Source organism: Dermacentor albipictus, unplaced genomic scaffold, assembly GCF_038994185.2.
Source record: "Dermacentor albipictus isolate Rhodes 1998 colony unplaced genomic scaffold, USDA_Dalb.pri_finalv2 scaffold_11, whole genome shotgun sequence".
In the NCBI taxonomy this organism is placed as follows: domain Eukaryota; kingdom Metazoa; phylum Arthropoda; class Arachnida; order Ixodida; family Ixodidae; genus Dermacentor; species Dermacentor albipictus.
The window spans coordinates 11,148,498-11,436,855 of record NW_027225565.1 but is presented as its reverse complement, the minus strand read 5'-3'; the positions used below and the strand labels follow the sequence as shown (position 1 = coordinate 11,436,855).

The 288,358-nt window shown below is 45.8% G+C and overlaps 3 protein-coding genes and 1 long non-coding RNA gene across 5 annotated transcripts; 2 read left to right on the top strand and 2 right to left on the bottom strand.

The window, feature by feature from the left end:
- Window positions 1-154,778: 154,778 nt before the first annotated feature.
- LOC139051272 (chromosome-associated kinesin KIF4-like) lies at window positions 154,779-287,946 on the bottom strand. Of its 2 annotated transcripts, XM_070528272.1 has the most exons (28): window positions 287,586-287,946; window positions 284,654-284,853; window positions 223,289-223,532; window positions 220,780-220,970; window positions 220,316-220,405; window positions 215,862-216,123; window positions 214,692-214,802; window positions 209,210-209,385; window positions 207,482-207,706; window positions 206,873-206,931; window positions 205,987-206,068; window positions 204,615-204,659; window positions 200,640-200,915; window positions 195,571-195,665; window positions 193,706-193,865; window positions 192,080-192,373; window positions 190,648-190,785; window positions 187,344-187,455; window positions 181,170-181,249; window positions 180,368-180,538; window positions 178,424-178,513; window positions 176,867-176,944; window positions 174,058-174,144; window positions 170,812-170,919; window positions 167,028-167,078; window positions 164,394-164,405; window positions 157,575-157,706; window positions 154,779-155,630 (listed from the first exon to the last, which is right to left on the bottom strand). In XM_070528272.1, exons 3-28 carry the CDS (start codon window positions 223,518-223,520, stop codon window positions 155,604-155,606), a joined length of 3,384 nt encoding a protein of 1,127 aa, XP_070384373.1. In that variant the 5' UTR covers window positions 223,521-223,532; window positions 284,654-284,853; window positions 287,586-287,946; the 3' UTR covers window positions 154,779-155,603. The 2 variants fall into 2 exon arrangements, with proteins under 2 accessions (XP_070384373.1, XP_070384374.1); XM_070528273.1 differs by lacking the exons at window positions 164,394-164,405; window positions 284,654-284,853; window positions 287,586-287,946.
- Window positions 227,500-230,069, top strand: LOC139051316 (uncharacterized). Its single transcript, XM_070528326.1, has 2 exons — window positions 227,500-227,885; window positions 228,273-230,069. Exons 1-2 carry the CDS (start codon window positions 227,553-227,555, stop codon window positions 230,067-230,069), a joined length of 2,130 nt encoding a protein of 709 aa, XP_070384427.1. The 5' UTR covers window positions 227,500-227,552.
- Window positions 251,494-252,446, top strand: LOC139051299 (uncharacterized). The gene is made up of 2 exons (XR_011509320.1): window positions 251,494-251,718; window positions 251,924-252,446. It is a non-coding gene; the product is annotated as an uncharacterized lncRNA (long non-coding RNA).
- On the bottom strand, window positions 265,910-267,511 carry LOC139051375 (endothelin-converting enzyme 1-like). The gene has a single exon (XM_070528393.1). It carries the CDS (start codon window positions 267,509-267,511, stop codon window positions 265,910-265,912), a length of 1,602 nt encoding a protein of 533 aa, XP_070384494.1.
- Window positions 287,947-288,358: the final 412 nt, after the last annotated feature.

Below are 288,358 nucleotides of genomic sequence, written 5' to 3'. Positions count from 1 at the left end.
GGTAATCGCCCCAAATGAGGTAGCAACACAGGATAGCATAATAGACAACAGCTTAGAACTGACCAATCTTAACTGGAGAAAGGCGGAAGCAAATGTTCCAAAATGCACGTCCGCGAGAATAGGCGAAGTTCCAATCAACTTAATTAATGAACTTGGCCCAAGAAGCAAGGAAACGCTGATAAAAGCATTAGCGGCAGTCATAACGAATAAGCAAATTCCGCACAGCTGGAAACAGAGTAAAATGAATTTGATTTATAAAGGGGAAAGGTGATAAGAACATAAAATCCTTCCGACCAATTACGCTAACATTAGTGATGTATAGGCTGGCCGTGCAGACGGTGAAATTAAAAATGCAGTCATGGGTAGAAAGTAATAGAATACTCGGAGAACTTCAGAACGGGTTCAGAAGTGGTAGGCGCTTAGATGATAGCCTGTTCGTGCTTACCCAGTGCATAAAAATAGCTAAGGCAGAAAATAGACCTCTGTATTTAGCCTTCCTGGACATAAGCGGTGCATATGACACCGTGAACAGGGAACCCCTGTGGAAGATATTAAAAGATGAAGGTATCGGTAATGAGGTAATTGATTTTCTACAGGAAATCATCATCATCATCAGCCTGGCTACGCCCACTGCAGGGCAAAGGCCTCTCCCATACTTCTCCAACTACCCCGGTCATGTACTAATTGTGGCCATGTTGTCCCTGCAAACTTCTTAATCTCATCCGCCCACCTAACTTTCTGCCACCCTCTGCTACGCTTCCCTTCCCTTGGAATCCATTCCGTAACTCTTAATGACCATCGATTATCTTCCCTCCTCATTACGTGTCCTGCCCATGCCCATTTCTTTTTCTTGATTTCAACTAAGATATCATTAGCGCGCGTTTGCTCCCTCACCCAATCTGCTCTTTTCTTGTCCCTTAACGTTACACCTATCATCCTTCTTTCCATAGCTCGTTGCGTCGTTTTCAATTTAAGTACAATTCTTTTCGTAAGCCTCCAGGTTTCTGCCCCGTACGTGAGTACTGGTAAGACACAGCTGTTATTAACTTTTCTCTTGGGGGATGGTGGCAACCTGCTGTTCATGATTTGAGAATGCCTGCCAAACGCACCCCAGCCCATTCTCATTCTTCTGGTTATTGATCATGATCCGGATCCGTGGTTACTATCTGCGCTATGTAGATGTATTCCCTTACCACTTCCAGTGCCTCGCTACCTATCGTAAACTGCTGTTCTCTTCCGAGACTGCCACGGCGGCCGCATTTCGATGGGGGTGAAATGCGAAAACACCCGTGTACTTAGATTTAGGTGCACGTTAAAGAACCCCAGGTGGTCGAAATTTCCGGAGTCCTCCACTACGGTGTGCCTTATAATCAGAAAGTGGTTTTGGCACGTAAAACCCCATAATTTTTTTTTTCTTCCGAGACTGTTAAACATTGCTTTAGTTTTCTGCAGATTAATTTTTAGACCCACCCTTCGGCTTTGCCTCTCCAGGTCAGTGAGCATGCATTGCAGTTGGTCCCCTGAGTTACTAAGCAAGGCAATATCATCAGCGAATCAGCAAGTTACTAAGGTATTCTCCTTTAACTCTTATCCCCAATTCTTCCCAATCCAGGTATCTGAATACCTCCTGTAAACACGCTGTGAATAGCATTGGAGAGATCGTATCTCCCTGCCTGACGCCTTTCTTTATTGGGATTTTGTTGCTTTCTATATGGAGGACTACAGTGGCTGTGAAGCCGCTATAGATATCGTTCAGTATTTTTACATACGAGCCGTATGTAAAAATACTGAACAAAAATACTATACCCCGATTCCGCAATGCCTCCATGACTGCTGAGGTTTCGACTGAATCAAACGCTTTCTCGTAATCAATTAAAGCTATATATAAGGGTTGGTTATATTCCGCACATTTCTCTACCACTTGATTCATAGTGTGAATATGGTCTCTTGTTGAGTAGCCTTTACGGAATCCTGCCTGGTCCTTTGGAAATATATAGAGAAAGTAATGTTGAAATCTTATGAGAAAGAATTAAAAGTACGACAACTGTCGAGGTACACAAATGATTAAGGCAAGGTGTTCTATCACCGCTGCTGTTCATGCTTTATATGATAAGTATGGAAAGAAAGTTACAACGAAGGAATCTAGGGTATAATCGGTCGTACAGATTCGGCGGAAAGGTTGTTGAGCAACGACTACCGGGTTTAATGTATGCGGACGATATTGTACTGTTAGCAGATAGCCAGGAAGATTTGCAAACGCGCTTGCAGTATCACCCTCCTCCCACATCCTTCTTCCGGAATGAAGCTGTATACCTGAGACGGCTTCAAACCAACTCATATCCGAACCTCTTCCTTCTCAACAAGCTCTCCCCAACCTTATATCCCACCACCTGCCCAGGCTGCGGTGCACCACCGACGACGTTCCACGTCACGATTGAGTGCCAAAAACTACCTGAAGCTATCCCTCTTCTATAACCCCCCCCCCCCCAACCAACACATGCGCAGTGGGAGGCGATCCTCCGTCGCTCCGGGCCTCAGGTCTGGCTGGCCCTGATACGACGAGCACGAGCGGTAGCGACAGCCATTGGAGCCCTGGACTGATGGCCCCAACCACATAAATCCTTGCACTTTATAAAAAAGTTTCTTCTCTCTCTCTCTCTATGGTTAATTACTGCGGAGAGGAAGGAGACAGATATAAGGGACTGAGGCAAGGGTGCCCTTTATCCCCGCTGCTGTTTATGATGTACATGGTGAGGATGGAGAGGGCGCTAGGAGGAAGTAATATCGGGTTTAATCTCTCATACAAACAGGCGGGTACAGTAATAGAGCAGCAACTCCCAGGTTTATTTTATGCGGACGACATTGTGTTGCTAGCTAACAAGCAAACTGATTTGCAACGTCTGGCTAATATCTGTGGACAGGAAGGCAACAATTTAGGTTTGAAATTTAGTGTAGGAAAATCAGGTGTTATGGTATTCAATGAAAACAGTGAACAGACAGTGGAGATACAGGGCCAAGAAATACCTCGGGTAACAGAATATAAATACCTTGATATATGGACAAACGAAGGAAATGGATATATGGAAACACAGGAAAAAACCATAATAGTAAAGGAGAAGAGAAATGCAGCCATAATGAAGCACAGAGCGCTATGGGGATACAATAGGTACGAGGTCATCCGAGGTATGTGGAAAGGTGTAATGGTTCCAGGACTTACTTTTGGAAATGCGGTTGTTTGCTATAAATCAAGGGTACAATAAGAACTCGACGGGAACCAAAGGTCAGGGGCTCGCCTTGCATTGGGCGCTCACGGGAATACTACAAATGAAGCTGTGCAGGGTGATATGGGCTGGACTAGTTTTGAAGTGAGGGAAGCTCGTAGTAAAATTGAGTATGAAGAACGGCTGAGGAATATGGAAGAAAGTAAATGGTCTGGGAGAGTGTTCAGGTATCTGTACAAGAAAAACATTGATTCACAGTGGAGGAAAAGAACTAGGAAGCTTACCAGCAAGTATGCGGCCTGTAGGGTAGACAACACAACAACAAAGAAGGTCAAGCGGAAAGTCAGAGAGGCTGAATTAATCTCACGGGTGGCGGCAATGGAAAATAAACCTGCCATGAGCAACTACTTAAGAGGAAAAAACGAAATCAGGAAAGAAACCATTTATGATAACTCAAAGGGAAGCTCATTACTTTGCGAAGCGAGATCGGGATGCCTTAGAACACGCACCTATAAAGCGAGATATAAGAACGAAGAAGTAGCATGTGCTCGCTGCGGTAAAGTTAGGGAAACTAAAGAGCATGTTTTATTAGAATGTGAAGAGGTCTACCCAGCGGTCGATTTAGGCACCAGTGGCCTCCTTGAAGCCCTTGGGTTCAGAGGGAGCAGTGGTAAAGCAAACATGTCCGCAACAGACATTAGTAAGAGGTGACTGGCAGATTGGTGGAAGAAATGTAGGGAAACGACAAAAGACGGAGACGTACAAAAGCACAGTTCGCAATAGGGGATCAGAAAATTTGGGCGTGGTAGTTCAGAGTGTTCTTTTTTTCTTTTTTCATTGTTTAACCTAGGTAGGATATTAGGCAGTATAGTAGCAAGAGCTTGGTGGCGCAGCCCACCGCCCCGTTCCAAAGGGGACGCTCATAATATCCATCCATCCATCCATCCCAATAGAGAAAGAGTGGTGATCACTGACATTATTGAAAATTAAAGTCCCTTGAGAATAGCACTGTAGCACCCCTAGGCGACTTCTGCCTGAACTGCCTCGTGCGTGCGAGCTGCTTCAAGGTATCCGCTCTAAGCTTTCGCCTCACTGTCGCCACTCGCGGCAAGAAGTGCAAAGTTTAATAATTTGCTCGATCTCCGTTTGTCATCAGAAATTTCTAGCATTCAAAACGAAAAACAGACACTTAAAGAAATAAAAATGTTCGTTATTTTATTTGTTGTATTTTAGCGTATTCGTTTGAGCGAAATCTTAAGTGCAAGAATGCGCCATATGCACCCTGTTCGCATTCGATGTAGGATAGAAAGATAGCGCCCGAAAGAGGAGGCACGCCCTTGACGCGCCCGGGAAAGGCGTGGCAAGCGGTTCACGGCAAGTGTGCAGACAAACAGCGGGAGAGTCACGGTATTGCTAAGTTGCGGTAATCCGTTGATAACAATACGCGGCGCTGGCGCGTTTCGTTGTGCAGCCGTCTTCGCCTGAAACGTGGAAGCAGCGTGCCGCGCAGGGTTCGCTCATGTCATACGCGGCTTTTTGTCGACATATTTGTTTGACTGCAGCCTTTGCGCGTTTGATGCTATCTCCGTTCACTGACTGCCGTCGAGCAAACTCGGGTAAAACTCGGGTGAACGAGAAACTCGGCGCATCTTGCATAGCACCCCAGAACCCGAAATACGAATGCATTTCCATGAACTCCAGTTGAAGTACTGTTGTCCGGAATTCTACACCGATGCGTCGAAATCGCATGTCGGTGTGTCTTACGCGGCTGTTGGACCCTCTTTCTCTGAAGCAGGTATACTGAACCCCCATACAAGCATCTTTACTGCAGAAGCGTACGCAGTACTGTCTGCGGGGAAACACATAAACAAATTAAAGCTAGAGAAAGCGATAATATTCACGGAATCTGAACTACTGTAAAAGCACTAATGTCCTTAAGAAAACACAAAAATAATGTTTTCATTGAGCTTTACTGTATCTTGTGCAATATTTATTCGTCTCGTAGGCATGTGACAATATGCTGAATCCTTGGTCATAGATGCATTGAAGGTAATGGCTGGCCGACCAAATGGCCACATCAGTTACACCTCAATATGGTAATATCACAACTGCTATTCCTGCCACAGACCTCAAGCGTTTTTTTGCGAACGAAATGCGAAGTTACTGGCAACGCATATGGGACAATGAAACAAATAATAAGCTCTATTTGATTAAGCCAAGGATAGGTTTCTGGCCCCCCGTTACAAAAACAAGACGGACCGATGTCCTATTCTGTAGACTCAGGATAGGACACACATATGGCACTCACAATTTTCCGCTTACTGACAACGAAACTCCAACCTTTGGTAGATGTGGTGAAAGGCTCCGTCCTCCACGTCCTCGTGGAGTGTCGGGAAGCCGAAAGAGAAAGAAGGAAACATTTTCCTCTAGCATAGCGGTATTGTTTCCCTCTCCATCCCGTTATGTTTCTTGGTAAGGAACCCCTTTTTAACACCACAGCTGTCCTAGGTTTCTTGAATGATGTGGTTCTGCATGTTATTAGCCCAATGGTGTCGTAGCACATCCTCTTCCTAGAGGATGCTGCTATGATAGTAGTTCTGGACAGCACACACCTTCAGGTCCTTGCGCATCAAGGACTCTGTTAGGGCAGTAGTGTTTTCTCAAATTTTTTATCGAAATGACCAATTTTATCACGATGTAATTCTTTTACAATGCTTCTTTCGCGTCCTTGCCATTCTTCATAATCATAGTCATAGTTTTATCACAGAACACTGGTTTTATTACATGTAGCTATCACGCATTTTGCAGTGACCGTCTTTTAGGCCCCTCTACAGCCCTGTAACATTCATTGCTTGTAATTTAACGCCTCACTTTGATTTCATTACCATTGGCTTGGCGCTCTTTGGCCATACCTGGCCCTGGCGCCATAAAACACAACACATCATCATCAAACTGCACTCGACAGAAATCAAGGGCAGCCGCAAACAAATTAAGGACAATTACGCCGCGTATTCACACTTCGAGCACGCTCCGACAGCCCAACGATAGATATTTCAAACGCAGCCACACTCGGGCGAACAAATTTTGCTTCTGCGAAGTGAACGTAGCGGGTATTTCAGGACGCATGTTAAATTCATGGCTGTTTAATTCATGAACATTACTTAGGCGGCTCAAAATTATCAGTGAGCGAAACAGTTTTTATTTCAACGCAAGGAAAGAAAACCGAATCTCCCTGCTCCAGCACGCCTGGTCTAGTTCGCCTCTTTTGCCGCTAGGGACAGAACGTACGAGCGTAGTGGCGCTAGTTATGACCTGATCACTGTCGTCTGCTTCTGAGTTCTGTTCAGCGCTCGTGTTGCCATTGCGGCAGGCACAAAGCGCTTGTATTGGCGGTAAATGAATAAATTCACAAATATACAAAAGAAAACAGATATTTGCGAATGCTTTGTGCTTGAATAGTGAAACTAGAAGAGGAGGAGCGGTGCAAGAAATGTAAACAACGAGCGTAAGGGGCAGCTACAATGCTATAAATCGACGGCATAAATATCCCTTTCCTAGCCTCCGTAAGAGACTGGAAAAATTGTTTTAAAAGATTCATAGGATAATCTAGCTTTATTGAGTTGATCACAGATAGCATAATGTCGTAGATGACGTTAGGATTCACTGCTGTGCCGTAGTGAAAGGCAGTTGATCTGGTAGAAGTATAGTAAAAGTATTCACGAGTAAGCCCTCCGCCCGATATGTGCAATGTATAGTATAGGTTGATCGATTCTGTTTCAAGAGAATTAAGGTGAGCACATCTTGTTTTTAATGTCGTTGGATATCTAGCTCAGTAGAAAGCTTGCAAAAGTGATTCCAGTGCTTTAAAACGTGCTGCACTGCAGGCATTAAATCGTGTCACGGAACTGTTTCCAAACTGTAAAGCTAGCTTTTCTGAGTGGTATGGCAGCAGCATAACGGTGGTGCTTAAGATACGTACGCAGTGAAGCTGCGTGCGTAATTATGAACTACTATGAACTACCACGCCCAAATGTTCTGATCCCCTATTGCGAACTGTGCTTTTGTACGTCTCCGTCTTTTGTCGCTTCCCTACTTTTCTTCCACCAATCCTCAAGTCGCCTCTTACTAATGTCTATTGCGGACATGTTTGCTTTACCACTGCTCCCTCTGAACCCAAGGGCTTCAAGGTGGCAGTGGTGCCTAAATCGACCGCTGGGTAGACGTCTACATATTCTGATAAACATGCTCCGTAGTTTCCCTCGCTTTACCACAGCAAGCACATGCTTCTTCTTCCTTCTTATATCTCGCTTTATAGGTGCGTATTCTGAGGCATCCCGATCTCGCTTCGAAAAGTAATGAGCTTCCCGTTGAGTTATCATAAATGGTTCCTTTCCTGATTTCATTTTTTCCTCTTAAGTAGTTCAGATTAATTAGATTATTTCAGCCTCTCTGACTTTCCGCTTGACCTTCTTTGTGGCTGTGTTGTCCACCCTACAGGCCGCATACTTGCTGGTAAGCTTCCTAGTTCTTTTCCTCCACTGTGAATCAATGTTTTTCCTGTACAGATACCTGAACACTCTCCCAGCGCATTTACTTTCTTCCATATTCATCAGCCGTTCTTCATACTCAATTTTACTGCGAGCTTCCCTCACTTCAAAACTAGTCCAGCCCATATCACCCTGCACAGCTTCATTTGTAGTATTCCCGTGAGCGCCCAATGAAAGGCGACCCACTGACCTTTGGTTCCCGTCGAGTCCTGATTGTACCCCTGATTTATAGCAAACAACCGCATTTCCAAAAGTAAGTCCTGGAACCATTACACCTTTCCACATACCTCGGATGACCTCGTACCTATTCTATCCCCATAGCGCTCTGTGCTTCATTATGGCTGCATTTCTCTTCCCCTTTACTGTTATGGTTTTTTCCTGTGTTTCCATATACCCATTGCCTTCGTTTATCCATATGCCAAGGAATTTATATTCTGTTACCCGAGGTATTTCTTGGCCCTGTATCTCCACTGTCTGTTCACTGTTTTCATTGAATACCATAACACCTGATTTTCTAACACTAAACTTCAAACCTAAATTGTTGCCTTCCTGTCAACAGATATTAGCCAGACGTTGCAAATCACTTTGCTTGTTAGCTAGCAACACAATGTCATCAGCATAAAATAAACCCGGGAGTTGCTGCTCTATTACTGTACCCGCCTTTTTGTATGAGAGATTAAACCCGATATTACTTCCCTCTAGCGCCCTCTCCTTCCTCACCATGTACATCATAAACAGCCGCGGGGATAAAGGGCACCCCTGCCTCAGTCCCTTGTTGAATGGATGGATGGATGGATGGATGGATGGATAGATGGATGGATGGATGGATGGATGTTATGAGCGTCCCCTTTGGAAAGGGGCGGTGGGTTGCGCCACCAAGCTCTTGCTACTATACTGCCTAATATTCTACCTAGGTTAATCAATGAAAAAAGACACAAAAAAAACTATGAACTACCACGCCCAAATTTTCTGATCCCCTATTGCGAACTGTGCTTTTGTACGTCTCCGTCTTTTGTCGTTTCCCTACTTTTCTTCCACCAATCCTCCAGTCGCCTCTTACTAATGTCTATTGCGGACATGTTTGCTTTATCACTGCTCCCTCTGAACCCAAGGGCTTCAAGGAGGCCAGTGGTGCCTAAATCGACCGCTGGGTAGACGTCTTCACATTCTAATAAAACATGCTCCGTAGTTTCCCTAGCTTTACCACAGCAAGCACATGCTTCTTCTTCCTTCTTATATCTAGCTTTATAGGTGCGTGTTCTAAGGCATCCTGATCTCGCTTCGAAAAGTAATGAACTTCCCTTTGAGTTACCATAAATGGTTTCTTTCCTGATTTTGTTTTTTCCTCTTAAGTAGTTACTCATGGCAGGTTTCTTTTCCATTGCCGCCACCCATGAGTATAATTCAGCTTCTCTGACTTTCCGCTTGACCTTTGTTATTGTGTTGTCCACCCTACAGGCCGCATACTTGCTGGTAAGCGTCCTTGTTCTTTTCCTCCACTGTGAATCAATGTTTTTCCTGTACAGATACCTGAACACTCTCCCAGCCCATTTACTTTATTCCATATTCCTCTACCGTTCTTCATACTCTATTTTACTGCGAGATCCCCTTACTTCAAAACTAGTCCAGCCTATATCACCCTGCACAGCTTCATTTGTAGTCTTCCCGTGAGCGCCCAATGCGAGGCGACCCACTGACCTTTGGTTCCCGTCGAGTCCTGATTGTACCCCTGATTTATAGCAAACAACCGCATTTCCATTAGTAAGTCCTGGAACCATTACACCTTTCCACATACCTCGGAGGACCTCGTACTTATTCTATCCCCATAGCGCTCTGTGCTTCATTATGGCTGCATTTCTCTTCCCCTTTACTGTTATGGTTTTTTCCTGTGTTTCCATATCTCCATTGCCTTCGTTTATCCATATACCAAGGTATTTATATTCTGTTACCCGAGGTATTTCTTGGCGCTGTATCTCCACTGTCTGTTCACTGTTTTCATTGAATACCATAACACCTGATTTTCTAACACTAAACTTCAAACCTAAATCGTTGCCTTCCTGTCCACAGACATTAGCCAGACGTTGCAAATCACTTTTCTTGTTAGCTAGCAACACAATGTCGTCTGCATAAAATAAACCTGGGAGTTGCTGCTATATTACTGTACCCGCCTGTTTTTATGAGAGATTAAACCCGATATTACTTCCTTCTAGCGCCCTCTCCATCCTCACCATGTACATCATAAACAACAGCGGGGATAAAGGGCACCCCTGCCTCAGTCCCTTGTTGATATGAACTTTCTCCTCGCTCCTCATCCCTTCCCATTCAACGCAAACGGTATTTTCTAGGTAAACCTCTCTCAAAAGCTGTATACAATCGTTACCTAAGCCTTCCCCTTCCAGCATATCCCACAAGATGTTGCCGTCCACGTTCTCGTATTCTCCTGTAATGTCTAAAAAGGCCACATACAACGGTCTGCTTTCTGCTTTTGATATTTCAATACACTGAGTAAGAACAAACAAGTTGTCATCCAAACGCCTACCTATTCTGAAGCCATTCTGAAGCTCTCCCAAAATGCCATTATTCTCTGTCCATGCTTGAAGCTTTAATTTGATTGCCTGCATTGCTAGCCTGTATATTGCCGATGTAATGGTCAACGGTCTATACGAGTGAATTCTGTCTTTCTCCCCCTTTCCTTTATAAATCAAATTCATTCTACTTTGTCGCCAACTGTCTGGTATTCGTCTATCTTTTAAAGTTCTTTCCACTGCTTTCACCAGAGCTTCCTTGCTTTTTGGTCCTAGTTCATTTATCAGCCTGACGGGAACCTCGTCTAGCCCTGTGGTTGTACGCTTAGGAATTTTCTCTTCCGCTTTCTTCCAGTTTAAATTTGTTAGCACCAGCTGATTTTCCCCTTGGGTCTCTTTCATGCTCTTTTTTTCAACAAGTATAACCTCGTCATTGCCTTGGAAAGATTCGGCTGTTGCTTTTCGGATGTAATTTATTGCCGCTTCTCCTTCGAGTCTGTTTTCATCTTCGTCTAGGATATGTTGTTGTATTGTTGTTGACTTCCTGCCTAATAATTTTATGTGTTTCCAAAATATTCTGGGTGCGGCCTTCTGTTTCTCACGTATTTCTGACAGCCAGCGTTCACTTTCACCTTTTAATTTTGCTTGTACCAGTATTTGAACCATAGACTTTTTCTCCCGGTATATTTCCCATTTACTAGTTACTTCATCCTGTGGCAACTGCGCCTTTTTTGCCTGCCTGTGCTCTGGAGATGCTTTCTGTTGTTCGGCGATCGATTCTCATATCTCCTTGTTCCACCAGCTTTTCGGTTTCTTTTTTTCTTTCCAACGAACATGTTGGTTCTCTTTCCATATTTTTGTCTTTATAACACTGATAAGCTCACCATATTCCCACTCTTTACTTGGCCATTTGCCAAGTTCTTCCTCAACTCTAGTGACTGTATTTGCTATTTGTTCAGCGTTCAAATTTGGACTGGCGATTTTGCTCTCCTTGCTCTCTTTCCCAACTACATATCCCATTTTCAATATGATGCGTTTATGGTCACTCCCTATGCTGTTAAACCCTTCCTCATCGATGACCATTTCTCTCAACTTATCATGAATTCCTTCTGTCATCAGACAGTAATCAATGGTCGATTGCCGATTTCCCACTTCCCACGTGATGTGTCCTTCACACTTAGGGCCTGTATTCACGATCACGAGGTTATTTTGCTCACAAAGCTCCAGCATTGAATTTCCGGTATTGTCGGTATAGCCATCTAAATCCTGTATGTGGGCATTCATGTCACCTAATAGGATAATTTCAGCACCACTCCCGAAACCCTTAATATCAGCGCTTATGCATTCCACTAACTCTTTAGTCTTCTCTGTGCAATTTTTTCCGGTCCACAAATACGTAACGCCAAGCCAAGTTTCTTTCCCACTCATTGTACCTGATAACCAAAGATGCTCTTGACATTGTGAATTTACTCTTTTCCATTTGGCTCCATGATGGATGAGCGTTCCGACTCCCCCTCCCTTTCTTTCCGACTTAGTTCTGTTGCACCCTTCCCAAACATAATTATCAATAACTGGTGGCTCTTCTGAGTCTCTAAGGTGCGTTTCTGTAACCGCATACACCCCTATTTGTTCTCTGTGTAACTGCTCCTCAATCTCTGCCCACTTTTCCTTTCTTCTGCCGCCCTGCATGTTTATGTAACGTATTGCATAGCGAGCTCTTTTTCTTGTTTTCCTCCTTTTTCTATTATCGACGGCGATGCTCTTCTGATGTTCCCCTAGGGGACCTTCTTCATTGCTATCTACTCTGACCACCCGAGTGCCCGCGGGCCCCCTAAAAAAGGAACAGTGCGACGACCAAGTCACCAGCCCACTTCTCGTGCTAACCTGTAATTGAAGTGGATCCCATCTCGTTTAAAACCACCTCAACTTCTCACTTCCCTGTTTACTTCGACAACCTCGAAGCCTTTCTCTCGGCTCATTTTCTATATTGCCTCATTAGCAGCCACTACGGCTCTTTGTACGTGACTGTCACGCACAGGCACCTCCGGCACCGTGCACACCACGATCTGCACCTGAGGGGATAGCTCACGCAAGTCATCCACCCCCTTCGCCAAGCGCTGGGCTACTCCTGGCCCTTTCCTGTTTAGGACGTCATTTAGCCCACCTGCTACTATGACGAGGTTGCGCACGTGGGCATTTTCCGCGAGCTTTTCTTTTGCTCGCTCCACGACAGAACCCAGTGTGCGCCCTGGAAATGTCCCTACCGCCACTCTTTTGTCGCCTTTCACCCTCTCCACAATTGCTTTTGAGCACCCAGCCAGGTTTGAATCGCCTGCAATAATCAGCCTTTCACTCTCTCCTACCTCTATCTGCTTCCCTTCGTCATTTTGCGCGTGATTCAGACTCGACAAGGGGCATTGTCCCCTCGGCTCCTGCTTTTTCCGCGTAGCGGCCTCGAGGTAGGTGCTGCTCTTTCCAGCTAACCCATCATCACCCTGCCTGCGTTCCACGTATTTCTCTGACCCTCCCGCGCCTGTCGCGTGGGGGGTCTGCGTTCCATTGTCACGCACATTCTCGGTGACAATGGCGGCCCTGTTCAGCTTTTCCTCTGCTGCTTCCAGTCTGTTTCAACTACCTTCTGTGCCTCACGCTCAGTGTTTAGCTCATTTTTGAGCTCTTGCACCTGTTTGAAAAGCTCTTCCTCGAAACTCTCCATTTTCTGCAGCCTAGTATCGACATCACATTGTGTACTGGTTGATTCGACGCCCTCTCTATTCTCACCCGTCTCCTCATCTGCCTTGAGGGTCGCCCCCCGTACTGCCTGCTTTACCGGCTTTCTCGCCATGTATTGCACGGCTTTTTGCAAATAATACAATACTATATCAATGCAGAGCACGTGCCTTCTAGAAAAAACCGATACGCACAGGATCCAAATCCTCAAAATGCCGCAAAGCAACTCTCACCACTGTTTCAAAAACAATCAATGCCGCGGAGACAAAAGGTATGACGCGCTCAACCACGCGGTCACGCTCTCACTTTTCTACCAAACACGCACAGTAAAACCACTAATAGCTATTTCTCTTGCCACTTCCAAACTACTACTTAAAGACTACAAACACTCAACGTCCCATTAGGCTGCACATGTTGGAACACGTGTTACGAAAGGACGCTGTAATCATCCTGCAAAACAAACATACGCGAAGCACACCCGCGCACCCGAAATACGAGAAGCAATTAAAAAAAGGAAAGAAACGGAAAACCCCCCATTACTATTTAAATGCAAAAAACCAGCAAATAAAAACAGAAGCAAGCTCAAAGCATGCACAAAAACCTATGATTTTGTCGTCGCCACGGAGCCCCGAATAGCACGTTCGCCACAAAATCCAAACCAAACCCCACTGCCGGTTATAAAAGCGACACCAACGGCCAGTGGTTGAACGACAGTGGGCGCAAATGGCTCCCAAAGAACCGGCTATCTGTGCAGCTCTGTGGTTCCAGTAGGTAGTGGTTGTGCACGTACAAAATTATCCAAAGCCGAAGCCATCAATAGCATGACGCCATTTCGCAGTTGCGTTTCATTATGCACGAGTGGTTCTGAAAGCACTGCATTAGGCGCGACTGCAACCAGGCAGGCGTTGCGGCACATTACAGTGGCAACTTCTTTCCGTGCTGTGCGATTGCGACGAGGGGGACCGCCGCCAGCAGCAGCGTGTCGCCAATTTCATCTTTACCGACATCGAGCAAGTGCAGCGCGCCGGACCGTCACAAGCGGCCGAAGTGTTGCGGGTTGCACTGCGTCTTTCATTGTGATATGGGAGATCGCAACGCACAGAGACGACCAGATGCACACGAAAGACTACCAGCGGGGAGTGAACTGTGCTGCCATATTTCTTTTAACGTCTGAGGTAAGCATATTAGCTTTTGTTCCGACTTTACAAACGGCGCGTACTCGGCCCTTCCGGTGTGACTACATTTTGCGCCACGTTTCTCTTGGGAGTTCACAGACGTTTCTTAGGCATGCGTGCGCGTATGTATGCGAAAATACTACCGTCAGACGGAAGCCTCAGTAGAGCATCTGAAATTATAGCAAAGCTGTACTGCCAGGAGAAACACCGTTCTTAACGACTTAAGTGACGAGTGGCCTGTCGCATCGAAAAATCCGTAGAATACCAAGTACTGTGTAACTTGAAGTGTACATGTACATACAATACTAGCACCAGTGTTACTTTCGCTGGCGAAGGCAGGTCGTCGAAAAGACAGCTTGTGTATTCTGAAGATTTACTAGCGCCTTAAGTATATTACCGCGAATAATAAAAGCGCTATGACGCTGTATGGCAGTGTCAGGCGATGTGACAGCAGAGATATTGTCGTAGCGGTAAAGCGGCTGCTAATGACCTGGATTGGGAAGAATTGGAGATAAATGTTATGGAGAATACCTTAGTAACTTGCGATTCGCTGATGATATTGCCTTGCTTAGAACCTCAGGGGACCAATTGCAATGCATGCTCACTGACCTGGAGAGGCAAAGCAGAAGAGTGGGTCTAAAAATAATCTGCAGAAAACTAAAGTAATATTTAACAGTCTCGGAAGAGAACAGCAATTTACAATAGGTAGTGAGACACTGGAAGTGGTAAAGGATTGCATCTACTTAGGACAGGTAGTGACGGCGGATCCGGATCATGAGACGGAAATAATCAGGAGGATAAAAATGGGCTGGGGTGCGTTTGGCAGGCATTATCAGATCATGAACAGCAGGTTGCCATTATCCCCCAAAAGAAAAGTGTATAATAGCTGTGTCTTACCAGTACTCACTTACCTGGAGGCTTACGAAAATGCAGGTTCTACTTAAATTGAGGACGACGCAACGAGCTATGGAAAGAAGAATGATGGGTGTGAAGTTAAGGGATAAGAAAAGAGCAGATTGGGTGAGGGAACAAACGCGAGTTATTGATATCTTAGTTGAAACCAAGAAAAAGAAATGGGCATGGGCAGGACATGTAATGAGGAGGGAAGATAACCGATGGTCACTAAGGGTTACGGACTGGATTCCAAGAGAAGGGAAGCGTAGCAGGGGACGGGAGAAAGTTAGGTGGGCGGATGAGATTAAGAAGTTTGCAGGGACGACATGGCCACAATTAGTACATGACCGGGGTTGTTGGAGAAGTATGGGAGAGGCCTTTGCCCTGCAGCGGGCGTAACCAGGCTGATGATGATGATGAAAGCGGCTGCATGCAGAAGCGAACATACACAGCGCTTTAAAAGCGCTGAAACAGAACAAATTTAATGTGGATTTGGCTGTAAGTAGAAAACACATTAGCTCACAATCTAAGCCTATATATAATGTATTGTTTTATACGTAATCTTTATTTTCACGGTTGTAAATATTCAAAAGCATGAGAGAGAGAGTAAAACTTGATTTAATGTAAACAAAATAAGGCACGATGGTTGGAGGCCCTCCCCTATTCTAGGGCCCCACTGGCACGAGCGGCTCGCTGGGCTTGGTCCAGAAGAGCCAACTGGCTCTCCCGACCCTCGTCCGCAAGCCATGCCTCCCACTGCCAATTCCTCATTAGTGGATGTTCGTGTAATATGGGACTGTCTATGTGCAGAGGCCTCCTGGGACACTCCCATGTGATGTGTTTTAGTGTGGGTGTGTGTGCACCACGGGCACTCGTCAGTGAACCTCGTGGGGTGTATTCTGTGTAGGTGGTGCAGGTTGGGGTATGTATTCGTCTGAATACGACGCCAGTCCCTCTCCTGTTGGCTGTTTAAATCGGAGTGAGGATGTCCAAAACGTATCCGCTCCTGCCTTTGCTGTAGGAGGATGTCACGAGAATTCGGTGGAAGGTCGTCGCTAGGCCATGCCGTTGCTCGGACGTTCAAACCTCAAGCAATACGGTCTGCCCTAGCGTTTCCTGCCAGTCGCTCGTGTGCCGGACACCAGACGATAGTGTGGTGCCCCTCTAGTTGAGTGCCTAAAATTTTGATAATTGATTTGGGTGCCGTTCCATGTAAAAAACAGGCGGCAAGCCGCTTGTGAGTCGTATAATATGACAGCAGAATTGGTTTGGCGCTCGGCGTCCTGAATGGCCAAGGCGATGGCTGCAGCCTTTGCCATGCATGCCGAGGTGGTTTTGAAGGATGCCGCTATGTTGTTGTTGCATGTAAAAACTATGGTGAAAGTGTCTGAGCTGGCTCTACTGGCATCCGTATAATATACCCCCGGTCCCATGCCGAAACGTTTGTGAAGGGTCTTTGCCCTTGCTCTGCGTCGTCCGGGATGGTACTTGGGGTGCATGTTTTTGGGAATTGGGGCCACCGCGATGTGCGATCGAACATTGCTGTCTATTTGTGCCGTTTCCTCTCAGCAATACTGGGGTCTCAGGGGAAAGCCTAACCTCGCCAATACTTCCCTGCCCTGAGTTGAAGAACAAAGTCGTTCTTTCTGGGCATATAACGTCGCGACTGTGTACTCGTCGAAAGTATTGTGCAGGCCCAGTCCCTCGAATCTCTCTGTGCTAGCGCATTCGGGAAGACCAAGGGCGGCTTTGAAGGCTTTTCTTATTATTGCATTTGCCTGTTTAATCTCTTGGTTTGTCAAGGCCTCATACGGAAGGGCGTATGTAAGTCGGCTAATTACGAATGCGTGAACCAGGCTGATGGCCTCTCCCTCAGTTAGTCTGTCTCTGCTTCTTGCCACTCTCCGTATCATTCTGGCCACACTTCCTGTGACCGCCTTTAGTTTTTGTAGGGTGTCAGATGTTCCAGCATTCTGCTGTATCCACATCCCCAGTATTCTGAGTGTCCACTTCACGAATTGGCGCCCCGTCGAGAGTCAGAGTGAGCGGCACCCAGTGCTTCCTTCTTGCGTATTTCGCACGCACCCGAATGAATTCCAATTTTTCGGGTGCGCATGCCATGTCCGCCGCCCTCGCGTATTCCACGACTGCGTCTATGGCCTTTTGAAGGGTTTCTTGCTTGTCCCCGTAGGACCCCTGTTGAGCCCAGAACGTGATATCATCGGCATATATCGCACAACCGAGATTCGAGTGTTTATCTAGCTCCAGGGCAAGCTTTCTCATCCCTACATTGAATAGCAGTGGAGAGAGTATAGCTCCCTGAGGGGTACCTCTGTCGGGACAGTTGAAGGTGTCGGACCTCGTGGAGCCTAATCCGATTGTGGCCGTGCGGTGGCTGAGGAATGAACGCACGTAGTTATAAATTCGCGTTTCGCAGTTCACCGCTTCCAGTCCCTCCAGAATAGCGTGGTGCGAGATGCTGTCGAAGGCCTTTTTGATGTCCAATGCCAGTACAAATTTATCTTCCGACCCTCTGTTGGGGTGCAGGACCTCGTGTTTTAGTAGTAGAAAAACGTCCTGCGCTGACACGTGGGGTCGGAAACCGAACATGTTGGAGGGGAACACGTTGTTTAGCTCTATGTGGTTCGAGAGCCGTACCTGCACAACCTTTTCAAAGAGTTTCCCCGCGCACGACGTTAGGAAGATGGGTCGAAGGTTGGTGATGTTACGAGGCTTACTTGGTTTTGGAATAAGAATAATTTTTGCTTCCTTCCATTCTTTTGGAAGGACGCCGTCCTCTGTCCAGACCGTGTCGTTAAAGAATGTGGTCAAGCTCTTTAGCGTGTCGTCACTTAGATTTCGAATCATTGTGTTAGTGACCTGATCTACCCCTGGGGTCGTGTTTTTCTTGAAGGAGTGTGCCGCTGCGTAAACCTATTCGAAGGTCATGGGGGCGTCCAGTTCCGGTTGGTCCTGACCTTCGTAAATGGGTTTGGTGGATTGCCCGGTCGGTACAGTTCCTACGTATATCTCTAATTTTGTCTATCATGTCATCTTCCCGACCTTCAAACTCGTTTTCAAGCAGCTTGAGTGTGCGATTCGCGACTGTTTTTGTTCCTCCCGGGTCAATCATACTTCGAAGAATGCGCTATGTTTTCTTTGTAGTCAACGTGCCCCGAAGCGAGTCGCTGAACTGACGCCAATTGCTGTCGCTTAACTTTTGTGCGTATTCGTTAGCTTCCTGGGCTAGCTGAGCTATCCGTATGCTGAGTTTGCGATTAAGCTTCTGCCTTTTCCACCTTTTTGTGAGGCCTCTCCGGGCTTCCCAGAGATGCAAGAGGTGACGATCCACGGCTGGAGCCTCCGTTGTCGTTTCAATTGTTTTTGTGACCCTAGAGTGAATAACTCGGATCTTCTCGGCCCATTCTCCTACGTCTGTTATGCTGCCGATTGTTTTCTGTTTTTCCCGAAATTTGGTCCAGTCGGATAGCCTTGCCTTTCCAATAGCTCTTCGAATCCTGGCTGCATTAACCGATATGCTTAAGATATAGTGATCGCTTCCTAGGTTTTCACCTAGGTTCGTCCATCGCGTCTCACTTTCGTTGTTGGTGAACGTGAGGTCGGGGGAAGTGTCCTGGGACACGCTGTTCCCGATTCGCGTTGGGAGATCTGGTTGAGTTAGCTGGAAAAGTCCGTAGCGCTCTACAACGTCTGCTAACAATATGCCCTTGGGATTGTCTCTATTGTAGCCCCAGTTTGAGTGTTGTGCGTTAAAGTCGCCTAACAATATTAATTTGTCCCTACCTTGAGCGAGTCGCACCGCGGTGGCCACCACGTTTTCAAAATCTGCCTGTTTTTCTCTGGGAAAACTATAAAAGTTCACAATAATTGTTTTAGGTTTGCCCCTTTTCTGCGGCCAAATCGTGATTATCTGGTGCTGAATAGGTTCCCGAAAAGAATAATTTACGCTAATCGTGACATCCTTCTTGACAAAGGTGGCTACTTGATGGTAGTCACGGTGAGCATAAAGCTCGTACCCTTTGAGTTTTGGATATTGTTTCCCTATTTCCTGAATACAGATAACGTCGGGAGGGATTGGCGCCGATTCTATGTAGTGCGTGAAATTAGCCAATTTAGTCCGTAGCGTGCAGCAATTCCATTGCCAGATTTCAATGTGTCCGGTCTTTGTGTTGTTTGCCATATTATCCATGGATATTACTGTCACTATCAGTGTGCTCTATAGCTTTCGGTGTCCTGGTAGGAGCTCCCGGACTTTGACTGAGCCTCTATCGGGGGACGGCCGCGGCTTTTGTTTGCACATCCTCTACCATTCGTTTGAGTTTGTGTAGCTCTGCGAACATTAGTTGCATATTTTGTGCTAACTGTTCCAGCGTTAACGAAGGAGCCCTGGAGGCGGTACTTTGTTGCAGTGATGTCTGCGGTGGTGATTTGGAAGTGTGGTCCGCAGTTTGTATGCGTTGCTGTGATGTGCTGTTGTTTGCCATGCGCTTAGAAGCTTCAAACTCGGCTCGTAGCTCGGCTAAACTGTTTCGAAGTATTTTGTTTTCTTCTACTATTTACTTGTACTCTGGGTTTTGTGTGATTGGTTTAGGTGTATTCCTAGGATTGGCAGTGGGAGATGCGACTTGCGCCCAGCTCACCTGATTATTTTGTGGGGTGCTGCATGCCAGTAGAATCCCTGGTGACTTGCTTCTTGGGGCCTCTTTCTTTTTTGTCAGATCTTGCTGCTGAGGCACCTCGGGTCGGGATGCCGAACGTCTCCTCTGGCCCGGCTGCCCGGAACAAGATCGGCTCCTCGACGGCGAGCGGGTTCTGGAGCGGCTGCGACAATCCATGGCCGGAAGGAACTCCAGCTCGGAGTCCTCGTCTTCGGTGGCGAACCACCGTAGCTGGGTCTTCGTTGGTTTCTTTGGCCGTGGTCTTGATATCTGCCTGACTGGTTTTAGTCTTTTGGGACATCGGCGGTCACCCGTTGGATGTTCACTCCCACAAATGGCGCATTTGGGGGTGCACGTGTGTCCATCGGCAGGCTCCCGCTCTCCCCACGAGCGGCACACCTGCACGTCGGGCTGTGGACATACGTCGGTGCGGTGTCCCACGGTGCCACAGGTACGGCAGAATTGTACCGCATTTCGGTAGGGTGTGCAGAGTTTCTCTCCCCCGAAGTAATAAACACACCTTGGCACTCGGCTGCCGTAGAATGTGAGCAAGGCACTTTGTGAGTCGCCCATCATTCTTGCATCGATCAACTCCAGTCCCTGCGTTCGGATACGTAGGTTCGATCGCAGCACGTCAGAAGGGGTGTGTGCTTCTATCCCGTAGATTACTCCCCGCGTCGTGTCTTCTCCTGCCGTAACGTACGCATTGACCGGGTGTTGTCGTCCGTTGATGTTCAAGGATTTAATGGCTTGCATGACCTTGGCCGTATCCCGATTTGGGGTGGATATCACTGCTATGTTCGAACCTGACTTGATTCTTAGAATAAAATCGTTGTCAGTGGTTCTGTCGTCGCACGCCTCCATGACGGCTCTTGCAAGTGCCTGACTGGTAACATTCTTGAGTGGTAGCTCTTGGTGTGGTCCCATGACCACCTTCAGGTCACTCTTCGGTAGCGGCGGAAGACGCTTGAGTCGTGGGTGCCCGCGATGCGCCATGGGTTTGGACGAGTTGGTAGTCGGACCTGATGGCAGTGCGCTTCCTTGCGCAGAGCGAGATTTTTCTTTTCCTTTAGGGAAAAAACGCGCTCCCATCCGGTTTCTGCGCTCGTTTCGTTGACAACAGTAGCGCTTTGCATGTTGTTGTTGATCGTGGCTGCCTCATTGCATTCGTGGTGCGGTGTTGCATCACCCACCTGAGATTCAGTGAAATCCATCTGTTCTTCAAGGCACGACATTGTAATAAGCCGCGGGTTCGATGTCGCAGCCGGAGTTCTTAAGGCCGCCATGTTCAAATGCGCGCGCGCCCGCCGGCGCCGCTCTCCTAACTGAAGTTAACGTTAGCAGCTCGCCACGTTCTGAAGGTGGAAAATCGGCCGTAAGATGCCGAAATATGGTCCGACTGACCTGCAGGATGAAAAGCGTGAATTTGCTGCAACATTTATATAGTAAATCCTACTAGGCTTACAAAACCTGGGTGTGTTATGTGGGGAATTTGCAATATTGCTACTGGGTTTTCTATATTGAGTCCGGTGTTTTATGAAAAAAAAGGGGTCCTTTTATTTGTGGTTTTATGTTAGTGCGTATATTTGCCAAGCAGAAATGAGTTGATTGCAAAGTTGTACCTTCCAGTGAGCTGCATATGTACCCAAGTTTATCCTCTCTTGGCTATTGTAATGTGCATACAATCTTAAGTATATACAGCTGTAGTTGGCTTAGTCACTGCAGCATATTTTGTAAAAGTAGAAGGCTATTTATTATTTTACTGCTTCCATGCAGAAATACCTTTTTTCTTGTACCAAGAAACGCTGACAGCATTAAATGAAATGAAGTGTAGTGTATTATTTTACCAACTTAATAAAGGAAATTTCGTCTGCCGTGTATCAGAGATTAGTTTACCTTCTTGTACTAAACATTGCATTATGTCCTTGGCTACTGCTGTTGTCCTGTGTATTTTTATAATTTTGAAATGTATTTTATTTTAGGTATTCAAGAAATGGCAACAGCCCCAAGTCACCATCTTATCCAGCACGTTATGGGTGAGACAAATCTTAGCAGGCATTTTTGAATATCTCATTGGCATATGATGCTATTTGTTGTAATTTTTGTGTCCACTTTCCTGTCTTTATTCATTTTAGTATCATTGTGCAAAGGGTAATAGTTTTACATTGAGACAGAGTAATCGCCCGAATGGGAGACGTGGCTGGAGGAGACAACACACACAAGCCTCCTTTGTCCGTATCTCAATGTTGCGCAGTTACTCTGTCGTTATGTACCAACAAGCCCAAATTCCTCATCAGCTACATTGACTAATTATCCGTTATTACAATTTCATTGACACAACATTGAAAGTACAGAGGTACACAGGAAGACAGAGACTTGAAATAATGAAGAACCGTAGAACAAAGAGCATCGCTGGAGCCAATGTCACGACAAAAAGAAGGAGATTTTTCTTCTCAAAACCTTGGCCCCAGTGAATTTTCTTGTTCTATCAGTATTTACGGTTAAAAGAAAGCATTATTGCTGTTGGTGAAGTATTATGCATTATAGAATAAAAATTAGCAAGGTGAAATATCAGGAATGTCAAAATTCTTGTATATTCCTATGCTAGAACGAAAGCCAGCAAAACAAGATGTGGAGAACCACATTATTTTTCACTGCACAGATTGGCCAGCTTCATTCCGAGCTTGTACTTTGTTGCATTAACGACCATTGGAATTCGTTACCTGAATTCTGAGCACGAGGTCGCGGGATCGAATCCCGGCCACGGCGGCCGCATTTCGATGGGGGCGAAATGCGAAAACACCCGTGTGCTTATATTTAGGCGCACGTTAAAGAACCCCAGGTGGTCAAAATTTCCGGAGTCCTCCACTACGGCGTGCCTCATAATCAGAAAGTGGTTTTGGCATGTAAAACCCAAAAAATAGTTACCTGAATTAGCTTGGTGATTTACTTATGTATAGAGATTTTGAACTGGTATTAATACAGTTTAACATAATGCATGTAAAACAATATACAGTGACATTTTAAGGTGGCAGACTTGAAGTTGACTGGCAGATCACTTGATGGTATGAGCTCAGCTTTCAACCGAGCTTCCATGCGCAAATTGGTTGCACATTATTTTTTTTCATTGCTCGGATTTTCATAAATATAAGTACCGTTTCTTTTTTGTCGGGTTTCTAGTTGTGTTGTAGGACATAACTGTTCGACTAGCAGATCACTTGATGGTATGAGCTCAGCTTTCAACCGAGCTTCCATGCACAAATGGGTTGCACATTATTTTTTTTTCATTGCTTGGATTTTCATAAACATAAGTACCGTTTCTTTTTTGTCGGGTTTCTAGTTGTGTTGTAGGACATAACTGTTTGCCTTTATTTGTATTGGTAGCCATGTTACGCAGACAACTCAATTTTTATTGTAAATCGTGACATGGTAGAACTAGGAACATTTGTGCAAATTTGTTGCAGGTACACTCTGGCGGCTCCTACCCCAGCGTCCTACCACCACCCTGTCCTGACTACGTGCACTAGGGAATTGGGAGCCTTTAGTGGCGTCCGCCACTGCATCTTGCCACCGACATGTCCCGTCTACGTCCACTAGGGAGTTGGCAGCCTTAGTGATGATGCCAAGCAAGCTGACAGCCGACAGAAAGATTAAGGTAAATACCTGTAGTTAAGCGGCGTCTTTTTGAGTGAAGTGGTTTGTAGCCACTCAGCAATGAAATAATTAACTTTGAAGGAGTTTAGATTCTCTGCTATCTGTGCAGGGATGCTCAAGTCCATGCATTTTGTCTTAGCCGCCAAGAGTCTATGTGTATTAGATAAAACGCGATGCAAATTTTGAAACTACAAGAGACCACTTGTACAATTTTTTTTCTTGCTTAACACAAAAACTGCTTTGATAAAGCTTTACCAATTTAAAAACAATGCAATGTACTCATACATGGTATTTGTCATAACATTACTAGAGCTACCTCAATGGTAAGTAGTCCGATAAACGTACACCAAAACTGGCTCCTTTCCAAGTTCATCCTCATCTCTGTGCACTGCTGCATAATGTATCTTTCTGAAACCAGTTCTTGCACGCAGCACAAGTCCTGAACACGTGGATCACATGAATTTGCAGCTTTTGCTGTAGGCCAGTTCTGTGAAAGTAAAGTTAGCAAGCCAGCTTGCCCATTTTTAACGAGCCATAACAAACTGAGCAGTGGCTAATAAGCAGTTCAGTTTTTGGTGTAAGGGCTCTCTTCATTGTCTTTAAATATTTGGCCCTCTTAATGAAGGAACCAACTTTTTGGCTATGCCATTTATGATGCATAGTTTGGTGCCTTACACAAGATTTGACATAGTGTTTACGCCAGTAAAAAATTTTTTTTGCTCTAAGTATAGCGTTAAATTGAGATTTGATCCATATTGAAGGGCCTCCAGTTTTCATAAAGAAATTCCAAGTGGTCGTGTGCCAGGTTGGGACAGGTGGCATGGAATAGCCTACTTACACAAATAGGGAGGGCCATGTACACTTGACTTTATGTTAAAATACTACTATTGATCCACATAAGACAAAATGAAGGATTCCATCCTATAAGCAGCTCTTCACATTCATTTACACTTTTGCACATTTATATACCTTGAGTCTCGTGACTTGTGTTTGTTTCCATTATCGGCTATGTGCAGATGGTAAACTTTGCCCTATGGTGCAGAATATTTTGGTGCTTATATATATGGATCTGCGTTTTTCAGGTTGCCTCGAAATTTTACCCAAGCCATGCCACATACTCGGGCCAGGCCTCTTGCGAACGACGTATAACCAGGCTCAACGCATCACTGTCGAGTGAATCCGGAGATCAAGGCAACCTGCTGTGCAACCAGCGCGCAATACTTCGTGACCCCTCTACGTGTTCTATCTATCTCAAAGCTGTACCTCAGCTACCATCTATCCAAACAGCATCACTAGGTGTGGTCACTTATCGAACCATGGATGAATGTTGGGGTGGAGTGAATTGAACAGACATTCTATTTGTCTCTTCAAATTCTTTGCAAATACTTCTGTTATTATAATTCATATGTGTCTTTAGTGCCTAGGTCTTAATAGTTCCTTTCCTTTAGAATTCTCACCATCAACTCCTGCTATTATAATGTATACCTGTCTTTATGCCCCATTTGTCGTAGTCCTTTTGTACTTGTGGATGTAATTGATAGGTTCTTTATTCTTGTTGTACAGAAGGCTAAAATTCAAAGTTACGGCATTTTTTCTTCCTTTGATAATCTACAGCACTGCAATGTGTTCAAGAAATGTAACATAACATGGGCTCTGATGCAGGATAAATTGAAGAGCAGTATAGAGTACTTATTTCAAGCACCCATTTTTGAAAAACTCAAGGATATAGGAGCACAAGAAAGAAAATATTAAACTAGAGAAACATGGTTTCCCCTCATAAGTCTGGTAATAATGTGACTTCCTTCCACTGCAACTATACCAGTGGTACTCACATACAAGGTTTAAGACATGAAAGCTATGATGCCTTTGGCATTTCTCAGTGCTTATTTGCCACACTGACGAATGTCAAAGGCAGCGTAGGTTTCATGCACACATTGGTTGTATTGCACCTTTTGAGTATTGCATTTCTCAAACACACATGTTTACAGCAGTGCTTTAAATACCAGATGTATTTCCTAATTTGCAGAATTTGTTAGTGCAAGAATACCGGTACAGATCATGTAAAAAATAATTTTACAGACTATATGTCCATGGATGCATGCTTCTTCTGATGACGTAGCAGTGCCATGTGGTCGGGGGATGAATGTCTTTATTTGAGATTTAAATATTGGCTTCCAGGTCTGAGGTAGTCTCCTACACTGAGTATTCTAGGTCAGAGCCCATTTACTAGAGGGAAGTGAATTAAACTAGGAATTATAAACATCAAAATATCTTGTTCGGGACACTAATGTGACAATCAGCAAGGTTCTTTGTGCATTCATTTCCAAATTTGTGAAGATATATTTTGACAGGTTTCATATATGCGAGAACAAATATTTGTTTATTCTCACACTAGAGTTGGCTGCTCCCATTGGCATACAACCCCTTTACAGGCTAAAAATTCAGTATATTAATAGGCTGTTTTTGGTTTTGCGCACTCAGTGTTAAGGAATGCAAATGGTGACATACAATAGAATGCAGAACAATGACTAAGGAATGCAAGCAGGGCGTAGGGCTTTTTAGGCAGATGCGTGTGTGTGCTATTTATAAAGCTCCCTGTGGTATGCCTCAAGGCATTTTCTAACCCTTTGGTAGAAACAATGACACCCACTTATTAAGGGGAAATGCTCTTTGAAACAACCTTTTTTAATTATTTGTACTAGAGACTTGAATATACTGCCATTCATAGGGAGTTTTAAGCAGATTAGAATTGTCATTGGTTTTTGTGTAGCTGGTGTTTTTAGTTATAGTCCTACATAGTGGCAAAATATTTTTATGGGCACACTTTCTTGTGTATAAAAGTTTCGCAAATAGCTTCATGCTGTATCTTATTTAGCTAGTTGTATACCGCAAAGTGGCGATACCTATCCAAACAGCATGTACAATTACTGGAACTATGCAAAAAATATTAGGCCATTTTAAATAATTTTTACAAATTGCAATTTCAATTAGATATTAGTATTCTGCGTATCTTGAAGAGTATGTATGCCAAATTTCATTTGCATAGGACAATTATAAGTGCACAAGGTTGTTCCCATGCTATTGTGAGAAAAAATTATTGAAGTATTCTCAATAATTTTTTTCACAATACATGAGAAGTATGCAAGATTAGTAGGCAGGATTATTAGGCCTGCCTGCCTGCCTACTAATCTTGGATACTTTAGTAACCTTACATGCTGTTTGAATAGATATCGGCACTTTGCAGTCTACAAAGCGCCGAGTTGGCTACAGCACACTGCTTTTTGTGAAAATTTAATACACAAGAGAGTGCCCGCAAATATCAGTGTATTTTGCCGTTGTGCAGGATATAACTCAAGAAGCAGCTAAATAAAAACAAATGGAATATATGAAATCTGCATGAAGAAATCTGCAATTGGCTCTCTTTTCAAACCTTTAGTACAAATAGTAAAAATATTTTGAGTAATATTCAATCAGCAAAACATTCCCCTTGCTACAGTGACCTAGAACATAGCGACGCGAAGTTTAAGGGAAGTCCTCTTGTCGAAGCGACTATGGGCTGTGTTCCCAAGGGCTTCTGTTTAACACTGTGAATTTTCCTGCATTTGCCAGAAGTGCAAGACTAAAATGTTTGTGAATGTGCAATTAGTATTGGCACACTAACAGAAAAAAAGGCATTTCTGTGAAATGTAGAATCGACTATAACTTTGTTCGACATTTACATTTTGACTCCATATATTTATTTTGTGTTTTGTACTGAGTGTTTCAGTGGTGACTGCCGCTAATTATTGAACATAACTGCTTTATGACAGTGTGACAATTTGCACTAACAGAAATTTATAGCAGTGGCAGGCATTAGAATTACAGTACTCAATAACGTCTACTTTGTAAGAACTCAGATTAGCACCAGTTCTGAGACACACATACCCAAAACGTAATGATCAAATAAATTTCTCTTCCACACAGAATTGTCCCACAAGGCTTACAGAAGGCTTTTTGGCAAAATTATATATGAAAGAGCAAAGCGTGTTCCACCAAGTAGGATGACAATTATTTCAGAGCTGCCAGTCTGAGGACTCCTACAAACTAACAAAACCTTCAACACTGACTAGCTTCAATAATGAGATGTAAGCATTCGGCTGAAATTAATGAAACTTCAATTATTGTGATCTTGTTTAAGAAGATGTTTGCAATCATCATGCAGTTCTAATCTCTGTCACTTTTGTAATTATTTTCCAATTATTTTTTCAGGCTAGAATTTTTGTTAACAACGGTATTCATTGCAGAAACAGCTAGTACATGGCATTTAATAATAAAGGTACTGGTCATTCTAGATTTTCTGTCTTCAGCACTTGTTCTGTTCCAGAGCTGTTTCTTGAAATCTGAAATGATGTACCGATCTCTTTGTTAGCGATAAACAGGGAAATCTGTCAGTATGTTTTGTTTAAAATACAGCTGATCAACCCAATAGTTAGGCTATTGGCTAATTATAAATTTCAACGATAATAGTGCAGGACCATAAAAACAGATTAGTGCTGACTAACAGCTGTGCCCAGCTACATCCACGCAGCTGTGCCATACAATGTGCATGTGTTGAGAAGAGCCAAATGCACCAGAGAGAAAGCAACAGTAACTCATTGTTCGTCATCTTGTACAAGCAGATTATGCGCCAGATGTAATTTATGCTCAGTAAATACATAAATGAATCTTGTGAGGTGTCTCACTTTAGGTTGCAAGTTCGAAGTTCTTGTAATCTTGCTTGTTCTTATTTTGTTTCCTTTGTGAGCATGAGTGACTTGGTTGCCTTGGCACATATTGTCAAAACTGTTTCATCACTGAGAATCACGAAAGTTCATTTACACATAAAATTCCCAGTTACTGATATGGTAGGCTTCGAGCTTAATTCTCTTATCTTTGAAGTTGAGAGTATGACGGAAGCCCGTCTGGTCGGGATGATACATACTTAAAAGGAAGAGGTCTGGACACCGACCAAAAATGGTTTAAAAGAGTTATTTACGTTTCGGCTCCCCCACGGGAGCCTTGTTCACAATGAAAGAAGCGGCAGAGCTGGCGCCCCTTTTTATGTGCGTCTCAAAACATGATTAAGGCACCTGGCATACATGGGCGGCAGATTGCCTTCGTTGCGATTAAGAGTGTGCGCCGTGGTTTGGATGATTAAGGACTCAAGATAAAGACGCGAAGAATGATTTCGCTCCTTCGCAATCACACGAGATTTCTCCCAGTTAATCGTATGTGATGTGGCTGCGCAGTGTTCGGCCAAGGCATTTGATGCAACGTGTCGTTTCTGGACGTCATTCATGTGTTGCTTAAGTCTTGTTTTGAAGTTGCCGGTTTCACCGACGTACACATATCGACAGTCCGCACACGGAATGACATACACCACGCCTGGGAACTTGTCCTTTTCCAATGGGTCTTTCACATGCACGAGCTCGTGTTTAAGTTTCCGGGAGGGCACATGCGCAGCCTGCACGTCATATGACCGCAGGACGCGTGCAAGAGTTTCGCTTTAAGTCTTGTTTTGAAGTTGCCGGTTTCACCGACGTACACATATCGACAGTCCGCACACGGAATGACATACACCACGCCTGGGAACTTGTCCTTTTCCAATGGGACGTCATATGCACGCGTCCTGCGGTCATATGACGTGCAGGCTGCGCATGTGCCCTCCCGGAAACTTAAACACGAGCTCGTGCATGTGAAAGACCCATTGGAAAAGGACAAGTTCCCAGGCGTGGTGTATGTCATTCCGTGTGCGGACTGTCGATATGTGTACGTCGGTGAAACCGGCAACTTCAAAACAAGACTTAAGCAACACATGAATGACGTCCAGAAACGACACGTTGCATCAAATGCCTTGGCCGAACACTGCGCAGCCACATCACATAAGATTAACTGGGAGAAATCTCGTGTGATTGCGAAGGAGCGAAATCATTCTTCGCGTCTTTATCTTGAGTCCTTAATCATCCAAACCACGGCGCACACTCTTAATCGCAACGAAGGCAATCTGCCGCCCATGTATGCCAGGTGCCTTAATCATGTTTTGAGACGCACATAAAAAGGGGCGCCAGCTCTGCCGCTTCTTTCATTGTGAACAAGGCTCCCGTGGGGGAGCCGAAACGTAAATAACTCTTTTAAACCATTTTTGGTCGGTGTCCAGACCTCTTCTCTTATCTTTCATATGTTTCTCTACCAAGTACATATCCATGTAATGCACAGTGGGAACCCAAATTATAAATATCTGTTCTTACTTTCTAGCCTGCTCTGGTGATTTCGCAACCTAGCAATGGTGCAATGGCCTGTCTGAACCTGCAGAAAAGCAGTGAAGTGACAAAAGGTAAAGGTCAACAACGTAATGAAGATACAAAGCAAAAATATAAGTTTGCAATCGTCCCCCATAACCAGAGTTTCGCATAGAATTTGAAAAAAAAATTGACATCCTGCTATGGTGTGAGAGTTGCTTTAGGCACCAAGTGAACTGCGTAGCACCTGTGCTAGAGTACACAGCAAAACAGAAAATCGTGCCAGATATGAGCGGCAGTGGTATGTTAAGCACACATGTTTTATTTCACGCACCATTAATGTGGCTTATCATCTGCTCCTGTTTTGTTTTGTGGGAACGCATACATTGGGAAGAAAATTTTTTGTGCCAGTGTTACCTTAGCGGGACACCAGAGAAAGGTGGAAATAAAGAACAGGTATTCACAATTGGTTGCCCACAGTGTATTATCTGGATGTGTTTCACTGTACAAAAGGCTACTGTGGTAGATAATCATAATGACAAAGACAAAAGAATTAAAAGAGGTATGTGTCAGTCATCCTTCCGTGACCTCCAGTGTTTATAGAAACACTCCTTTCTGTATAAGTGCCAAGCCATAGGAGGCTTTACGTAACTCAGTCATGCTTTCTAAGTTAAACATTGGAATAAGGACAATCACAAGAACATTGTATGAGTGATTTGTAAAGTAAATGTGACACCTAATGTAACTTATTCATGTATGTGCTGAGAGTAGATTACAGCCAGTGCATAATCTGCTCCTACAGGATGACTTGTGATAAGTAAAAGAAGCCTTCCTCACATCTTCCACTTTGTTTCCTTTGGATCTTGGTGCACCATGTGTATCGTTACAGCTGCGTGCATGCAGCTGGGTATAGTTTGTTCATGTGTTCTGCTTCCTCCCCTGTCCTCATCATTCATGTGCTATCTTTGCCGTAACAAAGTACAGCTACCTGTGCTACATATTTTGTCAGTTCGTTTGCATTATGGCAACTTTTGTATTAGTGGTTATTGCAATCTGTGAAATTGTCTGTGTCAGCTGGTATACTTTGTCTTGGAAAAGTATGTTTGTCAACATAAATAAACAATTAGTATAAATGTTGCTGTATTTATTTTTTTAATATTGTCATTTATGACGTTTTTATACACTGTTGTATGTTGTATGAGAGAATAAAATTGATGCACAACTTTTTAATGTGGTATTTTTCAGATCAATTTTCAACTGACGGTAACACGCACAAGTAGCGTGGAAAAAGTGCCAACAAGAGTACCATAAGGTAAGACAGCAGTTTTTACTGTTAGATTGGATTATCAATTGCCAATCAGTTGTTTTCAGTAAGCATATTAGAACGCATAGATTGTGTAATCTAAGTTGGAATATTGTTTTTTTTGCACTTCATTATCTGGGTCTCCATTGTACGTAAGTGCAGCCGTTTTTATTTGTTATGTGTAGCTTACTCGCTTAGGATGTTAAATCATAAGTTCTAAATAAAAACACGTCTTGGAGAACAGTGAAATAGGTTTAACTTATAAATCTTTTTACATATTACAAGAGACTTGTGCAGTGGCGAATTGAACTTCTACATGAGTTACATAATATTTAGGGGTCTCATTATGGTTCTGAGTGGCATTGCAGTGTCATGCATATGCACCTGCAGGCTACATATAGGATGTTTATTTAAGACTGTTTTGCTTGGTTGGCTATTGATTCCAGTTTAATAGTAATGAGAACTGTCTTGCTTTCATGGTGATTCTGTGCTGACTCATACATTTGAATTTTCCAGAAGACAGTAACAAAGAGATGAAATATTAACTTTTTGTTGCTAACCTGCCATGTCCTTTTTGGCAAGTTTGCTATGGATTCTTTCTTATCATATGTTGTCCTTTCACAGTAGTCATCTTGAGAACTAGCCGTAGTTGTGTGTACTTACAGCAAAAGTTGGTGACACATATTGAAAAGCGGCTCCACACTGCCATCCGAGAGTCAAACGACTTACATGGATTAGTTATTTTACTCTATTTGCAAGATTCCTGCACCACGCAGTAAGAGTAACTTGACACAGACTGCTGGAGTCATCAGACTCATCAAGAATAGTTACCCGAACCCTTCAGCAGTGGTCATGTGACCCTTTATCTTGAGTCGTCCGACTCATGTAGAATAGTTAACGGACTCCCTCAGCACTAGTCGTGTAACCCTTTTGAGAGGGTTAGGAGACTACTACAGGAGAGTGTGCATGACTATTGTATGTGGAGTCACGTAATCACCTTGCATCGAGCACAGATAGTCTCGGGACTCTCTGCCGAAAGAGAGTTCGGGTGTCTCCCACAAAGTTTGTCGTATACGTGGTGAGTCCGGACTCTCCGAAGAGTAAGAGATGCTTTTTTTTTTCTTAGTGTGAAAAGTAATTTTTTTTTGCATACTTAATAAAAAAGTTTATTTTCGTTGGGGCGTCGTTACGACTCGGCCTGTTTCCCTTTTATGTAGAATTTTCGGATGCCCAAGTTTTTGGACATGCCTGATATTTCGGACGTCTACGCGGCACCGCCACGAGCCCCATAGAATCAATGTATGAGGACATCTGAAGTTTCGAACGCTCGAACCCCCGCCGTCCAATTTTCCGGACTTATTGACGCGACGGAAGGTCCTTTGGCTGCTCGCGCAGCGCCCTTGCGAAGGAAATCGACTTGCAGCCGAAGCATATCACCGCTTTGAACAACAACTAGCCGAATCTAGCCGTCACACACCGATTTGGTCTGGCCACGCTGGCTATGTTATCGCCGCACTTCCACCTCCGGCGAAGTTTCCGGAGCGGCGCCACTTCGTTTGTTTGCGCAGGCCACGTTTTGGCTAGCGTGGTGTGTGGTCGTGCTGTTGTGCCGAGTGTGTTCTGCGACGCTAAGCCTATAGGTGCTTCGACGCTCGTCAGCGAACTTCACTGTTCGCAACTTGAGGATTTCGCTTGCCTTCGATGGCCCCACTCCGTCTTTGTCGTCCTCGCCGATGGCATCGAAGAGCGGAAAGCAGTACCGTCGGTTAACGATGGAGAAGAAAGCCGCCGTTATTAAGCAAGTCATGAGCGGCAGATCGCAGGCTGACGTGAGCAAGGAGTTTGGCACCGGCTCCGCTCTGCTGGGGTTTGCATACACACGGAAATAACTTTTGAACAGTTTTTTGACGCTGACAAAGAGCTCGACTTCTGCGCAGAACTGACTGACGAGGAAATAGTACGTCAAGTTGTGGGGGATTCAGAAGACTCCGATGTTGAAAATGAGGAGCCAATGCCTGCGCCGCCTACAAGCGCCGAGTTGATGCGAGCACTGTTGACTCATTCATCGGTGTACAGTGCTGACATGACCCTTGCTCAGATCGAGGCGAATATGATCGCATGCAACCGGAACGCGGTCCAAACAACAATCAACAAGTTTTTCAAGCCACTGCAGCAATAACGCCGGCTGCCCGACGATGCACATGTACATATTAAACCGGCAGTCGGCTACATACCGTTTTTGAACGACTCTTGTTATAGCCACTTAACTGATGCTTTAGCAGAGTTTCGGAAGCCTGGTACTTCGCCCTTTACCTCTAGATTCGAGAAAAAAAGAGAAAAAGTGCGTTTTTTGCATCCATTCATTTTTTCGGACTGCCTGAATTTTCGGATGTTTTTACGTTCCCTAGAGGGTCCGAAAAATCGGTCGTTGACTGCCCGTCCAATTGCTTGTCCCAGGTAAATGTCAAGAACCAAAAAATAGTTGATTGCATTATGCGTGTGGTGATCAATGTAAGCGGATTGGCGTTGTTCATGCTAAAGTCAATCAATCAATTAATTTTTATTATTGCATAAAAATAATATACAGATAGGGAGGCCCCATAGTTAAAACTGAATTGGGACCTTTTGTTCATGGAAACAGTGAGGAGTTTGTTTTCTTAGCTTTCTAGGAGTAAATATTTAAAGAGTTTTCATGACTTCATTGAAATTTAATGATCGAAGCAATGCATCGTTCGCGTTATGATTTTAAACGCGAGTAGCGGTTTGTGCTCTGTGTCGCAGAGAACCCGGTGGCGAAGTCTTACGATTGGTTCGAAAGCGAACGTTTTCACGTAGGTGTATACGACAGTGCAGCTATCCACTCTCGACGACTCGGGATTTCGACGCAGCACAAGATGGAAATTATTGTCCCGTGTCTCGTCGCCTTTCGGGTGAGAGAAGTGACCACTTCTACTTTATCTTTCCGCCTACTCATGTTTTGAGTGCTGTCCGAAGCCGTCGGAACGCCTGTGTGTTTAGCCGATTTCAGCGCTGCCTTCACACGCGATAATCCCGGAACTAAACGGCCAGAACCGCTTAGAAATTGTTCTGTATTAAGTTACCCATCGCGACCAGGAAAATACGTATATCGCGGATAAATCAAAGAAGTCTTTAGACATGCAAGACTTACGAAGTAGGACGGAGAAATTTTTGAGACGCGCTGCGGATATGTGCCTATTGAGATGGCCCCCCCTTTTTTTCTGGATTGAAACGAGCGCATCGTGCGCGTCATTATTATTTTAAACGCGTGTGGTGGTTTGGGCTTTCTGTCGCAATACTCTTAATATGAACCTGGAAACGTGTAACGCTAGAACGTTATCTAGTGAGGCGAGTCTAGCAGCGCTATTTGAGGAATTAGAGGGCAGTAAATGGGATATAATAGGGCTCAGTGAGGTTAGGAGGACAAAAGAAGCATATACAGTGCTAAAAGCAGGCACGTACTGTGCTACCGGGGCTTAGCGGAGAGACGAGAACTAGGAGTCGGATTTCTGATTAATAAGGAAATAGCTGGTAACATACAGGAATTCTATAGCATTACCGAGAGGGTGGCAGGTCGTGTTGTGAAACTTAATAAGAGGTACAAATTGAAGGTGGTACAAGTCTATCCCCTACATCCAGTCATGATGACCAGGAAGTCGAAAGCTTCTATGAAGACGTGGAATCGGCAATGGGTAGAGTGAAAACTAAATACACTATACTAATGGGCGACTTTAATGCGAAGGTAGGCAAGAAGCAGGCTGGAGACAAGGCAATGGGGGAATATGGCATAGGCACTAGGAATAGCAGGGGAGAGTTGTTAGTAGAGTTTGCGGAACAGAATATTATGATGATAATGAATACCTCCTTCCGCAAGCGGGATAGCCGAAAGTGGACGTGGAGGAGCCCGAACGGCGAGACTAGAAATGAAATAGACTTCATACTCTGCGCTAACCCTGCCACCATACAAGATGTGGACGTGCTCGGCAAGGTGCGCTGCAGCGACCACAGGATGGTAAGAACTCGAATTAGTTTAGACCTGAGGAGGGAACGGAAGAAACTGGTACATAAGAAGCCGATTAATGAGTTAGCGGTAAGAGGGAAAATAGAGGAATTCCAGATCAAGCTACAGAACAGGTATTCGGCTTTAACTCAGGAAGAGGACCTTAGTGTTGAAGCAATGAACGACAATCTTGTGGGCATCATTAAGGAGTGTGCAATGGAAGTCGGTGGTAACTCCGTTAGGCAGGATACCAGTAAACTATCGCAGGAGACGAAAGATCTGATCAAGAAACGCCAATGTATGAAAGCTTCTAACCCTACAGCTAGAATAGAACTGGCAGAACTTTCGAAGTTAATCAACAAGCGTAAGACAGCTGACATAAGGAAGTATAATATGGATAGAATTGAACATGCTCTCAGGAACGGCGGAAGCCTAAAAACAGTGAAGAAGAAACTAGGAATTGGTAAGAATCAGATGTATGCGTCAAGAGACAAAGCCGGCAATATCGTTACTAATATGGATGATATAGTTCAAGTGGCTGAGGAGTTGTATGGAGATTTATACAGTACTAGTGGCACCCACGATGATAATGGAAGAGAAAATAGTCTGGAGGAATTCGAAATCCCAAAGGTAACGCCGGAAGAAGTAAAGAAAGCCTTGGGAGATATGCAAAGGGGGAAGGCAGCTTGGGAGGATCAGGTAACAGCAGATTTGTTGAAGGATGGTGGGCAGATTGTTCTAGAGAAACTGGCCACCCTGTATACGCAATGCCTCATGACCTAGAGTGTACCGGAATCTTGGAAGAACGCCAACATAATCCTAATCCATAAGGAAAGGGACGCCAAAGACTTGAAAAATTAGAGACCGATGAGCTTACTGTCCATTCCCTACAAACTATTTACTAAGGTAATCACCAATAGAATCAGAAACACCTTAGACTTCTGTCAACCAAAGGGCCAGGCAGGATTCCGTAAAGGCTACTCAACAATAGATCATATTCACACTATCAATCAGGTGATAGAGAAATGTGCGGAATATAAGCAACCCTTATATATAGCTTTAACTGATTACGAGAAAGCGTTTGATTCAGTCGAAACCAAGGAGGTATTGCGGAATCAGGGTATAGACGAGCCTTATGTAAAAATACTGAACGATATCTATAGCGGCTCCACAGCCACTGTAGTCCTCCATATAGAAAGCAACAAAATCCCGATAAAGAAAGGCGTCAGGCAGGGAGATACGATCTCTCCAATGCTATTCACAGCGTGTTTACAGGAGGTATTCAGAGACCTGGATTGGGAAGAATCGGGGATAAAAGTTAATGGAGAATACCTTAGTAACTTGCGATTCGCTGATGATATTGCCTTGCTTAGTAACTCAGGGGACCAATTGCAATGCATGCTCACTGACCTGGAGAGGCAAAGCAGATCAGTCGGTCTAAAAATTAATCTGCAGAAAACTAAAGTAATGTTTAACAGTCTCGGAAGAGAACAGCAATTTACTTAGGGCATCTACTTAGGGCAGGTAGTGACGGCGGTCCGGATCATGAGATGGAAATAATCAGAAGAATAAGAATGGGCTCGGGTGCGTTTGGCAGGCATTCTGAGATCATGAACAGCAGGTTGCCATTATCCCTCAAGAGAAAAGTATATAATAGCTGTGTCTTACCAGTACTCACCTACGGGGCAGAAACCTGGAGGCTTACGAAAAGGGTTCTACTGAAATTGAGGACGACGCAACGAGCTATGGAAAGAAGAATGATAGGTGTAACGTTAAGGGATAAGAAAAGAGCAGATTGGGTGAGGGAACAAACGCGAGGTAATGACGTCTTAGTTGAAATCAAGAAAAAGAAATGGGCGTGGGCAGGACATGTAATGAGGAGGGAAGATAACCGATGGTCAATTAAGGGTTACGGACTGGATCTCAAGGGAAGAGAAGCGTAGCAGGGGGCGGCAGAAAATTAGGTGGGTGGATTAGATTAAGAAGTTTGCAGGGACGGCATGGCCACAATTAGTACATGACCGGGGTTGTTGGAGAAGTATGGGAGAGGCCTTTGCCCTGCAGTGGGCGTAACCAGGCTGATGATGACATTGGCTCCATTAAGCTACAGCAAACGCGACTGCTATCAGTCAGACATGGTTTGCACAATTCACGCGGGGAAGAATGAAAATGGGTTGGAGCGCATACGGCAGACATTGCCATATGCTGACTGGAAGCTTACCATTATCATTAAAAGAAAGGTGTACAATCGGTGCATTCTACTGGTGCTAATATATGGGGCACAGACTTGGAGATTGACAAAGAAGTTTGAGACCAAGTTAAGGACCGCGCGAAACGTGATGGAACGAAAAATGCCAGCATAACGTCAAGAGACAGAAAGAGAGCGATTTGGATCAGAGAGCAAGCTGGTATAGCCGACATTCTAATTCACATTAAGAGAAAAAAAATGGAGCTGGGCAGGTCATGTAATGCGCAGGTTACATAACCGTTGGACCACTAGGGTTGCAGAATGGGTACCAAGTGAAGGAGGACGGCAGGAGCCTATGTGAAGCAACGAAATTAGGAAATTCGCGGGTGCTAGTTGGAATTCGTTGGCGCAGGACAGGGATAATTGGAGATGCAGGTTGGGGCCTTCGTCCTGCAGGGGACATAAGATAGGCTGCTGCTTCTGCTGGTGATAATTTAATGAGTTATAAGTATCGAACATCGAATTATCTAACCTAATATATGAGGCCTCCATGCAGAAATTGTGGACGACGTTGATAAATGACAGCGTTTAAAGGAACCGAGATCTTCTGTAGTAGTTATAAAAATGAAGCCCGAATAAGTTAAGGAGCCCTGCGACCATTTTATACCCGTTAAGGTCTGGATTGCAACGCGTTTTCGTCTACGTGTGAACGTTCAATGAAGGTGCCCAATGGTTCTTGGGAAACGCGTTTCACTTTTGTGCTTATACCATTAATTCTTTAAAGCAAGCATCAATCCTTTCTTCTTTTTTGCTTTTTGGTTACTTGTGCCAACGAGAGATCTGCTGTGGAGGAAAAAGAGAAAGTTCACGTGCTGTTCTTCCGGGGGCATCATCATCATCAGTACAGCCCTCGAGCGTCCGCCATCAGGTAGAGTATGCCCAAGGATCAGACGACTTCCCCGGTACCTTCGGCCTCCTCTGTAGCCAGCAGTGGGCCATCGGGTCCTCGTGATACCGGAGCCACCGGAGTCATGACTCGTGCACGCTTGGCGAGGCTAAGGAAGGCTGGGATACTTCTGGACCACTCGGCGTGTTTTCCCGAACCAGTGGTACCGAGGCAAAGAGGCGCTGTGGCCACAGAGAAGACGATAGCGAAGGAGAAAAGTGAGGTCCCACCACCGGCTGCCGAAAGTGAGCTTCCGCACACGCCCCCGAGGCGATTTCCACTTGTGGTGCCTCGCGTTCCAAGAACGCCCATGCGTCGCACGGTGGACATTGTGGGGACCTGCGTATCCAGGCCCAAGGACGGCCAGCAGTTGAAGAGCGACCTCGCCAAACTGAGGCGTCGCTTATTCCTGCCGGACTAAGTGAAACGCTACAGCACCGGCAACGGACTCCTGGGGCGAGCTGACGCGCCAGTAAAATTTCTTTGTCAAGTGCTTTCTGTGTTCTTTTTTTTCTTTAGTTAGTGTCACGTTATTGTATTTCCGCTTTGGGAGCGCACTGAAATGGAAGACAATCAATTACAAGCTCCATGATTTGGTTCCCAAGTGCCGCCCAGAGGTTTGAACTCGTGTTGCTGCCAGAATGTGTAGTCGCGAGCTGCATGCGTTAACGCCTGATCCATTGTGCAGCTGGGGGCGCAGCGGACGCGATGTACTGAATTCTAGTTCAGACACAACACGCGATGGAGCCGCCTTGATGATGAATCTCTCATTTATGAAAGTGCCTTTCCCACAGTGCCATTGCGCAATGACGAGCTGTTCTTTCCCGCCCGCAAGAAGGCTCGCTAATCTGTGCTTGGACAACCGACGGTCGCGTAAAAGGCGCATGGCTCTGTAATTCTGCTTCAACGCAGAGTTTCGCTACAAAAGCCCATTTCTAACGCATGTCGGCTTGGCGACATTACCGAGTGAAACCAAGCAAGGCATGTACGAAGAGTGTATCGTGGTGGCTAAGCCAATGTTTAATGACTTCAACATAAAATTCCATATCACGCTAATCTTAGCATTAAAAATAATAAACACCACCATATAGCGTTTCAGTCGTATACGGAAGCGGTCATGGATCCATAAAGGCAGAAGGCAATTCCTTGCTCTGTCAGTTCATGAATAATTGTTGCCCCATCGGTAATTTTGTAAAATTCGTACCCTATCGAGTTATGCGACTGTTCGACACCCTTTACTGAGAAATGGCGCAAGCAATTTATGCCTAACTATGTTGCCTCCATGCCCTATTTGCAGTGTAAAGGGTGGAGGCAACCCCGCTGGCGCCGCCATATTTATTGACACGAGCTAAGTGACTCAGCTGCGCTGATATTCGCAAACAGCGCTACTCACGAAGCGCTTGGAAGTGTTTTGACTTTAGTATTTTTACAGCACAGCTCTTCGGGGCGCCCGTTCCTGCGACGACCGTCGGCGCTGACCCTCGTATCCGAGCTAACGAACACATCGAAGGATGAAAGCGAACGCGGCGCGCAGCAGGAGCTGAAAGACTGCGAGAACGGAGAGAGCGTGAGGAGGAAAGCGAAGGAGGAGGGTGCAGCGGCACCATTATGCGGAAAGCGGAGGAGGAAGGTACGGCGAATGCGCGAGAAGAAAAGCGCAGTGCCCCGCAAGACTGGCTCTGCGACGAGATGGCGCCAGAGTAGTGCGCGTCGTCTGTATCGGAGGAAAGCGTTGCATGGGCGGAGGTCTGTCCATGACGGCTGCTGTGAATCGCGCCCACACTAGGGTGCCCCCTACCACGTGTCGCCCTCGCGCCGCCTCTCGCGATCTCCCCATTATCGGCAGTCGCGCCACACATCGCCCCGTTTGCAACGTTCCGCACGAAACAGACTGTCCGTGCCCGCATACATACGGCGAAACGAAAACACGCATGCAGCCGCGTTCAAATGTTGTGTTAGGGAGGATCGTAATCGTCGGTGAATTTTCTTTATCGGTGTGGCATGTGCACAACTCTTTACTTAAGAGCCGTTTAACTGTTCGATGGTCAAAGACGTAATTGTACGGAGGCGCGAGCAGGTCCAAAGTGGCCTAAGTCAGTGAATTTACTATCTCGTGTGCATCTTTGAAAACCGCACCATTTTTCAGCGCTTGTTCGCTATATAAGTGCTGCCGCCACATGTGGACGGAATCATTTTTTTTTGTTTGACCACTGTCTTTAATACATTGCGCCTTCTTTGCCGTAGTCAGCCTTTCGCGCGCGCCGGTAGTTTGACTTCGCGTGCTCTTCGCGTTTGTTGCGCGCGGAAACAGTGACGTCTATCCTGGTGCACAATCTTCGAGAGGGTAACTACGGGACGCTCGTCCGCTTATTGCTCACAGAGGTGCAAATAAATGTGTTTTGAGGTCGGCGCTGGTATATACGAACTATGCCGCCGCATACCGACGATGCCACATGTAGTGCCAGTGTTTCCTTTCTCTATGCGCGTGAAAACTGATTACCCCCTCGTTGGCGATCGGACAAACAAATGCTGCAAGTTTTTCACTCGTTTGATTTTTCTGACGGGCACACAAACAACAGTTTTCTTGCGTGCGCTCACATGCCCACTTGCACTATATACGGACGTGGGCGCCGGTTGCGGGGCTACAAAAGAGTCGAGCAGCGATTCCTCTGTCTGCGAACAGTATTCATTCTTGTGTATATTTACTGTTTATTTTTATAGTTTTTTTACCCATCGCATTCATAAATAAACCATGCATGGATACCCACACACAAAAAAACATATATTTTTGTAATTTCGATGGTGTCTAAAAAATTACAGGAAACTGTTTTGTCGCGATAGCGGCTATATATGGACACTGCAGGCGAATTTACGTCGTTGTCGTCGCCGTTCCGTATAAATTGCCAGTGCGACAACATCGTGGCCCCGCACCGTGTGCTGTGGGTGCAAGTGATAGCGTGGAAGAGTGAGTCGAGGATTGTGGCTCGATCTCGCGTGCGAGACAGGTGGAGGCGGGGAGAAAGCGCACCGTTTTCTGTTGCACGAAAGGCGCCTGCAGAGCGGAGAGGGCGCGTTCTACTCCAGCGCTTGCTGCTGCTGCTGCCGCCCTTCCTCACGCCAGTGTTTCGACAGCGAGAGTCCGCGGTCGTTGATTGAAATGAGCAGCTTGCCTCTGCCCATGCTTGTCAGTGTAGTTAATAAGCGAATGAGTACGTGTTTATACGGCTGATAAAACTATCCTTATTTCGAGTAGCTGAACAATATAATTAGCTATCGCAATCGAGCCTTCGCTTTTAGGACGAAACTGCGGCTTTTCTTATGTACGACGCAAAAAATTTCAAAATCTGCAATAACAAAATTTACAGGGGGTCGTGTTTTCACACACAAAAAAATTATACAAAATACTGCAATTTTTGGACGATATCTACATGCCCATTTCCTAGTTACAAAATTATGCGGTGCCAAGTTTTGGCTGATGGCAAAATGACTGTGCCATGAAAATGACGCTTTGTTACTGCTGTAAACAAATGTGTAACGTAACTTGCGTGTACCTATCTTGTGTCGTGCAGTCAACAAACCGAACGGCGCACCAAATTTATTTATTTATTATTCTTTACTGCAGTTGATAATGAAAAAAAAATGCATACCGCGAAATACGTAATCAAGACAGAATCGTATGCGCAGCCACGTTTCTTTAGCACAATATCACTAAACAGAACCATTGCAGCAGTGAACGTTAGCACCCCAGCCTGGCGTGGCTTCCACAAAATTTTATGCCAATGCCTTAGCTCTCACCGAATTGACAGCGAGTTTTAGCGTTGTAGTGGTCCCTTTGTATTTACTTTTACTTGATAAACTCAGAGTAACAACAGGTGTCACGTAGTCATGATTGTGTACCACTTGAAAAAATTATTTCGGAAAATCAGGCTGCTGTTTCAGCCTCGGTCAGCAGGTTCTTCTCCGAAAGGTACCCAATAGCTGCAGGCATTTCACGGAACAACTAAACAGCCACCCCTACTTACACCTTTGATGTGAGGTCGTTCGAACATGGAGGGTACTTAGATTAAGGGCCACGTTTATCTTTAGATTTAGCGCTATTTCAACGTACTTAATCGGCACATCACTGTTCGCTATTTCGTTACTGAAAAGCATCGAATCTTTCCGCGTGAGGTACCATCCGATATTTCTTTTTTCAGAACCTGTGAAGGATCTGGAATAAGAACAGTGACATAGCATTGTCACTTGGGTTGGCACTAGCGCAGGTAGTGACAGAGTAGCGGGAACTTGATAGGTTTGAACTTCACCCCATAGCGCGGTTGAAATTCCCCAAGTCGCATCTCACGCAAAGCACGCGCGATTAAGTATCCGTGGAAAGCTTGATTGCATGAAAAGCAAATTGTCTCAACTTCTGTACCTTCACAAAAGCATTCGTGTAGTGATATTCAATTACCTGCTTCAAGCGCGTGTTTAGGCCACCAGCCATGACGACCAGTATGCATGTTGCGGATTGCTTAGTTCCTGGGAGTGTCATCTTGCTTATGAGCCATCACGACTGCTGTCTTGCTCGACACCCTTACGAATTTGCATTTCCATTTCGTCTAGGAATGTGACGCCATCTTCTTCGATTACATGTATCGCAGCCACTTGTAGATTTATTATGCTTATGATCTCAGTCAAGACAGCGGGCTTAAATGACCGGTGCCGTAATCGTTTGTAAGGCTTCCTTCGTGACGGAAGACGGTTATCTTGTCTTAATAGCAAGCCATATGCAGCAGAGCCACAGCAAATTCGATTTATTTGTACGGTTTCTGCACGCCATGCACTACCTTTCCGGCTCTATCTTTCCAATGCAGCCTGCTGCTCCCGAATAAAGAAAGTGTAGAGTTTTGGTCAGCACAAAAAGGTTGCTTTTCTTCAGCCGCTTTGTCTTTCTAGTAGGGGTCTTCAAATTCCTTTTTACTAACGTGTAGTTTTCATGCAATTCAGTGTTTTTTTTCTTTTTCACATATTCCAGAGCCTTTCGTAATTCACATGCAGAAACCGAAGTCTTGATTGCACTCACTCTCAAACGTAGTTTCTTCGAAAGACGACATACTATCTCGGCTGACTTCTGTGGAGTCGTCATGCTCTACTTCGGCAGCAATACTTCAGGTGGAATTGGAGCTTTCCTTGCCCGCGAGTCCACGTACGACAGGCCATTTCGTAGGGCGTTGTGTTCGCTTACGTTGAGTTGAAATTTAAAACAAAAGAAAAGAAAAACACTTGCTGTAATTTGGCCCCCAGTAGAGTATACATAAATAACTCGCCACTGTAAAGTTATTACTCACGCCGAAACTCAAGCAGCGTGGGTAGGGCTGTGACGGCATCCATCATATTTGTCTCGTAGTGGTCCTCTTCGATGTGGCGTTAAGCATAAGTCAAACAAAAAGACCTGATTATTGGCCCTTAGATTGATTCAAGCAAATTGTTGTACATAAAGATAACCAATTACTCCCAATGCCTAAAGCTAATCTTTCGAAAAACCAATGCTGTGTTACCTAGCGTCGCCCGCTTTCAACATCTTGGTCCCATCACGCCCCTTTAATCTACATATATCTGTGACCACCGTGCTTTGGCTTTTAGCGACCGTCACAATAGTGGCCACAATCGGGAACGAGCGCGATCAAATGACCATCGACTTACGACAGCCCACTACAAAAATACAGGGTGTTTCAGCTCACTTTAGACAGAGTTTAAAAACATGCCGATGCGCTCTAAAAGGACAGGACGAAATGCTTGTTGCTCACTTTTGTATGCAGAGCGTCACGCTATTTGTTCTATTTTGTTTAATTAGATGATTAGTCAAGATTAATTTACAAACTTTTGAAACAACGAAGTTTGGCGAAAAATTGCAATTAGAAGGTTGCAGAGCGGTTTGCAAAATGTTCGAACAAACAGTTTCTCTCTTTCTATCTAGGACCCGCCGTGGTTGCTCAGTGGCTATGGTGTCGGGCAGGTGAGCACGAGGTCGCGGGATCGAATCCCGGCCATGGCAGCCGCATTTTAATGGAAGCGAAATGCGAGAACACCCGTATACTTAGATTTAGGTGTATGTTAAAGAACCCCAGGTGGTCGAAATTTCCGGAGTCCTCTACTACGGCGTGCCTCATAATTAGAAAGATGTTTTGGCACGTAAAATCATATAATTTAATTTTTTTCTTTCTATCAAGTATTATTGTTTTTCATTCGTACTGCGGATGCCCGCGAAATACAAAAAACAACACCTGACATTCCCGCCTGCGCGTCGTCACTGCAATGCGCCCAAGCGTTCCGCGCACAAGCCAGCATACCATTTAGCAGGGTGCGCTTCCGCCGCGTCTGCTTATCGCTATCATGAACCCCCGCGAGGGAAGCACATCGGAGGCGTATATCGCACAGCTAACGCTTGCGTCACTGCCCTGTCGCCTTTTAAGCGGCAGCACACCCTGCTCTAAATATTTTAAGGCAGTTTGTCGTGTGCCTATCATGGCCACGCACGCTTATATCGCCTTCCGTTTCTCTACCATGGTTGCGCTTTAAAACCACGGCGCTGCAAGTTTGCTTCAGAGTCTTTCCTTTCCTTCCTTCTTCTCCGCCCTCAAACTGGCTCTCTTTACTACTACACGCAGAGACAAAGCAACAGCACGCGCATAAAATCCTATAGATGAGATGAATATTTACAATTATTATTAGGGTTATAATTATATTCGAGTGCTGATTTCCGTGTTATAGTTTGTTAACGAAACTTTCCCTCAAGTCTAAATATTTTAAGGCAGTTTGTCGTGTGCGTATCATGGCCACGCATGCTTATATCGCCTTCCGTTTCCCTACCACGGTTGCGCTTTAAAACCATGGCGCCGCAATATTGCTTTCCTTTCCTTCCTTCTTCTCCGCCCTTAAACTTGCACTCTTAACTACTACACGCAGAGACAAAGCAACAGCGCGCGCATGCGATACCATAGATGAGATGAATACATATATATAGAAAAGTATCAGTCATAGCTCTCGTAGTATAGCCTTCTGGGCCGTTTCCTTTTTTTCTTTTTTTTCTTTGAAAGTAGTCCTATTAGGGTTATTATAAATACACGGTGGTATTTCGCCCTCGTCAGCAACAGTCCTTGAGATAGCTATTCTGGCGGCTAGCTTCCCACGCTATGCGTGCCGCCCTCGCACCTGTTTAAGCTTTTCCTAGACGCTAGAGTTAGTATACTATGTCCGCGCAACCTTGAGCGATCGGAAAGCGCGTTTTCCCCTCTTGACCGGCGGAGAGGGGAGGCTTCGTTCCGGCCGCGAAGCTGTCCACATCTCAGTAATATGCCTGGTGGTGGTCTCGTGCCGACGATGCCCTCTCGGTGAGCGCATATTTCCCCCCTCATCTTTTAAGAGGTTCAATACATACAAGCATTTGTCTCCCAAACCATATTTATTTCAAGGGAATGTTCCACGCCTCAATAATTTCTCTCGTCGTATTCGAGTGCTGATTGCCGTGTTATAGTTTGTTAATGAAGCTTTCCCTCAAGTCTAAATATTTTAAGGCAGTTTGTCGTGTGCGTATCATGGCCACGCACGCTTATATCGCCTTCCGTTTCTCTACCACGGTTGCGCTTTAAAGCCACGGCGCTGCAAGTTTGCTTCAGAGACTTTCGTTTCCTTCCTTCTTCTCCGCCCTTAAAGTGGTTCTCTTAACTACTACACGCAGAGACAAAGCAACAGCGCGTGCATTAGATCCTATAGATGAGAAGAATATTTACAATTATTATTAGGGTTATAATTATATTCGAGTGCCGATTGCCGTGTTATAGTTTGTTAACGAAGCTTTCCCTCAAGTCTAAATATTTTAAGGCAGTTTTCCTAGTCTCTAAAGCTGCTCGAGTTCACTCTTCTCCTCTGGCGGCCATTTTTCGCACTTCATACTTACGTGTAAAGGGACAGCATCAGTCCCTTTATACGCAAGTATGAGGCTCGGAGCAGGAGCTATGGCACTTGAATGTAACCTGTGGCTTGACGAACCAACCGACTGAGTTATCTTTCCGGGCAACATTCAAGGGTCACGAGTTCAAATCACATGTTATGTTTCTTTATTTTTAATGTCTTTTCCTTCATTTTATCACTGTACGGAAGCCCTCCTAAAAAATATATATATCCTCAATTATGCATGGCCACACATGTGCAGGTCATAAATACCAGGTTCTCTAGCCGAGTGCCATCCGTGCGGTATAACCGAGCTCAGATTGGTCCACCTTGACTGATCAAATAGGGCACCACTGTAGGTTAAATAAGGCGTACAACTCCTGCGGGACCCGCCGTGGTTGCTCAGTGGCTATGGTGTTAGGCTGCTGAGCACAAGGTCGCGGGATCGAATCCCGGCCAAGGCGGCCGCATTTCGATGGGGGCGAAATGTGAAAACATCCGTGTACTTAGAATTAGGTGCACGTTAAAGAACCCCAGGTGGTCGAAATTTTCGGAGTCCTCCACTACGGCGTGCCTCATAATCAGAAAGTGGTTTTGTCACGTAAAACCCCATAATTTAATTTTTAATTTAACTCCTGCGGGGACGGTAGAGTATCCGTCTCTCGTGCAACGGGACCGTAATTCAAATCCCGATGCCGCGCAATTCTCCACCGGAAAATACAAAAAAACCGTGTGTTGAGAAAATTGCACAAACAGGCCTGGAGTGCGGCCTGATCCCGGTGACCAGAACCGGTAACGCACTCTCTCACCAGAGCAGGATTGGCCAACCTGGTGCAGTACTTGGCCACAACCTCCTATATGAATACAACAATCAAACCGCGGCCCTCAGTCCCCAGCAGCCGCGAAGCAACTGACCACGGCGGTGGTCAGATCTGTGACGCTGCAGAGGGTGCTAAGAATACCTGGCTCCGGATAGGCCGCCATTAGAATCTGAACCTGGCAACGTTTAAGGTTAGAACGCTATCTAGTGAGGCGAGTCTAGCAGTGTTATTGGAGGAATTAGAGGGTAGTAAATGGGATATAATAGGGCTCAGTGAGGTTAGGAGGACAAAAGAAGCATATACAGTGCTAAAAAGCGGGCATGTACTGTGTTACCGGGGCTTAGCGGAGAGACGAGAACTAGGAGTCGGATTTCTGATTAATAAGAATATAGCTGGTAACATACAGGAATTCTATGGCATTAACGAGAGGGTGGCAGGTCTTGTTGTGAAACTTAATAAGAGGTATTAATTGAAGGTGGTACAAGTCTATGCCCCTACATGCAGTCATGATGACCAGGAAGTCCAAAGCTTTTATGAAGACGTGGAATCGGCGACGGGTAAAGTCAAAACAAAATACGCTATACTGATGGGCGACTTCAATGCCAGGGTGCGCAAGAAGCAGGCTGGAGACAAGTCAGTGGGGGAATATGGCATAGGCTCTAGGAATAGCAGAGGAGAGTTATTAGTAGAGTTTGCAGAACAGAATAATATGCGGATAATGAATACCTTTTTCCGCAAGTTAATCAACAAGCGTGAGACAGCGGACATTTGGAACTATAATATGGATAGAATTGAACAGGCTCTCAGGAACGGAGGAAGCCTAAAAACAGTGAAGAAACTAGGAATAGGCAAGAATCAGATGTGTGCGTTAAGAGACAAAGCCGGCAATATCGTTACTAACATGGATGAGATAGTTCAAGTGGCTGAGGAGTTCTATAGAGATTTATACAGTACCAGTGGCACCCACGACGATAGTGGAAGAGAGAATAGCCTAGAGGAATTTGAAATCCCAAAGGTAACGCCGGAAGAAGTAAAGAAAGCCTTGGGAGATATGCAAAGGGGGAAGGCAGCTGGGGAGGATCAGGTAACAGCAGATTTGTCGAAGCATGGTGGTCAGATTGTTCTAGAGAAACTGGCCACCCTGTATACGCAATGCCTCATAACCTCGAGCGTACCGGAGTCTTGGAAGAACGCTAACATAATCCTAATCCATAACAAAGGGGACGCCAAAGACTTGAAAAATTATAGACCGATCAGCTTACTGTCCGTTGCCTACAAAGTATTTACTAAGGTAATCGCAAATAGTATCAGGAACACCTTAGACTTCTGTCAACCAAAGGACCAGGCAGGATTCCGTAAAGGCTACTCAACAATAGACCATATTCACACTATAATTCAAGCGATAGAGAAATGTGAAGAATATAACCAACCCTTATATATAGCTTTCATTGATTACGAGAAAGCGTTTGATTCAGTCGAAACCTCAGCAGTCATGGAGGCATTACGGAATCAGGGTGTAGATGAGCCATATGTAAAAATACTGGAAGATATCTATAGCGGCTCCACAGCCACCGTAGTCCTCCACAAAGAAAGCAACAAAATCCCTATAAAGAAAGGCGTCAGACAGGGAGATACGATCTCTCCAATGCTATTCACAGCATGTTTACAGGAGGTATTCAGAGGCCTGGAGTGGGAAGAATTGGGGATAAAAGTTGATGGAGAATACCTTAGCAACTTGTGATTCGCTGATGATATTGCCTTGCTTAGTAACTCAGGAGACCAACTCCAATGCATGCTCACTGACCTGGAGAGGCAAAGCAGAAGGGTGGGTCTGAAAATTAATCTGCAGAAAACTAAAGTAATGTTTAACAGTCTCGGAAGAGAACAGCAGTTTACGATAGGTAGCGAAGCACTGGAAATGGTAAGGGAATACATCTACTTAGGGCAGGTAGTGACCACGGATCCGGATCATGAGACTGAAATAACCAGCAGAATTAGAATCGGCTGGGGTGTGTTTGGCAGGCATTCTCAAATCATGAACAGCAGGTTGCCACTATCCCTCAAAAGGAAAGTGTATAACAGCTGTGTGTTACCAGTACTCACATATGGGGCAGAAACCTGGAGGCTTACGAAAAGGGTTCTGCTGAAATTGAGGACGACGCAACGAGCTATGGAAAGAAGAATGATGGGTGTAACGTTAAGGGATAAGAAAAGAGCAGATTGGGTGAGGCAACAAACGCGGGTAAACGACATCTTAGTTGCAATCAAGAAAAAGAAATGGGCATGGGCCGGACATGTAATGAGGAGGGAAGATAACCGGTGGTCACTAAGGGTTACGGACTGGATTCCAAGGGAAGGGAAGCGTAGAAGGGTGCGGCAGAAAGTTAGGTGGGCGGATGACAATAAGACGTTTGCAGGCACAACATGGCCACAATTAGTACATGACCGGGGTAGTTGGAGAAGTGTGGGAGAGACCTTTGCCCTGCAGTGGGCGTAACTAGGCTGATGATGATGATAATGATTATGATGATGACACCCTGCTAGGTGCTATGTTCGTTTGTGCGGGAAATGTTTGGTAGCGCTGAAATCACGACGCGCAAGCAGGCTTGTCACGTGGTATTTGTTTATTTTATTTCGCGGGCATCTGCAGTAAGCGGAAAAACTATAGAAACAGTTCATTCAGTCATTTTGCAAACCACTCTCTGACTTTCTAATTAGAATTTTTTCCCCTAGCTTCGTTGTTTCAGAAGTCAATTAATTAATCTTGACTAATGGTCTAATTAAGCGAAATACAAGAATTAGCGTGATGCACTACGTACAAAAGGGAGCAACATGCATTTCGTCGCGTCGTTTTAGAGTGCATCGGCACATTTTTAAACTCTGGCTAAGTTAGCTTCAACACCCTTTACATACATCTAAAAAATCAGCTAGGGAATGTAACACTCTGAGATGACAATGCTTGCTTGGCACCAACATAACAGCCGCTTCCTTCGGACGAAGCACTTTGTTCTTCACTCTCAAATAACGAGTACTTAAAGAAAAGAGAGAGATAAAAGGAGAGACGATCAACGCTTCCCGTGAAAACGCAAAGCAAGTGTGCTGCGTGACGACTCGTTGCTACTGGGAGAATATTGCACGGGTAAGCATCCTCGTACAATCCTAAAATGAGGGAGCTACTCACGTAGAAAGCACCGATAAACAGGAAAAAAGCTTATGCTATACGCTACCCAGGCCGCAGCGGCGCAAACATAAGCGTGCATTACAGTATATGTTCTTATTACCCACCAAGCATACCTTAAAAAGATGCTACAAAAAGTGCCGCACGAAGCTTTCTGCTTTATTTATTCAAAGTACCCGTGGCATGAAATCATAGGCGCTATGCAAGAAACGGCATGCATGCCGATTTTGGCGAGTAGACTTAACGGTGCATCCACGGATCTCGCATTCATGGCGTAACTTGATCAAGTTTGCACGTAACTTACATTCTCTACTCAACATATCGTGTCTTATTTGCTTTCAATATAATGAGAACAAAGAAAAAAGAAAAACTGCGCAAAAAAGAACAAGACAGAGAAAGAACCACACGACACAGGCGCAGACTAACAACTGGTTTAATGCTCCAACGCCTCTTTCCTACCAACAACAGAACGCATGCGCGCCAACCCCAAAGAGCAATGCCGCTATCATGTAGTCAAGCCTAGAAACGCCAACTCCTTGCGGTAGAAATGTATGGAAGCCTCACTAACACATTTATCCTGCCCTAATCTCGCGATTTCTAAAGCTTCGATTACTTCACGCTCTTTCTTATCACTTGCGCGTCCGACAATCTTAGTCCTGTCAAAAAGTGGAGTACAAACTTTGCCGTCATGCCTGCAGGTCTTGCAATGCTTAGGAAGATGCTGTCTTCTAGAATCATCTAGGGAATTGGCATGTTCTAAAAATTTAATATTAATGCAGCGGCCTGTTTGTGCAACGTACACGTTGCCACAACTCAGCGGAATCTCATAGATGACATTCGCTCTACAGGACACAAACTTGTTCCGGTGGTTAGTGCTGCACTTGATTTTCTTTTTCCTATCAGGTCTAACTAAATTGCACAGACTGGACAACTTACAAGGTGCCGAAAAGAGAACCTGTATGCCGAATTTACCCGCGACCCTCTTCAGGCCGTGCCAGACCCTGTGGACATAGGGCATAACTTCATACTTCTTCCTCTCCTGCGGATGCACCCCACGAGGCTTTGAACTTGGTCAGAAACACTTCAACAGGGACTCGGCAACAGCCCGAAGAAGGGCCAACGGAAAACCGGCCGACCGAAGACGATTAGCTTGGGCATCAAAACTAGACTGAACCTTATGTGGACAGGACTTCACTAACGAAGCCCTGAGGCACGTTGACGCAATCCCCCTCTTGACCAGCTTCAAATGGCTCGAGTTGAAGGGTAGAAGTGCTTTTTTCGACCTAGGCATGTACTCCCAGCAGAGGTGGTCAGGATCGTTAAAAAATGATTTTAAGTCTAAGAATTGCAAGCAAGAGTTTTCAGATAGTTCAATAGTAAAATTAAAACTGGCAAAAGCAGACTTAAAGGATCCTAAAACCTCCTATGCCACCTGTGTCAAGTTATCGTTGTGGTCTAAATTTAAAAGAATTAAAAACTCATTGGCGTATCGGAACACACGAACGATGCCGTCGTCAGAAAGTACCCGTGATAGCGAGCGGTCAAGTTTGGCAAAAAGGAACTCAGACAAAACAGGGGCTACACACGACCCGATAGAAATGCCGCGTTTTTGCACATAACATTTATCCTGAAAACTCACAATGCTTGAAGAAAGATATGCCTTAAGCAACTCTAGAAAACCTTCCACAGAAATACCACACGCATTCTGGAAAGGCACAGCGCCAGATCGTTCAATACAGTTCCGGACTGCGCAGAACACGTCTTCGTGGGGAAGGGAATAGAACAGCTCTTCAATGTCAACCGAGAAGCCCGAGTTAACACCAGAAAGGTTATCCCCTAGTATTAGCGCCACACGGTCTGAGCTGCTGACCTTGTACGAATCGTCAGGTGCCAGACTTCCCGGATGGCGCAGAAGGTACTGACTGACCGCAGCTTGCCAGGAACCAGTTTCCGTAACGATGGCTCTGAAAGGGCACTCCATCTTGTGGCTCTTGGCACTGAAGAACACTGAGAGCACAGTGACCTTGTTTTTCACCACTTCACTTTTTAGCCGATCGAGTTTCAGATCCCTTAATAGTGCAACCGCCTTTGCCTTCACTTTAGACGGTTTCAGATCTACAATACTAAAAGTTCTTTAAAACAGCGGACATGGCCTTATCACTAAAACGCTTCTGGGGTAAGACCACAAAGCCTCCTTCCTTATCGGCCGTCATCAAAGCGAGATCAGAGTTCCTAAAAAACCTTGCCACCGATCCCACCATGGAATTTCCTTTCTTCGTGCCTCTGAAAGTATTGCGGATCACATCAACGCATTCTAAATGGCAACGTTCTTTCTCTTCGCCTTGAACTTTGTCAGCAATCCTGTGCGCCGTCGCCAAAGCCTCGTGCTTGCACAGAGGGACTTCCAGCCTGAACTTTGGTCCCCTGCTGAGGACACTCTCAACTTCTTGCGGAAGGACCACCCCTCCAAGGTATAACACCGGAACAGCACCAACCTGCTTTCTGGGGGCCTTGGGTAAGCTCCGTCGCCACTTGTTCCAAAGGAACTCGGCACATGACTGGGCCAGGGCCTGGTCACCCTTGAGAGCCCGAAAGCCTGCAGGGCCCGTTCCCTTCAAGCTGAAACACAGACACCGTAGCCAGTCTTGCAACAGGCGGACGTGTCTCCAGCATTCACTTCTCAGAATCTTTGCAATTCTTTTCCAGTGTCCCTCGGAACAGCCAAGGATCCCAAGATGCCCAACACCTCTGGCGGGCACATATTCTTGCGCAAGCAGAATCCTAACCACCTGGCCTCGCAAGTTTTTGCGGCGATGAGGCTAGTGCACGCAGCGCTCTGATCCTCGTAGGAAAGGGAACACAGAAAAAAGCCCCAAGTAGAAGAGATGAAGTCTAATGTCATGAAGATGAATGCCATGAAGATAATGTCAGATGAAGTCATAATGTCGTACCAACTAGCCCCTCACCGTACGCTTCTAGATTTCAATATAACTTGGCGTGTTTCAAAATTAGGATGACTCGATATTTTTTTTTGGCTGTATATTTACATACTTTTCAGTGTATCTTGTGCTCAGTGTTTAAGATACATCCATTGTAACTGTTAGGAGCGGCGTCTGTGCGCAACAAGCTCGTGGCGCGAGATGCGCCCTGCGCGGATGGCCGGTTTTGGCCATTTCGTCTGCCTGACAACCGTTTGTGGTGGCAGGCTTAGAGATTAAGCAAAGAAAGAAAGAGAGAGAGAGAGAAAGGAAGAAACAACGCTCGGCTCTCATACTAGTAAGTATCTTTGAAGTAACGACATTCTCTGAGTATTTAGTACTCTATCTCAAACGCACTTCTGAAATCAATATTAACACTGCACTCAAATACTTTTTCTCTCGTGGTGTTTACTAACTTATAATAAACACATTTTAGGAGTATCTCGTACGATCATGATTATACTTGCATAAGCATAGATAAAAGCGAATGTGTAAAGGTGCCTCACTGCCATTTACTCAGAACTAACAACAACACCAAGCACATTAGACCGTTAATCTTGCATCGTAACATAAAGATTATTGGCCTCTTTTCCTGCGTCTGTACAGATGGGAAATGATCTCTTAGAAATTGAGAACACCGACTGTATTTAGAAATTTAGTTCCAAGATGGAGTATTATTTCAGTTAAGAATCCGATATGTATCACAATCATCATCGTCGTCAGCAGCAGCCGTAGCAGCAGCCTGTTTTATGCCCACTGCAGGACGAAGACCTCCCCGTGCGATGTTCAATTACCCCTGTTTAGCGCCAACCGAGTCTATCTAGCTCCTGTGAATTTCCTGATTTCATTACGCCACCTAGTCCCCCCCCCCCCTTATGCGTCTTCCCCTGCACCTCCATTCTCTTGGCACCCATTCTGTAACCCTAATGGTCCACCGGTTATCTGACCTACCCTATAGACGACCTGCCCAGCTCCATTTTTTCTCTAAATGTCAATTAGTATATCGGCTATCCCCGTTTGCTCTCTGATCCGCTGCGCCCTATACCTCTCTCTTAACGTTATGCTAACATTCTTCGTTCCATCGCTATTTGTGTGGTCCTTCCCTTGCTTTCGAACTTCTTTGTCAGTCTTCATGTTTCTGCCCCATATGTTAGCACCCGTAGAATGCACTGATTGTACACCTTTCTTTTTAATAATAATGGTAAGCTTCCAGTCAGCATCTGACAATGTCTGCCGTATACGCTCCAGCCCTTTTTGATTCTCCCCCGCGCGAAGTGTGCAAACCATGTCTGACTGATAGCAGACGCGTTTACTGCACCTTAAAGGAGCCGTTGTACAAGCGCTGTCCAAGCGTTTAGAAAGGCCTCTTTGAAGGCCGCCCCTTTTTTTTTCACGACTCTCAGAACCTCATTGTTCGGTCGCCCGTCTCGCCACTCTTAGTATTTGCCTGTGAGCGAAAGTTTCAGCTTACATTTCGGTACATGTATGTGTCAGTGCACCCTTCTCACACCTGATGACTCGGCTTTCCGCGGCGCAAAATACGGGGTGTAGCAGTACCGACTCGTTGTGGAAGGACTTGCCAGGGTGTATCTCCTGGCATACGCTACTCGTGAATTTCCGGTAAGCATTGAAACCTTCTTTTTTTCTTCACATATATTTTAAGTGCTCTTCAAATTGGCCGAAGATATATCGTGTACCTCGTTGCGTCGATGGCCGCATTCATACGGGAGATTCTAAAATCGCGATGTTAGAACCAATGACAAATATGTTGTGCTACCTGTCTATCGCGGATAATTCAAGCGTGTTTTCAGGCATGTAGGACCCTTTGGGCTGGAATTCTCCGACATAAAGTGGCCTCAGAGCCTGCTGGGTTATCTTATTGGGCTAGCTAGGATGCTTTGTTGCAAAACTCGGCAGTTCGAATGTTCGCGTTTTAATTTTTTTTTCAAATCTTGAGGTGGCAAGCTCGAATCCCCTCCTCTAGAACACAAGATCTTCAGTCATGGAGTGGCACCTGACACAAGCAAAAGATGCCGAGAGCCAGTGAGGCAATACTAATCCAGGTACAACCAAATTAGGAAGACCCAGTAAGCTTCAACAAAAGACACTCCCACCCGACGTGGTTGCTTAGTGGTTATGGTGTTGGGCTAGTAAGCAAAAGGTCGCGGAACCAAATCCGGGCCATGGCGGCCGCATTTCGATGGGGGAGAAATGCGAAAACGCCCGTGTACTTAGAATCAGGTGCTCGTTAAAGAAGCCCAGGTGGTCTATATTTCTGGAGTCCCCCCCTACGGCGTGCTTCGTAATCATCAAGTGGTTTCGGCACGTAAAACCCTTTAATTTAATTTAATAAAAGACACTCGCTCAACAGAACAGGAATAGGCCTTCCTGGTGCAGTATTCAGTCACTCCCTCCGAAATGACTCAATCGATCAACCAATAGCCCTCAGTCCCCAGCAGCTGCAGAGCACCTGACCGAGGCGGCGGTCAGACCTGTAACGCAGCAGAGAGCGCTAGGAATGTCTAGGCCCGGAGAGGCCGCCAAGGGAAACTGAATCTGGAAACATTAAACACCCGAACTCTGTCGAGTGAAGCTACAGGTTGGCAGGACTCTTTGAGGAACTATCAGGTTTTGTTTGGGATATCACTGGCCTTAGTGAGGTTAGAAGAACTGGTAAGGCCCATAACAGTGCTGACAAATGGCCACGTCCTCTGTTTTAGAGGACTTCCAGATAGGAAGCAGTACGGAGTTAGATTCCCAATTCATTAGGACATAGCGAGTAACATTGAAGAATTCGACAGCATTAATGAGAGGGTAGCAGTAGTCGGAATAAAACTTAATAAGACGTTTAGATTAAAGGTAGTACAAGCCTATATGCTCCAACATCCCGTCGCGGTGATGAGGAAGTAGATCAGTTTTATGAAGATGTTGAATTAGCAATGAGAAAAGTGCAATCTCAGTATACTGTAGCAATGTGCGACTTCAATGCAAAAGTTGGGCAAAAGCAGGCTGGTGAGCAAGCAATTGGCAACTACGGCATTGATTCTAGGTTAGGGATGAGCTGCGATTAATGAACGCCTTCACAAAAACAGACCTGGAAAAGCCCTAATGGTGAAATAAGAAATTATATTGATTTCATACTTTCTGCCAATGTAGGATGTAGAAGTGTTAGGTACGTTAAAACACAATGATCTTGGGGGCCAAAGAGGCGAACTGGCTTGAAGACGAGTCACCTCGCCTCCCAAATAATGGGATATAATGCAGTGATGATTGTTTAGTGAGCTCTAGTATTCATCTCAATTTGTAAAGAAACAAACAGACCAACCTAGATGCAGGAAGGGTAAAAGCAGACCAATCCAGGCTGGTACTTGCCAACAAATATGCAGCCTTAGAACAGATAGATGAAAATAACATAGAGGTAATGAATGAAACTGTAACTAGGCTGGCTTCAGAAGTGGCAGTTGAAGTTGGAAGTAAGGCACCAAGGCAACCAATCGGTAAGCTCTCCCAAGTAACAAAGGCCTTAATAATAAAACGACTAAGAATGAAAGTGCCCAACTCAAGAGATCGTATAGAAGGCGCGGAACTGTCAAAACTGGTCAACAAGGAGAAAATAAGGAATATTCGAAATTATAATGTGAGAAAGACTGCGGAAGCAGTAAAAAATGGACGCAGCACGAAATCAGTGAGAAGGAAACTCTGCATAGGGGAAACGAAGATGTAAGAACTGAAAGATAAGCAGGGGAATATCATCAGGAATCTTGAAGATTTAGTAACAGCAGGCGAATAATTCTATACTGACCTGTACAATACCCAGTGCAGCCATGATACCGCTATTCGAAGTAAAACTGAACAGGTTACAGAGGCTCCTTCTACAACTAGCGACGAGGTTAGAAGGGCTTTGCAAAACATGAAACGCGCAAAAGCGCCAGGAGAAGATAGAATATCCGTCGATTTAACCAAATATGGAGGAGACATAATGCTTGAAAAGTGGCGGCCCTTCATGCGAACCGTCTGTCGATGTCAAGGGCCGCAGAGAACTGGAAGAATGCAAACATTATACTAATCCACAAAAAGTGAGACATAAACGAGTTGAAAAATTATAGGCCCATTAGCGTACTTGCAATGCTATAAAATATTCATCATGATAATTTACAATAGACAATTTGCAATAGACGATTTCCAACGCTGGGCTTTAGCAGACCAAGGGAAGAGGCTGGCTTCAGGAAGGAATACTCTACAATGGATCACATCCATGTTATAATTCAGGTGACCGAGAAATCCGCAAAGTGCAATCAGCATCTCTATATGGCTTGCATAGATTACGAAAAGGAATTTGATTCAGTAGAGATACCAGCAGTCATAGAGGCATTACGTAATAAGGGAGTACAGACCACTTGGAGTACAGACCTTGGAAAGTATCTACAGATATTCTACAGCTACGTAAATTCTCCACAAGAAAAGTAGGAAGATATGTATAAAGAAAGGGGTCAGACAAGGAGACACAATCTCTTTAATGCTATATATATTCACCGTGCACTTGGAAGAAGTATTCAAGCCATTAAACTGGGAAGGCTTAGGAGTGAGGATCAACAGCGAATATCTCAGCAACCTTCAATTTGCAGATGACCTTGTCCTGTTTAGCAACACTGGGGACGAGTTACAACAAATGATTCAGGACCTTTACAGAGAGAGTGTAAGAGTTGCGTTGGACATCATTATGCAGAAGACAAAGATAATGATTAATAGCCGGGCTAGGGAACAAATGTTCTGAATCGCCAGTCAGCCTCTAGAGTATGTGAAGGAGAATATATTTACCTTGGTCAATTACAGGCAGGGGACCCTGATCATGAGAAGAAAATTAAATGTATAGCACGTATTATTTTATATTTTCTGCTTCTTAATAATTCTTGGTGAAACTTTATGATGTCTGTTTTGTTTACTGCTATAATTGTGTTAGGGCAATCGCCTTGTGACCTACTGCTTGCACTAGGCTGACGAATGCTAAAAAAATAAAATTATGGGGTTTCACGTGCCAAAACCACTTTCTGATTATGAGGCATGCTGTAGTGGAGGACTCCGGAAATTTCGGCCACCTGGGGTTCTTTAACGCGCACCTAAATCTAAGCACACGGGTCTTTTCGTATTTCGCCTCTATCGAAATGCGGCCGCCGTGGACGGGATTCGAACCCGCGACCTCGTGCTCAGCAGCCCAACACCATAGCCACTGAGACACCTCGGCGGGTGAATTCAGCGAATTCATTCCAACTTTATTACGAGTAGCATAAGGTTAGTTCTTAGAGCGTTTTAGCTGTGTTTGACACGTGATAGGTTACTATATGCTCGGTCCACGGTGCATGAGCAACTTCTCCGGGGAACTTTGTTAAAGACATTCCAAGATATTGACGTTGAGATTGACGCGATATTGAGATAAAGCGTCATCGTGTATCATGCTGGTATGTGGAAGTAAATTATTGATGCAGTAAAGCATTAGGCTTCTTGAGCTTTCCGCATCGCCAATTATATAATCTCCGCCGTTAGTGCTGTGGCATCATCTGGTACATAGAAATTAAAACACTATTGTGGCTCGGTGGCTCGCCTCTCGTTATGCCAAACTTACACAAGCCGCTGATTAAGAAATGTCGCAGTTTCGCCCGAAAGGCGAAGCATGGATTGCGATAGCCATTTAGCAGGTAGCCATAAGAAATGCGGATAGCAGTTTTATAGCCGTATAAACTTCTAAACATATGCTTACAAACAATATTAGCGAGCATGGAGTCAGCGCGCACAGGGAAACATGAACACATCACGCTCGATGACAGGAGACACTCGCTGTCAAAACGCTGGTGCGAGGAAGCGCGGCAGCAGCATCGGCGAGTGAAGTGACCTTTGCTGTTATTGTTTCAACTCAAACTTGGCGCCAAGAACACAGCAAATACAAAGCTTTGAGCCATCGGCCCATCTAGACTGTGCCTCCGAAGCAGATCGCTCTAAAGGTGTGAGCCCGCACCATACGCAGCGGCTATATACTGAAGTACAACGTCCCCTACCTCCGGTGCGATGCGCGCGACAGAAGGCGGTGCGCTTCCTTTGCTCCCTTGTGCGCGCGAGATTGAGCCGCCCTCGACCCTCGCGCGCTTTCACTCGCGCTAGCAGCACGCGGCGCGCGACGACGGGGTTATCGCCCGAGAACGTTATGCGGAACATCACGTCGACGACGAGTGCAAAAGTGTGCCTGGAGCGTCCATATATATGCTATCGCAAGAAAATACCGACAAAACATGGCTAATTATTTGCGCCTACAGTGAGGTGAAACCGAGCGGGGGCGAATTTTTCCATTTATTTCTTGCTTTCACGATGAAGTGGGAGTAATAAGCGTGAGTACAAGCCTAAGGTTTTCGCGCTGCCATCTAACGCAAGCACGATAACCGGCGGTAGCCAGTGTATAGCGCCGCTGTTGACTGTAGGATGCACATGCGCACACGGTGTCTCGAAGGTACTATGGTAGTGCTTTGCGGTATGCCGCAAAATTAAAGATCCCATGCTTTAAACAGTGATCGGGTAACTAAAATTTAAGAATAGAAAACGCCCTCACAAAATTATATGTACTCGCTTCTGAATTTTCAATTGTATTCGAAATATGCATAAAAATGTTCGGTTACAGAAAGTCGTCGTTTCGCCCTGAAAGTCGAATCATTGATAGTGATAGGAAAGTATTAAACAGTTACATTAAGAAAGGTTCGTAGATTTATGGGCCCTACAGATTGCCGGAAACATTCACTTAATTATTATAGGTAAACAAGACTGGTGCCACACGCCCGAAGACAAACATAAACGGATTTCACTATAACAGGTGTTTCGCGTAAATTGAGCCGTGTTTAAAACAAAGGTAAGCCGCTGGTGGGTGAAACTAAGCATGTATTGTTTGCCATCATGCGGCGCTTTTCATAGTATTTTCTATATGCCGCATAATAGGTAATGGAGCAGGACGATTTATGTAAAAAAAAATCACCGCCCAAGTACTCCATACAGATGGTTACCCAGCGAAGCTGAAAGGTGTGGTCCCGGTGTTTATCACCGAGTTAATACCGATGGTTCATTAATCGACGGCTTGGTAGGCTGACGGATGCTCGGTACGCCGTTTCTGCTTGCGCTCGGCTGCACGAGCCTGTTCTTGTGCGCTGGCTGCAGCATCGGCACGGTGTAGACGAGCTCGTTACCGGTTCTGCTCGCGGCGTTGCTGATCGAAAGCTGCGTGCTCCTCAGGAGTACGTATAATTCGTGCCCTACCCATGCCGGAGCCGGATAGAAACTGCTGCTTGCGCGCTGGGCTGCGACGGAGAGCAACGACGTCACTACTAGGCCAGCCACTCGCGCGCCTCTTTTATACCCCTGTTACATGGGCACTTGCAACGGCCGTTAACGCAAACGGCAGTTGAACGCCGTAACGGCCGTGGGAACTGAACAGTGGTGGCTGCGTTCACACGGCACTTTCCATGTTCAGTTGGTTCACTTCCGTTTCGACGATTTATCACGTGACTCTTATACTTTTTACCTCGCCAACTCGAAAAAATTTTGTTTCCCAAATTATTTTTCGCGCTACGTGCTGTACAGGTAGCGGAGGCGCTCATTTAGCCGATTCAATCAGATCCATGGCGTTGCAAAATCGCTGCGTTTGTTGTGGTTTCAACGTGGCGAAGCGTACCATTTCACGTTCCATCGCTTGCACTAACTGCTGCACCACTTCATTCATTCAAATAACTTTATTTAGTGCCCTACGATTTGGTGGGGTGGGCCTGGACTGCGCCTAGGTTTCGACCAAGGATTATTGGCCCTTGGCGGCTTCCTCGGCTCGCTGGACGGCCCAGAGTTTGTGCTGCAGGTCCGAGCTGAGCAACGCAGACTCCCAGCGCGCGTGGAGGCTGCCCCTGTTTGAGGCTGCATCACCTTTATCCTGCATTACGGCCACCCTGGAGCATATCCTATGGGAATGCCCGCAGCACCATTGTGCATTTCCTTTTTTCTTTCGTACCGCGAGTGACTGTCTGCCCAATTGAGGAGGTGCAGTGTTGAACGTGGCGCGACTTTGCGACGCGCACCCGAGAACAGCCATGGAATGGTGCTTAACCGGCCGCTTTATGAATGCGACCGTGATCGTTCACCCGATTTACTTCTCCTGGATGGATGGATGGATGATTGTGGCTCAACCCTTTGAATCGGGCGGCGGCGACGCGCGCCACCTAGCCTTTAATCGTTCTATATGCATGCATACCTATGTATTTGCTCCTTTACTTCTGCGTTGATATTGTCCACCAATCAGATAGCCTCCGTTTAGTTATTTCTACCTGTTCAAAGTCTATTCTACTTTCACTTTCTTTAAAACCCAAGGCTTTGAATAGTTCCCCGTTAGATTCAACTGCAGGGTGAAGTTGTTTACAAGCAAGTATCAGGTGTTCCGCCGTTTCCTCCTCCTCTCTACACGCCTCGCATACCAAATCTATCTCCTGGTATCTGGCTCGGTACGTTTTTGTCCTCAGTACACCTGTTCTGGCTTCGAACAACAATGAGCTTCCCTTAGAGTTATCGTAAATATTTCCTTTGGCTATTTCCTGCTTAAAGGTCCTGTATGTCTCCAATGCCGATTTGGTTTGCATCTCTGTACTTCACATACCCCGCTCTGCCTCCTTAACCTTTTTCTTGACAGATGATTCCTTACTTGTTCCCCCGCTACTGCCCAAGTATTTGCTTGCCAATTTTCTAGTTCGCTTCCTCCACCTCGTGTCAACATTCCTCGTGCATAAGTAACTGAAAACCTTCCTAGCCCACCGAATTTCCCCCATTTTTCTCAATCGCTCCTCAAAGGCTATCTTGCTACTAGCTTCTTTGCCCTCGAAAGAACACCATCCCAGATCCCCCTGCACTCCAAGATTTGGTGTCTTGCCATGTGCTCCCAGAGCGAGCCTACCCACCCCACGTTGCCTAATTTCCAACTGTTGCCGGGTCTCTGTTCTAATACATAGAACCGCATTGGCAAAAGTCAGGCCTGGTACCATTACCCCCTTCCATATCCCTCGTACTACCTCGTACCTATTGTAGTTCCACAGTGCCCTACTCTTCATAATCGCTGCACTTCTGTTACCTTTGGTCGTTAGATATTTTTCGTACTCTCTCAGATACTCAATGCCATTATTTATCCACACCCCAAGGTACTTGTATTTATCGACTATCTCCAGCGTGGCCTCCTGTATCTTATGCTCGCCGCAACTGTTATCATTAAAAATCATGACTGCTGATTTTTCTTTGCTAAACTTCAAGCCTAATTTGTCTCCTTCTGTACCACATATGTCCATTAATTCCTGCAGATCTTCTGCATTGTCAGCCATTAATACAATATCATCCGCGTACATCAGTCCTGGTAATGACTGTTCAATCAATTTTCCTTGCTTGAGAAATGATAGGTTGAAGCCGAGTCCGCTTTGCTGTATTTTGGCCTCTAGGCCTTGTAGGTACAGCATAAACATCAGAGGCGACAATGGGCACCCCTGCCTAAGCCCCCGCCGAATTATTACAGGCTCCGAAACCTGCTTTTCCCATTGTATAATCACCCGGTTACCTTTATAGATATCTTTTAAGAAATTGGTTACCTCATCTTGCACTCCTAAAGTTTCCAGAATGCCCCACAAGCCCTCTTGAAGTACACTGTCATAGGCTCCCTTGATGTCCAAAAAAGCCAGCCATAGGGGTCTGTGTTCCTTTTCAGCTATTTCAATGCACTGTGTCAGCGAGAACAGATTGTCTTCCAGCCTCCTATGCTTCCGGAACCCATTTTGTAGCTCTCCAAGTATCCCCTCGTTCTCTACCCATGCCTGCAGTCTGTCCTTTATAATCTGCATAACCACCCTGTAAACCACTGACGTCACTGTTATAGGCCGGTAGTTATTTATGTCAGCTTTGTCCCCCTTTCCCTTATATATCATTCTCATCCTACTTAGCCTCCATTCGTCAGGTACTTTACCATCCACTAGCATTTTGCTCACCACCTCCCTCAATGCTTTCTTAGATTTCGGGCCCAATTTCTTTATTAACATAATTGGAATACCATCGGGGCCTGCCGATGTGCTACTTGGTACCCTCTTCTCCGCCCTTTCCCACTCTTTTTGTCCAAGCGAAAGCAGTGGGTTGACCGGGCTATCCCTCTCCGACGTACTGCATGTACCATTTGTCTGTTTTGTAAATTTTTCCCTCATCATGGTTCCTATATGCTCCATTGCCCCCTCTCCTTCTAACCGAGTACCTTGAGCTGTTACTATATACCTCCGCTCTAGGCTCGTCCTATTACCCAAGGAGTTCAGATGTTGCCAGAATTTCCTAGCTGCCTGTTTATCTTTTTTATTGCTTATTTTTGACAGCCATTGGGACCCTTTTGTCTTGATTTTCTCGTTGATCAAATAAGATGCTTCCCTTTTGCATTTTATGTAGTTTACCCATTTCCTCTCTACTTCTGCTTCAGGTTCTCCCTTACTTTTGGAATACCTGTGTTCCCTGGAGCCTTCCTGACGTTTTTTATGGCCTTCTTAACCTCTTCATCCCACCAGCTCTTGAGTTTACGTATCCCTTGCCTTGTTTTCCTGACTCGCGCCTTACCTAGCTCACGCTCAAATAGTCTCATTAACTTTGGGTAAGTCCAATCAGTTTCAGTACCCTCTGATATTTCCTCTTCACTTTGTTTGGCCGCTATTTCCACTTCGTCTTCTGAGCAAAAAATCACTTCTGGCGTTTCCTCGCGCGTCGTTCGTGTTTTAGTTTCCCTCTTAAAACTCAACTTGATACGTTTGTGGTCGCTACCTATACTTCTCGAGCCCTGTTCATCTATAATCATGGCTCCTAATCTATCGTACATCCTATGTGACATTAACGCATAATCTATTGTCGAGTGTCGACCCCCTACCTCCCATGTTATGGTCCCGTCACACCTTTCAGTAGAGTTACAGACAACTAAGTTAAGCCTCTCACACATATCCAGCAGCATGTTACCTGTGGAGTCTGTGCGCCCATCCATATCTTCAACATGCGCATTCATGTCTCCTAATACAATTACTTCACATCCTTTTCCCAGCTCATTGATGTCCGCTGCTATACAGTCCAACATTTTTTTGTTTTCCTCTTTAGCATTTGATCCTGTCCAAAGGTATACAAAGCCTAGAAGTGTCTTCGCCCCTGCTACTTTTCCTTCTAGCCATAAATGCTCCTTGCATTCCTGTTTGACCCTTTGCCAATTTGTATTTTTATGAATGAATGCTCCAATTCCCCCACCCTTTCTGCTACCCTGTACTCTGTTGCAGTATTCCCATGCATAATCAGGGTTACAGGGCGGTTGTTCCATGTCCCTAAGATGTGTCTCTACAAACCCATAAACCATTAAGTTCTCCTGCCTTAGTTGTTCTTCGATTTCCTCCCATTTTAGCCTATTTCTGCCACCTTGCATGTTAATGAACCCTATGTCTGACTTAATTTGGCTCTTGCGCTTATTCCTGTCACCTCTCCTACAGTGCCGATGTTCGCGTGTTTGTGGCTCCTGCCTCGAATCGTCCACGCCTACACTGCTTCTTTCAGGGCTCTGGGTCCCCCTAAAAAAGCTGTTGCCTGGCGACCCATCCTGCCCTCTATCCTTTTGCCAGTGGCACCACTGTAGCGAATACCATCTTGCACAAAAGGCCGGAAGCCGGTTCCGTACACGTCCCTGTTGACCTCCATCACGCTGTACCCGAGTCGTCCGCTCAGACTCCTAATGACCCGATTGGCTTCAACCACCCTCCTTTCTACCTGGTAAGCCTGGCCCTGGACCTCTGGGATAGTGCATATGGTCACATGCACCCTCCCGGAGGCCTCTCTAAGCTTACTCAGCCCAGTCTCAATGTGCCTCTCAAGGCCCTGGCTTCTCCCCTTGAGCACATCATTGAGCCCAGAATGCATAATGACCAAGCTGTCGCTCTCCGTGCTGACCCCAACTACTTCCCGCGCCTTGGTCATTGCTTCCGCCATACCCTTGCCCGCTTGCACCTCCACCTGTACTCGCCCGTCCGCCTTCACTCTCGCCATCACCCCCTGTTCGGCCCTCCCCACATTGGAGTCCCCTATCACCAGGACCCTTCTACGTGCAAACCGTTCGACTGCAGCCTGTGCCTGCTGCCCCTCCCTTTGCGCCCGCTGGCGCCCCTGTGACTGCAGCGTCGCCTCACTCGGGGCGCGTTGTGCAGCTTCACTATAACTACGCCGTTTCACCGGCGGCGAGCTGACGACGGCTTGCTTTGGCTCCCTGCCTCCCACTTCGCCTGTAGGGTCTACCCTACTTTCCGAGTTTTTGCCAACACTTTGTTGACCTGACTCGACCTTCTCCGCTGCCCGCGTCTCCAGCGCGTCGAGCCGCCTTTCCAGTTCGGCGCTCCTTTCTTTTTCTGCCTCAAGCTCGGCCACGGTCCTTACTAACTGCGCGGCCTGGGCCGCCTCCACCTTGACAAAATTGTCAACTTTCGCCTGCAGTGCTACCTGCTTCTCCTTGGTTGCGCACTAGGAGGCCCTCTTTGCAAAAAGGGCTGAACTGGAAGCTGTGCGCATTAAAAAAGTGTCAATCAAGAAGAAGCGGAAGGCTGCCGAGAGGCGATGTCGCAGCCTCGCTGCACTCGCTCTGATGATGTCTGCCAGGCAAAGGAGTGTGTGGACGTTTTCCAGACCACCAACTTGGTACACAACCGTGCCGACGTTGTCGGATCAAGATTTCAAGGCCAACTTTCGCGTGAGCCGTTCCACATTTGCCTACATCGTGAGCTCGTGTCCTTGACTAGCACGGGAGGATACGAACACGTGAGCTTGCATACCCCTACACCAGTGCGTCGCCCTCTTGCTGTACAGACTGGTTGAACAGAGGTGGTTGAACAGTGCTGCCATCCATGCGTACATGGGCGCATTGTGTTTCTGAGCTCGCACTTCGGCAAGGTGGTCCTGCCACATGCAAGTTGTGGGGTCTTCCGGGTCTCACAGGAGTACCCACCACCGCGGGTTCGAGCTTAGCGAGCCACAGGGCCGCGTCAGCCGTCAGCCTCTAGCGCCGCTGCGCGCGAGCTCAGGCCACGTGGGGCTACCGAGCGACGCACGCAAAAACACAGTATTGCCCTAAAATGAAGGAAACCGTTTATTGTTTCCAACGGCACCCAACACTGCACAAACGCCCGGTCCCGGGACGGCGGGGAACCAAAGGGGTCCCGCACCAAGGGCGAAAAATACAGCTAGGGGCGCCTGTAGCACGTCGCTGCGAGAGCACAGGCTCAAGCTGGGACGCGCCGCTAGGAAAAGTCCCGGCAGCTATGCTACTTGCTCTGGCGATAACCAATGGGCCAACTCGCGAGAGCTCGGGCAATCTCCTTCGGCTTGGGCCTTCGATGAGTGCGGCTCGGCGTGGTACGACCTCGCGCGAGCACTAGGCACCCGTTCTTAGGCTTAGCGTCGGGATAGGAAACAACACGAGGTACGCGCTCCCCGCACGGGCAAAGGCGCCGTGCGTGAGCTCAATCCTAGTCACAAAGGTGTCGGCGGATGAGAGGAAGCATCGTACGTACCGGGTGCTGTCCCAAAGGAGAAGAGAGCGTACCGTCACGGCAGTAGCCACCAGGGAACACTCCCGTGACGTCACTAGCTCCGCCCTCACCCACGAACCATGGCGAGTGGAGCGCCACCGCTAAAACTGGTTCGGAGCAAGAACGGCATGGCTAAGGATTGCAGACATAGGTGAAATGCGTCCGCGCGAAGGCGCGTCGAATTCCCCAAATCCCCACATCCTCCTCTCCTTAATTTCCCCCCTACCAGTCTGGCGAAGAAGCTCGTAGGGGCTAATGCACCAAAGACAACTGAGCCTTTCATGCACTAGCTAATTGCTACCTCAGCCCAGCAAGCACTATGCGTACAAAAAAAACATACATACAATGATAATGAAAAAATAATAAAAAATAATACACTCTAAAATACAAGAAAATGAGGCCGCGAAGGGGGAAAGAAATATTAACAAAAGAGTCTGCTGCTAGCGCGGGACAATGTCCGGGGGTGCGAAGAGAACGCGGCGCGTATAGTTCTGTGGCTAGGGCGGTGGCTGAAGTCGCGGGAGTTGCGATCGTGGGCTTGATAGCAGGCCAGTTAACGCAGGAACGGGCTCACCGTTGTTCTATCGGAGTTGCCGGCGAAACCGAGGAGTGTCGCTTTCGTAGTGGTGGTGGTCCCGAACTCCAGGTGGACGGGGCAGGACACTGCCAGGTCAGCTGGCCCCGCCGCCGTATGCAGGATGGATGGGCAGCCACAGCGGCGGCTGCAGTGCGTTCGCACGGCGTCGGCGACTGCAGAGTCGAGCTCCTGGCGTGATGTCATAGGGTCCCGTCCACCAAGGGTATCCGCGGCGATCCGATGGAGTTGGCGCGGCTGCTTCAGCTTGCTTCAACGAGCAACAGCCCCCACGCACGCACGCACACACACACGCGCACACTCCTCGTGGCACCGCGCTCCTCGCCGACCGCCATGCCGCCCGTTGGCCACAACGCGCCGCGCCGATCCAGGCGCGAAGCGTCCCTCTCTCCCGCACCAACGAGTCAAGGGGACCACTGTCACCCCCCGCGCTGCACGACACGCCAGTCACCGACCCCCCTCTTGGCAAAAAAAAGCAAGGCAAAAAAAACGAAAACGAGAAGAAAAAAACATAGAAGAAAACAAGAACGGTCAAAATCTATGTACAAGTAACAAAAAATGAACTATACAACTGTACACTTAAAACATTAAAACAATAATTACACTCAGCATGCGTACCCAAAAATAAAAATTAAAAAAATGCACACTGCACAATACACTGTCAACAAGGCTAGAGCTGGGCTGGGGCCAGCTTCTTTTCGTGCACTGGCCGTAAAGAAGCTAACCCACTGAGGCTAAGCAATGTTACTGAGGGCCTTCGGTGGCGGAAAAAGTCCGCCGTCAGGCGCGATATCACACAGGTGACCGTCTCCTCAGGTTGTACCGGTGCGTGGTCCGAATGCGGTCCTTCGCCCCGGGTGTGCCCTGTTGCTTGCGGGTGGTGCCACTGGGCACCGGCGCGAGCTCGTCGGACCGCGACGCAAAGGCTTTCAGGTCGGCGATATGGGCACGGCTGAGTTTTCCCGAAGGGGAATCCTTCAGCAAGTAGGCGAGCGGAGACCAAACTTTCTCTACTCGGTACGGACCAAGCCACCTAGGAGCGAGCGAGGCTGAGAACCCCTTGCTCGCGTCGCTAAGAGCCTGGTTGCGCTTCAGGACTAAATCACCTACCTTAAATGAAAGATAGCGATGTTTCCGGTCGTATTGAGCCTTCTGCTGGGCCCTGGCCGAAGTCAAACTCTGCCTTGCTCTACAGAGAGCCCGACAAAGCCTGTCCCGAAGTGCTGAAGCGTACGCAGAACAGTCTGCCGGCGCCTCCTCATCCCCGAGCTGACATTGAATGACACTGGTCACCGGATTTGCCAGCTCCCTTCCACAATTGAGGAAAGCGGGAGAGAAACCAGTCGAGCGATTCTCGGCGGTTCGGATTGCGAACGCGAGCTCACTCAAGTGGTCTGCCCAATCCTTTTGACTCACGGCAAAGGCCGCCAACATTGGTTTGAGGGTTCTATTGACCCTCTCCGTCAAATTGGACTGGGGATGGTAGGGCGACGTGGTGCAGTGATTAATTCCCAGGGAACGGCACGTAGCACCAAACACCCGAGCGGTGAAATAGGACGCGTTGTCCGTAATTAGTCTTTTCGGAAAGCCGAACCGACAAAAAACTTCCTGTAGCCTCTCCAGCACCGCTCGCGCGGTCACTTTTCGAAGCGGAAACAACTCCACCCACTTCGAAAAATGATCGACGACTACCATCAGGTGTGTGAACCCCTGCTTACTCCTGGGGAAAGGCCCCATAAGATCGCAGGTGGCCACTTGCCACGGACGCTCACTGTCAATTGGTTTCATCAACCCAGGCGGCTTGCCACCCCTTGATTTCACCGTTTGACAGACATGGCAGGAACGGCAATAGCGAAAAATGTCACGCTTTATGCCAGGCCAGGTCACAGTTTTGCTTAGTTTCGCAAAAACTTTGGAGCCACTCAAATGACCGGCCAAGGGTTCGTCATGAGATGATCGCAACAGTGCGCTTCTCAGACTCTTGGGGATAACCACCTTAAACGGGTCCACAGCCTCGTCATCGGTGGCTATGTATTTCAGCAGGAGCCCATCGTGATCCAGCAAATATGAATCCGCGGGGGACCCAGCGACACACGCTGGTTCCGGCCCCCCTGCGCCCGCCGCACTACCAGCAGCGTCTCGGCGCTCCGTCTCCCTGAGACCGTCGCTCACTCCGCGACAAAACGAATCAATTTGCTGGGCCTTCAGTAACTCTTGCCTGCTGAATGCGATTCCAATTCTCCCAAAGGGGAGTCTGGTCTCGTCCCCACTCAGGACTGCAGCCAACGGCGTTGTAGGTTCGCTTTCGAGAAGCTCCCCCGCTCGCTCGTTTTGCGGCGCGCTGCTTGCCTGGAGAGCGGAATGACAGGTTTGCCCGCTTGCGGACTCGCCTCTCTCTGCGCTCGTTTCGCCCCCGACGCTTGCTGGAGCAAAGGCTCCGGCAGTGGCTGTAACACCTGGAGGAATGCTCTTGGTGCACAATGGGGCACGGGATAGCGCGTCAGCTACCACGTTGGTGCTCCCCTTTCGATACTGCACTGAAAAGTCATAATGCTGTATCAGGAGAGCCCAGCGCGCCAGCCGGCCCGCAGGCTCACGGAGCCGCATCAGCCAACTGAGCGCACTGTGGTCTGTCTGCACTACGAATTTCGTCCCATCAAGGTACACATCGAACTTACGTAGTGCAAACACGATAGCGAGGCACTCCTTCTCGGTCACGGAATAATTCCTCTCTGCCGGAATCAAGGAGCGGCTGGCAAAGGCCAACGGCTGCAACACACCATCGTATTCCTGTAGGAGGATTGCTCCTAAACCCAGATCGCTCGCGTCGGTCTGGACAACGAACGGTCTGGACAGGTCGGGGAGTCTGAGCTGCGCTGTCTCCGCAATGGCGCTAGACAGTTGGCGAAAGGCCTGCTGCTGCTCAGGTCCCCACTGCCACTCGGCCGACTTACCCAAGAGCTTGCTCAAGGGTGCCTGCACTCGGGCACAGGATGGAATGAATGACCGGTAAAAGTTGGCCATTCCCAAAAAGCGGCGAAGGCCACGTACGTCCTTGGGCGCGGGGAAATCGAGGATTGCCCGAAGTTTCTCCCGGTCCGGCTCAATGGAGCCTCCGCCCAGCGTGAACCCCAGTAACTGAACTCGGGTTTGCGCTAGTTGGGCTTTCGCAGGATTCAAAGTCATCCCGGCGGCCCTCACCCTCTCGAGCACATCGGCAACATGGGCCAAGTGTTCATCGAAGGTTCGTGAATAAATCACGATGTCGTCGAGGTAGCACATGCAGTATGACCACTTTGCTTCCCCGAGGACGCGGTCCATGAGTCTCTGAAAGGTCGCAGGACCGTTGCATAGACCAAAGGGCATACGAGTAAACTCAAATAACCCTCTGTGGGACGTGAACGCGGTCTTGCACCGGTCACGTTGATCCATCCGGACCTGTAGGTAACCTTTAGAGGCATCCAGCGTAGTAAAGTACCTCGCACTGCCCAGGGTTCCTACGATGGAGTTAATCGTGGGGAGCGGATAGGCATCCTTACGAGTCACTCCGTTCAGACGGCGGTAGTCTACGCACAGGCGATGACTGCCATCTTTCTTAGGCACCAACACAATTGGAGACGCCCAGGCGCTGTACGAGCGGCGGATAATGTCGGCCGATAGCATCTCGTCCAGCAAGCCATCGATCACCTGCCTCTTGGCTAGGCTGACGGGCCGGGGGTTACACTTCAAAGGAAGCGCGTCTCCAGTTTCGATCGTGTGGCTCGCCAAATCGGTACAGCCAGGTTGATCGGTGAAGAGCTCTTCGTGCTGGCATAACAGTGCCGACAAGCGAGCCTTCTGTGTATCATCCAAATGAACCGCACATGCGGCCAGAGGATGTGGTGCCCCTTCGTGCCGTGTCGCTCGATCCCAATGGGGATTTTGAGTCGACAAGCGCATAGCGCAGGGGCCTGCCCCCGAATTCTGCGCGCGACGCGGTTCGTGCCGTGCCTCTCGTTCCCAAAGGGGAGTCGCAGCAGGCGAGCGCACAGCTCGAGGGCTTGCCCCCGAACTTGGCGCGCGGCACGTTTCCGACGCCCCATCTGCACAGGCAAGATCGGACGCCGGCGGGCTGATGAACGGCTTTAGCAACGTGAACGGTCCGTCGCGATAGCCGCCATTCGCAATGTCCACTACGATCCCGGTTTTCAGGAGAAAGTCCCGTCCGAGGATCATAGGAACACTGAGCCCGGGGAGATGAACGAAACGCGTGCGTCTCATTCGCTCTCCCCACCTGACAGTCAGCCTTGCGGCGCCCGCCGAATGGGCCACGCCTTTCGCAAGATTGAATGTCGTTCGGCAATCCCGCAAGCGCACTGAGTGCTTCTGCAAGTGGGATAACACATGTTCGCCGAACAACGAAGCGCTTGCGCCCGTGTCCAACAGCGCAGGAAATTCGCGGCCGACAATGGTCACCGGAATGAAGGGCGCGTGCGCCCCAGCAACACAACCTGCTCTATACGCCGAGGGGACAAGCAAGGTTTCGGTCACTCGTGCCTTCACGAGCGACCCGCGCTCCCGTTTCCCGACCTCGCAGGAGGCCTGGGCGCGGTGCAGTCCCTTGCTATGTGCCCTCGTTGTTGGCAGCGAAAACAGCGCACTCCTTCTCGGTACCTTTCCCGAGGCGGAGCGGCCTCAGCTCCCTGCCGGGGTCGACTCGCTGCCTGACCAAAGGGCCTGCTGTGACGAGCGTCCGCATCTGCGATGCGCTGGGTCGAAGTGCGTCCCTGCGCATGCATTTCGGGCGGTGGTGCAGCACAGGCTGCCCGCCTCCCGTACGTGTAGGGATCTAGAGCGCGCGCGCTCAGCTCCCAAACACACCCGCTTGTAGCCGCAAAGGCAGCTTGGCCAGGTTGTTGCCGTTGGGGGAGGGGCACAGGCCCTCCCCACGCGCAGCGTGGCTCAAGGGCCTCGCTGGCGGGCGGCGGTGGGCGATAGGCTCGCGCGGCGAGAATGTCGCCTTGAATGCGCTTTGCCTCGGCGGCCAATTCTTCCAGATCTCGGAAGCGGCCGCCGCGCAGGTACGCCGAAAAGGTCGGATGTGCCTGCCTGATCACCCGTTCGACGCGTTCCCCGTTCGAAGCATTGGGCTCGGCGATTAAGAAAAGGTCTTGCATCGCGCGTACGTACTCCTGAAGCGACTCGTCAGGAGCTTGTGTACGTAGCTCAAGCTCTCGCCGCATCCTACTCTGGTAGTCAGCGGGTAGGAATTCGCGCAGGAATGCCACGCGGAACTCCTCGAGGGTTGTTGCACGGTATCCGGAAAGCCGGTACCACCTAGCCGCCGTGTCAGTAAGTGCTACGGGAACGACGCGTTCCAGCACCTCCTGATCTTCCAAACGATTAGCCATCTGGTAGCGTACCAGGGAGTCACAATAATCCCTGGCACTGAGCAGGTCACCGTATCCGCTGTAAGTCGGGACTGCCAACCGTACAGCGGGGTGCGCGCATTTCGGGACAGCCGAAAGCGTCTTAACTGCCCCCGAGAGTGACTGAATCATGTCAGCGGCGCTTTGCAACAGCGTCTGTGCGCCTGCTCCAAAGGGAACCGTTGGCGCGTTAGCGGCGCGGTCGAGCAAGGGTGAACAGTCGTCCAGCTCGATTAGCGGCGCGGTTTCCACAGGGATACCGGCCGCGGCGCCGCCAGCCCCAGAGCAAAACGGGCTCCTAGCGGGGTGCACCTGCTGTCGTTCACAGCCGCCACTTGAGGCAGCTATACGTGAATTGCTTAGGCCGCTTGCAGCCAGCGTCGACAAAACAGGTGCGCGCTCGAAGGTTGCGCCACTGGGCACAACCGAATGTACTCCAAAGGGAGACGAATGAGCGAAATTCGTGGCTGCAGCATTGTAATCCCCACAGGGGGCCGTGGCAGACCACTGGTTTTGGCTGCTCATTTGAGTAGCAGCCATCGGGCAAACGTCGGAGAGGGCTAAGGCCCCGTTTCCGTGCCGCGCTCCGTAAACTCCACAGGGAGCCGATCGAGAGCGCTGCGACATCGCACTGCCTTGCATTCCGAAGGGAGCCGTGGCAGACGAATGTGCTGGTGTGCACTGTTCGGGGAGGGCTCTGGCCCCGTTCCCAAACAACGCTACTGCTCCACTGGGAGCTGGTACGTAGCGCTTCGTGTTGTCGTCCCCACAGGGGGCTGCGACAGGTGAGGGTGCATAAGTTCGCTGCTCAAGGGGTGCACTGGCCCCGCTATCGAGCAACGCGGCGTCTGCTCGCGGTAACAAAGGGCAAAAGTCCCCTAACAAATGACAAAGGTCACTCGGCCTTGCAGACATAACGCGGCAAGTATAATATGCAAAGGCGTACTAACTCGGCTAAGCACAGACAAAGGCTTAATGAGCCTTTGAATCCGCGTTGGGCGCCAGTGTGGGGTCTTCGGGTCTCACAGGAGTACCGACCACCGCGGGTTCGAGCTTAGCGAGCCACAGGGCCGCGTCAGCCGTCAGCCTCTAGCGCCGCTGCGCGCGAGCTCAGGCCACGTGGGGCTACCGAGCGACGCACGCAAGAACACAGTATTGCCCTAAAATGAAGGAAACCGTTTATTGTTTCCAACGGCACCCAACACTGCACAAACGCCCGGTCCCGGGACGGCGGGGAACCAAAGGGGTCCCGCACCAAGGGCGAAAAATACAGCTAGGGGCGCCTGTAGCACGTCGCTGCGAGAGCACAGGCTCAAGCTGGGACGCGCCGCTAGGAAAAGTCCCGGCGGCTATGCTACTTGCTCTGGCGATAACCAATGGGCCAACTCGCGAGAGCTCGGGCAATCTCCTTCGGCTTGGGCCTTCGATGAGTGCGGCTCGGCGTGGTACGACCTCGCGCGAGCACTAGGCACCCGTTCTTAGGCTTAGCGTCGGGATAGGAAACAACACGAGGTACGCGCTCCCCGCACGGGCAAAGGCGCCGTGCGTGAGCTCAATCCTAGTCACAAAGGTGTCGGCGGATGAGAGGAAGCATCGTACGTACCGGGTGCTGTCCCAAAGGAGAAGAGAGCGTACCGTCACGGCAGTAGCCACCAGGGACCACTCCCGTGACGTCACTAGCTCCGCCCTCACCCACGAACCATGGCGAGTGGAGCGCCACCGCTAAAACTGGTTCGGAGCAAGAACGGCATGGCTAAGGATTGCAGACATAGGTGAAATGCGTCCGCGCGAAGGCGCGTCGAATTCCCCAAATCCCCACAAAGTTAAGTAAATGCGTCAGTGACGCTGTCCAGGCGAAGCGTTCTTGCGCCGGCGCGCTCGCCTGCAGCGGGGACACATTGCTGCTGGGGCCTGCCATCTTGCTTGTTTCACGGCGAAACGAAGGGAAACGGCTGCGGAACGGAGACCGGCAAGCTCCGCTGGTGTTAATCGCCGTTGGGTTTCCAACGGCGCTCGCGCTGCCGTGCAGCTCCACCTAACGGCCGTTAAGGCCAACTGCCTTTTTTCCTTAACGGCCGTTAAAGTGCCTGTGTAACAGGGGTATTAATCTTTTTTTCGCGCGTGCCAATGGGGTTGCGCCGGAGTTTTCGGCGTACAGGCGACAAACGAACGGACGAATCGGCTAGTCATATACGGATTCACTGTAAAAAAAAATATTTACTTTAGGGCTTATAGTGCGCGCTGTTACTCTGTAGAGGGGGTACAGAAACAACCAATCCAGGTTGTTGTGGCAACGTACCTCCTCTGTGGAACTTTTTTTTCCGTGACTCGAATGAAGCCCAAGGAAAAAGTAACGTTTCAATTCGTGAACGCGGGTGACGCGCAAGCGTATGGGTCCTATAGTGCACACGATGCCATCGGCCCTCGGTGCGCCTTCATCGATTGCAGATCGTATGCAAGACAGGGTTCACGCGGCCGCGCCATCCGCATCAGACGCCGGAGTAGAACGCCCCATTGTAAACACTCGCTTACTATCTAATTTACATAGCGTGGTGTCACACTCCATGACCGCGGACACTCGCTGTCAAAACGCTGGCGTGAGGAATTGTGGCAGCAGCAGCGAGCGATCTTCGAGCTGTCTATCGCTTCAACGCTAACTCAGCGGTGAGAACACAGCGCATGAAAAGCTAGGAGCCGTCGGCCCACCGAGACTGTGCCCTCAAAGCAGATCGCTTTCAAGAAAAGCCCGCGCGAGCGCGCGTGGCCGAAGTACATCGAAGCATCGAAGCGCGGCCGGAACATCTTGCTACACCTGACAAACGTCTTCGCAACCTATGGGACACGTGAGCCGTGTTACATCAGGCATGCATCGAGAATGAGAATCAGCACCTCGACTTGATCAAGGTTCGTAACAAGACGGCGCAGGCACGTCGTTATGCTAAGGAACTTGACTGAGAACGATGGTGTGACCCCTGCGCCTCGTTTTACAAACATACTGGGCCGCAGAAGCTGTGGTCCACTTCCAAGGGCATGTCTGGAAAGAGAAAGAAGTGCAGTGCCGTTAGGAATGTAATGCTGGCTACTGGTTGTTCACCCTCCGAGTTCGAAGAGAAGGCGACGCACACTTTCCTCCCTCAGCCAGACTTACTACCTGATGCAAAAATTTACCAAAAGATGGGTCTCCCGTCGAACAGATATCGAATCGCCTTTTACTATGCAAGAATTATTCATGGCTCTCGGTTCTGTGAACGCCAAGAGTTCACCGGGCAAGGATGGTATTACCTGCCACTTGTTGCGGAATCTCAGTGAACAAGGAAAAGAACATTTAAAGGAAGAACTCAATAGAGTTTAGTATTCAGGCGAAATTTCCGCAGAGCGAAGTCACTCCGTGGTGAGCCTTATTCAAAAACCACGCAAACCTGCAAACGATGGCAGCAATTCATGGCCTATTTCCTTGACATCTACACCAGGCACGTACCCAAGGGGGTGCCTGGAGGGGGGGCGGCCCCTCCCCCGAAATTAAGACGCATACCCCCCCCCCCCCTTTCTCCGCCCACGCCACCACTTCTCACACACATTCCTAAAGCGCCGCCAAATCAATGTTGAGACTTGACAACTATTCGGCGGTCAACATTTTGTTGCCTTTTTCACTCCTTTCGGATCGGCGTCTCCTGGGATGTGAAGGCCAGTTTCCTCATCAATTCGGTGCCCGCGCGATTAACTCGAGATGCATTCAGTTCCATTCAACGGTCACGCGCATCGTTGTTCCTTCGTTAGTTGAACCTTCTACGTCTAGACTGATCCAGGGACCAGGAAAGGGATACAGTCCATGGTCAGCTGGTCTGTATGCACGTGGAAGATTTGTGGTCAGAGAAATGCCAATTGCGTAAAACTTTCATTTTTGTTTCATTATTTCCTCGAGTGACGGCTCGCCGCGACGCTGACAGATCCTCGGAACCTTATACCCGTGATATGGGTTAGATAAGGGGCCCTATAACGTAAAACTATTCCAATATGTTTCTATTCCAATTTCCTGACGTCAAATTTGCGTAACCACCGACGCAAGCACCGGGCGGTCACCCATAGGGTTGTCTGAACAGACCAATCAAACGCTCTCCTCGTTCATAGGAGATCCCTTTTGTTTGCTTGAAAAACGAATAACATTGCCAACACTGAGCGGCTTGTTGTATCTAATTGGCTGACAAGAGGCGAGGAGAACGCTCAAGTGGAGAGGAATTCACTAGGGCAGAGCCAGTGCACTGAAAACCGATAACCGGATGAAGAGGGTGGTGTCGGCGTCTGCGATTGGTCGGCTTTCCCTTACATAGCTTGTGGTGGCTGGTCGAAAATCTCGGCGGCATGCAACGGAAGCTTAAGAATGACGCTAAAATTGACCCTCAGCAAAGAAGAGTTGGCAGAATGAGGTAGTAAACGTGTCGAAAGTGCTTAAAAACGTTACACGGTCACCCAAGAAGTTTTATTATACGCAAATACACCCATGCTCTCCGGCAGGTGCGAGTAGCCAGCGTCTCAGCGATCGGCGGCAGCTATCTTTTATTCCTTTCGGAACGGGGCAGCCTGCGGCTATTCCGAAAAAATTCAGTTTTGTTCGGCATATTAATGCATCTTTATCGCGTACACGTCACTTTGACGCGGTGAGTTCATGCGGTTTTGTGACGTCGCGTGACAGGCAGGTGAAGTGGGTGCATCCCGAAAACTTTTTACCAATAGCCGAGGGCTAATGGCGAAAAGGGGTCGAATCAGAAATAACTGTTTTTCTTTTTTCTGCCAAATCATGCATAATCAGTGTGCATACATCATATCAGATGGGGAGGTATTGCGGTTTTTAACGTCGCGTGACAGACAGGTGAAATGGGGGGTGGTCGAAAAAAGTTTTTGACCAATCGCGGAGGGCTGATAGCAGAATTGGAATAGAAAAGTTTGGAATAGTTTTACGTTATAGCGCCCAAGGTGGAAAATAAAATAATGCGATACAGCGTTCATCCTCGAACCCTGCAATAACCCTTAAACTCATGGGCTAATATGACTGTCACCCGTTAACTCGTCTGGTTTTTCCCTCATTGTACAGCACTTTTCGTGCAAAATTGGCAATTGGAAAGAAGAGTCTCAAGGAGTTGAGAAATTAAGCGATCTACTAAGGGAGAGGGCCGAGACAACAACCAAAGAGGAAGGAAAAGCAAAAATTAACAAATTTAGCCATTTTTTATGAAAATACTTATGGATCAACATCTCTTTATTTAAAAAGAAAACAGAGAAAATGCCGCCGGAAGTGAAAGACAATTCCGTGTGTTTTTAATGACGGTTCTACAGTTATCATTAGAGCTGCCTAACGTAGCCACTTCTCTGCTGTGCTTATGTAGGTGTTTTTCTAACCTTCCGCGGTGGGCGCAGTACGTCTAGAATTGCAGCTTCCTGTGCCACACGTGGTTGTACGCGATTGGCGGCTACGCATTGTCACGTAACTTCCCAAATAACAATACGAGTCGCTTGTGGCACTTGTTAGAGCAGTAAACGAGGGATCCAAAAGAACTGTGATTGTTCCGCGAATATACATTTCTGTATAATTCTTCCAGAGCTAATTCAAAAAACACTACTATAGTCGGATACAACTTAAGTCTGCAATGAAACCCCGCCCACGCCCTCATAACCGCCAGCCACTCTTCCTCCGCGAGTCTGCAAATAATTCGTACTTCAAACTTTTTCTTACCCAAATAAGGCGGTAACTACAAAAGTAAAATTATTAGCGCGTAATTTTACACCTTTTCCCTTTCCCATTATAGTGGAATGGCGAATGTCTAATTCCGAACTGGAATAACATCCTTGCTTCGCTACAACTACTTGTTGTAAAGTTTCACTTAAGTTGGCAGTGAAGTTTCATGAGTAAAGCGGGTGCAGCAGTGAAATGAACTGCACCGCAGACTTTTGAAGACTCCATAATTTTGTCCATGTCTTTTGCGCACCTCATTGCTTCTGTCGATGAAAAGACTCTTCAAGAACAGCAGACGCTCCGGAGGTGTCAAGTACGATGTCATTTTGAAAAGGCCGCATGACGACGATTTTGTTTGCTTTTGTGATTGGCTGGCGGAGTAACCTAACTCCGCGCAGTCCGTGTGCCTTTGTTGCCTACTGCTGTTTTTTTTAAGTTCTTTTCTACTAAAGTAATCTTTACACTTTTGCTTTTTTACTTGCTCTTGGCAGGGTTCTTTCTGCTCTTCTTTCCTGCGCGAGTCCAGAACCACGTGAAATGGAGAGAGAGAGAGAGAGAGAGAGAGAGAACATTTATTTGTCATGACATTGGGCACGAGGAAGACACCCTATCTCATGACAAATAAATGTTTTCTCTCTCTATCTCTATTTGACGTGGTTCTTTGTTTGCCAAGTAAAGGAGAGGTGTATTGCACAGGCGTAAGTGTAAAATACACCGTATTTAATTTCCCTTTTGTGGGTTTACGCGTTCTTATGGCGAATGGTGGGCGTTATTCACGTTACACTTTAAGAAAAGTTTACACCCTTTGGAGTGCCCCTTCTGCCACAAAACAATAACCGTCATCTCCCTTGATGGGTTTCTTTTCTTTAATGCTGCGAGCGCGGTACTTTCCAGTAACGAATGGCATGCGCGTTATCAGCATGATAGCATTCCCGACAGGAAAGTAGCGGGCGCGGCGTTTTCAAACGAAACGCATCAAGGCAGATGACGATTATCGTTGTGTGGCAGAAGGGGCACTCCAAAGGGTGTAAACTTTTCTTAGAGTGTAGTACTAGTAAAGGTACCCGCTACCCCCTCCCCCCCCCCAGCACTGGCAGAGAAAAGTTACCTTGGGTTGCCCCCCCCCCCCTCCCCCGAAAAAATATCCTGAGCATGTGCCTGATAGCTACTAAGGGGATGCAGAATGTGCTCGACATATTCACGGATTATTTGAAAGAAACAGGCACGCAGCTGTCTCCGGAGAAAGCAAAATACATCCTTCCCGGTGGCACGGCACAAAAAAGAAGGGAAAAATCGAGCTGTACCTAGCTGGCAAGATACTTGAAAGAGCTCCGGAACGCCACGTGAAGATAATCGGCATTCCAATCCATGAGTATGGAGGGGCGACTACCTGGCTCAAACTGGATCCTACATGGAAGAAACTTCTGCACTTCGTGGAACGCACATCGCAGGAGCGTGGAGGAACTGGCACCAATACAGCTCGCACTCTGACGTCAACAGTGCTCACGCCGAGGGCTTGTTACAGCGCGGTAGGCTTTGAACTCACGAAAGCACAGTACAACAAGCTCAAAAGGATGCACCGAGAGTGTCAAGTGATCATGGGTCTTCCCCGCCACGCGCGAGCGGAAGACCTGCATCGGTATGCGGGACTTCGTTCACTCAGGGACATTATCTCGGAACGCAAGGAGGGATATGACTGCTGTCGCCGTTACACAAGCACTGGACAGCAGCTGTTCTAGTTAGACGGAGATTGTTCGTCGAATAATGTGGAAGTGCTTCCTGCTGTCGCTCCTTGGGAGGACATGCAGGTTTGAGTCACAAAGCCTGTCACTCGCCGGCAAACGAAAGACTACCACGGCGATTATAGAGCCAAACTCACAGAACGGGCTGACTTGAAGGAAAGTGCCATTTTTACAGATGCGGCCTGGGATCCTGCTACCTACTTAGTGGAACTGGCAGTCCTTGATGGTGAGAAGCAAGATGTCCAGATCCAATGACACCAGCAAGAACCGACCATTAAATCACTTGAACTGCAGGCCATCCTATTCGCCATAGAGGGGCTTATGAGGAAGGCGGAAATAAGTGCGGAAGACCACTGAAGCAAAGCGTTCACAATATTCACCGACTCTTTGGATGTCCTAAAGGCGCTCACCAGGTCACCTAAAGTCTGCACGTGGACGCATGCGCATCGCTTCACCGGGATTACGGCATGGGCATACGAGTGGACTGGGTTCCGGGGCACTCGGGCACCATCGGCAACGGTGCGGCCGATAGTGCAGCAAGGAGCTGTTATTTTCCCGCTCATCTCCCCTGGGCCCAGTCCCTCATTCCTGTGCGCATGGACCCAGAGGAGGAGCGCGAGCGACACAAACTGCAAGCAAAACGGGAGCTGAAGACGAAGGTACCACACAATGCCCACACTTTGCCCAAGGGGCTTCCTCGGGGCGCGCAAGTCGTCGTGTACAAAGCCAGGATGGGCGCCGCACTCACCGAAGACGTCCTGGGTAAGCGGCGCGCGCACGCCCCTTTACGGACGATGCGAGGGCATCAGCGACAACGCCTGGCCAACGAGGGGGACGAAAAAATGGAGCCGAACATGACGTCGCCACCAGTGACGTGCAGTACGTGCGGCATCGGTGCCCTTCCGACAGCCAGGCACCTGTTGTCGACTGTAAGAGAAACACAAAGGATGCGGCATTACCTCACTGGAGGCATGGACAACGCCACCCCCTCAGTTCGATGCCCGGCGAACGATGATCTATGAACGAGCGCCTGAGCGCGAGGCCGGCTTGCCCCACAGGTTATCAACGCGTAGTGTTTTCGCTTTTCTTTTGCTTTTTGTGCTTCTTTGTTTCGGGACCCCTACCATTGACCCGCACCTGTGCATAGAACATCGAGCCATCCTTTTCATTATTGTTCATCCTCTCTCAAAGTACGCTTCCGCGTTCCGCAAATGTTGGTCCTTCAAATGACGCCGCTTGGTTTCGGTTACCTGTTCATCGGCCATGCGTCGCTTCTCTTGTTGATTGCGCTCCAAGGCCGCTCGAATCTTGTCGGCCTGTCGCTTTGCCTCCTGTCTCGCCACTTTGGTACGCGTCGCATACCTGCGTGGTGTCGCAGAGCATGTGCACTCTTACGCTCGTCTTCAGCTTCATTCTTTCGAGGGCTCATTGTTGTATATGCAAGTACAAGCATATGCGCAACATACCGCAGCTAGCGCTATGCGGAGAAATTAGCTGTGGTTGAAAGTTAAATGTAGAATATAATAAAGGAAAGGGCAATGAAAGTGCAAGGAAAGATAAGTTGCCGTCAAGGGGAGCCGAATACACGAAGAAAGGTGGTGGGTTCGGCTCCCACCGGCAAAAAGCTATCGTTTCGTTCACTTTCATTTCCAATTGCCTTATTACTTTCTACGTTTCAATTTAAACCAAACCTAATTTCCACGATTCTTGGTTTCTTTGTCTGTTGGCGTTATGTGGTAATACGTATATAGTATGTTTTATTTTAGCGTTAACAGTTCTTAAAAATTGCCTGTGGTTTTTAGCAGCAATCTTCCTATCAAGCTAGAACACTCGAAGAGGTAGACATTACTTGAAGTTAAAATCCATGTGCATAATTTACCAAGTAATCGAATTTCATTAATGAAATTTCCCCTAATTTAGCGCTGATATTGCAATATACGATTTGAAGCCGGTAATTTCCCAAGGCCAATCCACTTGGAATAAATTCTTAAAGTAACACTGGTATGGAGATAAGCGCAAACTTGCCGCAATATGCCCTGGTGTCACACTTGCCTTTTAAAACAACGCCTAAATTTTTATTCACTGAAGTTCAAAAGTTACTGGAACACCAGTGCATTTCGTTGCAAACTTTCTGAACGCATTTCTCGAAACTGACTCGTCGTTCGAGTAACAATATTGAGAATTCACTTGTAGTGGATATGACGAAAATGCACCGGCTACGTTTCGCAAACTCCAACATGTGGCGTTAAGTAATTAGGTAGTTTTTTTAGCCGAAATTTGTTATTTAGTGAAATATTCACTTAATTCTTTTTGCCAATAATGTATGCCACTGACAGTAATCTAGCTAAAGTAGCAGCATTGAGCTACATGTCACGGGTGATTTTTAAAACAATTCTGTTAACGATAAAATGAAACACCCCACCTGCCGCGGTTGCTTAGCGGCCATGGTGTTGGGCTGCTATGCACTAGGTCACCGGATGAAATCCTCGTCATGGCGTTCACATCTTTATGGGGGGCGAAATGCTCGGACACCCGTGTGATTAGATTCAGGTGCACGTTACAGAGCCCCAGGTGGTCCAAATTATTCCGGAGTCCCCACTACGGCGTACTTTATAATCAGATTGTGGTTTTCGCATGTAAAACCCCATATTTTAATTGTAATTTAAGGAAACACCCCCTCTTATATTGTCACGTTGTAGTGACAGTCAAGAAAGCAATAGAAGACTCAACGGCGAAACTAACTCCTTAATGGGCGAAATTGCGCCCCTACGCAGCACCTATCAAGTTCTACCCAGCAGCTCCACCAGATGTCACGTAGTAGTGTCTATGGAAAATACAGGCACAAAGTGTATTGCGAAACTAATCTTATTCGGCGAACCTGTGCTCAGAAAAGGCTACACTCAAAGCACAAAAATAGCGGCGAGCACAGTCGGCGATCATCGTTACCTGATCAGCGGGTCAAGAGCGTCGGCTTTTATACATCAGTCGTCGAACGTTCCAGAGTAATCCCTGGTGCCCGCTTGTCTTCCAGAAAGTACTACACAATTCGTGCCGCGCATGCATTCAGAGTACACAAGGTTCAGTGACAACAGACAACGGATAGAACCGTCGAGAACATTCGAAAAACTTGCGATACGTGCAGGCGCGTCCCGAGATGAGCGATAACCTTTTACATGTGTTCGCTCGTGAAAAGCGGTCTCCCAAGAAAGGTAAACAAGCGCACGTGTGAATATATATATATATATATATATATATATATATTCACACGTGCGCTTGTTCAGGTGTGTTCGTCTCAGCAACGTGGGCACGGCGTCTGAAAGAGGGCTAGCAACACTAGGCAGCCACAGCCCGAAAAACCGACAGAGCGAGGCACACGAATGTCAACTTCTTCCTCCGCGCGGGCACAGAACTTGTGCCGAAGTGCTGCGATACAAGATAGATAGATAGATAGATAGATAGATAGATAGATAGATAGATAGATAGATAGATAGATAGATAGATAGATAGATAGATAGATAGATAGAGAGATAGATAGATAGATAGATAGATAGATAGATAGATAGATAGATAGATAGATAGATAGATAGATAGATAGATAGATAGACAGATAGACAGATAGATAGATAGATAGATAGATAGATAGATAGATAGATAGATAGATAGATAGATAGATAGATAGATAGATAGATAGATAGATAGATAGATAGATAGATAGACTTGCGCCTAATAATCAGCAATCATTTTAATGATCACCTAGAAGTTTGCAAATGCGAATGGTATTGTCCCAGTCCATTGTCGATGTCACATTGCAATCTACTGCATGCGGGCTACCGTCTCACGATTTCTACCAGCCGCAGTTACGCAAGCTCGCATCCCACGATTCCGTTCTGCCGTCAAAGCTGCGTATGCGTGTTCGTTAATTAACGCAAGTGTATAAGCATTGAACGTTAATAAATATAGAGTTAAGAGGAAGCTTTAGCTCGGGTGCTCCTATCTAAATACATGTAAAAAGAGAATTGCCTTTTCTCGGCAACCACTGCACCAAATTTGACGAGGTTGGTTGCATTTAAAATAAAAACTTAAAATCTAGTGACTGTTTGTTTCAGATTCTTAATTTAGGTCGTAAAGTCTTATTAAAGATTGGCATAAATTGCAAATTTTCAGAAAACGAAACTGTCAAGTTTAAAACTCTAACTAAGCAATGAAAAATTATATGATAATTTTGTGAATTTCATGTGACAAAACATCTAAAGTGGATAAAATTAATATGTTACACATGAATCTGAAAAAAAACTTTAGTAACATGTAAATGCAACTTTTGCATAACCCTTGTACACACCGAAACAAATTCGCGTAAGACATAAATTGACATATAGAATTTGTCCGCTTTGAATGGTCTAATGGGTGCCGTTTGCAGAACCGCGATATCTGTTCTTCATGCAGAGATATTAATCTGTAAACTTCGTGCTTCTATTTTTTTCGAACTTCCGAATTTTTAAAATTTTATGTAACAATATAGATATTCCGCTTCCAACAGTCACTATAACTCCTCTCTCAAATGCAACGAATCTCGTTAAAAACAATCCAGGGGTTATCTCCGAAAAGCGTCTCTGCGTTTTACATGTATTTGAATAGGCCGCGTCGGAGTAGGGCCGGAGCTAACGCTTCCTCTTGAGCAGCCGAGATAAGTAATTAAATTTAGGATTATCTCGTCAGGTGTGCTACATGTAATAAAATTTCATTGAATAGACTTGGCAACACCTTCAAGAAGTGTGAGTGAAGGGGGTCCGGCAGCTAAATAATGTAGTTATGTCCTCGGCGAAGTACAGCCCAACTCCTCTAGGCCCATCTAGAAAACACCAGCTAAGTTTAGTAAGCCTTTATCCTTCTCTTCGGTATATATCGATTGTAGCGTTCCTAACTAGAACGGCAACAGAAATGACATCATCTAAGTGAGACGGGTGTCGTCCGCCATTTTATTCCAACTTCTTCCTTCTCACTTCTCCCCTAGCACCTTCCTTCGTCTTCTTTCATGCGTCCAGCGCAGACCGCTTCACTTTTCCGGATTTCTTTTATTTACACCTCTTGGGGTAATACTTGAATACGTTTCCAATAGCGGCGCACTCCGTTTGGCCCGAGGCTCCGGCGTACCAGACATTCTTCAATATTTCATGCTGGCATGCAGTCTTAATAACTTGAAATGGTCCGCAATTTTTTGAATTTGAGGGCACAGCTCCTTTCCTTACAAGGACATAGTCTCCAGGCTGTATGTCCGGTATCTGGCTACTGTGCCTTTTATCAAAGTTTCGCTTCATGCGGCGCTTGTAGATCTCCTGTTCTTTGACAGTTTTCCTTACTTCCGCAAGTTCGAGGTTCTCTAGGAGACCTAGCTCACGATCTGCAGGAAGTATGGGCGCTGTACCTGAAGTTACAAAATGAGGGCTGCAGCCTAAACTCGTGGTGTATGATCTGTTGTGATGCTTCACAGCGGCCTCGAGACAGCACTTCCAGCCACCGGCAAAGTCTGGATACATCTTCAGATACTGTTTGATGTCTCGTATGGCACGTTCCGCTAGGCCGTTTGCTGCCGGGTGGTATGGAGAAGAATACTTTATCATGATGCCGTGCTCCTGGGCCCACTTTGATAATTTGGCACTCCGAAAAGCCGGCCCGTTGTCGCAGACGAGCGTCTTTGTGTGTTTAAAACACTCAGCTTTGAGGAGGTCTATTACGCTGTTTGCGTCTTCTTTGCCAGCTTTAGCCGCAATCGTCCGTGTGCACTCATCTATGGAGAGCAAGAAAGCTTGCGTTCGCTTGACTCCTTCCCCCTTCTTTTTGAGCTCCGCGAAGTCCAAATGAATTACTTCGAACCGGATGCTTGAATATTCAGGGTTTCTCATAACGTCTGTCGATTGCTTGAATTTAACTTTGTTCACCTGATACCAAGTGCACGGTGAGCCAGCGACGGACCTTCCTCTTGAAGTTAGTTCTACCGCGCTGATCAACGTGGTACTGCAACAAGCTGCAATCAGCCGCCAAGCCCTCGTGCAAACAGGATCGGTGACAGTGAATCTACAACTGCAGACACTGAGCGAACTTGTTCTGGAACCCATACGACGTGGCACCCTCAAAGAGGAAACGCCTGCCGGGAAGGTGAGCCTAGACTTGAGTGTTATGGAACTGCAAAGGAACATTATACAACAGATCGAAATAATGAGAACTTTCGTCCAAGCGCTTAGTCGAGAGCAGTCAGCACGAAGTATTGTTGAACCAGATGTTTTTGAAGGAAAATCGCAAAATGCACACTACTGGCTGTGCTTTTTCGAGTACGAGTTCGCTCAGTGTCTGCAGTTGTAGATTCACTGTCACCGATCCTGTTTGCACGAGGGCTTGGCGGCTGATTGCAGCTTGTTGCAGTACCATGTTGATCAGCGCGGTAGAACTAACTTCAAGAGGAAGGTCCGTCACTGGCTCACCGTGCACTTGGTATCGGGTGAACACAACAGACTCTGATGACGCCTGGTCGACGAAAAACGTCACCCGCATCGCTGGTCTTCGAAAACTGTCGGCTGCGCCAAAATGTAGCGTTCCTAACTAGAACGGCAACAGCAATGACATCATCTAAGTGAGACGGGTGTCGTCCGCCATTTTATTCCAACTTCTTCCTTCTCACTTCTCCCCTAGCACCTTCCTTCGTCTTCTTTCATGCGTCCAGCGCAGACCGCTTCATCGATCACTGCAACATTTATTGCTGAAAATTGAGTGAATAACTGAAGAGGCTGGCAAGCACCGATATAAGGCTAAGGCAAGCGCTTTTCATCACAAACTTTCACAGTCACTCAGCCCTTTCAGCAACGTTTCGCGCATGCAGGTGAACATTTGTTTCACCGTCGACAGAAGATGATTGTATTCATGCCGTGGATAAGAATTGACAGCAACAAATGAAATGAATAATACGAAGACTGCACTGAAGAAATAAAAAACAAGGAAAGGAAAAAACGAGAAACAACGGGAGCGAAATGTCCACACTCTTTTCTCGCGGAAATTGAAATGCTGTCGAAGACAAGACGCACTGAAGCGGTTGTAAGATGAAATTCATGCGTTGTAGATGACCTTGGAAGATATTTGAGATTTTTAATGAGTACTACGTTTGCACAAACCACGAGAACTGCGCAAGTCGCTGTCGCCAGCTTGAACAGTCCCTCTCCTTCTACTCGTACCCACGCTCGTACCCACGCTGCCTGGCCGGGTGCCTAGACCCGATATGTATACTTAATACTCGAAGAAACGTACACTGCAATGTAGTTCTTTTTTTTTTGTTCACAACTGTCGAGATGACGTAACTATGTGGCGCGTGAGTGGCTGCGTGCTTTATAGGGACTTAATGCACTAAATGTTTAAGTATACCGTCCACCAGTAAAGTAGACTTTTCTTTTTTCTTTTTTTTTTGAAGCTTTCTTTGCCTCTTACTTTGACTTTCTCCCTGCTGCTGCTGCTGTTGCTGCTACTGTCTGGCACACCACGTCGGGGTGTGGATCAGAGCGTGTGTATACGTGACAGAAGCGCGGAAGAGGAAGAGAGGAAAGGCGACGAGAGGAACTCACTTGGACCCCATCGCGTCGAATGTGCACAATTCTCTCCGGAGCTTCCTGGTCATCGCCACATTAGCTTCTCGAGAGCTGTAATTTTTCGTGAGGACCCTCAAAAGCATCGGAGAAAACGCAGCTCTTTCCTTTCTACTAACGCACGAGTCCAGAGGGGACGTATATAGAACTGCAGAGAGAAGGCAGGAGAAGAAGCAGTTCCCATAGAGGGGGAGGGGTGAGGACGAAGAAGTGAGAAGGCAAGGAAACCCTACTACTACAGTACGACAGTGTTTGCGGACAAACTGGATAAGCTTAAGTACAAGGTACGGTAAAATACGTTCACAGCTTTTATTTCTGAAAAATCACCACCATGCAAGTATGTCAAGCGGACAAATTACGCAGGGCTGTAGAAGCAGAACCGCATTAATTTAAGCGCACCGCAGGGTCCAGGGGACACTACGGAAGCGGTCGACCGTCAAATCAACACTTCTGTGCCCGCCGCGGTAGCTTTGCGGCTATGACATTGCTCGAGGTCGCGGATTTGATCCCGACTACGGCAGCCGCATATCGACGGGGGTGAAATGGAAAACGCACGTGCACTTAGAATTTGGGACACGTTAAAGAGTATCATCATCATCATCCTGGTTGCGCCCACTGCAGGGCAAAGGCCTCTCCCATATTTCTCCAACAACCCCGGTCATGTACTAATTGTGGCCATGCCATCCCTGCAAACTTCTTAATCTCATCCGCCACCTAACTTTCTGCCGTCCCCTGCTACGCTTCCCTTCCCTTGGAATCCAGTCCGTAACCCTTAATGACCATCGGTTATCTTCCCTCCTCATTACATGTCCTGCCCAAGCCCATTTCTTTTTCTTGATTTCAACTAAGATGTCATTAACTCGCGTTTGTTCCCTCACCCAATCTGCTCTTTTCTTATCCCTTAACGTTACACCTATCATTCTTCTTTCCATAGCTCGTTGCGTCGTCCTCAATTTGAGTAGAACCCTTTTCGTAAGCCTCCAGGTTTCTGCCCCGTAGGTGAGTACTGGTAAGACACAGCTATTATACACTTTTCTCTTGAGGGATAATGGCAACCTGCTGTTCATGATCTCAGAATGCCTGCCAAACGCACCCCAGCCCATTCTTATTCTTCTGATTATTTCTGTCTGATGATCCGGATCCGCAGTCACTACCTGCCCTAAGTAGATGTATTCCCTTACGAATTCCAGTGCCTCGCTGCCTATTGTAAACTGCTGTTCTCTTCTGAGACTGTTAAACATAACTTTAGTTTTCTGCAGATTAATTTTTAGACCCACTCTTCTGCTTTGCCTCTCCAGGTCAGTGAGCATGCATTGCAGTTTGTCCCCTGAGTTACTAAGCAAGGCAATATCATCAGCGAATCGCAAGTTACTAAGGTATTCGCCATTAACTTTTATTCCCATTTCTTCCCAATGCAGGTCTCTGAATACCTCCTGTAAACACGCTGTGAATAGCATTGAAGAGATCGTATCTCCCTGCCTGACGCCTTTATTGGGATTTTGTTGCTTTCTTTATGGAGGACTACGGTGGCTGTGGAGCCGCTATAGATATTTTTCAGTATTTTTACATTTGGCTCGTCTACACCCTGATTCCGTAATGCCTCCATGACTGCTGAGGTTTCGACAGAATCAAATGCTTTCTCGTAATCAATGAAAGCTATATATAAGGGTTGGTTATATTCCGCACATTTCTCTATCACCTGATTGATAGTGTGAATATTATCTATTGTTGAGAAGCCTTTACGGAATCCTGCCTGGTCCTTTGCTTGACAGAAGTCTAAGGTGTTCCTGATTCTATTTGCGATTACCTTAGTAAATAGTTTGTAGGCAACGGACAGTAAGCTGATCGATCTATAATTTTTCAAGTCTTTGGCATCCCCTTTCTTATGGATTAGGATTATGTTAGCGTTTTTCCAAGGTTCCGGTACGCTTGACGTTATGAGGCATTGCGTATACAGGGTGGCCAGTTTCTCTAGAACAATCTGCCCACCATCCTTCAACAAATCTGCTGTTACCTGATCCTCCCCAGCTGCCTTCCCCCTTTGCATATCTCCCAAGGCTTTCTTTACTTCTTCCGGCGTTACCTGTGGGATTTCGAATTCCTCTAGACTAAAAGTATCACGGTGTCAAAATTAATCCGGAGCCCGCTACTGCGGGGTACCTCATCATACGATTGTCGTTTTCCTTGCACAGCCCCATAATTCAATTCAAGTGAGTACTTCTCCCACGATGCGATGTGCCATGTGGGACAATGACTATGCTCAAGCCGCTCAGAGGTTATGAAATATGGCTCACGGTACACTAAACTGCAAGCTGAAATAAATATATGATTGATTGATTGATTGAACTCCTCAAGCAAACACTTCTCTCTGTGTGTTCTGTGTACTACGCAGACAAACAGCAGTAGTGCACGCAAAGTAACGAGCTCACCACTCTCGTGTTAGACTAAACGTTGAAGCAATTAAGCTTTCGCCGTCGAGATCACCGCTAATTATCGTCAGTCAAAGCAACCAGCACAGAAAGCTTCGCTTACATCGATTCCCGCTGTGCGTCGGATCTGCACAATTTTTTTTTTGGGGGGGGGGAGCACAGATTGCCACGCGCCATGTAGTAAATAAATGCGTAAAGGCTTCCTTCGGGAAGAAGCTGCATGAAGGGCCTGTGGAACTTGTTGTCCATAAGTAATTATTACCTGCTGATAGTCTAGTAGGGTATCTCTGCAAATCTCAGTACAGCAAAGCACTTTCTCTCGTTTTCCTGCCCCTTGCTCCTGGACACAGCCACAGCAGATGGCAAGTGTGCACTGCTAACGCGAAGGCACAACATCCTGGGCTGTTCGCTTGGTAAACAGGTGCCTAGCTCCAAGCCTAGCTTACACAAGGTGTTAGAGAAGCCTTAGTCAGAAGTCTTCGGAAAATACTTTGTCCACACAAGTGAGGTTGCGTGTAATTGCTCGCCGACACACGAGGGGTTACAGAGCACGCCTGTCCTGTCGGAGAATAAATTCTTGGCCTACAAAGCTGGAGCGGGCGTCAGAAGGAACGGAATTGGACGGGCTGTGTGGTGGAGGAGGCCAGTGGGCGATCTGTTGGGCTTGGTCGGCAGCAAGTGAAGTTTTATGGACAAATGGCACGCCTATGTGAAATAGTTTGGTCTCTTCAGATATACGCGCTATTCTTGCTACTTGTTTCAGTTTCTCGCTCTTTATGGAACCGCGACACCCGTCTTTGTTGCGGTTAGCTTCATAAAATTGGATGCTTCAGTCTCTTTCGACGTTCGTCAAATTAAGCAGTAAATAAATTAGTTGCATGTTTGAGGGCAGCCGCTGGAGGGCCACTTTTTCAAATTTGCCGTGATGGCTCAGCGGCTACTCAGTTCCGCTGCTGAGCACGAGGTCGCGAGTTCGATACTCGACCACGCAGAGGCCTAATTCTAATAGGCGGCAATGGAGAAATACTTGTGTACCGCGTATTTGGCGCACGCTCAAGAACCGCAGCTCAATTCACAAAGCTCTTCGTTTGTAGTTGCTGTCTTTCATTTGTTGGCTGCCTTCGATGGCAATATTTTCACTGTCACTGCTGGCAGCACTTACGAAATGATCTAGCCGATTTATGATTACTGCTCGAGTTGGTCTTAATCCAGAGCCCTTCACTATCGTGTCTTATTAGCTGCTGTGTCTTTTTGCAGCAATTTAAACATTTTCTACATACCATAAACTTTCTTTTTTTTCTTTGTAGGCGGAGCAGCGCCGCCCGGGGTGCGCCAGTGGAGTAAGGCCGGTGCTGGAGAAGAGGCGTCTCTCTTACCCCTTCGAGTTGGACATTTTTCGACAAACCATCACGGCACTCTAAGGTAACCTGAGTGCCCCGTTGAAGCTGCGAGTTCCAACTATAGAGTCTGCTGCAGCACTGTGGCGACCGCTGAAGGCGCAAAGAGCAAAGCGTGATGCGGGGCGACTGGCTACGCCCCCGGTCTGCTTGCGAGGAGATTTTCGTGTGGCGACGAAGAAGAGCAAAAACACAGGTGGACGTTACCAGGTTTTCGTTTCGTATTTTCGTTCATCCCGGGCCCGTCTTCACGGATGATAACTTTCGGAGACAACAGAGAGAAATAAAAATTTTATTGATCTACGGGCATGCTGTCACTTCCGCGAAATGTTGCGCGACTAGCACCGGACACATCAGCATCTACGAGCAACAGAATTCTTTGAACTGTGTCAAGCACGCTATCTTAGCACGGTGTCAGGAATGCGGCCGTCCGTAGACGCTGAGGCGCCCTGTGCTGAGTAATGAGAAAACATGCAAAAGTTAAAAAAAAATTATCGCCGAAAGTGATCATCTTATATCGTCCGCTCATGGCTGATCTGCCATCACTTCAACCAGCACTATTGGGCCCGAGATTGAGGTTTCCTCAAGGCTTGGTCAGCGGTCGTCGCGAGAACCGATAAATACGCTTAATTTTTTTTTTGTTCAACCACCCTATGTTGTGTTAAGCGTTCGTTCAAAGCTTTGTTTCTTTTTCTTCTTTTTCGAGATCAAGTTTTAAAAACAGCGTATGAGCTGAACATGTGGGCGTGTATGCTAAAATACATACATCTTTGTGACCAGGTTTCTTGGCCTTCAGACGCGTGCTTTTTTGCTCAGCTTGGATGGAGCAGCGCACTCGGCGTACTTCTTCCGGAAGGCGCGGATAACCGGCTAGAAGCGCGTAGGCCTCCGCAGACCGAGTTCTATCGCAGTCAAGCAAGAAGCTAGCTGCGCAACGCAGCAGCCCTCGATTACGCCACACCTGAAGTGACACAGAGGCAAGCATTATCCCATCTGGCAGTGACGCCTGAAAACAACACTCGCCTCGGCATTGTAACCACGCCTCATGCAGAAAAAGATCGAGCACGATTCCTGATCGAAGATCAAAATAACTTGAGGTTGGAAAAGCTGCTTCACCCTTGACGAAGCCAGTGCAGCGCAAATAAAACATGCAATGAATAGATGACAGGTAACCACAGGCGCTAAACACTCAACGAATTTATTACAACCCACCATGAGACTAAAAAAAGGTAATTTACAAACAGAAATGCGCATACGTACACATTATACATGGCAATGAAAAAAAAACTAAAACTAACCTAGGTTAGAGATAGAGACACCGATCAATAGCCGATGCAACCTGTGCCGCTTTACCTTATGTGAAAGGCCTCCAAGTGTTCGTGTACAGTGATTTCGTTGCTTCTGCCCATATTCTTGCGAATTCGACGTTCACAGCTGCAAGCCTAACATTGTGCCGGTACTTGTGCATTGCCTTTCTACTTCCTAGATACTTCGAGCCACTGAGGTTGGTCAGTAACACACCGTCCTCAAGTTGGCCTGTATAGGCCTTCCCACACATCTAGTAACACCTCTAGTTGTCCCTTTCACATACTGCCTGGAGTGCTTATTTAGGCATCCTCGTTTGCCTAATTACTTTGTTTACTCCTTGCGTTTACTTAAAATGTGCAGGAGGAGGCCAGCGAGTTTGCGCAGTGCCGAAAAAGCCACAGGAACACCATACCTATATTTAGGTTGCCATCATATCTGTATGACGTTTCTCTTTCAGTGGCAATTTCACATGAGGAAACAGAGAAATTGCACGGTGACAGTTTAGGTAAATATAAGCAATGTCGCACAACTAGCATTGGGGGCTGTTTGGTCAGATAGCCTTCATTGCTGCACTGCTTCGAAAGCATCTAGCAGTGTGGGGCCTAACATTGTTTTGCAACATGAACCATGGTCTAATTGACGGCTAATCAGCAAGGCTCAGCCGAATCACTTCGCACATACGTTGTAGCACAATATTGTAGAAGGTCTTGGTCGTTGCTCATACTTGAGGCTCATATTCATGGCACACAAAAGATCTAAATTCAAAACATGTGGTCAACACCGCTTTTTTTCTATGGTTGCCCTTCACTTTTTTAGAGCAATATGAACCATGGGTATGCCATTCGGTGCTTTGTCGCTTCATTTTAAGGGCCTTACTTGTAGCATCAACTTTCATCTCTCGAAATGGTGCTTAACACAAATATGGGATCAATTCTGACCTTTTTAAAAGTTCAGAAATTAGTGCGGGCCTGGTTTCGTTTCCTTCCTCTGTCTATGTGTGGGGGATAATTTTTGCATTGCCTTTCCATTTGCCTGTATTGTTGAGTACGATCTGGTGGCACATATACCTGTTTAATTGCACCTCTGCGGATAACGTGGGCATAATAACAATTTTCATGCAGCAACCGCTTCACACGTTTCACAGTTGCAGCCGTATGTGACGTTCACTGGTTGCCGACTCTTGGATAGTTTTCCACCAAATCTCGTCTGTTGGATCATCTCGCCCTCCCAAAAACTTTGTCGCCATTCCAAGATACAACATCTCGATAATACTTTTTTGCCACCACATACTTGCTTTATCACGCTCTACGTTTCACTATGGGCCTAACTCAGAACTTGATGTTAGCTCTCTGCTCGGAATTCCCGTCCATTGCCTCACTCTCTTAACGTCGAACAAAATGATTCCACAAGCCAAACAGCGGGATACTAAACACAGCTCTGACGCCTAATTAGTTTACATGGAAATACAAGTATACGTCCATCTATCCTAAGCCCATACTTAACGACTCAATAACGCATATTTCTTCAGGTTTTGGATATTATAAAAAAACGAATGAAAAGTCAGTCGTCGAACTTCTCTGAGACACGATATATTTGTACGCCGCGATCAGTACACACATCTAAATATTTACAGTAGTAGAAGGCTGCAAAGTGTATTTCTATATCAATCTGTTCTGTGCGAGTGTATTTGATACCGTGGAAAAACGGCCGTTTTCGATAAGCGTGCTATTCCTAATAATTTAGCATGTTTTGAGCAACGACAGTTTAAGCACCGCAACTGCATTACGGTCTGTAAAGAAGCTAATTAAGAAATAATTAGTGTTTATTTGAAAAATACAACTAAATTAGATAATGGTACAAATACTATGAGATGATTTCATGAGGCACGCCATTGTGGAGGGCTCCGGATTTTTAATGTGCACCTAATGAAACGAACATTTTCTTTTTTGCATTTGGCCCCATCAATCTGCCACCGCCACGGCTGAGCAATTAAAACTAAGTACGCATAATGATCTTCAGTGATAGTTATGTACGCCTCTCTACACAACTGAAGAGACTGCGTTGCACCACGCTGAAGAGAATGTACCACGCTGACGACTGTACCACCCAGAGTTGGACTGTACCGCACTAAAGACACTGCGTTGATCTAGGTATACCAAGGTTGAATATTTTTTTAGAATAAAAAAGTCTGCGTGGCACCACGAACTTGTGTTACTTTTTCCAGGACGCATTACAAAGAAGCTGCTTCTACTTTCCACGTACTTGATTACATCACAATCACTTGCATTGTGTCGTACTTGCTTAAGAAGGAAAGAAAGAGAGAGAGAGAGTTGTGATAAGTGCACAAATGTAGACTCACGATGTTCCTGACGTGCTGATATGAGGGATTGACAGAAATCTTCAAGCCTATAAAGATCAGCACATCGTTGCGCCCCAGCATTCTCGCAATCCACGTCTTGATAGAAGCTTTCGACTTCCTGGTCATCATGACTGGATGTAGGGGCGTACATCTGTACGACCTTCAATTTGTACCTCTTATTAAGGTTCGCAACAAGACCTGCCACCCTCTCGTTAATGCTACAGAATTCCTGTACGTTACCAGCTATATTCTTATTGTTCAGGAATCCGACTCCTAGTTCTCGCCTCTCCGCTAAGCCCCGGTAGCACAGGACGTGCCCGCTTTTTAGCACTGTATATGCTTCATTTGTACTCCTAACTTCACTGAGCTCTATTATATCCCATTTACTGCCCTCTAATTCCTCCAATAGCACTGCTAGACTCGCCTCACTAGATAACGTTCAACCTTTAAACGTTGCCAGGTTCAGATTCCTATGGCGGCCTGTCCTGGGTAAACTCCAGGGTAAGGCCTGCGATGGGTAAGGTCAAAACAAAATACACTGTACTGACGGGCGACTTCAATGCCAAGGTAGGCAAGAAGCAGGCTGGAGACAAAACAGTGGAGGAATATGGCGTAGGCTCTAGGAATAGCAGGGGAGAGTTATTAGTGGACTTTGCAGAACAGAATAATATGCGGATAATGAATACCTTCTTCCGCAAGCGGGATAGTCGAAAGTGGACGTGGAGGAGCCCGAACGGTGAGACTAGAAATGAAATAAACTTCATACTCTGCGCTAACCCTGGCATCATACAAGACGTGGACGTGCTCGGCAAGGTGCGCTGCAGTGACCATAGGATGGTAAGAACTTGAATTAACCTAGACTTGAAGAGGGAACGGAAGAAACTGGTACATAAGAAGCCGATCAATGAGTTAGGGGTAAGAGGGATAATAGAGGAATTCCAGATCAAGCTACAGAACAGGTATTCTGTTTTAACTCAGGAAGAGGACCTTAGTGTTGAAGCAATGAACTACAATCTTATGGGCAGCATTAAGGAGTCTGCAATAGAAGTCGGTGGCAACTCCGTTAGACCGGATACCAGTAAGCTGTCGCAGGACACGAAAGATCTGATCAAGAAACGCCAATGTATGAAAGCCTCTAACGCTACAGCTAGAATAGAACTGGCAGAACTTTCGAAGGTAATCAACAAGCGTAAGACAGCTGACATAAGGAAGTATAATATGGATAGAATTGAACATGCTCTTAGGAACGGAGGAAGCCCAAAAACAGTGAAAAAGAAACTAGGAAAAGACAAGAATCAGATGTATGCATTAAGAGACAAAGCCGGCAATATCACTACTAATATGGATAAGATCGTTCAAGTGGCTGAGGAGTTCTATAGAGATTTATACAGTACCAGTGGCACCCACGACGATAATGGAAGAGAGAATAAACTAGAGGAATTTGAAATCCCACAAGTAACGCCAGAAGAAGTAAAGAAAGCCTTGGGAGCTATGCAAAGGGGGAAGGCAGCATCAGGTAACAGCATATTTGTAGAAGGATGGTGGGCAGATTGTTCTGTGTAGAAAAACTGGCCACCCTGTATACGCAATGCTTCATGACTTCGAACGTACCGGAATCTTGGAAAAAACCCAACATAATCCTAATCCATAAGAAAGGGGACGCCAAAGACTTGAAAAATTAAAGACCGATCAGCTTACTGTCCGTTGACTACAAAGTACTTACTAAGGTGCAGGCACGTACCCAGGATTTTTTTTCGGGGGGGGCCCACCACCTCCATCATCATCATCATAATCATCAACATCATCATCGTCGTCGTCGTCGTCGTCGTCATCATCATCATCAGCCTGTTTTATGTCCACTGCAGGAGGAAGGCCTCTCCCTGCGATCTCCAATTACCCCTGTCCTGCGCCAACCGATTGCAACTAGCGCCCGCGAATTTCCTAATTTCGTCGCTCCACCTAGTGTTTCGTCGTCCTCGATTGCGTTTTCCTTCTCTTGGTACCCATTCTGTAACCCTAATGGTCCAATTAACGGTTATCTAACCGGCGCATTACATGACCTGCCCAGCTACATTTATTCCTCCTGATGTCAAAAAGAATACCGTCTATAGCCGTTCGATCTCTGATCCAAACCGATCTTTCTCTCTCTTAACGTTATGCCTAGCAATCTTCCTTGGATCGTTCTTTGCGTTGTCCTTAACTTGCTCTCAAGTCTCTGGCCCATATGCACTGGCAAAATGCACTGGGAAATGCACTGGCAAATGCATTGGCACTGGACATATTGCACTGGCAAAATGCACTGATTGCACGCCTTACTTTTCGATAGTAATGGTAAGCTGCCAGTCAGGAGCTCGAAATGTCTGCCGTATGCGATCCAACCTATTTTTATTCTTCTGTGAATTTCCTTCTCATGATCAGGGTTCCCTCTGATTAATTGACCTAAGTTTAACGTATTCCTTCACATGTAGTCTCTAGTGGCCGACTGGCCATCCTGATCTCTTGTTCCTTTGCCCGGCTATTTGTCATTATTCTCATCTTCTGCATAATAATATTCAACCTCACTCTTACACTCTCTCTGTTAAGGTCTCCATTCATTAGTTGTAACTTGCCTGCATTGTTGTTGAATAGAACAATGTCATCGGCAAACCGAAGGTTGCTCAGATATTTGCCGTCGATCTTTGCTCCTAAGCCTACCCAGTTTAATAGCTTGAATTCTTCTAAGCACGCAGAAAATAGCTTTGGAGAAATTGTGTCTCCCTGTCTGACCCCTTTCTCTATAGGTATCTCCCTGCTTTTCTTGTGTAGAATTAAGGTAGCTGTAGAACCTCGTAGATATTCTAACGCGAAAGACGAGTCAGTAAGACGAGAAACTATTTACAGATTATATTTACAACAACGGTTGCAGCGCTGACCGGTTAGATTCACAGCGCGAGTCCAGTTCGTTCTTCCTTCTCTTTTCTGGAGTGATGGCGCCTACGCGCCTCGTTCAAACAAACAGATATCTCACGCATGTAGCAATATTTTCTAAGCTTTTTACGTAAGCGTTCTGTACTCCTTGTTTACGTAGTGCCTCTACGATTGCTGGTAACTCTACTGAATCAAATGCCTTTTCGCAATCTATATAAGCCACATAGAGAGGCTTATTGTACTCTGCAGATTTCGCGATAACCTGGTTGATGACATTGATGTGATCCATTGTAAAGTATCTTTTCCTGAAGCCAGCCTGTTCCCTTGGTTGACAAAATCCAGTGTTAACCTTATTCTATTGGAGATTATTTTGGTAAATATTTTATATAATACTGGGAGAAAGGTAATGGTCCCATAATTGTTCAATTCTTTAACGTCTCCTTTTTTTTTGTGGATTAGTATAATGTCTGCATTCTTCCAGTTTTCTGGGACCCTTGCAGTCGATAGACACTTCGTATAAAGAGCCGCTAGTTTTCCAAGCATTATGTTTCCTCCATCTTTGATTAAATCGACTGTTATTCCACCTTATCCTGCCGCTCTTCATCGTTTCATGTCTTGCAGGGCCCTTCTGACCTCATCGCTAGTTATAGGAGAGTTTCTGTATCCTTTTTATTACTGTTTGTAAGTGAACTATCGGGACTCCTTTGAGTACTGTATACAGGTCAGCTTAGAATTTTTCCGCTGCTTTTACTATATCTTCGAGATTGCTGATGATATTATCCTTCTTATATTTTAGTGCACACATCATAGTTTGTCCTATTCCAGGTTTCTTTTTTACTGATTTCAGGCTGCGTTCATTTTTTACGGCTTCTTCAGTCTTTCTCATGGTATAGTTTCGAATATCAGTTATTTTCGCCTTGTTGATCAGTTTTGACAGTTCCGCGAATTGCGTAACGCTGTGCGGCCGCCAGTCCCATACTACCGCGTAGAGCGCAGGACTCTGCGTTTCTAGACGTACTGCGCTCACTGCGAAAGGTTAGAAAAACACCCACATAAGCACAGCAGAGAAGTGGCTACGTGAGGCGGTTCGACCGATAACTGTAGAAGCGTCATTCAAAACAAGTAATCGTTCTCCACTTCCGGCGGCCTTTCCTCTACTTCCTTTTTAAATAAAAAGATGTTGATCCATAAATATACTCATAAACAACGGTTAACTTTTTTTATTATTCGCTTTTGCTTGCAGTTTGGTTGTTTCCTTGGCTCTCCCTTAGTAGATCGCTTAATTTCTCAACTCCTTGCGATTTTTGTTTCCAGTTGCCAATTTTGCACGAAAAGTGCTATACAGTTAGGGAAAAACAGACGAGATAATGGGCGACAGTCATCTTGCTTATGGGTTTTAGGGTTATTGCAGGGTTTCATGATGGACGCTCTTTCACATTATTTTATTTCCCACCTTATCTAACCCATATCACGTGTATATGGTTCCGGGCATCTGCCAGCGTCGGGGTGGGCCGTAACTAAAGGAACAATGAAGCAAAGGGATAAGTTAAACGCAATTGACGTTTTCTCCGGCCGCAACTCGTTCCATGAGAGTACAGACCAGCTGAGTAACAGCCGCATCCCTGTCCTGGTCCCAGGATCAGCCTAAACAAAGAAGGTTGAACTAAGAAAAGCAACAGCTATGCGCGTGACGGTTGAATAGATGGTGACAACTGAACGCATCTCGAGTTAATCGCGCGGGTGCGAAATCTACGAGAAACATGTCCTTCACATTACAAGAGATGCCGATGACTACCGCCATCTAAAAGGAGTGAAAAAGGCAGCATAATGCTGACCGATGAACAGCTGCGTAGTCTCAACATTGATCTGGCGGCGCTTTAGGAATGTGTGAGGAGTGGTGGCGTGTGTGGGGAGGGGGGGGTATGCACTTGATTTCGGGGGGGTCCCGGGCCCCCCCGGCCCCCCCCCCTGGGTACGTGCCTGCTAAGGTGTTTGCAAATAGAATCAGGAGCACCTTAGACTTCCGTCAACCAAAGGACCAGGCAGGATTCCGTAAAGGCAACTCAACCATAGACAATATTCCCGCTATCAATCAGGTGATAGAGAAATGCGCGGAATATAACCAACCCTTATATATAGCTTTCATTGATTACGAGAAAGTGTTTGATTCAGTCGAAACCTCAGCAGTCATGGAAGCATTGCGGAATCGGGGCGTAGACTGAAATACTGGAAGATATCTATAGCGGCTCCACAGCCACCGTAGTCCTCCACAAAGAAAGCAACAAAATCTCTATAAAGAAAGGCGCCAGGCAGGGAGACATAATCTCTCCAGTGCTATTCACAGCGTGTTTACAGGAGGTATTCAGAGACCTGGATTGGGAAGAAGTGGGGCTAAGAGTTAATGGAGAATACCTCAGTAACTTGCGATTCGCTGATGATATTGCCTTGCTTAGTAACTCAGGGAACCAACTGCAATGCATGCTCACTGACCTGGCGAGGCAAAGCCGAAAGGTGGGTCGAAAAATTAATCTGCAGAATCCTAACGTAATGTTTAACAGTCTCGGAAGAGACCAGCAGTTTACAATGGGTAGCGAGGCACTGGAAGTGGTAAGGGAATACATCTACTTAGGACAGGTAGTGACTGCGGATCCGCATCATGAGACTGAAATAATCAGAAGAATAAGAATGGGCTGGGGTGCATTAGGCAGGCATTCTCACATCATGAACAGCAGGTTGCCATTATCCCTCAAGAGAGAAGTATATAACAGCTGTGTGTTACCAGTACTCACGTACGGGGCAGAAATCTGGAGGCTTACGAAAAGGGTTCTACTGAAATTGAGAACGACGCAACGAGCTATGGAAAGAAGAATGATGGGCGTGAAGTTAAGGGATAAGAAAAGAGCAGATTGGGTGAGGGAACAAACGCGAGGTAATGATATCTTAGTTGAAATCAAGAAAAAGAAATGGGCATGGGCAGGACATGTAATGAGGAGCGAAGATAACCGATGGTCATTAAGGGTTACGGACTGGATTCCAAGGGAAGGGAAGCGTAGCAGAGGGCGGCAGAAAGTTAGGTGGGTGGATGCGGTTAAGAAGTTTGCAGGGACAACGGGGCAGTTGGAGAAGTATGGGAGAGGCCTTTTCCCTGCAGTGGGTGTAACCAGGCTGATGATTATGATGATTCTCGCAATCGCTTAAGTGAAAAGTGCTACGCTCGGATCGCAACATGAAACGGCCAGAGAGTGCAGTCGTCGGCTGGAAGTGACCCAACCGCTGAAGGTTTCGGCAGTCTTCACGTCAAACACGCAACCTGCATGCAGAAAGTATTGATAAGCACAGAGTTTTCTCTCACCCGACACGCCATTGGCCCTGTGCAAAAAGCGAAACGAATGCCTAGATCTTGCCAACATTTACTCTTCGCATTAAGCCGCGCGAGTTGAGCGTTTATCTGAAGACTCGTTGGCATCTATATATCTGCAAATTTCCTTGCGACATTCGAAGGTTCGAAGGCGATCGAAGGTTTTCGGAAACTTGATCTGTTACGCTCCGTGTCGTGCACATTTGAAGCAATCGACGCTGTAGATGGCAGAGGTTAGTTTCAGCAAGCGTTATCACGCATCTGGTAAAGACATCGTGTTTCGAAAGCTTTATCGCGATGAAAATTATGCGGAAACTCGAGAACATTCGCGCCGTCGTGCTGTCGCGGTATCAACGCGCATGCGTGGCTTTCGCTTCAAGTGGTAGAAGGCCTCCCGAGATGCTCGATACACTTGGCTGCAACAGCGACGAAGCCGAGTGGATGTACCGTCATGCTGAGGACAGTTGGCTCTGCCAGGCAGCTGCTGGCATAAGCGTCAAACCCCCACATTTTAGCGTTAATGCTGAGCTGCTGTGTGCATTCCACACCACGGGGCATTGCTAAACGGACAGTAAACGTCAAGCTTCATCTATGTAATCGTTTGACTGGGCGTGCTGTGCCAACGGTTCTCCGCCGGTGTCATACCATGTACCAGCGAGATGTACGGGGGTAACGCTTCTGCCTCGTCGCGCCAGCGTCGTACTTGTGGCACACCTGATATCTGCTAGGACGTTCTTCCAGCTGTTCAGCAGCAGTTGTCTGGCGTGCTGCACCATGCCATGTTGGCTCCGCGTATTGTTAGAACTAGAATACCGTGCGAGGAGATAGAGCGCAGCGTTAAACCTTGCTATCCCTTACAATGCTTTCATTTTCCTTGCGCTGTGTACTGGAAGACACTAACGGGACGAAATGAACACAGGTTGTAAAGAGGACACGCGATGACACGGGTTGTGCTCCCCCGAGTCACCTCGTGTCCTCTTTACACCCAGTGTTCGTTTCGTCCCCGTTAGTGTCTTCCCGTACATAGCGCAAGGAAAACGAGTGCAGACCAACTAGCACGATTCACCGTTGTTTCAATGCTTCACCTTCAGGTAAAACTGGCTATTTCTTTTCTCTCTTGTCACACCTTCCTTCGAATGAATTTTTCAAACAAAGGCGTGTATTTTCACCTTCGTCGCTTTTGATATCTGCGCCAAGTATTCATTTGGGAGAGCCTTGACTGGAAATTTTCTCGAGAACGCATCCTTGACCGGCCAAAGTTCTCGAGTGAAATGCGTCTTAAAATGTGAACACCATGCGCACTGTTTCCTGCAAGCTAAAATACGATCTACGTCTTGCAGCGACACCAATTGTATGGCCTATTATTTAAGGCTGGAAAATGAGTCCTCAAGTTCTAACCTGAGTTGTACAATTAGGTTCTGCGCTTGTATTTTAGTGGGAAGTTAGGCTTTATATAGAGTGCCGATATTCGCTGGTCTAGTCCGGGACCGAGCAACATGACTTCGAACGGAGCGCTTCATACGGACGTCGAACAGCTTCTGCCATCGGCCATTCAACCTTGCACATAATTGAAGTAACTTGTATGGCTACTATCCTTGAAAAAAAAAAGTTTCACACAAAGTTTCTGACCCGTGCAAAAAGAGATTATGAAATTATGATTATGAAAGATTATGACGTAAGATAAATTAATGCTTACGGACTGTGAGCACACATGCTTTGGAACAGGAAAACCAGCGGCCGTGGCCCACCTGACGACTCGTGACCATCCGTGAGACTGCCTCAAGTGGACACCTTCAGACTTTTGACGCGTCCAGAATGCGCATGTAAATGCCATCACAAAGCAGCGCAGACGATACGTGGCTCTTGTTCTGACCTGCGAGCACAAGCTCATTAGGACCACATTATGCTCCCAACAGTCCGCAGTCGCCAATGCGTCATTCTCGCAAACTTCTTGTTTGAATAGCTGTTCCGACACATGCCTGTTTTATAAATAATAATGCGAAGCATTCTTTGCCTCATTCCTGGCACTTTGCTGCTGGTAGGTAGGTAGCTTCCTGTCTCGCCTAGTTTTACTAAAAAAGAATATAATGTGTCACCGATAGTGGAATAAAACTCCTGCTCTAGAGCACAGCTGTACGACGCTCTAAACATTAGGCCACGGTAAACGTTTTTCCGTTATAACATGGAAATAGGACATACAGGTCTGCAAAGCTCAAGGCTGACCAGCACTTAATATTCGCTCAAATAAACGCATCCAATAAAAACATACACTCTGGCGGCTGCTCTTGAGCCGCATACTCACTATGCCCATATGATACAGTTTCCCAGAAAAATGAGCTCGTAGTCCTAGAAGTCTTGGTCTGCCTGTCATGCATCCGGCTTTGCCAAAGACTATATATGTAGTCCCAACAGAGAAAACATGTAATAAGGACGGCCGCCAGGGTCTATAAATGGCGTAATGTCTCTATCTTTTTTCAGTGTCCTTTGTAGGATATACCGAATGAACACCGCGTCTTTTCAGTCAACAGCACAAGGGTCAATAGTTTCTAATTTAGAGCATAGGCGACAGTGGGTTGACCGCAGTACAAAACAACCTCTATCCTCCAACCACGCTTTAACAGGAGGGGTTGCTGAATGCAATATAAAGTAAAAGGTTTTTACACCAGGAGGAACGCTCATTCGGCTTATACGTCTTAGCACATCTTGATTTTTACATCTGGCCCCTTATTTAGGCTACGATCGCACGTATACTTATGTCGTTCCAAAGCCAGCCAGCTCTTTGAAACGGTCGCTACGTTCGCCCTGAGGTTCTTCCTCACCTTCTTTCTTTGTGATAGCTCGCGCTCTGAGGCACCGAGTTAGACTGCACTATATGTGCGACACACAGCTGTTATACAGTACTCACATATGGGGCAGAAACCTGGAGGCTTACGAAAAGGGTTCTGCTGAAATTGAGGAAGACGCAACGAGCTATGGAAAGAAGAATGATGGGTGTAACGTTAAGGGATAAGAAGAGAGCAGATTGGCTGAGGCAACAAACGCGGGTAAACGACATCTTAGTTGAAATCAAGAAAAAGAAATGGACATGGGCCGGACATGAAATGAGGAGGGAAGGTAACCGATGGTCACTAAGGGTTAGGGACTGGATTCCAAGGGAAGGGAAGCGTAGCAGGGGGCGGTAGAAAGTTAGGTGGGCGGATGACATTAAGACGTTTGCAGGGACAACATGGCCACAATTAGTACATGACCGGGGTAGTTGGAGAAGTATGGGAGAGGCCTTTGCCCTACAGTGGGCGTAACTAGGCTGATGATGATGATATGTGCGACTGGCCCACTTTCCTGAGTACAAATTTCCTCTGAGAACGCCATGTAGAAATTAGTGGCTTCATTATCACCCAAGTTACTCATGTCTTAATGTTTCTTCGCCGGAGTAGAAATGTAATCGTCGTTTTGCGTACACCACGTGACGTTGCGCAAGAGTGCATAACATGTCGCTGATTGCATCACGATGTGTGTTTGTCTCGTTTACGCTCGTCTACTACCCATCCAGAAACAAAGAGTTAAAAAGGCCCAAACAATGAAACGTTCCTTTCCTTCGAGCGCTTCCTAACCTTGCGTGAGGCCTCCTTAGAGCGAAGGATCGATGGAGGAAGCAAGCATACTCTGAAAGCTCCCTTGCCCCGTCCTCACGTAAGGAGCGGTTGCCGCATGCCTGGGTTCGAGATTATCTCCTAAAAGCTTTACGCGAACACCATTGTTCAGTAAAAAAAATGTTGTATCGTCGCACAATCTTTAAATTGAAGAGCTAATACAGAGAAGCGTGGACGCTTTCTTCTAGTCTTGTTTATGAAACTTAAAAAATGTAGCGCATTACAGCGCAAAACTTGATGTGCTCCATCAACGCTGGCACGTCGGCGTCGTGCAACACCTAGCAACGCCTAGCAACGATTCCATGCCCCACGCGTGACTGAAACGAACATGTCTGGCCAGACGTAACGTGCTCGCGCTTCTCCGTAGGTGGGCGACAGCGCGCATGCGCAAGCAAACGTCACGTGGTTAAGCAGTGAGGTGAAGCGCTCGTTCAGGGCCATGAGCGGCGTAAGGACGCATGAAGGTAACTTTGGAGCTATCTTATGCTGAGGGAGGAAGCACCAAGGAAGCCTTCACCGAGGGCCCCTCAGTAAGGAAGCTTTCAGAGTGGCATAAGGTAGCCTCACCGCAATGAAGGCTTCCTTACTGAGGTAAGGAAGATTTCATTGTTTGGCCCTTAGTGTTTGTTGTAGGCTCGGGCGCATACTGACTTGGTTGCATACTTGAGTTACCAAAAGCAAGAAAACGCACTTTGGATCTCGCGACACTTTCAGACAAATTCTTATCGGCAGTTTTCTGGCTAAGCTTCAAACTTATTCGCCAAGTGATGTGATAATGGTGCAGCATCTAGCTCCAGTATAGCCAAGAGAAACCTTGGGAGCGCTTTTGTTTCTGATTTCTCATGCGCTTATGTTCTGCATAACATGAATCACCAACAACCATTTGCGTGGAAATTGTTTGTCTTTATCCGATCATGCCCGTTTATATTAAGGTTCAAAATGGGTGGAGTAGGCTCGAAGACCGGTGTTGATTGCTTTAGAAACGCTGTTGCCTTGTAAGTAACGTTTTGCGATCTAGCCGTTTAAGTAGACCCTTTATAGAAATGTCATTGAATTGTTTTCTTGACATAGTGGATAGTCAGCTTGCAGCCAGCCATTGGTCAGCAAGCTGGCTGCCCATGAGCTGTTGCTTTGAATGCAATAAATTTGGCCTATTGGCTCACGATCGTGTGAGGAAAATCTTCGTAAACGTAAATAATAAATGGTTAAATAGTTAAACAGTAACCTAAATAGTTAAAAACTAAATAGTTTGGAAACAAAGCAGTGATTTCATCAAAGTATTTCTTTTTTCATTTTCTTTAAAAACAAGATATTTGCACAACCTTCCCGCTGTAATTTATTTGCCTTGGGGTCAGGGTTACATTTTCAAGTGCAGAGAATATCTGAGCTACGCAACCAAAGTTAAATTACCGCATTTATTGTATATTTCTACAATACGCTAACGCATTCTCCGAGAGATATTTAAGGAAAAAAATACTCACGACAGTGCGGGCAGACCACATAAATATTTAAGGTTTGCCCACGATGCAGTCCGGTATGCGCATGCAGCTCGTGGATGCTACATTAACGATCTCTCGGAAATCTGCCCTATAACGAGAAAGTGCCGAAGTTTGATGTACCATTTATGTCCAGATCCTCGATGCTGGTGTTCCGAGCAAGGCCTCGGATAACTGCTGCCGATAAGTTCGACGTGCTTTTGAGCCGAAGCATGAGTCTTCGCAGTTTTCCCGTGAATGCGACGTATAAGGGCAGAGCTTCGTCAGCGTCAGGGGAAAGGTTCGCAGAGATATGTAGATCTAGCCAGTTGATGCGATCCCCACTATTGCACGCCAGCACCCGATGCAAGTCGGGGAGGGAGACATTGCGCACAAGGGCGGAGTACATCTTTCCATCGACCGGCATGTCCTTCCACGCAGAAATCAAGGGAACAGCAGCATCGTGAGAGAACGTGCACCTGCGGTGCAACAGAGGTCAACAGTGAACAGGGTAACAAGTGCTGCGTACTACGAGATTCATGCACTGTCGTTATTCGATAAGAGTCACCATCCTCGGTGATAAGCTGATGATTTCAAGGAGTACTGACATCAAATTTGTGTTTATGAATAGGCGTTAATTCAGCGCGTAATTTACCGTTATATAGGCCAAGCACCAAAAAAATTCGGCAGGCACACATGTGACTGCTTAGGTGTGGGAATGCGAAACCGTTACTGTCGATTTGGTGAAATGCTTTTGCTTGATACACTCATTCCATACAATGATGACGGGGCGCCACCTTCTCCCTATTGCCTGCGCCGTCACGTGCCCAATGACAGACGCACTAGGCAAACCTTGAGACCATGGCGTTCGGGAAGTGTGCTCGTCTCGCACCACAGAGGCCCCACTTCGACTCCCACTGAGACTCGAATGTACCCAATTTTCTTTTCGAAGACATTAATTTACTTTGTTTACAGGAGTCTGTCTGGAAAATTTGATACCAGTTCGAGCGTTTTTTTGAAGCTTATTTACTCTATGCGCCGTCAGCCATTTTTGGTACATATTTCGGTCCCGCCGCTGAGGAAAACCACCGATTTTCGCGTAATGGGGCACATAATGCTTTCGCATTAAGATAATTGTATCACCCTATGCAGCGACAATGATTAAATAGTGCGCCGCGTATTCGCGCTGTGGGTGACCTTACATGAAAGAGTAGGCGACCACGAGGTAGCACAAAGTTCTCATATAGCATTGTACCACCGGAAGCCATGACGCCGCCAAATTGGCGTTATTATTCCGCCGTCCTAAATAAGAGTTCTATTTTGTACGCGGAACTGTTACAATAAACCTGCAGCTGGTCAATTTTTCGTCAGAAGCTACAGCATCTGTTCACTTAAAAGGTTTTCTGCGATAAGTACTTCACTCACTTTCCAAATATTTTCCAAATATCACATTGTGGTTAGCCGGTGCGTCGTTAAGGATCCCGTAAAAGAATATGAGGTCGTCGAGAGAGTTCTCCGCGATGTGGTGGCTCAACGGCTTGCCGCCGATTGCCTCTGAGAGACAACGAATTTCTTGCACAGAGAATTGTCAGTTTACGGAGGGCGTTGGAGGGATCTCGTCTTCTTCAGGGCCTTGATAAGGGCGTCTACGTGGGGCCTCCCCGGAAACTTTTTTATTGATTGCATAGACAAGATAGAGGTTGCGAATGAGCCACTTTCAAGATAGAAAGGAGATAGAAGATAGCGAAATTGACTAGAAGAAATGTCTGATTCACAACCACATACTGCAAGAAGTCTATAAATGGGAAATGTACACAAAGTAGGGCTTTTAAAGTCTCTGGAGCCGAAGTCGGTTTCAACGGGGTCCAAGAATTCCGTTTTCCGAGTGGCAATGGTTGTTCAGTGTGTTGAGAGTGGTGGGTAAAAGCGCTGACCTGTGCACACTCAAGCGAGAACACTCAACGAGAAGGTATGTGACTGGCCCTTTACACCAACAAACTTCAGTGTAAATAAGTTCCCTGGATTACGGATAAACTTCATAATATAATATTACCACCCTAACTCGCGTAGTTAGAAAACGAAAGACCTGAAAAAACAGACCATTCGTAATACGAAAAGTCTGTTAACCAGATATACCTTGCGGCGCAAAATAAATTTCTTCGAAAAGGACAAAAGAAAGGAAGGAAGACAGTGAAGCGCCAAACTACCAACTTGGACAAACGTTGGACAAACGGGACGTTGTATTAATGACAGACTGAGGGACCATGCTAATAGTATCGGTAAGTGTGACAAAGCGCATCTTCCTGCGCAATGTAAAGGCTGTCGTTGTACGCCATGCTTTGAGCAAGTATTGATATTTGGCAAAAGTAGGGACCAAACTGCAAGGGAGTTGCTGAAGCGTTTTATATCAAAAAGAAAGGGTCTGATTGTGTCAGCGATACGTGTATCGCATTATATTCCGCATAAATGTGCTTTATACAAAGTATGTTATCATGACCGTGTTGTTCTGTCACACCCTGGCTCCCTGCGCATGAGCGGACGTTGTCTTTTCTTCTTTACGTTTTTTCAGGCTGTCATTAAACAATTGGTAGTTTGGTGCTTTACTGTCTTCCTTCCTTTCTTCTGTCCCTTTTCAAGAAATGTATCTTGCGCTACAAAGTATACCTAGAAAATCTAAGCACCATCTTGCCCAAGAAGTCCTTTTGGAGTAACTGTTACCCAAGTAGCCTATTCAGGGAACAATGCTGACTTTTTCCGTAATTTACAAAACAGATATGAGCAAGTCTCTAGACTGCTTCAGGAGTTCACGAATCTATCAAATGCTGAGATACTGTGTTACAGATCATACATATAGAGATAACCGCGCTACATAAAACATGAAAAACGAGAACAGACTGGTCACTTCAAGATGCGTAACGAGCATGAAACATACTTACACACTTAGACAAATGTACACCCTTTGGGGTGTATATTTTCCACACAAGGATAATCGTCATCTGCCTTGCTTGCTTTTCTTTTTTTGAAAACGCTGCGCTCGCTACTCTCCTGCCGAGAATGCTGTCATGCTGATAACGCGCGTGGCGTTCGTGACTTGGAAGTACCGGGCTCGCAACGATAAAGAAAGGAAATGCGGGCAAGAAAGATGACGATTATTGTTGTGTGGCAAGGTACGACCCAAAGGGTGTAATTTTGCTTAAGAGTGTAGACACCATCTGTGTTTTATAGCACACAATTTTTAAAGGTCGCCTGTGGGAGATAGGATAATTCTACTTCTTGAGTTGGATTACTCGAAGAGGCAGACTAAAAGTTGAATTGGAGCATAAAATACCCAATCAACTGAAATGCAGAAGCCAGTATTTCGCAAAATTTTCTAATTAGGTTTTTAACTGAAGACTTTACGGCACATATTGCTATTCACGAATTGTAGTCTGTGTTCTCGAGGCGTATTCACCAAGAACAAATTTTCAAGATGAAACCAGTTTCGAGGTATTCATTGCTGAGGTGTGTGACGAACTACATTGGTGTCCCAGTTCTTTTTGTGGTTTCACGCATGAAACAGCGTTTTGTCAAAAATGCAAATGAAACCAGTGGCGTCACATGAGTGGGGCCGGGGCCGCGGACAGCCTCGGATGCAGCGCTCAGAGGGTAACAGTTGGGCAGTCAAACAAGGGTGGTGGTGAAAGGTGGAGTTGAAATTAAAGAGAGAAAGATAAATGAGATACGAAAGGTAGGGAGGTTAACCACAAGATTGATATTCAGTTTGCTGCCCAGCACTGGGAAAGGGGTAAGAGAAGACCAAGACAAAAAATATGCACAAAAACAAGGAGTCGGAAATAAACGCGCGCGTGCACACGCACACAAAAATGAACGCAGGAGCGTCACGGTCGTCCAAACAAGTCGCTTGACCGGAGCAATTGCAGTAGCGCGTTCATCGTCTTCTGGCGTGAAACCCACATCAGCCGGCACTATAAGATAGTCCGCTCAGAAAGCAGTCTGTTAAGGCGTGCGAACGCTGTCACTAGTGACTGTCTCTGGGAGCTGTAGCGGGGACAATGACAGACGATATGTTCGATTGTTTCCCCGCTGCCGCAGCTATCACATGCAGCAATGTCAGCGATTCCGATGCGGCAAGAAAATGCATTCATAAAAAGTACTCCAAGCCACAGTCGGCAGAGAACAGTTCTCTCGATCCGGGATAGTCCAAATGGAAGGCGTAGACTTTGGAGGGATGGGTCCAGGTGAGTATGCAGGAAACCTGGAGTGTTGCACATGGATCGTGTGACATCACGCACGAGTATGCGAAGCTTTGTTGCTGCATCGGTTTTAGATAGCGGGATAGGTTCCTTCACGGCATTTTTACGAGCCCTCCTAGCAGCTTCATCGGCATGTTCGTTGCCCATGATTCCGCAGTGGCCTGGGAGCCACTGAAAAGTGATGCCATGTCCTTTCTTGCTAGTTGGTGATATAGCCGCCTTATTTCCAGCACAAGCTGGTCTCGTAGTCCACGATGTTAAGGTGATAGTAGAGAATGCAGGGCTGTCTTAGAATAAGTAAATATGCTCCATCTTCATGGTGGATCTTCACGAATCATGCCAGGTGCGCTGCGATGTACAGCAAGCTCCGCAGCAGTCGACGTTGTCCGGTGAGAGGCTCTAAACTGAATGGTCCCACATTTTTGGGGTTATATCACAGCTCCTGCAGATACGTCCACAGTTGTTGAGCCATCAGCGTAAATGAGATAATGGTCCTCGTATGTCTTGTGCAGCATGAGTAGAGATAGCTGCTTTAGGGCTGGTCATGACAATGATGCTTTCGTTCAAATTCCTGGAACCGAAAGTCGTACTTGTTGGCGAAGACAAACACCAAGGAGGTGCAAGGAGCCTCTTGGGAGGCGTATAACTTCTAGGGAGGCAGTCACGGTAATGCCGAAAGACCGGCAGAGTGCACTCCTTTTTCCAGGAGTTGAAATGAAACATACATTAGAGACGTTGCCCCTGAGAACTGCATGAAATATTTCGTAGATACACCCGCATAGTGCTCGATACAACTGGCGTAGAAACACTTCCCCCCAGGGGCCGACTACGCTAGCGGATAGAGCGAGATAGCATAAATTTGTGCGTGAACTTTCTTGCGAAATCTTTAAATTACAACACGTTTCACTGAGACTGTACTTCTTCGCATAGTCGCCTACCGTATCTGGCTCGTCTCGCTTTCCTCTCCTTTCCAGTTTCCTCTTTTCGGGGTGCTTCTTGCAATTTCACTTAGTAGTGATAATTTTGTATATAATTACGTGGCTACGTATGGAATGTGCGCCGCACGTGGCTTTGCATACACTGTGCGTACACATGCACCATACACATATCGCTACAGGCTTTCATACATGCTGAAAGTTTAAAAACAAGAAAGGGGCTGACAGATGGAATAGCACACTGTGGTATAAAGTTTGAAAACAGGGAGAAGGTGCCTCAGAAAGGCTGGCCAACGTTTCGATAGGAGGACCTATCTTCGTCAAAGGCGGCCTCGTCATCCTCAGTATGTTAGTTTTAAAGGGTTAGTGCAGTGACGTCACGTGCGGGTGTTGTCACTGGCGGCTGGTTTTAAAGTGACAGACTTCCGACGTCTGGGAGCTTTGTTCCCAAGACGGGGTGACAAGAACGGGAGAGAGGGAGCGCGGGGAGAAAAGAAAAGAAAGAAAGGCAGCGAACAAAAAAGGGGGGGGGGAGCCAGGGCGACCCCAAGACAGAAAAAAAGGGGAGACAGAAAGAACAAGAAAGAGAAAAACAAAATTTTAAGAAAGACGGGGGCCTGGGAGCGTGTTGGGGATGCGGGAGGTTAGGAAGCATTCAGGGGTATCACTGGCGGCATGCTCCCGTGGCACCAGAAGAGCCGCCAGGCGGTCAGTGCGCGAGTAACACAAAAGACAAAAAAGCATGAGTTGAAAGGGTGACTTGAGGAGCATAGCAGCAATACGTGGAGTAATTTTGAAATAGTTAGGATGGCGACGAGGTGTCTGCGGTGCAATGTATGGGGTGACCGAAAGGCAGCGGCATGGTCTTTCAAGGGGCATTGCACCAGTCGCTCAACGTAGGTGTCGTTACGGCGGCATCCAGAAATGGCGATACTCTGGGTTGAGGCACCGAAAGAGGCACATTGACTTCGGAATGTGTTGGTGAGGGGGTTTCAAAAATATATAATAAAAAAGAAGGGAAAGGAGAAGGGGAGGGGTGAAACCGGAATAACATACAGGAGAGTGACGTGCGCAGAAGCGGGCGGGGGCAAGTGTACATGGGAGAAGGGGGTTCACACAGTTGATATAGGCGTAAAAACCTGAAAGAGTATAATAAATTGAGTAGTAGGCAGGAAATTTTTTTTTTCGGAATGGAAGAGTAGGTGAGTGAGTGAGTGAGTGAGTGAGTGAGTGAGTGAGTGAGTGAGTGAGTGAGTGAGTGAGTGAGTGAGTGAGTGAGTGAGTGAGTGAGTGAGTGAGTGAGTGAGTGAGTAAGTGAGTGAGTGAGTGAGTGAAGAAACTTTGTTGTGAATGCCTGCGGAACGGTTAGCCTTCCCCTGTTAGGGAGGCGTTACCGTGACGCGGCCATGACGTCTTCGCGGCGTGTGGCGCCTCTACTTCGACCGCGGCCGCACTATTCCCTTTGGTCGACCTCACCTGCCCCTCTTTTGGGGTGTCAGCCTCCCTCAGGTTTCACTTGGTCGTTGCCTTTCGAGGGCCGCCGAGATCTGCTGGACGGCCTGGGTTTGGACATCTTGGTCATAGCACCTCGTTGCGGCCTCGAGCCGCGACTGGATCGTTGTCATCGTCGCAGCTTCGTGCGGATTCTTAGCACAGTCCCAAAGGATGTGAGCTGCAGCGGCTCTTTCCTTTCGGCACACACAACACAAATCACTTTCATAAACACTTGGACACACGTGCCTCATCAGCACCGGGGTGAATAACGACCCCGTTTGAAGTTGTCGATATAAAACCGCCTCCTTACGGGTCAAGCCCGGATGAGGTGGCGGCATAGTCCTTCGCTGTAGTCGGTACCATTTCACAATTTCGTTGTAGGAAGTCATATTGTCCTTGGTTTCCCACCACCACGACGGGTCGGCCGTAGTAGCAGCGGCACGGTGGGTTAGTCCTCGCGCCGCGTCTCGTTGTGGTTTGCGTTGCCGCGATCCGACACATCACTGCCCATGTGGGCCGGAAACCACTTTATCACAACACACCGACTTTCAATCGCGAGATCGATCACACGCAACACACGCGCGGCTTCACCACACGCCCTTGCTCTGGCGTAATTTTTTACTGCCGTCCTAGAATCATAGAACACAGTTGTGCACTCGGGGTCGGCGATGGCCAGGGTAATGGCCACCTCCTCGGCTTGATGCGCCCCTCGAGTCCGCACACTCGCCGCTGTTCTCGTTGCACCGGTCGATGCCCCGATGACTACAGCCGCGAATGCCTTTCTGTCATGTGTGTACTCTGCCACGTCCACAAACACGGCACCCCTGTCTTTGGCATGGAGATCGATGAGCGCCTTGGCCCTCGCCGCCCGCCGCTCTTTGTGGAACTCATGGTTCATGTTTCTTGGAACCGGACATACCCGTAGCCATCTACTAATTGCGTCCGGTACAGGCACTCCTGTATTTTCAGGTCCCCTTTTCCTTGGTCCCAGGCCTAGGTCACGCAGCACTTGTCTGCCCGTTCTTGTTTCCGATAGCCGCGCGAGCTGAGCGGTCCTCTGCGCCTCGGCGATTTCCTCCAGGGTGTTATGCACTCCCAGGGCCAGGAACTTGTCGGAGCTTGTGCAGTCGAGAAGTCCGAGTGCAGCCTTGTACGCCTTGCGTATGAGCGCATTGATCTTATTTCGTTCGCACTGCCTCCAGTTGTGGAAAGCCGCAACGTATGTAATGCGGCTTATAGCGAAGGATTCCACTAGCCGGGTGAGGCTTTCTTCCGTCATGCCTGCTGTTCTGTGCGACAACCTCTTAATGAGGCGGATGGCCGTGGTGACTTTGGCCGCCAGACGGTTGACCGTCTCGCCGTTGACTCGTTTGCGCTCAATCAGCATCCCCAGCACTCGGATCTTCTCGACAACCGGGATCGTGTGACCACCGCTCGTCTTGATCTTTGTTGTGTCTTGCCCTCTCGCAGGTTCATTGCCTTTCGTCTTCCTAGCTGCCCTTTTCGGAGGAATCACCAACAGCTCAGACTTGCTTGGGGAGCAGACAAGCCCAGACCCGTCCAGCTGCTCTTCTATAGCGTCAACCGCCTCTTGCAATGTATTCTCAATGTGTCCGTCGCTTCCTCCTGGGACCCAGTGCGTTATGTTGTCGGCACATATGGTGTGTCGGACCCGCGCGACTCGTGATAGGCACTCGACCACCCCTATCATTACAAGGTTGAAAAGTAATGGCGAGATGACTGAGCCCTGGGGCGTGTCAGGATTGGGGGCTCAATCCCATCGCTCGTGATCCGTTGTCAAGATTGGAGTCCGGCATGAATTCGAAGGTAGCTGGCTAATGCCGTCGTCCAACTTATCCACGCTGAGGACGTTGATGAAGGGAAGAACTGCTTCTCATCGAGAACGAGGAGTATGTGTTTATTTACAGAATTTAAATCAGTCTAACATGACTGCTTGGAGAAAAGTGCATCAGTCTAACATGACTGCTCAAGAGAAGTGTGTCGAGCATCCGCACAACAGCAGTTTTTAAACACTCGGTCCGCCGGCGATACAAGGCGGCGAATGTTCATTTCGTCATCGCAAAGCTAGCCGCTTCCCGCAGGACGGCTTACGCACACAAAGGCACACACATTCCTATGTCTGGAGCCGACGTCAGAGGGGAGCCGTTCCGGGTAGCTCGGAGCCATTCTGGGTAACTCATTGTCCTGCGTCCCGGTCGGCGCGTAGGAAGCAACAAAAAACGGCTTTCCCGCGGCAGCTCGCGCACGCGTAGCAGATCAGGTCCGCGCTGGGGAGTTTGAGCACAATAGTTCGCCCGCCTAACTCATTCCGTCACAACGGCGATGGGGCTAGAAGTTCGCGGTGATGCTCCCGAGATGTTGCTTTCCCCCAGTCGTAACTGGGTGGCAATCTTGCATTGCAGCTCGCCATTCTTAACAGGGGTCCCGACACTGCCGAGCTTCTTCTTTTCGAGCCGCAGGTCACCGGCGATGATTTCGGTAGTCCGCTCCGTCAAAATATCCTTGATGTACGCATATGTTCTCTTGCCCATGTTTAGCCGTGACACCTGGGCCAGAGTCGCAGAGTGTCTCACTTAGTCAAAAGCGCTCTGCAGGTTCAAACCCAAGATGGCTCGCTTGTCTTTCGTGTTGGTAGTGTGATTGAGGATTTCATTTTTCAGTTGTATCATGGCGTCCAGAGCTACGAGATTGTTTCGGAACCCGATGACGGTGTTTGGGTAGAGCCCCGAATCTTTCAGGTACCTCTGCCACCTGTTCATGAGTACATGCTCTAACGCTTTGCCCACACAGGATGTAAGCGAGATCGGCCGGAGGTTCTCAATGTTGGGTGGCTTGCTCGGCTTGGGAATCAAGATTGTCTTGGCTGCTTTCCACTGCCGGGGTAATGATCCGGCTCGCCAGCAAGTGTTGAAGTATGCCGTGAGGTTCTCGACGGCCGGTTCGTTAAGATTTTTTAGCGCTCTGTTCGTAACGCGGTCTGGACCAGCGGCGGAGTTGCTGTTGAGATCGCGCAGGGCAACCCTTACTTCCCATACTTCAATGTCTTCAGTAGGTGAGGTAGGTGAGGTTAAGAATTAAGGTTAGCTGGAGACGTAATGTGTTTTGTGTCTTGGTTGACGATATGAGAATTTCAGATTTAAGTTATCGCTTTTAAAGATTCTAAGTTGCCGCGTGCCAAATTAATTCCCGTCGGGAGTAGGCAATTAAACTTGTGTATGAGCTACGATTCCGTACACTTCCTTTCGTGAGGGGAACGGAAATTTGTTTGTAGTATATAGAGCCTTGCTTTGTCAAATATATGCCCATGTTTATTAAAGTGCCTGGCTACTGCTTTGGGTAAATTGTGTTTTGTGTCCGCGCGGGGACCGTTGAATCTTGTATGAATTTGTTGTCCAGTCTCACCTATGTATTTTTTGCTACAAGCGGCGCATTCCAGACAGTAGACTACGTTACTTGATGTGCAGGTGAAAGACGAAGTTAACTTGTGTGCGTAAATCGACGCTGTAATTTTTACTGTAGTAGTAGATTGAATATGTTTGCATGTAGAGCACCTGGGGCGACCACAGGGATTGGTTCCCAACTTCCTCTTTGTCTTTAGTTTGGCGTGCACAAGAACATCTTTAAAATTAGCGTTGCGTCTGTAGCCTACTCTGGGAGGGTCAGGAAAAATCTTAAGTTTCTGATCGCTGGTGAGAATTGGGTAGTATTTACTGAGGATGTTATTCACGTTTGGGAGTGTGTTTGCGAATTTAGTAGTAAGAAGAGGCGTTGTTCTTGTGATCCTCGGGAGGGGCTTGAGGAACTCGGCTCGATCAAGTTTGGTTGCAGCGGTGTAGGCTGTTTGAAGGTCACTGTTTGTGTGGTTCCTGTTTGACAGGGTTTCTTTAAGGTGATCGAGTCTATCTATATAGTCTTGGTTTTCAACGCAAATGCGGCGTAGTCGTGTGGCTTGGCCTTTAAAGATGCCTTGTTTGCAATGTCTGGGATGGTGGCTGGTATATTCTAGGTACTGTTTGTCGAAAGGTTTCCTATACAGCGTTGTCTTTAGCTCCCCATTGTCAATGTATATTGTTGTGTCCAGAAAGTTCATGCGCTCAGTTGAGGATTCTGATGTGAATTTTATTGGTTGGTGAACAGAGTTTAGAAATACTTCATATTTATCTAGACTGTCGTGACCTTGTCCCCATATTATGAGTATGTCGTCTATGTATCGTCGGTATGCGTGGTGCTTTTCAGTGCAGCGCGATAGGAAATCTGTTTCTAGAATCCCCATAAATATGGTCGCGTAGATTGGTGCAAAAGGCGTACCCATGCTTGTACCATGTATCTGTAGGTAGTAACTCTCTTCAAATTCGAAGTAGTTAAGTGTAAGACCTAATTCAAGGAGAGACAAGTAGACTTCAGTAGAGTGTTGTGCATTGTGTTTAGACAGCGTTTGTTTTATGGCCGTGTCTGCTATGCCCGGGGCACAGCAGACGAAAGGTGCCCGAAATGTCTACGTTCACCCATGACGTCACATCCGCTATAACCCATGGTGTCACATCCCCTCATTTCCATGGCGTCTGTCTTACGGAGCCGGCTGCGCTGCGAAGCGGTTCGTATTCCGTGCCCACTTAGAACGTGAGTAATTCATCTTTCCACGCTCTATGCGCGTAATAAAGGATTCGCGATGTGAGCTGTTTGATGCGTTACCATTAGATACCTTGCGCGCATATTTTGTCTCATGGCCGCGTCAAATTGCAGCCGGCATGTGGAATGGGCCGTGGCATCTTATATGGAGCTGCTCATGTGAGTGGTATTGCCTCCGTCAGGATCATCAGTGCGTGCACAGAACCATTCGGTAGTCTGGTTCAGGGGAGGATGCGCGTAAGAACGAGGACGTAAGAAAACACTGACATGACGAGCTGTTCCGTCAGATCGCGTTACATCGCGCTTTTTTTCTAAGACCATCTCGCTCGAGCGAAAGGATCTTGGAACAGCAATACTACTGCTTTCTTACAGCTTTGCTGCGGCTCATTTATTCATTACCTGCATTCATTTAATAATGCAAATGGCATCGCTGCGCGGAAGAGCGTCTCTTGAAGTTTCCAAACAAGAGCCAATGCCGCCGTGTCTGCTGCATATTTACCTTTCCTAACGCAGCTAAGACGCGGCACTAGCTCTGTTACTGCGTGATATAGCGTCACTGTGATAATAAAATTAAAAAGAACAAACGAAATTAATGCAGAAAATGTCAAACGTTGCCAAGCGTGATAAACGGACCTGCCTCGCTAGATGAGTTGAAGAAATCGGCGTCCTGAAGTCAGCTTCGCCACAGTATACTAATGTTACGCGGTGAAGCATATCAGAATTGAAAAGTGACCGCTTTCACCGACATATATGTGTTCCTTAATGATGTACTTGTGGACCTGCCGTCTCCTATTACATTACGCGCGCCGAGGCGCCTAAGTGTACTGGCCGGCCTTCAGCGCTATTTCGGACGTGGCTGTGATGCTTTGAACCATTGGTTTGTCGACCTCGTAAGCCAGTTAATGTTTACAAGGCCATTTTTTTCTGAACTGTTGATTTCTTCCATAATAGCTACGTAATTTCGTAGATTCCTGTTCAACTGCTTTGGTCATATGCGAGTCAGAGGGTTCTCTTTAGCCGAGCGCAGTTTTCGAAAGCGAAACGACGCTTTTGCATCAGCATATAGTGCCGTCGCCCGGGCCATTTACAACACAGTCAATCAATGTCATTTTGTATTTCACTGGGAAACCGCCGAACGCAGGGAACTCACTCGCATATGCGGGGAACTGCATAACTAGCCACTGGATTAGCGTGCCTCTTAGGAAGCTGCTTTGCATCAAAGGCCAGGTACCCTTGCTATGATTCACCGCAAAACATGTATGTCTAACTGCTTAACATATTTGTATTGCGGTGAAGCTAACCTTACGGAACCGAATTTCGCAACGCTTTTTAGACTCCTGCATCTCTACCAGCCGCTACCAAACGCTTGTCGGCACGTTTCTTGGCAAAGGTCCCGCTAAATCTCCCCTGTTGGGAGCGGGGGGGGGGGGGGGGGAGGTCTCACGTTTATGAAAACTGCCAAGGAAAGCAGTTGCCCTGATGAAGGCACGCTTCCCTGTCGAAACATTTGCACCAGCCTTTTCGACCACCGTTATCACCGCAACATATTTGTGTGTTGCGGTGAAGCATGCCGATATTGGGAAAGATTTACGTGCATCTGGAATGTATGGTTTCTGTCAGCGACGAACCTAATGTTCTACTCTAAACAAAGCAGATTTTCGCGGCAGGATGCATGATGTTTTGAGAACTTTTGTTGGCTAAAGCCATACATGCCAGTTAGCTCTTGTCACAATAATACGCTTTACCGCAATACACAAGAGGCCTCGCTGCAGGACACGCCCGCCGTAGTTAGCCAAAACCTTACGTGACCGTTCACTGCAAAACACTTCCTGTATTGCGGTGAATCGTAATAAAGCACATTTGTCAGTTTAGAATGTAAAGGCCCTTGCCCTTAGCTTTTGTAATATTATGACTCAGTTTAATGAGAACATGTATTCACTGCTAAAAACATCCACATTGAAATAGAGATATGAACACTGATGGCAGCCTGTGTGATGTTTTATCCCTTTACTTTTTTGTGTACCTGTAACGCTGCCATTATTAAATTTTCCTGTACTTTGTAAGGTGCTGACGTACATAACATTACATCACAAGGAGCCACTGTGTAATCAGTGTTCAAGGACCAGTGTGATGGCTTTTCTCAAGAAAGGCTTGGGTTATGTTGTTGTGAAGTTTTTTTTTTAGAGAAGTAGCTTTCTGAGAAGAAATCAGATGTCAGGAAATAGACCTCAATGGCACAGTAATCTTGGCTGCCTTTTGCTCAAACGTGCCCTAGACATAATTGAGTAATTTGCACTTGCAACTGGACAGCAGCCTTAGCTTGGGAGACCAGTGATATGGCATATTTTATCAAACTAGGTGACCCATAGCATTACCAGTTCAAATAGAGACCTGTTTAAATATTTGTCACCTTTAAGCCCTAGATTTTCGACCGTGAATTTAGAAAAATCTGTAGCACATTTAGAACCTAGATTTTAAATGCTGTATAAGTTGGCTCTTGTTCACTGCAGCTGTGCTCGGCTTCTGTCCAAACGGGAGAGCACTTCTGCACAGCTTATTAGGAAACATTCTTATTTACATACCTTCTTTTTATTTATCTTGCCTACAATAACAATCAAATGTTTATAGCACATGAATGTGCTGTGCATGAATCTTAACTTACAATGCCATGTTCACAGCACAGTGCATGTAGCTTGTGTTGATTCATTCAAGCTAAGCATTGCTACAGCCTTTAACTGTAGGTATCATGTTATGAGAGCAGAGAAATGGATATGCAAAGACAGTTGGGCACATTGAGACATCTTTGTTGTGTGTGAAAAGGTGACAGATACACAATATGGGGAGAACGCATGCACTTTCATATTTTCTTGCGCACAAAAAAAGCCGGAGGAATAAGGTTTCTTCACTGTGCCAAAGAAACTATATGTTTGCTCTCAAAGGTAATTCTGATTCATTGGATATGTTCCTGTGCTGTGTTTATTTTCTTGAGTGTGCTTTAGTTTTTGCACGTTAATGTTTCAAACTCGTTTTTATTTGCACAGACTGAACATCCCACGTCTTGGTTTGACTTGCCAGTACAGGATACTTGCACTTTGCATGGAGTGATGAAGCAGAGCAGTGTACTTCTATTAAATGTGCAGATTTTAGCAGTATAACAGCCGGTCTATAAAAAAACGTGTGCTGAAAATAAAGTGTTCTTACCCACAATCCTCATTGTCTATTTATTTATTTATTAATACTGTCAACCCTCATAGAGGGTCATAACAGAGAGGACAATACAATTACATAAATCAAATATGGACAATGTCAATGTACGTAAAGTTGCTTAGCACCTCTCAATTCACATTGAATATGATGTTCACTTGAATGCTGTTCAGCACACTTCTGACCTTTATTAAAATACATACAATGAATATCAAGTCGCAGATATCACTTGGCACTTCAAAACTAAATCGAAAACTCCCATAAATATGCCTCAGCAGCATTTTCAAAGTTGATGACATCTTTTAGGCTAACAATAGCGTTTGGCAATTGGTTCCACATTTCTATCACATCCAAGAAAAATGAGTATCGATATGTATCACTGTTGGTACGGTCCGGCTTTATGACGTAGTCGTGGTTAGTTCACGGGTATCTTTTGTCTGGAGCATGTAGATATTTGAGCTTATCAATCTAAAGCTGATCCTGCATTATTTGATAAAGCACCTTCAGCCTATATTTTTTCCTACGTACCTCAAGAAGATAGAAGTTGCAAGGCTGTAACATAAGCGTGACCGATTCCTTCCTTCGGTATGTCGAACAAATAAAACGTGCCACCAGACTCTGTATCCTTTCTAACTTCCTCTTAAGCGTCACTTGATGGGAACTCCAAACAACGGCTCAATATTCTAGTATCATCCTAATGAAGGTGGTGTATGCAATAAGTTTCACATTCCGCGATGCATCTTCCAGTTTTTTCTCTGAGAAAATATAACTTTTGATAGGCAGTCATGCAGACGTTATCTATATGTTGGTTCCATGTCAATTTTGCTCGTATTCCTGTATTCTCATCAGCAAAACCACTTGTATGGGGAACTGATCATGATAAGTGTTCATAAGCATTTCAAAGAACAGCCTTGAACCATACTCATGCACTGGTAAAAAGTATAGATTCAGTGAAATTGAAACAGAAGGCATAATAGCAAACATGATGCAGTATTTTTCAGACAATTGTGTCAGCAATTTTCGCATAAAACAATTTACTTAGAGCATACTAGCACTACAAAGTATTCATCTTTCTTGTTAGGCATACATTACCACAAGCTCTTTAATTGTGGTCACAAGAGAGATGCTGCCTTTAATGAGGAACTATAGAGGTTAAAGGCAGCCATGAAAATGTATTAAGAAATAATGCAATGCATAACATTTACTCAGTTCAGAGAGCTTCCAAAGTTGCCTTAAGGCCTTGATAGCTGTGGATGAGGGAAAAGTTGTAGTCCAATTGGAGTATAAGAAATGAACATTAAGATCGGAACAACTAACAACTCGTAATGCAATTAAAAAATCTTGCTATACCTTCAAAAAGACAGTTTAATGAAATTAGTGTGACAATTTCCTTTTCCTTTTACTTCATCTAGGTTCAACATACTTACTTTAGTAACACAAAAAAGCAGAGGCGTGAACCACATAAGAAAGATGCTAGTCTGTTTTTATATTATGCCTTCTCTAAATTCAAAGTTCAGTAAAGTTAACTTAGAAAGCTACAGTGAAGCCATTGCGTCTGCCTGTGGTGCATAACAGCAGCCATCGACAGCCTAACTGCTTAGGTTTACAATGCCTTATTTTTATTCTATACCTTTTAAGTGCTGAGCTATTGGAAGATTGATTAAGGTGGCCAACATGCTGATCCAGTAGTTTACTAAGTAAAATACATGGAGAAGGGTGGAAAGATAGGGCAGAGCACAGGGGATGTATTCCGTGTCCACCTAATGGAAATGTCCATTTCATCCGCTGCTGAAGTTCTGATTGGCTGGGCTGGGGTATGCATGAGAAGGAGACATGCTCCCCCAGCTAATCCAGCAGAAGAGGATATTGAAATGTCCACAAGATGAATACTTACAAAGCTATTTAATAAAGTACTTCTGTAACCAACATGCCTGCTATGCCATCCTTGCTTTCAATGTATGTCTTAGTAAAAGTGTGAAAGAACCAGGTTTGTGCATGAAAAGTCTTCCTGAGGGTGTGTGCCTTGAAGCCCGTTGTGGTAATCACAGGAAACGGGGGTGGATCCAGAGTAGCACAAAAGGGCAAGCCTTCATCGAAACAAATATGGAGGGAAGTGACTGCATGCTCAAACTTGTCAGCTCACAAGTTTTCCAAGACGAAGCGATGTCAGAAGTTGATGAAGCCTACATGGTTAATGCATAACCACTTAGGCCAAAGTTATTTAGATACTTTTTATGAGGACTACGTATTTACTGGAAATCTCAAAATAATTATGTTAGTGCAGAATACCTTCCACTAGTTGTGACGACCTTGAAAGAATGAAAATGTTTGAGTTGTACTTTTGTGGTGCATGAAGTTACTTTAAAAAAAGAAACTCAGCAATGAAAACAAAATGCAAAGAGTTGTATTCGAAATAAATTGCCACCTCTTTAGGGCTAGATGAATTCAAATAATAATAATAATAAGCAAATGAAGATCGGGCATACAAGATAGATGCTTCGGCTCCCACTTGTAAGCCTTGTTCGCTAAGATTGTGAACAAAGCTCCAGTTGAACCTGTTCTTATTTATCATTTTTATGGTTAGCATCTAGTTTTAAACTACTTACCGTGCCTATTTTGACCAAACCAGACAGGCTGCCGTCAAACTCTTCACTACTTCAACGCAAATAATTGGAGGCTGGCAAATACAATTTTCTAATAGGAATAGTAGGTAACGAATAGTCAAACACTGATGCATACAGTTACAGCAGGCATACTTATCTTGGAATTAAGCACCATGCTTATATTGTCTAGTAAAAAAAAGGATTGCTATCAAGGAAGATTACGATTATCTTTAAGCAAAAGCAATTATACCTCATATACTCGAAGCAGATGTAGGGCTTCTCAAGAATCACGTCCAAACTGCACACTCTAAAACATTAAGCTGGGATATTCAAAAAGACATGTTTTGCTCGCCAAGTGACCTTTAATGTGCTCAATTATGTAAAGTGTGCTATTCTATGAATAATGTAATTTGCTAATGTAAAGAAAGAACAAGCCAAGATCTCTTGTTTCATATATATGCGCTGAATCAAGAAAGTAATTAAGGAAAAATAACACCGTAAATAAACACAAATATTTGTGTGCTTTATGGCATAAAATAATTCTCATGTAAGCCACATAAGGTGCTTTCCAAAGCATCCCCTACCTTAACTTACAGCTGCATCACATGAAGGCACTTTCTAAGAACACACATGCTTCATGATCATTCACTGTGTTAGTGACTCCCACTGAAGTAGACTGAGAACATATTTGGGCATTACATTCAATAGCTGATGTAAAGTGAAAAGACTGCAGCTTGTAGGTATGAATGAACCAAGTGAATAAGAAATATAAGTTCTCAAACTTCTAGTAGTAAGTGTGGCAGCACTTAAGAAGAACATATTGCAACTAAAAATTGCAACACATGATGAAATAACTGAAATAGCTAGGGAGAGTTTAATAGACCAATAAAAAGGAAACTGCAAATTCCCAACATTTCTGAATACTTTTCTGCACATGCAATCACCTCATAAGTATGACTTACCTTAATGCTCGAACCTCTGCCTTAATTTCATAATTCCCCATTCTCGCTACTTCGCTCATGCTGATTGACATCTAGCACAAAGGTTGGCAAAAGTAGCTGAGCATGTGCATGTGTTATGAGGCAAGCTGACCACATCTGGCAGCCGCATGCCAATTTCTCAGAGTAGATGAAAGGGAAGCCTTGAGGGTAAACCATAGGGAAGACGGATACCTTGGTTCAATGATAACTGAAAACACCAACATGGAAAATGTGGACAGCCCACAGAATCAGCAGCATTGACATAGTTTGGAAAAACTGAAAAGATGCATTATGATATTTATGTTACACAGGTTCCAGTCAAGTTGAAGATTTTCACTGTCTAATAAACTTATAAGACAATACATGACCAGCAATACTGTATGGAACCTAAACAATTTTAATAAACTTACCTAGAAGTCAGGATGGAGAAGTGACTGAATTGAGGATGCTAAGATGGATGAGGTGGAGGCAGATTGCGAAGACAGGTCTTAAAAAATTAACATTCAACACACACTTAAGTTGGCAAATATTGGACTCAATGTTCAAGAAGAAATTGACTAAGATAATTGATTGGTATACATATATGAGAGAGCAGCAACAATACAGCAGAGATAACTGTCATGCAAGAGGAAAGGAAGTCAGTCTGAAAATTAACATTTGATCAAAAGAATGGTTATGCATGGGCTCAGTCTCATGTACAATTCTGAATAGTATGCATGATGTCAGAGCTGCATCGCATAAGGAACTGTGGCCTTACATGCCTCGATTATGAAATGATGTGGGCCAAGAGTGGAACAAGGATAGCATCAAGAGGGGGCCTCCTCCAAAAGGAGAACGGTGAGAAAACGGGGCGAGAGAGATTTTCTACGCAACAGATACAGAGTTATACGAGTCATAGTCATAGAAACCATGACCCAAGGAGCTGAACAACAAGGTATATAAATTCAAATCTCTATACAGTTAAGCCTCACTATAACGAAATTATCGATATAACGAAGAATTTAACTTTTCATAACCTCTTATCCATAGAACACCATGCATTTAGAGCCTCAATATAAAGATGTGTGTTGGTGTGCAATTTCAATATAACGAAATTTCGCTTCTGCCGCAGAGGAGTGCCAAGACAATCAATGGTAACTTCCGCGGACGCAGATAGTCAAATGACTGAATTACAAGCGGCTGCTTGCAAACGCACCTCTCAAACTGCGTGCAGCGCGACAAGAACAACAGCTTGGAGCCGCATCATGTTCCGTATAAATTAAGTCCAAGTGCGATCAGATCCTATCGCGCCCCGCGCACTTGTGCTTTAGGTGCGGGTGAAAGTGTGCGAGGGTGAGACAATAAAGATGGTGGCTTCATAAGTGCCGCCTTCCCACGCGAGCAATGGGGGAGGAAAACGAGCTCGCGATAACGCGATCAAGCGCGCGCGAGGGGGCGGAGTGGGGGGGTAAGTTGGCGCGCGGCTCGGTCATGAGTGCGCGTAGCTGCAAGCGCGGCTGAGCGCATACGCAGCCGCGCACCCTGCTCTAGAGGTAATCTGCTGCGTGTGGAAAGAGCGGGCATGCCAAGACGGCGTGGCATCATGTAAGCTGTTTTCCCGCACGTTTAGTATTGAAGGTTGCGCAATCTCGAGTTTTGATGACCCGGCCGTTGGAACGAGAAGCACACGAAGCATTCGCTTCCATCTGCCGACGTTCTTCATGATAGCGTCGTCGCAGTGCGACCGGGCGACGTTTGGGGGCGGAGTGCACGCGAAAGCTTGGCGTCACCTAATTCATACCGCTGACGTGAAGATATCAACGTGGCACGAAACCGTATCATTCAGCGCTTGCTCCTATATTCGTAAAAATAAATTGTTTTCTCATTCAAACTTGCTTTTTTTTTCGATTGTCCAATAATTCGGAAAATTGCATGGCCCCTTTCCGTGCAACAAAAATTGATCGGCGACTGTACTCATTTGCATAACGGATCGAATTTCAATGCAACAAGATTTCTATATAACGAAGCGAATTGCCGATCTTACCTACTTGGTTATATCAAGTTTTAAGCACTGTATAACGAAATTTCCTGTTCTCTACACGGGGGTGGCAATGTGGGCTTGTTCGTTGACCATAATGGAACGACATGTAGTGTAGCGCAGCAAAAACAAGAACACAAGAAATGAAACACAGACACAAGCGCCTAATTATGTCTGTGTTTTGCTTTTTCTTGTGTCCTTGTTTTCGTTGCATTACACTACATGACATTCAATACTTTCACTGTCACATTCATGAGCACTGAAAACCTGGAATCAACTAATATCTTGCCTGATTTGCCATAATTAAAAAGAAAAATGTGGGTATAGTAGGTCTAATTGAGTTCTGGCGATTTTAGTATCACTGACATATAGCTCTTAAGAATGTTTAATTGTTTCTTCCGTTAAGGCAGAGTACATGCTACAATAAGTGTGAACGTAGGCAAAAACGACATTTTTGGCTCTTGCATCAATTTTATGGCATGTTGCGTGATCTAATCAAGTGGTTTCAATTTGACGAAGTTCTCGATTTAACAAAATAAAACCTCACATCCCAATAAAATTTATTAACTAGACTTACTGTACTATATAACCAAAGTACTGTATAACTATAAGCAGCTACAGCCGCCACAAGTGGCGATCGAGCAGAATTGAAATGAAATTGCTTTAATCGAAAAACGCCGACCGCTGCTGCTCACATGCATCGGGAAAGAAAAAATCTGCGGGAACCGCGGTACCACACGCAGTTATTCAAAGCAGCACATAAAAGTGCCGCGAACTCAAATTGGTTAGTAAATGCATTCAGAACCGGTCTTTCGATTACTCAATATATCAGCCACACGCTCGCATAGTACGGCCACGTGGCAAACGCGGCCGTGCGGGCGCTTCACTATGCTGCAACATTGGGGCACACTATGGGTGCATGTTTAAAGCACAGCGTTAATTGCCTATCGCCTGACCATTGCGGGTGCTCCATGGCTGAGTGTATTGCATGGTACAGAATTGGCCCCAGTACCAAAAGTACACAGGTAGGGCGGTCCGTGCAGACTAAGCATGAATGTGTGCTCAACATAACCACGTCATCATTTATGCGAAAACGTCAAATGGCCCATTGAGCAGAAAAACCAGCGTCTGTCGTCTCAGCGAAACAGCACCTCAAATCCCATCGGCTGTGACCACGTCACAAGTGCGCCTCGACGAAACAGAGCGGGTGAAAGGGTACACCGGCTGTCACATGGTGTTGCGTGAGGGGAGAGGGCGTCGCCGCCGCCCGGTCCGTATCTCCCTCCTCCACTGGTCTTAGCTGCTGCGCGTTCCTGCCGGCCTTGGTGGCCGCTGCTGTTTCCTGGTCTCTGGTCGTGCAGCACGTCGGTGGCATGTGGTGTTGGCGCCGCAGGCTGCTGCTGCTTGCTAACTCGGGCCCAATGTAGCTCTAGGGTACATCACTCGCAGCGCAAAACTCGAAGGACTGCTCAGTGGCGTTCAATTAGGCATTAATGCTTTCGCAATCACAACTCAGATAAGACATGCTTAGCTGTCCTCATATGTTTTTCTTTAGTTGCCAAGTGGACGCATCATTGTTCACCATTCGCAGTCTTCAATCTGTCGTCATCATTGCATTGTCACTTCAAGTTAGTCGTAATATCACACCGTCAGATGCTGCCGCCTTCACGCTGTGTAGTAGATATGCCGTCATTGCCATGCATGCACTCATCATCCCAAACTCGTTATGCCTCAATCGTGATGACTCTAGAATTGTCATCCCATCGTCGAACATGCCATCGTTTTCACCGCATCAGCATCATACTGTTGTCGGCATTCGACAGATGCATTACACAGATTACCATTCCCTTTTAAGCTTCTAGAACAGAATGCACGTGGTGATCTACCGCAGTAATACAGTATTATGAGAGACACTTGGGCGGAACAGTTTCTGGCCTCAATCGCCAAGCCTCCCTGCCACATCATTTATTTCAATTTCCACAATAATCCTAAATGGTGTCACAAAACTTCTACAACAAATGTCAACATGGTTGCCATAAGACCTTGTCTCTCACGAAAAACACAACTATATTGTTATGTTCACTAACTTGATCTCCTCCACTAAACTTTGTTCTTGCGTTTAATGGATGCTTTTAGCATTTTAAATTCTGCTGTTTTGTGCCACTGCCTCCTACTCCTGAATAAGCTAGCTTAATATTGATCCCCATGATATTACTAAAATTCACTGAATGCTTTCCTCATGACCAAACACAATTTGTATGTTAACAACTCCAATTCACAAATCTGTCTTTTGACACTTCTGGCATACCACAATGCTGAGTGTTTAGGCCCTTGATTTTCTTATTTTAGATCTTGCAGAGAACTTAACGTAGAGAACTAAACTTTCTGTTGATGACTGTGTGTTTTGTCGTGAAACAACCAAACTCTGGCAGGTCTGATTCTGTTCAAACGGACTAAACAAATGGCCCACTGAGCAAAAAAGCCAGCGTCTGTCGTCTCAGCAAAATGGAACCTCAAATCCAATTGGTTGTGACCATGTTGCGAGCGTGCCTCTACAGAGCAGAGTGGGTGAAAGGGTACATCTGCAGTCGCTCTAGCGCGCCAGGTGTTGCATGAGGGGAGAGGGCGCCGCCGCAACACCACGTCATCCTTGCTCTCGCAAGCCAGCGCCCAGTCCATATCTCCCCCCACCCCCCCCACGGGGCTTAGCTGCTCCACGTGCCCTGTGGGGCAATGTCGCCACTAATGTCTTTTCGGAGTGCCATCACTAGTTAAAATCCTAACATCAGTACCCTAGCAAAAAAAAACTGATCAAAATTTCTACAATTAAGTCTCTTAGGAATATGTATAGGTTGTACGGGTCCTTCTAAGAGTGACATATATTCCTACCTGACTCATAGAACTCTTTACCAGACTGGTAGGCAGCAGATAGATCTCACTGTGCTGCCTACAAGATTAAATAGCATGACTTATCAGACTTTTAAACCCAGATAGAGATCATCATACGACATACAGAAATCTAATTGAGGCACTGATAAAGCATGTTGGAAATAGCACACACACCGGTGCCCGCATGGCTGAAGAGATGTTTTTGAAGTGAACTGAATATACAAACCCGAATGCATTGCCTGCCACGTGAACATATTAACAAACACAGTTGGTATATTAGAGTATCAAATAAAAATGAAGTGTGTAAACTGTGCGATTATCAAAACTTTTTACAGCTTGTATGCAGATATATTATCCTCAACATGTTTCAACATAAATTAAAGCACACGTTTTCAAAACACAGCAGCGTTACTTAGTCTGTGAAACTACATTGGGGAAGTTGCATGAGAAAAGTATCAGTCCATTTTTGTAGCAGGTGTGCTGCAGTTCTTCTAATACAAAATTAGATTTACAAATTTTACGAGATGGATATGCAACATTTAATGCATATCCAAAACAGGATTACTGTCGTCATCGTCGTCGTCATCATCATCAACATCATATTTATGTCTTCTGCAGGATGAAAGCCTCTCCCTGCGAACTCTAATTACCCCTGTCCTGCACCAACCGATTCTGACTAGTACCCGCAAATTTCTTCATTTTGGTGCACCACCTAGTCTTCTGCCATCCTCTGCTGTACTTTCCTTCTCTTGGTACCCATTCTGTCACCCTAATGGTCCAACGGTTATCTAACCTGTCCATTACATGACCTGCACAGCACCATTTTTTTCTCTTAATGTCTATTAGAATATCATCTATACCCGTTTGCTCTCTTATCCAAACCACTCTTTTTCTTTCTCTTAAAGTTATACCTAGCATTCTTCATTCCATCACTCTTTGCGCGCTCCTTAACTTGTTCTCAATCTTCTTTGTCAGTTTCCAAGTCTCTGCACCATATGTCAGCACCGGTAAAATGCACTGATTGTATACTTTCGTTTTCAATGGTAATGGTAAGCTCCCAATCAGGAGCTCACAATGTCTGCCGTATGCGATCCCGCCCTTTTTTATTCTTCTGTGAATTTCCTTCTCATGGTCAGGGTTTCCTGTGATTAGTTGACCTGGGTAGACGTACACCTTCACAGACTCTAGAGGCTGTCTAGCGATCTTGAACTCTCGTTCCTGTGCCCGGTTATTTATCATTATCTTTGTCTTCTGCATATTAATCTTCAGCCCCACTCTTACACTCTCCCTGTTAAGGTCCTCAATCATTTGTTATAACTCGTCCGCAGTGTTCCTGAATAGGACAATGTCATCGGCAAACCGAATGTTGCTGAGGTGTTCGCCATCGATCCCTACTCCCAAACCTTCCCAGTTTAATTGCTTGAATACTTCTTCCAAGCACGCAGTGAATAGCACTGCAGAGATTGTGACTACTTTTCTGACTCCTCTCTTCATAGGTATCTTCCTACTGTTGCAATAAAGTTTATTAACAAAAGCAAAACAAAGCACTTTCAAGACTGTGAATACTAACTGTAGCTCTAACATGTCAGGCTGAATTTGTGAATGCTATAATTTAGACACTACCAAAGTGATTTCATTAAAGCTACTTTCTGGGCTAGTTGGTGCATACTTGATTTGAGAAGTATAACAGCGCTAACGCATCCATCCACAAAGGAACAAGGACAAGACACAAGCTACATGACTACCAACATGACTAGGGTTTATTTTACACTCCATTATCTAAGGAATAAGCAAGCAACTTTAGCCACATTTAAACGAACACATAAGAGGAAGAGCACAGACTGAAGTACCAACTTCACCATGCCCATTTGTGCTCACAGGTGCTGTATAGAACGCTAGGTCTAATTGGCATATGCTTTTATCATATTACAACTTCATATGAAGCTATTTTCCCTAGACTATGCATTTTTGCATTCATCCCAAAAGTGTTGTCATATGCGACAGAACACAAGTGAGCTTGTGCAAAAAGAACAAACTGGCATGGCACACTGACAGGAAGCAAGGAAACAAGACAAGCATCGCTATTGGTACAAAATCTACAGTAATACATCAGAACATGACAATACAGCAATATTATTTAAGCAAAAGTGAGTACAGATATGAGAACTTATTCAAGTAAGAACATGGATTTACCATTTTTAAAACCACATATTCATGAACAAAAACAGCTAAACATCAGTGCACATATTGCAAAATCAGAAAACACAAGTCTTCACTAGGTGCTAGTTCAGCCACCACACGTCGATATGTGTAAAAGCAGTTTAACCTGTGTAGCCTTCAGCACACGACAGCAAAGAAGACTACCAGCAAGAGGCTTCATATATACTGTTTGGAATCTCTGATTCAAACCGTCATACACTGTTAAAATAAAATTTTAGAATTTGCTTGTTTCATTCAGAAAAAAGATAGTGTCTTGGTCATGCCGCCACAGTTAACGGATAAACTTGCACCAGCTACATTGAGTCAAAGGAGAAAATAAAGTGAGGAAGACAGATGCATGGTGTGAAAATGATGCTTTTGTATCAAGTAGCATAACTGCTCACTTAACATTCAGCTGCTTTCCATGCCTTTGCATACAAACTGAGAAGCTTTACCTCTTTACCATCTGCTAGTGAAGCATTGTTTGTTCACTGTGATCACCCACTCAAGGCAGTCACTTGGTTAAGTAGGGCCCTTCGCTACATGCAAGGACATTAACCAGAAACCGTGCATAAGTCCTGTAAAATATTGTCATGTTTTGAATACTGCGATTGCTCATCAGGAGCTGCATCACTACTGCCAACTTGCAGACCATGCAATTCCCCAAGCACTTGCTCAACAAGAATACAGTAATGAAGAGTGGCGAATCGGGCTAGCTGGTTCATTAGGAAAAGAAGAAGCTATCGCAAGAAAAAATAAACAGTCTAGAATTTTGATGGCTCTGGCTTGTTTAATATATTCAGACAAAAAATCTGCTTATAACAGAACGCCATAAAGCGTGGTGCACTGTTACCAACTGTTGTTTTTTAAAGCTATAACCTGTTATTACCAGACATTCATGTACCATGGCTGAAGACATAGTGTTCATCATTACCATGTCTTGAGCACGGGAATTAGTTGTCGCTACAACAATATTGTGGTATATTTCCATAAACACACAAAGGTGCATAACTTCACTGGGTGTTACATAAACTAGTGGCTCCTCTCTTCTGACACAGACTGAAAGGTGCTTTACATGCAGAAGTTCAACAGGAAATCGTTTCTGGCATTGCAGAATTATACAAGAATTTTCTCAAGTAAGAATTCTACAAATGAGAAAAAACGCACCTGAGAATCTGACAAATGCACTGTTTTTAGTCTTTATAGTTCAAGTGCACTGGAGAGAGTGGAATGTTTGTTGGTTGATGACTATTCGCTAATATTCAGTGACACTTGTTGAGTCACAACCACGGTTGTGGACTACAGCCTGTTTTTCACTTTCATCCAAGTTCAGGCACAGCTTTCCAGTGCCTAACAAAACTGTCTGCTGACCAGCTCTCCTCTCCTGCACACCAAAAAAACTCACTGCTTCTGGTGAAAGCTTTAAACTAGCTTTAGCTGCCTGCAACTTTCGAGCAAGTACATAACGTTCCAATATCTGTAAAGAAACATCATTAGCTCCACTGACCAATTTCACAAGAAGTTCATTTCCGCCTTCAAATACAAATGAAGAATGCGACCAATGAGGTCCTAGTTTAGGCGCACCTTTAGGAAGACACAGAATTTGGTGTACGTTGTATGTCATTGCACCCAATCCGTACAAAGACTGCTCTCACAACAAACTCCGAGAGAAGATCGGATGATCTCATTATGGTCATCTGAAGTGATGGTGTCCAGTAAAAGTATATAGACACCCTTCGCAAGCAAACTGGAATGTTTGACATACTTACCCGGCAAAAAGCTATGAAGGCATGGTAATGAATAATGAAGAACCCACCACTCCCATGCACTAGCTTTCCAGATTGTGAAGTCTGATAATCTTCGTTGTGTACGTGTTAACCAATTCAGTGGCTTGATTGCCAATAATCTCCTGTTTAAAGAGGCTAAACTTTGTTGTGAACAAATGTAAACATCTTTTCTATTTTAAATGTGATCACATTCTTATTCTTATTAAGCTGTTGTATGGTGTATATTTGTTACAAGAATCTTTTCTTTTCAAATCCTGGGCTTCATATTTGATTTATATGTATTGTCTTTTGTGATAAAATAAATGCATTATTTCTGACCCATTTTTTGGGCAACTGAGGAAGCTTGTTTCTCCTTGAAGCACATTACACCTACACAACACACATAGACCCTGACAGACTACAGATCCGGCAAACTAATACGAATACACTATTACTCTAATAAAAAGAATACACTAGTAGACTTGTACAAGCAGAATAGCACAGATGAGTCCAGAATAGAACTAAAAGGAATTTTATCAGTGTATCAATTGATCGTTTCATAATGCAATAGAAAAAAACTGATATAATTTTTATTAGATTGTCCTATCAGATTTTTTGCTAGAGATCTTTCAGTGTAAATGCATATCAACCTTTTGACTAATGCTAATAACTGAACACATGGCTTTTTGTGCTGCAAGTTTTCTTGGACTCCTGCTTCCCTTAAACGTACACTGTATAATATGCTTGCAAGATCAAAACTGGAGTATGCTTCATCAATCCAGGATACAGCTACAAAAACACAACTCTCATATTTAGTTGAAGCCATACAAAGCCAACCTGTAAATTTTTATTGTAGCTGCTTATTCCCATACCGCAAGCATATCAACAATTAAAACTTGCCTTGATTGGCCAGCCTTGTCAACAAAAAAAATTACCCATTTATTTCACAAATTCTCAATTTAAACATATGTTATTACTTCCTTGCATCTCACTGAGAATGAACCACAACCTCAAGGTAAAGGTGCCAACTTGCCAAACCAATCTTTACTATTCCTGTCAAAGGCAGCCTCAGGACACACGCACACATCCACGCACACACATATATATCAATGAGCTACAAGGAGGTAATAAAAACATGTTTCAATTGAGAATTTGTGAAATAAATGGGTAATTTATTTACCACCATTTACCTTTACACACACACATACATACATACATACACACACACACACGCGTGTATGTGTGTGTGTGTGTTTATATATATATATACCATGGCACCCATTCCGTAACTCTTATGCTCCATTGGTTATCTGCCCTAAGCTCAAGACGATAGAAAATTGGGCAAGTTGTTGAAGCTTCATGATAGCTACTGCCTGACAGATGCCGACAAAAGTACAGGATACAGGATACATCACTATCAAATTAAGTTTATTGAAAGAAAACAACCAATATATGACAAACATCACGTGACTAACACCCGGCCCTCTAGCATATGCAGACACATACCAAAACAACCTTCACATCGCCGAATGCGCATGTTTTGATGGCAACACACATGTCACGGCTGATTAATCAATGTAAAAAAAACAATTACTAAGGCACAATGCAACTCAGTGGCTTTACTTAAGATCTAGCACGGCAACCAGCTATCTTGTAGCGAGATGGATGGCTGGCTAACACATAGTGAGCCTTTCTTTCTAATGTGAAAAGCCTCCATTAATTCATGTGAGAGCTTTTCACAGTGTGTGAACAGCAGAGTAGTATTTTCAAAAAATGGATGACGCCCGCTGCTACAACAATGCACAGAAAGGCGTGAATGCGCAAAAACCCTTGAAAGAACTATGGTACTTCCTTAGTCGAATGTTTAATCACCTTCCAGTCTGACTGGTATATATTTTGTAGGCTGCAAGAAAAAGAAATCGAATAAACAACATTTCGTGTGCAGGAGACAAACTGTATGCTATATTTCACATTGCAGTCCTCCCTGTTCAGACACCCCGGGTGAAGAACGTGCTTGTTTATTGCTTCACATATTCCCTTCAGCTTATTGTTAAATGAAAACCCAATCCTGACCTGAAATTTATAAGCCACTTTTTTCTGCCTGTGCGACAATTAATTTCACAATTTTCACAATTTCACAATTTATTCACAATTTTTTTATTTCACAATAGAGGGGATAATGGCAAATTTGTTCCGCTTTTGCTCCTTAAGCTTCTTCCACCCTGGTTGCACTTTAAGCTCCTTAATTAATGTGTTTCAAGACAAAGAAACCACTGAAAGTGAATAACCTGCCTCATTAAGCCTTGTCACCAGATTTCTTACACTTTCAAGGATAAGGCGACGATAGCTCTTGATTGGGGCATTTCTAATTGCGTGAATGGCAATACTGTACTTAATACATTTTGAATGGTTACACCTATAATCAAGAAGGGACTTAGAAGTTTTCGACTGATATCCCCAGCATACGTCATCCCACATAAAAGTAAGCCTGATATAAGAAGCTGCAGCACAATTTTTTCTGGAACTTCTAATGTGAAGTTGAAATGTTGCTCTTGTTCTCTAAATAGTTTCAGTATTTCGATGACAGCTCTGCATTCGCTCATGAAAAACAAATTATCATCCACGTATCTGAAAATTTTAAGAGCAAGCCCACTCAGGTTTTGATTATTTTCTGAACAACATAACTTTAAGTATTACTGAGCACTGGTGCAACACCGGAACCTATGCAGATGCCAGCACTCTAAACACATATTTTACCTTCCCACCAGACCGAAATTGACCTTAAATAGAAATCAAGAAGCTCAGAAACGCAGGGTTCAACATATCCGGCCGGACATTGCAAACAACTGGAATTTGCACCACGATAATGTGCTGGCCCTGTTGGAATCTCCGTGCTGACACCCGTTATTGCAATCGCACCGCTGGCGCCCGTTGTTGCAAATGGGTCGCAAGCCCCAAGGGTAGCATTGGCCTGGCGCCCTGGGGCACAACTGGAAGCATCCGAAGGTCCTGGCAAAGCATGAGTCGACTGCTAAGAGAACAACTTGTTTATTCTAGCATCGCAAAAGTGCGGCCGGTCAGGTCGACCGAAGTGGAGAGACGGGAGAGCACGGTTCTCGACGGAAGAATTCGGAGCCTCTCTCTTGGCGTCCGGGGGCAGCTGCTTTTATACTCTCCGAGTTGAGGGCAAGAGGGAACGTCACGGGACAAGGAAACGTGACAGCGAGGCACGGACACGCTGAGAGACATGTTGAGACGAGTGTAGTGACGCATCAGCCGGGCCGGCGCCTGTCAGACCTCCTCGCTTCACACTTGGGGAGCTCCTCTCCCCGGCTGCCGCGCTTTGACAAGCGTGGGCACACACACACACACGCACGCACACACGAAGACACGTGGCACTGAAACATGCCTGGACGGGCTTGGCGGGGATGCGTTGCGGCAGCTCCGAACGGGCCAAAATGTCCGCCGCTTTGAACGAAGCCCCGGTGTCCGTTGTATCCGCGCCGGCTATACCGCGCGTCGTAGGCGAAACGTAACAGACCGCCCCGCCGGGGAAGGAGATCCCGATGGTCAGGGGACTGCATCCGCTGTCCGGAGGGATGTCGCTCGATGATGCTCATAACCGAAGTCGGTCGTCCCTCGGCGTTTCCTGAGCGCAGCGCACCAAGAAGGCCTCGTTCTCACGTTCAGGTTCACACAGGACACTGCAAAGTGACTTCGGGAGAGTTGCCATTTTTCTCTCGTTCCCAGCAAGCGTTAGAACTACGCCGAAACTCAACCGCTCAGTCAGCAAGCACGAAACAACCCTCACTAAGCCATGCCAGGCTCTTTCCCCTTTTATACTACTGCCTAGTTCCTTACAGTAGTCTAGCAGCACTCAGAACGCGTCCACAAATTGGAAAATTGCACTAGAAAGCACGTCATCACTTTGAAACACTAAACAAAAGCAATATGTTAAAAATCATGCCTCAGGAAGAAAAACATCAATAACAAACAATTTTGGGGCTGATTCCCACGTTAGGGGCTTCGACTTAAGTCATCGGCGTTACTGTTGAGACTCCCCTTTTTGTAACGCACCTCAAAGGAATATTGCTGCAAAGCGAGGCTCCAGCGCAGGAGGCGGCCATTTGTGAAAGAGATGGTCTGCAGCCATTGGAGAGGGCAGTGATCCGTTTCGAAGCATGCGAAGCGGAGATCGCAGCGAGCTACCGTACACTATCTCAGCTGGCGAAAACCCCGTAGCCGCATGCGGCGCGGTCCTCAATGCAAACATCACCCCAGGCAGAAACAGCTCCCAGTCAGTTTTTTGTTCAAACCACAATGCTCTCAACACGCGCTTCGTGATGGAGTGGAGCTTCTCAAGGGAATTCGACTGTGGGTGGTACACTGAGCTGTGTAACAGCTTTGCCCCACAGCTTTCGAGAAAGGCTGTCGTCAAAGCGCTAGTAAACACTGTGCCCTGATCTGATTGGATTTCCGCAGGAAAAGCAACTCGCGAATATAGACAGTAGCGCATTGACTATCTCAACTGAGCTGAGTTCTTTAAGCGGCACTGCTTCGGGGAACTTTGTCGCTGGGCAGATCACAGTCAAAATGTGTCTGTACCCCGTGGCTGTTACCGGCAGAGGTCCCACTGTATCAATAGCGAGCCGTTTGAAAGGCTCCGTAATCATAGGTACCAACTTCAACGGCGCCCTCGATTTGTCCCCTGGTTTGCCCACCCACTGACAGGTGTCATATGTCTTCACAAAGTGGTCTGCGTCCCAAAAACACCCTGGCCAATAGTACTCTTGCAAGAGACGGTCCTTAGTTTTCTTAACTCCTAGGTGTTCGGACCACGAACCCCCATGCGACAAGCGCAACAGATCCTGACGGTAGCACTGAGGCACGATCAGCCCATCGAACTCCACTCCCCTGCGGTTTAGATACCTCCGGTACAGGACCCCACCTCTTTCCACAAAGCGAGCGTTTTTCTTGGCGATACCTTCCTTGACAATGCAGCGTATGTTTTCTAGGCTGCCATCCTTCTTTTGCTCGGCTATCAAAGCCGCCCGGCTGACTTTTAGCAACCTATTAAGTCCGCCTGACATAGGCGCGATGAGCAAATCTGCAGATATCTCTTCTAACTTTCCCGTATCGGGCATTTCCTCTCCAGTATCTGGTGCCTTCAACGTTACAGGCTCAATTTTATTCAGTTTGGACGTGGTCTGAATATCAGCTTGCTGCACCTCTGACCCTTTCTCATTGCTCGACAAGTCTGCCCCGCAACTACCGCCTTTGCAGCGAGCTCCCGAACCTTCGATCTGGTTAAGGCCTGAACGCTGGCCTCACCAAACAAAAGCCCCTTCTCGCGCAGGAGGTGATTGGACCTGTTCGAAAATAGGTACGGGTACTGAGGGGGCAGCATAGATGACACTGCGGCCTCCGTCTCAAGTGCTCCGAAAGGTCCTTCAATAAGCACTTTTGCTACGGGCAGACGCACGCTATGAGCTTCCACGGCTTGCTTGATCCATGCGAACTCGCCCGTGAACATATCGGGTTCTACGTAGGAGGGGTGAACTACATCCATTGTAGCTGCGGAATCGCCAAGCACTCGGCACCCTTTCCCGTTCACGAGGAGGTCTCGCATGTAAGGCTCGAGAAGCTTCATGTTCTCGTCAGTGCTGCATAATGACAACAACACGACTTTTGTTTTTGTTTCTGGACACTGCGCCGAAAAGTGACCCGGCTTCTGACACTTATAACACACGCGCACTTGCCTCGTCTCGAACCGCTTTCTGCGTTCGGCTTCGGCTGCCGCCGTCTCCTTAGGTTCGGTCGGACTGCTTTCACTCACATCCGCACTACGTGTGTCCCCCTTTGCTCTCATGGGTGTGAACTTCGGCCTCTCAAACTTGGAGCCAAATTCACCCTTTTGACCGTCCTTAGCTCCGCGAGCTCGACGCGTCACAACCTCTTCGGCTAGCTCAGCGGCTCTAGCCACCGTACTAACGTCTGGCCTATCCAAGACCCAGTACCGCACGTTTTCTCGTGGTCACCAAACGCTTTCTCTTCTTCGAGCCACTCCTGCATGTTTGACATAAGCCTGTAGGAAAACTCCGTATATGACTCACTTCTGCCTTTCTCATTTTCCCGAAACTTCCGACGGAACGCCTCCGCTGACAGCCTGTACTTTTTTAGCAGACTCGATTTCACTTTGTCGAAATCCTCTGCCTCCTCTCTCTCCAAGCAAGTGACTACGTCGGCCGCCTCGCCGGGTAACAAAGTGAGCAAGCGCTGTGGCCACGTTTCCCCAGAGAATCCCTGCTTCTCGCACGTTCGCTCAAAGTTAACCAGGAACAAACCAATGTCCTCTCCAAGCTTAAACGGCCGCATCAAGTCAGTCATTCTGAACAATACTCGTTCTCCTGCACCATGTGCCTGACTTCCATTAGGAGCGCGTTCCATCTCTATCTCGAGACGCTTCATTTCCAAAGCGTGTTGACGGTCGCGCTCTTTTTCTTGTTGCTCTCGCTCTTTCTGTTCTTTAAGTTTGCGCTCCTGTTTCTCTTTCTGTTCTTTAAGTTCGCGCTCCTGTCTCTCTTTCTGTTCTTTAAGTTCGCGCTCCTGTCTTCTTGCCCTCTCCTCAATGGTCTCAAGGCATTCCGACAGCTCGTCATCCTCAGCTTCTAACTCAAGAATAGCCCTCAGCAGTTCTCGTTTTCTGAGTTTGTCCGCGACATCCAAACCCAACTCTCTTGTAAGCTCCAGCAATTTCGGTTTGCGCAACGACTTCAAATCCATGGCTGCTCTGAATGCTGCTTTCTCTACTGCTTACTATTGTCTTGACACAAACTAACCCGGCAGCAACGACAACTAAAATTACCAGCTCTGTTTCTGACACTAACAAAAGCCTGGCAAAACTCAGAAGAAGAAAGTCCCGCACTCACCAAACCTCGCAGCCAAGAATTCAGCGCAGTCGTTCCGCTGCAGGCAACCAGTCATCACACAGGGCTCGTTGCACTGCTCCCGGATGGTCGTTGTGCTGCTCAGCATACAGTCAACCGCATATCTTCGCTGCTGGCCTCCGTTGTCGCGATCTCACCGCTGGCAACCAGCTGTTGGAATCTCCGTGCTGACACCCGTTATTGCAATCGCACCGCTGGCGCCCGTTGTTGCAAATGGGTCGCAAGCCCCAAGGGTAGCGTTGGCCTGGCGGCCTGGGGCACAACTGGAAGCATCCGAAGGTCCTGGCAAAGCATGAGTCGACTGCAAACAGAACAACTTGTTTATTCTAGCATCGCAAAAGAGCGGCCGGTCAGGTCGACCAAAGTGGAGAGACGGGAGAGCACGCTTCTCGACGGAAGAATTCGGAGCCTCTCTCCTGGCGTCCGGAGGCAGCTGCTTTTATACTCTCAGAGTTGAGGGCAAGAGGGAACGTCACGGGACGAGGCCACGTGACAGCGAGGCACGGACACGCTGAGAGACATGTTGAGATGAGTGTAGTGACGCATCAGCCGGGCCGGCGCCGGTCAAACCTCCTCGCTTCACACTTGGGGAGCTCCTCTCCCCGGCTGCCGCGCTTTGACAAGCGTGGGCACACACACACACACACACGCACGCACACACGAAGACACGTGGCACTGAAACATGCCTGGACGCGCTTGGCGGGGATGCGTTGCGGCAGCTACGAACGGGCCAAAATGTCCGCCGCTTTGAACGAAGCCCCGGCGTCCGTTGCATCCGCGCCGGCTATACCGCGCGTCGTAGGCGAAACGTAACAGCCCACAGTTCCTTTGTCACCGAATAACTAGTTAAAGCAGGGTTGCCAACGATCCCCCAGCCCCCATACAGCCCGGGCTTGGCTCCCCCCGACTTTTTTCTGTTTCCACGCCTCAAAACACCTCTGAAAGGCAATCATATTGAGACAGTGGACGTGATCAAAGCACCCGTTATTAAAGCACCACAGCATTAAAGGCCATTCCGGAGGAGGACTACTGCAACGCATTCAAGAGGACGCCAAAGGAGATTATTTTGAAGATTTTAAAACTTTTTGTAACAACAAATTCAATAAATGATGTTTAATCGCCTTACTGACATTACTTTCATTTTATTATGTACATGTACCTTGAAGGCATGTATGTGGAAAGCATTTCAACCTCTGCTTGCTTTTCTGGCATGGAATAAAACGGCCTTTTGTCTCTAAACCACTTACTTTTAAACTATTCCGTTTCGTTCATTTTTCTAACTTCAGCAGAGTTGCATTCACAACTTTCATAGTTAACCGGCTCCGTTTTCATTCTTGCTTGCTAAAATATGCCCTCCTGTCATGCTAATTTGGAAGGCCTTCAGTTAGCGATGGATATTGTATTTCAAGACTATCAGTGCAATGTTCCACGAAGGAAACTATTGTTGGAGTAAATTATTGTTCAGCTTGATATCATGATACTGCTGCATGGTTGTGATTTAGCTCTGCAAGAGAATGGTCCTGCCATCCTACCAAGAGTGCATTTCATGGGTATTATTCTCTTTCTTTTGACATTAGTTTATGAGGCTCACAGATATGTATCTGTGTCAACAATAACACCTGACATCTAATTTTGTGCAACATACACTACATTTAATCAGATAAAAGTTGCATGTTTGGTCTCTTGGACCAGTCTGCTCAGTGGTAGGAGGTCGAGACCGCAAATGAGAATGGCTGGCTGAGATCTGTGGTGTATGTCCCGTGTTATGCATCTGACAAGATTTCATGGCGGCAAGAAGACATGTCAGACATGATGTGATCTTTCTAATTATTGTGCACAGAGTTATCAGCATGATAATATCCTTAATGCTATAAAGAGTACATCCAGCAAGCAGTCTATATGCTTATGCCTTTTTGTTGCTTATGGCAACGAAATCCAACATCCTTTGAAACATGCTCACTTGCTGTCTGATGCACAATATGAAGAACGCTGCCTTCTCTAAATTTATTAGCAACAAGAAACCCACTCTGAAAGCAATTACATACATATACAGCAACACATACAAAAACCTACAAATGGGAGAAAAAACACAAACTAAGCTAACAATAAAAGAAACCAGACACCCAACAAGTGTTACATGTTACTCATGTAGGCACATTCAACCCGAGTTAGAGAGATAGATGATCGACTACAGCACTCCTGTGCATGCATCTGGATATATTAAGCCTCAGCTACTCTTTCTGTATCATAACTATCCCCATGTTTGTGAAATCTGCTGTACAACAGCAAGAACAATGATGGCTTGACAGGTGGTTCACCTTTCAATGAGTTCTATAAGGAGGATGCATCAACTCTTCCAGCCAATGTACACATTACCACATGAAAGCAGCAGCTTACAAACAGCACAACACCTTACAGCACAAATTATATATTTCCCACGTGTTATTAAACTTACATCATTAAAATACATTAGAATTGGTGCTAGGGTTGGTGCACAATATATGCATATACTTTAAACAATCATAAATAAGGCAGGAGCTTGGAATATGATTGAATATTCTCGGAACTGCTTTGATAATGCAAATTCAAGGCTTTGTTTTTGGCATCCCCCACTCCGATTCCTTTTGTTTTTCCAATTGAAGCATTGGCAAGGTTTGTGCCATGCGCTTCGACCGTGATTTTTTCTTGTTCGCCCACGGCCATGACCGTAATACAAGAAAATCGCCCCAGTAACGCAGCGGTCCCTTCCTACTTTTCATATACTTTACCGCAATACTATACGTATGCTTCACCGCATAACATGACTGTATTGCGGCAAAGCTCATTTTATGGAACTGACATTACGTAACGGATCTTTCTTCCTTCTGCTGCTCGCATGAGCATAAGCTCGCAAAACCACAAAATACAGAATTGGCTTGCTGCTGGTTGATTTTCTAGCTAACATTTCGAGACGTCCACGTTGTTTACACAAAAATTGGTGAAGTTTCTCGCGCGTGTACGCGTTTCAAAAGGCAGCGTGACCACCTATAATTAAGGCGGTCATACCTATATATATATATATATATATATATATATATATATATATATATATATATATATATATATATATATATATATATATATAATCACATATTTTTGAAATTGTAGTAGCGCTGCGATACGCTTATCACACGTAAGGATAATACAAGAACGTGCATTTTCTGAAAATAAATCGTTTAAAAGAGATTTGGAGCTCTTAAAGTCCATATTTGTCAACATGGTTCATTATAACAATTACACTTGACACTTCATGTGTGAAAAAGAGAAGCACTGTGAATAAGTGCTGTTAAAATCAACACCCCAACTGCGTCTCTCTCTTGGTGACAAATGCCAATCTCAAAGGCCATGCTTCTGCTAACTGCAAGAGCGGAAAGCTATTTGAGCAAACTCTGTGGACAAGTATACCGAACGTATGGGACCATAAATCTAATCTCTGCGTGAAATTCGAGCTAAGAAAGCCCTGCAAAGTGCAATAGAGAGAAAAAAAATTACCGACGATTACGTTACTTCCTAATGCGAAATTTGAGCGCAGCAAATAAGCTGTTTCACCTTTTCGATAGATTGAGGCAAAGAAATCGAGCAACACATGTATGTGCTATCACAGAATTTTTTTTTTATTTTTCACACATATTCCTTTAACAAAGACTCCACTAACAGTTCTTGACAGTCATGAAGGAAGCTTTGTGGTCGGAGAAATAGACTGATATATGTTCGACTTGGTACACCAATGCTTGATTCTCAAAGACGAGATCTATACAAGTGCCTCGCGAGGTTGTCACAGCCGTGGGACGCGTTACGAGCGAGAGGAACGGGATGTTCTCCCGCATAAGTGTTAGGAAATTGCTGTTTGTCTTTATGTCAACATTAAAGTCCCCCACTACTAACATCGGTGTGGATCGATGGATGGTTAATGCGAGTTGCAGGAAGTGCACGACGTCTTTCGTGAGTGCGGTAGCGGACTCACGAAAGCGGTATCAGTCGGTCGCTGCTAGCGCTGGGGGGATGAAAGGGGGGCGGAGCTGGTTACGAGGCCGACGATAACGCCGACGACGACGCGAAACCCAGGAACGGACGCCAAAGAGCCATTTGTGTAGCCAGCCCTCCTCCACAGTCTCTCCTCCTCCCTTCCATCATCCTCCCTCGCCCGGAGAGCCGACAGCGCGCATGCGCGGCGGCGGAGCAGCAGATTCGTCGGCGAGCTGGTTACGAGGCCGACGACAACGCCGATGACGACGACGCGAAACCCAGGAACGGACGCCAAAGAGCTGCGCTCTAAAATTGGCAGTTGCTTAGCTCGGCTATGCCAGGATATACGCAGCGAAAGATAATTCATAGCATGGTTAGCCTTGGTTAATCTTGATTGCAAGTCCAGGTTAGTCTGGTTGTCTAGCTATGTTGCGGCGTTTACCCAGTCGTTCGGCGCGCTGTTCGTCTGTTTCCTGGGCGATTCGTTTCCTCTTCATCTCGTTCCGATGTCGATTCCAGGCCTCCTCCTGCTTATCAGAATTGTCGCCGTCCATACTGCCGCCTCATCTGCGGTTGCGGCGCACGGGTGCTCTCCTTTTCAATCCTCCGACATGTTATCAGGCATGCGACGCAGCTGGCGAAGCGAGCGGAGGCGAGCGCAACGACGAGGAACGCGGTGTGACGTCATACCAAACGGCGGCGGAACACCTGTGGCGCATGCGCAGTAGTGACTAGGGAGCGAGAGAGAGAAATATCCGCGGCGAGCGCGCGTTGTGATGTCATGTGCCTCCTCGGAGCACCACCACGGCGAAATCGCAAGTCCGCGACCAGTAAAACTTTCGCTTTAAAGTAACTTTTATTTATGTAGCCGGCAAATTGGTGGCGGGGGCTGCCCCGCCTAGGTGGCGGCCAGAAGCCCTTGAGCTCTGGCGGCATCCTCGGACTGCTGGACGGCCAAAAGTTAGTCTTCGGGGGCCGAGCTGCTCACTGCTTCCGATCCTTAACTTCTCGGCCCTGTCGGAGCGCTCGAGGGCAGTCCCAGATAATGTGATCCAGGTCCGCCCTTTCCTGACAAAATTTGGCCGAATATTGTTCTGGACGATAGTGATCATAAATCACTGGATTTAGATACGTATATATTGGTTTGAAGGAGGCGCCATGCCACCGCCTGCTGCTTATTACGTGATGGGTGTGAGGGAAAAAAAGGCACCCTCCCCAATCTGTAATAGATATATCTCCCTGCAGCCAACCATCCGGTCCCCTGTCAGCCGCGGCGCCCCGGTGGCTCGGCTTGCGAGTCCTCGAGCCACGGTGCCGGCCGCCTCGTCGCCGGGGAGGGGAGGTTTGCGCCGGCGCCCAGATGATATGGATAACCCGCTGACCGCGCCAGGATTAGTTCTGACTCCGGCGAAAAGCGCCCCTTTGCGTAACTTAAAATTGCGGTTAGAATCGCTGACTATTATCGAGGCCATTGCGAGAGCAATGGCCGATTCCTCAGCCACCTCGGCTCTCAATGCTTTAATAGATCCGCTGACCTTAAGATCACCCTCCGAGTTCACTGCAACGACAGACATATGCTGATTAGTGGTGTGTACAGCCACGTCAACGTACACCACGTCCTGAGAGCGTTGGAATATCCTCTCTATAGCCCTTGCCCTTTCCTCCCGCCTTTCCCTGTGGTGATCGGGATTCCTGTTTTTGGGTAGCGGTGGGATAATATGCTGCTTCCTTATGTCGTGAGAAATGTCTACTTTAGTGCCATAGTGTGCTTCGTATGTGTGGCCTTTTTCCTGCCATTTTAAGAGACAAACCCGTTTTCCGGGCCCCTGCACGTTATTTGAAAGAAGAAAAAATGTTCTCACGGATACGACGTTGTTCTTGCTCAAATTTCACACCAAAACAGCTATTTGTTGTTCGGGTCATTGAATATGTAACTTTTGGCATGCGTGTGCACGCGTCATATCTACATTACTAACCTCCACAGAGTAGTAAAAATGTTGAAGGTGACATCATAACCGCCATGTTTCGAACAATAATTACGTGAGACCCTCTCTATAAACAAGGTAACATATAGGAAGGAAATGAGATGTTTTTTTCATCCTCGATGCAAGGCACGTAAAAAAATGAGGTCTTGCTGCAAAAGTCACGCAAGGACCAAGACTCTCATGCACGTAGATACAACGATGTGACATGTGCCTGTATTTTACTAGTGTTTAGAGGGTTCGGACCTTCTCTTAACAAGAAAAAAATGAAATGATTCATAAATATTATGTCACCACTTCTTTGACTAGTGTGCACATTGTTTGCTGCCTTACACCGGGGGACATGTCGATCGAACAGGCGTCAAATTATGGTGTACTAGATTAGGGGTAGTGGGCTGTGGGAACTCCGTGGTGAAGCAGTTTTCCCAGAAACGCACAGGCAGCGCAGCTGCGCCTTTCACCTGGGCCCCTTCATGTACGCACACGTGTCGGATGTCTCCTCGCCCGGGTGAACATCGAGAACCTCAGGCCGATTTCTCTAACATCCTGAGTCGGCAAGGTCATGGAGCGCGTCGTCCTCAACAGTGTCAACGGTTACCTCGAAGACAACGATGTTTACACGTACAACATGATCGGCTTCCGCGCCGGACTCTCGACGCAGGATGCAATGAAGCTAATAAAGCATCAGATTGTGGATGGCCGTTCCAGAGACGTCAAGGCTTTGCTCGGCCTGGACCTCGAGAAAGCTTTTGACAACGTGCTCCACAGCTTCATCGTAAAGACCATTTCAGACCTGGGTCTCGGTTCCAGATTCCATAACTACGTAAGCTCTTTCCTAACGGACAGGAAGGCCAAGCTTCGCATTGGGGACTTCCGCTCCAACGATGTGCCCCTCGGAGGGCGGGGCACTCCTCAGGGCGCCGTCATCTCATCCACCCTTTTCAACATCTGTATGATTGGTCTTTCCGAGAGGTTGGCACGCGTAGAGAGCGTCAAGCACACCATATACGCCGACGACATCACCTTATGGTGCTACGGCGGCTGCGAGGGCAGAGTCGAAGAATCCATGCAGGAGGCGATCGACGTGATCGAGGAGTATCTCCGCCCCACCGGACTTCGATGCTCCCCCGCCAAGTCGGAGCTTCTGCTTTACAGAAAAGAGAAGGGAGGCAGACCCAAAGATTGGAAGCCAGTCTCCGAAAGCAGCATCAGTCTTCGCACTTGTGACGAAGGGGGGGCGTGATACCCAGGGTCGACGTTATTCGGGTCCTGGGCATGTTTGTCGAATTCAACAGCGGGAACGGAACGGCTCTGCGCAAGATCATCGCAAAGACGGACAACGCTTTCCGCCTCGTTCGCAGAATAGCAAACCGGAACCGAGGAATGAAGGAAAACAATCTCCTCAGGCTTATCAATGCTTTCGTACTATGTCACTTTACGTACACAATTTCTATGCACAACTGGCTCAGAGTGGAGCGAGACAAGCTCAACGCGCTCATCCGCAAAGTGGTCAAGAGAGCTCTCGGGCTACCCATCAGGACCCATACCGAGGATCTCCTCAAGCTGGGGGTGCATAACACGGCCGAGGAGATTGCCGAAGCCCAAGAACGCGCGCAGCTCACTCGCCTGAGCACCACAGCGGCAGGTAAACACATCCTCGAAGAGCTGGGTTACCGACATGCGGGACTCCCGATAGTCAGTACCCCGATCCCTAGGTGCATTCGAAACAATTTCGAAGTGGCGCCGGTGCCCCGAAACGTCCATCCCGTCCATAACGAGGGCAGACGCAAGGCCAGAGCAGCAGCTATCCTCAAACAGATCAAGCAACGAGACATTAGAGCAAGCTTCGTCGACGCCGCGGAGTACAGCGATGGGAAGACTTTTGCCATCGTTGTGGTCGACTCCAGCGGCAAGATTTCGAATTGCGCCTCCATTCGCACTTCAGACCCCGGTGTCGCCGAGCAAGCCGCCATCGCCCTCGCCCTGCTAGATGGTCGGGGGTCCGAGATATATAGCGATTCCATTCGCACTTCAGACCCCGGTGTCGCCGAGCAAGCCGCCATCGCCCTCGCCCTGCTAGATGGTCGGGGGTCCGAGATATATAGCGATTCCAAAACGGCAGTTAGGGCTTTTCAGAAGGGTTGCATCGCCAAGCAAGCTGCTCGTCTTCTGAGCAGTTCGAGTCGATATGCTCTCACGCATCATTCAATCCACTGGGTTCCAGCTCACGTAGGGTCGGTCGAGGGTGCTCCCTCGAACCTAAATGAGTCTGCTCACGAGGCTGCGCGTGACTTCACCGACCGCGCTTCCTCTGCAAGAAGCACCGACTCCCCTCCTCCCTACGGCCACAGGGACGCTCCCGCTACTCACAACGAGATTATTAAATTCTTCTACATGTCTAGAAGGGTATTTCCACCCCCTCACCCCAAGTTGAATAGGGCGCAAGCCGTTTCGCTTAGGCTTCTGCAGACCAATACGTATCCGTGTCTGTCCGTTCTCCATGAGGCTTACCCGGACGTGTATCGCAACGACGCCTGCCCCTCCTGCGGGCAGACCTCCACTCTAGTGCACATGCTGTGGGAGTGCGGGTCGACATACCCCAAGTTCATCAAGGAGGAGTGGGACTCGCTTCTGCGTAGCCCCGCTCTAGAAAAGCAAATCCTGGCTGTCCGGCGTGCCCTCGACCGGGCCGGTGGGCTAGACCTGCCGGTCCCGACGTGGGACTAGCCGGGTGCGCGACGAGTTCGCGTCCTCGCCGGACCTGCAATAAAATTTCTTCACTCACTCATAACCACGTGTCAATACGCTCCGCCGCGTTTTTTTTTATCTACAGAAGAGAGAGAAAAAGGGGAAAGAAACAGAGTGGCTTCGTTTTCTTTTCTTGCGAGGACGCAAGTTAAAAAAATTTCGTTGGTACATGCGAGTCCAGGCACGCGCCGGTGACACGACTGGCTTATCGGAACTCGCACAGAAAAGAGAACATTCAGTGCACACGCAGATTTAGTTCTGCAGTGAGCGCTTTATTTACGCACAAAGAATGGGCTCCAATCCATGCTATAAAGATAGTTGGACAGCGAAGCTGTAAATGACAACTAGAACAATTAACCATTGCGACGCAGGTTGAAATTATTCATGTGGCGACATTAGCATGCACTTTACCTAGTATGTTTCGACGGCTTGCGACTTGGCTTGCGCCGCTACTTTGCGCACCTATACAAAGAGTGGACCAGAGAGAAGAGAAATTCGCCGCGCCTCGTATATGCACTGCTCTTCAGGAGTCCTTATTATGCTTACGTGATACAAGACAAATCAGTTGCTAGGTGGGTTCTTCTTTCATGTACGAAAATGTAGTTACGTCACTAAGCTGCCGTCGCCGCGGCAGCTAGCACAACGGCAATCTTTACCGGGAAACGTATGCGGAGAGAGCTACGTGCTTCGCATTGCATGTAGGCGCAGGAGTGCCTTATCATCAATTATGCACGTGGTTCGGATGTTTGTTTTGAGCTTCTTCTTTATTGAAGCGTATGCTGTTCTGCATATGTAGTGACTACATAGAATGCATGCACTGTTCGCTTCACTTTACTGAGTGCTTGTAGCCTCTGCCTTACGGAGGTAGGAGTCATAGATGATCGTTTTCTGTCGACGTTACACCACGAAGAAATCTTGGGATCCTAGTCATAGAAAGCTCCGCTGTAAAATGGTACGAGAAGAGTCATGCAGCACCTGTTTCGCTTCATCCATTGTGTGTGACAGTGGTTCTAAAATTAATGTATGGCAAACATACGTCCGGCAGACGTCACCTTGTGTACTTCCTTAGTTGATGAAGCCAGCCTTATTTTTTCAATTATGATAGCGTGACACTCACTGTTATAAGAGACCAGAACATCAGCAGCACCACCGTAGCTGGGAAGTTTGCCCCCTGCTCGGTCCGTTGAGCCACATTCCATAAGACAAACGGCATATCTATTGCACGTCGACAGCAGGCCCATTCGTTTGAAGCTCATCAACTTGCAAGCAAGGTTTTTTTTTTTTAGATAAGCCACGCTCTGTAGGTTCTGCGCACACCTTTCACCTCTTGGAAATTTTTCGCGTACTAGCTGGCACCTTCTACAAGTACTTGGGAACATTCGGCAGCATGGTGCACGGGTACTGCGTCCGGTGAGAAAGCGAGGGCGTTCCACGCGATATCCGCACTTTCTTATTTCCATCAATGATGTGAACGTGAATGATGACGGAGCACATTTGTACGCCCTGACCTGCATTTTTACTCGAAGTAAAAGGTGTTGCATTTACTACCACCTTGTCATCACAAATTTTGCAACAAGATTTTTTTTTGTCTGCTTTGTTCAGCAAAACACTTCACATTTCTGCTTGTCTACTTGGTATGAACTTCCTTAGTCCACATCACTGTGGCAGGTTACCATCTTGGATGGCGAGGCGAGCGTATGACAGTTTGTATAAACAATCGACTCTCGTATCGCATTTGCTGCTGTCTATAAAAAATTGAATGTCTTCTGTACAGCGCATAGTGCATTTGATATTCTGCATTTATCAAACTACTTCGCAGCTTTTACAAACTGGATCATGGCTCACACCTAGGCTAACCACTTTGCTAGGTCTTTCTGCAATACATGCAATTCTCCAGAACACCAAGAACACTCAGCTCGACATGTGTAAAATAATGTGTACATAGTTTGATATGGTTTTGTAATGGGGCTGAAAGCTGTGCATCTTCATCATGCTATGCAAGAACTCATTCGGTCGTCATCCATAGTCACCATCTTGTGGTGGCAGTGGCAATGATACTGGCTGGGCTTGCTCCGATGGTAGGGTTTTGCAAATGTGGTTTTGGTTTCATATCGGATTGCACCACCTAAGCAATTCTCTGGCAAACTTTCTTGGAAAAAAAACAAACTATGTAAATATATGTGAAGCGAACCTTTAGTGAACTGGGTAAGTAAATGCTTTACAACTAACGGCAATGTGTACAATTTAAAAAACAAAAGTTGCAGCACTAAGCAGACAAGGACGAAGTGAGACGCACGACACATGCGGGAGCGCCAACTTCCTACTGTTTATTCCCCAGAATCCACACAAATTTATACAAGAAACTTAAGTGAAAAGTAATCGCTGTAGAGATAGGCAGGGGTGATATGAATTAAGACTGCTCATAGGCAAGTGATCTGTACGGAATTATGGCAGGTACATATGAGCACGTGTGCATTACAGGCATAATCTGAGCATCCAACCAAGTGTGGCAGTTGCACGTTCTAATCCTAGCGCTGATCACCGGCTATAATTTATGAATGCCATTTCTTTGGCAGTTAATGCCAGTGATTGAATGAACAGTTCGAAATTGGCGCCCTAATGTGTCGTTTGTGTCTCACTTCGTCCTTGTCTGCATGGCACCATAACCTTGTTTTTAAGTCATGAACCAACTAGCTCACAAGTTTTGTTAAACTGTAGGATTTTATTTACTTTCATGTTATGCAGCATGTAATGTCATACGTTTGTTTATTCACCACAAAGGTCAACACTTTACTGGCATACAATTTTTATGCTTCGCTCGCAAGCTGTGCCAAATGCAAGCGCCATATCAGGAGAAAATGAGTAACAGCGCTGGACAACAGGACGTGATTGAGACAGACGAAGCGCTGACTTTCAACCAATATTTTATTGCGCACGCAGCAATATATACAGGGGCTTGAATAGGCAGGAGGGAGAGAACATATAGTAGTAGGAATACATTGCGAGAAAGACAGCGACGATGAAGAACATGAAAACCGTACAACTAAACATTCGCCATCATCCATGTGTAAGATACAAAAGTTCCTCCGTGAGTAGTGATACCGAAGGCACACACATGTACGTATCTCCTTTCTTGTCGACGCAAAAGGCCTTGTACACCTCATGTGCACGCTGGTCACCATAGCATCTGAGTATTTTGCATTTGTCAAACAGTGCTTGACAACCACAACGGGAGCTACGCATCGCTAGGTGGTTGACCTCTTCATTAAATTTGAATGTTCTCTGAGGCGGTCAGTAATGCAACGGCCAGTTTGGCTGATGTAGCAAAGACCGCATGAGAGGGGGATCTCGTACACTACCTCGTGGGAGCAATCAACAGGATTTTTTTTTTCTTATCTCGCGAAGGAACTCGCGTATCTTACTCATGGATGATGACGACCATTTTGTTGTGCTGTTTTCACGTTCTCCATCATCTCGATCTTCCTGACAATGTATTTCTCCTGTGATATGTTCTCCTCTCCCTCGTGCCTATTCAAGCCCCTGTATATTGCCTTCAGTCACGGAGTACACGTTTGTGGGCGCGACTTACTTTTGCATTACTGTGCTGTGGTTGCAAGGAATAGACAACGAACATTAAGCATTGAGTAAATTGAACATTGTGCTTTCCTAAAGCACACCCACATTGCTTCTGAGAGAAATGTGTCGCTTTAGACGACTCCTTTGGTGAAGGCACTACCGTGTTTGACGGGACGTTTGAAGTGGGGCGTTTCGGTAGTCATTTCGAACGATGTTTCTCCATTGTTGCAATGCTTGTGCCAAATAACATGTGCATGTAATTCGAGCGGGTGATTCAATATTTTTAATGAAGAGACACAGCTTTACTGACTGTACAATAAATGAATATGTAATTACCATGTAATTATGGTAGCTCTCTATAAAATGCACAATCATTCTCGTACCACCTTGATTTGCTTTCTGTGGAGCCTCCAGCACCTTGGCATAAAATTATGTAAGTTTTACAGATTTATTGACAGTCGAACATAATTCGTTACTGAAGGGGATATATTGCTGCGTGCGCAATAATATATTGGTTGAAAGTCAGCGCTTCATCTGTCTGTCTGTCTCAGTCACGTCCCGTTGTCCAGCACTGTTACTCTTTTTCTTCAGACATGTACTAACCGACCCAAGTTGGCACGTTATTGCACCATATCGCTGCACAGTGTGAAACACTTATGCAGCGATGTCATAAGGGTATGAGACTTCTCAAGGGAAGCATGGGGATGACAGGTGTATGAACGAAAAGCTGTGACACATATCAAGTAAGGTTTAGGGATTCTGTACTTCTTGCGTTGTAATGGGAAATACCCATTTTGGAGGTTTGTCCAAGATCGGGTGCAGATCCAGTGACACACTGAGTGGCTAAATCAAAATAAAATTGAGGGATCCATTAAATATGATTCATTTCATTTACAGATTGAAGTGCCTGTAAGTGGCATTATTATAGGTTCAGGTTTTATAAAGGACTCCTTTTTTTAACGTACAGGTGGCCATACATCGTAAGCATAGCAGGGTTATATAAGCCACTTGGCGGTTACTTTCATATAACTTTTTTATATACATCCACAAATATATCTGGCGAGATAGCAACTAACCCAACGACCAGGCGGCCATACCAAACCTGTAAAAGTACACAAAGATAGCTTTAAAAGGTGCAAGAGAACTTTGGCTTAAGAGACCTTGGTGGGCAAGTTGGTATCGATTCATTATAACTATCTTAAGGTGCCAAAGAACAACACACAGCACCTAAGAGAAGGCAACGGGACAGTGGCACACTGTCTCATGGCCTTCTCTTGTGTGCTGTGTGTTGTTCTTTGGCATCTTAAAATAGTTATATTGAATTTAAAAGGTGCTCAATACTATAAGGTTAATACTGTAATAATTCACTGTAAGGTATTTTCACTTTAAAATCTTCCTGGGGCAGGCTGAAAATACTTTAGCAGGAGTTGACCAGTGTTCAACGAATGCCGAGTTTTTTTTAACAGCGATGCCTCCCAAGTTCCGCATCCACAGTGACCCGTGTCGGTGTGGTTTGTTGAAGAGCGGCACGTATGTACAGAATGGCACATACTCAGTGACCCAAGTTGGTGCAACGGTTGGTTTCGAACCCTGTTACCTCAGCACAGCAGCCCTATGCGCTAACCATTCAACCATGGACTACCCAGTGACCCAAGTCATGGGAACGATTGGAGACAAGCATAAATAGGTAGGCAGTTAGCCCCCAGAAAGTGCCTGAAAAGTGCTGGTGAACAGTGTACATCATAACATGTTCGCTTAACCCTTCAGTGATGATGCATGTGAATGCCCCCAAAAATGTTTTCTTACCTAAGTCGATAAAACGCATTGAGAATAAGCATAATCAAGGAAAACAAAGAAATATTTGCCAGAACTGTTTTATCAATAGGGGGAAAACACCAGACAGAGAAATGCAAGTGGCTTCACCTCAAGCTACCTATGGCTTAGGTTAAAATTCGTCCTCCAACTGGAGCGATGGGCTTAGCTCGATCTCCAGCAACCGCTGCTGTAACAGCAACATGGTGGGCACGGCTAGTGCACTGGAGCTAATTTCCCGTGGAAACCGTGCTTCCTCCTCTCGGGGCTGAGCCACTGCATGAGCAAGCGTCACTGAGCCGCGCCTTGATGGGCCTCCTGAGTGGTGGCCCCTGGGCATCCTCTCCACCAGAGCTTTTTTTCGCTGAACACTTCATCGCCATGGCATAGAGAATCTATGGCCGTGGCAGATGCTCACAGGTCCGCAATGAGTTGGTTACGTGGCACCTCTGCTCCCGCCACTTCTCGTTCTGGCGCTTGGTGGACCGCGGGTGTGCATGGTACTTGCGGAGACGACGGACGTTTGCGCGCATGCGCGATTAAGAGCAGGGGCGAGGGAGCAAGTGTGGGGACTTTTGCTCCATGAGTATACGACTCTGCCTGGGCACTGCAGCACTACAGAGGAGTTTCTTAGCACGTGTTGTATGCGCTTTAGAGCTGTGCACGGGCTCGGACCGGCCCGAAAGTCCTGACCCGGCCTGGCCCGCGGGTTGGGCTCGGGCCATTTGGAGATTCTCAAGCACTTGAGCAGTCCTTGTCAAGTAATAAAGCGGAGATTTCTTTGGCTCTTTCCCGCACAGTGCATGGATGGCTGTGGATGGAGTGTCTGGCTGAGTGGATGGTGCTGATCCCAGAGAAAGCTTGAAGAACCACATCGAGCACGTAACTTCAAAGGCCAATCGCATGCTTGGGTACCTGAAAAGAAACTTCTCTCTCGCACCTTCATCACTCAAGCGACAGTTGTATATCACTTATGTCCGATCTAACCTTGAATATGCATCGTCAATCTGGGACCCTGGCCTTGCAACTCTTACCAATAACTTGGAGGCAATGCAGAATCGCTCAGCACGTTTTATCCTAAGTGACTATCATCGAACTTCCAGCGTAACTAACATGAAATCAATACTTAATCTGCCCCCGCTTGCAAATAGACGGAAACTATCTCGACTTGCATTGTTTCATAAGATCTATCATCATAATCATGTTCTTAGGACGCGTCTGATTAAACCGCCTAATTTTGTTTCATCTCGACTTGATCACAACCATAAAGTCCATGTTCCTCACCAAAACACTGCAACATACTCGCACTCTTTCCTGTCCAAAACCAGCCTCGACTGGAACAATCTTCCCGCCTCATTAGTTAACATTACCAACTGTGACCATTTTCGTGATGCTCTTTCCAACGAAATTTAACGCATTCCAACTTTTTTTTTCTCTATGTTGGTTGGAAACTTCATCTTTTAGTGTCTCAATCGGTTGCAATGGTATGTTCTTGCCGTAATCATTGTATAAGCCGTGCATGACAGTGTGAATTTTTGTTATTAGAAATTACATTCATTCCCATTTTTTGAAATTTTTGATTGTGTATGTGCAAATAACTGAACTTATGTTGAATGATTGACCCCCTCCCCTCTGTAATGCTTGTATGCCTTGAGGGTACAATAAATAAATAAATAAATAAATAAATAAATAAATAAATAAATAAATAAATAAATAAATAAAGAGAAACGCTGAACTAGTTTAAGCTGGTGAATTTTTGCGGGAACAGGTTGATTATTAGAAGAATGTGAATGTCAAAATTGAATTTCTTGAATTTTGAGCCAATACCAATGTGTCTTTAACACCGTCTGTGTGGAGTCAGATTTCAAAGTACTTAATTCATATTTTGTGCTGTTTTGGCCCAGTAAAAGATCCTGAATCTTGGCAAGGTCAGTTTATGGCTTTTTTTTTAGAATGCAATGCAGTCTACGTTTCACCAATAACTTAACTAGGCCCAAGCAGGTGACATCACTGCGAGCTGGTGTCACCACCCACATTTCGTTTTGGTGTTTTTTTCTCGCTTACGAGCTTACAAAGGCTCTTCTCATGTAAGATCGACCAATTTTTCGGTATTGTAGAAGCAGTAATTTGCTAATGCAGCTCGAGTAATTTTTCTTTTTAGTGTTCCTTTACTCTGAGGTGGTTACTTGTTGTGGCGATTCTGATACCAGTTCAAAATGTGCGTCCTCGCAAAGTTTTAAATGTGGTTTGCAGCACTGGCTGATCCTGGAGGCAGTGCAATGTACCCACGCACTCATAGCAATCACCAATAAAGCACCCATGCACTTCGTAGCAATGACCAATAAAGCTGATGAATAAGTGTTTCCAGCTGAAATTTCAAGCAGAAGCCTGCCCACCCTTCCTTTCAAGGGAGCCCTGCTTCCAGCCAGAGAGTCAGTCACACACGCGAATGCCTCCGCACAAGATGCACTGTCCACAACATCACCTATTACGGCACGTGAACTTGGTAAATCATCCAATGCAGAACATGCCACACCACCATTGAGAGTGAGCCATGCAGCAAAAGAGGAAGGAAAAAACAAAAAGAGGTGGGGCTCGTGACGTAAACGTGATGTGGTCTTACATCTTCAGTATGGGAGAATGCAGGGAAGCTTGCCATATGGCAGCGTGGCAACGCAACATTTAAATTTCTCCCGTTTCCACTAATAACGAAGCAAACTGAAAAATTCTTGTGGTAAAATACATAACCAAAATTTCCAATGGGGCCCGGTGCGGGGGCCCAGTGGGGGGTGTGGGGGCCTTTAAGGCTATTGCTGCTACCACGGTGGCTCTTGCAACAAACTGTATATTACTACTTACGGAGTGCTGCGCCACGGCACACTCCCCCTTGCAGGAGCAGAGGGAGGAGCAGCTCCTCTGCTTCCTGGAACATCCACAGCGTCCCGAGCGGCACAGTTCTAGGCACTTGCAGGCAGCCGCCGATGTAGAGCGCTTCAGTAAACGATAGCAAGACAAGCACCTGAAGGCCAACCGCAACAAGATTCGGGACATCCAGAACAAGCATTTCTAATCGTGTATATATAGACCGAAACAACCGAAAAATGCAGTAGCAAGTACATTACTGTCACACTCAAACAGTATAAGCATAGATGTGCCAACCAATTCACTATCATCATCTGACTATTTGTATTGCAAGATACAGGCCTCTCTCGAAGATCTTCAATTACCCACATCCGCTGCCAGTGAGCCCCTCTTGTGCCTGAGCATTTCCAAATTTCATCGCATGAACTAATTCCCTGCCGTCCTTGACTGCAGCTCCCTTTCTTCTGGCACCCATTGTGTTACTCAACAGACTGGTGGTTATCTACGCTACGCATTACATGGCCTACCCAGCTCCATTTGTTTCCTCTATAATGTCAACCAGAATATTGGCTAACTTTGTTGCTCTCTAATCTGCACTGTTTTCTTGTTTATCAATGTTGCGCCTAACATTTTTGTTCCATCAGTCATTGCGCGGTACTCAACTTCATCTTTCCATTGGTAAAATGCAATGATTGTGCACTTTTAAAAGGATAGCAGTAAGCTGACTTGGTTGGAATGCATATGGCGGGCATTACCCATTTCTGTTCTTCCAACCAATTACATTGATTCATTTCTGTAATGTCACACTGGCGACAAACTTCCTTCAACATTGCTCTCTCCTGGCAACTAGGTTTTCCAGTACAGAGGGAAAGTTGCGTGCAGTTTTGCAGGCGGAGCCTGTGCTGAATTATAGAGTACAGATTTTTGGTATAGACGTGAAGCAGCCTTCGTGCTAATTTGACATATGGGTGGACACGCCACATAAAGCTTGCAAAACTTAATGGTTTTGATACCACAACTCAATATGCTAAACCGTGCATTGTTGAGAACCAGTGCCTGTCTGGACAGCCAGGTGTCCACAGTGGGACAGCAGAATCGGCATGGGTGCATGCAGTTGTGCAATGCCCATTTACTACCAGTTGTCCGTGTCATCTGCTAAAATACTATTCAAAGGCCGTTGTGCCAAGGTTATTTAGATTGTTTATATTACTAACTTGTAAGCAATTTAAGCAAAGCAAAATTTTGTTGCAGTTGCCCATCCAAGGCCCCTGGAGCAAGCCTTCACCTCCAGTTTAGAGCCCTAAGGCTGTGAACCACAAACAATATTTTTGTACAGCTCTATTATTTCTTCTTGACTGTACTTACTGGCTTATCTTAGCAATAATAGCATCACAATGTCATGCAAGTCATTAATGAAGGACAAACAGAATGGAAAAATTTATTGTTATAAAATATAGCTTTGAGAGACATTTTAAAGCGATGCCATCTTTATTTTGCTTCATTGTATGCGCTACTGCTGTCCACAACATTCAGATGAACTCCTCACTTTGATAAATTTTGCCACTTTTAAGAAACCACATGTCAATATAATGAATGGCAGGAAGTGAATTATTCTTCTGAAACCGAACAAACCATAAGATTGTCTTTATCACAATAATAGAGTTCATTAAGACAAAGTATACTTTATTTGGTGTGGCCTTACATCTAAAGATCTACACAGGGAAGGACTTCATGCTTATTTTGAGCACCCAAGGCAGATGTGTTTCAAAAGATCACACACGGCCATTTCTGGAATCTGCTTCTTCAAAATGCAGTTGACAGCTTGAGGAGTGGGCACGGCGGACCAACTGCGGGCATGTGGCCTCGCAAGCCTTTCCTCTACTTCATGCAGGTGCTCGTTCTTGGCTTCACCGGAGCGACGTATCACCGAAACAGTTATTCTACCGGATCTTCAAGCTGCCAAAATGTGCCTGTTCCTTCCACGTGTTTTCTTAACACGTCAGCAACGATGGAGAGTTATCACGAAACACCTTCCTTCCACGTCACGCCAGCTCTGCTCCCGCGCAATCCAACCATAGCGCCACCTACACATCATGTGACATCAGTGGGCTGCTGTACAAAAGGACGACTGCAGCTGCACAATTTCAGTGGGCACGGCGGACCAACTGCGGGCATGTGGCCTCACAAGCCTTTCCTCTGCTTCATGCAGGTTAGTTACTACTCTGCCTCATTTAGGAGCGATTGTCGCTGTCTCTTGGTCTTGCCGTTCCCCCGGCGTTGTGCTAGTATTGCTTACGAAATGTACTGTATGTGTTTACTTTTGCTGTGCGGTGACGTTGAGACAAATCCAGGCCCCGTTATTGAAAAAGTGCTGCAAGAAATACTGGCAGGACAAACTAAGTTAGTTGTAGAAATAACGATGCTTGGAACGCAGCAGAATAACATGGAAAAACTTTTTACTGATTGGGGCAATCATTTCACTGTTTTAGAAAAACGTGTTGCTCGTGTTGAACTCGAACAAACCGTTAAATCTCTAGAAGACAAGATAGTAGAATTGGAAGATAGGAGTAGGCGTTCCAATTTGGTACTATTTGGCCTTCGGGAGGAAGCCGCTGAAACAGAAACAGAGCTTAGCAAAAAGTTGTGACTGACATATTTTCCCACATGCTAAACGCAAATTGCAGCTTGATTGGAAGAATCCACCGTTTAGGGAAGACTGGTAAACAAAGACCCGTTATTATGTTCTTTCAGAACATCAATGAAAAACGTGCAATCTTAAAAAATGCCAACAAGTTAAAAGGGACCAGTATTTCAGTACAAAATGGTTATTCGCATGAAACCCTCAGAAAACGTAAATTGCTTTGGGACAGCGCGAAGGTTGAAAAGAAAGAGGGCAAAAAAGTTACTTTGATAGACGCAAAACTGCGGGTCAACAATGAATACTTTATATGGAATGATGCCACGAACACCAGGATTAAAATTCATAACTATCGCAGTACTTCAAAAAAGGACTGACTTGCTCCCCCTCAGGAATTCCGAGTCTTAAATATCAATGCACGCAGTGTTATCAACAAGAGTGATCAGCTTGACGCGATAATTCTTGCGCGTAACCCACACATTCTCGTCATCACAGAAACATGACTGCATGACGAAATAGAAGATACGGATGTCCTTCTCTCTAATTACCGTGCTTTCCGTCGTGATAGACCTATTAGAGGTGGCGGTGTTGCTATTTTGGCGAGACAAGATATTTCGGCAGTTCTCCTACGTCAAGCTGATAATCTTGAAGTGATCTCTTTAAAAATTTTATGCCATAATGTTTCTGTTTTGATTTTTGCTGTTTACCGCGCTCCCGATTCCGCTCCGCAATTTCTCAATGATCTGCGTGATCACATGGCGACTTTTGTGCACGAAAGAATTTTTCTCATAGGTGATTTCAATCTTCCTGGAGTTGACTGGATTCACGGAACTCCTAGCGCTGATGTTAATATAAATAATGAGCAGTTGCGTAACATAATCTTGATGCACAACTTGCAGCAAGTGGTTATTGAGCCAACACGAATTAGCACTACTTTTGCCTCAATACTTGACCTTGTGTTTATTAGCCGGAATTTAGATAATTATTCTGTCTCTGTTGAACATGGCATTTCGGATCATGAACTTGTGGCTTTTTCTTGCTACCTTGATCCTCTCAGATCTACTCATTGTAAAACTATTACTGTAAATGATTTTTCACGCGCTAGGGATGAGAGCATACTGGATTATCTTGACTTTCGTGTTAGCGGTTTTGGGGGACATGACACCGTTCAACTTTGGGATGAATTTAAGAATATTTGTACGCACTGTATTGTCAACTTTATTCCAAATAAAACCAAGCGAACATATAGAGCTACTCCCTGGATGACGCGTGACATAGTGCACATAAAGAGAAAGGTTAAACGACTAAGACGACAGGGTCTTTCTCGTGACATAGTAGAACCTTACAAAGCAAAATTAAATGAGGCTATCAGCGTTGCTAAACTCCACTATTACCAGTTCACCCTTCCTAACTTCATCAGAACTGCTCCTTACAAGTTTTGGGGTTATCTTAGTAAAAAAAGTAAATCAGTTGACCATATCATGCATGAGGGCAATCCTGTCGTCGCTAAACAAGATATCGCTGTTCAATTCAATGCTTATTTTAACAGTGTCTTTTCGAACTGGCCCGTTTCCCCTCGTGTGAATGGCGTAGCACACAACAATGATTTTAGTTTTATTTCTTTGTCTGGCGTCTTTTCTATGCTTCTTAATATTAAAACAAAATCATCTCCTGGGCCTGATAACCTACCAAACGTGTTTCTTCACAGGTACTGTACGCTGAAATGCTATCTCGCTTTCTCATAATCATCTTTCGTGCATCCCTTTCATCGGCGGTGCTTCCTAACGACTGGCTTTCTGCTCGTAATGTTCCGATACTAAAAACAGGCGATCCATCACTAGTGGCAAACTATCGTCCCATTTCACTAACCTCATCTTGTTGCAAACTTTTAGAACATATTATTGCTTCTGAAATCAATAAATTTCTCGACGATAGAGTCATTCTATCTCCTATGCAGCATGGTTTTCGAAAGGGCTTCTCCACTGTAACCCAATTAACCACTGTAGTTCACAGTCTCGCTAGCACTATCGACAAATCAGGGCAAACTGACATCATATTCTTGGACTTCAGGAAAGCATTTGAACTTGTATCCCACGCAAAGCTAATAGAAAAACTTGAACATTTGAACATTCCTTCCCATCTCGTAAATTGGATTCGCGCTTATATTTCTAACCGTACGCAATTCGTAGTAGTTGATAATTGCTCTTCCAGCACCCTTCCTGTCACTTCTGGTGTTCCCCAGGGTAGTGTTCTTGGACCATTATTATTTAACATATATATTAATGACATTGTTGACACCGTTACTCAACCCGTACAAATAAAACTGTTTGCTGATGACTGCCTCCTCTTTAATGGGATCACTTGCCGACAAGATCCAGTTATTCTAAACTCTAACCTTCAAGACATACTAGCTTGGTGTGCGCGCTGGGACATGCAGCTTAACATTGATAAAACAGTATTTATGAAAATCACTAGAAAAATTAATAAATTGTCGTTTACCTATAGCCTAGCATCCAAACCTCTTACGGAGGTGAATGAATATAAATATATACCTCGGTGTTACAATAGCCAGTAACCTTAGTTGGAACTCGCACATCTCCCATCTTTGCGACTCGGCTTTTAAGAAGCTTTGCTACCCGAGGCATAAATTAAAACACGCTCCTTCTGAAACCCGTCTTATCGCCTACACCTCTCTTGTCCGTCCTAAACTCGAGTATGCAGCTATTGTATGGGATCCCTATACTAAAACTAACATCGATGCGCTAGAAATGATACAACGTAAAGCAGTAAGGTTCATCTTCTCTAAATATCGCACAAGTGATTCCCCAACACAGTTAATGGCTGAACACAATATTCAGTCTTTGCAACTAAGAAGAAAAATTCACAGGCTTAAATTTCTCTTCTTGCGGAGTAACAATAAACTATCTCTTTCTCCCGAACCTTACATAACATTCCTTACTGCCCGCCGAACAAGACATCGCCACGCTTCATCATTAACGCCTTATACTGGTAGAACCAATGTCTTTATGTCTTCCTTTTTCCCTCGAACAGTAACGGAATGGAACAGCCTACCCTATAACAAACTTCTCAGCACTGACTCAATAGCGTCTATTACTATCTAATTTTAGTGCTTGTTCTTACGAAATCTCGTTTCAATTTGAATCATTGTCCAATATTTATTCATTTGCGCATTGTAGTAATTTTGAATTATGCACTCCTCCTTTTTTTCTGTTACATTTCCTGTGCCTTGAAATTTTGCTTGTGAAACAGTGTTTCAATTTGTATCTAGCTGCCACTCTCTATGCATTATTTAGAGGTGCTTTACTCATTATGCGATTGTACTTTCTATTACATTTTTTCCGGAGCTTTCTTTTTTTTACTCCTTTGTCAATCTATTGTGTTTTCTTTTTTTGTATGTACCTTTCCCCTCCTGCCTGGGCCTTCTAAGGCCTGCAGTATTCCTAAATAAAAAAATAAAATAAATAAAATCCACAACCTTTCTATCTTAAAATATCTGCACGTTCACTTGGCCAATAAAATGACTTGCACCCATTTATGAGACAAGTTCTTGATTGTGGGTGCTCCAAAAACAGGAAATGTGTTACCACATCTGCTAACACCGGGACAGAGAGCCCAGAAAACAAAGTAGTTTGAAATTCACACAGCCATTTTCTAGCCATTTCTTAGCCACAAATTGTAGTTGCTTGAAGGACAAACGAAGCAGCGACAGCTGATATGAACGGCCATGTCCGTTCAAAAACATGAATACCTAATTTTGTGGTTTCTAGACAGTGTAGCAATCTTGCCCATTTCAATACTGCAGTAGACTTTGTGAGAAACCTTGTATGTCAATTTGTTTTTTCATCACTGCTGTTCAGCCTAACCAAAGTTCTAGATGTATAGGAAATGAGAAAGGCTTCAAAAATGTTTAGCTTAACATTAAGATGGCTTTTCTTAGAGTTAATCTACTGCGTTAGTAACTTATGTATCAGTCTGTTGCATTAGTAACACTGGTGGTGTGCATGGAAACACCACCACTGGCCAATCCGGCATTCACTGTGCAAAAGCTTATGCCATTTTGTGAAAGTCTCTTCAAGCAAACACAATGCAGACTTATTTTATTTTGCTTGAAACAAAACCAGTAGAATAATTAACAGAAAGAAAAGTGCGCTACTTACAGCCTGCCCATTCTGCACAAAAGAAAGTAGCATTTTACGTTAGGGTATGGCAGCAATTCAAGATGGACATGTGCATGTTTCTGGACACTGATGCTACTGATAAACATTTTCTCCTGCATTGCATTGCCTGAAGTTCTTAAATAAGCAATACATACAGTCCAATTGAATTCTGGGGTCTTACGTGCCAAAAACATGATTTGGTTATGAGGCACGCCATAGTGAGGGACTCCCGATTAATTTTAACCACCCGAGGATTTTTTAACATGCCCCCAATGCATGGGGCACAGGCGTTTTTGCATTTCACCCCCATCAAAATGCAGTTGCCACGGCTGGGATTTGATCTGGTGACCTCGTGGTTAGCAGTGCAACACCCCAGCTTCTAAGCAATCGCGGCCAGTATGCAGTCAAACCTTCTTCTAACAAGGACACATCCAATAAAAAATCTTTTTATCTAATATTCGATTTAAATTTACGGTCTAGTATCAGCAAATTTTATATATATATATATATATATATATATATATATATATATATATAAACGAGAAGAAAGGGGGTTTAACCGAGGGACCCGATAATTATTAGTCATATAATGAGAAGCCAACAAACACTGACACCAAGTACAACATAGGGGAAATTGCATGTGCTTAATAAATAAATCAAGTAATGATAAATTAATGGAAATTAAAGTGGATGAAAAAACAACTTGCCGCAGGTGGGAACCGAACCCACAACCTTCGCATGTCGCGTGCGATGCTCTACCAATTGAGCTACCACGGCGCCGTTTTCCCCATCCACTTTCTTGGGTATATATGTGTACTAGTAGAACCCTGGGAGTGTTAGGCAGCGCCCCCACTCACAGACCTTGGCGGCGGACGTGGAACGTCTTTTTTGCCGCAGGCGTCACGAGAACGTGACGCCTTCCACTTTAATTTCCATTTATTTATCATTACTTCATTTATTTATTAAGCACATGCAATTTCCCCTATGTTGTACTTGGTGTCAGTGTTTGTTGGCTTCTCATTATATGACTAAATATATATATATATATATATATATATATATATATATATATATATATATATATATATATATTGTAATCGAGTGTATGCAGAAGAAACAAATTTGTGATGTCTCCAATGGGCCAATTGTGATGGCTCATCAGTGGCTTGTCAAGTAAATGCATGGCAAGTGAGCAATACTAACCCTTTGCACGGTTGTTAATAAGCAACCATGTGATCACTCGGGATTGGCATATGGGCTTTCCGACTAAGGGGCCAGCCAAGTCAAGCTGCTGGACAGGCGTCCGGAATGTGTAGTCTTAAGTTGCACTTACTGCATACTTCACATTCTTATCACCAAAGTACATATTTTGAGCTGTCGACTAACAAATATTCATTTCAATGTACCCACTACTGCCTTGGATCTTGAATTTTGATTTTATATACAGTAGTAGAATATTCCTTGCAATAAAGCATGGCCAAGGAAATCTTAAACTTACTCCGTTACATCCAAGTATTATATCTGTGTTCTTCATATAAGAGTTTTACTATCTAAAGAACTGTCTTTTACACACAGCTGACTGCTGTCTAAACCACGCTCTCCAGATATACAATAGGCTTCCTTTGATTCGACTCCAGTTAACTTGAATTCTTGGTTAATTCGATCCTGACCAAAAGTCCCAGCTGGCGCCTACGCATATTTATGAGCCCAATTTTTTATTTCCATCCTAAACTTGGCTTTTGCCAAATAATGTGAAATAATTCTAACTTGGCCAGTACGTATGCCTAACCTCTTTGGTGACCCCAATAGTGACTCCCTTACTGGCAGCCTCTCTTGGCAGAGCTTAGGGGACAGTGAATGTGTTGAATGAATGTCATCCTCCCATACAAAACACTCACTTTTTACGTGCTATAGGAAAACTTTTCATGCAATAATGGTAGCTCAATGTCTGATTACAGTATTTGCCTTCTTTTCTTTCCCAGGAAAATTGGGCCAGGAATTGTGTTAGCGATGTTCGTGTGCTTTGCTGCATAAAGGCCAACCTTCCCGGAGGGATCTTTAGCGGCAAATTTCGTGCAGCGAAAAATTCAGTACGAAGCGCCGCCGCATATTCATCACCCCACACGCCATGCAAGCAAGAGCGGGCTAATGCTGCCGACCATGCAGCTGACACAGCCCGCGAGGAGTTATTGTGGCCAGACTAGGTCTATTTAGGCGTCAAATGGAAGCAAATGGCTGTGCTACTTTCTCATTGGTCCACACATTGGTCCAAGTGAATCAGCGATGTTTCTTTGACATTTTTTTCTGCATGTTGTTTAACTCGACTCGCTGGTTAATTGGATCAATTTCCTTGGTCCTGGCAGCGTCCAATTAACGGAAGTCAACCGTAGTCGCTGCACATAAACAAGAGGAGGTGAGAGAAACAGCATAACATCCATACCACAAAGAAAATCGGAAAATCAAGAAGAACAGCGATTTCATAAAAAAATGAAATCATAATCAACAAATTTTTGCCAGTCCTCTTCTGCCAAGCGTTATGCAGGAGTTACCTATACACATATGCATGCCAAAAGCGATTTCCTTAACTCCATTAATGAAGTCCCCCTTCCAAGGCACAGAAGAGCAATAACATACCTTCATGGATTTAGGCTTCTCCTCCTTTTGCGGCTTCTGCTTGCGGCTGGCCTAAAGGGAATAGAAGAAGAGTGATTCAATTCAACATCACAAACCAACACAAAGGCTATGAGAGGTGCTGAAGAGAAGGGCTGTGAATTAATTTTAACGACTTTGGGTCGCTTAATTTGCACCCAAAACATGATACACAAGCTTTATCTTTTTCCCATCTTGTCCTCACCGAAATGTTGAAATTAGAATTAAATTCCGAAGTTTTACGTGCCAAAACCATGACACGACTATGAGGCACGCAGTAGTGGGGGGCTCCAGATTAATTTTGATCACCTGGGATTCTTTAATGTGCACCCAATGCACGGTACCCATCAAAATGTTGCCAGCGGGAATTGAACATGCGACTTCAGGTTAAGCGACAGAATGTCACACCCACTTTCCAACTGCAGTGGCAACACCAATAGGCCTCGTCCATGCTGAACCATCACAGCATTCCAGATTTCAATAAGAAAGCGCAATGCAAAGAGGCGGTGCAGTTTAGTTCAATCTGCGGAGACTACCATTGAAGGAGACCGCAGCCGCATTTAGTGGGGCAGTGCCGGTGGTCCGGCATACAACTCGTCCTTGGCCGCCGACTAGCTGGTATTCTGCCTCGAGATTTCATCTTTCTTGTTCTCTTGGGGTGCGGCTGATAGTAGCCCTCATCATAGGTGCCCCCCCCCCTAATGCAACATGCAAAGTCCTTAAATTATGTACAGTGTGCACAGAGGCATAACATGTGCATGCCAATGGTGAGGTGCATAGAAAGAATGAAGTTGGCATGAAGAAAGAAGTGGAAATTGATGGACTGCTTACATGCAGTTGCGATGATTGGATTTTAGCCTTCATCTCATCAGAAGGTGCACATTCGGAGTAAAGGAAGATGGATCCAGCCAGGAGGTTATAACTGTGGGCCAACTCGCACTTTCGTATTTACATCTGAAGTACTGCAATGCTCTTGTTAGACAACTGCTGAACCAGTATGAATGAAATTTGCTGCACATAAGAGAGCGGAATTCTACCAACCATAGCAAGCAAAATTTCACCCTAGGGCCTAAACTGAAATTTCAAACTAGGGCCTCAATTTTTTTTAATAGAAATTACAGAACATTGATAAGTTGAGAAAGATTTGCATCTGTCATAGCATCTAAGCGGACAATATATAGCAGCTTACGTGAAACTGTTAATGTTTACGATGGTTTTGCGAAAGTACTAGTGAATTAGAGGAGTTTTCACAGTGCTGTGCAATACACCAATTTTGTCCATTTAAGATGTCTGACAAGTACAAGTTACGTAAGTGATGCTTCATTATTCCCGAGTTAGACTTGCAAGCACAATACTACAGTTATTAAATTAGGCAATTTTCAACAATATTTGAAAAAAATTGCGTAAAAATATCTAGTCCTTACAGTTGGCAGATTTTAACTTTTTTTCAAAATGCAAATCACATTAAATGTGGTGCAATGGATGCTTAGCAAAATGATTTATTCATTCCCATGTACCAGGATAGGCGCTTCTTGGGAAGAGCTTCCCCTTAAATCATGCACACAATGCTTTGAACTTCTTACATGGCAGCTTACCATTTCTAAGGCCATTCACAGAGGTGAAAAAAATTCACTCACGATTACGATACTCCCCAATGCGAAATTTGAGCGCAGCTCTATACACCAGAACACAATAGTCTCGAACCGGACGAGCTGAGCGCATACTCCGGAACCCAGTGACCGGCCGCCATCTTCCCTGAGCTGCCAAGACGCGTTCGCATGCATGTAGCGTGTGTGTGTTACGGGGTGTTCATTGTGTAAATATGTCTGTGCCCGCAACATCCAAGTACAGAACATCATCGGGGCGTCACTGCGTCATATACGGATGTGCAAATAACCAGCGAAAACGAAGCAGATTGCAGAGCATCATTTGCAATGAACACGATGTATGTCTAGAGCTGTGCCGCTGTGGCATATTCAGCCGTGCATGTCCTTTTGTCCTGTATGTGTGTATCTGTGCGTGTCTCTCTATGTGTATGTGTCTGTCTACGGGCCTCGATTACACAGAGACCTGAGGTGGGCTTCGCACAGCGGCTCTCGCTATAGAAATCCGCACCTGATTCACAAGTAAATGCAGCGAAAGTGTTCGCACCGCTACTAAGTTCTGACGCTCACGGCAATCGCACTCATGCGTAACATATTGAATTCCGTGCACTAGTGTCAGTGGCCACGAAATTTTGCAATACCTTTTAGCAACTATTCGAAACCTTTACGTGTGAAAGCTGGTTTGTGTTGCTTATCGTAACTACTGGCCAGAGGGCAAGGGTGGCGATGTTTGTTAAAAAAGTATGCATACATTGCAGAGTAGATCCGACACGGTTGAACTAATGTGAAGTCATTTTCCCGCTGTCCCGAGACAAAAAATGGACACATCTGAGCACCCGTGCACGTGCGCTGCGCTTACTCGAACCTATGGCATGCCGCCTGTTTTCAAGGTGCAGGCCGCGAGATTTTTCCAGGCACTACAACGCGGATGTAAGGTATATCACGTACTGCAAGGCTTTTACTAGTTCATGACGTATTGTCAGACGTGCAAATCACAGTGGAATTGTTGCAGAGGCAATGTTTCGACATGCAAAGGCAACGTGGACATACTCGAATGATCCACTCCGTCTGCGAACGTTGCGCTTGCCACAGCCATTCCAATTTGCAGCATTAGCTAAAATTCATTAGCTAAAATTCAACATCCCGTCCTTCGTGAGAACTTCAAAGAAATGTCAAAGCGCAAGCACTGCGTCTACCTGCGGTCGCCTCGCTTGGCAGCTCGGAGCCGTTGTAGCAGCAGGTGGTGCCACCGTGCTTTGAAAAGGGCGCCACTCAATTTTTTTCTGTGTTCTGGTCTATATGCATTTTCATTTCGCGATATATTGAGGCAAAGAATTTGAGGGAGACATGTAGCAGAGTCGGCAGTTGTCAAAGATCTGATCTGTGGGTCAACGTTGGAGGCTCCTGGCATGGACAGCGTTGGTCGTCATGAGCCGTTCCCCTACCCCTCCGAAGTCTCTTTATTTTATAAGAAACTTGCTGCCATACGATACGATGCATGAAAAAAGTAGTGGTGTGGTTGACTATGATTCTCGTATTTCATTCCTGTATCTGCGACCCAATGGAAGCTGGTGCACTCACACATGGTATACGACGTGACTCTTGTGCCAATTGTGTCAAATGGTTTGCTCTGTGCTGTGCATCACAGGAAGCCAATACTATAGTTGAGAGAAACTGATCCCGTGGCTATCACCAGCTCCAATTTTTTTTAGTCCTTTCTCAAGTGTGAATCCTCAGTTCACAGTAAGGCCCAAGCTATGAGCAATTCCATGAGAGGGCACCCTGGGCAAGGGTAATGGGAAGGACTGTGCATGCTAGTTGAGTAGGAAACTAATGGAGGTGAGACAGAAGTCTTGTGTGTGCAGCTAGGAATGCACATGCGTGAATGCGATAATGTGGAACAATAATGTTTGGACTTGGCGACGAATTTCCTTGGTCCATGGTGTCACGAATGGTAAACTAGGCAAGTGATCCTAACATCCGTAAATATAAACCAGCAATCTAGCCTCACCTACTTCTTTTTAGCAACCCTGTAGTTGTGGTAAAAGAGCCTCTTAATTCTGTTGCACAACAACTGCTGCAAACATCTGAATGTTGCACTTGTTGAGCACAGGGCAGATTACTGTGAACTGGTCCAGAGTAATGAAGGTGAAACGTGCGGTTACCTGGCCCAGTTCACTGCTGGGACACCAGTCTGGGTCATTTTCATCGTCGCTGTAGTGTTCAGTCTGTGTGCTCGACTCGTGGTCTTCAACAGTGAGGGCGTCTGGCGTCTGCAACAATGCACATGCCGCACAAGGTGTCACAACAAAACATGGTGCTGTGCTAGTGACATGGTGCGGTTTCATAAATGTGTGGATATTGTTGCTGGGTTAGTCGATCAGCAAGTTGGCCTTAAAACTGCGTAAATGTACACATCATGTAAGGAAGATTGCTTTGTTATATCAAAATTTTGTTATACTGACATTCAATATTTTATGCAAAATGAGTATTCACAGATGGACTTCTCTTACACGGAAGGGGCTGCAAAATTTTCCAAATTACGACGAAATACGCAAAAACAGGTTTGAATGAAAAAAAATTGTTTTGTTCAAATTGAGAGTCGGCAACAAAACATACGGTTTCATGCCGTGTTGACGGTATCATCACATTGGCAATGCGAAGTGAAGCCAGCCATGCTTTTATGTACACTCTGCCCCCGCGGCTGATAGTGTTGTTCACAGTGGGGTGATGCCATCATGAAAAGTGCCAGCAGACGGGAGACAAATGCTTCGTCTGCTTGTTGCTTAGATACATCTTCAAAACTCGAGATTGCGCAACCTCCATCACTTACAAGAGCAAAGAGAGTGCACAGGGCCACACCATCCCAGCTCGCGCAGTCTTTGCGCGCGCGGCAGGTCACCTCAAAAGCAGGGCACACAGGCTGTGTATGCGGTCAAGCCATACTGATGGCCACGCACTGCCACAGTTGTGCTAGAAAAGGAGACACACGTTAACCTCTGCCCCAATCACTCACGCATTACTGGACGCTCGCTCCTTTCTCCTTCCTCACGTGGGAAGACAGTGCTCATCAAGTGAGCATCCTTCTTGGCTCACCCTTCCATCCTTTCACTTGTGCCTAGGGCACACAGTGCATGGGGCGCAATAGAATCTTATTACATTTTCACTTTATACGGAAAATGACACTGCTCCGCTTTGGTGGTCGCTCTGGGTTGCACGATTTTAGAGGCAAGTTCGTAAGCAGCTACATGTATTTCAACCATTTGCCCAACCGAGTCCTCAGAAATTTCTATTTACTGCCTCGGTATACCTTCGCAGCAGCAGTGAAAAAAACCTTTCTTCACGTTGATTACATAACGAGGGTCTCGAATCCGGCAACATTGATGCCTTCAGGTAGAATATGTGGGTGTATTGACCAGTTGCCTTCACCCAAAAACATCATGTTCTCGTGATGCCTGCGGCAAAAAGGACGTTCCACGTCCGCCGCCAAGGTCTGCGAATGGTGGCGCTGTCTAACACTCCCAGGGTTCTACTATGACACTTAAATACCCAAGAAAGTGGATGGGAAAACGGCACCGCGGTAGCTCAATTGGTAGAGCATCGCATGCGAAATGCGAAGGTTGTGGGCTCAGTTCCCACCTGCGGCAAGTTGTTTTTTCATCCACTTTAATTTTCATTAATTTATCGTTTCTTTATTTCATTTATTAAGCACGAGTAATTCCCCTATGTTGTCCTTGGTGTCAGTGTTTGTTGGCTTCTTATGGTATGACTAATAAAAATCAGGCCCCTCGGTTAAACCCCCTTTCTTCTCGTTGGATATAACAAAGCAACTCTATCTAGAATGTTGTCGATATCAGCATGTACCATGTGTGTGTGTTTGTGTGTGTGTGTGTGCGTGTGTGTGTGCGTGTGCGCGCGTGCTAACAAATATTGGATACAGGGTTTGTATTAGCTCTTGCATAAAAAATTAATAGGTTTTCATAGCCTTTAGGGACCCCAACAGTACATTTATAAGAAATAAAGCACCACATAATGCATGAAATCTTCAAAGCAAGACATTGTCTAAACAATGAGCAAACTTTTTTTTTATTACTCACAAATGCTCAAAGTCCTTTTGCGCATAAACCAGCATCAGCCACCATAAAGATGCTAATCAGGTTCAATTGCCTCAATTACAGCTCTTCTGGTCAAATACACAAATAAAATCCAATAAACTTTGATTACCTTTGACAACAACACAAGCGGTCGAAAGGTTTCGTTCTCGCTCAACTCTGCATTATAATAAATACTTTGAGCACTAAAAACACACAGGAACTACAAAACGCTAAAAGCACGCACCAACTAGCCCACTTAGCCATCCTTTTGCTCGACTCTGCGCTGCCCGTGCTTTCGTGTTTCAGTAGTTTCGCTATAGCGTAGTGCTACACTGGTTTTGCTGTTTCACAAAACTCGCACAAACTGCAAGTAGCAGAGAACTCCCCTTCCATGCGATGTATCGGGAAGCTTGAACTGTCCACACCACTTGACGAAAAGCAGTTGCAGTGGCAGCGAATCCACTGCTCTGTCTTGGCTCGGTTTCTCCATGGCCGTGCATTTGCGTTCCATGCAAAAGTTTGTACCGCCGTCTGTCGCGCGCCGTTTTACTCACCGAAGGCAGCAAAGGACGGTGATGGCGCATGCAACATCACCACTCCCCGGTCGGGTGGCGGGATACTTGAATTGAGATAGAGGTATTCGGACCCTTCAGATGCAATTTTCTCGTAAACTAAGTCTTTTCTTGGCATGAAACAAGCGTTGCGAGGTGTCTCGAATAGTATTTAAACAGTCCACGTCGACTTAGTATTTACCTTTAGTGTCCTTTTAAGGGCTTTGGAAGACTTAAACATCAGTCTCATTTCCTTTTTTTAAATTCTAGGGTTTCATTTGCCAAAACCACAATATTATTACGAGGAACAGTGTAGTAAGGGACTCTGGATTAATGTTGGCCACCTAAAGAGCTTTATCGGCCACCCAATGCATGGCACCATGGGTGTTTTTGCATATCACCTCTATCATAATGTGGCTGCCATGGGAGGAATTTGATCCTACGACTTAATGTTTAGCAGTGCAACATCATAGCTGCTAAGTCACTACGCCGGGTAAAACAGTTTTATTTTCAAGGAACACTACGAAACCTGCAGACAAACTATGAAATTTTTCTCAGATGAAACTGTTATTAAATGTTGTCTTCTTGGATTAGTAATAAAGCACTATTGAACAGTGCAACAAGGTGCGTTATAAAAAAGGGATGCTGCATTATGCGTTTCCCTGTCTTTTTGCACCGTTTACCAGCAATGAGCAGAAAAGCAATGCAAGGGAGGAAGGGGGGTGTACCAAATAAAACACCAACAGGATCACGAAACAACACTTACGGCTAGAGGCTTCCGCTTGTGGGTCTTTTTGGCCGAACTTATTTCTTCGAAAAACTGGACGCGGCTGCCTTTGACGTTTGCGAGTGCCTGCAAGCAATGAACAAAGCCTTCACTGTACCACATCGGTAGTGGGTGAATTACCTCACTCTTCTCACTGCTACACCACACTCAGCCTCACCCTAGTGATTCATGATCATTACGCTCTGTGACCCCTTATGAAAAAGGCTGAGCTTCAGTTTCGCTTGCCCCCACAAGACCTTGAAGTATGCGAGCTTTACACCAACGCAATAGCTCTTCTAAACTTTTCTCAGGCTCAAATTGGCATGTGACCTTGAATGTAAGCAATGTAAATAGCAGATTTAAATACAGATGGGAAAAAAGGAAAATCATATCTCAGGATTCCATTGACTGTGGGCTTATTATGTGCCAGCCAAGCATGCTACTATGATTTAGAGCTACATTAGCTGCTACACAAATGCCACATAAAACCATATAAAACCGTTCCAATTTCTCAAAAGGTGCAAAAATAAGATGCTACCAATACAGTTACTGTATAGTACAATGAGCGAAAATGCGCATGGGCGAAGAACTGGAGCTACTGCAGACTCGCCAACCTTGAAATTTGAACAATGCTACAGCCAATGCCAAGAAATACTAAATTTTTGTACAAACAAACACTAAAAGTTATATTGCTGTATCAGTTCAGTTTTCTTTTTTTAAACCACAGATTGCTTCATAAGGACTTTGAACAGGTTCTCTGCATTACAGCTGATACTAGAACAGCAACAGAGACAAACAAAAGGACAATTTATAATGTATACTCATGAAACATTGGTGTAATGGCAGCCGCAATTTAGGTTTCTGTTAAAGAATTGGTTCTATAGGTCATCCAGCAATGTTTCTAGCATATCCCAATAGAGATATTACAACCTTTCTTGTATGGAAGGAAAGGAAACGCAGTTACTGTATTTAGTGTTCATGCTTTTTTTTCATATGTCCAACTGTAATGCACACCAAATTCCTTACGGCTAGAAACGAAATAGGCAGTTGCCCTCGATAAATGCACACCCAAATTTTCATACTTCAGAAAATTCATAACGCAATACCCTCGATCGTTCCCTCATCAGACTTTCACAATAAGAGACAGAAACAGCATTTAGCATTTCCAAGCCATCTCTCACTTGGAAAAATAGAATGTATTGCATCCAAGCCACAGCGGACCGAACGTCACTAGTGATCACTGTCCGAGCCTTTATCACTATTGACTGCCCTGAGCCTGTTATCTACAGTGCCATACATGGCATTTGAGATCCATTATTTCTTTAACTGTGTTGCACACCATAGTAGACGGGATCCAAAAAATGGGGGATGGGATGTGGACAGCACCTATTGTAGTTTTGGTTTCGTACTCGAATCTAATGAGTATGTCATATTTTATAGACCTTTTCCGGAGAGAAAAAAAAGGTGCCCTTCGAATAAACAGTCAAAGTGGGAGGACAAATATAGCCGGGTTAGTAAGGCTGCAGCTATTGGTACAAATGTACTGCGACTTGCTCAGGAATGGTATATATCTCCTTCAGGTGCTGCGTACTTATTTGTGCATGTCCACATAGTGCATCGACACTTTGATAATGTATTTCAGACGTGTCCATGCATTTCGAACCAATTCTAATTGCACGTGTGCTGCAAATACATCAGCAAAACGAGTTGGAAAGTAAACTGCTGGATGCTATCTCTTGGTGTCAGTGTGTGATCACGTAGTGGGTTCACTTGTTTCATCATATTTCTCTATGGTGTACATCAGGAATATCATTCAAGTGGCTGTACAGGTATTTTTCATGTATGTTCGACATGAAATGGTTAATGTACGTGATACTCAGCATTCCTGTAGAGTTTTTGCATCGAATCCAGATTCTGTAAACTTGACGGAACTCTAAGCATTAAAAATTCTTAATTCACTTAGCAGCTGTACACCTTTGATGGTTATGAAGATGAAAGAAACGTGGTAAAGCTAAATTCTTATGGGACAGAGTTGGCACCTGAAGGGGATATACTTGAAAGTAATAGTTGCATATAAAGGAAGTGCATGGAGGAAGAGCAATGAGAACAAAAATTTTGCTTACGTCCCCAAAGAGTATGGACAGAAGAAGAGCAATGAAATCAATCCAACATTCTTTCACCTGTGCCAATAGGCTAACTGCCATTGTATGTGATCCGTGTCATGCACTCATATTTCTATCATGATTTGCGTGCCACTTCAATAAGTCAAACCTTTCTTTCCAGAGTGGAACGAGTTTTCATGCTTCAGTGTTTGGACTGTGAAGAGGAAGAGGAAAGCGTGGAGAGGAAGACAATGGACAAGATGCTGAGAGATGGAGAGGAGGAGAGTATGCACGGGGCACGATACACGTTTGGTTGCAGCAGTAACAACGTCATTTCCGTTGCAGTGAATGCACACCTGTGCTCGTTCGTGGAAGAAGGGTTACAAAACTCAGCGACACAGGTTACACCAGTTCTCTGTGTTGGCATGCATGGCGGAACACTAGAGAAATGGCTGCAAATGAAGTAGTAGCCCATTGGTTAGTGGCGAGTGACAAATCACATGAAGCTGCTTAACCCAAAAGACTAGATGCTCAACGGCAGTGACAGATTGCACAGACAGTCAAACTACGAGAAGCCTTGCATAAATCAATCAGCTTCGAAGGTTTCTGCACAATTTCTTTAAACTTGCATACGGCGCCCTGTGCTACACAAGACTCAGACAGCTGGCACTCAGCATACAAAGTTATAAATGAAAGTGGCATCCTACCCTTTTCAAGGACTCCACTTCTTCAGTCTTTCTCTTCAGCTCGTCGTGGACATCCTGCAACCTAGATACTTCCAGGACCTGCGTCAGATGCACCAGAAAATACCTTTCTCTTTTCCTTGCAACTGTACTTGTTTATGTCATGCAGAAATGCTGCATTCAAATGCCCGCTAGTCTTTATGTGGTAAAACTATCACCATGGGTTGCACAAATGTATGTGTGAACATTAGCAGAGGTCAACTCATCCAACACCTGCTCTCTTTTAGGAACAAAACAATGGAAGCTTCAGCTTATGTATGAATGCCATTGCTTGTTACAAGGATCTTCAGTAAAGGTCAAATGAAGCGAAAAATTTAATTAACCAATGCGCAATGAATGAAAATTCCTCCAGATAACATGCTTGTTCCCTCTATAAAGATAGGCATATTTGCTCGCCTTCTGGTGGCTAATTGGTTCGATCTTGGCACATGCTTTCGCGTTTTCCATACTCACTAGGGCAGCTTTCTCGGTTGATCACTTTCTGAGACCATTTCACTTCTGCATTATGCCTGGCACTCTCTGCATGCATTGTGGGGACCCCTAAGCAAGCTGTGAGCAGGTGAGTTGGTCTGTGACAGTCGAAAGTGCAATCAACTTCACTAACAGAGTTGTTTCTTTGCTTTTCATGGTTGCTTCTATGCTTCCAAATTAAAATTCAGTTATCACCATCATCATTCTATGAATATTCCTCTAAAGGTCCCCAATTGTAAAATTTAATGTCTTGGAATTGCAGTGGTTTAATAGGGATGCCTCAGTGGAGGGCTTCGGATTAATTGTTGCTTCCTTGTGTGGACCATGTGGAATTCTTTATATTGTGCATTTAAATCTAACTAAATGAGCATTTTCGCATTTCACTCCCACCGAAGTGCAGCCGCTGTGGCTGGGACTGAAGCCTGCAACCTTGTGCTCGGCAGCAGAACGCCACAGTCGCTGAGCGAATGCGGCCGGTACTGTGCTTCAGCTGCCTTCGTGCAAACAAGGTCAGCAGTTCAATGCTCTCTGCTGAATATTTCTGTAGCTTTTGCTTCTAGATAAATGACAAACGCAGGGATCCTGGCAAAAGACCCAAGCAAAACTGACTGCAGGCCTTATTAGTGCCATCACATTTACTTCAAGTTTACTTTCCCCAGATAACATGGAGGGAGCAGCCACACAAAAGCTACCGAACTGAGTACCTTGACAGAGGTAGTGAGCCGCTCCTTTGGTGGCAATGGGCCACTTAACTGCAAGTATGCTTCAGAGAGGCATCGAATGATTAACAAAAAAGTAAACATTACCTTCTTACATTACAACATTACACGCATGTACCTATGCGTACAAAGTAGGCATATGCAGACGCTTATGTTCAAAACAAACAACAGCTTCAGTAAGTGCGAAGACAGGTTTGAAAACTAATAAGTTTAACTCACTTTAGCACCAGACCACTGTAGCACCACTAGTAATATTTTGCCATTTTCTCTCTCTCTCTCTCTCTCTCTTTGTTTTTGCAGGCAGCATAATCCAAGCAGACCAAAGCAGTACCTGGCTTTGCAGTTTCTCCACGAGAGAAGCATCCATATCTGGATTCGACTGGAGCGTTGTGTTGGCAGAGTGCTTGAGCAGGAGGAGTTTCTGGAATGAGTACAGTGAGTTCTTAGTCTTTTTTGTTTAGTCTAGCACACAATATGCTTCTCTTATACCTTGTTCTCAAGTTGGCCTTAGTACATAACAGAATACAGTTTGCTGAATAGTGTAAGCTAATGCTGCTAAATGTATCGCGAAGTGCCGCCGCCCATGGGCACCTGGCACACTGGCTATTGGTTTTGGCGCATGCGTACTGAGACATGCATCCGCATAAAAGGCAACGCCTGCATGCTTAGGGGGTTGTTGTCTGGCCAAGCTATGCGCTAACTCGGGGGTTGTTCACCCCACGGTATGTACTACGAAAAACTGACAGTCTGTTTCTCGACCTTTTTTTTTATAGAGTTCACTTCACAAATGGAAAGCGCTATTGTTATGCATGTTTATATGACAACTTCAAAGACACCGGACAATTAGCGGGAACTGAAGTGTTCTTAAGTGCATAAAAAGTGCTTGTATAATCTCTAACTTTAATTGGGCTCCCTAATTCGATGAATCTGTTTCCTTGTATATAACAACGATTTTGTTCAAATATTGTTTCTGTCTTGATTATTTATTCACAAAATATTGTGCATAATACTTTGGAACTCCGATTAGACGACTTTCTTGGACCACGCCAAAATGTCGTTTAATCTAACCAACTACAATTATGTCCATAATACAAGGCTTTACACGAGAGAGTAGCAAGGGGCATCAGTTTAAGCTATGTAGGCTAATACTTTGCAAGATTCAGAAACCAAAACCACTTTTTTTAGCATACTCTGCCTGCCAGCATGCTAAAACGTTCCTTTCTCATTTACAGACCATTGAAATTCAGTCAATTACTTATAGACTGTCTTTGAGTCACATAGCAAAAGTTGTTTTTCAAGAGCACCAACATCCGCAGGAGGGTCAACTACGGTGTCGTCTCATGCAGACGAATTTCCGAATGTTGCCAATGCGAACTTAGGCAGAAGCACGGCAGCATCTGAGGTGTTGCCGTTATTCGAGGTGGCAGCCGGAAGTGTTGGCAGAAACCCAATGACAGATGCATGAGAAGTCTCGTGTTGTCGTGCAAACAAGGCTCTGAGCTGCATACATAGGCACTGATGGATATCCGATACGATCTGCGTGTCTTTCGGTGGCTAATCGGTTCAATCTTCGCACACATTTTCGTGCTTTCCCTACATGCTAGGGCAGTATTCTCTGGTGATCCCTTTGGAGATTGTTTCACTTCCACAAGACTTGTCAATGGATGCGCCGAAGTATGCAGCCAACAGCGCTCTTAGCATTGTATGAAGATAGCAAGCATGGCACAGCATCATAGACACTGTGGGCCGTATACCTGAATGCATCCAGTGAGTGGTGCAAGCACTGCTGAGAGAAAGAGCAAGGAGACAGCAACAAAAGGGATGAAGGTGGGCACCAGTTGAGTGACGCGAGGAGGGGGAAGGGAGAGGGAGTCTAGGAGGAAGCCCAAAGATCAGTCGGAGCGCTCCGCATGCAAAGGGATGCCCTCTCCTTCCGGATGGTGGCGTGAGGGAGCTGCCGGAAGCTGGAGGCACTTCTCACGTGTCTGCCGTCGAGTTCACAGTTTCGTGCGGGTTGTCATACGAGACGGGACGTGCACACTCTCACATCGCATAATCGAGGTTTTTTTTTAATGCATTGTCTCTACAGGGAGTTCGCAGGGACTGCATTAATCCATTGTAAAATCTAGGACGTTACAGAATAGGGGCACATATAACCAGGGTTCATTGTACTTCCAGTGTTGTTTTTCTTCTTGCCATTCATAAGTAGCCAAAAATTACACATGCATAAACTGCAGAGATGAAGAAAGAACAATAAATGTCTGGAGAAGCCAACCTCTTCTTGGTGTTGCTTGTTGAGGTCAGTTAGCCTCATGTCGAAGTCCCTCTCCATCTGCTGCACCCTGGCCTCCAGTCGTTCGATCTGCTTTTGGCGCTCGTCCAGTGCCCGCTCCTTCTCACTCAACTTTGAGGTCACCATGTAAGCAGTCATGTTCTCGGACACAAGCTGCAGGGGAGTTAAAAGTCGCAGATCCGCACACACTCATTTTATTGAGGCTTTGGAACCTCTACGGTTTTCTCAGAACTAGAAGAAAATAGTGTGCAGGACACAGAAAGAACGGGACACGACAGCTCGCATGAGAAACGTGATGTCGAGCAGAATGTCCTATTTTCAGGTGCTTAAGAAACATGGACAGGTTTGCACACACATGCACATGCACCCCTGATCGAAAGCAAACAAACTAGAAATTCTGCGAGAAAGATGTTTTTCTTCTCTGCCTGTGAAAATGTAACATGCAGAGAAGCACTGCAGTCCAAACATAGCACTATGAACTTTCCAATGCACTCGTCTATCTGAGTTTGTGCGTCTCTTTGATAGGGCACATACACATCAGAACCAACATTTTTTAGTGAGCATTTCACAATGCTGAGGAGAGTTGAAAAAGACAAGCGAAACAAAGTGATGAGAGTGTGGGAACTGATATTTTTTTACTCCACTACAACAGCACAATATATAACAAACAAAAGTTATCTGCTGGTGAAAGTTTACAAGCAGGACAGTAATTATCAAGAACAACCCTGAAGACTAAATTCCAATCAGCTGCATAATTATTCAAGGTGACCAAGGGCAGCCTCACCATCTCGAAGAGGCTCGTTGCAATGACCCTGCTCTCGACGATGTCCGTCACATTTGAGGCAAGGTTCTTTATATGTCGCTCTGTGAAGGAAAAAGAAAAACTTTCAACTTACTGGTGGATTCGTGGAGGTTGACGGTCTAAGAAACTCCAGGGTAATGAGAGATGCTATAGTCCAGGGCTCTGGATTAATTGATAACCATCTCAAGGTTTGTTAAAAGGACATCTACTTAGTTTAGACTGACAAAGTATTCCTTTAAGACTCTTTGTTAATTTTGCAGTATAAGGTCAATTATTGAAGAGAAAATGTAGGTCAAACTTCTGTTCATTTGAATTTTGCACCAAAGCCCCAGTGCCGGTATGTCGGTGTGATGTCACAGATTTCAATGCGTTTTCGTACTTGGGCCACTGTGGCACAGTAAAAAGTTTTGAAACTTGATGCCAAATTAAATCTTTGGCTGCCAAGTTTGGTGTGGTTATTTCAACTGATAAAAAATTACCTATGCCTAGCAGATGGTGTCAAAACACACGGAGTCACGGTGAGCTGGCACTGGAATTTCAAGGTGGCATTGCCACTTGTATTGTTTCTACCTTTCTTAATTTACTGAGCTCCTTCCCATGACAACAATGAATTCTTGGTATTGTGAATGGGCAACTTACTAATACAGCTCAAATTACCGTATATACGCTTGACTAAGGTATTCACTCTTTTTGCACTAAGAAATCAGGAATACTACATGGGGAAAGAAAAATTAGACTGCCATGGCATAGCCCTCGTGAAGCGCTGCACCTCATGAAGGTTGTGAAAAAAAAGTGCTGCTCGTACATATGTATGTATGTACACACACACACAGACACACACACACACGCACGCACACACACACACACACACACACACACACACACACACACACACACACAATATTTTCACTCTAGTGTTACATTGCTTGCATCGAAACATGGCCGCAGTGGCCGGGAAATAAATCTGTGACCTCAGCTCGGCAGGGGAATGGCACAGCCACCGAACCACCAAAGTGGCCGGCATCATTCATCACTGCAACACATATGTGCTCTTGTGAAGCTCTGCGAGGTCACTCAACAATGGCTAAAGACCATCGGGATATTTTTCTGTTATGTATTTCGATGCCAATCTTGTTGTTCTATGTCTGAATCGCTTTCTTGCTTATGAAAGCTGTTTCCCAGCCAAAGTGATGCCTCGGAGATCTTGCTAGACTCGTCTATCACGAACTTTGATTTAAAAATCTTTGATGTCCCACAATACCGATAGTGGAGAGCCTGAGAATACTGGGAATCCGCATATCCGAAAACGGCCATAACGGAGAAACCATTAGACTACTTGACAATAGTGTTCAACAAACAATCAGACTAATAAAGCGGATATCCAACAGGCACTATGGCATGAAAGAGCACAATCTCATCCGATTAATAGAAACATTCGTAATCAGTCATATTGTATATGTGGTTCCTTACCTCAAGCTCTACGCTGCAGAGAAAGCCAAGATAGACTGCATTATTAGAAGGGCGTATAAGCAAGCCTTGGGACTTCCGGCAAATACGTCAAACGAGAAATTCTTGGCGCTCGGCGTCCTAATGTGCATTCTTGGCGACCTAATGTGCACAACACATTAGACGAACTTATTGAGGCCCAGAGAGTAGTGCAGTATGAAAGGCTTACACAGAGTTTGACGGGGACACACATCTTAGATGACATCGGAATAACCTACGAAGCACAGCACGGAGTGCGGACAGACATCCCAAGGAAAATAAGGGAACATCTATCAATACCCCCACTCCCCAGAAACATGCACCAAGAGTTTCACCAAGATCGAAGAAACGCACGAGCGAGAGCTCTCCACAAAAGATTCCGTAATGCCAGGGATGTGGTCTATGTGGATGCGGCGGAGTACTCAAATGGACGGAGTATGTCAATAGTTGCTACGAGTCTAGAGGGTGACTGCACAGTTAGTTGGACGGTGAAAACATGGAAGGCAGAGGTGGCGGAGGAAGCTGCCTTAGCACTGGCAATAGCCTCCACGGAAGCTAACATCGTAGTAAGCGACTGCAAGACAGCCGTCAAGAACTATGCAAAAGGAAGAATCTCGCCGGAAGCACTGAGAATTTTAAACAACTTTTGTGAACATCGCGACATTCACATTATATGGGCACCCGCACACTCCTCCCTTCCCGGGAACGAAATAGCGCACAACCTGGCTCGAGAACTGACAGGCTGAGCAGGTGACACGCAACAAATACTGGGAACGGAGAGAGACCGGATGACCAGCTTTAACGAGATCACCAAACACTATAAATTGGGAAGGGCCCATTTCCCCCCGGCACACTCCTCGTTAAATAGACGGCAAGCGACGGCATGGCGCCTCTTACAAACAGATACATATCCGAACCCGGTGGCCTACCACCGCTACTACCCGGACCTTTACACGGATAGATGTAGATTCTGTGAAGAAAGGGCAGACCTACAACACATGGTTTGGGCTTCTCCTCATACACCAATACAGAATAAAATAATTAAAACCAGAGAGCAGTGGGAGACCGCGTTGCTCAGCTGTGCACCGGAAGACCAACGCAAGGCAATCCAGCAGGCCGAAGATGCCGCCAGGGCCCAAGGGCTCGAGGCCGTCATTTAGGTAGAGGCCTAGGTCTCAAATCTGCTGTGCACAAATAAAGTTTATTCCTCCTCCTCCTCCTCCTTGTAAGGCCGTACAAGAAGTTGAAGACTTGTGTCGTGGAACCTGAATTCGCAGATCTCTTTTCAACACTGTGCATGTAAAACGGTGGTATGCTGGACAAGTCTTTTGAACAGAGTAATTCATGTGAGCAATGTGAGGAAATTTCACAGAATACCTTGTAATCATGTAAATGTTCAAATGCAGCTGGGTTGGGAAGATGCAGGGCACGAGACAGGCTAAATGTATGCTAACCTGCATTTTTTTCTTAAAAGCGTTTTGTGCTTGCGAAATCTGAGCAATATCAAATCAGTTGTCAAGGCTGACCGTTCAATACAACACTCGGCACTGATCCCCACTTGAATTTCCGCTAAGTAAGACGTTAAGTTGCCCTTGTCAAGCTTGTTGCAATAAAGTGGTGTCCAAATCATGGTAGCTATGTCACCCGGTTGCTTCAGTTGTCCGAAGTAGAGCAAACAAAAGTCTTCAATATTGCTTCACATTACTTGCTGAAAGGTGCAATGTGTACACTATGAGGGGAGCAGACAAAGGCAAATTCACACTTGTTTCTTGAGCAACCAAGCAAGTAACCAGTTCCAAGTGTTATACAGTAGAGTTCATTAACCCTTTGAGGGTCAGAGACGCAAATATGTGGCACCGCGAACAAGTTTCAAATGGTCGATGCCATATAATATTTACTATGCCATCTGTTTGCTTCAAAAACGCAGCAGTGTTTCAACTCTGTTGGCCAGCAAGCGCTGACCCTCTGTGTAGATACAAGATTTCTTTTTTCTTGAGCCATAGTCTTGGTTTTCATTCCATAGCTTGTGCATACCGATATAGTGACCCAACTGCTTGTGCATCCGCACCTGAGTGTGCACGTGGCGGTTAGTTTTAGTTTCCTCTCGCGGGCTGTTTTTGTTGTTGCACTCCCAGAAACTGATGTCTATGTGGTTTCAAATCTTTCAACAGGTCACTGCTAGATGCTTACTCATCTCTTGCTCACAGGGGCGTGATTACATTTGTTCACAGATGGGCGCTGGTACTACATACGAACGATGCCGCCATATGTGAACGATGTTGCCATGCCTGCGTTTCCTTTCCCGAGACTGGCGCAAACTGACTGCCCCAATCAGTTTGCTCGTGCAAACTGATTGCCCACACGTTGGCAATGGGACGAAGGATTACTGCAAGTTTCTCACTCGTTTCCTTTTTATGACAGGTGCACAACTATCAAGTTTTCTTACGTGCCCTCGCATATACAGTGATAACGCTATGGACGTGTGCTCCAGTTGCCCAGCTGCAAGTGAGCTGAGTGGCAAATCCTCCAGTGCAGACTACTGCCCAAGTGTCAAATGTGAATCAGAATCGTTGGTTACACCTTTTCAGACTAGGAACTGCAAACGAGACGAGGTCTCTATATGCAAGTCCATCAGAATTCATGAATAAATGCACGTACAGTTAAACGTTGATATAACGAAGTCAGTAAAATTGGCAGTTTGCTTCGTTATATCGAAATTTCGTTATACAGTTACACGTCAATATAACAAAATTCTCGGTATAATGAAGTATTTAACTGCATAAGCTCTTGTCCATAAAACACCATGTATTTAGAACCTCAATATAACAAAATTTCACTGCCGCCACAAAGAAATGCCGAGACAATAAATGGAAATTTCCGCAGACATAGATGGCCAAATGATTGAATTAAATGCGGTTGCTTGCAAACACACCTCAAATCATGCGGCACCAGACCACCGAAGTGGAGCCGTATCATGTTCCGTATAAAGTCCAAGTGTGATAAGATCTTATCACGCCCCGCACAATGTGTACTTTAGGTGCGAGTGATAGTGTGCGACGGTAAGAGAAGAAAGATGGTGGCTTCACGAGTGCCACCTTCCCGCGCGAGCAAAGGGAAAGTGCGGGAAGGGAGCTTGCTCATGGCAGCGCAATCAAGCGTGCGCGAGGGGGCAGGTAGGGCGCAGTGGGGGGGGGGGGGGGTAAGTTGGCGCAAGTCTCTCACCACGCTTTAGCGCACACTCGTCCCCGCGGCTGATAGCATCACCCACGCTGGGACGACGCTATCCTGAAAAGAGCTGTCAGCGGGGAGCAATTGCTTCGTTTGCCCCTTGCTCCAACGGGTCACCGAAACTCGAGATTACGCAAGCTCCAATACAACACGCACGGGAAGGCAGCTTACATGATGCTATGCCGTCACGGCACGCCCACTCTGCACACGCGGCAAATCTCCTCCAAAGCACGGTGCACGGCTGTGTATGCGCTCAGCCACACTTGGTGGTGTTCTATGGACAATACATAGTATTCTATGGACAAGAGGCTATGAAAAGTAAATACTTTGTTATACTGAGAATTTTGTTATATTGAAGTTCATATATATACGCAAAGAATCTTTCTGTCACTTTATGGTCAATTAAAAATAACGGCAAATGTTTTTCGACACAGGTTAATCTGAAGCTCTTAAACTTTCAAAAGAAGAAATCAACCCTGGTGTGACACATTTGATGAAAAAAATTGACCTTTAAAGGTTAGTTTGACCTTTAGAAATATACATTACTTATGCTTATTAAGTAAGGGGCCAATTTCAGGATCAAAATAATGTTGTGGCCACAAAGACATATTGGCACAGGTGCATGAATTAAGCAGGGATTCAATTAACCAAAAATCTAGCTAACCAAAGTTGAATTAATGCAAGTCTACTCAACAATTAGGATCATAACCCCTACCGTCGACCCCTTCCGTCGACTTCAGTTAAATTGAGGTGTTGTGTACACAATTGTACAAGCCAATGTAGTGCCATCAAAAGTGATGAATAATGGTATTTAATATGTGTCACGTACATCTTAAACGCACTTCTGGTTTGACGTGCTGCAAGTTTGAAAAATATGTGTAAGGTGTTTCAATAAAATGAGTTGGACGGCAGATGGCTACGTGTTTGCTTATGATGTCAGCATGCCGTCATGTAGCGGGTTCATGTTTTTGTTTTTCACAATGTTAAACCATCAGGCTTATTTTTCAAGAGTCTGAATTAGTAGTTCTTTCCAAGTACTAGACATGACATAGTTGATGCTCTCATATCTGATATTCCTCTAGAGAGTTCTCGCATGGCATCCATATTTCGTAAACATCACAAAACTTACGGAAGAAAATACTGAACTCTTTTTGCAGTTCTTTGCCTTTCATGATTATGAAGATGCAAGAAGTGCACTGAAACTAAATTTTGAATGGACAGAAAATATTGGCACCTGAATAGGATAAAACAATTCCTGTAAGATTTCAGCAAGATGAAAGCAGTGTAAGGCACAATCTTTTAAAAGGTTTGTATGGTTATAATGCATCAAGATGTTATGTACCTTTGAATAAGTATACCATAACATACCATCACATACTATTTTCAGTGTTCAAGTATACTGCAGATTTGGCATAAAAAGCTACAGGACTGTGCCCGACTCACCAGGCTCCACATCCAGGATTTTTCGCTGGATTTCAGCAATCTTGTCACTGTGCTCTTGCAGCGAGCGCTTGAGCTCTTGGAGACGTGCATTGCACTCGGCCTTGTCTTCAGCCTGAAGTGCAACAAAAGTATCTGATTGGCAAGCATGATGTGTTAAATAAGCAGTCAAGAGATCAGATCAAGAGAGATCAGAGGTCAAGAGAACTAGAGCAGCGAGATTACGAAATTTGTAGGCATAGGATTTGTTGACAAGATCTGGGTAGCTGATGATCCCTAGGATGCACCTCCGCCCTGTTGCGGACTTTGTGGAATAGCTTCCTTTAGAAAAAACTTTTAGCATAAATAAGATTTTTCAGAAATATACATCAATGACCAGTGAAGTCGTCAGACTTCCTTGTCAAAGAGGATCATGCCCATACAATAAACTATGCTCTGTATGCTATTTCAGTCCTGTTGATTGATCGATTCATGGAATTCACTGTCCCAAAGAGACACTGGAACTTCGAGCGATGCCATAGTGGGAATAGCCTCAAAATAATTTTGACCTTGTGTGCACCTTATTTTAGGCATATCAGTGTTATTGCATTTTCGCATTATCAGAATGCGGCTGTAGCAGCATGGAATTGGATCTACAACTTCGTGTTCAGCAGCAGAATGCCCCTGCCACTGAGCCAACACGGTGACCATATTTCAATACTGTGACATGTGCTGCATACATGATGACGTCTCTGGTGTGCCATTAACACAGTTAAACATGTTCTCAATATTGTAAAGCAAGTTTTGTATCTATGTAGGCTCATAGAAGGATTACACTACAGCCAACTCTCCTTACGGAAGGTCAAGGGACCAGAGAAATTCATTCTGTTGATCAGTAGTTCCATTTAATGAGAGACATTGCAGAGGGAATCGCATGAATACAAAACCAACCAAACATTAGGGTGATGTTCCATTTAAGTGGCAGTTACGTTTAAGCAATTTCCGTTTATTGAGATTCCACTCTATATCTGTGCAAAGCTTCTATACCTTCGTTTCCTTGCTATTGTGTCACTGGTCCCATAGAGACTGTATAAGGGCACTAGAAATTTCAGACGCCTTACAGCACTCCATTCGATAATTCATGCCTGTACGAAAAACTTTGAACATTGCCAAAGCGTGGTAATCGGCCATGTTGCAGGCATCTCCTCGAAACTAAAACTAGCGAAGTCTAGTTTATCCAGCACTGACGGCGCCCAAAGTACAGGACAACTCAAGCCCAGCAAGCTTAATTGTAAAGCTGCATTGTTGTGCGAGTTCCCCGATGTTGGTCCCGCACGCCCAGCGTTTGGTCATTCACATGTTAAAGTTGGAGCCTTGTTAACCCCTTGTAAGCGTTTCATTATTCTGACAAAAAGTGGCCGTGCATTTAGGAATGGGCGAATGTTGGCACTTTCAAATACGAATAGTTAGTGCGTAGCATCTGATTCGGATTCTAAAATCAACTACTTGGTATTTTTGAATACTGCAAACTGACCAGAACTTTCGGAACAGCAGACTGTTTAAGCCTCGTTTCTGTTCTCCATATGCTAAGCAAAATACAGTCGACTTCTGTTAATTTGACTTACATGGGACCGACAAAACTTATCGAATTATCCGGCGGGTCAAATTACACAAGATACAGAAAAAACTCCAAAACACCACACTGATTTATTTGCCCAATGTTAACACACCCCCAAATCAAATGAGCACCCGTTTTCTGCGTGTCCAAAGTAGAGAACAGAAATGACATTAATGCTCCTAAACACAGAATAAATATAATGAACACCGGATTTTCTAACAATAAAAATATGTGTTGCACAATGGCGACCGGTTTCTTATCAGCTTTACAGCAATACGTCATTGTTATGCGATAAAGCATATACACTCCGTGAAGCGACAGCCATTGGGGCCCTGGACTGAGGGCCCCAACCACATAAATCCTTTCACTTTATAATAAAGTTTCTTCTCTCTCTCTCGCTCTCCGTGAAGGCGGTTTTGGTTTCGTATGCAATTGCACCGCGCAGGCAGTTTTCGGCTCGATATTATTTTAGGAAAAAAAAGGCACGCATTAGAATCTGGTAAATACGACTATAAGATGTTGTGAACTACTGTTATTGCTTGACGATCTCCCCAGGGCAAGTCAAAAATGGCCATTTTCGACGGGAGATAACATGTGTTCAATGGGTTTACTGTCTCCTAAACTCAGCCAAAACGGACGCTGCCACTAAAGCGGTCAATATTTGGGTTAATACAGGAGTCAGGCACATGCATGCTGAGTGGTAAAGTTCCCGTGAAGGCCAATTTTAGGAACAAAATAACAAATGCTTGGGCCCATAGAAATGCAAGGGCGTCGGCTGAGACTTTCGGTCAGGATCGAATTAACCAAAAGATCAACTTAACTAGAGTCGAATAAATGTAACTCAATTGTGTCACTAATCATAAGTGTAACGACAAAAGTTTTCAAAGCAATGCTGAAACAAAAAGGGTATTGCAAGTTTTGTATTCGGTTTTGCGGCAGAATTCTACATCACAATCTACAGCCTTTGCTTGCAGTCTACCATTTAATGTCAGTCTAGCTATGTAGCAGTTTCATCTTGTTCGTTACAGCCAGTGATGTCTTTTGTGCTATTTGGTGGTGTTTTATGTGTCTATTGCCCAGAAGTCCTCCAATAACTTTTCTTTCTGCACAACTTGTCTTTTTTTCTTGGTAACAATTTTTTTCAGCGCTTATGTAAAGCTAGTCAAACAGCAGTTATTCTTCCTTGGAGAGATTGTTTGCAACGAGGCTCTAATATTGTTGAGAGGCTATTCATGCAGTGCTTTTTTTATTAAATGACAATTGGTGATCTTGTGTTTAAAATTGGTCATTTTTCATTGATAGTTGTTTATTTTTGCACTAGTAAGTTAGGCATTGTACCTAAATATACTGAAAAATAAATATTTTGCAACCACAGAACAGAGCGCAAGGCTAGGCCTTATCGCACTTGGACGTTATGTGGAACCTAGGCTTCTTTTGGCACAAGTCGTGTGCTAATGAAGGAAAGATAAGGCATTTTCAACGTCAGCCCAGTGACTGTTTTCAATCAGCTCGATCAGCCGCTATATTTAAAGAGGTTCTCCTTAGTTCGAACTCCATTTATTCGAATAAACTTCTGGTCCCCTTGGAGCTCGAATTGATGAGATTTCACTGTACAGCTCAACTTATCTTTCTCTTTAAACAGCAGATTGTGTACTTTACATCCCGAGTGGCTTGCATGCCGGCTGGTGAAGTATATCGACAACTCCTTACCATGTCGGGGTCCTTCAGCTGCTTCTCGGCGTTGTGGGTTTCGGTGGCAATGGCCTTGCGCTCCTCGATGAGTGAAGTCAGGTGTTGCTCTAGCTTCTTGCTCTCGGACACAACGAGAAGCTCGCTTTGCAGCCAGCTCTGCAGCGAAAGAGAGAAGAGAGCTTAGGAGCTGAACAGAAACAGCCAGAAGCTAAGCTGAACAGAACAACGAAGTGGCTATTGCTGGAGAAAACCTAAGAATTCTTTCTCTCTCGCTCTCTCTCTCTCTCCACACACAGAGAAAGAGAGAGAGCAATTACAGAGCAACTCCACCACTGTCCAACTTGTATAGATGCGTGAGCCAATTTGCTCGTTTTCATGACATCACGGTGCAGGAGAACTACTTGCGAGATGGTGTTGTTAACGACAATGGGGCACCAAGAGTCTTCCTATTCTTGTGCCCACTAAGCATTGTTACTTCGTGCAGTTGTTAGAATGTACCTCAGTTTTCAGTATTGGAAGTTGTCTTGATGCAGTAAAAATTTGCAGTTGTGTGTTGCCTTGCCAGTATATGCATGTGCTTGCTCAATGTTTTCACCTATAGTCGTTTTGCCAATGGCAACTTGTTTTTCTTGTCATCACTTGGGCACTGCTTACAGATTCACCTAACTGTCGCGGCGGTCATCAAATCTTCTTGTGCTCATTAGCGTGCCGTGACGCAATGATCCTGTCCTCATCAAAGCGTTGAACATAGTTGGCACAATGTCACATGCTAAAGTACAGTAAGGGAATGCAAGATTCAGGCAGGAGCAGTACATGCATGTGCTTCAACTTTGTCTAGTGCGTTATCTTCTTGCAATTACTGTATGCTCTGTGCCAATATTAAAGAACACTTTATTCCAGTTCAAACAGCAATTCTTGCCAAAATGTAAGCGAGAACCTCACCCACTGCTATTTGCTATATAGGTCTCATGCTGAAGAATCACCTTCAGTACACTATATATCGGCACACACCAAAGGAAAATTACCAGCTTTAAGCGCAAGTGTGGTATAGCTTAGTGTGCTAAGCACTATTCTAGTTATTGATGTTCCGATGCTAAGCTGCGGCATTTAATTTCCCTCTGGGAATATTGCATACCGACTATAGGGGCTAGCAAATATATATCATTACAAAAAGACATTGATGGCTGTCTACAAAGTATAGTTGTAGCTGCATTAAAGCGAAATTGCATCACGATGCACTTTTCACCCTATATGTTGGAGCAAAGTAAAGTCTACTGACAAGGCAACCCCTGACACCTGGGGTCGGCTTTTTTCCATAGTGAATGTGCTCTGTTTTGTCAAGTTCAATGCAATAAGCTTGTTAGCAGTCTCCTCTAGACGCAAGAAAATGCTTTAGAATATGCAAGCAAAGGTTAAAGAAGAGAGAAAACGAGAGGGAAATAGTCCTTGCCTCGACACGTGCTGCCATGCTGTCAAAGCTGTGGCCACTGGCACGACTCTCCAGGCGGCGACGCTGAGCGGCCTCGAGGCGGTTCTTGGCCGTCAGGGCCTCGTCCACACGCCGTTGCAGCACATTGATGCGCAGCTCATTTTGGCGCGCCATGCGTGCCATCTGTACCGACTGCTGCTGCTCGCGCACCCGCAGGGCTCGAACCTCGCGGTTGCGCTCATTCTGTTCTATCCTGTGGCGTTCCGACTCCTCCTTCATACGCTTCATGAGCTGCACCCGCACCTGCTTCATGTTCTGAAGAGGAGGAGCACAAGAGACCACTGCTATGCACTTCCCAAGTGAACTCTGGGTATTCATCAAAAGTGCCACATTGAAATTCCCGCCTCAATTCGCTGTAACAAATGCTGACAAGTGTCTGCTCGAGCCTAGTTAATTTTTTTATTGGTAGAGAAGGACTACGTCGTATTTTTGAGAATTTCTTTGCTGCAACAGCCGAATTATATGAGAAAGTACTTTCAAATCTCCGACATCACGCTGATGCAATGGTGCAGAAATCCAGTGCACGATTAAAATTACTAAAGTTTAGCAGAGTGATTGAAATGTGAGGCAAACAGCTGTGGATTCATAGATTTGCCTGGGCAGTGCAATGCAACACTGAAAAGAAAGAAAGAAGAAAAAGAAATGAGGACAGGGCATGACCTGTCCACTTGCTTTGTCCTTTTTTTTAAGTGTTTCGACATGCTGTTTAGGCAACGCTACATGGGGACTCAAGTTTAGTTTACCCTTTTCTTTCTCTTGCAATAATCAATCCCTACTTAACACCTATGGTGCAGTTGCAAAAACGCGCCCTAAGAATAATAACATTTTCCTCTGTTCATTACCCAAGTGGCGTTCTGTTTACTGACTTTCGTATTCTTTCTTTCACGGCGTTAAGAAATTGTAAGATCACTTGTTTAGTTCACAAAATACTCAACACCAACTTTCCCTTACCCAACACCATATTTAACTTCCCACGTGCAAACACCAGGCAAGCAACTAATTTTAACTTAAGCCTTCCAAATTGCAGCAATTTATATGGTGAAAATTATTAGAGTTCTTTGGCACTATAACTTGGAACACTGTGCCTGTGGAAATAAAAGTAACCAGAAATTTTGATCTTGTATGTAAACGTTTCTTGTCTAGCCAAACGTAATAGCTTTTCAATAAAAAAAAAGAAGTACTTTTTCATCCATAAGGTTCTTACTCATTGAGCAGATATGTATATGGCTGACCTGTATATGTACTTTTGTGTATTGGACCAGCTACTAGCCACATAGGCTATACACATTTTTTTTACTTGTTGAAATAAAGCTCACTTTTTGATTGATTGATTGATTGATTGATTGATTGATTGAACCCCTAATCACAAAATTGAAGAGCTTTGAAAGAATACTTGATCAGTCTAAACTGAGTGAGTGTTTTTCTTTAGTATCCGATGAAAGTAGCCCCACAAGGAACCCCAAAAATGGAGTAAAGTAATTGCCGCAATAACCCAGTCCAGCCACCGTACCCAGCATCAAAATGCTCCCACAAAGAAAGCATCACTTCAAAACAAGGGCAGCGCTGCAATTGTGATGCGAGACCCACCGTGATCTCCTGCTGAAGCTTCTTAGCACTGCGTTCCGCATCCTCCTTAAGTCTGAGCATACGGGACTGCTCCTCAACCTTCTTGCGTAGTTGGCCGACGCGATCTTCCAGCACTTGAATGAGCTTGCGTTGCTGCTCTGCTACCTTGTTCCCAGCCGCACTATAAATTGGCGACAAAGACCAAGAACCAATTTCAATATGTCATCGTTTACTGTCCGCCAATGTTTAGCGGGAACACCCTGCTGGCAAATGTTGCCCATCACGAGAATGGACATGCTTATGGCAGACTGAGGAGTCAAACAAGCTCCCGCAGGTACAGCTAATTTTGCTCAGCAAGATGGTGTGGCTGTGTCAATTTATTTAAGAAATATACACCAAACAAGCTTGATGTTAAACCTGATGCAGTATGTACCCGAACCTAAGGCGCACAATTTTTTAGAGAAATTAAGTCTGGAAGTCACCTGCACGTTACAATGGAAATAGGAAACCAAAACTATGTTTGCGGTGCTGGCGACAGTCCGCTGTCAGAGCCGTCAGAGGCAGCGTAATAACCATCACAAAAGCGACAGGGCATGTTTACGTGAACGTTGTTGCGAGTTCATTTTGTGTTAAACTACGGCCTATAGTGGCATTCTTGGGCAATCAGTGAAATTTTGCACAAATAGGTGCCAGACGCATTGGCTTAACTTGCTGCCAGCATTGCTGGCACCGTGCCGGAAACGCTGTCAGCCACACACTTCGACAAGTTCAGTGCACAGCCGGGTAAAATCCCATGAAAGTGACAGTCGTATCTCTAGAAGTGATTGCTTGAGAATGCTGTTTCTGTGTGCTGGGTATCTGTGGCCACTGAAGCACAAATGGTGACGACTGACACATTCACTATGAAAGCTCACGAAAATAAATTTTCGCTTCTGCGACGGTAAATTGCTCACGTCTCGTTCTTTGAATTGACTGTGCGGTGTTTAGTGGCGCAAGGGCCAGGTGGGGCCAAAGAGCGCCAAGCCAATGTCGCTCTTCTGGCTGCAAACGAATGAGTATCCTACAGTTTTATTTTATAAATTGGTGGCAGGTTACATTCAGATGCATCTTTATTTTTTCGGCACCTGTGAAAATTGGGTGCACGTCAGATTCAAGTGCGTATTAGAATCGAGCGAACACAGCATGTAATAGAGTCTCTACAATTCATTAGCCAACATCAGCATCCTTGTTTCTGGTGTACAAAACCATCTCTTCTTAGTCAGAGTGACATATAAAGGAGCTAAAATTTGCACAATCCTGACAGCTGCTAATCTATCGTAGTCAAAGTGTTGTAGCCCTAGCTAGAAGTGCATCATTATGGCTAGAAAGAACTCAAGGGGGCCACGCAGCCCACACATGGGGTGGAGCTTTTATGGGCAAGCGTTAGCGATATCAGCATGAGAGTCATGCAACATCAGCATGAAGCTGTCAGTGAGTATGTCAGTTTAGAGGAGGCACAAACGTATTCCATGACCCCGGCACATTTCTTCGTAGGTGCTCGTGCAGATAAGCCTACCTGCGGGGTATCCAGTGCTAGGTTTATTGAAGAAGAGGTCTTTGCTGATCAGGCCTCACTAACATCAATCAGAAATTTATTTCATATGAAGTTTATACCATATTATGAATTGAATATTGTGTGATGCTACATGTCCTGTACAGCCTTCAGTGAAATAGTGTCCCTTTGATAGAAAGATGTTAGGCAAGAAAAAGTAGTTTTGGCACTTCACATATTAGTGTGTTTCGCACTACCACAATGCTGATTATCTTCACTTTAGAGCTTAAGAGAGAGCATAGAGAGAGCATATAAATTCCACATGAACCGCTAATGCAAACGTGCAGAAACTAACCTTTTAGTGTTTTGCTGGCTTGATAGCATGGCAGAGAGGTCATCACGTTCTTTCTTGAGAATAGCTACCTCACGCTCAAGTTCACGATTGTTTGCCTGTGTAAAACAAAGAAATGGACAAGAAATGTTATGCGATAAACACAACTGATGAAGCACAGCTACAGTTGCCAGCTTTTGCTTCAGTGCACAATGGGGGCCACTAGTTTTGCAGGGTACTTGCAACTCTCCACGCTATTTCAAACGCTTGAAAGCACGAACATAATGGGGTAATGAATATATAACATGAGAGGGAGTGCAGATGGCTCTGAAAATAAAATGCAGTGAAACCTAGAGTCCGTAAAATCGGAACTTCACTTCATTATAATGAATTTTGATATTTGAAAACAGAAGGAGCCACAAAACTTTATGTATTATTGGAAAATCTGAAAAAGCAACTTTTACTGAGGGAAAAAAAACATTTTGTAGAATTTGAGCGTCGACGACGAAAAATACGGTTTCGTGCCATGTCTGCGATATATCTTCATGTCAGCGGCATGAAGCAAGACCAACCACGCTTTCCCGTCCACTCCGTCCCCTGTGGCTGATAGTATTGCCGGCAGTGCGGGGAGCGAATGCTTCGGCTGCTTCTCGCTTCAACGCGTCTCCAAACTCAAGATTATGCAACCTCCAGCATTAAATGCACAGGAAGACAGCGCACGATGCCATGCCATCTCAGCGAGCTTGCCTAGACTCTGCACGCGTCGCACATTACCTCTAAAACAGGGCATGCAGGCTGCACGTAGAGCCTGCAGCCACGCTAGTGAAGGAGACGTGCGCCAACCTCGTACAACATTGTACCGCCGACGTGAAGATGTCATTGACACAGCTTGAAACCGTAGCGTATTTGCACGATTGTAAGTCGACCTATTTTTTTTTAAGTTTGAAAATCTGAAGTGGGGGGTCAACTTACAATGGCAATTTACCAAAACATGGCACCGGAAAAAAAAACCGAGACCAACAAGATATCAAGGGAGCTACAACGTAGTTACAATTTTATGTTTGCTCTACAGCCCTACATGTCGCTTTCCGCTATCCCACGCGTTTGTTCGCTTTTTAGAAGGGTCTTTTAACATTTTTTATAGTTTTACAGCACACACAGCACTCATGGGGGGTTGTTAATAGTTCGTGGAAGTGCCGCTGTTCCATTTATGGTGACACTCAAGGAACAGTGGAACTTGTGGGAAGTATCGATAGTTCATGGAAGAGCAGACACCGCTCACATGTTTCTCTTTCCGTGCAGCTCTAGTTTCATGCGGTCGATTTGACTGCCGTCCACACGCTACTTCCGTGCTTCCTCAGTGGTCATGAGTGCTCCGAGTCCAGTAAACATTCGGGGCTCGTCCACAGCAGCATTCAAGAGGGCTGCCATCCTTTACACTGAGAAACAAATAACTGCGCAGCGGGCCGCAAGTTTGATGTTTCTTAATGGGTGGTGCGAGAGTGGAAACTGCAGTGGAGCAAAATTTTCACCTGTGACGGCAAGCTAAGAGGTTTCCGTGGGCCGAAGTCGGGATGCTTTTCAACACTGGAGGCCAAGCTAGTGGTGTACATCGTTGAAATGCGTGATCGGTCCCTGCCAGTGACGTACGACATGGTCATGACCTTCGATCAGGATCTTCGCCTTTTAAGGACTTGCTCTGCCATGAGTATGAGTGGCTGGCGGGAGAAGACCGCGAACTTACGCCAACCGGACATGTCAAAAGAGCCTCCCTGACGGCTGTGTGTGGTTGGGTGTTTTCGGCGTGGACTTATGTATGTGTGCAAATGCACTTATATATGCAAATGCAGAATTTCGCTGGACAATGGCGTGCTGTGGGACCATAGCAGCAATGACCATGGCAGCACTAGTGAGGACGATGGCACAAGTGAAGACGAGTAGTCCAGTGACCATGCCAGCTACTAATAAATTTTCATTATGGAATGCGCTCGCGGGTATGCCCTTTATTTCCCTTGTCACATGCGATATGGGGGGGTCGACTTACATTCGAGTCAACTTACAATCGTGTAAATACGGTAGCTTTCATTTCAAATTAAACGAAAATGAATGTTTTTTTCCATCCTAACTTGTTTTTTCTGACTGCTCGATATTGCAGAAAATTTTGCGATCCCTTCAGTGTAAGAAAAATCTATCGGCAACTGTACTTATTTGTGAAAACAGTTCAGAAGGCCGACATGGACGCCATAGCAAAAAAAGCTGCTCGAGATTAACTACAATAGACATTAGCGTAAATAAATTTCCATTCTGAGAGCATGAACAGCAGATATATTTCCGATTGCCGGAATCAAAGGTTTGCTACAAAAAACCACAAACACTGCACGTGCACTAGATTTAGGGACACATTAAAACTCGGTAATTACCACAAAAAAAAAGAAGAGAAGCAGTGTGTTCGAATGTTTTTTCCTGCGTCTTCTTATAGCCTGACTTGCTGGATAATTTTACTAATTCTGCCGGTCTCATCAGGGTTTACTTAACAGAAGTCGACTGTGTTAGTATTTAAACACAAACTACCAATGAGCAATGCAACCATGTTCGTGGGTTTAGAATAGAGCTCTTTCGCACAGCGCAATAAATTATCTGCTACTGCGACCTGCTTATACGCTGCGATGCTAGATGAACTGTGTTCAATAAATCATTCCCTCATTCCTGCGTCTTTGGCAGATTGCCGATTGAGTAAGCTGACAAGCCTTTGTATGCACAATCGCTTTTTTAAAGCAAACATCTGCGTATGGTGACAAGAAAGCTTGATTTGTTTTAGTATGCTTATTTTGCCACAATTCAATGATATAAGGGACACAAATTTTAGGACAAACTGGCCTGTATAACGAGGGATATTCCTGGTTCCTCCGACTTCGTTACAGAAGGATCTGACTGAAGTACAAATCCAGCTGAACCTCGACATTTGGTAGGAGAGCCACCACTGGAACCGCTGAAGCTGTCATCGTTTTTGCATGGAAATTTGGATCAAACGTCATCACTTCAGTGCAGCGAGACTGAGTGAAACAGTGAAAGGGCCATCGTTCTATTCAACAATGTAAGAGGTTTATTTTAATTTCATTGCCCCATACATAACCATATGTCGATGAATAGCTCCGATTCCCATAATATTAGCAGTAAAAAAAGTTGCTCGGTGCCGTCTAGATGCTCAACACGCTCATCACAGCATGAATTTAAGAAAACACGGGATTTGCATCTTTTGTTTGGTCCGATTGTTTAGAATGCAAGCGCAAGCCCTCTTCTAAGCACAAGATGTTCAGAGCTTTTCTGGCCATACTGAGTGGGTTAAAATACCTCCTTGAAAGTTGCTATTGGTAAGTTAAGAAAGTGGCGAAAATTGCGGCGCGGCACTTTTTCATGTATCACAGGCTTTCTTTCAGGCTGGCAAGAATTTTATACAGCCCATATTGAGCAACAGAAAGCTGAATCAGGAATTTTTCAGAATGGTTAACAATTTTCTCACCGACACTTTAATGCTCCGATTATAATATTTGGCAAGTTGATTAACAATAACTGATTATGTAATTAGATGAAATACAAAAAACAGTCTGACTTTCTCCAAGCAAAGGCAATCAACATCACCTTTTCTGTCCAGCTACGTGGCACTTCTACATTTAAAAATTTTGGCCCAAATTATGTAGGACATATGGTAGATTTAATAAGAAATGACGTACAACAAAGTGTGTCACTGTCAGATGTGACTTTTACAACATACAACCCCTCATAGCAAATGCCCTCGAGCTCCTGGGATCCAGTTATTCTTTTTGTTCATTCTGCAAATTTAACACCATGGGTATTTTGCCCCACAGAAAAATAAAAATAAAAATTACGCAGATCTCACGCACTGTGGGAATCATTGTAAGTGAAGTTTTCTGTGCTGTTTGCTTTAATTGACGATAATTAGCAGTGATGTTGACGACAAAAGTCTAATTTTTTAAATGTTTTGTCCAACACGACAGTGGTAAGTTGATGTTGAACGTTACATTGAATACATCACTGCTGTTGGTGTGCTTAGTACATGGAACACGAAGGGAGAGGTGTTTGCTTGAGGTGTTGTTGTGCACCACATTTCATAACCTCCGAGAGTGTTGAGCATTGTCATTGCCTCACATGGCACATCACATTGTGGCAGAAGCATTAAACTTCGATTGAATTATGGGGCTGTACCTGCCAAAACAACAATTGGATTATGAGGCAAGCCGTAGTGGTGCACTCCGGATTAATTTTGGCACTGTGGTGCTTCTTTAACGTGTCCCTAAATCAAAGTGCACGAGGATTTTTTATTTTGCCCCCATTGAAATGTGGCTGCCTTGGTCAAATCCACGACCTCGAGCAATGCCATAGCCGCAAAGCTATTGCGGCAGGCAATAAAGTGTTGATTTGATGTGCGACCACTTCAGTTGTGTCACCTAGACCTCGTGGTGCACTTTAATTAATGTGGCTCTGCTTCTGCACGCCCTGCATAAGTGTATAAGTTCTCCGCTAGACATGTTTGCATAGTCTTTTTCAGAAATAGCAGAAATGCACTGTACCGTACCTTGAAGTCATCCAGTATTTCCTTGCCTTTTCACGTTACCTTTTCCCTATCCCACCCTCCCCTTGTATTTGTATGGGAATTGCGAGCGAAGAGTGGCAAGGCTGTTATTCACTTGTTTTGCGACTATGTCAATTGTACCAATTCCCTGCCCCCTCTCCCCCTCCTCTCTTCCATTCTGTCTAGCTTCCCTCTGGAACTTCCGCGTTGGTAGAATTACCTTTCTACCAACGCGGAAGTTGCTTACTGTAAGCTGTCAAGAGGCTAATGTGGCGACCAACCGGGAGCTCCTGAGGGCATTGTGCACATTCGACGCGGCGCGGTCCAAACAAGTTTTTCGCGTCTCTTTTCTTCTCTGTCACACTTCTTCCACGTATATATACGCTCTGAACCACCCCCTGACGCAGTATGCCGAACAGCAGCAGCAGCAGTGGGAAAGTCGCAGGAAAAGGCAAAGAAACCTTTTGCTTTAATAAAGCGCGCGCACGGGTAACACACTAACCTCATACTGCAGCTTCACGACCTCAAGGTGCTGGTCATTCATGGACATCTTGCTGGCGAGCTCCTCCTTGGCTTGTAGCACTCGGTTGAGATCTTCAAGCTCTTTGCTCAGTGCGGCACGTCGCATAGTCGCCTCCAGACGCGACTGATTGAACAGAAACGTTTTCTGCATCTGTTCGGCCGAGCCCTTTGCAGTGCTCTCGCCGAGGGATGTGTCCGAACCTTCCTCCTCGATGGTCGTCATCTCCCTGTCATCTTCTGCAGGTGGCTTGTCAACCTGAACAAGATAAAAAAGGGACTCGCTCGTTAAACGGCTCCCAAGTTCGCTCGTCACCGAAACCCCACAAGCTAAACGGTAGAGGCAATCACACATGTGCAGTCGCCCACAGGAGTTTACAGGGCTCGGTATGTGCGAAGAAGGCAAATTCCAGCAACAAATTTGAAATTTCAATCTGAAGCAGTTTGAGACTTGCACAGCGATCCATTTAAAGTACAGGAATTCACATTTGTTGCGGAACCACTGTTGCATAAGATCTGCATGGCCGTCACAATGTGTGTGAAGGACCGCTCAATATACTCACTGAAATGGCTATAGTATGCTTCATTTCAGATGCAACAGGCAAAACTGTTAGCGATTGCGCTACTTTTCAGTATGCCTGAATTTTAAACTAAAATTGTGGATCAGGTGCAATAATTGCTTTACCAATTAAAGTTACTATTTTATTAATTATTAGGTCTAAGAATTTGCATACTAAAGCTTATTCACTATGAAACAAATGGAGTGACAATTTTACAACCTCTCTGTATAGCTTACACTATGCATCATCCACATTCCTGATGAAATCATACCGCGCTACATATTGGAAGAAATATACAAAGATATTATACAACATTAGTTGCATAATATGCATGCAACAACTAACGTATGAAAAATTAGTTGCACACTTTAGTTATAATGTATGAAGTGATCCTTTATAAGACTTTACAGTTCTTTACAAAATTAATGGCAACAGGTACCTATGACCACATAACCAGCATAGGTATTGTGGCAAGGCCTGCAATGTAGGAAAAGGAGCTAGAGTCGATTATTGAATTTTCGGACATGCCCGATAATTTGAGTGCCTTCATGGAATTACCATGCACACCATAGAGGCAATGTATGAGAACACTAGCAATTTCAGAACTTGAAAACTTTCGTTATCAGACTTTTCAGACTTTTTGCTGTGACCGCAGGTCCGAAACAGCATTTACCAAAGCCATCACTTCCGCCAGTTTTATTGTCTTGCTGCCTAGAACCAGTGCTCTTGTATGCCGATTCGCTGCCAGCTGCAGTCACTGCTGCGGCAATGTTGAGGCCTAGCTGCTTTTAACGTTAGGTACCAAGCTTCCTGTTCGGTTCCGTATTTTTCATAGAAAGTATTCGGCGCTGTCGAAAACGGTGCTCACTGTCATTCTCGCCGATGAGCGATGAAGCTTACGCGCTGTATTGCAGTGAAGCATAACAAGAGTGGAAAGGGGCCACCATTACGGGACACAACATGCAGTCCTTAATTAAACACGCATTCACCCCCCAACTTCTGTCACTTTACGAGCACCAATACACCTAATATGTGTACTGGCAGGCCTTCAGAGCAATTTCACATGTGCCTCTGGTGATTTGAGCTCTTGGACGCAGTAAAAGGCATGCATTCATTTTTTTTTTTGACCTGCCAGATTTTTTGGGTGCATTCCGACCCCTAGAGGAGGGAGGACGTTTTCCGCCGGCTCCTGCTTACGTCACGACCATGCGGGTGCCGTATCTTGAAAGCCGTATCTTGATGTGCATCGGGGCCAAAGTGCGCGCCTGCGTGGGCCTCATCTTCAACGTGATCTGTGATGTTTGCACAGTGCACGTAAGCCGGTAGCTTCGTATGCGATGTGCTTTCTGCGTTTCATTTGCGTTGAAGCGAGAGCTGTACGAAGGTCAATTCGCTCGCTGCTACTGCCGCGGTTCCTCACTCCAGCGTTTTTCAGCGAGTTTCTGCAGTCATCGAGTGAGATGTGTTCATGTTTACATGTGTGCGCGTGGCACCATACTTGTTAATTTGGTTAGGAAGCGAATGTGTACAAGTTTACATGGCCGGTAAAACTACTATCCTTACTTCGTATAGCTATCTACTAATTTGCCATCGCAATCGATGCTTTGCTTTTCAGGCAAAACTGCTGCTTTCTTTTTCTCCGTGCCAATCGGCGCGATGAACGCGCAGATGGAGCAAGAGCCATCTCGACGTCGGGCACGTCAAACAGGGTCAGCCTCATCCGGTTACGCTGGCTGCGCCAGTGCTTCGAAGTATAGACGTTGTTCACGCCAATGTGACGTAGCGTATGTGTGCACGTGCTCACGCCACGTTGGACTATATACGTGCCTAACCAAGCAATTTTTTTCTGACTTTCATCAGTTCGAATTTTGTATAATTCGAATTTTCGTAGCATCCCCGCAGAATTCAAATGAACTAGCTTTTACTGTATCAGAGGCAAGCTAGGTTAAAAAAAAAGACATTAAAATCGGGTGTACGTTATTGTGCGTGCATTGCTTTCTACTTTGAAACCGTAACCACTGGGTACATGTTAGAATTAGGTAAACACTGCCAAATGAAGCAGCAGTGCATAAATGTCTTTTTTTCTGCCCTCTTTATTCCAACTACCAAATATATAACTCCAATTCCATGGGTTCTGTCAAGACCAAATTAATGGAAGTCAACTGTATGGGAAAACTAAATGTGCAGCAGGCACTTGGATTGGGCTTAAAGAAACATATGTCTGTAAAACTAAGGGAGTGCTGAAGAAAAGATAATTGCTGTAGCAGAAATGAGGTGCGTAGTTCTAGATGAAACATGACAACAGTGCACTCCATATTGGCAGTTGGCAATATTCCCAAAGACATAATAACGTATGGCACTTTTTCTTTACTGGTACCACTGACAAGTTAGATTCCAAGATGCGTTACAAATATCCTCTTTAGAATTTGTATGCGTAACTTATTCGCCAGTTCTCGTCAGTTAAAGTAAAGAAACTGCAAACATTGAGTTTCTGGTAAATTGAACCTCCCCTATACTCAATGTGTCTTCATTCCACATCTATGTACTGAGTGTTGCGCAAGCGACCACCTTATTGAAGTACTGTAGCTAGCTGGGCGAGTGAGTACAACTGTACGTTTACTTACAGCGCGAACGAGTTTATTTCTTACAAAAATCACTTAAACGAGGGTGTTTGTAAACACCCCTATTTATGTGGTGTTTGTAAGAAATAAACTTTCAGTCGTGAGTAAGCTCACGGTACGTCTTTCTTCTTTGTCCTTACTTGTTCGTTTGCGCGTAAGTAAAAATGCATTCCATTAAAGCCAGTGCCACATTTGACAGGATGTTCGACGTGCCACATTGCATCGGCAATGGTGACAGAATCGTTTGTGCTTTCTCATAATGAATGCGGCCAGTAGATAAAATGTCCATGTGCTCAAAGAAAGCGATTCAAGCTTTTGTTTGTTAAGTACAGAAATGAAGCATGACTGACTGTACTGTATATATAGATATAATTATACGAGGTAATTTTGAGGACTCATTAGAGAATGCAGAAAGCTTCATTCCACCACTTTCAATATCTTTCAATGAAGGCTGCACTGCCTTTCGATGAAATTGTGTAAACGACGTTCATCAACTGTGTACTATAATGCACAACTGAGGAAAACAAATATAGTCAGTCTATTATGGGTTAGTCGGTCCATATTTTTGAAACAGAAGTTAGTGAATACGATGTGTACACAGACAAAAGGCGGATGGGCCACAATTTGGGCTCCAATTAGCTGGTCGAAGTACAGTGCTTGTCCCATTCACTTTGCTCGGTGTATTTGTCATTTACTTTAACCACTGCTTCTCAGATGTGCTGAAAGCAGGGCAATAGAACACAGAAATAGCAAAAGCCAAGTCAAGTTTGACCTCACCTTGAAAAGTGACTCATTCAGCTTGCGCCTTTTCTGTTCACCAGCCTATAAAAAAAGAAGAAGAAAACCAGACAAGTGCTTCCTTTATGCAAAGACAACGTAATTACTATTTATCTTCCCTGCAAGATAAATACTAGATAAATGGAGATGGCCTCTTCTAGCCGTCTCCATTTAGTGCAGTGTTTATTATTCCCTTGCACAAGCGTTTTCCAGGCTTTTAAAGGGACGCTAAAGGCAAATATTAAGTCAAGCCAAAGTGATAGATTAGTGCTCTAGAATCTCTAAGGCGTAAATACTATCGTGAACAGAGCCTTAATAATCGAGAAATTTAGGTAAATGCAGGACACGATTAGAGACTTCCCTGGGACATTCAAGTACTTGCCAGATGACGAAAGCACTCCTCAGTTAAATTCTGGCACCAGTATTAAACCACTCGTTGCAGAAAACATCCTTGTATTGTACTATAAGATGAAATAAAATGCTACTTGTCCTATTCTATTTCATTTTTAGAAAAGAGGACTAATTGAATTTATCCCCGACAACGACGCAGGCGGTCAAAACGTTTCATTTTCGCTCGACTCTGCGCCGTCCACGCTTTCGCATTTCAGTAGTTCCGCTATTGCGTAATCCTGCGCTGGTTTTGCTGGCATGCAAAACTAGCACGAACTGGGAGTAGCAGAGAATTCAACTTCCATGCGATGTCACGATATGTCGGAACGGTCTACACCACTTGACCAAAAAGCAGCTGCAGCGGTGAATCCACCGTTCTGATTTGGCTCGGTACCGCTGTCTGTCAGGCGCCGTTTTACTCACTGAAGGCAGCAAAGGGCAGTGGTGGCATATGCAACGTCACCACTCCCCCAGTCAGATGGCGGGAGATTTGAATTTTGAAAAAGGTACTCGGATTCTTCAGATGCAATCTTCTCGTATTGCAAGTATTTTCTTGGCACGAAACAAGCGTTGTGAGGTTTCTGGAGTGGTATTTAAACAGTCCACGCCAAGTTTGTATTTGTCTTTAGTGTCCCTTTAAGGGCAGTAGGTAGGGACACACAAAGCAATAATAATAACATGAAGTGTAAAAAAAGAGACAAGCGAAACAAATTACCAAGCCCATGCTATGCCTGAATCTTTTCTAGTCTCAACACTCCATTTTATCCACTGCCACCGTCTACCACGTCTGTCCCTTGCATTCATTGTTTGAACTCCGGTATTGAAAATGCTATTCATATCAAAGATGCGAATGCAGATGCCAAATACATTGTTGAGAATTTGGCTAAAATGTGAAAATTGGCACTCAAGGACAAGCAGTGCACACAAACTTATTAGTCACTGTGTCAGTGCGACGGAAACAAGGAACAAACGAAGGACTCACCGAGAACTCCATTATGGAGTTTTGAAGGTCCCTCAGGAGGCTGGTTGCGCGATCACCATCAGCTTCACCAAGGTGACTGCCCCTGTCATGAAAAATAGAAATAGCATAACATGATCATCTCTGTGATGCAGACGGCAGTGATAAAATGTTATGAAAAGCCAAGCAAATCGAGATATTATTGCTACGCTAATCGAGATAAAACAACTGTTTTGTTGCTATGTACAATCGAGTGCAAAAGTTGATCCTAAATTTCTTTTTTCTTCCCAGCGAAGGCATAAAGGCTGAAATCAAGCGTACTGCCCACGTGCGCCTGCTTGAGCAGCGCCATGCGTTTATAGAATCTTACGTTGACGGGCTGTGCTAGAAGAATTTTTTTTTGCATATCCCGTGGTCTCTAGACTACTGTACTTGACTGTACACATCACGCCTTCACCTTCACCGTCATGTGCAAGCGTGCCTTGTGGTAACAACAAATGCCTGCTAACTTGCTCAGCTATCAGTCGTTCTAAATATTCTTTCAGAATTATATCTTTTATGGCACTGCAAAACATAATTGCTAATACAGCTGAACTTTCTCTGTAGCATCTATATAAGGTAGGCACCAAATCAAAATGATGCTCACACCACACAAAGTCACGAAGATAGAAGCAGAGAAACACAGTCTGGTTAGCCCTCATTCGCTCGCGTTTCATTTGTCCACGACAGTACCATATAATAAATACAGATAGAGCATGTTTCACAGATCGCTATATCATAACAGCAAACATCCTACTGAAGTGGAACTTATGTTGCCTTACAAACAATAATGGAGAAATCACATAAACAGGAGTCAGCGTACAGCTCTCCCTTTTTAACCAAGAAAGTAGGTAAAGTAAACCATACTTACTCTATCTTTTCAGACATTTGAGTAACAAGCTCCGTCAGCTTCTGAACCTCAAGCTCAGTCTGAAAGATAAAATAATATATAAGCACGAATTGATTAAAAAAGTTCAAGGACAATAACAAATCTAGGCTTTGAAGACTCCTGAGAGGAGGGGGGGGGGGGGGGTAATTGAAGGAAGCACTAATAGGCAAATGTTGAGAGGTTTTTCTACTTGCAATTTTTTTTTCACATCTTGTTTAAAAAATTTGGTCAGGCTCGGCATGTGTATGGCTATGACGACTATAAGTATGTTAACCAGGTCTTTTTATTCAAGAACAAACATAAGCATCTCAGCTTAGTTATCTATGTACATACTCATGGATAACTATAACTGCATTCTTTCTACTACAGTTATACAATGTGTGTTCACAACTCAATCATTGTGGTGTTACAAGTTTACTTTACATCACTGCCTCTCCTCACAGCAACACTTCGTTTCTTTGTACTGTAAAGTTGAGTAGGCTCACAGCTATTTGCCACAGACATGCTGTTTCCCGTCATTGCTCTTGTTCAAAAGGCAGCATGACTTAGTTAAACATACTTCTCAACACAGAATTTTAACGCTGCACTCACAATGATGAGACGTTCTGAGTTCTCGCCAAGCTGGTCAAGTGCACGGTGAAGCTCCCCGCTCAAACGCTGATTTTCATTCTCGATTTCTGCGTTGCGTGACAGCACCAATGCCAGGTCTTTCTTAGATTCACCACCATCTCCCCCGGACTCCTCGCTTCCGGGCTGGTCTCCTCCTTCACCTTGCAGAGTCCGGCATCTCATCAGCTCAATCCTTGCTTCCTGGAGCTGCAGGTCAGCATAAGCAAGAAAATACCTTACAAGGGACACAATGAAACAGTTTTGACGACGTATCCGCTGACGCTCTAGGCTAGAGATTTCAGTGTTGCAACAGTAGTTGAGGATGGTTGTTGTGGGAGTTTGGGGGAGGGCAGTGTCATTTAGAATAGCTAATGCAAAGGAAAGCTGCCTCCAAATTATGATCGACAAATGCTGTTAGGCTTATCTTGCGAAGGTTGAGATAATATGAAACTTCCACACCTGTAGCGTCCCTAGAATGTCCCTACACGAGCGATAACACATCTCTTGGCCCGTCCATATATGGAAAACTCTAAAATATGCATAAGAAGACTGGCCGACCCGTGTGCCAGACTTATTAACTTATTTATGCTGAAATGTGATGAACAACATACATCTCTTGCTTTTTCACGTTTATACATTTCCCTAGTTATGTCAGCAACCTCAAGATGTGTAGTCTTGTTTTTCATACGTCTGCTTTTGTCCATTTATTGTTTATTGTTAAGAACATTAACTCCTTTAAGTTTTGGAAGAGCTCTGCTACTCTAAGCCCTCACATCTCCGAGGTGGTTAGGACGAGTGCTGCTCATCCTTGCAGTAATTGTTCTCTCCGTGAGTGTTTTGCAGGACAGACACTCGTCCGCAGCTTGATTTGTGTTTAGGTTGGCATTTCGCAGCAAGTGCCTGGTTATTTCTTCTACATCTGGAGCATGTTTATCATGCAGCAACCTGTACTTCCAAATGGCGTCCAACGGAGGCAACGTGTGTGTCGCCAGCTTGTCTCCCTGAAAAAGGGGGCATTTCTTTATCGTCTTCCTACGATGATGGTTCTGACACCAAGGTCTACATCACTGTAGGAAGCGAAGACAAAAGCGATGATGACTGAGGTTAGCAGCTCCTTGGAAGAAGAAGACAAAGGCAAGCTCGCAGGACGACATCACAAGTTCGTGTCTGGACTAGAATTGATGCGAACAGCATTTTGCTGAAGCCTCCACTGTATCTTTCTTTTCTGTACTCAGCAAGAAGTTTGCCGTAAGCTCGCCAGCTGAATTATACCGAGTGTTTTCTAGAGGAGATGCTTTTCATGACAGTCGATGAAATGAATCAAAATACTCAAAATCAAAATACTCAAATGCTCAAGGCTGCGTAATCCCTAGTTTTGAGCAGTACCACCCTCTGCCAAAGCTCCCTCAGCCAAACAACGTTCTGTTAGCATGAGCAGCTAATGTGATAAAGACAAAAAAATTCCCTTCCACAATTTTTGTCGATTACTAGAAGGTGCTTGGTGCACTTGTACTATGGCATACAATAAACTTCAGTAACCAACTATTATTCATTCTATGGGTCAATTATGTTTTGCTGCCTCAAAAACCTACTCTTTATGACAAGGTTTTTGCAAGCAGCAATTAAAAAATAAGAATTCCGGGTAAGAAATTATTGGATAAAACAAGACAGTTAAGGGTTAAACATTGCACACATAGAAGGGTAACTTGCCTGCTGACGAAGCAGAGCGACTTCAGCCTGCACTGGATCGATGTTCACAATAGGCTTATTCTTTATCTTCCTTGCCCGGTCTGCATACCGCAGGGTGTTCAAGGTTTCCTCCAAGTTACTATCTGCTGGGCTAACACAGGCAATCATCACAGTGTGGCTGTTGCCTCCCAAGGAATCTATGTGAAAGACAAATGGATTTGGAAGAAATATAACTTCAAGAAATCATGTGTTGTCATGGTGTAGTTATGGCACACAAGCAGCAACGCTATCCCGAACAATGAATTACATAAGTAGGATTGTTTTAGAAGGTAGGTAGACTTGTGCCCACGAAGCGAGGAGAGAATTGCATGTTAATCACAGCAGTGAGCGTGATCAGCAGTTGTCAAACATAAACTGTGAAGTCCAGCCGCTGTGCACATATCTGTCATTGTACTTCTATATTCAAAAGCCGATAGTGGTGCTCAGGTTAGTCGAAGTAAGTACTGCGGCACTTGCGACTAGTGTATGACCTGATTATGATAAGCCCATCCAGTAATTTAAATGATGACAGCGTTCATATTCTGGTAGAGCAAGGACATTTTTTCTTAAAAGCAATAACACGACATTGATGCTTTAGTGAAAGTGACCTCCAGCCAAAAGTAAAACAGTGCAAGCACAGTAGTAATATTTAAACACTTAAATGGTTCTTTACAGTACCGTGCACCTCATTCTTTCATACAGAAATACAACTTTCTCTCATTTGGAAAAACAAAGATTTACTCCCAATACACTAAAAATGCAATAAATAAAAAAAGATACAGTTTCGCCCGAAAGGCAAAACATTGATTGTGATAGCAAATTAGTAGACAGCTGTACGAATAATAAGGGTGGTTGTCTTATGGGCCATATATACTTTTAAACAGTCGCTTACTATGGTGGTAACGCTTGCGTAAGCAAACATGAACACGTCTCGCGCAATGAAAGTGGAAAATCTTTATCAGCGGTAGCAGCAAGGGAATCATGGAGCAAATTTATCTTTGTGCGACCTCTCGCTTCAACGCGAACTAAGCGACGAGAGCACAATGCGGCGTGCCTAGATGCACAGACACTGTCTCCATCGTATATTACTTTCAAGGTAGGTGCCGTGCGTAGCAGCCTCCGTAGTAGAATGCGTGTCCTGCACGCAAGTTTCGGTAACTCCGAACGCCCGTGATGCGGCCCGATTTCCATTCGTCTCCGCACACATAATCACTTTCCTTTTAATTATAGCATTGTGATGAAGTCGGCATGTCTTTGCAGTCGGCACTTCCATGCTGATAACGCAAATGAAGAAAACGGGAAGACAAGACAGTGCAACACATACTATAGCACATTCAGGAAGCTACGGCAGCTAAAGTCAGATACAGCTAAAGTCAGATACAACTTAAGTCTGCAGTGAAGCCCTGCCCAAGCCCTCATAACCGCCAGCCACTGTACCTCCGCGAGGCTGCAAATGGTTCGTACTTCAAGCTTTCCCTGTTACCTAAATAAGGCGTTAACCACAAAAATAACGTTATACGTGCGTAATTTTATACGTTTTCATTAGTCTGTTATAGTGGAATGCTGAAAGCCTAATTATTTATTGAACTGAAATAAAACGCTTGCTTCACTGCAATTATTTACTGTCAAGTTTCATTTCAGTTGGTAGTGGTAGTGGAGTTTCACAAGTAAAACGGGCTTGGCAATGAGGTAGAGTGAAATGCTCAGACTCCGTACACTTTGTCCATGTCTGTTGCACACCTCATCATTGCCACTGATGAAAAGACTCTGCAAGAACAGCAGACGCTCCGAAGGTATTAAGTCCGACACCATTGTGAAAATGTCGCATGACGATGACTTTGTTTGCTTCTGTGATTGGCTATCGGAGAAACAATGCCTTGCAGTCTGTGTGCCTTGGTTGCCAACTGCTGTTTCTTTATCCTACTATAGGCTCGAAGCGCATACGAGGCCCGATGTGGTAACACAGATTTAGGGCTGTATTTGGTTCTAACGCACACGCAATTTTTGGACCTGTTTCATCGCAAAAAACAGTGCGCGTTATATTCAAGCAAATACGGTAGTTTAAGGGAAAACTACCTCTGAATTGTCCACATACTTTTCGTTAAATTTGAGCCGCCTTCGTTAAATTTGAGCCGCCCACCCTCGAGCAGGTAGTGGTGACATTGCATACGCCATCACCGCCTTTTACTCCCATTAGTGAGCAAAATGGGGCCGAACAGACGGCACTATGGTTTGCTGTGCAAAACGCAAACATGCTGCCGTGGAGAAACCAAGCGAAGAGTTGGATTCGCTGCTGCAGCTGCTTTTGGTGAAGCGGCACAGACCATTTGGGAATTCCACGACATCACACAGACGTGGTATTCTCTGCTTCTTGCTGTTTGTGAGAGTTTCACAAGCGAGCAAAACCAGTGCAGCACTATGCGAAAACGAAACTAGTGAAATGCAAAAGTGAGGGCAGCACAGAGTGGCGAAATCATCCTTTTGACTGTACGCATTGTTGTCAAGTTGTCAATGAGTTTTTTCTAAAAATCAAATGGAGCTGGACAAGTAGCATTTTTTTTCCATCTTGTACTGCAATGCACTTATCTTTTTATCACATACGCTTGGGTACTCATGACAACTTAAAATTAGGAGTGCCTTTGTCATCAGGCTAGTACTTGAATGCCCCAAAGGAGCCTAATCGTATCCTGCATTTACCTCAACTTCGTGATTACTGAGCTTTGTTCGCGTTAATATTGATGGCTTAGACATTCTCAAGCACTAACCTATCAGTTTAGCTCGACTTAGTATTTACCTTTAGTGTCCCTTTAAGCACAGTGGAGCCAGAACTAAACAATGATTGCTTCAGCAATACATCTCTCATGGGGGGCATCACAATCCATGCGACCACTGAAATCTTTAGCTTATTTGTATGCATGTTACCCGTCGCGACATACCATGTTACCCCACATCCAGACAAGTCACAATGCTGATAATGACATCTTATGATGCTATTTCCAGCCGCAGCATGTTAGAAATGGTTGTGTTAAATGGACGTTTCTAGCATAAGAAAAAAAAAATGCGGCACATTGACAGGTGCGTTACTGTCGATGCTTTACACCATCAGCTATGTAGAATATCGCCGGCCACTGCAATAACAGCTCCGTTATGAGTTAAACAGGTCAAACTAAACTAAAGGAAACAAAAAAAATGGCTGTGGCTAAGGTAAGGTTAAGCCCAGGATGCGAAGCATACTAGCCTTTATTTTAGTTGTTGAACCACTGCTTAGCCTGGTGAACTGCTGTTGCTTGGCTATATTTGGTTCGGCTAGACGAAGAAACAACTCATGCATTACTGCTTCGCCTTCAAGAGTGGAACGCGACAGCGTTCCCGTCGACCCGCCAAGGGGTGTAAGACAATGGGCTACAGGGCAGCGACTACGCGCCCCGCATTGGACGCGGTGAGCGTCGAGCAAAGCAGCGTTCGGCGCGGCAACGAAATGTGCGCCTGAGCAAGAGACGCACGCCTTAGAAACAGCTCGTTTCTAAGGCAACACCGCATTCACTAGAGGCGCTTTTGTACCGCTTTGAAGCATCGTACTCGTGGCTCAGTGGTAGCGTCTCGGTCCCACACTCCGGAGACCCTGGTTCGATTCCCACCCAGCCCGTCTTGCAAGAGTTGAGCCAAAGCCACTTCTCCTCTGTCGTGACGTCACGGTGTCACGTGGTTTCATGGCGACACCGCCGCGCCTGAGGAGCTGGGTTGAGCTCTCGTAATATGCTTCGCATAAAAAAAAGATTCTCAAGTCATATGGTTTAACCTCTGCTGTGTCATGGGCAAGCTGGTACGTCCACGCGTTTCTGGTAAAAACGGCCAAGGAAAAGCTCTGCCAATCGACAGTGTTTTTCAGTTTAGCAATGCCATAGACAAGCTAGTTTTGTCTCTGCTTTGTCGTACTTCTGGTAGATGGCAGCACACAATCCATGGTGCAGCACAAGCAGGAGCTAGTTTATTCTGGTGGAGGAAGTAAAGCATACTTGCAGCTAAGGCCTCTAAAAATAAATTGACCGTTTTTGGACAGAATTCACGATAATAGCCTAGCACGGAAGGGATTAATAGAGTCGAACCCACTTATAATGATACCGGCTTTAACAATATATCGGTTATAACAATGAGAAGCTGCTGCACAGTCAACTTTTGTATGTTTTTTATGGTGATATAACCTGTAGCACTCGCACATCGCTTACCACCCGTGAACACTGTTTGCAGTTGCTATAGAAGCGCCATTCTTTAACGCCGACAGCCGTGGCTTGTTGCAAGTGATCGGAGACCCACGAAGCAGTTAAACGAGTGAACACAATCATCAGCCGGGTGGAGGAAGGTGGTGGAGAGGGGCACCGGCCTCCCCTCCCTTATAGTTTTCTCACATCAGCTCTGCGCTCCCCCTATTTAGATTTTTTCGTGCAACACAGTTATAACAATGGAATTTTCGTGGCACTTTAGTATTGTCATAAGTGGGTTCGACTGTATCTTGAAATCGCGCAATGAGCTTAACTCTGGTTAAACCCTGCACCACTTATTGTACAGGCCTGCATATAATACGAGAATTTTTCCCAGTTATTAGCATTTCAAATTTCCACCTCGTACTATATGCAGAACCAAAGAAAAATTTCAGTCAAAATCTTTGCTGCTGCATTGATAGCATCCTCATCGTCCTCTAGCGTGCAGGAGGTGCCTTATAGAGACAGCGTGGGTTTGGCTGCCATAACCTGCTTGTGGATGCATGGGCGAGCATCCCAGAGGACCTTGTGCGTCATGCTTTTAGGAAGTGTGGCATTTCAAACATCCTCAATGACACAGAAGACAACCATCTTGGGGAAGAGTTCCCAAACAAGGAATTGTCTTAAAACAGTTCAACCAGGGCTAAAGATGCTTTAACCGCAAAGTGCGACGTTGTTCTACAAGGAAATAATAAAATTTAAAAATTATGGGGTTTTACATGGCAAAACCACTTTCTGATTATAAGGCACGCCGCAGTGGGGGACTCCGGAAATTTCGACTACCTGGGTTTCTTTAACCGTGCACCTAAATCTAAGTACACGGGTGTTTTCGCATTTCAGCCTCGTCGGAAACAAAACTGATACTAAATAAATGTTTTCTCTGAATTTGGCTCCCTCATATTATGTGCGGATGAAACTTTTCTTTCACCATCCCCAAATCTCGCCCCGCATTATATGCAGGTCCATATTATATGCGTGCTTTCACGGTATATGTCTCTGGTAATACAGTATCTTCATAAATGGCAATATGCGTACAGATAGGCCATAACTAGTCACTATTGAATGGATAAATAAAATTTGACCAATGGAGCTTTCCATTTTCCAAGCTGATGAACAACCGTTTTCTGCAACATAAAAAAACTCCTGAAAGAACTTCCTACCAGTCATTGAGTACATGTTATATGTGAGCTAAGCATGTTACGCACCCTGCAGCAGACGTGTCAGCTTTGAATTCCGATACGGCACATGAGAATGGCCGTCGCAGAGGGCACTGATGACATTTCCAAGCGACAGTAGGCCTTGATTGATGGTGATGCCTACACAATAACACAGAAATAACAGTAAACAAATTTTAACCATTTCAGATATAAAAAGAAAGCAAGAAAGAATAGGTATTTTGAGAGTGACGGTGTCGAAAAACAGCAATTTTTTTATGCAGTTATCTAGGACAAGACACTCCGAATCATGCCTAAGCTTACTGTAGGCACAAACGATTGCCTAGTTGCGATTTCAGATTACAATAAGCACAAAGATAAAAAGGTGAATGGGGGTAACGATAAGCAGTACAAGAAGCATTTGGCAGATGTTCACATGAGGTGGCATCAACAAAAGCCACCAAACAAATTTATTGAAAGGTTACAGGTAAGCGTTAGCGTCGTCACTAATGTGGTAAGCTTGACTTATTTTTCAAGGCTGCCTTCCCTTTTCATCAAACTTGCAAGTTTTTTATGGGCAGTGCACAAGAAAAAACAATGCTAAAAACTGAGAAAACCTCAATGTTCCATGAAACATGCCAATCCACAAAACTATTTCTCCTTTACAGGGACTGTGGGCACAATGAACGAAAAGGTGCATCAAAAGCAAAAGCCCTGATCAAAATTAATGATATTTAAAACGTTTTGCATACATCTTGAAGCACTTCCGACTTGACCAGTGGTGCAAATTTGAATAATATATGTAAGGTCTTTCAGTAAAACAAGTTGGAAGGTAGACTGTCAGCTGGGTGTTTGCTCTCAGCATCCATATAACAGGTTCACTTCGTCCATTGTCTTTTTCAATGTGTTACATCTGGCATATGACATCAAGTATTTGAAGCTGTCATATGTGACATTCCTGTAGAAAGTTCTTGCATGTAGTCTACATCAGCTAAACTTGAGAATGCTCACTGAAGAGTTGAACATTTTTGTTTCATTCTACTGCCATATGCTCTTGTTTATGAATATGCAAGAAATGTACCAAATCTAAATTTTTATACGGCAGAATTAACTGGCACTTGAAAAGGTAATGTTAGGCGCTTTTATGCCACAGCTTGGGTCAGTGAAGTGCATAAAATCAATAAGATCAATGTAAAAAAAAAAATTGTCAAGCCAGTGAACCTTCTTTGAGCCTTTCGCCAACTGCTTTGGTCTTTCCAGCCCTTTCCGAGCCAGCGAGGTCAACCAGATGGAATTTTGCCACCATTATGGCACCACCACTGGACTTCTCCTGCTGCTCCACAGTCAGTGTGAAGATTGCGTGCGAACGAGATGAGCGCGCGTTCATGTTGGTCGAGGCGGTGCTTCGACTTGCAGAGCCGACCTCCAGAAGACGGATTGTCTCCTCAGGGGTGGTCACGTTCAGCTCCGTCAAGTTGAAAATCTGCGAAGCAAGAACATTTTGCAACCGGACGCTTGAGAACGACCACCTGTCAACACAATGCAGGCTGAAAAACATGCACAGTGATATCTGCTTCAACCACGGTGTACAGATTTGTGTATGTGACTTGCTTTTGCTGGTTCTGTCCACTGGTGCGAAGGAAAAAGAAACCATGGGCATAAAGCTTTGGGTAAAATGAATTTTTGTCGTACTCTGCGAGTCCGTTTCACCTTATTGTGCTATGTGTCACTTAAGCGGATGACATTGCTGAAGGCATTACCATAGTTGACATGATGTACAATGTGTCGCGCTCTGTCAGCAATGGTGAAAGAATAACTTTTCCTTTTTCGCAATGCTTGCAGCCAATAACCAACTCGTGCATGTGCTGCGAGAGCCTGTGGTGCAATTCTTCTAATGCAATTGGCATTCGAATACTTCGCCCACTTTCTAGTCTGTGTGCCCAAGTCTAACCGTTTTCGCCCGAACTTCAATTAAAATATATATATATATCTATGTGACTGGACGGAACCCGCGTCACCCAGGTTTCCTGAAGCACAGAAATCCGATGCTTCAACGCACTACGAATGCTTGCGGGAAGGGAGGGATTAGTGGTATCTTTTTGGCCTCTACGTGTTGATGGAAGCACACTCCACAGATGTACATTTGACTGATAAAAGCGAGAAGACTCGCTATTCTAGCTGACAATGAATAAATGTTTTACGCTTGAAATATATGGATATACAATCATGCCGTAGTTCATTCCAAGTCAGATATGCTGAACACTATCTCTGTACTGCCAGCTGGATGAAAAAAAAAACTGGCTGCAGTTTGAAAACGACATTCAGTAAAGCTTTCTTTGTAGCACCTGAACATATACATACTGAGTTCTGTGGCGGCCGTGTGACGCATGCGTGTTGTATTAACGCAATTAACATTATTAGCCTACTCACCCCCACTACAGATTGTAAGTAAATGTCTTCAACACGGCTTGATGCTACACATTGTTTCAATGATAATGGCATTAACATTGACAGACATTGTAAGATGCATTTTGTGTAATTTTTTATGTAAAGAATGTAACATGACTGAGTGCATAAAAATTATTAAATAAGTATGTAAAATTGAGGGCTCACTGTAAAATGCACCCATTATCCTAGCACAGACTTTCTTTCACTGCAGCGACAACATCCCATGCAAGTATAAGCATAACATTTCAGGATATACCCCATTTGCTCATGTAAGGCCCGCACCCCCACTTCACAGTGCGAAGAGTTGAAAAAAAAAGATTCACTAGCAGCAAATTGCACTGGCCAATCTAGAGCAGTGTGGCGAATCCAGGAGATCACAACAACACCTAGCAGGGGTGACCCAGTCCAGATCGACTGACATAAAATAGACATGCTCCAGCAGAAAGTACAACTTCTGCTGGAGCATGTCTGGGCCCCACATCTACTTGCCATATCAGACAACACCTCAAAAAGCTGAAAACAGCCGAGCCACCTGGCCAATCGAGAAGTTACGGCATGGCATCATTGAATTTCTGGTGAAATCTGTCTCTTCTCAGTGGATTCATCATAAATTTTTCATGCATACTCGCGTGCTGGTGAATTCCTGCGAACCGCTGCAAAATGGCGCTAACCTGCATCTCAAAACCAGTCAGTGACTGTAAATGTGTTCACAGTAAGCTGCCAGTAGTTGCATTTATTTGTATAGCAGTCTGGACACAGTTGTAGGTTTTAGCGAGTATCCATAAGCCTGCCTCGTGTAAGGCTTGTACCTCGTAAAAATTCACAAAAAGAAGTGCGGACCTTATCAGAGTAATTATGGTATGTTCTGCTTAGTTGGGGAACCTTTGTGGAACAAGGTTAAAATGTTCTACTTAAGAAACACATAAACGAAATTAACAGTGATATGTAGTAGCAGTGGAAAGAAGCTCCACTGATTTTTGAGCGCCACACCTCCCACAGCAAACTGACAAAGTTTCAGTGCATTCGGTGCGATGGAAAAATTTTATTCCAATTTGCTTTTATAACAAAGTTGAACTGTAGAGTAGTCTGGCAACGCTAAGTGGAAACGAAACGAATTATACCCCAGGAAATGGCTTTTTTTAAGTAAGAGAATGCAATCTCGAAGGCCATGCCTTTGTGTACTGCAAGTACAGAAGCAATTGCAGAAGCACAATATACGTCACGATTGCCATGCGTTGTTTTGTCTGCGTGTGAGCCTCGGCAGTCTGCTGCTGCTTTCTTTAACACGAGTGAAGGGTCTCTGGTACAATCCTGTGCATTGAGTGCTGCGCATTGAGTGCCAGAATGTGTGGAGCAAAACATCCAAAACATGTGGTTACCAACTGTTTCGAAACAGACGACACAGCGATCGCCCCTCATTTCCTGACATCACACAGTTTATACCAAAATGGCTGTTGCTATTGGTGGGAGAGATTTAGAGGTAGCGATTCCAAATAGAAATTTCAAATTAAAATATGTGCTGAGAGCCCAGTTTTTCTGTGTGTGGAACCATTCTGTGCCCTATACTCTTTGTTACAGAGATAAAACTGAGAATAGTCAGACGACCATGTCATGGCCCTACATGCGTTTTACATGGGTTCAACTTAGAACGTTTTGCAGACATGTTACACTTAGTGGAACCTATGTGGAATGAGACAGTGTATAACTGACAGAAAGCCCTATTAGATGTCAAGCATAAATTCAAGCTGGGTGAATTGTATGATACTTTGGCCCAAGATAAGTTTGCCAGATCTTCACTGCAGGCAGCAGTGAGTTCCACTTGCTCGGTGGAGTTTGAGGTACGATGGCAAGATTGACAGTTTTCCACAGCTAACTGTTGTTCTGTCAAAGCTACAAAGCTTATTGCCCACCTAAATTTGACTTCGCAGGACTAGAGTTCAGTGACAGCTTTCTTAAGATGTGCAATTCAAGTGCATGAAGAGCCTGCTCACAGTCTGGCTAGTACAACATGGCTACACAAACAGTCACCAAATTTCAGGCAAACCAAACTTAAGCTCCATCTTGTGACACTCTGGTGTCAGTTATTAGTGGGACGTTGGCTCCTTTGCAGACTGTGCGACAAGAGCCCACAGAGACAGTTGTGTTCTTTCTTTTTCTCATATTTCGCACCCCTTTCACCATTACAGTGTAGCAAATTGGAGATATCATTTGGTTAACCTCCCTGTCTTTACCTGGCTTTTATGTCTCTCTCTCTCTCTCTCCCTGGTGTCAGTGTAGCATATAGTGCTGTTCACAGAACAAACCTTTATGGAAAGAACACGTGCATGACAAATGATCAAATATAGTAGAGCAAATTAAAATGTTTCTCAATGATATTACTATGTAAAGAATACATATGTGCTTAAAACAAATATTGGATATATGAAAGGCATTTTCGTGCTGGATGTGACTTCATTAAAACAAGGCTTGACTTTAGTCCAAACATGCTTGCTAAGAATCAGAGTGCGAGGGGGGAGGGGAGATATCCGGTGGATGCAGAACTACTCTGTGGTGGAAGAGCAACGGCACTCCACGGTGTCAGCACTAAGCGTTGGCAAATGTTCTCCCTCTGATTGACTGACCAATCTGTGCTGCTTAGTGTCAGTAAACCAACAAGAACTGGCATGTACAGCATAACACAGTCACAGTCCAAAGGATAGACTGTGACTAACAAATGATAACCTGCATTTACATTAAGCACAAGAGCTCACAAGACATCCCCACAGAGGATAGCCAAATTACAAACCACACGGCAGTATGCAGATGACAGTTTGCACTAAGAAACGCTTCAGCTTTGTTTTCACACAGTAACCTTTTAACCTTCTGCTACAGTGGATCAGCTATGGCATTCTGCTGCTAAATTTAACAGCCACGAGATTGGAAGTGTAACCGTCTAAAGCCATGCCTAGCCATGAAAAAGCAAGTTAGTGGTGTTCTGCAGATCAAATTCAACCACGTGTATCTTCCCAACCTCAGCTATGCAAAATTGTGTAGGCATGTTTAAGCGTGCAGTCATTGGAATATGACCATCCCAACCAGGAATAAGAAATCCCACCTAGTGATCAAAAATTAACAAGGAGCCCTCTGCTGCAGTGCAGCCAAACAGCAATCACCATCACCCACGTCGGTTTTACTAGCTGATGCAATTCTGTAAAAAAGGAGTTGTGCACATGACAAAGCAACTTCACCTTAATGGCACCATTCTGGTCTTCTCGAATTTGCAGTGATTCTCGATCTTGATTTTTGGAGAACAGGTCAAACACGTCTTCTTTGTATATCTGCAAGAGAGGTTAGGAACTTAACACTGTAACCAAGGAGTCTGCATTCTCGAGCTAAATGCAAAATCCTACATCATTCGCACAAACTAAAGGCCCTATGCAGCATTGAAGAAATGCGCTTGCACCACAAATGTTCATGCAAGAGACTAACTTCAAAAGTCTATCAAACTGCAATCTGCAAGAAGCTGTACTCGGTGACAAGCTAAGCAGCCAGAATGAGCTCCGTACACAAAGTACACCACACTTCTCCCTTTGTGTCAGCAAATACGCCGCCTCATAAACTGCCTGCATGAGTCATAAATGCCAGTATAATTGCCACTCACTCCTCTGCATGTGACCACAGCAATAAAGCAGGTGCAAATCAATGTCCTCACCTCGAGGAAAGACACTCTCACAAGGAATATCTTCTCCGTGTTCACCGAGATGTGCTTAAATATATCTTGGACTGCCCTCGGGATGATGCCAGCATCTTCGGAACTGGCACAATTTGACGAGCAGCAAGTTCCCATTGTAAATGTTTTGCCAGATCCGGTCTGGCCGTATGCGAGGATGGTGACGTTGAAGCCTGCACCATAGAATTTGCATTTGAAATACAGTACAGACAACCCTCAGGGATGCACAACTAAGTGTTAAAAGAAAACAATAAGTGGCTTTCATACATCAGGGGAAGATGGCGAATTTTACCAGCTCTAATCTACAGTCTTGTTCATGGTTGGCAACATCATACTGTGACAAAGCTTGATGATGATGATAATGTATGTGGTGTTATGGAGCAAGGGCCAATGTGATAAAGCTTATAGGAAGCTTGGTTAATTAATGTGATTTGCATTCTTGGGAAACTTTACCCACTTTGCGGTATTAAGTAAGCCAGTAAGTATGCATGTGGTACAGCTGTATAGAACTTCTTTCATGTCATTCTTATATTTTAAAATAATACTTTAAGATTTCTATGGTGAGGGGAGGAATCGAACCTATGTCACATGGGTTCCTCAAGCACAACAGCCTGATGCTTTAGCACTGTGTCACGAATGCGTGTGGGCAGTGAGGAAACAATTCTCAATGTTCATGTGCGCCATGCACCTCAGAGGCAATGTGCAAATTTCATGGCTGCGCCGCACTACATTGCAGCCAAATGTCATGGCCACTAAGCCATTGCAACCTGGTGTCACCATTTTGTTTTGCAGATGCAGTATAGTAGGATTGATTGTGAAGCCTGCTTATGAACCTTTACTTGTCTCGCTTAATTCTGCACAATACCATGCACATTTCTTTACAACACTGAAGACTTTTCTAAATACATAAATGGCTTGGATAAGGGCTGCACAATTGATTAACTCTACCCTAAGGAAGACGAGTTGGGCTTGTCAAGCGCTTACTTGCAAAAAAGACACATTACAAACCCAACAAGTGCAGTACCATTTATTTCTCATGCAGCCCTCAATATGACTTGAGTTCGTCAGCTGCTTTGTGCATGTCTTAAACACGAGGTGGAGCAAGGAGCATGTGGAAGAGCGAAGCTGTGAAGATACTTTTTTGTTTTGTTGTGTCACCCGCCACCTATTTCAAGATGGCCTGTTCTGTAGGACAAGTGAACGCTCCGAGTCATGTTGAAAAGAAAAGAAAGCGTAGCGATTCGGAGAGTTAGCTTCCTCTAGTGACAGCAATCTTGCGATACAAGGCGTTGCGTAAAACGAGAATAAGATGAAAACAGGAGCCAACATCTTGACAAGTGGAGTTGTCTTCTTTAAGGCCTTGCCTTGAAGACAAATCCACTTGTCAAAATGTTAGCTCTTGCTTTCACCGTGTTCTTGTTTTGCTCATCGTTTTGAATTTCATCTCTCACATTCCCCCTGCTTTCCCTGAATACAAGGCGTTGTATGTTTAACCATGTAAATAAGAAAAGTGAAAACATTTTATGAAACCTAACTTTGTTGCTGTGTAAGAAAGTTCATAAGCTTCAACTTTCTTACACAAACATTTTGCTTGATATTGCTTTATATGACCAATAGAATTGTTTGCATGCAAAAAGAATTCTTCTCTTGCAAGTTGCTTTTCTTTTCTTTTAGAGTCCTTACACGGTTATCCTCTAATTAATCAACTAGTATATTCAGAATACATTTATTGAAGGCAAATAATCAGCTGACATCACATGAGAAAAATCAGGCAGTGTCACCTGCCACCAATATCCTTGCGTCACTAAACTGTGAGGAAGGGAAGAAGGGAACCACAGATCAAGCACCTGTGTGCACGTTTGTGAGGAGTAGGGGCAAAAGCCACCTACACACACAGCACTTCAAGAAACGAGGACAAATGATCGAGTGAATAGCCTAACTGCAGCTGGATTAATAATTACGTCAAAGTGAAATTGAAATTAATTTTGGGTTATTACACACTGAAACCATGATATGATTATGAGGCACACTGTAGTGGGGGGACTTCAGATTAATTTTACCCATGTCAGGTTCTTTAACATAAACCCAATGCACTGTACACACGTGTTTTTGCATTTTGCTCATACCGAAATGTGGTTGCCATAGCAGAGATTTGATCCCACAACCTTGTGCTTAGCTGAGCAATGCCATAGCCACTGAGCCACCACAACGGGTAATTCCATCAGAGTTACATGTCTGACTTCAGTAGACTGAAGAAAGGTGTCGTTTACACGACACTAAAGGCAACTGCCTGTTCATGTATAACATTGCCATTTGTGTGTTAATTTTTTATGTTTATCTACTAGAATTACAGGTTTTTATTTTCAGCTCACGAATGTGAATCAAGGAAACCAATTAATCAATTAATTTATTAAGAATGTCTCATTAATAAGGTCAACATTTTTAAATTGTTGCTAGTGTATAATAAATTAACTGACAGTAGTTCACTCACCTTCAAATACTTTAGGCAGCAGCTTCGACACACATGCGTCATATATTTGCACTTGGCTTGACTCCACTCCAAAAACGTAATCATAAGAGAACGTCTTGTCTCCACCAAGTACAATACTTTGATTGCTCGGACATGTCCGAGCACAGGCTTGGCAGCCCTCTAACAGTTCTTTGGACAGAAGAGGTCGGCACCGCACAGCCACCCGCACTGGAATCAAATTTTCGGTCTCCATGGTGCAGGAGATCTGTGGATAATGGGGATGAGATTATTATTAATACTATTCCTTTTATTACACCGTATTACACTCTTTTATTACACCCCCCCTTTATTACACCCTTATTCATTCTATTACACCCTACATTGGAGAGGGAAGGGGGGCAAAAGCACTTTCAGACTTCATGAAATGCACATTAAATGTAATGGCTCAAGGAAAATAGAGAATAAGAGCACGAATTGGAAGGCACACAAAATGTTGAAGGTGGTCATTGCGCTGCAGAAAAATGATGAGGTATAGAAAATGAATGAAAACTATAGCAGATATGAAAATAAACATATAAAACAACCGAAACTGCCAGAAGCTTTGTGGAATACAATAGAACCCATTAAAATGTTTCCTTGAGGAATATGAGGTTCGTAATGGCGATCAATGTGAGGTAATATGAAGGAAGTGATAGGAAGGTGCAGCACGCCAGATAAAAAAAAAGGTTGCAGCATCGGGATTATCCCAGGTGGGCGATTTTTTGAGCCACAAAGCCAGTTTTAATACACTGCCACGCCGGCGGCCTGGCTAACCCTAACTAGCTGGGTCTACGACGCCACTGTTCCCACCACTTCGGCGGGAATGCCGCCTGACTCGGGTGCGGGCGGGCCCCCGCTTCGCCACGAGACGCGAGGATGGACGTCGTAGAAGTGGAAGGGGAGCCAATTTCCCCGGAAGAATATGACGACCAGGGCTGGATTGCTGCTCACGAACGCCGCAGTAACGCCAAGAGACGCCCAGACCTCGATGAACGATCGAAGAACATCGGAGACTCGCCGGTTTCAACGGCGTGGAAAACCAAGAACGCACGAATTCTACAGCGACCAATGGCCCCGATGCAACCGCAGTTACCGGAGGAAGACTACAAGGTCGTGATCCGCCCGAGAGGTGGGCTCGACATGGCGCAGCAACGCATTGCGTACATAAAGGATGGCGTTCTGCTGGCAGCCGCATTGACACCAGAAAATGCCGGAGAAGATACGCTACGCATCAATCCAAGACAAAACACCATGATCATGAGCACACCGAAACTGGAGAATGCGAAACGCTACAGCCAGATACGGGAAATCCAACTTGGATCGAACACCTACAGTACGGCCGCTTACATTACTGCGCCGGAGAACACCTCCAAGGGAGTCATACACGGTGTACCAGAATACGACACGTCTGAAGACGTTGAAAAAAGCCTGGTGAACTGCAGAAACCCGACTATACTACACGCAAGACGCATGGGACGCACCGATTCGGTTGTGATAGTGTTTGAAGGTACGTACGTACCACACTACGTGTACTACCGCGGAGCTGAATACCGATGCCTACTATATCGCAAGCAGTACGAGACATGTACCACATGTGGCCGCCTCAACCACCGAGCGGATGTTTGCCCGACACCGAACAGCAAGAAATGTCGCGGGTGCGGAACTCTCAATCCACCCGAAGATCATCAGTGTGAGCCAAGATGCTTCATGTGTGGGAAGGGACACCTCACAGGAGACAAAAAGTGCCGTGAACGGTTCAAGACCCCATATCTTCTCAGAAAGAGGCAGTGGAAACAACAACAACAACAACAACGGAATGAAAATCCACCGCAGAAAGCTATGGCGGACAATCGCCCAAGTCGGTCCAGGGAGCGGTCGGGCAGCACCGAATCGCACAAGGGATCGACATGGACCAACAGCCACGGCAGCAGACACCGCGACAGGAGCCGCTCTAGTTCCTTACCAAGACTCCCCGGTGGAGGCGGTGGCGGCCAGTCCAACTCCAAGTCCCGGTCCAGGTCCCGGCCCAGGTCTGAATCGAGATCGAGAGGATCCCCACTACATGGAACCCCGGAGGGCTCTGGCGGGTCCGACGGCAACAAAACGCAGGTGAGCTGGGCAGACACGGTCTCCGGCGCTGCTTCTCCGTCTAATATAACACCTAATATAGAAGGGTCCGCCCGGGAGCAGGAAATGATCCAAATTAGAAAATTGCTAGCGCAAATTACTCGTGAAAATGCTAAGCAGAGGGAGGAAATTCAACAATTAAAGCAAGAAAACGCTAGGCTTCAGCAGAATAGGACACACCAGCCAAGTCATACACCTACCGCCAGTACGGCACAGACGCCTAGCCGCGAGTCAACGCCCGCTCTCGCGCAAATGACAGGGACGCCGCCCCACAAAAGAAAAGCCGAAGACGCGTCAGACGCGCAAAGCAGCGTCTCAACGCACTTAGAAAAGCAAGTAGAGGGATGGTTTGTGGAGTTAACTAAGACGCTACAACAACAATTCGCCGGGTTACAGGCACAGTTCGTGGAAATTATACAAAGAATAGAAGGCATTGACACCCGATTAACAGTCGTTGAAAACGCGCAAAAGGACTTGAGGCCTGCGGGAGTGGGACCGGTAAAAGCGACCACCAAACCATATCATCGACCCGTAGTGACAGAAACCAGTAAAGTCACCGGGGAGAATCAAACAATTAAACGTGACTCCGCGTAATAAATACATAATATGGCAATGGAACTGTCGCGGGTATACCGCCGGAAACGGGGACACCTACAGCAGTTCCTAAGTAGCAAGGAGGCCCCAGACGTCATCGCCCTGCAAGAAACAAGGGTACTGGCTAAATTATCCGGTTACAAAGCATATGGTGCTTCCGACGAGAAGGCGTCTGTTACAACTCTCGTACATAGAAACCTTACGGTCATAGAACACACCACTGGCGTGACCGGTGTATACCACGTCCTGATTGAAATCATTCCCACGCGCAAGGGAGAAGGAAGCCTTTTCATCTTAAATGTATACAGTAGCCCTCGACACAAGATGAGATTCGGCCCGCTTTTTCATAAATCCTTAAATTTAGCAGAAAGAAATGCAATGGTAATTGTAGGGGACTTTAATGCACCCCACGCGGCTTGGGGATACCGTTTGGAGAACGTCAAGGGTCGTAATCTATGGCTAGACGCTCAGCAGGAGGGTCTCACTCTCGTAACGGATCCACAGGCGCCCACTAGAATGGGTAACAGTGTCAGCAATGACACCACACCAGACCTAACTTTTACAAAGAACACACCTGATGCAAAATGGATAAACACACAAGAAAATCTGGGTAGTGATCACTTCATTGTAGCAACAACTGTACACGCAGGCCCATCACGAAAGAAAGGCAGGAATTAATGAATGAATAGAATTTATTGATAGGAAAGACAGAGAGGTCGACCTGAGCTAGTGCGCTCTAGTCTGCTACTCTGTACTGGGGAAGAGGGAAGGGGAGTGAAAGTATTGGGATGGATGATGATGGTAAGAGAAGTGGTGAGTGCTTATGTACATGAGACAGTTGCCTCGCTAGAGCCGCTCGTGGAGCTTGGTGTCCTGCAGGAACTTCAACAATACTTTTGTGGCACGCATTGAAATTGCAGTGTCAGGCCATGGGCCGAGAATAGCTTCCTCCGACAGTAGTTGTCTGCCAACGCTGGCTAGGAAACTGTCTAACGTCCTTCGCTCCAGCATATATGCTGGGCAGTCGCACAGTACGTGTTGCAGTGTTTCGGGCATCTGGCTGTGTACACAATCAGGGCTGTTCGATTGGCCGATGAGGTGTGCGTAGCGACGGGTGAAAGCAGCGCCGAGCCGAATCCTGTGTAGCAATGATGTTTTGCTCCGTGTAAGCTTCGGGGGCAAACAGAATTTACCGTCTGGGTCAATCACAATTGTCGAATAGGACTTCTTCCGTAAAATCCGGGAGGAGGAAGCTGATGAGGTCATACAAGACATCGATATTTGGACTAAAAAACTTCATCAAAGTGTGATACGAGCCACTAAGACTATTCCGGAAAAAGCAGGGATAGAGGAGGCGGACAGCAAACTCCTACATATGTGGGAGGCAAAAAGCAGCATGCAGAAACGCTGGAAGCAGCAAAAACTTAATAGAAACCTGAGAACGAAAATCGTCATGCTCAATAAGGAAATAGAGGACTATGCGAATAGATTAAGCCGTCAAAATTGGGAGGCCGCGTGCAACGCCATGGAGAGACAGATAGGGCTACCTAAAACCTGGAATCTTCTGCGTTATCTTTTAGACCCGGAAAACAGCAAGTCCACACAACGACACTGCCTGTACAAAATTATTCACAGATACAAAGGCACGGAAGAAGAACTTTTACAGGAACTACAAAGGCTATACGTAGGAAATACAACCAAAGAACAACATCCGTATACTGGTAAGGAGAACCCGTATCTCGACAGCCCCATAACCGAGGCTGAAGTTCGAGCGGAACTCATGAGGCTCAACACGAAATCCACGCCAGGCCCGGATGGAATCACCAACAAGATCCTGAGAAATCTCGATGATGAATCTATCTCGGCCCTCACCAAGTATATTAACACCTGCTGGGAACAGGGTAATATTCGACGTCAATGGAAAACCGCTCGGGTTATAATGATTCCAAAGCCGGGAAAGAAACTTCACCTTGGGAATCTCAGGCCTATATCGTTAACGTCGTGTGCTGGCAAGCTCATGGAGCACGTCATCCTCACACGTCTAACTAATTACATGGAAGATAACGGCCTTTTCCCGCACACCATGATTGGGTTTAGACCAAAACTGTCTACACAAGACATTATGTTGCAAATAAAACACCAAATAATAAACGCGGGACCTCAAACACTAGATACAAAAGCTATCCTTGGTCTTGATCTCACGAAGGCCTTTGATAATATCACCCACAGGGCTATTTTAGAAAACTTACAAGGCCTAGGAGTGGGCCAACGAACCCACGCGTATGTTAAAGACTTTCTCTCCGACCGTGTTGCGCAAATCACAATCGGTGAAGTGAAATCCAAAGAGATAAAACTCGGAAGCCGGGGCACACCACAAGGATCAGTCTTATCTCCCTTTCTTTTCAATGTAGCTATGATTGGCCTGCCAGCAGAACTAGAAAATATAGAAGGATTACATAATAGCCTGTACGCCGATGATATCACCCTTTGGGTAACAGGTGGAAGTGATGGGCAGATTGAGGAAGTCCTCCAAACAGCCATACATACGGTTGAGAAATATGTCATGGATAAAGGATTGAGATGCTCGCCGCAAAAATCAGAATTACTTCTATATCGACCGACACGCAGGGGCCGTAAGAGTTCTACGGGTAAACCAAACATCACGCTTTTTGTAAATGGCACCCAAATACCTATTGTCGACAGCATTAGAGTCCTCGGACTCCACGTATCAGCGAACGGTCACAACGGGGAAACAATCAGAATACTAGAAAACAGCGCACAACAAACACTGAGATTAATTAAGAGAATAGCTAATCGCCATTATGGGATGAAAGAGAACAATCTGGTACGTCTAGTCCAGGCGTTTGTCATCAGCCGCATAGTATATGTAACCCCTTACCTAAATCTTCAAGTAGCAGAAAAGACAAAAATCGACGGCATCATTAGACGATCATTCAAACAAGCCATAGGTTTGCCGATAAACACATCAAATGACAGGCTCCTAGCCTTAGGTGTCCACAACACGCTCGAAGAACTCATAGAAGCCCATACGATAGCGCAATATGAAAGACTCTCACAAACACCTACTGGCAGACACATACTTAACAAGCTTAAAGTAACATACGCATCACAGTATGGCACTAAAGTAGACATTCCCCACGACATAAGAAAGCAGCTTATTATCCCACCGCTACCCAAAAACATGCATCCTGAACACCACAGGGAAAGGCGGGAGGAAAGGGCAAGAGCTATACAGAGGAGATTCCAACGCTCTCAGGACGTGGTGTACGTCGACGCGGCAGAGTACACGACTAATCAGAATATGTCTATCGTTGCAGTGAACTCGCAAGGTGAGCGTAAGGTCAGCGGATCTATTAAAATTAACAGAGCCGAGGTGGCTGAGGAATCGGCCATTGCTCTCGCAATGGCTTCCACACTGGCCACGATAATAGTCAGTGATTCTAAAACCGCCATTTTAAATTACGCAAAGGGACGCATCTCGCCGGAATCACAACGTATCCTGGCAAACTTTCGCGGTGAGCGGGTGGTCCATATCATCTGGGCGCCTGCGCACTCCTCTCTCCCCGGCAATGAGGCGGCCGACACCGTGGCTCGAGGACTCACAAACCGAGCCACCGGGGCGCCGCGGTTAGGGCTGACAGGGGACCGGATGGTTGGCTACAGGGAGATAACTAATCATTACAGATTGGGGAGGGTGCGTTTTCCTCCCGCACACCCATCACTTAATAAGCAGCAGGCGGTGGCATGGCGCCTCCTTCAAACAAATACATATCCGAACCCGGTGTCTTATAATCATTATTACCCAGACCAATATTCGGCCAATTGTAAACTTTGTCAAGAAAGGGCGGACCTAGATCACATTATCTGGGCCTGCCCTCGGGCGCCACGACAGGGCCGAAAAATTCAGGACCGGAAGCAGTGGGAGATCGTGTTGCTCAGCTCGGCCCCCGAAGACCAACTTTTGGCTGTCCAGCAGGCCGAGGATGCCGCTAGAGCTCAAGGGCTTCTGGCCGCCATCTAGGCGGGGTTGCCCCCCCCCCCCACCAATCTGCCGGCTGTATAAATAAAAGTTATTTCTCTCTCTCTCTCTCTGCAGCAGAAGAATGGCCAGTTGAGACATAACCATAGGCTTCTGCAAAAAGAAGGTGGGGTGGGGGGACAAATAAACTACTTGTGAAGTTTGTGAAATCGGCTATCCTGCAAAGCTTCTTTTTTTTTAACCAGAAAACTAGCTACCTGATTACCTTACAGGCACAGGTAGAGTGCACCTGATAGAAAGCACCGAGAGTGTTGCTTCAGTCAACTTCAATGCACCTTATTGTTTTGTTGTTTTTTGCACTCATCAATATCGCGACATCTTTAGTGTTTGAATTCGTGGCAACTTAGCCCTCTCAGTGGCTGCAGCAGTTTGCATGGGGATTAGGCAGGTTCATTTGACCAAAGTCACAGCGTCGAGACAGGGGGGGTGTATGTAATGGGCCTTGACCCTCCCCCTAGTGGGTAACCTTAATTGTGCACACCTATGGACGTTGCCTTTGGTTGCGCATACTAAATACTGCTCACAGGGACGAAACTGTTGTGTCACGAATGTTTTCACCAGTTTTCGTTTTGATATGGCCACTACATAACACCTCTAAGCCAAACCTCTGCAACATCATGTCACACCTTGTTACATTACATTGATGTATATAATCCATCGCATGTAATAAATCTTTCTTTCCCCACTCTCCGACAGCATCTGGTTGCTTTGGAATCGCCTGACCTTGTTGTTAAGGCCTTCTCACCAGGAAGGCCAAACACACAGCAAAAGAGGTGATAAAGGGACATCCTGCCATTAGTTCTCTACATTTGTTCATTGCTCTGAGTAGCCATCATGAAGCGAAAATTCAGCTCTGGTCTTCCATCATATGTTGCTACTGTTTTTAAAAATTTCCACTGAAGCTGTTAAAGGGAATTTCACAGCCTTTTTTGTGCAGCGGTGTGCTCGGTATTAACCGTTAAAGAACAGCCAGAGTCCCGAATTTTTGTTTTGAAACGTAATTATAGACGATTACAAAATAAAAGTTGCCTTGTATTCTTCATACCTCTTTCGAATAGACATATACCCCCTTTGAATAAACAACTTATTTGTGCATCTTTTTGGGCAGTAATTCGCAATTAGTTTTTCACATCATGTCTCATTCGCTACGCGAAGGTCAGCTAAGAGTTTATGCAGCTAAAAAAGTTAAAGCTGATCTGCGTGGGAGCCGTCAGCAGCCAGCGAACAGACCCACAATCCTTCTGAATGGTACGAGAACTTCTGTTAATAGCTTGGCTGTCTTTGGTGTATCAATTGCTCAGACTGGCACTCGGGGGCTCAGACGGGGGCTCTGTCTTGAGGCGGAAGCTCTCTTGCAGAAGGTGTGCAAATGCCCTGACTAGCAGCTGTGATAGATGCTAAAGCCATGCTGCACACTTCTTCACAGCATTACTTCCAACTCACGTACTTGTCTGTCTCATTCTCCAATGTTCCTTTACTTCACACTACCATTCTCCACAGTAACATGACATACCAAGCAGTTCAATCTGCTACCCTTCTCTATGTTAAACATTTTAAGGTGTATCTGCACTTGGTTCCATATGTATACATGGCAACAGGAATGGAAAAAAAAAGATTAATATAGCTCTCGCTCTTCAATAGGCATGTTTTGTGCGGTAACTGGGTCACATTCTTTCGGTTTGGTCCGAAAGTCAAATGTGAAAAAAAGAATACATTTCACTGGGAGCGGAAATTACTTTGATTTATTTTTAATTATTAACTGTAGGAATTTTCTAATGGTACAGTTGCCTGGGCCATCAGAAACAATGTCTCGGAAGACATTACATATGTTGAAGCCATTTAGCCGGCAGGCACTAGCTCGAAATAAATCTTGCTGGCAGTTATTCCGCATTGGTTGGCTTCGTGGCCATCTCATTAATGCCAACGTATCTGTGGGGTGAATTTGTTTCCAGAATATTTCACCGTAGCCGATAGGCGCTCTTTATACATTGATACCGGCTGAATAGCACTCTGCAACAGCCGCAAACGGCTGGGTTAACGAACAGAGCCCAGTCTCGCGCAAAATAAAGACAAGTGGCCGGGACGACAACTCGCAGTATCCGACATGCTACCCGTGAACGACAGGCGGCAGTGCCCTTCAAGATTGATGAAAGATCTTCCCACTAAAATAAACGGGGTGAGCAGAACGGCACCCCTCGCCTGCCTCGAGCAATGGGAGATTTAATTTATAAGCACTGTTAGCTGGTATTCTCTGGGGGGCAACTTATGGCACATTTTGCCGGCAAATAGACTGCGAGGACAGAGCCTAAAGCACTAGTAATAGATTTTGTTGGTGTTAACCTGAAAGCCTCTGGCAGAAACGGACACCACGAACCAAAGAACTAGCGTGGAGCAACGAAGTGCTAACCGTAGTGACAAAACACTGTCCTGCGGGCACTTATGAACAGCTAGACGACGTAGCAATGAAAGTGCATGAGTAGTTCGCAGGCGTAGCGCTAATCAAGACCACTGTTATCTTTCAGGCCACGCGCTCCTGGGCTTGAATGGCTACAGCTGACAGCACTCGCTCGGAATTCTGGGAGAAAGTGCTGTTCCGGGAAGTGACCGTACCCCCCATCAGGAAAACAGCTCGCAGTGTGGCTCCAGGGTTCTACAGGCGGCTTCTTTCAGCAGCTTTATTACAAAATTCAACTCAATTTGATGCAAACGGATTAAATATGCAGCGGTTCGCAATTCAAGCATCATGCACATGCAGGTAACGTTTTCGAAGCCCAGTTTCGCTATGACTAAATGATCTCACATGGAGTCACTGCTGATTCCTCTCACGAGACCACATTCAGGGGGTGTTTTGTTTTGTTTTGTTTTGTTTTTTTGCTCCGAATACACGACACATGTGAAACGACTTGGGTCTCAACGCCCTGCTTGGCTCTGAGCATGACAAGTTTATATGACCAAGTCGCTATAGATTCTAGTCACGCGACCACGTTCTGACATGCTGCCCTATTTCGTACCCTGGCTTCGTGTATGTCAACCGATAAAAGTTCAGTCGAGTGCACTGCTCTTGTAACCAGGGATGATGCATATCAAACGAAATGGTTTTCGAAGCCCGGCTCTGCCACCGCCATGATGAGGTTACATGAGCATGTCACTAGTGGTTAGGGACGCATGACCATCGTAACGCGCGGTGGAAACTATCTCTACATACCCATCACGCATATCAAACGACGCGGATGGAGAAGCTCTCTTCGAATACGAGAGTGAGAGAGTTGACATGGACAAGTCAGTAGTGATTCAGGTCACGTGACTTCTTTCGGGCATGCTGCCATATTGTGCACCCTGGCTTGATGCATATCAAACGAAATGGTTTTTGAAGCCCAGTCTGGCTATGACTAAATGAGTCCACATTGGATGATCACTAGTGACGTGGTCACGTGACCAATGTTCAGTCGAGTGCAGTGCTCTTCTACCCAGGGATGATGCATAACAAACCAAATGGCTTTCGAAGCCCGGCTCAGCTACCACCATGATGAGGTCACATGACCAAGTCACTAGTGATTTGGGACGCACGATCGCCATATAGAGCGCTGGAAACTATCTCTACATACCCATGACGCATATCAAACGACGCGGATGGAGAAGCTCTCTTCGAATACGAGTGAGAGAGTTGACACGGACAATTCGGTAATGATTCAGGTCACGTGACTTCTTTCGGGCATGCTGCCATATTGTGCACCCTGGCTTGATGCATATCAACCGAAATGGTTCTTGAAGCCCAGTCTGGCTATGACTAAATGAGTCCACATTGGATGATCACTAGTGACGTGGTCACGTGACCAATGTTCAGTCGAGTGCAGTGCTCTTCTACCCAGGGATGATGCATATCAAACGAAATGGCTTTCGAAGCCCGGCTCAGCTACCATCATGATGAGGTCACATGACCAAGTCACTAGTGATTTGGGACGCACGATCACCATATAGAGCGCTGGAAACTATCTCTACATACCCATGACGCATATCAAACGACGCGGATGGAGAAGCTCTCTTCGAATACGAGTGAGAGAGTTGACATGGACAATTCGGTAATGATTCAGGTCACGTGACTTCTTTCGGGCATGCTGCCATATTGTGCACCCCGGCTTGATGCATATCAAACGAAATGGTTTTTGAAGCCCAGTCTGGCTATGACTAAATGAGTCCACATTGGATGATCACTAGTGACGTGGTCACGTGACCAATGTTCAGTCGAGTGCAGTGCTCTTCTACCCAGGGATGATGCATATCAAACGAAATGGCTTTCGAAGCTCGGCTCAACTGCCACCATGATGAGGTCACATGACCAAGTCACTAGTGATTAGGGACACACGATCGCCATATAGAGCGCTGGAAACTATCTCTACATACCCATCACGCATATCAAACGACGCGGATGGAGAAGCTCTCTACGAATACGAGAGTGAGAGAGTTGACACGGACAATTCAGTAGTGATTCATGTCACGTACGGGACTACTTTCGGGCATGCTGCCATATTGTGCACCCTGGCTTGATGCATATCAAACGAAATGGTTTTTGAAGCCCAGTCTGGCTATCGCTACAATGTGGCTTCATGTTGTCGCTAGTGACTCTTATCACGTGATCGCATTCGAAAGCACTGCACTCGTTTGTATCCTGGCCTGATGCATATCAAACGAAATTGTGTTGGGAGCCTGATTCGGCTATAACTCTTATGTGCTCACACTAGGTAAACACTAGTGACTGCGATAAAAGTGCCACATAGCGACCGAGTGCACCGTGCTTCTATCCCAGAGCATGATGCATGTCAACCAATATCGTTTTTGAAATCGTCTTCAACTATCAAATCGATGAATATTAACGATCGAGTCACTAATATATTTTGCCTCATGACCACTTTCGGCTGTGATGCAATGGTTTTCTACATGCATGATGTATATCAAACGAAATGGCCTTTAAAGCCCTGGTCAACTATCACTATAGTAAGCTCACATAAGGCAATTACAAATGATTAGTGGTGCATGACCCCGTCCGGACATGGTGGACTCCTCATTTGCTCAGTCTTAGTACACACTTATCTGTATGGTTTTAAAGCCCTGTTCAGCTATCACTGAATGAGCTAACACGCTGAAACTTAATGACTGGTGTTACATGACAGGGCATCTTAGCATAGTGCACTCTTCTATCCACACATTATAGATAGCACACAAGGCGGCGTCCGTCTCTCTTGGGCTATCTTTACATAAAGCTCACTTTGCAAATGGGCTAACGACTCGTGTAACATGACCATGTTCGATCACAGTACGCCCTTTTAGTAACTGGGAATGACACATATTACAGGAACGAACATATGAACCCCTGCTAAGCTATCACTCCAATTAACTGGCAAGACTAGTTCAGTAGGGATTCTCACTGCGTCATCATGTTCTAGTAAAATGTGCTCTTTTACTGCGTTAGGTATTCCTAGCACCAGAACCCCCCCCCCCCTTACGCCCTTGAGGCTCAGCGCTATTTTTACATTGAAAGCACTTTTATGCAAATATATGAAAAGATGCTATGCCCATTTTGGTACTGCGAGTCACCAAATTCAAGCAATTTAATTGAGATATTATCCTATGTAGTCATACTCTTAACAATTAAAATAAAGGCGTAAACGAAAGCAACTGAAAGGTTTAGGATTCAGCTGTAGGTGACGCCAAATTTCAGTGAATTAATTCGTATGTCCTTGCACGTCACCTCAGGCCCAGTGTCGGGTTATGTCTCCTTGGAGGTCAGTGACATCCTCTATTCGAGAGGGCAGCGGTCTGTACAGTGCGTCAAAGAAGCTGGAGTCGGCATTCGCACAGTCTCACTTCCTTTCTACCGCCTCCGAGAGCGCACTTGCCAAAATTCCATGACATTCGCTCCTCAAAATGTTCAGCTTTCTTTTGCACCATATATGCTCAATTATGTTCATATAGGCTCTTTTGGTAGCCATCGAAGCCTTCTAACATTAAGATAGATTTGAAGTCCATTCACTTTCGTGAAGCGTGCACAGAGGAGACGTCCTGTTGAAAAAATAATATCACTATCGGGATAGCGCGGTCTTGAACATATAAAAGCACGACGAGATTGCGTATTTCGTAGCATTTCTCTGGTGTACTGCTCCCATCTATCCAATGCAGCACACAAGGTTTCCCTCTGGATACGGCGTCCCACACATTCACTGCGCATCTTCTGTGCATAGTGAAGGTGAGACCTTTAGTAATCGGAACGTCAGATGCGCCTTTGGAAATCACTCACGGTCGTAAAGGCAGATTAATCGGTGAAGACGACTATATTCTACCTACCTGCGCCCCACGAGGCGTGTTCGTTGGCGAAAAATAGGCGCTCAGTTTTGGTTTGTGCCGATATCGGTGGTATCTGCGCCGCTACGTGGCTATGGAGGTCGCCTTCCGCTAGCTGCCGTTTCAGTGTTGATTGGCTGGCAAACACGCTGGCACCAGTTTGGCAGTGCCAAACTAGTGATTTGGCAGTTCCAAAGCGTTTCATGTGGGTGGCAGCAAGAACGGCTTCGTCTTCGAATTCTTGTGTTACCTTAGGGCTACGGTGATGAGGAGCACCCGTGATTCAGCCATCTTCTCTCTTCGCTTGTGTGATTCCATTTACGCTCTGCGTTTACTTTCCCACCATTATCCCAATTTGTCTCTATAAATATTGCCTTGTCCAAGGATCTTTAATTCCTACCCATTCTTTGTTCAGCACCCGTGACATGACGGCCACATCGACACAACCAAGAAGCAACAGTAAACGTTTACGGAAGTGTATCATGTATTCCACGTCTGCAATAAGCAACAACTCGGAACAGACGGCAGTTACAGACTGCTGCGTTATGTACTGACATGCGGCTCACATCATATAGATATTTAAAAGCTTTTTAAATAATATGTATTCGCTTTTTCTTCACGGTAAAAACTGACTGCGGCTCAGCTCGGATAGGCCCAGTTTTGCAAGCGAAAGCTTGTTATGCTTGGTTATGCTGTGTTGCTAAGCCGGGTTAGGCTCACATTGACAACCCCATATTTTGCATCGTTTGCATCGTTTGTTCACGGTTTAGTTTTATGGCAGCTAATTCTGTTCGCTTTTTGTAAAGTAGTTTGACGCCATTTTAATCTTGGCCACGCAAAGTAAACCGAGCCCAACCACTCTCTCTAGAACACGAGGTCTATTCGTGACTGAACCAACCCAACCGAAGCAAGCAACGCTAATTGGAAGTGAAAGTGAAAGTATCAGATGCCCCTTGCCAGCCTAATAAAAAACCCTTAGTATATGGCAGGTGGAGCCAAGAAAAAAGAAAAAAAATGAGCTGGAAACTACTTCTGCAGCGTTCTACAGTACGTGTCAACACGGTGACAATCGCTTCACAAGTTTCCTTCCTGCTGCAACAATCGGCGCCGCAGGATTTTATGCATTGTGAATCTCCACGCATGGGTATGAAAGTGACGCTTACTAATGTATTTTCGTCCGTTCTGAGCAAACGATTTCGTCATTCCTGGCATCTATTATCTTTTAAGGTGTCCGATGCACGTAGCTCCTGTGGGGTAATTGTGCTCGTATTCACCTTTGTCATCAGAACGTTCACTCGCGCAAACTGCCACAGCTGTGATCATAACGCATTTCAAACGTGCTACAAAGATTCACGCACTTGCTGATGACTAAAGATGCAGTCTATTACGGTCGGTTTTCTTTTTCTCCACATCTTGTCTTAACGGGCCAGCAGCACCGGTCTCAATCTTGGACCGCGCGCATAACTGCAACAAGGAACCATTGCGCGATGGCTTGCCTATGTAAAAGATCGTCCGGCATTAACGTCATGTACTCGAGGCATGAATCCCGCATCTGTCTCGAATAGAATGCGAGGAAGCGATGACCGGCCGACATCGCAACCGTAACAGAAGTGCCTTTATTCCGGATAAGGTCCGCGAAAGGAGTGCGCCTGGGAGCGAAGTCCACACACACATAGCGGCGGGTTAGCAGACGCAAGCTGGAAAGTATGTGTAAGCAACAGACGGTACCCGCACAAGCCCCCGATGACGACTATCGGCTTTTCCTTATGCAACTTTTTTAAGCATGTATAGGAACGCACGTCGTCGGATGGTAAAGATCGTCTTGACGGGTGGAGACAACTGCTTGTTTTCTTGGTTTCCCTCTGTAGGTTAGCCCTTTGGCATTACCGTTAGCACGCGCAAACTGTCGACGCCAAGAGAGGCTACCGGCACGATCGATCGCGCAAAATATTCTGTCATGCTTGTTTCGCGAAATTTCACTGTGAATTAAAACGCTCTGTCCACGCACACGACACCCCCAAGGGCATGACACCCCCAAGGGCACCGCACTGTGGCAGCATGCGAACGAGCTCGATCTCACCCTAGTGACAGACAAGGCGTTCCCTACCCGTATGGGCACATCCACGCACAGAGACACCACTCCAGATCTCTGCTTCGCGAAGAACACAGCCGATGCCCGATGGTCCAATCTTGCGGAGGATCTTGGCAGCAACCATCTCATACTGGCCGTGCACTTACCCAGCATCGTCAGGAAGCCCAAGTCGTACACGTGGGTCGACTGGGACTTCATTCGCAAGACTCGCGCCTCACGACTCCCTCCAGACACTGCCCGAACCTCGAGACGTGGACGGCTCAGCTCAAGGCCGACGTCGTTAAGGCCACGAAAACATTTAGCACGGATATGCCAACCGAGAAGATGGACAGCCGCCTCGCCCACTTGCTCGAAGCCAAACAGTCTCTAATGACACGATGGAAGAGCCAGCGTCTCAACCGCAGGCTCCGCAAACGCATTGCACAACTGAACCAGACCATAATGGAACACTGCAGCACCCTATCCAAACAGCAATGGGACGAGGTGTGTAACTCCGTCGACGGACAGGTCCGCAACGGGAAGACGTGGAACCTCCTCAAACACCTGCTCGACGACACCAACACCCGCACAAACCAGCGCCACTCGCTCACCAAAGTCCTTCACCAGGCTAAAGGCACCGCTTCGCCGGATGACATCGTCAAGACGCTTGTGCATAAGTACCTGCCGATACCCAAAGGCCCGCCAACCCTATATCCCGATTGCACCGGTACCGACAACAGTCTCCTAGACGCCGATTTTTCCGTCGAAGACATACCCGGCTCTTCAGCCGGGCTTCTTTCTCTTTCGGCGTGCGAATCTTCTAGCGAGCAGCCTTCACTCATGCAGCATTCCACTGCTTGATATTGTTAGCGATGGTAATACAGACCTTATAAACATTATTTCACATTTGTCACCACTTTGTTCATGGACTGACTGAACGACTAAATCTCACAATTACATGTTCTATGTACGTTTCAGCAGACCATCGTGATTCGGACAGCACAATTCGTCACATCAGGATACCAGTGGTTTCTCGCCTTTCTACCTCTTGTTTGGTCGCCATCCCACTCTGCCTTTTGACACCCTGCCACATTCGGTGTCGCGACACACCACGGAATATGCTCATGACGCCGTTGGTCGGGCTTGTATGGCTCGCCAGATTGCCTATGGTCGACTTAAAGCGGCTCAGGCGTCACAAAAGACTCGCTACGACAGTCGCCACCGGTACCTTGACTTCTCTCCCGGAAATCGCGTTCTTCTTTGAACTACAATTTGCCACATCGGCCTCTCCGAAAAACTGCTGTCACGCTATACCGGGTCGTACGGGGCATTACGATGATTAAGTGACATAAACTACGAAATCTCCCCTGTTAGAGAGACGCCGTCGTCATCCCAGCAACGAACTGTCGTCGTCCACGTGTCCCACTTAAGGCCCATGCTGTTCATCTGGTTCACTATCATTCTAACAAGCGCCGGCACGGCACGCCAGTCCCCGGGGAGTTATGTTACGGTGCATTTGGACAGGCCCATGCGTGCAAAAGGGGCACCAAGAGGAAGTGGTATTCTGTACTCTATACTAGAGCTGTGATCTTTGTACCAGCCTACGCGTTTACCACTAACTTTTCCCGATGTAAACAGTTGTATATGCGTTTTTGCGTCGCGCTTGTTCTTCCTAAGAATATAGCTCCCTCAAGCACTCTGCTGAGAAGCACTCTGCGGGTCCGTGCGAATCGCGAATGTTCGATCAGGACAAGAAAAGAAATCGATTTGTCGAGGAGAAATAGACGGAAAGACAAGGAGGTTAGAAAAGTTTGCGATTCGGATGCCAGCCACACGTCATTCCGATGCCTCACTCCTGCAGTTTACACTCCGCCAAACCATTTTTTAAAAACACACTGCAACAAGGATTTCTAGGTCATTTGTGCTGCAGCGGGGAGCGTTGCCCATTCTTGTCAGAAGGCGCGGGCTGTCGTGAGTTGACAGGTTAGGGCGGATGCCCACTTTCACCGGACGGAACTACCCCGTCCTCCGGTTATGTCGAGTCATGCACATGTGCTCTGCCAGCTTAGAGACGGTTGGCGTCAGCGAGATTGGGCGCAGGTCGCCGATAGTATCTTGTCTAATTTTGGAATCGTGGTTCACCATGCACTGCATGTTTCCATTCTGGTGGTATGCCTCGATTTGCATCCGCACCTTTTTCCATAACTCCAGACGCTGCTGTCTTGTCAGTTCGATCAGGTTACGCAGTACGGGCCATGTTATAGCTTCTTGCCGGGCGCACTGTGGCTGTTCTTATATTCGAGACCAAAGAGTAACTTTTCGATGTTGAACAGCGCGACTCGCGGTACCATCGTAGTTTGGAGGGACTTAGTACATAAACGGAAGGGCAGGACGGAGTGCGTGGCTCTCCACGTCTCAAGTTCATTCTCGGACGTCGTGAGTTCTGTTGTCGACGGAAGTGTTTTCTGTCGGGTTAGTTTATTTCCCGTTGTCTCGTTGTGTTTGGCATGTTATACTATAGTTTGTGAAGGCCTTTTCTCCCGTTCATAGGTGCCTAGTGTATATGCCGTCCTTTAGGTCCACCACAGAAGCTTGGTGAGTTTTAGAGACAGGGCTGTCTTACGACGCAGATTAGGTCTTTGCGCATGCGGAGATTAGTCAGCTATTGGGGGGTAAAGTTCTTGTTCTTGCCGCAGATTTAGGAGGTATTCCTCCGGAGTCGTGTTGGTGCTTGTCAGATTCAGTGTGCGCATGCTATAGCTGCTTGCCCTGTTTTATTTATAATGGAATTGCTGCTTCATACTCATCTGCCTGTGAGCAATATTTAGCCGATTCAATGAACTGCATCACCCTCGAACTCGTGCAGAGCTCCACGAAAAGCTTGTAGTGATTGCGGTCAATAGGGTAGGGATATCGGCGTCACTCAGTAATGAGCCACCATAGTGTCTTGACAAGTTGTAATGCGAAAACCTTAACTATCCCATGGGGCAGAAAGGCGGCGTTGTTGCCCGCGACGTGTGGTAACAAAAATCAATGTGACATCGGGGGCATCTTGTATGACATCAGTAGTAATACAGAAGATAGTGAATGGTATGTCAATGTTAATTAGTAGTATTTATGGGTTAAAATGTGAAATAATGTGAGTTAATGAGAACTAAGCTTATTTAGAGTGAAGTAATGTGAAATGAAGTGAGAGGAAGGTAAAGAAAGGTGACTTAAGGGGGAGTAAATTGAATTAAGATTTAACGAATAAAGGCGAAATAAAGTGGATTAAGGTGAGTTAAAGTGTATTAAGGTTGCTACAAAATAGAGCAAAGTGGATGAAGGTGGATTAAGGTTGGTAAATATTAGAGCAAGGTAGATTAAGGTGGGCTAAGGTTGGTACAAATTAGGGCGAGGTAGATTAGTTTGGATTATAGTGAATTAAATTGAATTAAAGGGGTGGAGACATCAAAATTTTCGTTCATGCGTTTGTTGATTCAAACGTTGCGTCATGCTCCAGGGAGCACGATACACACAGCGGGATTCATATATATGCGATAAATAATTTAATAATAGTATTATTATACCGAGCGATTTCGGTTTCAGTTTCTGGGCTCCGGGGGATGCTATGACGTCACAGAGGAGGAAACGCAACGTGAGTTGGTCACGTGGGCCACAAAAAATAGTAACGTAAAACTATGCTGCGTCGTCTGCTCGCGCATGCGCGTGCTCTGCCAGCAGAGGTCAACAACTGGCGATTGGAAGGGAATGTCGCGATTAGAGAGTTTTAGCAGAGCGTTCACGGTCCGCTCCGCTCAGACCGGCCCACCACAATAATTGGCACGCAGCCGCTCATCAAAACGCTACCGGGAACACTGACGCGCGTGCGCACAGCACACTTAGCGGCAGCGGAACGTGGGACGCTGACCACGCTCCGCTGGGAACCTGATTTAGCGGTGCGTCAAGGGGCGTGTAGTTGCTTTCGTAATCGTTTTACCGCCAAGCTGAAAGCACGTCAGTGGCGTCTCTGGGAGACGCGCTTGTTAGATAAGCGAAATCAATGCATTCTATGCAGCCACCGGCGCGCGTGAAACGTGTGCGGAGCGGAGCGCAAGCAGACGCTCTGCTAAAACTGTCTATTATTATAATTATTGCGAAGAGCGACAACTTGTGAGAGTGGGTGATTCATTCCGAAGCGCTGTAAGCTTTAGCTTTGAAATGAACCGGAAAAGGCCTAGCGACGATATAGGCGGTGCCAAATGATCAGAGGCGGTGAAGCTGCCGTCGGTGCCAGAGTGACCACTCCTCTGTTGCTGATTCGCCGCTTCGCCGTACGGCTGCCGCACAAATGGGTCCCGGGCCCGTCCTCTCTACGGCAAGGAAATCTCGCCGTTCGCGAGCGAAACCGCCGTCGCACGGGGGCCTGCGAACGGCAAACGACGTGTGGCGAGTTTCCGTGCCGGTAACGTGGACAGGCCCTCGCATTGAGAAAGGCCAAGTGAACGAGAGACCACTCCGAGCTGCCGAACTATGCGACTATGCGAGGAGAGAAGCGGACAACACGAACGCCGCATATCCTGGTCCCTTTCGGAGTCGGCCGGCTAGTGTTACACTCAAACGTGCGGCAACTCGCCGCAGGTAGTTTGCCGTTCGCGGGCCGCCGTGCGGCGTTCGTGTTGTCCACTTCTCTCCTCTTGTGTCCATGCCTGCACGCCTTACACCTTCTTTGCATTAAGAAAGGATTTCTATATGCCTGTAGCTCGGTCATAGTGGAGGCTATGCTCGGTCTCGGTCGCTCGGCTCGGCAGGCTCCGTAATCGGCATTTCATCGCTACTCATCATACGTCACGTTTTTGTGCTAGTGTGCTATGACGTAAATATTTTCGTTCCTCTCCTCTGTGACGTAGTAACTGCAGCGCTAGCGATGGGTCTCGACTACGAGAATGAGTTTTTAATGACTTTTTGGAGCTGAATTAAAATTTTTTTTAAATGTCTGCAGCGTCCAATACCTCGTTCTGGGTGTCCTTGCATACGAAAGCAGCCTACAACATGCTTTTTATAGCCTCAAATTACCCGCCGTGGTTGCTCAGTGGCTATGGTGTTGGGCTGCTGAGCACGAGGTCGCGGGATCGAATCCCGGCCACGGCGGCCGCATTTCGATGGGGGCGAAATGCGAAAACACCCGTGTGCTTAGATTTAGGCGCACGTTAAAGAACCCGGGGTGGTCAAAATTTCCGGAGTCCTCCACTACGGCGTGCCTCATAATCAGAAAGTGGTTTTGGCACGTAAAACCGCAAATATTATTATTATTATTAGCCTCAAACTTTGATGTCCCAACCCCTTTAAGGTGGATTAAGGTCGGTACAAGTTATGGCAAGGTGGATTAAGTTAGAGGTATGAAGGACACGTGACAATGAATGACGTCGTGTATCATGGACGTAAGAAATTATTAGAGAAGTCATTACGCTTTCGGCTTCAAATGTAAGGATAATTAAGTGACTGTTAAGTTTTCGTTAATGAGCCTCGCACGCTGCCCACGACGCAGCCCGTTTAGGCTCATAGAGGAAATCGGCTACGTGCAGTGCGCGTCACCCTTTTATACAGAGCGCGCGAACTGCGGCCGCATATATATATGCTCTGACCCTTGCACCGCTTAACACCGGACCCTCTCTAGTGAAGCTGCATGGCAACAAGACTCTTTGATGAACTATCAGGCATTTTTGGGGATATCATTGGCCTTAGTGAGGTTAGAAGCACTGGTGAGGCTTATACAGTGCTAACACATGGCCACATCCTCTGCTATAGAGGACTACCAGATAAGAAGCAGTTCGCAGTAGGATCCCTAATCCATAAGGATATAGCGGGAACATTGACGAATTCTACAGCATTAATGAGAGGGTTGCAGCAGTCGTAATAAAGCTCAATAGGAGGTATAGAATAAAGGTACTGCAAACCTACGCTCCAACCTGCAGTCACGATGATGAAGGAATATAACAGTTTTATGTAAATGTTGAATTAGCGATGCGAAAAGTGCAAACTCAGTATACTGTAGTAATGGGTGACTTCAATGGGAAAGTGGGGGAAAAGCACGCTGGTGAACAAGCAACTGGAAACTACGACGTCGATTCTAGCAACGCTAGAGGAGAGATGCTGGTAGAACTCGCGGAAAGGAATAAGCTGCGAATTTTGAACACCTTCTTCAGGAGGCGTAGCAACAGAAAGTGGACCCGGGAAAGCCCTAATGGGGAAACAAGAAATGAAATTGATATCATACTTTCTGCCGATCCCAGCATAGTGCAGGATGTAGAAGTGCTAGGTAGGGTAAAGTGCAGGGATCATAGGTTAGTGAGGGCTAGGATTCACCTCGATTTGAAGAAAGAACGAGTAAAATTGGTCAAGAAGAAACAGGCCAACCTAGACGCAGTAAGGGTAAAAGCAGACCAATTCAGGTTGGCACTTGCAAACAAATATGCAGCTTTAGAACAGAGAGATGAAGATGATATAGAGGCAGTGAATGAAACCATAAGTACGCTGACTTCAGAAGCAGGAATTGAAGTGGGTGGTGAGGCACCAAGACAAACAGTAGGTAAGCTCTCCCAAGTAACAACGGACCTAATAGAGAAACCACAAAGAATGAAAGTGTCCAACCCAAGAGATCAGAAAGGATTCGCGGAACTGTCAAAACTGATTAACAAGGAGAAAATAGGGATACTTGAAATGATAACATGAGAAAGACTGTGGAAGCAGTAAAAAATGTAGGCAGCATGAAATTAGTGAGAATGAAAGTTGGCATCGGGCAAACCAACCTGTATGCACTGAAAGAAAAGCAGGGTAATTTGTCAGGAATCTCAAAGATATAGTAAAGGCAGCCGAAGAATTTTATATTGACCTGTACAGTACCCAAAGCAGCCGCGATACCTGCATTCGAAGTAGTAAAGAACAGATTACAGAAGCTCCTTATATAACCTTCGATGAAGTAAGAAGGGCCTTGCAAGACATGAAACGGGGAAAGGCGGCAGGAGATGGAATACCAGTTGATTTAATCAAAGATGGGGGAGACATAATGCTTGAAAAACTGGTGACCCTTTACACGAACTGTCTATCGACTTCAAGGGTCCCAGAGGACTGGAAGAGTGCCAACATTATACTAATCCACAAAAAGGGAGACGTTAAAGAATTGAAAAAAATTATAAGCCTACTAGCTTACTTCCAGTATTATATAATATACTCACCAAGATAATCTCCAATAGCATAAGGACAACACTGGACTTCACTCATCCGAGGGTTTCAGGTTTAAGGAAGGGATGCTCTACAATGGATCACATTCATGTCATCAATCAGGTAATGGAGAAATCTGCAAAGTACAATCAGCCTCTCTATATGGCTTTCATAGATTACGAAAAGGCATTTGATTCAGTAGAGATACCAGCAGTCATAGAGACATTAGGTAATCAAGTAGTACAGGGTGCTTACGCAAATATCTTGGAGAGTATCTACAGGGATTCCACAGGTAACTTAATTCTCGACAAGAAAATTAGGAAGATACCTATAAAGAAAATGGTCAGGCAAGGAGACACAATCTCTCCAGTGCTATTCACTGCCTGCTTGGAAGAAGTATTCAAGCTAATAAACTGAGAAGGCTTAGAAGTGAGGATCGACGGCGAATATCTCAGCAACCTTCTATTTGTAGACGACACTGTCCTATTCAGCAACACTGGGGATGAGTTACAACAAATTGTTGAGGACCTTAACAGAGAGAGTGAAGTTGAAGATTAATATGCAGAAAACAAAGATAATTCTTATTAAGATTAAACAAAGATAAACAAAGATGTTCCCTTGCCCATAGCCGGGCAAGGGAACAAGAGTTTAGGACCACCAGTCAGCCTCTAGCGTCTGTTAAGGAATACCTTACCTATGTCAATAACTCAAAGGGGACCCCGATCATGAGAACAAAATGTACAGAAGAATAAAAATGGCTTCGAGCGCATTCGGCAGTCATTGTTAGATCCTGACTGGAAGTTTACCATTATAATCAAAAAGAAAGGTGTACAATCAATGCATTCTACTGGTGCTGATATATGGGGCAGAAACTTGGAGACTGACAAAGAAGCTTGAAAACATATAAAGGACCGCGCAAAGAGCGATGGAATGAAGAAGGTTAGGCATAACGTTAAGAGACAGAAAAAGAGCAGTTTTGATCAGAGAGCAAACGGGTATAGTCGATATTTTAATTGATATAAAGAGAAAAAAACGAAGCTGGACAGGTCATGTTATGCGCAGGTTAGATCACAGTAAGGGTTACAGAATGGGTGCCAAGAGAAGGGAAGCGCAGTCGAGGACGGCAGAAATTAAGAAATTCGCAGGCGGTAGTTGGAATCGGATGGCGCAGGACGGGTAATTCGAGGTCACAGGGAATGGCCTTCGTCCTGCAGTGGACATAAAACAGGCTGACGATGAGATATTAGATTAGGTGTTTCGGCCAAGAGTTTAAGCAATCTTTCAATATCCCCTGTGGCAGATAGCACAAATCTAGTCTTTCAGCCGGTCCACTCGAAGAGGCGGACATTACTTGCACGGTAAATCAATATGCGTGATCGACTAAGTTCGCCGAGGGCGGTATACAACAAACGTATTATTCAGTCAACCAAAACCCCCTTCTTAACTTTGACCCCTCATGATTCATTAAAGTGCATTCAAAGCACGTTACTTGTGTGTCTTTTATTTCCACCTCATGGGAATGCGGCCCGCGCTATCAGGAGTTGTACCCGTGACCTCGTCGTTAGGAACAGGACGCCATACATGCTCTGATTCACTGCGGTTGGCAGACGCCAACTTTAATAAGTGAGCGCGCACATTTTTGAAATCCGCAAGGTGAAGATGATCCGATAAAAGCTGCCTCTTACCCACAAGCAGCGCAAGAAAAAAAAAAAAGAAGGTAAGGGACCAGCTTGGCGAAGACAGCATTGAAGTCGAGAGCGATGCAGTGTACTTTGCTGTCCAAATAAAATGGCGGCTTGACAGCCTGCTTGGAAACCCGCCCGGAAGTTCACCCGCGCACAAGAAAACGTTGTCATGTTTCTTTTATGCACCTGAAGAAAGCCACGTTGTATTTTTCGTAAGTTCATTGTCTTTCCTTTTGGTCGACGCGAAGTGGCGTCAATTCCGCAACACTCTTTAAAAAATTTACATCCTTTGGGGCTTATCTCGTATCACAACGATAAACGTCATCTTCTCGCCCACATGTCCTTTCTTTAACGCTGCGATCCCGGTACTTCCAAGTCACGAATGGCTTGCGCCATAGAGTTTCATACTACTAATAACTAGAGGGAAATCCGGCGCTGCGATCTTTGAACCATCATGGGAATGACAGGAAGTACATCTACGGATTGGTATTCTGTTGAATGGCGAATTAGTCCGCAGGTTTTATTTTTGTGGTAGTTTTTGGTTTCTCTCCAAGCGCAGTTGCTATAACCCGCAGTGGGTCAGCGAGGCGGAAAACTCTCTGCTTTTGTTCTGTCGCTCGAAGTGGCGATAGCACGCTGCGCTATCGCGCATAACTATTTTGGCTATAAAGTGCATTACCATTTCCGCCTGATGTTATCAGTTGCGGCGGTCGCTCTGAATGTTATCAACCATGTTATGACGTATGGCCTACATGACCGTATAGAAAACGTTGGATGGCGGCACTCCTTCGCTCCCATTGGAGTAATAAAACGCAATAGCGTACCCACCAATCGGCGACTTTAACGTCGACCTAGTGCGCCCTGACGGCAAGTGGATTGCGTGCTTCCTGTTGGAACGGTTTGGAATTAAGTGCTACACGAACGTGAATGTGCCCACCACAGCGTCACCGGTCGTGTATATATAAATTTGACCTTGGCGAGAACGTGTCTTGCAAAGCAGTACAACCGATCGCGGTGTGCCACAGCGGCCACAAAGCTGTGGATCACTGTGGTGAAGAATGAGACAAAATAAAGGCGATAAAAACGACGAAGTTACGTGTATGTGTCTTTATTCAATCAATATAGCAATAACCATGTAAATCAATATATTGGTCAGTACACTCATCCCAATACAGATTCGCTGGTTGTCCTTGTTCACAGAGTGGTAGGGTACTAAATTTTGTTTTCTTCTTTGTACAAAATTAAAACTATAGCAAACTTACATAGACAAGAAAGGTATGTATAAACGACGTCATGAATACTGTAACGCCGAATTCACATACATCATCGCTCTTAGAATGGGGGCATATTGAGCAAAATTAGTATGACGCGAGCAGTATCTGACACGACAGCTTTGTGGGCGCGGGACGTCCTGTAGCACAGGGTTCCCTGCCGGCTATTCATTTTCGTTCGCTCTTTGTAGCGGCAAGGTAAATAAAGATGAAGGACTGTGGCCACTGTAAGTTTCATGGATCATATGAAACGGGAAAAGAATTCGGGCATGAATTTAGCTACCGCTAATTTTGAAAGTATTCGAAAGCGTGCTCATAAGCTTCGGTGGTACATATTTATATATACAGTAGGTACAATGATGTCAAGTCCAACGCACCTGTAGGAATCTGTGTGAAGTTTTCGTGGTGCGGTTAGTTGTATTATATAAAGCTTTTCACATTCTGAGCCACATTTAACAGCTTGGCGATTACCGAGCCTAGCATGACAGCGTCCCAGTTTACTATTAACTATCTCCAGGATCGGTTCATTTCTTCCGACTCACGGTAGATGTATCGACAGCTGTAATCAAAGTGACGTTTATATACCTCGTATACGTCGTACACCTCGAGTTTTCTGTTGGATGCCTCCAAAGCCGGTGAAGTGCCTATAATGCTATAAAGAAATGCGTGACGAGTGCGGGATGGAACCTTTGACTTCCAGCACAGCAGCCCAACGCAGTAACCATTAGGCCACGAACGCACGATTCCCTCGCGCAAAAGTCGCCCTTCGAAGCTTCTGGCGCGTGCGTCGCGTTCCAACTTCTCTCATTCTTCCCTCGTCACAGTTAGAGCTTCGAGACGCTGTCTTAGACCGCAACGCCTTCGGGATCGGCCCACATTTTTCATAAGACAGTATTACTCAAATATGAGCCTGCGGATTTGATCCTTCTCTGGATCGCACCGCACCAGAGGAGCGGCACTCACTCGCTAGCACTTTCGCGGCAGCCGGAGGTCCCTAACCCGTGGTTCGCTGCGAGTCGCCACCTCGCGGGTTCAGGCCAACGGGGACTGCAGAGACGCACGCACCCGCAGTTATATGCAACAGACCACAAAGAAGGCGTAGTGACGGAGCGTTCCGCGCAGCTGTGACTGAGACCACTAAGGGGGAAGCACACGACGAGAGTATAAAGTTTCAGCGCCCCTCGCGTCGCTCCGCGCTCTCGGCCCTGGGGAGGAGAGTCGCTCACCATGGCCGAGGCGCTGCGGGGGAGCCGGTGGCCCATGGCTGAGTCGAGTGCCCGGCAGGTGGGGAGTGCTGCGATAGTGTCCACTCCACGCAACTTTCCGGCGAGCGCGCGTGTAATCGTCACGTGATAACTACGCGCGACCGCTCTTGAAATGTTGGATTGCGCGTGTATCCCCACAACGCGGATACCTACAAAGTGGGTAAGGTCTGGCTGTGATGCTGTCGCATAAAAGATTTCCATCCACCACGGCAGCTCAGTGGCTAGGGCATTGCGCTATTGTGTGCGCAAAGACACGGGTTGTATTTCTGCAACGACGGCCGCATTGCGGTGGAGGCGGTATGGAAAAACGCACGCGTACCGTACATTGTTTGCACACTAAACACATATGTGTTCAAGTTATCCGGAGTACGCCACCATGGCGTGCCTCATAATAAGATCGTAGTATCGGCCCGTAAAACCCCAAAGTTTACATTTAAGGAAAATTTAGTTACCTGTCAGCTGCATGCAGATAGAGTTTTGTGTTATATTGAGTTACGATTCTTTAGTTATCTGTGATAAAAAAAAATCACCGAAGATTGCGACACTCCCTAATGCGAAACTTCAGCGCAAGTCTACACTTGTTCTCATTTCGCGATATATTGGCTGGCGCGGACAATCTGTCTCGTGCGGTACATTGCAAACGGAGCGAAGAGCGGGAGATCGCGAGAGGCGCGTTGGCGCGAGCAGCCGCCGCAGACAGACCCCGCTCATGTAGTGCTTTGTTTCCACATATGGTATCGGTGAACGCTCTCGCCACGTGCCTTATTGATGGTGTCATCAGTGAACAGACGACGGTGCGCTACTCTGGCGCCATCTCACAGTGGTCGCTGTAGCAGAGCCCCTCTTGCGTGCCACTGCGCTTTTATTCTCATGCTTTCGCCATACCCTCATCCTCCGTTTCCCTGTTCGCGCTCTCTTTGCTGCTGCTGTCTTTCACTTCCCGCTGTACTCCGCGTTCGCCCTCTGTGCTTGTTCACTCGGTTACGCCGACGCTCAACGCGGGAACGGGAGCCCAAGAGCTGCTCTCTAAAGAGATTAGTTTTTTTTCTCCGCAAACTGTAACACGCAATCTGCTGACCATGTTAACGCACCGCCGCTTCGAGTTCCGTAGTTTCTATGGCTGAACTCAGCGACAACATAAAATGAAAAAAAGGAAGGCAGACAGGCACTGAAGCAATGAAGTTGTAATTGCGCATAATCTCGCTACTTCAGTTTCGCTGGAGATGAATGCTTGCTTATTACCATACCAGAGTTTGCCGAGCATATTGATTTTGCTAAATGACGGAGCAGCAATGTAATCTGGGTAGGCGCAATTTAAACCGAGCGTGCAGAAAATGAAATAGAAGCAGCACATTTTTTCACAAGAGAGTACAGGCTAATGCGAGCTTCCCGCCACATGACAGTTCGCGTTTTTTTACGCGTGATAGGAAGGCTCTGCGCTTTTTCCGCAAACGTGTGGCCTTACACAGTATATATATATGCTATCATTTCAATGCTGTGAATTCACCGCCTCTCTCTAGAAAAAAAAAAAAGAAACCCTAGAAAAAAAACCCTAGAAAAAAAAACCCTAGAAAAAAAAAAGATCGGGATAGACTGCTGACAACGAAACGCCACTGCGCACACATTCTTTTTTTAAACGTGTCCCGTCTGGCGCCTATGTCCACACTAGTGCAGCGTCGATGCGGTCACTGTCGGGTTCGTCTCGCCGCGGCCGCTTAACTAAAACTCATCTCAGTGACGTTTTGACGGCTCCGCACCTGGAAACAAAGCCTAAAGCCCGGACATTCAAGTCTTCCTGAAACGGTAATACGGTTCCGCAATGACAAAAAGAGAAGAAAACACTAATTGTACGTCTCGAGCATTATCGCGAGTGCCTAAGCGAATACTCGTTGCCCGTCAGCACCGACTTTGCGCGATGCATGTGCAGGGCCGTCCGCACTTGGCTGTTGCATGTCCGAGAAGTCGTGCTGCCAAGCTGCGTGCCCCATCGTTGTTCGTTTTCACGCAGGGCTATCCTGTTCAGGGGAAAAAGAAATCCGTCCCAAAGATTTCTGGCAGCCTCAACCAATGGGTCGTCGACGACAGCGGCGCCATAAAACTGACGCGAAGCCAGCGGAGGCCAGCCAGCCACCATCCTCCGAACCAGCGCCACCGGGCCCACCGCTGACGGCAGCTGCCGGACCGTTGGTGCCGGCAACCGCGCAGTCGACGTCAACTACACCGTCGACATCGCACTCGCCGTCGACGTTAGCCGCTGCGGCGGGTGCGACCGCGGGCGTGGCGCAGGATGAGTGTGTTGTGTACCTGCGGGAGCTGTGGTCGACCATCCCGGTGGCCAGAGCCCGCTACTGTGAGCCCCGCTCGTCCACGATGAGCGCATCGCAGGCATTTCCCCCGTCGCAGTCGTAGGCACTTGGCAGCTCGGCGACACGAATAGCGTACACATTATATCGCTTTTATTTTCATCCTGTTAGTCCTCGTCTCGTCCCATCTCTCAATGTCTTAGCGAATAAATGTGTGTGCTACGCGTGTGTTCTTGTCAGTGTCGACTACAGGGCCTTCCTGCGATACTGAGCCGTTCGTCGCGCTTCGCATATCCGGGGCAGACGTGACTGAAGCGTGAGAAAGACTGTGTAGTAGAATTTGCGCTTCTTGAGCAGCCGGGGTCATGGCTCAATGTATTTCTTGCACAATTTAGATGTTGTTGGTTAATTTAAGAAATACTAGCAATGAGGAAATAGTGTCACATTTTCAAATACGCCTTATTGTACCTGCATGCAACTATACGTTAACGAAACGGGCAGCAAGGCACTTGAGAACTTGCTTTACGAATAAACTTCGCATACAACGCTAAGAAAGTTGAGCGGGAAGAAAGGCTTGTGGCAGCAATAATAAGCGCTGTGGTTTTCGATTACGCAGAATGCAGCAAATGCGAGGCATGCACCACCCACCACCTTAGCTTAGTGGCTATGGCGTTGCGCTGCTAAACTCTAGGTCACGGGTTCGATCCCGACTACGGCGGCTGTATTTGGACAGCGCTGGTACCCAGAAATGCACCTACATATGTTTAGATACATGTTGAAGAACCGGAGGCGGCCAAATTAATATACAGTCCCCCACTGTCGCGTGCCTTATAATCAGATCGTAGTTATGGCCCGTAAACCATCCACACTCTAATGCTATCTTTTGGGTTATACACGCGATTTTGACTGCTATTAGCGAAAGTGCGCTAGAAATGTGTTTGTGTGGTGGGCTTTAAAGTTTGGCCTTGCAATGTTTGTGTATAATTACTGCTTGCGCTAACAGAGCAGTAGAGGTGTATGGGCGCTGTCCGCAAATGGTAGAGTAAACAGCACTCTTTTGTTTCGTTTTTTTTTCCTTCGCAGCTTCAACGCTTGCAACAACCTTTGATCTGCTTCTTTGTTGCGTTTTAGACTGAGCTTGGCGATCCAGTCAGACAGGAATAGCGAGACAGCATCATACCTTTCGAGTGCGATGTCCCTTATATGCTATGAACAGCGAACCTGTTTCTACACGCCGGCCATGCAATGTAACAAAGGTCGTTGGTATCATGCACCGTGGTGTTTCATTTTAACGTTGGCAGAGTTTTTTAATGTTACATGTGGATGATGCAGTCGAGACCAGATAGAAATAATACCTTCGTAGCACAAAACGTGCTTGCTATCAAAAGGTTGTTATAATAGTACTTTCCTGCAAAGTTATTGATGAACTGAACAAGGCGTAGAAGAAACACTTCATTGCCAGAAACGATGGGCACTGCACTTGCTGGCAGAAACCACTGAATTAAGAAGGCTTTAAGTTCTGTAAACTGAATTCGCCAAGATGTTGACGTGATCTGAGATGAAGCGCCTAACCACTTGAGGTGGGGGGGGGCGCTGAAAGGTTGCATGTTCTTGGTAATCCTCACCACCGGAGGCCTCCATTTCCGGAAGTCATCGCACCTCTAGAGCAGTTTTTTTCTTTTTCTCAGAGGTGCTCTCTTAAGCCCTTTGACTGCCGAAGCCATCGCAGCTCCGGTAAAACCAGTAGCCGCCACTTGGTGAAAACGCACGGCGCCACGTCCCGACGCGCTTCCATCTCCCTCCTAGTGCCTCCGCGGCGTAAGGGAGTGGCTTTGGAAAGAAAGAAGAGGGAGGAGGGGGGAAGGAAGGGCCTCGCTGGGGAAAGTGAAGCATTGGGTGCCACGCGAATAGAGTATGCCGTGTAAGCTTTTGCTTTCACCTTTGTGACGAAGGTCAGACATGACCAGGCTATACGGTTAGCACACAGTTAGCGCTCCTATTGAGCGCTTGCTCGAGCCTTGCTTTCTCGTGTGTATCTGTAACGCGCACGCCGCCTGGACTGGGCGACGGCGCCTGTTGCTTTCATGCGGACGTGGTGCTGCCGTTCAGCGCGAGTGCAGCAAATGTCAATGTCACGACTGTGATTTGGCCATGTTACGCATCTATGCTTGCGGCAATTTGTACCATGACTGGTTGTCATGTTGTCTGCGAAGCAACTGGATCCTTCAAAATACTCAGCATCCAGAGCTGCCTTTGAGAAAGGTGAGGTGTGCCGGAGCTACAGAAGTGCTCTCCGGGTGTCGCAGTTTGGTTAGGCATCACGTTACTTGAAGATTTTCACGCAGAGTTCAGTAGGCATCTTCTTACGCTTTCGAGGCATTCTTGGTGAGCATGCTGCACAGCGTGCTTCTGCAAGGTGCTTTTCGGCAAATACGTTAGAATAATAATTCATAATAATAATTTATTTTACGTCATTTTAGTTCACCATTGGCGCTTGTCATACACATGAATGCGATATATTATATTAGACTTATTAGTGTTTTTATTTTATTGCTTTTAGAATTTCTTGCAAACTAACCATGATTTCCTATGACTGTCTAACCGCTTTCGTGGGCCGATCCCGCAGATAGCGAAGTCTAACAATGCGGCAAGAGAATAAACGGTGGTAGGGTATCATCGTACTGTGAGACTGGTGGTGCGGTGGTAAGGGGGGGGGGGGGGGTGTTCTCGCATTCTGCCCTCGTGACAGCTGGCGTTTTGAGACGCTGGCGTTGATGTGCTGTGCCTCTGATCGAAGACGAAGGCGCGGTCGCTTGAGACGTTGCGCCACTGGTCGCAGCGTCTGCGACTAGAGGTGGTCGCAGCTGCTGGACGGGGTTCGGAACCGGTCCCTGAGGTAGCGACACCCGAAGTACCAGTGGGCTCCGCGCGTACGGGCAAGGCGCGGTGGTAAGGGGAGCTAGCGTCGCCCATAACGCATGGAGCAACATAGCTGCCCATTGTCCACCTCCTAAAGCATGCTAAACGAATTTTTTTTTATAGCTGCAAAGTTGGTTTTTCATAAACATTTTTTAAATATATTTATCAAAGTGTTTCTTTAAATGTCTGCGACGTGATGCCGCTTGATTGCGACGTGCCCCATTTATTTATTTACGAAATAAGAATCTTACAATAATTGGGTTGTGACCACGAAATGTTGCGCTTAGAAATACCAAAATTCGCTCGTGCTTATATACATCTCGGAAGACTATTTTCTACCAGGGATATGTGAATAACTGAAATTTTGAATACGAGTCGAAGTGTTTGCTATTTCATTCCTTGCTCAGTGGCTATGTTGTTGGGCTGCTGAGCACGAGGTCGCGGGATCGAATCCCGGCCACGGCAGCCACATTTCGATGGGGGCGAAATGCGAAAACACCCGTGTGCTTAGATTTAGGTGCACGTTAAAGAGCCCCAGGAGGTCGAAATTTCCAGAGTCCTCCACTACGGCGTGCCTCATAATCAGAAAGTGGTTTTGGCACGTAAAACCCCATAATTAAAATTATTATTTCATTCCTACAAAATTCGAGAATTCACGATTAGAATTTGTCGAACGTTCGTTTCGTTCGAGTGCCTCTGAGGGACAACAACACTTCTTGCAATCTACAGGGAGAAAAATTGATGCCAATAGATAGACTCGTCTGAATCATTCTGCTCTAGCAGAACCGAAGTTGTCGAGCTGACGATCAAGGTCTTGAACACACGGATTAGGTCACTTATGCGCAACAGTCGTTGCATAAGCATGTTTCGCTTTAGGCCAACTATGAATTCGTTGTCTCGATTTAAACAAAGCAATTTATTATTTGACCAATCTCAGCATGTTTGGTTTCTTTCAAAATGATGAGCGGTGCCGTGCCTTTTGCTCTTACAATGACTACTATACTTGTTACGTGCCTAGGGGACCTGCTGTTACTTTTTTTTCTCATTACTTTCATTACCATCGTGCAAACGATGATATTTTACTACGCTTTTGTTTCTCCCCTACAAGCTTCCTAGTCGACCTGACATCTAGTTAACTGTATAAAATGTATCAAATAATGTAAACAACTATTTTGTTGAACAGCCTCCGCATTTTTTTTTTCATCTGACTGTTTTAGAAATTGCGAATAATCAATATTCGATTGGATTTTCGAAGGTCGCTTTTCTCGGATGTTCGTATTTTATTCGATTGACACGCTTCGCTATTACCGCCGTGGTTGCTCAGTGGCTAAGGTGTTGGGCTGCTGAGCGCGAGGTCGCGGGATCGAATCCTGGCCACGGCGGCCGCATTTCGATGGGGGCGGAAACACCCGTATACTTAGATTTAGGTGCACATTTGTGTGCAAGAACCCCAGGTGGTCGAAATTTCCGGAGTCCCCCACTACGGCGTGCCTCACAATCAGAGAATAGTTTTGGCACATAAAACCCCACAATTTAAATTAAGCTTCACTGTTCGAACACCCTTATGAATTTATGCACGTAATCAGTACGGATGACGATAAAGGAAACTCAGAATAGAGGGAGCACACGGATGGACACGTCGAGGGGCCGTAACTTCTGGGACGCCGCTAACCAAGATGGCCGCTTTTATGCGTGCGCCTGCTGGTTGCTGCACAACGTTATACTTCATTGATGTTCCCGTAAAAACGTCGCTTGCTCTCTCCCATGTGCAGGGGACTGTAAACGAAGATATGAAATTGTGGACCACCCTCATTTTGAGTGGTTGAATGGGATGAGTCTGTATAGCCATGCTGTTTTGGCTTATGTGCAGAAGCATGGCAGTGCCCGGGGGGAAGTGCATGGTTCAACTGTAATAGAGTAAACAAGTAGTGAAGTGGCCGACACTAAGCAGACTCATATATAGAAGCATAAGATCTTCAGCGTAATTCACATACTTTAGATACATTATTCTCAGCCTCATGTTAGGTTGCTTTCTATGTAACGAATCATCACGGCTGTGATTCGTCAGGTTAGTTTACTCCACACACAGCGTTGCAATAAGGTATATGCAATGGTACGCAATATGAAAAGGAATCAAACATACTTGTTATTTCTGAATTTGAATGGTACACGTTAATGTGTACCCATGGTGCCAATTTGCATTTTCTATGGAAGACTTTTGCGTTCGGCACATAGACTGAGCCGCTGTGACCTCTTGAGTGCAAATATCTTTGTCCCCTTTAACAGCGCGTACGTGGTTATTCCCCATTTGTTTGGACACTCGTGTAGTGAGTATATGATAATACAAAACACCCAATGTGCATGCTTACTTACAAAGAATATATTGTGCATTAATCACAAAGCTGCACTCAAGTAACTGTCTGTTGGTTTGCTTTGAAAATAGAGAATTGCAATAAATGTTTCTCGAATGACCTGTGCATAGCGCTAATATAGGAGCCTACACAATGTTTTGCAATTATTTAGATTGCTAATGAACTAATATCTATAAGACCGGCATTGTGCTCTTTCATTAGTGCCTGGTGCAAATTGGGCATACTCAATGAACATGCATTCGTCGCCTAAAAGCTATTGTGGGTTGGAATTTGTAATTTGCTTTGGCATTAAATGCAGTTACTGGCAAACTGTTTATGTTATCCTATGTACTTTTAACTTTTTTAAATGTGACGGTGTATTAGCTAGCGATGTTGTTAATACACAAGAATAAGGTCCACCCGCTCATGCCGAACTCACCCAAACAAGAACATGGATAGAGCTTGCGAAAGTTTACCGTCCTCATGAATCTTTTGCAAGCTTTTTTTTTATCTAGTGAAAGAATCGCAAGAGAATACACGCACGGATGATGCTGATAGCATCAAACAGTCTCAAGACGATCAGCATTGATTGTTACCATTGCTGAGAAAGGGAGCATGCCTGTCATGATAGTGATTATTTATATGCATTTTGATAGTGTGCCATACATTGTAAAAGTGTTCAATACGTTATCGGTTAGCGAAAGGAGAATATGTTGGCCACCTAGGCCTTCTTGCATGGCCATTGCTGCCTTGTGTGCCCCAGTAAGCCTCTGCGATCTTAGAAGGGTTTGGGTGCGAGCTGGTTGGTACGAGTCATTCATTTTAAATAGCGCCAAAAAACACACGGACAAGGAAGAGCACAGGACCAGCGCTGACTGCCAACAACACCTTTATTGAAGCCCGCCCAAATATATGCTATTCGCAACGGGCTGAAACAGAGAAAGGAAGAAAGGGGAGGCGAGTCATCGTCAGTAAACTCCTGCGGCGCACACGTCAAACGTAAACCTATACATATGTAAAATACACAATATGGGCACAATCGAAACTGGTTAAACTTAAGGAACTTAAGTTCCTTATCGCTAAGAGCTATAGAAGAGGCGCTTACGCAAGTGGCTCCTAACACACAAATCGAAAAGGCCTCAAAGGTTTCCCTGGCTATCTGATCGCTGTATCTTCTCAGCACACGTGCGTCTTTCAGGCGAGGAGAACAGCCACATTTTTCACCATGAACACCTAGATTACTGCCATCGACCATACCATGCTGAATACGCCGGTTCTCGTCCGAACCTAGGTTACTACCAGTCTTAATCTTGACACAGTACGCATGCTCACGTAAGCGTTCATTAAGGCAGCGTGTACATATTTGTGCGGGCTTCAATAAACATGTTGTTGGCCGTCAGCGCTGGTGCTGTGCTCTTCCTTGTCCGTATGTTTTTTCGGCGCTGTTTAAAATGAATGACTGTGATCTTTATGGCAAGAACGAAATATCAATACTGTTGTTTGCGGCTACATTTCAACCAGCAAGAAAAAATGTAAATATATGATTTCAGTCCATAGAAGGTATCTTGTCAACAATATTAAATAATATTTGCCTTCATACAAATATTCTGCTATTGAAATAGCATTTGTTAAGCATCCCTACATGCATAAGGCGATTATTATACGGAATATTGCGATAGTGAATTGTATACTTCTAACAAACAATTAACCTTCCCTTCCTTGCTGCATCAAGTTAACCAATTGTGCACAACGTTTTTAGATGCGTTAAGAGTTTCAATCAACGGCTGAGCCCATTTTTAGTTTATGTAGTTGAGTTAAGGTTTCATTCGGGTAAATTCCCGCTGGGCCTGTTTCAAGCAGCACTTCCTCTGTGGTACTAATTTTCCGTAAGAAAAAGTGGGCATGCTATGCGCCATAGTATTTTAAGCTGACTTTTAAACTTCGCAGAGTAAGAAACATAAAGAACAGTGTGCACGTTTCTTAGCGAGCCGTACTCGAAGCTTTATACGCGTGCTGATTGATAAAATGAAAAAAAAAGAAATGACCCGTCAAGCTGCGCAACTGAATACCACGGCAATCGCAGCATCTCTGAGGAGGAACGTTCAAATCAAATCAGTTTATTTACACATCAGAGGAGACAGTACAACAGTCCCAGCAGTAATGCTGTGGGGCTAAAGCAATAATTCCATCAAGGCTTGGCGAAGGCATTTACACCATTTAACACGTAGCAAACAGCAACACGAAATCACGGGTTATTACGCAGCGACGAAAACATGTCTTTGGGTATATTGCATGGATTGTATTCTAAACGCACATAAAAAAGAAGGATGTTTGGAGAAAAAGAACCGTATAATTCATTTATTGTGTAAAACGTGTTTACTGTTAGTGGCAGTAAATAGTTCATCATTTAGCGACCGTAGTTGGTACGGGTGTAAGGGATTTTCCAATCATGAGTGGCTTGCGTGCTATACAGGCAGGTGCGTGGTGTTAAATACGTAAGTCTATAAAAAATCATGATTTTTTCGGCAAATACGATATCGCTTAAATAAAATCGAATTGTAAATGTCAGGCAGTGGTTGTAAATTTAGGGCTTCGAAGATGGGTTTAGAGTGTGCATCGCGGGGAGGACCTGCAATTATACGTACAGCTTTATTTTGTAGTATATATATTCTGCTTAAGTTCTTTTCCGTTGTAGAGCCCCGTACTACATAGCAATAACTTAGTGTAGATAAAGATCGAGAATTATATAGTAAAAGCTTAATTCTTTGCGGCAAGAAAAAACGCAGACGCGTTAAGACACTTACGCTACGAGAAAGTTTAGAGTGAACAAGCTCAGCTTGATTTTCCATAGCATATTTTCGTGAAAAATCACTCCCAGTGTTTTCACTATAGGTTCAATTTTAATTGTTTCCGGGCCAGTCGTTAGGGTCAAATCGCAGTTTACTTACTTTCGGCACGACAGAGTACTGATATTGTTTTAGAGGTGTTTATAATTAACGAATGGGTTATGCTTCATGTCTTCACTAATTCCAAGACACCGTTTGCTTTATCCACAAATTTATGCAAATTGCAGTCCTTAAAAGTAACCTTATACCTTCTGCATATATAATGAAAGTTGTATTATTATTGATGTTCACCGAGTCATTTACATAGATACTGAAAAGTAGCGGACCCAGGATACTACTTTGGGGCAGGCCATTTGATAATTCTTTAAAATTAGACGCGTAGCCATTAATTTCAACTTTTTGCCGTCGGTATTCCAAATATGACTTTATGACATTTAATAAGTTACCGTGGAAGCCATAGTGGTCTAGTTTTATTACCTAGTGTAATCTGGTTAATTCTATCGAAGGCTCTTGAGAAGTCATCGAAAATTCCAAGTGTCTATATTTCCTTTCCCAATGCATCCAGTATGATTTCTTTTCGCGTTAGTAGCGCAATTTCGGTTGAACGCTGCTTTGTGAAACCAAAGTGAAAAGGCATCATAATGTGGTGCTTGGTTAAGAATGAAACTATTCATTTATCCATTAGTTTTTCAATTACTTTAGAAAAAACTGGCAGTATGGAAATGCGTCCATAATGTGATATGTTATTTTTGTTTCCACCCTTGAAGATATAGAACTTTTGCTATCTGAACACACCCAGGAAAGGTTCCTAACGAAAACATTAAATTAATGATATATTCTAAAACAGGGTATACAATATGAATAACATGTGTAATTGGCCGAATTTCCAGGCCGCTAGCGTCACAACACCTGCTGTTCTTTTGGGACATGAAATCAGCCGTAACCTCATGTGTAGTTACCGGAAACATAAATGCACTTTTGATTATTTGTGTGCCCATGAAACGGCTGAAATTACTGTCATGTGAGCTCCCTCCAATGGAGGTAAAGAATTCATTAAAGGCTTCGGTAAGGTCATCACCAGTGAGGATCTGGTTGTCCACGGTAAGTTTAATCGGGTGTGTGCTGCCGTTTGAACATGGATTAAGCAACATGTTTAACTTTTTACAGACGGCTTCAGATGTTTTCGTTTCTTCAGGGTCAAAAAGGTTGCTGAACTATTCAAGTTTGCTGTTCCTTAAGAGAGAATTTGTACTATTCCTGTGTTTTCTGAACCTCTTAAAGTCTTCTTTGTCTTTAGATTTTAAGAAGCGCCCCTAAATTGTATTTTTTATGTTATAGCTTTAAAGGGCCCCTGAAACGTTTCGGACAAATTTTGTAGGCGCATAGGGTACAGATTAAGTAGAACATTCGCACCACAATTTAAGTGAAGCGTTATGTATTAATGGAGTTACAAGCGATTAGAAGTTACCCTCCTCCCTAGCCATGCCTTTCCTCCTCAACTCGCTCGCCGAGCGAGCGGCGCTAAGCTCCGCCTTCACTGGTCCTGCGTCACGATGCGACGTCACATCGTCCACTTCCGGTTGTTGGAGCTCGCCTCCTCCCGCGCGAGACCTCTCCGCTGGCCGCTTGGCCGTCAACCGAGAGCCATCGAAGCAGCGTGCGTTGCGAGCATTCTGTCGTAGCGCCGAAGGTGGCCGGTATTCCGGTAACCACAGGCAAGCTGGTCATTTCGGCAAATGACTGGAGGCATAAACTCAAGCTGATGAAGGAACTTCAGAGTAGACGTACGTGAGCAGCCTGATCGGTCTGCACTGTCCAGACACTTGTTGGCGCAGCGCTTAACCAGTCAAACGAAGCGCTAATATTGCTCTAACCAAGTGTAAAACATTTTAAACATTTATAAGAACAACGTGTTGATGATTATTACACTCCTGCAAAAAATACACACCAGCAGCAAAGAAGAATGCACTTCGTTGCTGCTACTGTGTATGGTTGAGCTCTATGCCACCAGGTGGCTGCACCGTGCAGACCATTCACATTTACCTTTCTGCTCATCTCATGGCTCATCCCGGCGCAGTCAAGCGGCCAGACCCTGTCCCCTTGCGCTTGTGTTTGCCCTAATACCGGACTTGCGAAACGCTATTGCGTTAGTAATCTTCCGCTGTAAAGTGACGGCCACAAACGCGCAAATCCTGGCGCCTATCGGATAGCCGCAGTCCGATGCGCAGCAGCCAGTTCGCTCGTATGCTGCCTTGCAGAGAGACACGATTTCGCAACTTCACATCTTTCCAGTCGCTACGTCTACAGCCCACAACGCAACAAGGGTGATTCATCGTGCTCACGAAACGACTGATCGACACAGACGGCGGAGCTCTCGTCAAAGACTGCGCACGTTGTAACACAAGCAGACGACACTTGCTGTGTGCCGGAAGTGCTGAAGTGTACTAAAAAACTATTCTTGTGTATTCTCTTTAAGTTATTTTCTTTTTACAAAAACAAAGTAACTAACATTCCAACTATTACGAGCATCATTTGTTCACCATGAAGTTGGAAAAATTATCGATCACGCGCCCTGGTCAGCCAATCAGATAGCTCGCCCATGTGACGTCATATGGGTTATTTGCATCATATGGGTAGGGGCGGCTTAAAATTCCGCCGAGCAGTGCGCTGCGATCAACGGCGATGTGCATTTTTAAAACCTTATAATAAATTACACGCTTCACGCAGAGCACTTAGATGTGTCAATTAATGATCAGAAGGACCTACTCTAACGACTCAGTACGTTTGTAGGAAATCGCCAAAATCGTTTCAGGGTCCCTTTAATGCACTCTGAAATAACCCAAGGTTTCCGCGACTTGCGTGGCCGCTTTCTTTTTAATGGAAAGCACTCGTTATAGGCTTCTATGAAAGTTTCAATGCAGACATTGTACGCTGTGTCTGCATTGTTTGCACGGAAAACGGCGTCCCATGTTATCGTGGATATACATGCAGCAAACATATCAATGGTGCTTGGGCATATGCACCGGAATTGTGGATGCGCTGGCTTTGCATTCCTAAACTGAAATTTCTTTTGGCTTAAAATTACATATACAGGTAGATGATACCTAATATCTGTTTTAAGGACACCAGAAGAAATAGGTGCCTTTGTGCTATTTGTTATAGAGGCATATGTACGTGCGCAGGAATGAGCATGGAATCGAGTAGGTTCTTTTATATAACGTATATGTAAATGCGTTAGATTCCAAGATATCACGAAGTTCAAGACGTGTGGGGCTTCAAGATATCAATATTTAAATCACCGCCGATAGTGAGGTAGTAATCATTTTGATTGGCCCGCGACAGGAAAGTGTCCAAAGACGTAAGAAAGGTAGAGGTGTTGCATTTTAAAAAATTTCGGAACTATATTTCACAGTCAGCATCTCGTAATCGTCAGTAATTATAGAAAAAAAAACTCAACTATTTCACACTCAAACACATCTTTTACTTAAAGCATAACCCCACAGCCCATCTTATCACCCCGGTTCTAGAGATAAGTAACATAACTAGGTAAACGAAGAACTTCAGACACGTGGCGATACCAGGTTTCGGTAACCATGATGACGTCGAAAGAGAATTCAAACGATTCAAGTAGTATGGATATATCTCGTCTGACTTGTTTCTGGCTGATTGTGCATTTACATTTACAGAAAATAAATTTGGCGTTTTTTTTTTTTGCGGGTAGCGATAGACTCAACTCGTGTGGCGTTAGAAAGTCTGCAGTCGTATTAATACTTTTTTTTAAAGATGAAACTCAACGAGTTTAGACGATCTTTTCTAGATCAATTTCATTTGTTATCTGAAGCACCTAAGACTTCTCATCCTTTCGCGTAAAAGTTTTGCCGCCCTTTGACCAGACAAATGTCCATTCGGCTTTCTTCTTGCGCCCAACAGTTTGTCCAAGGAGCTTCTTTAACTGCGGGCATAGGCGTTAATTAACGTAGAGAAAGGCCTTTCCTGGGCCACCAATACTGGCTGTCTTTAAACGTATGCTCTTCGTCTTCTCTAATACTGCGTCCCGCTTTGACCGGCTGTTGAACTGCACAACAATATGGGGGCAAGAGCCGTGTTTAGTGGTCAAGCGATGGCAAATTTCTATGTAATTTTCCCTCACGGATTCGCCGACAGCTTCACCAATTTTCTGAATTTTCTAATAGATAACGCCGCACCGCTACAGCCTGTGCAGCGCTGTTGCCGCGGCAGGCCTTGATTCTTGTAGCTTGGGTTTAAAACGTGCCTTGGGCGTCTTTATGTGTGTGTGGCGTTCTTGGAAGCTGTCGCCCCCCCCCCCCTCCCCATGACATATAGCTACAAATAAAGAAATAAAGTGCGCGATGGCATTGGACACACCGGCGTAAACGATATATATGTCGTTGCGAGCCGCATGCTAGCAATATGTGTGTGGTTGAGATAAAACGATTGCGCCGTGTTTCAAGGGTGGATTAACGCGACCATGCGACGCATGCGGCCGCAGAACCGAATGTGGCAGTGCAACGGCCGCGTTTTCGCCGTGGCGCTGGAACTGAAACTTGAACCCACATCGACAAAAAAAAAAAAAAGAATTGCGTGGCGGCTGCTGTTGGCGATAGCTGCCAACCTCGAACACCTTTGCTTCGCCAAACGGTTGCCGGTTCACGACTGACAGGCACCAACATAAGACTTTGTTGCGTGGAAAAGTGCCACCGAACGTCATGCTGCCGCTCCTTAATTTCAGTCGCCCGCGCCGAAACTGACGTATTTACACGTCACCACCTCTGCCACTCCCTGCAAATCAGCCACCTCCGTCTCAACTCGCATCCGGCCGCGGCGTTCCTCGAACCGACCCCCTCCCGCGTTTCGTTGGGCCACGCGTCGTGCAAGAGAGGTACCACGCTCCACGACTGGTGGCGCCACCCTGATTTCCTATTTTCCTTATTTTACTCGCTTACAAAGGCTCTGTTCTCGCTGCGAATGACGAATTCTTTATTTCAGAAGCACAATGTTTCAACATAGTTCGGTGTAATATTTTTTTTTATTGTCGCTTTAAAGCCAAGACAAATGTGAGAATAATATACGGCTGTGTCGAACTTGTTTTAACATACAGACACTGAACTGGAACCACGGTAGAGAGTACTTTAGGTATTATTTGTTGCGCACAGTTGTTCACATGGCCATGTTATATAACAAAGGAAGAGAAAAAATTCGTTTTGTATATATAGGTAAGCCAGGACACGCAGGAAGGATCCCCCTTGTGTTATAGAGCAGTCAAATGCGTCATGTGCTAGACCAAGTAATAATATGACAAACAAAACGATGCAGTCATTTGAAACCTAGCCTTTTCCCGCTCAATATAGTTTATTGTAAACCTCCCCTAAGAGCTCATAAATTAGGTGCAGCTATAACTACACCGTACGAGAGAGTCTCGACAAATCACATGGGGTCCTAAGCAGAGTCTTCAAATGGAAACTTTGTTTGCACGTAACTCTTACATGGGAGGAGGAGGAGGAGGAGGAGGTTCTCAGTCGCAATACACGAAGAGAACACAACTCAAGAGGCATGGCTACTTGAAGAAAGAGCACCTCGTCTGAGGATTCATAGGGTCGCGGACGCCGCAGTTGAAGGCCCGGCTGAATTCTGCAAAATTGGCGACCGCCTTGTTGCACTCGCCCCTGAGCGAGTCGAGTGTGGGTGCAAGGTTGCACAGGCTGAAGCAAGCAGCGATAAAAACGATCTGGTCCTCGGTAAACACCTTAGTGATGCGACCGACTTGCGGCGTGTCGCCGCGCGAAGCTTCGTAAGCGGCATGCGCCAGCTCCAGGGCTGGAACTTCAGAGAAGAGACTTTTGTTCGCAGGTGATCCGCTGGAGCATTCTGTTGACCTTCTGGCGAGTGCTTCGAACCACTTCTCTGGCGCCCATGAGTTGGCGCCTACATGTCCATCTGGGTCAACCTTGAAGCCTCCCTGATTGAAAGCCTTCACTAGCTGCAGTGCGTAAGAGAAACCTAGTCCACCGTACACCATTGCTCGAGTTCCCCGCCCAGTGTAGGCCGGTAGGCCGAGGGCTGCAGCTGATATGAGTACCTTATTCAAAACGTAGTCGTACGCTAAGAGGGGCTGCAGATAGTTGATCGGGAAGTCCAGCACGTCATAGTACTTGGGTTCGCCCCGCAGTGCGCGAGTGGATTTCATGGCGCCAATCCTGTACTCGACCAGTGATGCCTCTTTGGACGAGAAATTCGCGTATATAGCGGACAGTCCTTCGTTCGTCAACAGTTCCTCGGGTGGCCAGAGGACAGCCCTGGTGTTCTGGAGCTTCGAGGACGCAGTGCGCCTGAACGAGTCGTCGGCGAACCAGGACAGAGCGGAGATCTTGTTATGGGCTATCTGCGTCACGCGGTCAAGATACCTGTTGATTGCGGCTCTGGACTCTGCCGTGAAACGGGAAACCACGACGAGTGACCTAACCAGCAATCCGTACGAGTCCTCAATTCGAATGGCGCACTGCCGTCGTCGCCTTACGTCAGACGGCCAAGTCTCTTCCAAACTCTTCGGCAGGTCTTCAAGCGGGGCAAAAGTTTGAATCAAGAACCACGACAGATGTAGCAACAGAGAACACCGGTCAAACTTCAAGAAAAGCCTGTCTATAGTTTCCAGGAGCGCTACGTCGCTTGCGATGATGAGGTCTGACGGGCCATAACCACTTTCTACCCGGGCGTTCATGTTCAGTTCTTTCATCCATTCGGCTGAGGGCATGCTGGTTGTGACACTGGAAATATCTTTCAGTAAGAACTCGCCCGGGGTAACCCATTCTGTCTCGAGTAGCTGTTGAAGCTGGGAAAATACGCTCCTTTCCACAGAGTTTATTGCCTCTATTTCGACGTCACTACGACGGGGCTCGTCCATCGCGAAAGTGTCCTGAAATTTGTTCCAGTAGTGCAGGACTCCCTCCACTCGAATGTTTTCATCCTTATACGCATTCCACAAAGGGACAAAGTCAGCCGTCCTGAAGAGCAGGATGTGCGGCTCTCCCTTTTGCATCCTCAGCGGCCTCAGCCGAAACCAGATGTGAATGTTCCAATTGTAGGCCAGATCCAAGAGGACGCCAAATGGACTAGAGCTAGGTAGAGGATCATTCGGCCACGGTATCTTTCGATCCAACATGAACTGCCTCAATAAAACTGAGGAAGATCCATTAGGAGCGTTGTTAGTCAGGCAAACCTCAAACATGCCACGTTTGACTGTGCTGAAGTGGTCAACTCCTCTGGTAATCAAAGTGTGGAAGCCGTTGTACCACGCTCTGATGGCGTGACTGGCCAGTGACGAGCCATACGCGTAGGGGTCAGCCGACGGCTTCCACTTAGAGCTTTAGCTTTCTTTAGTTGTCATAACTATGTTATACACATCGTCCAGCCTTCTGCAATATCTCAGTGAATATATCAGAAGCTCTTCTACACTTTGGTCTTTAGGGCATTATATAAAGATCTTGTTCTTTTATGTGTGTAGATGAAACGGGCTTGGTGGTTCCTTGCGTTTTATTTTTTATTTTGCTGTCTGTGAACTATTGTGCTGTTTAGTAGTCATGTACATGCCATGTATCTTTCTCTTTTCTTTCTTTTCTGAGCGTGTATCATACCACGTTATAAGAAAACGTTTTCGGAAACGAAGTCAATAAAACGAGTCCAAAGGTCTGTTGTGTTGGAAGTGGAATTCTTACTTTTTTAGTCTCGCACACGCTAGCACAATCGAAGCATACTTGGACGCACAAGACTGCGTGCGCACAACACAAAGAATCCACGGCGAACTATGCGCCAGTTCACCAACAATGCCATTGCGTGGCGTAGCGCACGCGCGATCAAAAAAAGAAAGTTCGTGGTTCTGCTATTACAAACAGCAGAGACCAGCGGAGCCGGCAGAAGACCAGTAAAGTAGTGCCAAACCGCATACTTGATCTAACGTTTGCTGAGTTTCTCCCAGCTCCGTTGGTCTCTGGTGTTTGCGATAGCAGAGCCACGCATAATTTTTTTTTCCCACTGCGAGGGAGAGGACCGCCAAAGCGAGCGCACGGGTTTTTGTCGGAGCGCAATGACGTCACATCACCTGCGTCCCGGCCGCGCCACTCCTTCTCCCTCGCTAGGCTCCACTCAACCTCGCCGCGTCGGTATGCTGCGCGATGCTAATTTTTATACTCTGCTTTCACTCTCTCAACTCTCTATGTCCCGGTTCGGCGAAGCTGCGGACGCCAAGAGAAACACAGCGAGGTTCGAACAGCTCCACTGTAAAAAATTACGAACCCTTCCCTTATCGGAAACTTGTCCTGCGTGCACATGACCTTCGTCACGGTTAAGTAACCCACAGGTAACCGTGCCGGATTGCTTCGGCCTCCCAGCTCGGGATGTTCTCGTTGCATTCGGATTGCCTGGGCTCGGGCGGCTCTAGAGGCGCGTTTATAATCTCACGTTATCAGCACGCGGGTGAGCGTCGTGAGACGCCGGGTGCGTCGGAGCGCGTAGGCCGCGTCCGGTTACGTTGGCGGCGCCAGTACGTCGAACCGTCGGTCGCTGTTGTATAGACGCTGCTGTGTAGACGCTGTTGTTCTTGCCAACGTGACGTAACGTGTGCGCGCGTTCACGCTACGTCGGACTATTTTAGGTCTTAGCGGCTGGATGGACGCGCCGACGGCGAGCCCTTTCACGGGCGCGTTCTCGCCGCCGGTCACCGAACGCTGCCAGTTCCTCGGTGGAACGCTTTTATGCGAAGCATATTACGAGGGCTCAACCCAGCTCCTCAGGCGCGGCGGTGTCGCCTTGAATACCACGTGACACCGTGACGTCACGACAGAGGAGAAGTGGCTTTGGCTCAACTCTTGCAAGATGGGCTGGGTGGGAATCGAACCAGGGTCTCCGGAGTGTGAGACGGAGACGCTACCACTGAGCCACGAGTACGATGCTTCAAAGCGGTACAAAAGCGCCTCTAGTGAATGCGGTGTTGCCTTAGAAACGAGCTGTTTCTAAGGCTCAGGCGTGCGTCGCTTGCTCAGGCGCACATTTCGTTGCCGCGCCGAACGCTGCGTTGCTCGACGCTCACCGCGTCCAATGCGGGGCGTCCAAGGCGAAGCATAGTAACGCATGAGTTGTTTCTTCGTCTAGCCGAACCAAATATAGCCAAGCAACAGCAGTTCACCAAGCTAAACAGTGGTTCAACAACTAAAATAAAGGCTAGTATGCTTCGCATCCTGGGCTTAACCTTACCTAAGCCACAGCCATTTTTTTCGTTTGCCGAGACTGAACTGAATGGAATCAAAGCCGGCGCAGCGCGCGCGAAACCCTTTTGTGACCTTTCCCTCCCCGGCTCAAGCGAAACGGCTCTCATTGGTTGCGTTCGTGGCAAGGTGTACCTAAATAAGTCGAGAAGCTTGGAATGAAAAGCATGCAAAAACCTATCACCAAATATATCAGATAGAGGTGCATGACTGAAGCGCGACTAGGAGAGGCGAGGGGGGGGGACAAACACTGTAATAGAAAAGCTATGTGTAAAAAAATTATTCAGAGTTTTTAGTCAGGGTACTGGCATACGAGTAAATTTTCCGTTCAGATATTTTTCCTGCAATACAAAACAAATGTTAGTTCATTTCTATTTCAAAATTTATTAGTTCTTTCTTGGCGAGCCCTACCAACCAGTGATTGTGGCGCAAGACTTGGCAAGGTTGTGCAAGCCAGCTATTATGTCGCGAGGAATGGCGTTGCTTACTTGAAGGCCGCGGTGTCGTCCGATTTTTTTTTATTCTTATTTCGTTGAGTGTTCTTTCAAAGTGTGGCATGCGCTTTACTTCGAATATTGCGAGACCTAGCGCACAGCATTCGTTGGCGAAAGGTGTGAGTGCAGGTTTTTTGTTATAGGGCAAGTTCACGCTGGCGGCATCCGACGCGCTTGTCTCGTCGTGATGATGAATGCGGGACGCTCCGTGAAGGAACGTCACGCTATGTTTGTAGCAAATGCTCTGAGTGTCCGACGGGCAGCAAAATTAATAAGTGGAATGTTTTCTAAATGATAATGTGGGGCAATGTTGTCTGTTGGATATGAATACATAGCGTCGCAAGGAATTACGAATTATTCTGTGAAAAGGATTCACATAGGTTGCTATGCATTACGGCTGTGTGCTGGCCATAGTACTTTTCACCACTGAAACAGGTTTTGTTGCGTCAGTTATATTGGGTGCATAATTCAAGACGAATAAAAGTGAAGTTGCTTTTGAAAGAACTTTGGCAGTGTCATTTATTTCCATCCTATTCGCTCACCTTCCTAAGGAAGCTACTGGAGCAATTGCCGTCTATAACAGCCTAATTACGTTCAGATTAAGATATACGCCACTCCTAATAGTAAAAGGACACGCTGGCGTTTCAGCTGAGGCGAGTCGCCAGCTCACCTCAGCCTCAAAAGAAAAATAACTGCTGTTGTAGCGGCTGTAATGCCGGACGCTCAAGAAATTCAAACATTCGCGCCCAGCAGCATAAGATTTTGACGCCACTGCCATTTCCAGTTCCGAAGTCACTTCTCCATTTTAATTTTTTGCTTGCTGTTAGTTGTCCGCACGATAAGTATATGGTGACGGCTACAACGAGCTCCACTTTCTTGACATGGGGGCTTCTATGGGAAGCGTCGCTACCAGTTTACATACACCTGGTCAGTGGCGTGAGCGCGCGCCTATGCAGCTGGAATCCTTGCTAATGATGCACGTTGCGGCGTCAGCGCAGCTGTCAACTTATCAAACCGCCTTTTTCCGCAGCTGCGCTACTCTGGGAGCAACTGGGTTTTTGCGTGAAGAGACCGCCGCCGAAACTTGTGAGCCAATACAAGCTTCGCTTGAAAAAAAAGACGCGCCGCGCACAGGTATAAAGAAAGCAAAATTGAACGGTGCAGGCGGCATGGGGAAATGAGAGAGAGGGCGCGGAGCGGGTAGGCATAATAAAAACGAACCGGGCAAAATAACGTTTAGCCTCCCTTTCCACTCCATCGACCGGGTCGCAGCATTGGCTAATGAAAAAAAAGCGCCAGGGTGAGGAGGTCCCGCGCGGCTCCTGTTCCTGTTATCATGACAACGTAGAGAATCGTGTGCGCCGCCATTTTTATGAAGTATCGCCCGCCTGCCAGGGCCGTAAGGGGGGCCTTGGCGGTAACGTCGAGAGAGCGTCTGCATTAAAACAGCCAATGGCAACCATGCGGAGATTCACCTCTCGGATACTATCGCCTTGGTTACGCCTTCGCCATCGGCGCGTGATGATTGGCTGTTGCAACAAAACAGGATGAGTTGAACGGCTGGTTGAGGACTGAGTCATACGATTTTGCTCAACCAGCCAATCAGCGCACGCCTGACGGCGATGCTATCACCGCAGCGATAGTACGACCAAAGCGGATCGTTTCAGAATACGCCCCCTGTATATGTGGCGTACCATCACGTCGGCTAAGGCCAAGTTGTGTCGAACACGGGCAGTCGTCTATGTATCTGTACATTTCAAGAGCGAGAAATAAAGCCCAGGAATGGGAGGAGAGTTTGGGAATCGGATGTTTTTGTCATATTTTATGTATGGTATTTTTTGGAATGAGTCGGGTATTTTGGCGCCATGAATGTAAAAGCGAATTGCTTTTGTAATGTCACCCATTCACCATTTTCGCACGTTTCCCCTCTACACGCAGTGTTCCTATAAAGTCCAAATACGAAAATGACACATGCTTGTAATTTACTTTTTTTTTCAGTTGATGCCGTCCAGTGGAGCTTCGTGCGGGAACTACAGCTGCTTACCTGGCGCCACAAGATTGGATGAACGCACAAAAAAGCCCGTAACGAGCATTTATATAGAGCAAAATAAACTCTTCCTCATTTTAGAAGGCGTGCTGTACTCTATAAAATTGCACGTTGCACAGGTTCCATGGAGGCATGTAAAGATCGCTCGCAGCCATATTTATTTTCCTAAATAAAAAATAGTGAAAACGATTCCTCACCAATGCAGCGTGCGGTTGAGCGGTAGAAGCAAAAACAAATGCCATGCCGATAGCGCAGCCGTCACAACGCGTAGCAACTATAGCGTTCAAAACGCATGCGCCCGACACCGGAAGTGTGTTTCAGGTGTTAATCCCATTCGCTTAGTGCGCTACAGTCAATTCGGCCGCTGGGGTCTATGGGAGTGTCCGCTCTTGTTGAATGCCTTTCTCTATGATATTGCCGTGCACTAATTTGCTATCGCAATCGATGCTTCGCCTATCAGGCGAAATTGCTACTTTTTTTTTACTAGCATTGCTGCCCAAAGAACATTGTAGTCATGTCGACAAGCGTCTGTCCTGAGCGTGCTGCAGCAGCGCAAACGCTCAGGTGGTGAAAGCAGTTGCATTCCCGCTAAGCACTTGAAATAGTTAAGGCTCGAAAGACGACGCCCACTACAACATTGGACAGAGCGTTTAGCGTCCACTCCTCTCATACACTGCATGTCCTCGCTCCACTGACAATCTGATTGAGCGGGACGGGACGATGGGTCCACTCATAGGCGGAAAGTTTTCATAGGCGAAGGGGGGGGGGGGGGCGACCAACCTTCCTACCCCCCATGTATATATATATATATATAGGGTGTTTCAGCGAACACTTTCCAAATTTTTTTGAAGGTTGACTGGGGCATACAGCTCAAATCTAGTTTCTGAGCTGGCCTACTCGACGTGGAGGACACTATTTACGCAGAAAATTTAAATGTAAAATCGACTAATTAACATTTTAGCTAACTATCTTATGTCCCAAATTGCAAGTTACAAATTCTAGCAATGGGCTTTGCAAGGCGGATGACCAACTTGGAATGATTTCTCAGGACGACACCAGTTTCGAGTTATAAATTCCCGAACTTTGCGGAGAAATGCATTGGCGTTCCAGTTCATGTGTTAACAAAACGACGTTTCATGCACTTGAGCACACAACTGGAACGCCAATGCATCATCATCACCCTGGTTGCGCCCACTGCAGGGCAAAGGCCTCTCCCATACTTCTCCAACAACCCCGGTCATGTACTAATTGTGGCCATGCCATCCCTGCAAACTTATCAATCTCATCCGCCCACCTAACTTTCTGCCGCCCCCTACTACGCTTCCCTTCCCTTGAAATCCAGACCGTAACCCTTAATGACCATCGGTTATTTTCCCTCCTGATTACATGTCCTGCCCATGCCCATTTCTTTTTCTTGATTTCAACTAAGATGGCATTACCTCGCGTTTGTTCCATCACCCACTCCGCTCTTTTCTTATCCCTTAACGTTACACCTATCATTCTTCTTTCCATAGCTAGTTGTGTCGTCCTCAATTTGAGTAGAACCCTTTTCGTAAGGCTCCAGGTTTCTGCCCCGTAGGTGAGTACTGGTAAGACACAGCTATTATATACTTTTCTCTTGATGGATAATGGCAACCTGCTGTTCATGATTTGGGAATGCCTGCCAAGCGCACCCCAGCCCATTCTTATTCTTCTGATTATTTCCCTCTCATGATCCGGATCCGCCAACACTACCTGCCCTAAGTAGATGTATTCCCTTACCACTTCCAGTGCCTCGCTACCTATTGCAAATTTCTGTTCTCTTCCGAGACTGTTGAACATTAGTTTTCTGCAGATTAATTTTCAGACCCACCCTTCTGCTTTGCCTCTCCAGGTCAGTGAGCATGCATTGCAATTGGTCTCCTGAGTTACTAAGCAAGGCAATATCATCAGCGAATCGCAAGTTGCTAAGGTATTCTCCATCAACTTTTATCCCCAATTCTTCCCACTCCAGGTCTCTGAATACCTCCTGTAAACATGCTTTGAATAGCATTGGAGAGATCGTATTTCCCTGTCTGACGCCTTTCTTTATTGGGATTTTGTTGCTTTCTTTGTGGAGGACTACGGTATGTCAGCTGTCTTATGCTTGTTGATTAACTTCGAAAGTTCTGCCAGTTCTTTTCTAGCTGTAGGGTTAGAGGCTTTCATACATTGGCGTTTCTTGATCAGATCTTTCGTCTCCTGCGATAGTTTACTTGTATCCTGCCTAACAGTGTTACCACCGACTTCCATTGCACGCTCCTTAATGATGCCCACAAGATTGTTGTTCATTGCTTCAACAGTCCTCTTCGCGAGTCGGTCCTCTTCCTACCTCTTCCTCTTCACTACGGTCCTCTTCCCGAGTTAAAGCCGAATACCTGTTCTGTAGCTTGATCCGGAGTTCCTCTATTTTCCCTCTTACCGCGAACTCATTGATCGGCTTCTTATGTACAAGTTTCTTCCGTTCCCTCCTCAGGTCTAGGCTAATTCGAGTTCTTACCACCCTGTGGTCACTGCAGCTCATACATTTTGTATGATGCCAGGGTTAGCGCAGAGTATGAAGTCTATTTGATTTCTAGTCTCGCCGTTCGGGCTCCCCCACGTCCACTTTCGGCTATCCCGCTTGCGGAAGAAGGTATTCATTATCAGCATATTATGCTGTTCCGCAAACTCTACTTATAACTCTTCCCTGCTATTCCTAGTGCCTATGCCATATTCCCTCACTGCCTTGTCTCCAGCCTGCTTCTTGCCTACTTTGGCATTGTAGTCACCCATTAGTATAGTGTATTTAGTTTTCACTCTACATATCGCCGATTCCACGTCTTCATAGATGATTTGGACTTCCTGGTCATCATGACTGGATGTAGGGGCGTAGACCTGTAGAACTTTCCTGTCGTACCTCTTATTGAGTTTCACAACAAGGCCTTCCACTTACCAGAATTCCTGTATGTTACCAGCTATATTCTTATTAATTAGGAATCCGACTCCTTGTTCTCGTCTCTCCGCTAAGCCCCGGTAGCTTAGGACGTGCCCGCTTTTTAGCACTGTATATGCTTCTTTTGGCCTCCTAACTTCACTGAACCCTATTATATCCCATTTACTGCCCTCTAATTCCTCCAATAGCCCTGCTAGACTCGCCTCACTTCATAACGTTCTAGCGTTGAACGTTGTTAGGTTCTTATTCCAATGGCAGCCTGTCCGGAGCCAGTGATTCCTAGCACCCTCTGCTGCGTCGCAGGTCTGACCGCCGCCGTGGTCAGTTGCTTCGCAGCTGCTGGGGACTGAGGGCCGGGGTTTGATTGTTGTGTTCATATAGGAGGTTGTGGCTAAGTACTGCACCAGGGTGGCCAATCCTGCTCTGGTGAGGGAGTGCGTTACCGGTTCTGGTCACCGGGATCAGGCCACACTCCAGGCCTGTTTATGCAATTTTATCAAAACGCGGATTTTTTTTAATCCGGTGGAAAATTGGCGGCACCGGGATTCGAACCACGGACCTCTTGCACGCGAGGCGGGTTTTCCACCTTTACGCCACCGTTGCCGTTTTTCCGCAAAGTTCGGGAATTTATATCTTGAAACTGGTGTCGTCCTGAGAATTCGTTCGAAGTGGATCATCCGCCTTGCGAAGTCCATTGCTAGAATTTGTAAATTGCAATATGGGACATAAGATAATTAGCTAAATGCTAATTAGTAAATTCTTGTTAATTAGTCGATTTTGTATTTCAATTATTTGTGTAAGTAGTATCCGCCGCTTCGAGTAGACCGGCTCATAAACTAGATTTGAGCTATCTGCCACAGGCAACCTTAATGATCTTTGAAAGCGTTCGCTAAAACACCCTGTATATATATATATACTATATACCTTTAATAACAGTTGCGCTTGAAGAAACTTCGTGTAACCTTGACGAATTGTTCACTCAAGTCGCGCCCTTATATGAGCATATAATGTACAGGACCTCATAGTAGGAGACATTTCCATTCCACAGGCTTAGTTCCCTCGCACCACTAAGAATCTGGCGTCGCTCGGTGGTGTAATCTTCCTTCGTGAAATTGTTTTATACTTCGCTATCACTAATGTTACTTCGCCTTTCCGCAAAAACTGCAGCACCTCTCCGTTTTTTTTTTCTTCTGCTGCGCATGAGTGGTCTTCATTCTCATTTCGAGTGAATCCGGCTTGGCCTCATTTCAGTTACTGAGCGAATTATACAGGGTGTCCCAACTAACATGTACGAAAACTTGAAAAAAGAGCAATTGCGTTACTCGAAGAAAACGTAGTGCATATTGTTTACTGTACAGTGGTGTAACCACCAGTTATTTTCTTCGTTACTGAGATTTAATCAGGTAATTACAATGAATTATCCAACTCGAGAAGTACTGTCGTAATTATCAAAGTGTCAATAAAGCATTTGTAGGCACCCCGAAATGCGGCGTTTTCAGCGACGTACAAATTGTTTACAATTATTTCCAACTGATAAACTCCTCCAAAAATGAAAACTACCACGTGACTGCGTTCCTACCCGCAAAGCAGCGCAACTGCTTTGCCTGTCGCAAACCCGAAGAGAGAGCTCATTACCTTGACAGCGCCTCCTCTATTTCTTTAAATGCCAGCCAAATGTTGCCGATCCGACCGTTCACCACCCTCTGTTATCGGCCTTTCCTGCTCTCCGCCATCTGCCAGCACACGCGCCTGCTTTACGGTCGTGGGGCAGAGTACCATCTGGGTGGCGTCTTACAGCAGAAGTGGAGCACCAACAGCAGCTTTCCTGGCTTCGCAGCTATTCCTTCCTCTCATTTCTACGTCACACTTATCATCCGTCTCTCAAGGCCGACTGATCATATTGAAAACAAAAGCTCCTTGATAACGCGCCTGAAGCGCCGCTCTGACCACGCAGCAAGTGCGAAGAGCAATGCAATATGCATGGAATGTTTTTTTTTTATTTATGGCGCTATTGGCGGCGAGGAGTTACGGAGTCGCCATCTATCGGAAGCGCCTCGCTGGCGTAGTATGAGGGATCGCGTGGCACGCTCCTCATAGGTTTTGCTGTCAGCGCTCACTGAAAACACCATGCGCGAGCTCTCCCGGACATTTTTGTAAGTACTTTCGAAACGAGAGAAGTTTCTTACTGTCTAAATAATAATCTTGGCAAACTGAAAGCACACAATCGTTTACAGACGCTATATCTCTACCGAATACGTACGGTGAACTCCACTGAGCTCGGTCACCGCAATGGAGTCTAAAGAAAGGCAGGTAAACGCTGAGAGCAAACTATGTGAAATATGTTCTTATAGTGTTTGTATAACTAAATGGAGTGTAATAGAACGAAGCCTCAATGCAGCGATCGCGCAGATTCGCAGCGACCGACTGCACGTCTGCATGCTTGTCCGCGCACTGTTTCGCTTTCTCCGCGCGCGCGTTTTCGCACCGTGCCATGAGCTTTAGGCCGCAGAATATGAGCATTTGACAGCATACAAGCAACCATTGTTGCGTGGGCGCTATCACAGCTGTTCAAAATTGATTTCATTGTAGAGACTTCGACGCCTGCGGGGACTGTGATGTGCCGTCGCGACGATTCAATCTTTTTTTTTCTTCTAAATTCTTTGACTTTTCAATACTATTTCTCCAGTTGCGTCGCACTGTATGTTTATCGGTGTTCTCAGCGTGCAATTTCCCGCTGCTCCTTTTTTGTAATCCAGTGCATTAATTCATAACACAAACATGACCATATGCCATGCTTTTTTTAAATGTGCTTCTTACCGCTGCCTTTCCTCTCCACTGAACTTACCAGTATCTATAGCATCAACAAGTTCATAGACCAAACCGTCACGACATTAGTCGGGCAGCGGACTCGGGCGAGCGTCTCAGTTCGCGTTTTCAGAACATCGCAGACCGGGCGCCGTAGCAGAAATCTTCCTCGCGTCTGTGCTTGCTGCACACCCGAGTTGTAGCCGATGACTGTTTGCCGGTTTTATGTTTCGCGAGCCAAGCTTCACGCAGCTTCTTGTCCTGCGGCTACGTGTGAATAAGGCTGACACCGGCCTCCATTACGTGCGTCCGGCCCTGCGGCACCGAGCAGCAGCCTACCATGTTGCGCGCCTTCAAAGGCAGCCGCTACCTCTTGTAGTGCTTTTAAGCGTTGTAAAGGAGACACTCGAAGCGGGAAAATTTCGCCTCTAAATGAGGACTGCAGCGTACGAGGGAATTTAAACTCGTTTCCAGCTTGCTTCGGCGCGCCCGAAGCAGCCGACGCGGCTGCTATGTCCACGTGATCCCTCCTAGCACATCACGCCGACGGTGGCGCCAGCTTTTCCATTGGTGGAGCTCGAGGCCAATAGGCAGAAAGCCACGGAGGAAGGAAACCACGGAGGAAGGAAACTAAGGAGAGGCCCTACCCCCTCCGCGCGCTAGGAGAAAAGTGTGGCGGAAATGACGTGGTAGGTTCTCATTTTTTTGCTGCTTTTTTATTTTTGTTGTTGTATGGCCACGCCTTTTGGGCCACAATGGCGGCGTTGTTTGAGCGCTCACACGTGTTGCTCTGGTAGGTTTCGTGCCGTGGCAAAGGCGCTGTGTGGGCGGGTTTGCGTTAGTCACCGTGTCTTGTTGCGCTGTGTTACCTGCACCGTGCTCTGCCGGATGTTGCGCGAGCGCGAGCGCTCCGCGCGCGAAACCACGCGCAGCGCGGCGTGGTTTCGCGAAAGATGTAAACAAGAGAGGAGGGTGGCACAAAAGGCGGAGCATCGCCATGAGCAACGCCAACTTCCGGCTTCACTTTTGCTTCACAAAGAGTGACGTCAGGGCCTCTCCTTAGTTTCCTTCACGGAGGAAGGAAACTAAGGAGAGGCCCTGACGTCACTCTTTGTGAAGCAAAAGTGAAGCCGGAAGTTGGCGTTGCTCATGGCGTTGCACCACCTATCGGGCCAGCTCTCCTCTCTTGTTTACATTTCTCGCGTAACCACGCCGCGCTGCGCGCAACCGTGCTGCACGGACCCACGCGCTCCGCAGCAATACTAAGCCTCGTTAGCACGTTAGGATGATTCCGCAAAAGAGGGCAACGTTTCCCGCGGATATTCCTTCGTCCGTATCCATTGCCGTGGCGCGGCACATTGCGTACAGCGTTGCATGCGCGTTCATTTCACGAACTGTAGTTCCTCCTGTCCCATCTGGCCACAGCAACGTCCGGTAGAGCACGGTCCAGGTAACACAGCGCAACAAAACACGGAGACCAACGCAAACCTGCACGCACGGCGCCTTTGACGCGCTACGAAACCTACGGAGCAACACGTGTGAGCGCACAGAACCATAACAAAGCCGCCATGGAAAACCGCACGCCAAGTTTCATCCTAGTGTTCCTGTATATGCTACCGCAGTTAATGCTCCCTGCGGGAGCATATACAGGAACACTATTTCATCCTAGACACCAGCGCTCGTTTCTCCCCTGGCGGAACGATTTCATCTCCAACGGGTGTAGGTTTCCGCCGCCGCTTCCCTTCACGGTCGCGCCCGCGTTCAGGTCGCGCGCAACGTCTCTTGCTCGCGACGGCGCCTCTTCCGATGACCGGAAATTACTATTGTGTTGTTAACTGTCACGACAGCAATGTAAACACGAAAGGGTTGATGCCACCAGTGAAATGCTGCCGATTCACAAGAAAATGGTACGAAAAAAGCAGACGACAGACATGGATTACTGCGGTGCGCCGAGCGAAGTAAACAACTGGCAAACGAAGCGAGCTCGTTCATTGATCACGCCTGAATGCATGACGGTTTTTATATGCAACCCACATGAATTTAAGAATTACTCGGTACATAATCCTTTTATTCATATAAAAACTTTAAGTTGTTCGACGAACGCTTGTCCTGTGTTCTTTCTCGTGTTTCGTTTGTGTGTGCGCTGCCCAAGAATGGAAACCACTTCTGTTGTATGCGCTAGCAGTGGCCGAAGTTCACGCGTACCGAGAAATTGAATATGTGCACGATGCATTGAACATGACCGGAGTTCATTGCCGCTTCACCACTGCACCGATCGATCGAGTTACTGGACGATACACGCCCGCGTCTTGGTCGCGCCAGCATTGCGGAAGCAGGAATGATAACTAATACATTCAATATCCGTCTCTTGAGCACTGTTAAAAAATGGCCAAGCTGTCTACATTGCTGCCTCTATTCCATATTGTAGGGGACGTACAAGTTAAAGTTTTGTGCGCATGTCATACTTGTGCAATGCCGCGATATATTTTGTTTATTTCCGCACAGTGTCGATGGAAGTCCGTTGTCGCCATAAGAGACAACATGGATTTGTAGAAAACATATTGTGAGAAACTGCAAAAATGACTTTAGCTCGTATATGCCGTATGTATGTGCCGCATCGTATGTGCTGACGATTTTTCCGGTGGGACATACGATGTCGTTTCCAATTACCTGTTCAGCGTCAGTTACATGGTTAAGCAGACGCTGCCCTTTCGCCGCATTGCAGCCATAAGAATAATCGTCAAGCGTATCGATCTTCTTAAAAGCAAATAGAAGAGTGTACGGTCTGTTTCACACTTAGAGGAAAACTCGGTACGTATTGCATCGCGATGAGGCAAGCCATTGAGTCGTGCGGCAGCAGCAGCTCAAGCAGGCGCATACGCTCGAGGGGCGGTCGTGATCTGCGTCGTCTGCTACAGCGGCGCGCGCTGGCCGAATTGTCGAGAAGCGTGCTATCCCGTGCTGTCAGGGGCAGTGCACCGATTTCATCGGTACTGCGGGCACTGAGCTGATATTCTTTACTAAACGTTGTGCGGCGCCAAACTCCGAGCCTTCATTAGCGATAATGGAGTTCCACAAACATCTTTTGACAGCATGCTTCGTTTGTTCTTTCGAAAGGGTGGGGTACTGAGTGCGTGCACGTATATTTCTTCACTCTGTGTGCTACCGTAATAAGCAGCGACAAGACGCACCAAGATGTGCGAGAAACGTGCTCAGTCTTTGTTTGACTCGAAAGGAAAACAAAGCACTCAACAATGATAACTATGGGGGTCTAACACGAAACACGATGGAACAAACGGATACGATTAAAGGAATGTTTTAGGTTAAGACAATGAGCTGGAAGTGACTGCTTTCGACAATGATTCACTACACCAGATAGACCCTGCCCGCCGGCGGGGAATCGGACACGTCACGCTCGGAAGTTCAGTTAGTATCTCGTCATGTCCCCGCGGCAGCGATGACAGCGCTCATCCTGGAAGGCAGTGAAGTGTAGAATCACTCGATCAGGGATGTGTTCATTCGCAGCACTTCTCAATCGCTGACGATGGTGGGTCGAAGGCTATCCTCGGGCGACTGTTAGAGGGGATAGTGTGGCAGCGATACTTTCAACGAGCCCCAGACATTTTAAATGATGTTGGCGCCCGGGGATTGAGGCGACCACTCCAAGAGAGTGACTGCGCGCTCTTCCAGCACTTCTTTCACAACACGAGCAGTGTGGATCGCCGACCTATCGCGTTAGAATATATAGTCGTCTTCCAGAAACGGGCCGTCAAGAATGTATGGAATCAGTACGTCGTCTATGACTGTCATGCAGCGATGAACTTACATTCGAGGCGTATCAGTGGGCGTCGCGCAACGCTTAGCAAAGAATACCGGCTCTATTCACGCAGTAACGATGAGATCGGCGATATGCAACAGACAGAAGACGGTTTCCCGACAATGCGGCCAGCGCGCGCCGCCATAGCAGACGGCGCCGTTCAAGATCCCGCCCCTCGAGCACCTGCACGAGCTGCTGCCGCCGCCTCACTCAAGCGCTCGCCGCATCGCCATGCAATGCGCTCCGAGTTTCCCCCTAAAAGTGAAACAGACTGCACATCGCCCTTCGAATGAAATGTCCACGCGCACACACGTAGGCACACACCACGCGCGGCACGAAACGTGTCCAAACACGCGCAGTGCAGGAGGCAATCAAGGCGGTGCGAACGAGAGGTGGGAGAGGGGTACCACCCGCTAAGAGAATTTTGCTTCGCATGCGGCGCTCTCAACACAGGCGCAGCAGCGCCGCTCTCGGTGCCGTTCTTGTCCATTCCGAAAGGCGTGGCCGCTACAGCAAAAAAATAAAAAAAACAGCAAGAAAGCGGAGAACCTAATACGTCATCAAATCAAATCCACATCAAATGGACTCGCGCAGGAAGATAACGACCAAGAACAAGTGAACCAGCGAAAGTATAAAATGAACATTTCTACTAGCGTTTTTTGAATTAGCTCTGGAATTATTATAGAGAAATATATATTAGCGGAACAATCACAGTTCTTTCGGTTCTTGTGTTTACTACTCTACCAAGTTCAGTGCGAAAACCGACTCGTATTGTTATTGAGGCACATATCCTTCATGTGCATTCACACGCCATTGATAAAAGACTCTGCCAAAGGGGTGACTGAAGTCTGCAGGTTTTTTGCAGGGTCAAAAAATCACGCAATACAATTTGAAGCGTGATGAACATACTTCAACTTATTTATTCTCTAGGCAAAGGTTATAAATAACTTTAGAAATAATGTTTAATTGGCTACCTCCATCTCTTCCAAAAATATAATAAATTTTGTCCGGTGTGTATATTTAAAAATTTTGTATATGTGCATGGTATTTACAGTGGAAATTTAAAACAATGTTGAAGTGAGAAAATACGGATGAGGTAGGCGCTGCTAGCGCTAGTAATGCGCTTGTCCTCCTATTGTCAGGATGTTCAGAAAGAAAGGGAAAGTATGAATTAAAAGCCGTGCACAACCGCGCCAACAATAATGCAGTACGTAAACTATTAGCCACAGCGAAATCTTAGGTGAAAAGCTAGGGCCAAGTCAAAAGAAATATCAAATGATGTGGGTTCCATAACTCTGGCAATGACATTTTTTAGGTGCTCTTTGGCATCGCCGGGGAGAGGGAGGGCTCTGCCCCTCCGGAAAACGCCAGAGGGGACTCGGGCCCCGGAGCCTCCCCCTCCCGTAGTCGGCGCCTATGCGTCCAATTATTTGTCTTTTCACAAAGCCAAGCTGACTGCGCGTCGCTAATGTCTCTGGAACATGGGCTCGTCGAAAAACGCGAAATCGAAGGAGTTATGTGCAGCGCCAGCCTGAGCATGTGAAACGTGAGCGCGCAGCGGACCGTAAGCAAAACTCGGCGGAGCTCCGCCCGATGGCAGCTCATGCACAGTCGAGCCGGCCGAACCGTGCATTCCGCGCTCGTTCAAATCACGTGCGCGTGCTTTCCGAAACAAACGCGGTGCATCAAACCCGGCGTGTGTGGCGAAAGTGTGAAACGCCTCACCTCTGCCATCGGTGGCCCTTCTGACTCGTACTTTCGGCGTAGGACCAAATGTTAGCGTGACGTCTCTGGTGTCAGAAATGTGTGACCCCGCGATGCCAGAAGTTAGCGGCATGTTTTGTGTAATCCTAAATTGAAAAAAGAAAGCCGCGTAACCACGATGAAGCGTAATTTCTATTATGAAGCTAGGCCTCAATCATTATAGACGGTTTTCTTTTTTAATTATGGTTTAGAAGTGGCCTATACAGTGAGTTCTATCTCACTCTAGCTCAAGGCTCTGTCTCTTTGAGTTTTTTTCGACTTCAGGAGGGAGGGTCTTGGGAAGAGAGGACCACAATTTAGCCTGTCGCTACAAATTGGCATGTTTTAGAGATTATTTTGATTAGAAGAACGGAATATATGTTGAGTATCATCAAACATTCGTGACTTCTATCCCGCGAAGCTAAGATGTGTTCGTTGACGTGATTTGGCAAGCGAGAGAATGAAATCTATCTAATTATAATTTATGTATTGGTCTGTCCAGTCGTATTACACGTGTAGTTGTCTTGAGTTTACATCGTCTTTATGTGTTGGAAATAAGGTCCCCTTAAGTGTGATTGCTATATTGACATGGCATGCGCTCTACCATATTAACGTTCGCGCAATGCTTATTTTAAGGGCTCATTATAGTTTTGGCAGCAGATAAGAAGAGAGATTTCTGTGGACACCATAAATGCGAAAAATCTCTTTTTTTCTTTTAAGAATAGATTAGCTACATTGCAGGCAACAACCCGCTGCCGAGATAACAGGCCACAACACATGCTTTTAGAGTAAGGAAGATTGTGCTTAAATATATATGAAACGTTGTTAAGGCTTCAAAAATACGCCTTTAGTTACGATGCACGCAACCGCAATTAGCAAACAATTATAGAGAAAGCGCTTCATTTGCTCTAATTAGAGGAATGGAATGGCTCATCTCACCGATCCCACTGAGTGCGGATTGTCCAACTCTCACCATTCCGACAAGCAAGAAAATGAGTGAAATTACGGAGGTTTCCACCCTACAGAATGGAGTGGGAATGGAATGGAGGGCCCTGCTCCAATCAACTTTGCAGCCACGACGGGTCAACCACTTCCGAGAACAGCATGCAAGATTTTCGAACGCCACAAGTAAAGCTTCACTTCAAACGTCACGGGAGAAATGACATGCACAAACGGATGACTTACGCTGCCCTTGTGCTTCTTTCTCCTTTGTCGTCACTGACCCGGTTTTCTGGCCCCGTCGACCTTGGCTCTCCTGGGGCGGGGCCCGAGGTGGCCGAAGGATCCAGAGGGAGACGGGGAACACGCAGCGTCCACCTTCCTCCGCGGTGGCCTTATCGTCGCCCTCCCAGCCGCTAGCGCTGCCGACGAGACTTCTTCACTTCCTTTCGCCATCCATGCGCACACAGAGACATCAGAAGGTTAGAAAAAAAAAAGAAAAGGAAAAAGAAAGGCGGGGAGAAAATTGGTTACGAGAAATGTTCGCCGAAAAGGGCCCCGTAACTATGTAGTTTGCACACACCGTAGAGCTTTAAACAGCAGAATAAAACGCCTTATGACCGATCGCATTTTTGTGTCATTAAGTTGTGTCACATCTCGACTAATGAGATACGCTGTCACTTAACTGAACCAGCAGTGTACAGCACGTAGATTCCTGACTGGCTGAAAGAATTAACGATATACGGTCTGCGAGAGACGCCGCCCTGGAAGGCTCGAGATTCTTTAACGTTCACCATTGCAATGCGTTGCACCCGCGGCCGAGAAACGACTCTACGACCTCGCGCACAGGAGCGAAAGCTGCAAAGAAATCCCTAGGGTTCCACTGGTAATGAGGAGCGAAGAGCCTGCGTTGTTTCTTTTTTTATTATTATTTTTATTTTCTAGCATCGTGCTGCATTCAGATGGATACCAGCTCTCCCTTTCGAGAGTCGTCAAGGATGCCGGGTTAGTTCTGACTAAAAATCGAGCCAGCGGTTCCACGTGGTCATGCATTAGCAGCAGGACTATACGTATTATTCACCTGTTTGGTTCGCACAAAACAGCACACACAAGTGTTTGGTCGCACAAACACTAGTGCGAACACCATGAGTGCACTACGAGAGAGTGTGTGTAGCGCGTTATGGGAACCTCCGGATAATATATATATATATATATATATATATATATATATATATATATATATATATATATATATATATATATATATATATATATATATATATATATATATATATATATATGCATATATTTGCGGGTATATAAGGTGGTCTATACTTTTCCGACTTACTGAACGTCGAAAATTCGCTGGCAGTGTTTTCAGTTACAGGCGAGGTAAAAGCCGCTTACGGTACAGTGCTGACTATCAGTAAACCGATACTTATAATTGGACATAGCCTATACTTACCTAAACTCTGCAGTCATCACCGTCATCATCTTATTAATGTTAACTGCAGGACCAAGGCCTCTCTCATCGATCTTCAATTAGCCCTGTCTGAAGTATGAAGACAGCGAGATAGCAGCTCGATAAGGATACCGGCTTCATGCACGGCCGATGGTGAGGCACAGACAGTGTCGTCATTGACGGCCGTCGGCTAAACGCGTGACATTCGCGCTGTTCGGCAGTTTTGGTTTTCGGGGTGAATTTTCCCGGAATTTCAGAACGCTGTAGAAATTGGGCAGCGCCAACATTTTTGGATATTAGGAAACGTTTATGAACATTCTCTGACAAGTGGCTTCAAATCTTGCGTTAGGACCAATCGTGGCTCTTTCGGATAAAAAGTTAATATAATGTGCATAATTACTTGTCTAATTACGATTTTCTGTGATTTTAATATGTACTACTTTACGGTAAAAGCAATCCTGAAAAAATTGTTTCGTTATCGCATCTTCCCTATTTTTATGTAATTGGGAACGCATTTCTAAAACGCCCTGTTATAGGGCACCATGTGATCATACTTAGTTATTTACGGCTAGTTATAAAGCGTAAGTTTATTCCATAGTTTTTTTATTGCAATGGCCCGACCGTATTCCACTTTCTTTTGCGGAAGGAAATAAATGTGTCGATGGCGGCATACTTTTCATGAAAATATTTTTCTGTCTTCTTTTTCGAAGAGAATGGCAGTGAAAAATAAGGAACTCTATATAGCACGACCATGGCTAACTACAGCGTCGCATCGTCACAACCAGTTGGCCTCTGGAATGTCGTTGTCTAACTGGCAACACGGATCCTGACAATGGCTTCAAGAAATTGTTAGTTATTGTTGCGGGCTATTCTTGGGGCAACCGAACTTTTCCTGGATCCTCTCTCGGCGGTTGTCTTTAGAAAAATTAACGCTCGCCCACCGTCCGGGAAGTAGATAGCCAGCTGTCTTGACAAGGCTTGCGGTTTACCTGAACGACTTATCAAGAGGGCGGCGGGCTTTGGATCGTGACGGACGGAAGTCACGCAAGGTTACATGACTTGCAATGTAGGAGACGTGCACCAACGCTCAAGGCGATCATCATTTTTCCGAATTCAAGCTTTCAATGTGCTTCCTGTCTCCGTACATGGCAGCGCGCTGCATGCCATTTCTCGTTTGCGTCGGAGTCACAGTCGCTCTATATATTGGTGACGACAACGGGGTGTTTGTTCCACGTACACCGTATCATAATCATAATAAAGGTGGGTGGGATAAACCTGCATCGTGATCGCATGACGGGATTTTTTTTTTTGCCGTGGAAGTTATTTATTATATAGCATGGATTGTAACTATGGTGCACTTAGTGCACCATTGTTGCAGTCAGCACTTAGTGGTCCCTCAGCCTCGCTACACTAGAGACAATGGGATGTATACCGTCGACTTGAGAAATTGTACGTCACTGTGCAGCCACGACCGAAGCGGACTCAGCTTGTCCTGTAGCAGCGGCACTCTCATTCTATTGGCACTGTCCTACTTTCAAAGAGTGAAAACCTTACAAAATATAAGAAGGGTCTATATGTAGCCTCACAGCAGCCCAGTGTGCCAGCCACCGCGGAGCACCGCAAGAAGTTCGTAACACCGGCGCAGCTATAGAGCTCGGTTGCGCGCGACGATGGGGTGCCCTTTTGTTTGTGGCACAGGTGGGTCCAATCGCTTACCTTAGTCGCGCCGTGAAAGGCTTACGGGATCGGAACCGCGCGGTTCGTCGTGGGGAGCTTCGGCTGGAGGCGGCCTGTTCGCGGGCCGCTGCGCCGCACGAGCCGTGACGTCTGCGGCCTTCTGCTTCGTCGGGTCCTCGTGTGGCTCGACAGAGGCCGGCGCCTCGCGCGGCGTGCCCGTCTCCGTCACACCGGGAAAGTCGTCCACGACATTCGCGTGGCGCTGGGGCGCCTCGACCGAGGCGAGCGCTTTCGGCTGGTCGCTTTTGCTGCTCAGGGAGGAGATGCCTGGGGACGACTTGGCCGATTTGCGAGCCTTGCCGCTTGTAGCCGACCTCAGATCAGGTGCCGATGGTTCGATTTCTTGGGGGGGGGGGGGAGGTTATTGTCGATGGCGATGTCAATTGCTCGACACGCGGCACTTGCCCGTGAGAAATATTGGCTACACGTCGAGAAAAAATTAATTACCCGCCGCAAATACCAAAATTTCAAAAAAACTAAAAAAAATTATTAACACCGAATTACCGGAAAGGTAAGGAAATGTGTCTGGAGTTCCGCGAGGACAAGACGCGAAGGCCAAACAAGGAAAGGGGAGGGGCAAAAAGAAGGAAGAACAGGGAGTCGTAGAGAATCAGGGCAATTTCCTCGTTAAATTCTTAAAATTTATCCAAATTTATTTCTTCAGCTATTCAAAATTTCTCAGTAGTGATTCTTTTCAGATTCGGGCAATCTTTTTCTTAAATCACACGATCCTTGGCCAATCCCCCATAGTG

Excerpts from the sequence above, each read along its gene's own strand:
- LOC139051272 (XM_070528272.1), bottom strand. The coding sequence starts at position 223,520 with ATGGAGACCGAAAATTTGATTCCAGTGCGGGTGGCTGTGCGGTGCCGA. Across the intron at positions 206,069-206,872 it reads CAAATGTCTGAAAAGATAGA|GGGCAGTCACCTTGGTGAAG; the intron begins GTAAGTATGGTT and ends TTTTCATGACAG. Across the intron at positions 176,945-178,423 it reads TGGAGAAACTGCAAAGCCAG|GTCCTGGAAGTATCTAGGTT; the intron begins GTACTGCTTTGG and ends CATCTGACGCAG.
- LOC139051316 (XM_070528326.1), top strand. The coding sequence starts at position 227,553 with ATGGAGAGACAGATAGGGCTACCTAAAACCTGGAATCTTCTGCGTTAT. Across the intron at positions 227,886-228,272 it reads GAAATCTCGATGATGAATCT|TTACAAGGCCTAGGAGTGGG; the intron begins ATCTCGGCCCTC and ends ATTTTAGAAAAC.
- LOC139051375 (XM_070528393.1), bottom strand. The coding sequence starts at position 267,511 with ATGTTGGATCGAAAGATACCGTGGCCGAATGATCCTCTACCTAGCTCT.